Source organism: Pinus tabuliformis, chromosome 5_2 (genome assembly GCF_031772625.1).
Source record: "Pinus tabuliformis cultivar Carrire ecotype Pingquan chromosome 5_2, CPIR1, whole genome shotgun sequence".
NCBI lineage: Eukaryota > Viridiplantae > Streptophyta > Pinopsida > Pinales > Pinaceae > Pinus > Pinus tabuliformis.
Window position 1 is genome coordinate 425649113 of NC_142306.1, and position 288358 is coordinate 425937470.

The 288358-nt window shown below is 38.4% G+C and overlaps 2 protein-coding genes across 4 annotated transcripts; both read right to left on the reverse strand.

Moving 5' to 3' along the window:
- Positions 1–2040: 2040 nt before the first annotated feature.
- Positions 2041–17583, reverse strand: LOC149159423 (uncharacterized). Its single transcript, XM_089436474.1, has 22 exons — positions 17442–17583; positions 17059–17299; positions 6892–7013; positions 6706–6794; positions 6571–6603; positions 6357–6459; positions 6179–6221; positions 5973–6076; positions 5810–5874; positions 5400–5729; positions 4969–5044; positions 4791–4887; positions 4614–4698; positions 4342–4527; positions 4053–4229; positions 3834–3956; positions 3657–3740; positions 3323–3507; positions 3084–3222; positions 2908–2976; positions 2480–2653; positions 2041–2393 (listed from the first exon to the last, which is right to left on the reverse strand). Exons 2-22 carry the CDS (start codon positions 17265–17267, stop codon positions 2280–2282), a joined length of 2607 nt encoding a protein of 868 aa, XP_089292600.1. The 5' UTR covers positions 17268–17299; positions 17442–17583; the 3' UTR covers positions 2041–2279.
- Positions 17584–88510: 70927 nt separating this feature from the next.
- LOC149159424 (F-box family protein) lies at positions 88511–210309 on the reverse strand. Of its 3 annotated transcripts, none has more exons than XM_089436478.1 (8): positions 210154–210309; positions 208482–208607; positions 189995–190149; positions 181723–181810; positions 181425–181633; positions 159979–160127; positions 89772–90011; positions 88511–88842 (listed from the first exon to the last, which is right to left on the reverse strand). In XM_089436478.1, the coding sequence occupies exons 1-7, from the start codon at positions 210201–210203 to the stop codon at positions 89850–89852; spliced, it is 939 nt and encodes a 312-aa protein (XP_089292604.1). In that variant the 5' UTR covers positions 210204–210309; the 3' UTR covers positions 88511–88842; positions 89772–89849. The 3 variants fall into 3 exon arrangements, with proteins under 3 accessions (XP_089292604.1, XP_089292601.1, XP_089292603.1); XM_089436475.1 differs by lacking the exon at positions 210154–210309 and adding an exon at positions 209941–210059; XM_089436477.1 differs by lacking the exon at positions 210154–210309 and adding an exon at positions 209941–210059 and having other exon boundaries at positions 89733–90011.
- Positions 210310–288358: the final 78049 nt, after the last annotated feature.

The window sequence follows — 288358 nt, forward strand, 5'->3', positions numbered from 1 at the left end:
CCTCAAAGGAGGTCCTAATGTACTAGGGTCAAAGGCTTACCTCCTAGATGAAGTGAGGGAACAAGAATACAATCAAAGATCGGTGAATTTCCCTTTGATCCATATTAGTATGCCCATAACATTAAGTGAAAGCACATGATTGCAAAAATGGTTAAAGTACCTATAAATGGATGACTCACTTTCTATATCGAAGGAGTGTCATATGAGAGAGAGAAATTTGAATAGAGCAAGGGGTGGAAGATCCTAGCATCATGTTATGTGCTAATCACATAGAATTGTTGACGAGTTGGTTATCAATGAGAAAATTAATTTCCTATAGGTTACCTACTTTTTTGGGTAACATATCCCAAAACGATCCAAATGGTGGGTTGGATCAGATCCTAGCATCATGTTATGTGCTAATCACATAGAATTGTTGGCGAGTTGGTTATCCAATGAGAAAATTATTTTCCTATAGGTTACCCACTTTTTGGGGTAACATATCCCAAAACGATCCAAATGGTGGGTTGGATCAGATTAGTCTGGTTCAGTACCAAACCGGCCTTTTTCAGAGAACCAACATTTTTTCATGGAACTAGCAAGTTATGTACAAAACTGGCCAGTTTTGCATAATGCAACCAAGACTCCTCTAAACACAAATTTAAATAATAATAATAATAATAATAATAATAATTTATAAGCGAAGCAACCTAATATTCAACCCTAGGGCCATACTAATATTATGCAATTAATAGTAATTAAAGTGGTGTTCTCCTTTATCTCTTATTTTTATCTTTTTATTTAAATTTTTAACATTACCATTAATTATTTCAAGCTGTTTTAAGAGTGGTTCCAACCTCATTGGAATTCAACTGGATAAAGTAAAATTTTAGATCTCACTCAAAATCTAGCAGACTTGACAGTTTTTAGGATTTTAAACTTGGGGGATTGCAACATTTCCATTGGATTTTGTTGTGTACGAAAGTATGGCACCAGCATTCAATCAAAATCACGAAATTCCTCTATGCACCTTGATGTTAGTGGAATTGATTTTGAACTCCTCTATCATGACCTTAGTAAAAATGTACCCATCACAACAAAATCTTGATTTGATATGTTAAACTTTTTCTATAATATTTTAATGCTTAGAGGGGGATGATATCAATGATCGGGATCCCAATATATGCAATGATTTTGAGTATATGTAGCTATTTATTACAACATGATTTTTTTTTACACTTGGGACGCTCTAGAGCCTCTTTGTTGATGTGTTTTTGGTTCAAAAGTGTTCTGCACTAAGTGCTATTTTGGTTATATACACTCTTGCTATATAAATAAGATCTTTTGCATATTTGTGTATAAATGGTTTGGGTCCATATGGATAGACATGAATATATATGTTATTCTTTAAAATTTGAATATTTCATATATTTTTTTGTTAACAGGTTCGTTAGTCCGGTTCTGGTCTGGTTCTAACCAGTTCTGAGTTCAGGGAGTTGAGTTGGTCTGGTTCTAACCAGCTCCAGTTCCGAGTTCAGGGAGTTGAGTTGACTGATTTCGTTTTGATAAAATTGTCTATTGTCCACTGATTACCCTTAAAACATGCTGAGTGACTCCAGAATTTAATTTGAGGTTTTAACAACTATTTACCCTTAAAAAAATTGTAAAACTATTTTCGTATAAAATACTACTTAATGGTTAGAAGAAATTTTTCCAAATGAAAGAAATCCATTAACAAGAAATTCTGCCAAATGCAAAAAAAAATCATTGACATTTTAATCACACAAAAAAAACCATGGGAAAAGACGTATCATCAAGCTTTCCCCTTACAGTGACACTATGTTAACAGTCTGACACAATGTTATGGTCCAATGAGAACAGATAATCCATAACACAAATATGCATGCAAGCATACAATGTAATGCACGATCCATATTTTGGAAAAACCTACTGATGTTCTACCAAATGAGAGGAGGCAATATAACACAACACATCAAATGAGCAATCATATTTCACTGTAGAGTGATAGACTAAAAAGGACCTCAAAGAGCTAACCACCTGTGGGAATATTCACCACTTCCAAAGTAGCCAGTGATAACACAAATCGTGTGCTCTGGCTTAGCAGGGGATTCTTTATACAGTTCTGTTTTGAACAGCAGAATATTTGGAAAGCTGGGAAGATCAGATATAGGTAATATTCATGCTGCAGTATGATGTGCACTATGAAGGAACCTCCCAGGAGCATACTAGTTTACTGAAGAGTTCTTACTCGAATTAATTTGGCATAACCAACCAGTAGCTTACATAAAATATGATAGCTGTTGCTTTTTTCTGGAACCACCTTCACCATACAAGTCATTCCATTGCTGCATCTCATTCATTATTGTGCCCTCGGATGCAAAGCTTGCTGATACCTGTTTAACAATAACAGATTCAGTGGATTGACCCCAGAAAAAGCAGGATCTAAAGATAATAATAGTCAACGTGAATCTCAACTAACCTGATTCTTTGCCTGCCTCATGTCTTCCATGGTCAGAGGCCTTAGGACAATAGGTTCAGCAGCCTCTTCTTTTTCATTTTTGTCTGCACCATTATTTGTTGATGTATCAGCCTTATTGAAGGGCCCTGACTTACTTTCTTCTGCCTTTTTCTCGAAATTCTCCTTTTCAACGGCCTGCAGAATATATACAGCAATACATTTACGGTTTTGAACATTGTTAAATAACCCAGTGACTCCAAGTAACATAAAATGGCTCTTTCAAAAGGAAATGTAGCAAATATGACCAGAATCTTTCTGGGTATTTCTATGCTCAAATTATACATGTTATGAATGGCATTCATTAAGACAATGAGGACAAAATAATCAATGCATTAAAATTATTCAGCACGCTATGCTTTGACAAAGAAAATGGCGTCACAACCACCGACCTTTAGTTTCTCTTGCTCTCTCCTTATTAACTCTCTTACAGGCTGGAAAGCTGCTGTTGTGCATAAGTTCTATACAGAACATCATCCAAATGCAACAAGCTCATTAAGACATGACTCTTCAGTGAAATATGCCTTCTTTGGATTAAATGAAATAGGACACTATAGTGCTAGCCTACCTTCAAGTCACTGCCACTGTATCCTTCAGTTATGGCTGCAAGCTCCTTGAAGTCAAAACCTTCTTCAAGTTTCTCTTTTGCAAGGAGTGTCATGAGAATTTTTTCTCTATTCTCAACAGAAGGTAGACCTACCATGATCCTGTTCAACTCAGTTAAATCCAGATTAATAATTACAGATTAGATCATCGTCATTAGAAAACAAAAGGGGAAGCATGCGAAAAACTCACTTTTCCAATTACCTTCGCTCAAAACGTCTGATGATAGCTTCATCAAGATCGAAAGGTCTATTTGTTGCAGCCAACACAAGAACGCGCTCTCCATTCCTAGACAGCAATCCATCCCAGTGGGCCATAAACTCATTCTTGATTTTTCTCATCGCCTCATGCTCTCCAACCCTAGACCGTTGCCCCAGCATGCTGTCTACCTGCAAATAGTAATCCAATAGGGTATACAATATGATCTCAGCACCATTAGTTTGGTTTAGTCCTTGGAATAGTAGCTAATATGTTCATATCTCACTAAATCCTGAATAATAAACTTTGTCAATAGGGATCACAGGAATAGATAATAGACCTCATCAATGAAGATCACAGTTGGGGACACTTTTGCAGCCAAACTAAACAATGCCCTCACATTTTTTTCATCTTCTCCAAACCACTGCATGATCTCAGTCAGAGACACCATTTCTCAGTCCAAAATGTAACAAAATGTCAAAGAAGAAAGAGAATATCTTCCTAGACACATATATACCTTCGACGTAATGGTGGACATTGAAACATTAATGAAACTGGCACCAGCCTCAGTTGCAAGAGCCTTTGCTAGCATTGTTTTCCCAGTTCCTGGGGGACCAAACAGCAAGATGCCTTTGCAAGGCTGGATGGAAAATGAACAAAAGCATGATTGTTAGCAAAATCAAAATTTTAATGGATTTTTTTCCAACATACTGTCTAGAGAAGAGAAATATGCTACCTTAAGAAGCCCGCCTTTGAAAAGGTCTGGACGTCGAAGAGGCAACATTACAAGCTCTTGAAGCGCTTCTTTGACATTGTCCAAGGCTCCAATATCTGAAAAATTCACACCAATTTCACCAGCAGGAATGACCTCTGGTCTAATTCGTTTCTCAAAGTCATTGTCTGGAGCCACTCCCTATAACAATAATTATAATATTCATGAATATCTTTCAAAATTGTTTACATAATACACAAGAACACGATGCAATTGATCCAGAAGCTATGTTTTTTTAACATGGCAGACTCACTAGTTTAGAAGGAAGAGGAGGTGGACTTGATGCCTTTGGACCGTCGCCTTCTTTCTTAGGGTCGGTTTTTTTCTTAGTGGCAACTCCCACAGGGGCATTGTCGGTTTTCCCAGCTTCACTTTTTTTCTCTGGTGATGGAGCTGCTTCACTTGTGAGCTCCGCCTTTGCAGCACCTGTCTCCAGATCCTGAATTTGAAAAAGGAGGAAATTGATAAGTTCCATTTAGTGATACCTGAGACAATTAGTAACAGATCATATTACTGTTTTCGAACCTTGGAAGAATCCCCATTGAACATTGGCAGCGTAGCTTTGTTTTCTGCCTTGCCTACCTGGAATATACTCAGCCCATGCGCTAAGCTATTAACATGACAATGAAAAGTTAGATAATTATTACCCAGCCTTACGTGTTTCATGATATGCATGTCAAGAGAAAGAGAGAAAGCTGAAACCTTTTAGATGAAATAACCAATCTTCCATTTCTGTACTCTGGATTTTTCGTATTCATTAGATGGTGAGAAATGGCAGACACAACAATTTCCTCCATATCTGCACAATCATAATCGACATCACTAATCTGTTTATGAAGGACGTTCCAATTTTCATTCGATATTACGGGAATGAACTCACAAGTACTAAGAAGCTCAGAATCCGAAAAACAAATGGATTCCAAATCATCACATTCAAGATCATTTGCTGCAAGAATCTGTCAGAGTATGGATAACAACAGCAAAGCAATGGTCAGAAGCTAAATACTCATCACTAATGCAAGAACACCTAATCTAAACTGCAATAATATGGATAAAATGATCAATATCATCTCTACATTCTACTTTTAACTTTAAAGAAAACCTTGCTAGAAGCCTCAATGCAATCATAAATATGCCCAATAAACAAAACAAGAAATGATAATCTGCAAGCTCTGGACTACAAATAAAAGACAAAAGATTTTGTTACAGTATCGGTAATATATGCATCTAAAATAACCACACTCACAACAAGATCATGAGTATTTAGAACTGGTATTGAGATACGACTGGACAGTTAATTCTTTATATTACCTCTGATATATGGTTCCTATTGTCCTGAAACTGAATAGCTTTCAAATCTTCTTCAAGCTGACTGTTCCAGCTGACAAGGTGTGCATTGTCTTCTGGGGGCTTTATATCGATATTATAGGGAAATAATGATGCTAGCTTTTCATCTACTGCTCTGTAGTTCTGTTTGTCTGATGGATCCACCATTCTGGAACCCAGAACCAATACTGGTCCTGAAAGCTTCTTTACCATTTTGCAGAACAACCCATATGTCTTTGGCGCTCTGAACATAAGCATCTCAACATCTCTCAAATACAGAAGTACAGGGCCTGTCCTAGAGATGGTCATTAAAACCTGTGGCATATTTTATCATAAGCAATACAGCCTACAAATTATCCTCACAAAAGAAAAGATAATAATGCCTTAAACCTCACCTTATAAAGGGATTGCACAAGCAGTTTATCTTCAAAAGCCCAACTACTAGTCCGTTTTAAAGAACCTATACTTGATAAAAATAGAGTGATGTCAATCCCAAAACAAATGATTGCTTCAGAGACGAGAAAAATCATTAGTGAGAAGACAACATCGTTAATGGACCTGGATTCTGGGAACTTGTTGCTGATGCAGCAAGCCTTGATAAGTCGGCTGCCGATGCAGAGTTTCTTCTGAGTTTATGAAAGTTATTAAAATCTCCCGCTTCCCTGAAAGCAAACAAATGCTATTAGGAGATACAAAAAGAAAATATTTACTCGTAGAAACGAAAGTCAGGGACAATTAAAAGAGAATTAAGAGAATTTCATCACTTTGATTTTGTTTCAACACTGCTGTTCTGTCTCCAAAGTGAACCTGAAAGTAAACAGTAAACCACTCATTTCAGGCTATGTAGATTAATACATGATTACGGTATTGAAGTCATGCAATTATGATCTATAAGCTATCACTAATGAAGAAAAATTTAGAGCTTTTGTATATCTAGTTCACCTGATTCTTTGGGCTTGGAGTCCTCTCTTGAAGGAAGGATTGATAAATTTCCCAGTAATTCAGTCACACGATCCAGTGCAGATGTAGACATTGTTTTTGAAAGCTGCACGGATACTTAAAAAAACTCACAATCTTCTAAATACGAATAAGCAGATAACAAAATATAGAATACACCGAAAACACTTCATAGGAGAGAGGTTCATGAGATTCATACAGTGCCAGCACCTCCTCCATATTTGCTTTGCACCTGCCAAAATTTAATTAACATATACTCAGCAAGCAGTGCATTTAATAACGTTGGATGAATTGGATAGAACAGATTAAAACATACCCACTCCAAGTAACTTACCTTTAATGAAAAGTCTGTTACATCCAGCAACAACAATTTAGCCTCAAAATAGTTTGCTAATGCCTTTGCAAGCATTTGCAGGTATGGTTCTGCAAAGCATAATTTTACAAAAATCATCTTCCAATCTGAAGTACGACAATCTTCAAACACGAAAAAAGGGACATGGAGAAAAAAAACAAAGCTTACCTGCAGGGCCTGACAACAAAATTGCACGACTAGCCGGAGACAAGTTTCTTGTGTGTTTGGAAATTTCAGCTTGATTAAAATGAAGGTAAGCAGCATTAGTCAATAGCATCCTTGTTTGATCACTGAAACGTATAGTCCACGTCCAATGTATGTTAAAGTCGTTTCTCGTATTTTCATGGCAACTACTAGTCTCCTCTTCTATCAAACAGAGAGCAGCAAGGAACTTCAAAGAACCCAAGAAAATAAAGGACTTCTATACGCAAAATGACCGAGAGAAAAAGATACTTATGCGAGTAAGATAAAGAATCAGACGCACCAACTATCAATAAACATGAGACCTCTTATCCTAGGTGGTTGGGAGGAATTATTGGGATCCTCCCTACCCAAGTTCAATTCCCACCTGATGATGTAAAAGTATATATTCCTGATAAAATATATGCATATTTATCTGTGAACAATCCCACAATAGCTTGCACAAGCTAATGCGTTTCGATCATAACAGAACCAAAGATCCAACTACGAAGGAAGCTAGCTCCGTGGGCGGCATCAAACAGACTGACTAGAAGAACAATGTTCGACAATAAATAAAACCTCCCATAGTATGAAAGAATTCATAATACAGTAAAACTCTTCTGCAAAATCATGGAATTATAAGATCCACTATTTCGAATTGAGATAATTGGACATCAAATTGAAACTACGCTGTTTACTAGAGGAAGTCATCTCTTCATAACAAGCCAATATTCAAATCCAATTCAGTCGATTTCCAACCTGTCGAAGGGAAATTATACTTGAGCATTCCACAGACAGGAGCAGGCAAAGAAATCCTAAATACTTTCAATACCACTACAATAATCAGTTCACAAACTAAATACTTTCAATACCACTACAATAACCAGTTCACAAACAAGCCTTTTATGCAACACATTGAGAAACACAATACCATCTCGAACACAAGTGAAGACCATATCGATCTGAGTGAATATTAATCATCATCAATATCATAAATTTATAAAATTATTATTGTTACACGGATGAAAAACAACAAATATGATAATATTAAAAAGAATTCCATCATAATCCAATCCAAACTTTTATAAATATTAAAGCTTAATCTTTAAGTTAACATCTCTATCTTTGAGATGCCCACTGTTCCAAAATTAATCTCTTTAAAACTATTTGCATCGGTCTTTTAAGGGCTGAGATCCACTTTGAACATAAACAGGGCACCCTTTCCTGATATTAGAATCAGCGATTTTGTAATTCGCAGAGGAATAAAGTCACAAATTTAATTGAAATTTACTGCATTTTGGCATTTCCATTTCAAATTTTTGATGTTTTTAATTGAGTGAGTGACAAATCTGAAGGGTCCAGATCGATTTTGAATTATAAGAAGATATTATTGTTGATACAAAATTCCCTTCACATAAATTAAAACTGTAATATGAACGAAATCGGCCGCAATTTCTTCAATATATTGTGAATATAATCTGTAAATTAGAACAAATTCTGCTCAGCCCGGAACAAGAACCAGCGTTTTAAAGACAAGCTCTGTTAGTGTTTGAAAAAATGGGTCTTTAAACATGAAATGCCAGACATAATAAACCTTAGGATTAGGCTACTGAACAGCACCTATAGATGTTGGGTAAGGGAACCATCCAGCCAGTCGTGGCCTATATCCATCTTGTGTTTTATTTGAGAGCAGAGCACTTTGTCAAAGTGAACCGGGTGGTATTGAGGATAATAAACTCTGGCATCCTTTTTCAAAAACGTACTACTTCCCTTGTGCAGCGTTTAGTAACTCTGTGCTAAGCATCAATATTTGCAACCACGGATGGCCTATCGATTCCATAGTTTGCCAGGATAACTGCGACACCATTTTCCTGGCCAGGCACATGTACACCTCATAACTCTCAAACTTGCCAAGGAGCTGTCTCGAGCCCCCAATCTTTTGCCCGTTCATCCTTTCATATTTTTTTGTCTGTAACTTTACTATTTCATTGAAAACGTTACCAAATTACATTTTTCCTGGACTTTTTCAATTATTTCCTTGTCCCTGAACTCGCTTGAAATATTCTAGAGTTCAATAAAAGATAAATTTAAATATGAAACTATTTGATCTCAAACTTTGATTAAAGATGATATAACGAGATTAAAGATAATATAAAGGCTTGACATATGAGCATTCCCACCATTAATTTACGAATTCATGAGAAAGAGGGTGATAATATTTCAAAATGTGTTTATTTCTATTTTTTTTAATTCAAGCACTACACTGCATCGAAATGTTTAAATTTTTATATCTCTTATTGTAAACATGTTGAATAATATGATTGAAAAACAGTCTGCAACATTGAACCTCTTCCCAAACAAAATTTAGAAACACATTGTGATATTTTGCTTGTCTTTTACCGATTTGATTACCACCACTAAATTACCAAAAATCTCTAACCTATTCATACCATTTCATTTACCAACAAAAATATTAATTTTAAAATTTTCATTTACCAACCAGAATATTAATTTTAAATCCCTCCCCCTAGGTTCACATGTGGAACAACATCCAATCATTCCCTTCAATTACACATGATGTTCACTTTGGACTTCTAGAGAGAAGAAAAAATAAAGAAGGGATGGAATAAACGAATTTCCTGCCTGCAAATGAGCTCACAATATCCATCCATTTTAATGTTATAGCGGTACCAGGGTCATATCCGTGCACTTTAATGCTAGTGATATCATGGTCGAGAGTGTGCTGAATTCCAGCAATTAGGACCTTGTATTAGGCTCTGTTATTCGTAGCCAAGAAGACGACCGAATTTAAAGTCAATGCTTGCAGTGGCAGGTTTGCCTCCGCAACCTGCATCGAAATACAGTGTTCATGGAGGAGAAGGGAGGCGTCCGACCTACAGCCACGTCTACTTAGCAACTGTGTCAGTTTCTTCTTCTTTTCTCCAAGAAAGAAATTGGCCTTTCTCTTGGTGTGAGGTTTCAACAACAATAAGATAGATATTATAATTCATCAGGTTACTAGTTACTAGCCAGGCTCAACCGGGATTTGAACCTGGATAGGAAAAATAACAGTGATTTCACCAACTACCTTAATTAACCCCAATTAACAACTATGTCAGTTTCTATCTTGCATCATTTTCTAATTTCCCTGGCCCGAAGCGAAAACCCTAATCCAAGGAGGACAAAGGATTCAACCACCCTGTGCTATGTTTGATAATGTCCTGTCTAAGAATCAGACATTGAAAGAACTACCGTCCAACAAGTGATTATATATCACTGTTTACAAGCTGCATTGCCAATATTTATTTGGTTTCGTCCTTTTCCATCATATAGGCAACACAGGAGCACCGAGCACGGTCGGCTTTCTGGTGACAAATCGAAGTTGTCAAATTCAACCGAAGCTGTGAGAAATCGCTGAACAGGATTGGGGACTCGCGGCCAGAGAAATAAAAGAACTGCAGGATAAGGCACTGAGGCGTGCATAAGGTGACAAGATTCTAATCAAACTGACTGCGCGCGCAGAGCAGTGAACGCTTTCTGCAGTGTATTCAATACCCAAAGGCCAAGAATGACCCATGCCCGCCCGAACCCGTGCAGAGCTCGAGGACACAAATACAGAAGTAGTTTATTTTAATAGAAAAGTATCCGACCCATTTCATACTTTAATTTAGCTGGAGGATAACTATTTGTTTGTACGGAAAAACAAAACAATGAAAAAGAAAGCCCTAGACTGTTTTTTTTCTCCGAAAATTTCAGCCATATTTTGATGGAGATTTTTGTAAGTCTAAGTTACAGCTATCTTACTAGTGTTTCAAAAATTTTTGATGACGTTGAAAATCGCTAACTAGTGTTTCAAAATTTTTTGATGACGTTGAATCTATTTTCACTAGCAAAAACATGATTTAAAAACTATTTTTGCAAAATTTGTTGAATTTTTTTTGACCGAAATTCTAACACTTTTAACGATCGTGAGAATTACTCCCTAATAAACTCCTCCAATAAACTTGTCCGCAAAAAAAACCTCCAAGAAATAGAACAAATGACCCGGCCAGTAAAGTAAGGTCGAATCCTCCTCAAAGGTCGTGATATTCCTATAATGAATATAAAAATCAACTTGAAAAAGGGTAATAGATGCAAGACAGTGACTGAGAAATAATATTTATATCGTACATATCAATTAGCATTATAAAAGTTGTTTTCTCTAGAAGCATAAAATCTAGTATAGTATATTGTTATATGTGTAGAGACATTTTGTAGCAATGGCAATCATGGAATTTATAGATGTTATGATTGTAACCGAAGTATTGAAATTGACAATTGCTTCCTTTACTGTTGTCTATGTTGTGTTGTTTGATTGTGTAGTCGATACTTATACATTGATCTGTTCTTTTTACTATCTATGAATCTTGACCAACATGGTAAGTAGTCATGGATTATGGGTTTGGTTTTACTTTTAAGTTTGTTATTTAGTATGTAATCAATAACTCTATTAAAACATTTTAATATAATTACTCTTTTATTTTGTTATCTATTAAAACATTTTAATATAATTACTCATTTATTTTGTTATCATTATCAATTATGTAAGCTATCAAAATTTTGTTATCAATATCAATTAGGTAAGCTATCGAAAGTTTTATAAGTTTAATTGAGTTTTTTTCTCTTGTTTATATAAGACAATAGGCAATATAGCATTGCATGAATCTTACATTTTTTTTTTAACTTATGGATGAATGTTGTGTCTTTGAGTTTGTTATTTAGTATGTTACATATGTAATCAATAACTTTATTAAAATATTTTTAATATAATTACTTATTTATTTTGTTGTCAGTACTAATTATGTAAGCTACCAAAAGTTTTATGAGTTTAATTAAGTGATTTCCTCTTATTTGTTTATATATAGGACAATAGGCAATGAAGCATTGTATGTAACTTACTCACATATTTTCTTTGAATTCTTCTTATTGCAAACTAAGGAGATGCTTTCTATATAAGAGTATTATTTCAATTTGTTTTTTTCCTAATTTTGGAATAATTCTAGAGTTTTTTAGATGGCTTACATAAACAGAAGTTGATTTCTCTTATTGCCATGTAAGGTAGCCAAATATGATTATTTTAATATGTTGTTAGAGGACTAGAATAATTTTAGGGACAAATTAAGTTTTGTTTAGATTGGGAGGATACAAACCCCAGAAGATTGTGGTTCATGTCATTTCCTCAAGAAAATGTATAAATAAACACGTTGTAGCATGCAAATGCACTCACTCAGAGAGTCAGAGTCAAAGAAGACTCGCAAAGTTAGAGGGAGAGAAGGGATCAAGAGAGTATAGAGTGTTAATGTGTGTATAGAGACCTAGATGTAAGGATATTTAGGGTTTTAATGAAATCAAAGATTTGCAAACCCTATCTAGTATTTGTAAATTCTCCTTTTTGCTCAATTGTGTTTGAACTTTTGTACAATCTATGTGGAAACTCTCTCTATATGCTTATTTTTAAAATCCCCTACAGATGTACATGTCACTAACAAATTGACGGTAGAGATCAGAGGTAGGTGCGTCAATTTAAGCAATTGTGAAGAAAATGGATTGATTTGCAGCATAGATCGATGAGCGCATTAAAGGAGGAGTTTGAACTATGCAAGAGAAAAAGTTCTAGATATCCAGTTATGTCCATTTTGGATTATTCAAAATCCCAAATATACATTTGAACCAAGATTTTATCTAGTCTGTCAATTGTCTTAAGATCAATGACTATCCAATTATAAGTCATCCAATTCTTAAGCTTCATTTTAATGCTTTTTCCGATTTCCACTATCTGGATTGTAGTCCCACATTTACAATTAATGTTGATTCAACATCCAACTCATCAAGAGTAATGAGGATCGTGACATGGAAGGTGATGTGGATGTGACATAGATTGTGATGTGGAAGGTGATGTAGATGTGAAGGTAAAGGTGATGTGGAATATGATGTGTACGTGACATGGATTATGGCATGTACAACTGTTGTGTGGCATCTGACATACTGTTTTTCATAAAGCACTCTTCCAATATTTTTTGCTAGTTGGGGACTAGGGGTTCCACAACAAGGTTCCACATCCAAATGTTTGGAAAAAATCCAAATCCAAATTATTTAAACTTTTCCAAAGTCACATTTTTAAGGTTTTTTTGGATTTCCAAACTACTAGATCCAGATAAACAAAAAAATCTAGAGTTTAGGTTCCATTGCCAAGTTTCTCTTAGGCTTAACCAAGGATTTGTCCTCAAATAATTTGTTTTCTAACCACTAGCAAAGAAAGACTATGGCTACCAAACCTCGTTTCCCATCATCTAGGTAAGTTTTCCAACCTCTGGATTTTTTCAGTTTCTGACATGTGGATCTGAACTTCTATAAACGTCGCATTTTAAAGGGTTTTTGAACATTGAACATCCATATTCAAATAATGATAAATCATCCGACTTTTATTTAGTGATGGACTTTGAAGATCCAATTTATTGTTAGCGAAGGAAAACATCTAACCTCTATTTAGTGACATAACCCAAACCTTCGACTTCAATTTAGTGACAAGAAAGAGAACGTGGATGTGATGTAGATTGTGACATGGAAGGTGATGTGGACATGATGTGAAAGCTAATGTGAAAGGTGACATGGATTGTGACATGGAAAAGTGTGACGTTCCATCTGACATCCAAGTTTTTCATGACATACCCTTATAATATTTTTCCAAATTTCGCATTGCAAATCAAGGGTTCCATAGTAAGGTTCCAACATCTGAAGATTTGGAAAAGATCTAGATCCAAATGTCTAGACTTTTCGCAAAGTTGCATTTTAAAGTTTTTTTCAAATGTTTGAAAATTTTGAATCTAAACAAATGAGAATTTATGGATTTTAGGTTCCACTACTAAGTTTCTGCTAGGTTTAACAAAGGATTTGACCTCAAATAGAGTGTTTCCATCCACCATCAAAGAAATATTCCAGGTTTTCTAGATTTCAAGTTCCACTACAAGTTCCACCCAAGAATAACGAAGGATTTGACCTTGAAAATAAAGCATTTTTCAGCCATTGGTAAAGAAATATTCTTGTCACTAGACCCCATATCCCAGTGTCCAAATAGGTTTTCTAACATCCAGACTTTTTAATGTTCCAACATCCGACTTTGGACTTTTACAAAAGTCACATTTTAAAGGATTTCAAAATTTCTAAATGTCAAACATCTGGATTTAGTTTAACAATGGGAAATCATTTGGATTTCATTTAGGGATAGATTCTGGAGATCCAATTTTCATTTAGTGGCAGAAAACATCTAAATTTTGTTCCAACTTCTGTTTAGTGATGGGAAAAGAGTCGACAAGTGATAAAAGGGAAAATTTGAAAATTTGTGTGGTTAGTTGATGGATCCAACCCTCTAAATTTTGTCTATTGATAGAAGAGAAATTATATGGCTTAATTGATAAATCCAACCATACAGATTCTATCGATTGACAAAAAAGGTGAAGAATGAAGAAATTTACAATCAAACAAATAAGCAAGTCATGTACAAGAAAAGACTAGATTGATAGAAGGTTCAAAATGACATAAATTAAAAATCAGAGAGTGGATTGGAGAATGTACATAGAAATAAAGATAGAGAAGAGATGTGACTGCGATGGAAAATTGGTTGTTGTAAGAGTTTTTCCAACAATGTAAAGCTAGAAGATCAAGTAAAGATCTTCATAAGGTAGAATTGCACCAATTTCTCTATGAAGATTTGAAACCATGACTAAGATTGAAAAAAATAGATGGATTCAGTAGATGACTACTTGGTGAGAATAAATAAATGAGTAGATGGGATGACTTGTCATGAAGTCCTTGACATATATAATGAGTTGGTACTCTTGTGTGACCTAATTTATTACTCAAGAACCACAAAAACAATCACTTACGGACCAATTCTTTCTCTTCATTGGAAAAATCACCACACATTTAATATCAACATTAACAAATTTAGAATGCCTCCTTCATACCAATGCTAACTCTGTATGTCCATGGCATAAACCAACTATGGTAATGATATCATGGGAGTTAGTTTTCATCAATGTTTGATAATTACACCCTATATTATATTATGATTAGACTAATCTTAGAGAGGCTCATTCAATGATCAAATCTTACGAATTTATTGCCAAATATTTCTTGACATGGTTCTCCAATCCAAGCAATTTAATGTCCACTTGTGTACATATCATGTTTAGAAAGAATTGTAGTTGAGGTTCCATTCCTTGAACATGCAAAATGAAGCCCAATTTTAAATGTTGCAATGGAGGTGATCGCATAGGTAATGAATTTGCATTTAAGTATTGAGGGGCTTTCATAGTGCATTATATTAGATATCATTTTTGGGATTCAATTGTGTTAAGTAAGTCGTTCATCTATGACCATTTCCATGAGAAGTAGTCATAACTAACTAATTTCTCATGGTTTTTTGAATAGTCCACTTGGCACCCATTGCATCGGGTGATGCTCATAGGGGTGAAGAAGTGGGATTGAAACTAGTGAAATGAATCACATAGCGTCGATCATCACTTCCGGGGCTTGCACCTGGTAACCAGGACTTCCCAGGAGGCCACCCATCCTGGATCGCCTTATAGCTCAAGCGCGCTTAATTGTGGAGCTTTCGCCACAATCAAGCCCACTTAGCTTGCTACCCCATTTGCAAAAACCTTAGCAAGTATTATGGCTCATGAACCCTTCACTCTTTGTATTTAAGTATTGAGGGGCTTTCGCAATGCATTATATTAGATCTAAACTGACATATGTTGTCAAGCACATGTCCCCAAATACAAAAGCTAACAAAAACAACACTAACACATATTCCGGCATATTTAATAACGAAGTACTTCACTTCAAAGAAACCAATTTTTCTAACAACTACACATTTTTTTAAAGCTATAATTTAAATCTTTTTATTTTTCGATTTTTTTAAATCTTTTGATTTTTTTAAAGTTATGTTTTAGTTAAAATAAGTTGAAATTATAAATCTGAAATATAAAATTTGTATAATCTCAGTATTTTAAAAGTTTTAGGAGATTTTAATATGTTCCAAAATATATTTTAAATAACAAAACGACCCATAATTTCATTAAAAAAAATCATTAATTGTAGCCTCGTTGACCAACACCTTTCCTTTAAGAAAACAAAATAAAACAGAAGACTTTAGCCCTCCCTCTGTAAAGTTTCCTAACCTAATGAATCAAATAACCATTATCCAAACATAGATGAAGGCACTTTTAAACATAGGCAGAGGATCCAAATATTAGGTGAAGGCACTTTTAAACATAGACAGAGGATCCAAATATAAGATAGAAGGTATTTTTACACACATGTATATGTATAGGTCACTTGCAGACATTTTTTTATATAATAATGTTACACAGACCAAGGATCTTGTTTGTAGGAACTTTTACACACATGTATAGATCACAGTCTAGCCAGACAATTTTTATATATAATATCTTGTTTGCGAAACCAAGCCTCAGATTGAAACCCTGGAACTGATCACCTTAGGGATTTGCAGATAGAGTTCATACAAAGATAAGCTTATGATAAACGAAAATATATAAATACATAAACATGGGCAACCAATTTAGCCATAGATTTATCAAAAACTCCTATCTAACACCAGGGATTCTGAAATATAACCCATACCTCCTATCTATCTCCGGGGATTCTGATATATAACCCATACCTCCTATCTATCTCCGGGGATTCTCAAATATAACCCATACCTCCTATCTATCCCCGGGGATTCTGAAATAACCCATACAGTGTTTACGGTTCTAGCTATTTGTAAATTGGAGATTTTTTTCCATAAAGCTATTTAGTTGATGCATTTGGAACTGTGAATCATCATTTTCGAAACCATCTAATGTAAATCATCATTTTAAATTTTAGCTATTTAACTATTTAGATTACTCTCTCACCCATGACACCTACCTACTTCCTGTTACTCTAGGACAGCCCAATATACCACTGTGTGTAGTTACCATTCAGGGAAAACCATATTATCATAGATATCGATGCAAATAGAAGAGCTTTTAAAACCCACAAAGCGACTAAAAGTCATCTTGGCTGAAAAATCTCAACGCCGACAGGAAAAAGAAAGAAAAATTAACCCACCTGAGATAATATGGGAATTCATTGAAAGTAACATTATAGTATTTGCCTTCAACGACCTGCTTGGCGAGCTCTTGCTGAATACATTCAGCCCAATTGACAGGCGGCACAGCACTGCCACCCCACTTATTCAACGTCTGCCCAAATCCAAGCCCAAGCCCAACTCCGATTCCAACGCCGAGAGCAGACATCAATGCCGCCTTCCCCTCCATAGTTGAGAACAAGGAACTGACAGAGAGGAAATCTAATATAGGAAAACGAAGAAGAATCAGAATCCCCCTGCGAACACGGGAAAACACAACCGGCAAGAAAAACTAATATATATTGAGAATGGGAGAAGAAAACAGAGGAGGGGGCGCGGAAGGAGAATCGATTCTGAGACCTACAGGCAAAATGATGATGATTGTGTTAAATATAAAAACAATAACAAATCAAATCAGAAGCTTCTGATGCGAAAGAAAGACAAAGACGATAATCGTGAAAATCAAATCTTCCCCTTTCCTCCCTCTCCCTCGCCACCGTTTCATCAATTCATTCAAATCCCCGCTAAACTAAACGTCTATATTATATGATTTAATCTGTAAATTACGAACGTCGGTCTGCGTTAATTTTTTTTTTTTTTTTAAGTCAACCTCCACATTAGGCCCCCACTCCTGTTGATCCGCTGTTGTCGTTTTCGTATTCTCCTCCCTTCCACTAAGGATAGCAACGATCCACCGCCACGCTGAATGCCGGGGAACCGGCTTTCTGTGACCGGAGATCGCCTCGCTGCGCAGTTGCCACGTTGGCACAGGGGTGATTACCTGCCAAAAATGAACGAAAGGTTACCGGCAACGAGATCGATTTAGTAGGCGGCCGTTTTGATTTCCTGTCCGCCTCCGCTTTCTTCGGCTTACATTTTTTAATCTTTTTGGAAATCATCACCCCACCCAATTTGACACTGTCGAGACCCCTAAACCCTACCCATCTGTGCCTCGTTTTTCGAAGCGTTCTGGGATCAAACTTCAAGATGATGACTAAGCTGCTTACAGTTGTGATAATACTGGGCAGTTCAACTACTTTACACTGGGCATCTTTATATAGGTGGCAGAGCTGTGATGGGAATGGTTTACCATGGGTCACGATATGTGACAGAGCTGTAATGGGAATGGTTTACCATGGGTCACGATATGTGACAGAGCTGTAATGGGAATGGTTTACCATGGGTCACGATATGTGACAGAGCTGTAATGGAATGATTTACTGGGAATGGTTTACCATGGGTCACGATATGTGACAGAGCTGTAATGGAATGATTTACCATGGCTTTTGAAATGGGGAAGGGTTTACCATGGGTCACGATATGTGACAGAGCTGTAATGGAATGATTTACCATGGCTTTTCAAATGGATTTTCATAGAATATATTCATTACAAGTTCGATAGGTAGTATATGAGATTGAATTTTAATGTGCAAAATAATCAATTTTTTTCCTAATTTTTAGTGTTAATTTAATTGTATTTTTTTTAATTCAATAGGATGTACATTAGATTGAATTTTAATACGGAAGATAATAAGGTTTTTATTAATTATTAGAGTGAATATTTAATTATAATTTTTTATATTCTATTTCATTGAGTTAAATTGTATTTTGGTGTAATGAAATTGTATTTTTTGGTAGTTAAATTATATCTTTTTGTGATTTGTTGACAGTTAATTATAGGGATTGAGTAAACAAATTGTAAATAATTAATAAGAGAAAATGAAGAGTCATCGGGAGATGAAACTCAACAACCACTCCCTCATGTATGTAATTATGAACAATCCAAATAAATAAACATAATCTCATTTGATGAGTTACCCCTTGGATTGACATGGTATCAGGGCCAACTCCATTTTTGGCATTGCAGTGTGCCATTGTAACTCCCTTCTACCATTTTTCAGAAATTTGTCCTGCATTTCCTGCAGTCTGCCATATTCTTCATTCCTATGCTCTCTGCCCTCTACATGATAATCTGGTGTAATGCTCATACTTGCACAGGTCCCAAGACTCATCCTCAGCTTGCGACTTGCTCCCAATCAGCGTCTCCATTCCTGATTTCTTAACGTTGCATAAAAGCCGAAACTCTTTCATGAGCGAGAACTTCTGTCTCATCATCAAGCTTCTTGGTGTTCAAGGTGGTGCTGCTCGAGGCTGCTTTGTTTGATCATGCATTAAATTTCTTGATAGTTTCAATGGGGCTCCAGTGCGACAGACATCATTAACAACCTTCTTGTCCTTCTTAGTTGCAGTGTTAGGAGCCGGTTCCCAATCCTGACTAATCAGTCCTATTTCAGCGTCTCTTCACTGTATTTCTCATCTCTTCGATTGTTCATTCCACGCTACAACTGCTCCAAGTACGTTGCCCATTCTCCTATATAATATGCTCCAATACGCAGACCACCATTTTCCAGCCTCCTCCTCGTCTTCTTGCCCTCCCAAGCTGCGCTGCTCCTCCCAATTTACGCTGCTTCTCTGCTCTAATACGCAGTGAGCAGCCCTCGCCTCCGCTTACAACGTTGGTTCTCCAATATGCAACATTGGCTCTCCAGTACGCTTACCTCGGCCTCTCCACACATATACGCTGTAAACGACTCCTCCTCCAAAACTTCGTTGCGCTGCTCCTCCTCCCACGTTGTACACTGCTCCCTCCAGTACGCTACTCCCTCCATACCACCCCTCCTGGCCTCTCCTCCTCGAATCCACCGGTTGTTAGTACTTTACACTGTGGTGTCGTTGAATAAAGCGAGTATCAATACATTGTGTTAATACTTTACTGTGTTGTTATGTTGAATAATATGGGGATATTTATACCTCTGCTATAAATATCATATTGCATTTTTTTCACCATAACTACATTTTTTTTCCAGTAGAAGTATATTTTTTTCATTGATATCTGTTATGGGAGTGGTTCTCACCGGCAAGGAGAACTATCCAGAATGGTCACGGAAAATCAAACACATTGTCATTTTTAATGAACTATGGAAAAGAGTATGTGTTGGAGACAGAGACAAAGAACCAGAACAGCCTACCTCAGACAAGGAATTCCCCATTTGAGAAAATAAGAACATCAAGGCTTATGCCTTGATTGCAGCATTAGTAAATGAAGAGGTAAATTGTTCAACCTTGAATTACAAAATGATAATCCTCTTGCTCTTGCATCAAAAGTAAAATCTATTATGCATGATATCAAAGTTACTAATGTTGAAATTAGACATTCCTCTGATAGCTTTTTTCAAGGCACTTTATCCCACTTACTCAAATTATCTTGAGTCATTGCAAGCAAATGGAAACCTCAAAGAAATTACCTTTGACTCCCTTGTAAAAAAATTTGTTGAAAGAGAGAAAGATTTTGGGAAGAAGACAACTCCTCAGTCTTCTGAAGAGACTGTGTGTCTTGCACATAGAGAGAAGAATCTTTCTCAAGATTCTTCCAGAGGAAGAGGTGGTCGAAGAGGAAGAGGAAGAAGAAATTTCAGAGGTAGGGGGGCCAGACACTCTCGAGGCGTTGCAAAAGAGATGGATCACATGATGCATCCACATGCAAGTTGCCTTGGGACAGAATTGAACTAGAAAGAAACCAACCCAAAAGTAAAACTAATGACAAAGAGAAAGGTAAAGCACCTGAATCCACTCACTATGTTGTGGCACATTGTAATATTGGAGTAAATGAAGACTTATTTAATGCTTCACTTGCTTCTTGGAAAAATGATTGGTTGCTTGATTTAGGAGAAACTTGCCACATGACTTTTCGAGTTTTTTTTTAAGAATTCACTGACAATGTTGATGGAGCAGTATACTTTGCAGGCAAATCAGAACTCAAGCCATCAGGGCTTGGCACAATCAGGCTTAAATTGTCTGGTCTTCCATACTTTCTTCTACATCGTGTTTTATATCTTCCGCAACTGAGGAGAAACTTGTTGACCTTGGTCCACATTTGCCAGCAATGACACTCCATTCACATGTTTGATGGCAAGATTGAGGTGAAAAAAGCATCAGACCACTCACTTGTCATGACGTGGATAGAAGAAGAAAGGTTTCTCAAGCTGCAGGGTACCTCTGCTCGTGCACAAAATTTCTCATACAATTCTCATTATGATGAAGGTACATTTCCATCAAATTTATTATGGCATGCTAGATTTGGACACTTGAACTATGACAGCCTCCGCTTGTTGAAGAAAAATTATGTTACTGTTTTGCCTACAATTCCTGGGAAACTTAAGCAATGTGATGCTTGCATTCTAGGAAAGCATAGCAAACAGTGTTTTCGTGATTCACATTCCAGAGCACATAGAAAACTTGAACTCATTCATTCAGATTTATGTGGTCCAATGCATGTTCCTTCTGCAAATGGAAATAAATATATGATGACATTTATTGATGACTATACCAAAATGTGTTGGGTTTATTTATTGAAGAACAAATCTGATGCTTTTCAAACATTCAAGAACTTTCATACATAGATTGAAAATGATGCACAATCTCATATTGGCTCTATTCACATTGATAATGGAAAAGAATACACTTCAAATGAATTTGAAAACTATCTTTGCCAACATGGGATCAAACATCAAACAATTGTGCCTTATAATCCCCAACAGAACAGAGTAGCTGAAAGAATGAATAGGACAATCTTAAATATGGTGCGCTCCATGATGTTTTTCAAGAATGTAAAATTGATGTTTTGGGTTGATGCAGTTCTATGTGTTGTATATGTAAAGAATAGATGTCCATCTAATGCTATTAGAAACAAGACTCCTTATGAAATGTGGTATGGGCACATTCCTTTGGTAAAGCATCTCAGGGTCTTTAGTTCCACATGTTATGCCTTGATACCAAAGGTACATAGAAACAAACTTGGTGCAAGGAGTCGTAAGTGTATCTTCTTGGGGTATTCAAACACCTCCAAAGCATATCATTTCTATGATGAAGTCAATAAAAAGTTTGTTGTATTTAGAGATGTAATCTTTCTTGAATCATCCAAAGCTGACAATGTTGTTGAGCGATAACTTGATCACTTGGATAGATTCGCAAATGCAAAATCATTTCAAGAATTTGATAATCAGATTCCACATCTTGAAGGGGGGATTCCTATACTAGATCAACCTGTGGAATCTTTTTCTGAAGCACTCTCTCCCCCGCATGAAACTCCAACAACTAATGATATTTTCAGTGATGTGACTAACAGAATTGGGAGACTCAATCTTGATTCAGTCCCAACTCAATCAACTGAGCAGCCTGGACCATCTCAGAAAGGTCCCCCAAAGTGGGTGACAAAGACACTTTAAAGTGTTCATCCTGATGAGGTTGGAAAGACGGGAACTAGAAATTCAACCCGGCAAAATGGAGGTGATGCAGAGGACTTTGATTCACCTATTGATATGGATGTTTCTTATGATTGTAAATTGAATTTGTTTACATATTTTGAACCAACTTCCTTCAAAGAAGCCACTTCTCATGATGAATGGAAAGAAGTGATGCAAAAGGATTATGATGCCTTGATAAAGAATGGCACTTGGAAGCTGGTTGATCCTCCATTTGGAACCAAACCAATTAGCTGCAAGTGGGTCTACAAGAACAAGTATAAAGCTGATGGCTCACTTGAAAAGCACAAAGTCAGGCTTGTGGCAAAAGGTTTTGCACAGAAGGAAGGGGTCGATTATGAGGATACTTTTGCCCCCACAACAAAATGGGCTACCATACGGACACTCTTTGCCCTAGTAGCTCAGAATGGTTGGAAAGTCCATCAAATGGATGTAAAAATTGCTTTCTTTAATGGAGATCTAAAAGAAAATCTTTTTATGTCCCACCCTGAAGGATTTGCTGTGAAAGGACATGAACATAAAGTATGCAAACTTGTGAAATCCTTGTATGGCCTCAAACAAACACCGCGAGCCTGGTATGAGAAACTAACTGAGCATCTTATGAAACTCAATTTCAAACATTATGATCTTGATGATGCAACTTTGTTTGTCAAGAAAGTTGGTGAAACAGATGTATATTTTGTGGTATATGTAGATGATCTTTTGATGACACAGAATAATGAGAGCTACATTACATCCATAAAGAAGGAACTGAGGAAAGGTTTTGAAATCATTGATTTGGGTATGTTCATTAGTATCTTGGTATTAAAGTAACTCAACATCCGAAGTCCATATTCCTTTCTCAAAAGAAGTACATTGGAGATCTGTTGAACAGGTTTGGCATAGCTGAATGCAATCCTCTAACTACTCCAATGGAACAAATATTAAAGCTCACATCCATTGAAGGAAAAGAATTTGAGGATGAAACAAAGTATAGGCAACTTGTAGGAAGTCTCAACTACTTGACTACTACCAGACCAGACATTTCGTTTGTTGTTGGAATACTCTCCAGGTTTATGCAAAAACCTTGTGAGGGACATTGGTCTACTGCAAAAAGAGTTCTAAAGTACTTGAAGGGAACCCAAGTATACACAGGTGGGCAACTTCAGCTTGATTAGATACTCTGATTCAGACTTCGATGGAGACAAAGAAACTGGGGTATCTACTTCTGGTTATGTTATGAGTCTTGGATCAGGAGCTGTCTTCTGTAGATCATGCAAACAATCAGTTCTAGCAGATTCCACAACAGAGGCAGAATATGTGGCAGCAACTGAGGCAACAAAGGAAATTGTGTGGTTCAGGAAAATTCTGGAAGATTTGCAGGTAAAACAAGTACATTTGACTCCACTCATTATTGACAATACCTCTACAATAAAGTTGGCAAAGAAACCAAGGTTCCATGATCAAACGAAACACATCAATACAAAATACCATCTGATTTGACATCATGTTGAGGCCAAAACAATCCATTTTGGCCATTGTTCCACTAATGAGCAAATTGCATACATCTTCACCAAAGCGCTTGGAAGAGAAAAACTTGAAAGATTCAGAACAATGCTTGGACTCAACAACATCCCTTCAGATTAAGGGGGTGAATGTTGACACCTAATCATAGGGATTGGGTGAACAAATTGTAAATAATGTAAATAATTAATAAGAAAAAATGAAGATTCATTAGGAGATGAAACTCAACAGTCACTCCCTCATGTATATAACTATGAACAACCCAAATGAATAAACATAATCTCATTTAAGGAGTTACCTCCTAGACTGACATGATTAAGTGATTTTTTTAATCCTATTTTTTTTTATAGCAGTGATTGTGTAGTGCATCTGTGTTTTTTTTAATATTATTTTTTTATGGTAATAGCTATGCAATGAATTTATATTATTATTGAAATAAAATAATAATAAAAAAATATTAATTATTAAAATAAGGGTTAAAGTTTAATGTTATTCTTTTATGTGTGAAACTAACCAAGAACATATGAGCTCTTAGTTTGTCTAGTGATACTATATAGATGTGAATTGTATGCTAGCAGCACCCCCTCTCAAAATAGAAACAAATTGAGAAAATCCAAAAACACTTTCTCATGAGCAAGTTCAAAATAAAAAGCTCAGTACCTTATGAGATAATGTCGAGTGAAAGAGGAACAACTCTCATCAAAACAATTGCTATGGTGGGGATCATAAGATATCTAAAAAGAATTGAGTAAATGGGAGTAGGTAGATGGCCTAATGTTATCTTCAATGAAGGCATGAGTGAAAGAAAGAAAACGTGGATGAAACAAAACTACACATGGATGCAAAAATGGAATATCTACCGCAATTGCTATGGTGGGGCTCATAAGATGTCTAAAAAGAATTGAACACATGGGAGTAGGTAGATGGCCTAATGTTATATTCAATGAAGGAATGAGTGAAAGAAAGAAAACATGGATGAAATAAAACTAGACATGGATGCGAAAATGGAATATCTACCTCAATCTCTGTCCCACAAATAGCAAGCGGCTAAAGAATTTTGTTATGGAGAAGTTTCGTAAAAGAGTACAAGGAAAAGATTTGGGTAGAAAGAAGAAGTACTACATTGAGGAATTGAACCCTACGGGTGATCTACAACAAAAAGAGTTCATTAGAGCTAGCATTCCGTGGAAGGAATGTTGAAAATAGCAACAAGAAATGCTAAAAATAGCACTACTATAATAGATGTTCAACCAATGTTGAACATAGCTATAAGGAATGAAAAATGGAAGTGCTAAAAATTGCATTCTATAAATAGCATTTCGGGATACCTTCCTATTTTAGTTAGTCCCTAAACTAAAATAGTGAAGTAAAATTCGAATTTGATCTTAGCATCTGTTTGTAAAATAATTAATTAATTCATCTTGAGTTAATTAATTAAGGAAAAACAAACATAAAGTCTATGTGGGGACATGCAACAGTTTCTCCATTAATTGAGGAATTTATCCATCAGTTAAAGAGATAAGAATGAGTTGTAATTAGTTGGCTCAGTTAACTAAGTCAAGTCCAGTTAGATTAATTCAAACAATTTTTTGAATTAATGTAAGTTCAGTTAGTTAATGCTTGCATGCAACTGTTGCACTTCAGATAACTGAATATTCTCTCATAAATAACTCATGCATGTCAATTCAAATAGAGACCCAATTGAGATCAGATGGAGGGGCAGTGTACTATCAGTTGCTAGAATATTCCATTGTAAATATTCCTTGCATGCAGAAGGAATTCTTTCCTTGAGGATTGCACAGTTACTTCTTCAGGTTTTGTGAGTGTGATAAGGGGAATTCACACATGTGGCTTCACTGGACCCCAAGAAAAATTGCGCAAGGAAATAGGAGGCTTGGAGGGCTTGAGGAGGACATATACTATGTCTATTCAGTTAGTGAATTGTATTGTTTGATTGCAGAGAGAGCAGGATAGCTTGAGAGATGATTCTTTTTGTAAATTGAACAAGATTTCCACTTGTATGATAATACAGAGATTGAGGTTTTAGGCTGAGGCTTTCCCCAGGTTATTCTTCTGTGTTACGTGTGATTGATTTCTCATTCTCAGTTATATGTGTTCTCTTGATCTTGCTTAATTCGATTAAGCTTCCACAAAGTGTTGTAGAAGTAGATCTTGTATTGTGTTTTAGTATATTGCATAATCTGTTGATCTACAATGGGAATTTCTACATGGTATCAGAGCAAAGGTGATAAAGGCGAAGAACAATATATAAGAAGGAGGAGTTCAAAGGTTGTGGTTCCTGAATATAGAAATCGAGTTCTTATCACATCTCAATTTCACCAATGGCGTTCAGTGGTTTAAGACTCAAGTATGCCCTTGATGGCAGCTCGAATTATATAGCCTGGAAGGATCGCATGGAGGAAGTATTAGAGGATAACGGTTTTAGGGACTTCATTGATCAAGAGGTCCCCAAGCCGACTGATGCTACTCAACTGGCGGAATGGAAGAAATGTGTGGCTAGAGCAAGGAGAATCCTCCTGGAGGGAGTCCGAGACCACATTGTCTCGAGCCTCCATGGGAAGGAGACACTGTTTTCAATGTGGAAAACATTGAAAGATCTATATCAGAATACCAGCGATTAGAGGAAGCTGGCGCTGAAAGACAAGCTTCGAAAGATCAAGTGTGAAAAGGGCAACACGATCTCTACATATCTGAACAAGCTCACCACCTGCAGGGATGAGCTTGGAAGTGTAGGGATCACGACAGTCGATGATGACATGGTGAGTCTTGCACTCCTCGGTCTTCCTAAGAGCTGGCATAACTACCAAGACTCGATTAATGGAAGAGAAAAACTGCCAGATTGGGAACGACTTTGGTCGGCTTTGATGCAGGAGGAAATAAGAAGAAGCACCAAAGATGGATCATCATCAAAGTAAGATGATGAGGAAAATCTAGCCTTAGCGAGTAAGGCGAGGAAAGGGAAAGGGAAGGCGTCCCATCCCAAATCCGGTTCTTCCCATGGTGGGAAGAAGATTGACAAATCGAAAGTGTGATGTTTTCATTGTCATGAAGTGGGCCATTATGCTACGAATTGTCCACAGAAGAAATCCAAGAAGGGTTCCTCGAAGGGTTCTGATGGTGAGGCACTAGCCTCACAGTTTGAGCTGGATTTCTTACTTATCGCATGCATGGTTTCATCCGTGGTGGGATGTGTCTGGTACCTGGACAGTGGAGCTTCATTCCACATGTCAGGTGACAAGAATCTTTTCAGTACCTTGGACGAGAAGGATCTCCAGATGCAGATTGAGATGGGTGATGGTGGAAAGTATCGTGTTTCAGTTGAAGGTACGGTTGTGTTCAGATGGAGCATGGAGCTCCCCTCACCCTGAATGATGTAAAGTATGTACCAGGTCTGAAGAAGAATCTTGTGTCTATCGCTATGCTAGAAGATAAAGGCTATGTGTAGTCTTTAGTAAATGAAAGGTATTCCTGAGGCATATCAGTACTGGACAGACAAAGCGAATTGGGATTCGAGTAAATAATCTCTACAAGCTGGAGGTAGACGACTGTGCTGCATTTAGTTCCAAAGCTAAGATGGTGCAGAGCAAAGATGTTGGCTAGCTATGGCATAAAAGACTAGGCTACTTGCACCATGGAGCCCTGAAGATCATGCAGCAGATTTCTACCGGATCACCCAAGGGAAAACTTGAGCAGACGACTACATGCAAAGGTTGTACCTTGGGTAAGTATGCTAAATATTCCTTTCCGGATTGAGACAGTAGAGCTGGAGCAATCTTGGAGCGAGTTCACTCAGATATGTGTGGACCTTTCTCTACAGCCTCCACTGCTAAACAAAGGTACTATGTTATTTTATTGATGATTTTTCTCGTAAATGTTGGATCTAATTTATGCAAAAGAAGGATCAGACCTTCTTGAGGTTTTGTGAGTTTAAAGCCTTGGCAGAGAAAGAATCTGGAAAGAAAATAAAATCCTTGCATAGCGACAATGGAGGAGAGTATGTCTCCCAAAATTTAAAGACTTCTGCGTTGTAGAAGGTATTAAATAGGAACTGACGGCACCCCATAACCCACAGCAGAATGGGGTGGTCGAAAGGAAGAACAGATTGATTATGGGAGCAGCTCAAGCAATGTTGCATGACCAAAGCCTACCACTGCATTTGTGGGCTGAGGCATGCAATACAGTAGTATACTTGTAGAACAGAAGCCCGCACCATATACTGGGAATGAAGACACCTATGGAGGCATATTCTGGGAAGCAACCTGATGTAAGTCACTTCTGAATCTTTGGATCATCAGTTTACTGTCATTTGACCAAAGATGCCAGGAAGAAGCTAGACCCAACAACTGAGTTGGGAATACTTGTGGGGTACACGGATACACCCCGCAAATATCGGGTGTACCTGCCTTCCACTCAGAGGACTGTGGTACGCATGGATTTGAAGTTCGAAGAGCAGAAAGCCATGCAAGTGTCACTTGAGAGGGAGCTCAAGTTTCATGCAGAGGAGGAACTTTTAGTTCTTAAGGAGGAGGAGCCTCAGATTGATGCGGAGCAGCCGCATGCAGAGGATCCGGGAGTGGAGACATTAACTCATGCTGATACTTCCAGAGATGGGCAGAAACGCTCAAGGCAAATGGACAGGTTGATGCTGGATGCACGAGAGAACGTGGGACAACCATCTTCTTAGAGTAGACAGAGGAGGTCACCCGAGCGGTACACTGGTTACATGGCCCTGGTTCGAGAGTGTGTAGATACTGAACCTTCTTCATTCGAGGAGTACGACTCTATCATTTGGAACAATGTGTGGGATGTTGTCCCAAGGCTTCAAGGCAAGTCAATGGTGAGTTCCAGATGGCTTTATAAGGTAAAGCAGGCAGTTGATGGCAGTGTTGAGAAACATAAGGCAAGGTTTGTTGTCGGGGTTTCTCACAAGTCGAGGGGATTGACTACGATGAGACTCTTGCTCCCATAGAAAGGTACTCATCGATTAGATCGATGTTGGCACTATCAGCTCATATGGGGTGGAAGATCCACCAGATGGATGTGAAGACAACATTCCTCAATGGGAAGATTGAGGAGGAGGTGTACATTGAGTAGCCAGAGGGTTTCGAGACCTTCGATCGTGAGTCGCATGTGTGCCAACTCAAGAGGGCTTTGTATGGGCTGAAGCAAGCACCTCGTGCTTGGTACACTAGGATCGACAACTATTTCACCAGTTTGGGCTTCACCAAGAGTGAAGCAGATGCAAACCTTTACCACATCATGGTAGAAGGTAAACCATTGATCATTGTTCTTTATGTCGATGATCTGATTTTGACAGGTGATGATCAACTGATACAGTCTTGCAAGGAGGACCTTGCAAGAGAGTTCGAGATGAAGGACATGGGCCTTATGCACTACTTTCTAGGCATGGAGGTGTGGCAGAAAGATGGTGAAGTATTTGTGTCTCAAGGCAAGTATGCCAATGAGATACTCAGGCACTTTCACATGGAGAAGTGCAAGCCCATGCAGACTCCTCTAGCTGGGAACTGGAGGAAGGAGGATGCTACTTCAGGTGAGGTAGTAGCTGCTACTGTTTATCGGCAAATGGTGGGTTCACTTATGTATCTGGTGAACACACGACCTGACTTATGCTTTGCGATGAACCAACTGAGTCAAGCTATGGTTCATCCTACCAAGTTGTTTTGGAAGGCAGCGAAGCATGTGCTGAGATACCTTAGAGGCACATCTCAGTTCGGATTGTGGTACAGACGGATAGAGGGAGTGAAGCTTTAGGGCCTCACAGATGTGGATTGGGCAGGGAGTCCATCAAACCAGAAGAGCACTTCTGGAGGAATATTCAAATGGTTCAGCTGCAGTTCCTAATACAACAAGAAACATAGATCAGTTGTTATTAGCTCAGCAAAGGCTGAATACATGGCTGGTAGTCAAGCTGCATGTGAGGCCATTTGGATGTGAAATAGTCTAGTGGGATTGTTTGGTCAGAGGATGGATCCTACATCTACTACAATAACCAGAGTTGTGTCAAACTCTTTGAGAATCCAGTTTTTCATGACAAGTCCAAGCACATAGATATCCGGTATCACCATCTTCGAGACTATGTGGTCAAGAGGATCATGTTGTTGCTGTATGTTTCAACTGAGGAACAGGATGCAAATATTTTGACGAAGGCATTGTCAAAATTCAAGTTCGAGTTCCATAGAGATAGGATTGGGGTTACTGTTAATCCCTTTCTTGTCGAGAGGGAGTGTTGAAAATAGCAACAAGAAATGCTAAAAATAGCACTGCTATAAATAGTAGTTCAACCAGTGTTGAACATAGCTATAAGGAATGAAAAATAGAAGTGCTAAAAATATCATTTTATAAATAGCATTTCGGGATACCTTCCTATTTTAGTCAATCCCTAAACTAAAATAGTGAAGTAAAATTCCAATTTGATCTTAGCAGTTGTTTGTAAAATAATTAATTAATTTAATTAGTTAAGGAAAATCAAACATGAAGTCTATGTGGGGACATGCAACATTTTCTCCATTAATTGAGGAATTTATCCATCAGTTAAAGAGATAAGAATGAGTTATAATTAGTTGGCTCAGTTAACTGAGTCAAGTCCAGTTAGATTAATTCAAACAGTTTGTTGAATTAATGTAAGTTCGGTTAGTTAATGCTTGCATGCATGTAACTACTGCACTTAAGATAACTGAATATTCTCTCATAAATAACCATGCATGTCAGTTTAGACAGTGACCCAATTGAGACCAGATGGAGGGGCAGTGTACTATCAGTTGCTAGAATATTCCATTGTGAATATTCCTTGAATGTAGAAGGAATTCTTTCCTTGAGGATTGCGCAGTTACTTCTTCAGGTTTTGTGAGTGTGATGAGGCCAATTCACACATGTGGCTTCACTAGACCCCAAGAAAAATTGCGCAAGGAAATAGGAGGCTTGGAGGGCTTGAGGAGGACATATACTATGTCTATTCAGTCAGTGAGTTGTATTATTTGATTGCAGAGAGAGCAGGATAGCTTGAGAGCTGATTCTTTTTGTAACTTGAACAAGATTTCCACTTCTATGATAATACATAGATTGGGGTTTTAGGTTGAGGCCCCCGGGTTATTTCTTCTATGTTATGTGTGATTGATTTCTTATTCTTAGTTATATGTGTTCTTGTGATCTTGCTCAATTCGATTAAGCTTCCGCAAAGTGTTGTAAAAGTAGATCTTGTATTGTGTTTTAGTATATTGCATAATCTGTTGATCTACAGTGGGAATTTCTACAGGGAAAAGGTTTTTATTGGACCAACTTGCATCAACTTTGGTGTGAAACAGGACGGTGGAGAAGGTCTAAAGAAGCTTGGGAAGAATGGTGTGTACATTTTTCTAGTATGGGGGTGTGTACATTTTGTTGGTATGGGCACTGGAATTGGAAAAACATTTCATTTTGGAATGTAATGCATTCAAAGACATCAGAGAAAGTTATGGGAATATGTTAGCATCAGTTTCTTGGCATTGTCTTTTGGGGATTGTTGGAAGGTTGGGCCAGCTCATCATCAATTTGAATAAGAAAAGTATTGAATTGCAAAAGGCGAAAAACAGGGAAATAATGGTCTCATAGGCTATTTTTAGTCTCGTGGACCTTAAAATATCATTTCATTTTTATCCTCTTTCTTAATCTCACACTTAAAAAACAAAAATTATATAACCCTTATTCTAAAATGAATACGTTTATCACTTAATTATGTTTATACTAGCCTAGATCCATCTTACTTCTTGATCTACCAAGGGATGAGAGGGATCAAATCTCTTTTCATTCTAAAACAGGTTTGCATCTCAAGAGATTTGATCCCACTCTTGGTAGATCCTAAATTAAGATAGATCTAGGCTGGTTTAATTTTCTTCTTTCAATAGACTATATTTCACACGAACACGATAAGTCAATACCATGTGTTATTTTTGTTTTTTTAGGGTTATTTTTATTTTGTTATTATTTTTTTTCCACATAGTTAAAAAAGTTACATTACATTAATATTTTATTTATATTTATTTTTATATAATTTGACTTATTCAAAATGTTAAACATTACATTACAACATCTCTACAACTCAATAATAATTTTATTATTTTATGTGTTTAAAAAATTAATAATATAAAATTAGGTGTTGTTTAAACATTATATCAAGTCAGAATCTGCTACAAAGTGTTTAGAGGCATCACATCTATTTCTCTAAAAGAGGTTTGCATCTCAAGGGATTTGATCCCTCTCGCCACTTGGTAGAATCTACTACAAAGCGTCTAGAGGGATCAAATCTATTTCTCTAAAAGAGGTTTTCATCTCAAGGGATTTGATCCCTCTGGCCACTTGGTAGATCTAGAGTTAAGATGGATCTATGATGGTTTAACTTCCCCTTTAAATAAATTACATTCCACACAAATACCATGTGTCAAACCATGAGTTTTCAATACAATGGGCCATTTATATTTTTATTATTATTTTATTTCGTTATTGTTATTGTTATTTTTATTTTATTACGACCAAGTTAAAATATTTACATTACATTAATTTTTTATTTTTATGTAATTTGACTTAGTCAAAATGTTAAACATTACATTACAATATCTTTATTATACTATGCTGTGAAATAATAATTTTTATATTTTTATGTATTTAAAAAATCAATAATATAAAATTAGATATTGTCTAAACATTATATTTTTTAGAGTTTTTGTCCTAATTTTTTTTGTCAAATCTTAATATTTATTGTTTAAAATCAATTTTTTATTGTAAATATAAATTCAACAATTTGAAAAACTCTTGACACACTCTATTTATGGAAAGTTAAACAAATTTAGCAAACTTTCGAAACATATAAGAAATAAACTACACAATAAAATTATATATCAAAATCTAAAAAAACAAAAAAAAAAAACCAACTTAAATTAGATAAAGAGGATCATCAACTTCCATAAAAGTGTATTGTTTTTGAAATTTTAATCAATACAAAAATGGATTGTATGAAATTTTTCAAAATTAAAGCCATACTAAAAAAGCAACGGAATTTAACCTTAGCAAAGTGTAAGAATCTAATATAATTATCACAAATTCAATAAGCATTATGAAACACTTTAATAAAACATTATGAAGATTTCAAGATACAATTTTTAAAACATCATGAATATTTCAAGGTACAATTAGAGAATTTAATTTTAGGTTGAGGGAATTTGATGTAATGAGATTTTAATGTGAACATGAAGGAAGAGTATATGTAAAAAATAACTTCGTATTGCTTAGAATTTTAATTAGATATAGATGTTTATGTTAAAAAATTAGTGAAATACATGTTATGGAATGTTAAGGTTTCACTTGATAGTTTCAAAATTGGTTGTGTTATGTTTATAAGAAATTAAGTTGCTAGATTTACTTTCATCACGAAGTTACATTATATTTTGTTAAATTTTATTTTTTTATTATTATTTTTTTTTACAGTAAGCATGAATATGGGCGATGGGCGAATGTCTATTTTTATCTCATCTAAGTTTATCTAAATTTACTCCTTGTATTATTGAATAAGGATGTGATATGTGAAATAGTATTATATGGGAATTACTTAATGGTAGCATGTTGGGCCAAGTTATCTTTTATGGTGTTGAAGCGTAGCAAATTTCATTCGGAGGTTTGTTGGATTTTAAGTGGATGTTTTAAGTCTTAATATAACAAATTGTGATTTAAACCAAACTACATGCTTCGAGAGTATGTGACCTAGAATTCCCTAAGGCTAGGCTTAGCCTTTACAACCCCAACAAATATCAAAGACACGACTCATTGAAATCATGGTTCACATGGTTGAATTTTAGCATTGGAACCTAGTAAGTCATGAAATGACTTGACTTGACTGGGCCATGATGTTTGAATATAATATTTTTTCTTCAATTGTGAAGGGTGACTAGTTACCTAGTTCTAGTATCTCCTTAGTGTATCTCATCTCCATTTCCGAACTTGTATTCAATCCATCTTACATATTTAAAACTTGACGACTTGGCCTATATAAGTTGATGAATAAAGTGGTGGAATGATGCAATAGGCCAAATTATGAACTTCCTATGAGGATTTAGCTAATAGATAGTAATAATTTGACTAGTCTACCATAAAGAAACCAAAAAAGAATTTGAAGAAGCCTCATGCCTCCTTCAAATCACTCCTTTTGCTTTTGCACTCCAATCTCATGTAGCCAAACTTCACCAATTTTTGAAGGACAATGAAATTTGAAAGGCCAAAGGGACCTAGATTCAACCTAGGCTTCACTAGCTCAAAACTAGGGATTGAACTACAAAGGAATTTTTCAAAACTATACTCGCTATTATTGAAGCTTCTAAGAAGATTCATTATCTCTAGATGGCTTCAAGCAAGGTCATGAACACGAACGAAATCAAGTGGGCTTTTTTTATCATTATCGTACTATTTTCCAATCTTGTAGGATCTCGTATGTATTGACCTGTTCTTTATAAGGTATCCCTTGAGAAAAATAAGTAATTTTTTATCAAGAGTCAACCTTCACAAAGATGATAAAAACCTTGATGGTGATGGTTGATGAAAAATTACTAGGGATTAACGGTTTCCTAATGTTGTGTTGGGTTGGAATTGCTTAGTCTACCAAGAAGTTGTTTGAAAGAATCTCTCATAGACTATAAGTCCCACCCAAAATTTTCACCTCCAACACTCAAGTTTGTGTGACACTTTCTTGCCTCAACCATAGGGGCTTGACTAACCAACACCTACTATTACTAGACTACACCTCTTCACTTAGGAACTTTCCTATAACTATGCCTTGAGTTATAACTTGTTATATATACACTTAAGTTCTACAACCAAATTGTGTTTCACTAAGAACATGTTCCATTGTGGTATCAAATTTTCACACCAATACTTTAACACTTTTCCAAATTCAACAATTCAAGGATCAATAAAATTCAACAAGAAAAGAGGCCACAAAACAAAAGTATGGGTGGTACTCAAGATGATGCGTTAATTTTTTATTATGAAGAATGTTACAAGAATATAAGTAGGGACTCTAGTCAATTTACATGCAATTATTTTACAGATATACAAATGTTACAAGGCACAACTTCCTATTGCCACAACACCTACACAATCTAACCCTTAAAGCATCCATGGATCTATCTCTTGTAGATCCCTTTCCTTACATGCATCAATATTATTCTAGCTCTACCATGTCCTAAACATGTGTAAAGTTGTCTGTCCTATATGTGAATTGTCTAAGACTTAATGGATGTTCAAGTTGTTCATTATGTAGAAACCCCGACTTAACCCCTCAACTCCTTATCCACTTAATGAATGATCATTCCTTGATCTCCATGTTTGAGTGAATGAGTCCATGAGTCAGAATGTCTTTTCCCATGTTCACACCCTCTTTATTTATGTGAAAGGTTCCATGGTTCCTTCTTTTGAGGTGTCATTCCTTATGCCTCATGCCCAAGTGGAGCCAAGTATTAAATCTTAGCCCCTTGGTTCCACATCCAAGCTAGAACATGCACCATTAACCAAGGAATCCAAGATCTAGTGTGCCTTGTAATCACAACCCTCCAACTTGAACAATGTCCAAGGCAATCCTTACCAGATTCCATTGTGCTTCACATCTTTCCTAGCCAACTTCCATACAAATTTGTGATGTGCACGCAATTGAACTAGGAACTCTTTCCCATGGACTAAGGTGTTTCACCTACAAACCAAGGCATTAATACCCAATGTGTTGATGAACCAAGAAACATTTCATCCATTGTCCAATTCATTACGTATCTTCTAAAAGAAACCTCAAATGACAACATTTACAAATCTCTTTGATACTTAGGAAACCCTTGCCATCGTGAAAGACCACCTAAGGCGTTCTTGTACAAACATGCAACTTACCATCACAACCAACCAAAGTTTTTCAATGACCATCTCAACAAATGGGAAAAGGTGCTCATTACTAGCTCCAACACAAGGGCCTTACATCCCACCCCACTTGAAACTATTTTCATCCCAAACAAAGTCTCTAAGGACTATAATGTTCTCCAATTTATTAATCAAACTCACACATCCATATGCAATTAGATCCTTCAACCACTTCTAACAATGGCACTGCCAAAATCACTGTGCATTTTCCCACTACTCAATCTATTTATTAAACTTAGGTGCCTTTACCTATTTCTACATCACACTGCTTCATAGATTCCCATGCTACTATTGTTGTTACTTTAACCTAACCTTCACTAAGCAGGTTACTCAAATACCAACATTGTTTCTACTACCAATGATATTGTTGTGACCCAACCTTCATAAAGAAATTCATACAATTGCCCATTTATAGTTCTCCAAACTTATTATTCTTCAATACTTTGACCACTATATCATGTTTCTATACACTAAAATGACCAACATCCCTCATGCCTTAAACTATTTGGGTTATTAGTCCAACTATTTCACCCATTCCATGAGGATTCACTTCTTGATCCCCAAATCAGTGAACATGATCCACACTTCAATGCTTTATACAACTCTGATAAATAAAGGAAAGGTCTCCACACCTTCCTCAAAACTATCAAGTCACCATCTACAACTTAATGAAATTTTCAAGTTTCTTCATTTTTACCAAGGCACCAACTCCATGACACCTAAATGCATATATATTATTAAATACCATATTATAAGATTAGAATGTTATATATATGGAGATATGTAGAATAAATACCTTATAAATATATTTATACATAAGTCGAATTGTGTGTGTTTCGGGGGGTGAGAGGGGGAGGCATTATATTAAGTTAGTGAGTGTTAATGGGAAATGACCTCACCAAATATTTAAGCAATTGAGTGGAAAGTAGCTATATCGACTATATCCATACGGATCATGTTCTCTAAATTCTCCAGATTGGTTGAAGGGGAGTGGCGGGGGAGGTTTGTATTAAGTTAGTGAGTGTTAATGGGAAATGACCTCACCAAATATTTGAGCAATTGAGTGGAAAGTAGCTATGATGTAGACAAGAATATTCTCTACACCTAAATGCAAAAGGAGATGAATCTAAGTAGTCTTCATCATCAGAAAGAGGAGATGAACAAGCTCTTTTAAATTAACAATGTAAACTTTGAAACAGGAACTGATATTGTTACCCGTTTCATAGAGATAGCAAAAAAGTGAACCGATTTTGAAAAAGGGCGATGCAGAACACATATTTTTTTTAGAGCAGAGTTTTTGGCACTTTAAATTTTTTTTGTGTACATTACATTTTAGAATGTTAGTGATTTGCATGTTGATTTTAAAAAGTGGTGATTCTGCATCAGGCCCTTTTTTAAAAGACCTATATTTTGACTTTAAATTTTCTAATATATGAAATGTAAATAATTAATTTCTAAATTTAACAATTTTTGAAGTGGTCTTCTTCTTCATATTTTCTTGTTTTTATTTTTAGTTTTATTTTTTTGTAGTGAGGTTTTTATTGTTTTGCATATTTAAAGAAGAAGGTCGATATTTTGAAGTTTCGATATTCTACATATTTATACATCATTAATTAATTTTTCAATGCACATGAAATAATTGTCTCTAAAAAACAATAATTTTTAACAATTGACATGAAAATAACCATTTTCAACATAAATATAACTAAAAAATTACATATTTTGATAATTTTTTGCTAGAAATGATATGTCAAAATCACAATTTTTATAGGAAAATTTTAACTAGAAATAGTTAAATAATATTTATTTATTTATTTTTTAATGAATTTCATGTCAAAAAACTAATAATAATCACTTTTTTTTCTTTTTTTTTCAAAAAATAATGATTAGCATAAAAATTAATGCGAAAAACACATAATACAAATATTGAACTCATAACAACATTAACTGAATGCTTATTCTTCTCATAAAATGTCAAAGTCAAAACATTACAAGTATAATTAATTAATAGTTACAAAAAATGAGCTTGATTTCCAAGCATAACTTAACTTTAATCAACAATATCACGTAATCCAAACTCTTCATCCTCTAGAGTTTCATCATTGTCTTCTTCCACAATATTTTCTGCTTCATTTTGCTCGTTTTCCTCTTCTAATGGATCTTTGATGTCTGTGAATCTCCCAATGTGTGCTTTTCCAATCATCCCATGTAATGGTGGTTGAGGTTCCTTTGCCTTTTTTGCCACATGTGATTCACTAAAGTCCCCTTTCTTCAACCCAATTTCTTGCATTGCATCTGGAAGAAATTGAAGATGTTAACCTAGGTTGTCATTGATGTCAATATGGCAATATTCTAGATACTAGATGGCGATATGAAGCCAAGGGGAAGTAGAGCAGATCCATGAAGAGACAGGAGCAAGGCCATCAAGAGTCTGTTAACGGAGGAGTTAGCAAGAGAGGCATATTGCAGAATATCAGAGCAAACAGAGGAGGTATCTTTGAAAGACATTTCCAAGCCAGAGGAGCCACATTGGAGCAAGAGGAGCCATATCGAAAGAGCATTGCATGTAATACATGCCCAAGAGGATCCAAGAGGAGCAAACAAAGCAAAGAGCAGACAGAGCCATTGGAAGAAGCAAACAGAGCCATCAGAGCAATGGAGGAAGCAAACAGAGCTATCAGAGAGCATATATGCATGCATTAACACTATCGGAGGCCAAAACCCATATATATATGCATTTAGCACTATCAGAGACCAAAAACCCATATATATGTGTGTGTGTGTGTGTGTTTAACGCTATCAGAGGCCAAAACCCATATATATATGCATTTAACACTATCAGTGGCAAAAAGATATATATATATATAGGCTATATACACTATCGGTGGCTAAAACCTATACTTATGTGCAAATACACTATCGGAGCGGGCATATATATACATATCGGCGACAATGAAATCGGTAGTTTGGCTATGTGCCATCACCCCAAACCCCGATTGCAATATATACGTTGCGGACCCAACGACAACAGTGTGGAATTTTTAATGTTATATCGCATCTGTAGGAGGATCGGTCGTCAGCCATCGGCGATGCCATGGGATCGATGTATAAAGGACCCTGGAAGCCTTGATTGCCGATTGCGATTGCAAGACCAAACCTGATGCAACATTGCAATTTGGCTTAATTTCATATCACGTCGATCGGCCATCGCCATCAGCCATCGACCATTGGCGACTGTCGATTGCGATTACAAGGTGGACCTGAAGTAGTTATAGATGCAAGAGTAATATTTTTTGAAGTCCGCCCTTAGCGCTTTTCTCGTGGTTTTTCATATATTTCCTGTGTATTTAAACATTTGTATTGTGCGGGGTTTTCCGATAGTTCCGGAGGCCTAAATGATAGTTCAGTAGGCTGAATCAAGCCGATTGCGATTGCAATTGGGACGTCGCATGTATGTTAAACAAAATTGTCTCTGTGTATTCCTATTATCATTGAAAAATGAGGCTTTGTTACAGTTTGAATAGGCAAAAATTTTGCTCTGTGTGTTTGGTCCTCTCTCATGAATGAATATGTCTTGTGACTCGCACAAAGAGATAGAGGAAGCTACAATGGTCGAGAAGCCAGGAAGATGAAGGGTAAGCCAGCGCAGAGGGAGATGAAGCAAGCGTTGAGGAAGCCATTGAAAAGAGGAAACTGAGATACAGAGGCATGAGGAATGCATAAAAACAGGAAAAACAAAGAACAATGTTGCAGTTGAATGTTGTTGAAATAAGCTAGAGGAAACATAGGCAGTGTGAGGGTCCAGCAGTACAGGAAAGGGCGTAAGGACCAACAGGAAATGAGGCGCTCAAAGGATGAGCATCTCTGCTGATCGTATCACCCTGTGAAAGACTCAAACCTATGATGAATAAATCAGGTATACAATGGAGTGTGAAGAATAACTCTATGATGTAGTGAATAAAGTTTTGTCTAACATTGTTTGAAGGGAGAAGTAGCTAGCAGAGAAGCAGTCACGCTGAAGCATTCATTATGACATTAGAACAGATGCTTGAACAGAAAGTTGTTATTTATACAAAGCTTAGTGCAACTAACAATATATTGACTAATTTTGTGTGAAGACATTATCAGAGAGCACAAAGGCTATTAGTGACTCTGTGTGATTGTATGAAGAGTTGTAAAGACTCCTTCATGAGAAGATTGGTTGTCATTGATGTTGTAGCATGGAGACTACAATGAAGCTGTAAACAGACACAACTCAATAATGAAGAGTTCTAAGAGCAAAACATCACTATCAAATGTGCCTTGACAAGATTGGGTCAGAACCCTTGGGGCTGGTGCCTCAAAAGTAAGTAGGATTGGAGTCCTTGGGGCTGGTGCCTCAGAAGTAGGAAGTATTGGAGTCCTTTGGATTGGTGCCTTAGAAGTAAGAAGGATTGGTGTCTTAGGAACTGGAAGGATTGAAGTCCTTGGGAGTTGATGCTCTTAAGTCCAATATTGTTGCCTTGGTGAAATAGAGTTGGAGCTTTGGAGGTTGGAGCCTCACAAAAGTCCAAGTTGGTGCTTGGCAACTGATTACAACCACGTATATATTGTATCTATTTTTCTGCAAAGATTATATTAATAAAAGCATTTATTCTTGTTGTTCATATTGTGTTCTGAATATAAATGTTTTAACTGGTAAAACAATAGTAGGAAAAATAAATAGTGATTCACCCCCTCCCCTCGCCCCCCAGTATTTCCAACAGAAGAGCATTAATTCTGTGCTAAATAAAATTGCACTGTATTGGATCTTTTACAATGGCAATGCAATTTCTTCATTTTTGAAGACAACATGCTAGTGTTGTACCTAATTATCAAGCACAAAAAACAATAATGAAGTAAATTAGTACAATGCCATATAAATTAAGAAATAAGATATTGAAATTCAATTCCATATAATAAAACTTACTTGAGCCAGAAAATAAATCCAGAACCCAATCTCCTTCATTTGAACATACATCTATAAGATAGTTAATCAATAATTGTGGTTTTTTATAAATGTTAACTATCTCTCATTTTGCTTCTTTGTCTTCATATGTTAGTTTTCTCACAACAACATCATAAGCCAGTACTTGGCTATGACTCTTTCCATATACATGATTAAAAATCATAGGCATATAACTATCATCTTTTTCCCAACTATCAATATGGATGAACTCACAATCATTTATAAATGGTTGATCTTCACGATTAAGAAGACTTGACTTTTTCCTGTAACATGTAAATAGTAAAGGTTCAATTAAATTGTACATAAATATTTTTTTAACATTATTCAAATATACATTTTCAATGTCTTACTATGTAAACTGCATCCTTGAGTCTGTTTTCCCCTTGAAGCTTGACAATAACATTGCCAACTGTGTCTGAATGAAATGTCACAAATATCCATAATGGTGATGATGTGACTTCTAGGAATCCCACAACCACTTTACTAAGAGTTTGATAAGTATAAGGGTCACTATCATAGTCAATGTTTGGAATATTGAAACCATGGGGAACATCTGCAATAACTAGGGCATAATCCATTTTAGGTATGAGTTTAGCAATGTCTTCACATTCGCCTTGTATTACTTGATATTAAATAGTTTCAAGCTCATACTAAATGAAATGAGTAAGAGTTGGATCAAGTTCAATATTCTTAAGACGTTGCTTCTTCAGTCTTTCGATCTTAATTTTTTTAATAAAGGTTCTGAAACTATCTAGTGCTCTATTTACATCCTTCCTCATCTTTAATAAAATAAACAAATATATGTGTAAGTTATAAAGTAAAACAGTATACAGATGAATAAAAATGAATATATAAATCAACATACCTTTTTAAATGCAAGATAAAAATAAATTAATGTTGATGTAGAACTTGAATCTGGATAGTTGCATACAACATCATCCCAACTATCTTCATTCAACAATTTAACCATTTGTTCTTGTATTTTCATGTAAACTTTGTGACTGCATAGATAAAGTAAAAAAAAGTATATATATATATATATATATATATATATATATAGATAGATACTTACTACCAAGAATAATATGTTATATTTAAAAGAAAATTATCATCTAGAAATAAATAAAAATAATTCAACAAACTTACCTTTGAAATTCCTCAGACATTTTCTCCAATGATAGTTCTTTTGACCTCACACGAAATAATATTTCTTTGACAAGTTTTTCATCATTCACTCCTTGCAATGCTCTCCAAGGTGTGATAATCATATTTTTTGGAAGCTACTTCATTTCAGGACCTGATTTACTGTTGCTACATATCATTGGTTTAGACCTTTTGACCTTCTGGTTTTTAATGCAAATGTTCTCCCACATGCTAAAAATCTCATTAACCAATTCCCATATCTCTCCAATTTTAAATGCCAACCGGAAAATGTTATCAATACCTCTGAGTAAATTAGTATCTACTGTGTCGCCTTTTGAATTGATTTTCTCCTCAATTTTATAGCCTATTTCCATACAACATTCTTTTCATAAATCTACAGTAACATTTATCTTATCCCCACCACATTTTTCTTCAAATTCACTATGAATAAATCTAACCCTTTGGACGAAAGTCATAGAAATCCTATATTCATTATCTGAATTATAATCCCATGCCACTAACTTTGCTTCTGTATGTGATAAACCAACATAAATGATACATTTCATTGTTTCAAAACATGGGTTATTGGGGTATTCCTCCATCAATTGTCTTTGAGCTTCTACAGAATGGTTCCCCCCAAGCACATTATAATTGTATTCAAAACATTTTGACTTATCAAATGCTTCTTTGTTGGGAACTTGAACTGGATCAACAAGAAGCACATAATTAACCACGTGAGCATATGGATTGTACCTCATCAATGTCTTCAAGTTGTGAACATGCAGGTGGTGTGGCTTTCTGATTTGATATTTACATTGTCCTTTACTTTCCATTTGTCTCACATTAAACTGAAATGTACGACCAACCTCAATTAAGTTTCCCTTTGTTAAGTTCTGTCGAATGGAATTTTGTTTTGTTTTAATAATGCCATCTTCTAAATCAGCTTTTGGGATAATGATTTCTTTGCTTTGTTTTGAAGTTTCACTAGGAACTACAATGTTGGTACTGACTACTTCAAAATGTTCAACTTTACTTTTCTTCCTCATAACATTCTCATCATTAATTAGAATAGATTTATTCTTGGGCATTGTTACTTTTGGCCTTTTACGGCTCTTCTCATTTCTAACCTCAATTCCAATATTATCCTCAGTAACGACAACATATTCTTCAATGTTAGTTTTAACTTCCTCATATTCAAAGGTAACATGTCTACCTTTGCTAGATTTATCCACTAGAAACATTTTTTTTCCTGATCCCTTGGATGTAGTTTTGTAGTATCATGAATTACTACCTTTTCCTTGTTTGCCATATCTTCTTCTAACATTGAGTAGAAAATGCTGATAACTTTCATAATATCATGCTCTATGAAATGAATGCCTCCCAACATAATTGAAACACTTTCAACAAAATTCCGCCAAACAAAATATCATATGTCAATAAAAAAAAAGTTATAAAAATATAATGAGACAGTTACAAGAATGGAAAACACAAATATAAATAGCAATACTTACGATATTTTGTGTCATCACATTTACGATTTGTTTACACAACTTTGTAGATACCTCTCGTGTCATACAATGAATATTAACTGATATTTAATCATTTCATTTGACTTGGGCAGTTTTGTAAGTATGTAAACAACTTCACTGTCAGGTACCGAACACATGTCTATGTCCTTTCCTAGCACCTCAAAATTCCATTATCGTTAAGTATATCAACGTATAGATATATCTACACATCTTGGCTTTCTCTTTTTTTCACATACCAGACATTTGTTGGAAGTTTTACTTCTTTTGATTTCTTCCAGTATCAAATAATCTTCTTATCGTTTAAGGCACTTGAAATATTTGTAGCTATCAGCACATGTTTGGTTCGTTCAATAGTGTTTTTTGAGGATCCACCTTTAACAGTGTTTAGTCCAGAAAGATTCAAAAAAATCTTTTTTGATGTCATTTTCTTGAAAAAAAGACACATATAAATTAGTAAATTACAAAAAAATTATAGCTTAAATTAAAAACTAAAATGATAAATGATAATTAATTTTGTAAAACATAACAATTTTTTAAAAAATAAGAAATTTAAAAAATATAGCGCCTTTCCGCCCAACCCCGAAAATCGGTCAGCCACCCAGGCTGGTAGTTGGGCCCAGTCCCCCTACCCCACCCTGGCGACCCAACAACCACCCCCCTAATGCACCCCAGCGCCACCCGGCCGCGCACCCCACCCCGACAGCGCAACAAGTTGCAACCCATTGGGCCGCTGGGGGGGCGAGGTGCTGGCACAAACGACCTGCCACCCGACGGTCGAACAGTCGGTCGGGGCGGGTGGTTGGCCGCCAATCCCCCGCCCCACCCCAGCAATCTAACAACCCAACAGTTAGCCAAGGCGGTGGGCCGTTGGGCTGCCGGGGTGGGGTGGGGGGTTGGCGCCAGTAGCCCAACAGCTCGCCGGGGTGGGGTGGGGGGTCGGCGCCAGTAGCCCAACAGCCCGCCGGGGTGGCAGGCTGATTCTCAGAATCAGACAGCTAACCCCTGCCCCACCCCAGCGACCCAACAAACTGCTAGGGTGGTGGGTTGATTCTTGAAATCGGGCAGCGAGCCCCCGCCCCACCACGGCGGGCCGTTGGACCACCGGGGTGGGGCAAGGTGCTGGGAAGCCATCCCCCTCGCCCCTCACCCATGGGCTCGTTGGGCCGCCGGGAACATGATCAGGCCCACCACACCCATTGCGGACGTAGTGGGTAAATATGTCCCACAAAAAAATTTAATTCTAAAAAAAAAAAATTCATTAAACTTATTTAATCTTAAAATTTGCACAGCAGAAAAATTAACTAACCTTTCAATTGCGATAATCCTCCGTTGAATATATTGTTGATAGCAATGTAGTTGCTCCACAAATTCGCTCCATGTCTTTTAACGAACCTTGGAAAACCTTGATGTGATGTGAATAATAGTGATAATGAAATATATTATATAGGAGACATTACATAATTGTTTTGCCGTACTTTGTATTTATAAATTTTAACATGTAAATTTTGTTATGGCGATATAGGAAACTATGATAAAGCGAACATTACAGAATTGTTTTACAACATGGTGAATGTGGGATTAATTTGTTGTAGAAGATATAAAAAAAATAAAAATAAAAATAAAATAAAAAAACATAAAAAAAATCAATTGTCTAGTAAATATTATATAGTTTAAGTAATAAATTAATTTAGGTAAAATATTTAGTTTAAAATTTTAATTTAAAAGATTTATTTCATAAGAAATTTTTAGTTAAATTTTTTCAATAAATTGTAGAAAAAAATAATGGAGGAAAATACATGAAACAATTTTTTTGCAATTTTTTTTTGGGAGGGTGGGGGGGAGGGGGTGAATTTGGAGAAAAAAATTGGACGGAAATTTTCATTCTTTAAGCTATATATTATCATTAGGAGAGTTTTCATTTGTATCATTCAACCTCTTCTATTTGAAAGGCATGGATTCTTCTGATAGTAAATTTTCGCTTTGTGAAGCATCAACATCTTCGTCGCATAAGAACTCTATTCATATTGATGAATATAACGGAAATTCGTCCACTATGAATAGAGAGTCAATTCTTCCACTTAGTCATAATCCTAAGGACTATGAGAGAAACACTAATGAAAGACAGGATGAAGAATTTAAAATAAATAAAGAGTCATGGTTTCCACTTAGTCTTTAATCCTATGGATTATGAGAGCAACAGTGATGAAGAGCATGATGAAGAATTTCAAAAAAGTGGAATGTCATGGTATCCACTTAGTCCTAATCCCATGGACTATGAGAGCAGAAATGATGACGAATTTCAAAAGAATGGAGTGTCATGGTGTCCATTTAGTCCTAATCATATGGACTATGAGAGTAATAGTGATGAAAAGCATGATGATGAATTTGAAAAGAATGGAGTGTCACAGTGTCCACTTAGTCCTAATCCTATGGAATATGATAGCACCAATGATGAAGAGCATGATGAAGAATTTCAAAAGAATGGAGTGTCATGGTGTCCACTTAGTCCTAATGCTATGGACTATGACAACAGCAGTGATGAGGAGCATGATGAAGAATTCCAACTAAATAGAGTGTCACGGTGTCCAATTAGTCTTAATTCTATGGACTATGAAAGCACCAGGGATGAATAGCATGATGAATAATTTCAAATGAATAAAGTGTCATGGTGTCCACTTAGTCTTAATCCTATGGACTATGAGAGTAGCAGTGATGAAGAACATGATAAATATTTTCAAATAAATAAAGAGTCGCAGTTTCCACTTAGCCCTAATCCTAAGGACTATGAGAGCAGTAGTGATGAAGGATGTGATGAAGAACTTAGTCTTAATCCTAAGGACTATAAGTGTAGCAGTGACGAAGGACATGATGTAGGATTTTCAGTAAGTAAACAGTCACATTTTCGACGTAGTCCTAATCCTATGGACTATGAGAGCAGCACTGACAATGCACACGAGGAAAAATATCCAATAAACGTCAAGTCAAATCTTCCATGTAGTCCTAATTCTAAGGACTATGACAGTAGCACTAAAAAGGGGAAGATGAAGAATATCTTCCAAGTCAATATTTCAAAAGCACAACTAATCATAGTGAGGATAAAATTCCTCAGAATGATGATGAAAATGCTTATACAAATGATGATCCAATGATGGAGATGTTGCCAAGAAATATTGTATCGAGGAGTAGGAGCAAACATTTTCGTATCAATCCAAGATGTTCTAGTTATACAAGGGGTAGAGTAGAATATCTGATGAGAATAAGTTCTATCAACGTTCTCATTTCAAGTGAATGTTGTCAAAAAGATTTCTTGAAACATATGGATTCAAGTTGGCATTAGAGAAAAGGAAGAGATACTTGTCAATGAATAAAAACATGCAAAATGCATATTTAGTTGGGTGCATGCAATCTACATTGTCAGGTTATTATTATCATATTGGGTCTTCATTTATCTATAGAAAGGCTTTCAAGCTCTCAATTAGGAAGGAATTAGTGATAAGGGAGTGTTGTTTTGCCGAGGGAGCGCTTCTCTCAAAGTTCCTAGAGTTCAGGCGCTTTACCGAAACTTGATTGAAATGACATATATAATATAGAGTTTAGGCCCTTAGTTGTGGGGGGGAAACTGCACTTTATGAAATTCAAGGGGTGGGGGAAGGTTTGCTCCATGTTTCCCGACCCCGATGTCTACGCCGACGCAGATATTTTCATATGGGGGATGTCACCCGAGGTGGTCCGGTACCAAGATCTTACCCCTGTTAAATGTTAACTCCTTTCTCTTATTCTTATTTCCTTTCTCTTTTCTCCCTTCGTTATTCTCCTCCCCCTCCCTAGTACCCTCTCCTGCCCTTTGACATTTCCCTCTTGATCTCCCTTGGACTGGAACTTGGAGAACTTATGCCCTAGATAGAAAAAGAAACTACAACCTCTACCCTACTTAGTAAACTAGCCTTTTCAACAGGGCCCCATCAAGGATGGGTGGGCCAAAGGCTTAAGGCTCAAGGTGGGGCGGGGGCCCCATAATTGCCTGGAGTGGCTACCCTGCCCATTCCTCAGTTGACCGCCTTTCAAAGTGGTCAATTTGAGAGTGAGAACCTGGCGTATGGGATGGATGGTCTTGTCTTCCTATTTGCCTTAACTACAGTTTCACTCTATGGCCACTTAAGGTTAGGTTTTCCAGCACTACCACGGTTGGTTCGGTTTTCACCTTTCTAGTTAGGCTACTGGCAAGAATCCAAGAAAATTTGGAAAATGATCCCACATTTTATTCAGAAGTACGTCATAAACCACAGTTTGGTCCATTATCAAATACTGCAATGTCATGGATTAAAGATTTATTTTCAAAGCATGGAGAGTGTATGCCAAATAGAGAGGCAATACATATTCCAGATAATTTTCAAGACGAGAAATCTACAACTTATACAAAGAATATGCAGAAGGTTCTGAGGGAAATGGTTGATTTATTACATATCAATATTTTGTGAAGGTATGGAAGAAAGAATTCAACAATGTTTGTATTCCTAAGAAGACAAGGATGGGGATTTGCATTACATGTGCTTCTCTTAAATAAAAAAGGGATAAATGTGAAGGGTCAGAAAGAGGTAAGCATTCATAACTTTAACTTTTAAAATTGTATATTCATCAACTATGAAAAAGTATTTCTTAATGACTTTCTTTTATGTTGTGTAGATTCCATTGTCAAAGAACTTCAGGAGCATTGCGAACAACAAACAAGTGAAAGGAAAAAGTTGTGCAAGCATCAAAATAAGTGTTATGATAATCCGAATAAATATTTGGGTTTGATAATTGATGATGTGGACCAGAAGAAAACACTTTTACCACATTTTGTTCGCACACCCAAAAATTTACCCAAGGAAAATTTTATTCAGTACCACTTGGTCGATTCTATGGTCTTCAATGGGAAAATGTTGCCAAGAGTGTACTTCGCAGCTCCAAATATTCATAATGATGCAAATCTGACAATAACCATAATTCATGATGTCCTTTCTCATTGGTATGGTAATCTTCCTGAAGTTTTGTGTCTACAATTGGACAACACTTGCCGTGAAAACAAAAATTAGGTTATTTTTGGATATCTAAACATGCTTGTTGAATTGAGAATTTTTCAGAAGGTAAAGGTTAGTTTCCTTCTTGTTGGGCACACTCATGGCCATATTGATCAAATGTTTAGTCGTTTTTCAGTCATAATGGGGAGGAAGGAAGTTGGGAGCTTGCCATCATTAATTGAATGTATTAAGAAATCGTACATGTCAGAGCCTACTTTTGATGTGTTGGAAGAAATTTTTGACATGCGAAGGTTTATTCTCGGATCGCATGGTGAGGAGAAATGCATTGAACAACTTAATGACATTAGCTTTCAATGTCAATTTTGTATCAAAAAATTGATGGGAAAACACTAATATGGGGCAAGTATTCAACTACTGTAGAATGGGTAGCGTCATCAGGTTTGGAATTTTTGAAGTTCATTCCAAATCATTCAATATTTGCATCAAATATATTGTTATTATAATCAGTTATTGAAGTTCATAATGCACGCAGACAAAATAGAGATATAAATTATTCTGATTGCCTAGAAGAAATTAAAAAATGTATTAGATATACATATGAGTACTTTGACATTGTTGATTCAGTTTGGTGGGAGTCATTGTTCAATAATCAAAGTGATATCATTTCAAGAACAACAAATGAAGATATACCTTTGAAAAATCCATTTATTTGGCCACAAATTGTGTCAAATGAACATGAGGAAAGAAACATTGTTGAACAACAACAATCTCAAGGTATTATTAATTCTTCACATGCAGAGGAAAGAGAGATGTATATTGGTTCCAGAAGATCTATTGCACAACGTGAAGCCAAGGAAGACCTTTACAGGGGTTCAATACAGGATATTAAGGAGGGTTGCATGATCGCAGTGCTAGCAAATGGAGATCCTAATGGCTATCCATTATGGGTTGCTAAGGTTATAAAAGTCTTTACAGAAAATGAAGATGTTACAGGTGTTAAAGTACATTGGTATGCCACAAATACACACCCATTCAATGGTGTGTATAAGCCATATATGGTAGTTGATAAAAAATTTGGCAAAAAGAGAAAATGAAAGGTACAAATATAAATCATTGTCACACAGACCTTTTAAAATTGGAGGATGTTAACATGCTTGTTTATGACTTCAATTTAACAAAGAGAGGAACTCTTCGCTTCAAGACGATAGATATTTTGAAAAGGTTGTTACCAAAAGGAACAATATTGAGATGGGAGTCTATTGAAACCAGTCATAGATCCAGAATAATTTTGAAACCTGAAATGGTGGGCTTGCATGTGGACTTAGATGGGGCACTAGTTGATGAAAGTGAAGAATATGGAACATCTTTGTCTTCATCCAGTCATTCATCTTAAGATGTGAATTCTGATGGTGTGCAAGAAAATATGAGTGATTTTGAATAATTGTCTAAGACAGTTTATATAACTGATCTTTGCATCGTATCTCGAAATAAAAAATGTGATTTCCATATTGTGTTAAATCGGAAGTTATGAGTCATTTTTATGTTGTTGGATTATATGTTTTAATTATGATGATTTTTATTGTTTAGAATATCTATAATGCAACAATAAATTAGAGATATAATGTATGTTTCATTCAATTTACAAATAATGACATTTTGATTAATTTAGTCATGTAATTTGTTCATAATGTCATGGATTTTTAATTTTATGGATGAAAATTTTCCAAATTGTTTTGTATCTTTAATGTTATGGTTGAGAACAATTAAAATTTTAGAAATCTTTAGTGCGATGTTATTATATGTTTAACAACATGGATGAAAACTAATAGAATTTTAATGTGTTTCAGATCTCATTATTTTATCTTTATCGTCATTACTAAAACATGTTAAAATTATACTTTGGAAAGAAAAATGTTATTCTACCAAAAACATTGGTATGCTTTTTCCCTCAAAAACCACTGTTTTTTTGCACACAAAAATTTGATTTTATTGGCATTTTTTAAAAATGTTGAAAATTGACCCTAAAAAAAAACATCATTCCAGTATCAACACTTTCTGTTTTCAGGGTGTTTTTTGAACAATTTTTGCATGAAAAATTCTTTTTCACTGCGATTTTTAAAACATGTTCAAAATTGACCCTAAAAAAAATTGTCGTTCCAATATACACACTTTTTGTTTTTAGCACTGTTTTTGATGTTTTTTCGGGATTTTTTGGCCAGAGTTTCTGTTTTGAGTTTATAGTTCCCATTTGAAAGTTTACATTGTTAATTAAGATATAGGTCAAGAAGACCAAGATCGATTCCTTGTTTGACTAAAGTTCACATGTTAATCCCATAGCAAGGGATTTGGTCAACAAACTTGGATTGGAGATTCGAGATCATCCTAGCCCATATCCATTTGGATGGGTAAATAAAGATGTGAAAATCAAGGTAACAAAATAGTGTAGAATACAATTTGCTATCAATGTTGATTTTATTCATGAAGTATAATTGCATATAGTACCACTTGATGTATGTGGAGTCATGTTTGGGAGTCCCTACATGTATATCGAGGATGTAATATTCATGTGGAGAGTCAACCAATACTGCCTTAGTAAGGATGGAAAACAATTCATCATCAACACAAGTAAAGGCAAGTCCAATATTTCACTTGTGAATGCCAACCAAGCTAAGAAATAGATCACTTCTAGCAAGAAATGTGTTTTACTATTTTTAAGAGAAAAATAATCTATTGAGGAGTCAATAAGGGCAAAGGCATCCCTAGAGGGATGTACTACAAAACAAAAACTACAATTGGAAAGGTTACTAGAAGCATATAGGGGAGTGTTCCAGTAAACAAAATAGATACCACCCAAGAGGGAGGTGGAGCATGAAAACCAATTGTTGTTGGATTCTCCATTGCCAAACATTGGCCTATACAAACAATCCATTTTAGAAGAAAGCGAAGTGAATAAGCAATTGCGACAACTGCTAGAGCAAGGTGATTTGACCAAGTAACTCACCTGCGAGTCACTCATAATAAATGTGCAAAATAAAGATGGGACTTTGTGAATGACATCAATTACAGAGTGTTAAACGATATTATGTTCAAGAACAGGTACCCCTTACCTAGGATTGATAATCTATTAGATTAGTTGTAACAAGCGAGAAATTTTGATAATCTGGATTTAAAATAAGGGTAATACTAGGTTTCATTCAAGGAAGAAGACACTTAGAAGGCTACCTTTAAAGCCAAACAAGGTTTGGATGAGTGGTCAGTCATGCCACTTGGTTTATGCAATGCACTAGCTACATTCATGAGACTAATGAATGTTATATTGTGCCCTTATCTAGATTCATTTTTTATTGTTTATTTGATCATATATTAGTTTACAATTTCGCCTAGAAGGAGCACATACTTGATGCATGCAATAAAGACTTTGAAGGAGCACCAACTACCAAAAAATCTCAAGAAATGTGAGTTTGCACAACTATATTTGGTGTATTTAGTCCATGTGATTAGTGGAGGGGAGCTTAAGATAAATCTTTCAAACATAGATGCCATCATGAAGTGGCTAATGCCTATAAATATTTCTAAAGTTAAGAGTTTCATTGGAGTATCACAATACCCAACAAAATTCACAGCTTCATTTTCAACAATAGTTGCACCACTCCACACTATAACAACAAGGAGCTTCCATTGGGGGAAGATTCAACATAAAGCCTTTGAATAGTTGAAAAATAAAATCAATCGAGCACCAAATTTCGTGTTATTAAACTTGTAGCAACCCTCAAAAGTAGACAGAAATGTGAATGGATATGTCATGGGAGAAATCTTGATGCAAGGAGGAAGCCTTTCATGTTATCATTCTGAAGCGTTTCATGGGGCATTCCTCAACTACCTTACCTATGACAAGGAAATTTATGCTCTAGTACAAGTTGTCAAAAAGCAGAAGCACTATCTAATGGGAAAGAAAATTGTCTCCACATAGATCACCAGCCACTACAATTTTTGCATGCCTAGAGTAAGCTACAATAGACCAAACACTACAAGTGGATGGGGTTCTTACAACCATTTCATTTAGTCATAAAGTATAAGAAGGGTGGCACAAACTAGTTAGTTGACATGCTTTCAAGGCCACCTGCATAAAAATTTACAACTTTCATAACTCTGATGCATATGGATTCTTTCACCCATGATGCATACAAAGAGGCATATGTAGAGGATGAGGACGTCAAGGAGGTATTTTAGCAATTGAAAATCTAGAGTCATGCAAACAATGGTGACAACAAAATTGGCTATCATCTCCAAAATGGGTTACTTTACGGGTTGGATAAGCTCTGTGTTCCTAAAGGTGAGCGACTACAACTAATCAGAGGGACTCACACCTCCAAGGTTGTAAGGAATTTTGGTATAGGGAACTAGTGGCCAACTTACAAAGATATGTGTACTAGTGCAAAAATGCAAGAAGATGTAGCAAGGTTCATTAGAGAATGCATGTTTTGTTGTACCAACGAGCCTAGTAACAAGAAACAATGTATATACGATCCCTTAATTTTACCCACTTGCCCTTGGGAAAGAATTTAAATGGAATTTGTGAGAGCTTTACTAACAACCAAAATGGACATGACCACCCATTCATGGCAGTTGACAGGTCCAACAAGATATGCGTTCTCATGCCTTGTAAAAAAAACATCAAAGGGAAAGAAGCAACAAAATTGTTCTTTGAATAGGTCTTGGTGCACTTTGGGATACCTAGGAGCATCGTTGTAGACAAGGACACCTATTTTGCTAGTGACCATATGCTTGGCAACGAAAACATTAAACAATTGACAAATACCTTCTTTCTTGAGAGGGAGGAGGAGGTCTTCTTTGTGGAGAAAGCCCTCTTCCTAGAGTAGGTCATGTTGTTGTACTTCTTTAGAATATTCCAAATTTCTTCTTCCCTTGTTATTCTTTGTGTGGGCTGCAAATATTGAGAATATTCACCTGGATTTGGAATCTTTCCTTTAGATATGATCCTAGCTCTTCTCAAGTGCAAGCAACACATAGATTTTCAAAAGAAGGTGCATTTTTACTGCCATTGATACTCGATGCAAAAGAATTCGAGTTAGGCAAACCATTGTGTATTGTAGTTACAAGTTCCTTATCAAGTATAATTTCATCAATAGACTTAAGTTGATCACTCAATTGAGATATCCTTATGAAGTATGATGTCACTATATCATTCTTTGTCATCTTAACATCACGAATTTGATTCCTTAGACTTATAGATTGTCCAATGTTGTTGATGGTGTATAATCCAATGAGAGAATCATACATTTCTTGGAAGATTCATGATCAACAATATAATGAATTATATGATATCTAACATATTCCACAATGATGCACATGAAAAAGATGTCATCTTCTTTGAACTTGGATATTATTGCTTCAACAGTTGGTTCAGTAACTCTTCCTTTCGCAATATCCAAGACCTTATTCCTTGCAAGAACAGGGTTAATTCTAATCTTCCATGCTCTAAATTTTTTACCTCCTTCATGCTTGATTTTTGCCTTCATGATGGAATTCAAGATGAAGATGATCAAACAAGACAAAAGATGTAGGACAAGGTCCTTTCAAAGTGATCTCAATGCTTTTCTTTGTCACCAAATGTAACAACCTCCTCCCACATCTACCCAAGTAACCGGCCAACTGGAGTAAACATGTGACGAGATGTTACTATGATATGATTCGACTCCCTATGTGTTAGTTAAGGAAGTGGAATTGATGGAAACATACCATATAGACCTTCCACATCAACAACAAAACTCTAGGAGCCATCCTAACCACTTAGGGAACTAGCGCCTGGGTCCCACTAAGTTTCTTAGACCATTAAATCCCTGAACACTCCTTTGATATGGAAAATCATATGTCCAGGAGGTTCTAGACACTCCCACGGTATGGGTATGCATGCATCTGGGGATTTTTATCCTTAGAGTTGTGTCTGCCACTTTTTCTAGCCCATAGCCCAGGTCACTACCTAGAACTCAATGATGGGTTCAAAAATGAATGATCATAATGGAACAATGATACATTTGCAAAAACATAGACAAGGTCTAGACTAGACCCCTACTAGCCATGATAGACATTTTGTCAAACATGTCACAAATATGAGAGCTACATGTCTTAACAGCAGAACTGAGCATAGGGGTCTCATACTTATCTGAGAGTGGCTAAGAAGCATTAATGTCTCAACACATTAGCTGAAATTTCATTTATTAGGCCATAGATAATTGTTCATCCATTTACAAATCAAAACATGATGAGTGTCATACACCATCACTGTCATAAAACATGTTCATAACCAACATATAACCAACAACATAACAATGATAAAACAACCATCGAGATCACATAATAACAAGTACACTTACCCATCAATTACAAGAGGAAAAGAGTTCTTATTAACACATGCAAAATTCAATCAGGCTTGGGACTTCCACGTATCCCCTGATCTGAAATTGAAAAAGGTATTACAAATTATGTGTGAAGTTGCCTATGTTACTTAGTGCAATGGATCGATAAGATTGCAAATAACATAAACACTTAAACAATTATAAAAACACAATCAAACACATCAACACAACCAAAATTGATAAAGGAGTTCACCAGACTTCCTGGCTACGTCTCCTGGTCCTTTAGCTTCCAGTGCTGACCTCTTTATTATGTCTTCAAATAGTTGTTACAAGTGTGAGCTCAAAAATAGAGTCTCAACCATAAAAATGGATCTCACCGCTGTGTTCAGTTCGAATCTTTGAGTCAAAACAAGTATACACTCGACCGTACTTGGTCACTCTGACCTCTAGATCCCCTAGAACAATTCACAACACACTCTTTTTCAACTTTTTTGTGTTATGGTATTTATATACCACGTATAGTTACAAACTACAATAAATGCGGAATAATACGTTTATAATAGAAACAGGCTATAAACCAAAGCACTGGCGAGCACGGGGTGGACCCCGACCATCTAACCTTTTCCTGGCGTTGATCTCAAGAACAAACAATCTGATGGCTATCACGTCCCGCTCATCAACTACTCCAGACAATCTACATTTTCGATCTGCCCTATGGAATCTGACGGCTGTTGCGTGATCTTGCGCTTCAACTAGCACATCTGCTAATTCTCCGAAGGCACACGAGAAAGTGGTTTCAGGATGCTACATGTCGACCGCTGAGTGGAATCACGCAGATTTTTGGAAAACCATTTCCTGCCTTGAAGGCACGCGATAAACCACTTACTGCTTCCCTGTCGGAACTCAAAGGAGTTTAACTTCTTTTGCATAACTTTATCATGTTCGTTTTCCAGGATAACCTGTCTACATGTTTCAATGCGATATGCGTCGGTCTCCACCCTTTTTCACTAATCTGATCACCTGTGGTATGAACAAATCATAGACTGCCACATCATCTTGTACGCTGACATCATCAAGAACCTGTGACTCTTTCCCGGGTTGCCATATGTCCTGCTGACGTAGGCATTGACTTTTTGACCTAATCTTTAATTGGCTCTAATTTCTTCATCCGAACTCAGATTTACACATTGTTTGCACCGTTGGCTTCGTATTAATGAGCACTTCAACATGATTCCACTTTCACCTGTATTTGAAGACTTTTGATCTGGAGGCTATGCTGAATCCATTTTGGATCACCACCTGACCATAAACATGGCTAAGCCAAATTTCTCTTCAGCTAGTCACCCCCATGCCATATTCCAAACCTGAATGTGGGATCTTATAAAATAAATCAATCAAGACATATAGGGCTTCCAAATGCCAAACCAGCTTAGCCCTCAACCAGTGATTCCACCTCACAGTAGGACATCACTAACCATCATCAGATTGATCTATACCCAGGTTGTCCAGGGCTCCAGAGTATTTGTTCCAACCAAGGCTCCAAGACTAATAACTCAACCCACGACCAAAGGAATATGAGAACCAACCAAAAAACAGAAGTAAAACCCACAACACCATGTTTATCTAGAAAATGGCAAGGCTAGGAAAAACCATTATCCATGGCAACGATAGATCATAACCAAGAAACAACATGCATGTGCCATGCATGCCAAAACTAACAAGGAAATCATACATGAAACTTGGTACCTACAAGAAAAACCCATTATAGTTGATGATCTCGATGTCCTTGTTCGCATTATAAGACAAGTGTTGTCCTTGATGGAAAATCACACAGATGACAGATCATAGTGCAGCAGGTCAGTAGCAAAGAGTTGATGATCAGACTACAAAGAATGAAGAAAATAAGGTATACGCAGGTTCCTCTTATCAAAGTTGCATATACACGCGGGATAATCGATCAAAAGGCTTGTATGCGTATACACGCACTTTCATGCAAGGGAATGCGCGTACATTGGGTTTTGGTCCATGGTATTAAGTCCTTGGTATTTGGACCTATGGTTTTGGACCATGGTATCTCGTCAGAAGTGTTGATCCCAAGTATTGGGTCCATGGTATTGATTTGTTATGGTTTTGGACCATGGTATTGAGTAAGGCCTAAGACTATAAAAGGAGAAGAAGATCATTAGGTAAGTGCATTGAGAAAGTCTTGAATATCTAATGAAGTATGAGATCCAGTATGCAGGTCATGGGTTGAGGATGCAATTGCTTGATCTGAGCTAAGGAGGAATCTCACCGGTTGATGGAGAACAAGATCTAAGGATAGATCGGGATCAAATGGTTTGAAATGAACTATCTCTATATGGTTGATTATGCTTATTCTAGATCTGTATACTGACGCACGTAATGTTCTGAACTGGGTATAACTTAAGTTTGAAATAGTTGCAAGTCATGATTGAATATTTATAGATCTGTACGCGGGTTGGCTTTGGTGAAAGTGCGTATGTACGCGGGTTTGGTTCATCGTAGTAGCGTATACATTATGAAGTATGATATTTCAAGTTGCAGTTGGGTCTGATTGTTATTGTAGAGTTCTGTTGTCTGCTCTGTGTTCTGGTGACTGTGTTGTTGACAGGGTTTCAGTGTTTCAGTAATTCAGAGATTGATGATGCTAGTAGTGATTGATTTTGTGCTTCAATGATATTGATGGGTCCAGTATGAAAATTGGATGAAACGTGGCCTTCAGATTAATGTGTTGTGCTTCAGGAGTATCCAGTCTGAAAATTTATGAAACGTGGTACCTGGAGGAAGAAAGAGAAGGTTGTAGCCTTCTATAGGTCGGCACCTACGTACTAGTACATCAACTAGTACAAGAGCTAAGGGGGTGGTAGCTCCCTTCTAGTAGCAGCTGGAAAACGAGTAAAGATTGGAGCGTTTCAGTAGGCCAGCACCTACGTACTAGTAAATGGATTGGCTAGTACAAGAGCTAAGGGGGTTGTAGTTCCCTTCCAAGAGAGTCTGGAGAACGAGAGAAGGTTGTAGCTCCCTTCCAAGAGAGTCTGGAGAACGAGAGAAGGTTGTAGCTCCCTTCCAAGAGAGTCTGGAGAACGAGAGAAGGTTGTAGCCTTCTGCAGGTAGAAGCCTATGTACTGGTATAAGACTGCACTAGTACAGAATATTGTAAAATGAAGTTTCTTATTAAAAGAAGATAGAGATGACTTGCAACAGGTGGTTTTCACCCACATTGGGTTTCCACCTTATATCATGGTGTTCATGTGTGCTTCTTGTGTGTGATGATCTGTTTTGTTTTACTGCACTTGCTTACTGTTCATATGGTTAATTAAGTTCTGATGCACTAACTAAAGATCAACATTTAATGGATTAATTGAATTCTGGATATACGCTAGTTGCATTAGACGCAGTTGCATATACACGTGGGTTCTATCAACTGAAGTAGCGTATATGTATCTAAGTATGGAAATGAAAAAGTTTTATTGTTGGAAATAATACTGATTCAACCCCCCCCCCTCAGTATTATTTCCAACAATTGGTATCAGAGCAGGTCTTTTGGTAGAAGCTTGATCGCTTGAAGGAGATCCGTAGATCAATGGGAAAGAAGCTTAAGAAGAAAGCACCTAAGAAGAAGAAGACATCTCAGAAGAACTATGACAGTGGGAGCATCGATTGGGGATTATGTGGAAGAAGAACTTCAGATTTAGAATCACTTCAGAATGAATATGAACAAGATCTATCAGGTATGAATTTGTTATCCTCTAGTGATACATTTATCCATCCATGTGAAGATGATGAAAGTGATAGCGAAACAACTGAATTTGTTCTTATGGGTGAGCAAGAAAGATATCAAATAGAGGCAGAATTTAAAAGGCTTACAGACAAAATTAGAGATCAACAAGATCTATTGAACAAAAGGGAATGTGCTTTCAAAGAAGAAGCTACCAAACTAAAAGTTCAACTAGAGGAAGAAAACAAGGTAAGGAAAGTATTCAAGGACAAGGTAGTTCAATGCCAAAAGTTGCAGGATGAAGTGACATCATTAAGAAATGAAGTCAATGAAAGAAGCACAACAATCAAGAAACTCAGAGATAGATCCAGTTATTATGAAAGGCTTGAAGCTATGATTCTCTCGGTAAAGGAAGATCTTGAAGAATCAAAGAAGAAGAATAAAGAACTTCTCCAAGCTCTTGCAAAAAACGAAAACGAAGTTCTTGAACTAAGACATCAGTTGGAAGAAGGAAGAAAAGCTGAAGAAAACATGAAGAAGCAGTATCGTGAAAAGGAGGAGCAACATCATGTTGAGGTAAATATTCTTAAAGATAACTTAGAAGAAAAGGATAAGCTCTTACAATTTCAATATAGTACTAAGATCTTGGATGATATTCTTAGTAGTCAAAGGTCTCCTGCTATCAAAACTGGCCTTGGTTTTTATGAATCTGTTGAAGATGAATCTAGCTCTCAGTGTTATTTCCAACAATCCTCTTGCGTTTTCCTGCTTTTTCTTTGCCTTCTTACTCCAAGACTCCAAGTATGCCACACTCTCCAAGAGTGCTCCAAGAAAACTCTGTTTCCAAGAATATGAGAGAGAGAATAGAGAGAGCTCCAAAACTGAACTGAAAAAAATCTGTGAATTGATCCTCATATACATTTTAATTAATGAGGCCTCTATTTTCTTCATTTTCCATTATTTTCCTTCATTTTCCTCCTCACATGCAACTTGTGACCTTTCACCTCCCTTTTCTCCTAATTTCCATTCTTTTTGCAAATAAATGTGTTAAAATGTCACATTGCCTTTTCAAAGAATTTTCCATTGCCTTCGTCAATTTCCTTAGCCATTAATCAACCACAAGTGATCCCCATCACTATTTTTTCCAAACATTCATCTTGGAATAAGTATCGCATCAACCATGGTTATTATTTTGCCTTTATTAACTTTTATTACATGAAATTTTCACTAGCGTTGTTACATAACCCTCCCCCTTGGGGGAACACCATCCTTGGTGTTCAACGACGCCTACAACCAATAATGATGTTGTAATAAAAACATATTGTGCATGGATATTTATAACTTAGCTCGTTGCAATATTTACAATGATCATCCTGTTGAGAAGCAAACCAACATGACAACCCAAAGTGCTTCCATTGCACTTTAACCTGCTCGATTTCTCGGTTTTGGAGCATGAGCATATTTCTCTACAAAATACACTGCAGTTCAGACTGGAATTATCCTTCTGGTTCCACGTACAATACATATCATTCAATCACATGATCAACATATTCAACATACTTCTGAAGCAATGACACATGCAAAAAATCATGTACTTTCACTATCGGAGGAAGTGCAAGTCGACAGGCTACTAGCCTAATCCTCTCAATAATCCTGAAATGTCCACAAAATCGGGATGCTAGCTTGGCACATGTTCCAATCCGCAAAGAGTTCTTTATCGGTTTGATGCGCAAGTACACATGTTCCCTAACCTGGAATTCCTTGAATAACCTATTCTAATATGCATAGTTCTTCTTCCTATCTTGTGATGCTTTCAAATTCTTCTTGATTACCTGCATTTCCAGCTCCATGTCTGCCAACATGTCTTGTCCAATCAACACCCTATTAATTAGATCACTCCAACTGATGGAGTATTACAACTCCGCCCATACAACGTCTCAAATGGGCTCATCCTCAGTGAATCCTGGTACCCATTGTTGTAAGTGAACTCTACGAGTGGAAGGTACTCTTCCCACTTTCACTATTGATGCATCACATACATCCGCAACATGTCCTCCAATATCCTGTTGTCCCCCTCTATTTGTTTATCTATCTATGAGTGATAAGTTGTACTGAAAGCAAACTATGTGCCTTGATCTGAAATGGGTACCTAAAGGCTTCTTGTCAGCTTACAAGAACCTCTCCCATTCCAAAGCTTAAATAATTTCCAAGATCTATGCTTATGATTGATAATTTTCGGAATTAAAAGAACTTGAAATAGGTGTATGCTTGTGTTTTCCTTTAATTACTTAATTTCCTTAAGTTTATTTGCTTAAACTGATATATAAACACACATAACAGTAAATGTAGTAAATAACAAACCATAAAGACAACAAGTTTAATTAGGAGTTCATCCCGATATCTTGGGCTACGTCTCCATGAGCTATAGTCAACTCAACTAGGCTCTTTGGGATTATGGTAAACTTCTTTTACAAGTTCCACACTCAACTCCATTGGTTTACAACTGAACCTATGGGTTTAGAATACCATCTTATCCCGCTGGCTGTCCATTGTTCTGCAGACAGGTCTAGGCTTCTCTGGACTTGACTCCTTCAGTCAATGCTCTGAGCTTCTTGAGCTTCTGGCTTCTCTGACTCCCTCAAAATTCTACATTTGTCTCTAGAACTCCTTCTCCTGTCTTCAGCACACCTCAGACACCAGCCATAGCTCGATCATTCGATCTCTTGTTGTGCGGAAACTTCATTGCAGCCTCATGGCTCTTTAGAAATCTATTGGAGCTCTCTGGCTCTGCAGCTCTGCCTCCAACCTCTGGTGGCTCTGCCTCTATCCAGCCTCCAACCTCTAGTGGCTCCTTTTGGACTGCGGCCCTGCGTCCCAACCTCTGGCGTCTCTGCCTCTATCAACCTTTTGGCTCTGAAGCTCTCTGGATTTCTGGCTCTTCAACTCTGCTGCGCTTAGGCTCTCTGGCTCTGCAACTTCGCTGCGCTCAAGCTCTCTGAGGAATCACCCCTTTGCCATCACCCCCAACCTCTGGTGGCTTCTCTTGCTTTCTTGAGCTCTTTGCGTTATCTCTCGGCCTCTGCGAATCCCCTCTGTGAATCCCCTGTTAACTGTGTCCTCGGTGCTTTTTGTAACACATCGGTTACAGTCCACCTCCATCATCGAAGACCGACTGTTACATTACAAGAAGAAGTTTTCCATTGAAATGAATCGGTGGGAACGGGCAACCCGATCGTTTGGCCTTCCTTCTGCCATTATCCCGAATTCCAACACATCATGGCAATACACAGAGAAACGCACGAAAAACACATTATTGGTCGTTCAATGGGACTTCAAATAATATAGAATCGTAACTATATCGCTTTCGGGTTTGTAAAACAGCTTGTTCATCGTCCACCATCCGATCAGTGATCGATAATCAATGGCTGATGATAATTTTGAGTGGCCCACTTGCACAGAGATTACTCGCCCAAAAAAGCTATTTTCTCTCTCCTGCGGCGTCCTACATGTCGACTGGTGTATGGAATCGGGTGAAGCCCGCCCAAAATACCATTTACTGCCCTCCTTCCGAAATTCAAAATATATACAATCGCACCTATAAACCCGTCAGGTCCAGCTTGTCATCACAAATCGCAATCGTATAAGCGGGAGGTCAAAAACATCAATACGCGGGAAATACATAGAAAATCTGCAAATCTGGATTTCAAATATTATTCAATCGCGTTCATAAACCTCATCGGGTCCATGCCTTGATCGCTAATCGCAATCGCATCTCGCATATGTCAACGACCCTTTATATTGGGGATCCACAGATCGCTGATACGCCGATCCGAGTCACCATTATTGCAACTCGCTCTGTCTGGGGTTCCAATATCGCATGAAAGCCTTCCGCCAATTGCGATATATCGGAGATCGCTATCGAGGAGTCCTTCCATCTCCGCTTAAGTCCTCCCTTTAACCTCTTCCAATGTGATTTCCCTTAAAGAGCCTCTTAGTTCATTTTTATAAGAAATTGCCTCCTTTTCTAAGGATAATGGACAATCTTCTTTTTACACTAACTCCTCCATCTAGAGTCCGTTTTAGCCCATTCAAGTTGCATTAGATTCAGAGTGAAGAGATCTATGCAATGAGACTATTTCCAAGAGCATCATTTGACTTTCATTTTCCTTTGTGAGGAATATTTTTAGACTTAGAAGTTTATTCTAGATCCATTTTGGATCACGCCTTCCCACTAAAAATCTTTTGGACTACAAAAGACTGATACACTGATCTGAACAGTAATTGAGAGTACGTCACCCTCTTCTTTCAGCCTCCATACACTTGCCTTTCTGGATGTGTTGGTCCTCCTGGGAAGAACTGTTTTCCTCCTTGACTTCATGCAAAACTCCTATTGAAAAGGTTACAGAAGGTAGTTTGAACCTTTATTCCTGGATTATTGATCCAAGGTGGCTCAAACAAATGTGAAGTTACATCTTTTTCACAAAAATTTACATTTGTATCTGTTTGACATATTGTCAACAACAACCGTTAACAACAACAGAATTACAGACAACAACTAGATGGCCTAAACTCTTGCTTCATCAAAAGAAACAGATTTCACATCTTGTGAACACCTCCATGTCTTTACATCTGCATACAAATGATTGACTAGATAACAAGCCAACAAAACATGCCTTTAAAACAATTGACCCTTCAAGTCAAGCATGTAGAAAAAGAACTATAGGATTCTTTTTCAAAGATGAAACACTTCATCATTATCTCCATCTTGGAGACCAAATCATCTTTTTTCAAGTCAACATTAACATTACATGCATGCTTAAAACAAAGCAATCAACCCTTCAATTTAATTACACATACATGCTCAAATACAAGGAAATCATCAACATCCTTGTGTTCATGCATATCATGGTTATGCATGCATTTCATCCTCCAACTTTCGCTTAAGCACACTGTACTTTCGAAGCTGAAATGAATATAATGTTGCAACAATAAAGTGAGTCTCCTACTCAACTTTTCCATTCACTTTCTTGGTAAAACCCTGCAACTTGCATTCCATTAACAAAGAAATGCAAATAGATGTGATAAATTTCTTTTCACATCAAAAGATATGCAACTTTAATTGGATAAGAACTCTAACCATTTCTTACCAATCCATTTCAAAGGTCCTTCCTTTGTCTGCACATCAACAGAAACATGTGAATCATCCTGAAACACATCATTCATGGAATCTTTCTTTCCATTCCTGCCATTCTCTCTTTCCACCTTCACATTTTGTGGAAGTATCGTTGGATTCAAAGTCCAACACTCTTCAGCAATGTGTCCTTGCTTATGGCAGTAAGTGCAACACATGTGCATCTTCTCAACAGCATGATTTGCCTTTTCCAATGGACCTTTGGCTTCTTGCTTCTTTTCTTTCAAAAGTTTCCTGTATGTGACCATTCTCTTCCAACATCTAGAAACACTATGGTTATCCAAACCACAAAAGGAACATGCAATTCTTTTCCCATGCTTATATGGAATTTATCATGCTTCACATAATCAAAAGGAATATCATTAAAACTAGATTTATACCTTTCTCTTCCACCTTTATTGCCTTCATGAGGGGGTGTATCGAATGAAGAAGTGGCTCTCTTTGGAACACCATCAATATCGTCAATGTTGTTAGAGTTTCCACAACTCTTTGGTTCAAGCGTATGCTGATATACACCTTCTTTTTGCAAAGTATGCTTCACACTATTGCATTCCCCAATAATACAATCTTCACACCCTTGAGGTTGAAGACCTAAAATGAAACCCCTTCTTGTAACTGTTTCAATTGTCTTTATGGAAGCTTTGGAACTTTCTCCATAAGCTTGTCCATAGCCAAGACACAAATACTTAGGTCTTTCCTCAACTATTATTGGCTCAACAATACCCTGTGCATGTTTTCCCAAGCCTTTTCCTTCATAGCGCATCTTGGACATTAACTTGGAACCTATGCCTCTTGTATGTTTTTCAAAATAACCAACATAAACATTCTTAGAGGAAATTGAAGACAAATTGGAATTGTTTACCTCTTCTTCAAGTTGATACTTGACTAAGACTTCTTTGGCAACAAGGAGTTGTGTCTCCAACTCATGCACCCTTTCCAGGTTCATATTTGCAATATGAAGTTGGCCTTCCACTTCCTGCAATTTGTTAAAAAGCAACTGCTGCTTTTCCTTCATGGAATTCAACTGCTCTCGAAGTATGATGCTCTTCCTTCCATTCTCATACATTTCTCTCACCATATCCATTATGATGAAAAAGTATTGCTTCATGTCTTCATCAAAGAATCTTGTGACGAAGGAAGAATTTGAGGACTCACTTGTAGAAGTAGTCATTATCAAAATGAACAAAAGAACTTCAAACAAGGTTAACAAAGGGCTTATTCAAGCAACCTTTTGCAACAAACCTCTTGTGATTGTAGGATTGATTTGAGGTCCTTTGGGATAAGAAGAATGCCTTTAGCTCTTCTTCCTTCTTGTCCTCTCCTGGAATAAGCTAACAACAAATTTCCCTTCACCTTTGCAAACTCAAACAATAGTCAGTTTACAAACAATCAAACAATCAATCCTTGACTGTTTAAACACCTTTCAAGTTAAGCAAGCAAATAGATTGCTATGTCAATCAAGCATCATGATACAACCTGCTTCATGATACAACCTGCTTTGGTATAACTTACTATGATATAACCAGCTCTGATACCACCTGATCTAAAATGGGGACCTAAAGGCTTCTTGTCAGCTTAAAAGAACCTCTCCCACTCCAAAGCTTACACAATTTCCAAGGTCTATGCTTATGATTGATAATTTGCAAAATTAAAAGAACTTGGAATAGGTGCATGCTTGTGTTTGCCTTTAACTTCTTAATTGCCTTAAGTTTATTTGCTTAAACTAATATATAAACACACATAACAGTAAATACAGCAAATAACAAACCATAAAAACAACAAGTTTAATTAGGAGTTCACCCTGATATCTTGGGCTACATCTCCATGAGCTCTAGTCAACTCAACTAAGCTATTTAGGATTATGGTGAACTTCTTTTACAAGTTCCACACTCAACTCCATTTGTTTAAAACTGAACCTATGGGTTTATAATACCATCTTATCCCGTTGGTTGTCCATTGTTCTGCAGACAGGTCTAGGCTTCTCTGTACTTGACTCCTTCAGTCAGCGCTCTGAGCTTCTGGCTTCTATGGATCCCTCAGACTTCTGAATTTGTCTCTGGAACTCTTTCTCCTGTCTTCAGCACACCTCAGACATCAGCCACAGCTTGATCATTCGATCTCTTGTTGTGCGGTAACTTCACTACAACCTCATGGCTCTTTAGAAGTCTATTGGAGCTCTCTATCTCTGCGGCTCTGCCTCCAACCTCTAGTGGCTCTGCCTCTATCAAGCCTCCAACCTCTGGTGGCTCCTTTTAGACTGCAGCTCTGCCTCCCAACCTCTGGTGGCTCCTTCTAGATTGCGGCTCTGCCTCCCAACCTCTGGTGGCTCTGCCTCTATCAACCTTCTGGCTTTGAAGCTCTCTGGCTTTTTGGCTTTGCAACTCTACTGCGCTCAAGCTCTCTGGCTCTGCAACTCTGTTGTGCTCAAGCTCTCCAAGGAATCACCCCTTTGCCATTGTCCCCAACCTTTGGTGGCTTTCTGGCTTTCTCTAGCTCTCTGTGTTATCTCTTGGCCTATGTGAATTCCCTCTGTGAATCCCCTGTTAACTGTGTCCTCAGTGCTTTTTGTAACACATCGGTCACAGTTCGCCTCCATCATCGAAGACCGACATAAACCTCATCAGGTCTTCATAAACCTCATCGGGTTCGTGCCTTGATCACTAATCGCAATCGCGTCTCACATATGTCAATGGCCCTTTATATTGGGGATCCATCGATCGCCGATATGCCGATCCGACTCACTGCCATCACAAGTCGCTCTGTCCGGAGTTCCAATATCGCGTGAAGGTCTTCCTCCGATTGCGATATATCAGAGATCGCTATCGAGGAGTCCTTCCATCTCCACTTAATTCCTTCCTTTAACCTCTTCCGATGCAATTTCCCTTAAAGAGCCTTTTAGTTCATTTTTATAAGAAATTGCCTCCTTTTTTAAGGATAATGGGCAATCTTCCTTTTACACTAACTCCTCCATCCAAAGTCTGTTTTATTCCATTCAAATTGCATTAGATTTAGAGTGGATATTTATGCAATGAGACTATTTCCAAGAGCATCCTTTGACTTTAATTTTCCTTTGTGAGGAATACTTTGAGATTTAGAAGTCTATTCTAGATCCGTTTTGGATCATGCCCAAACCTACAAATAACTCCTTCCAAAACTTGGAAGTGAACTTCGCATCCATGTCTAACACAATCTTCTTCGGAACTCCATGCAATCTGACCACATCTCTTATGAATACCTATGCTACATCACTTTCTGAGAATGTAGACTTCATTGGAATGAAGTGCACTAGCCTTGTCAACCTGTGCACCATTCCCATGATGGAATCATGTTGTCTTGCTGTCCTCGACAAACCTGTGATAAATTCCATGAAAATAACCTCCCATTTCCACTATGGAATCAGAATCAGTTGTAGCAGTCCACCTGGATGCTTACACTCTGCCTTCACCTACTGAAAATCCAAGTACCTAGCCACAAACTTTGATATGTCTCTCTTCAAATTTAGCCAATAATAGAATTTCTCTACCGTTGTCAGCATCTTCTGATAACTTGAGTGACCTAAATATGGTTTTGCATGAAACTCCCTCAAGATCACCTTCTTGAGCTCACTGTTATCTGGCACATATATCTTGTCCCTAAATCTAACCAATCCATCTGTCGTGAGACGATAGTCCACATACTATGCACCTACATTTGTACATGTACTTGTATCACTACCTCTATCACTACATGTACTTGTATCTGTACTCTATTGCAACATGTGCACAATCTCCATATACTTGTCATCCTGTTGACTTGCCTGTAAGATTCTATCCTGTAAATTTGTTCCATAGGAGCTCATAGTTGTTATGTGATTTACCTGTATCCGCCTTCTAATAGCATCTATCACCAAGTTCTCTTTACCCTTGATATATCTGATCTCAAAATCGAACTCACTGATCATGGCCAACCACCGAGTATGTCTTCCATTCAGATTCAGTTGGTCAAATAAATATCGTAAACCAATGTGGTCACTCATCAATACAAACCTCCTACAAAGAAGATAGTGCCTCCACGTCTTCAATGCATGTATGATCGCTGCCAACTCAAGATCATGTGTCGGGTTGTTTTGCTCATGCTCATTTAGTTTATGTGACTCATAGTATACCACCTGTCCATCCTACATAAGGACTCCACCAAGTTCTCTCTTGCAAGCATATTTACATACTACAAACTCTTTTTCTGGATCTATAATCTTTAACACTGGCGCATGTGTCAACAAATTCTTAAGTTGCTCAAAATTGGTCGCACACTTCTATATCCATTCAAACTTCTTACCTTTCTTATGCAATTATGTGATAGGGTAAGAAATTTGTGAGAAATTCCTGATGAACCTCCTATAATAACCTGCAAACCCCATGAAAGATCTCACCTCATCCACATTCCTAGGAGTTGCCCACTCCATGATAGCTCTTACCTTTTCTAGGTCCACTGTTATGCCATCCTTGGAAACCACATGTCCTAAGTAGTGTACCTCAGTTTGAAATAAACTGCACTTGTTGAGCTTAGTATACAATCGATGATCTCTCAGAAATCTCAGCACTATTGCTAAATGCTTAGAATGTTCTTCTTCATTTTTTGAATATACCAATATATCATCAATGAACACAATAACAAACTTGTCCAAATACAGACAGAACACACTATCCATCAAGCACATAAAGTGTTGATTTGGGGTAGCATCGGGTGTGCTCTAGCCACGAAAATTGATGGAGAGGCTAACGCACATGATATCTCCAATACCCAGAAAGAATTTGGGAAGATTCTAAACAATTTGGGATATATTAAAATAATTAATATTTTTAATGGAGTCCCTAAGTCTAAACTTGGGGAAAATAAAATATTAATGTGAATTAATATAAAATTATGTTAGAATGGTCCAAAAGTCATGGATCAAGCCAGATCTAATCTTAGTCATTGATTAGGGACTTAATCTTGGCCGTTGATTTGTTAGCGAGAAAAGTATAAAATGAGGCTTGAGCGTCACTTGGAGAATACAAAGAGATCAAGGTTTCGACTTTCTGGGGCTGGGTTTGTTGAGAAAATTGAGAGAGTGATCAGAGTTGTAGCTGAGGGGCAGTGAATACAGAAGCAAAGAGGCAGAGATTGCACTGGGACAATCATCACAGTAGTCGGAGAGAGGGACAGAGAACCAGCGAAGGGTTCACGCAAAGCCAACCAGGGCTCACGCAGAGCCAGCCAGGAGTTGCGTAGTGCCTCAAAGGGCCAACGTGGGTGACGCAAAGGACCAAAGGGCTGACGCAATGCCTCCAGAGGCTAATGTAAGCTAAGCAAGAGTGACGCTGGGAAAACGTTGGGCCAGAAAGGGTTGATGTTGGGGTTTCGTGGGGCAGATTGGAGCTATGAAGTTGTCAGAGTGATTATACAGGGTTTCAGCTGGAATATGTGCTTCCAAGTAGAGAGATACTACTACCGAGATTTTTCTCTATTGGGTGAGCCATATTTGGCACCCAAATTGTATTCTGAAACTGCTTCATAAATCAAACCCTCAAATAGTTGCACTGGTTTTCACGCATTGGGTTTTTCCGAGGACATTAGTCCAAAAACAACGGTGTCACTTGTGTGCTTATTTTTGTTTCCTTCGGTTGATGATCTGTAATGTGTTGAGCATGTACTTGTATTTATTTCCAGTATTTACATGGTAAATAATTTGTTAATTAAGAGAACAAGTAGGTAGGAATAATCAGTAAAGTACATGAAGGGTTTCTAACAGTTAGACTTAGAAATTACAACATAAAGGTAGCTAGAGCATTATTTAAACCAAATGGAACTACAAAAAACTCATAATTTTCATACCTGGTTCAAAAAAAATTGTATATGTCATCCTCTTTAATGCGTACCTAATGATATCCGAATCTTAGATCAATCTTTGAGAACATGGTTTCTCCCTTCAATTGATCGAATAAGTCATCAATCATTGGTAACAAATACATGTTCTTGATGGTCACTTTGTTTAACTGTCTGTAGTCAATGTATACCCTGAGAGTACCATATTTCTTCTTCACAAACAATACTGGTGCGCCCCATGGCGATACACTTGGTCTAATGTACCTATTGTCAAGCATTTCATTCAACTGCAGCTTCAACTCTACCAACTCTGGAGTGCTCATCCTGTAAGGTGTCTTTGATGTCAGAGTTGTCCCTCGCACCAACTCAATAGAAAAGTATACTCCCTGTGAGGTGGCAACTCTGAAATATTTGCAGAAAATACATCCTGAGACTATTGTAGCACTGGGTACCTGCTCAAAACATTTGCGTCCTCAACTTCCTTCCCTTTGTCAGTATAAATGTGAAGTGAAAATAACACACACTCTTTCTTGCGACCATGATTGGCCTGCATAGTTGTCACCATTCTAACTGATGTTTCTTTCTTCTCACCCCAGAAGACTCTTTGTTCCCCATTGTCATCCAAACACTCAATGGATTTGTCATAACAAACCAACTTGGTTCTATGAAAGTACAACCAATGGATGCCCAACGACACACTGTATGATCTCAACAGTAATACATTCAAATGTGTTGAGGTAAGCATACCATTCAAATCAAATGTACAAGCTCTTACCCAATGATGAACTCGCTTCTTTGTACTGGTATCCAACTGCACTAACCAAGACTTTGCATGCACTTCTTTATTCAAACCACACTTATCCACCAGGCCAGGATTAACATAAATATAATTAGATCAAGGGTCAATCAAAATAGAAACAACTTGATCAAAAAATTGATTGTCCATCTCAATGATAGATACATGATGGTCTGCCTATTTTTTATCCAGCGTTGCATAGATCCTAGGAATACTCTGCCCAACATCTCCCACTGTCTATGCCTCCTAAGCACTATAGATATGCAGTTTACCACCCTGATGTTGTGGACAATCTCTCCTACAATGCTCTCCTCCACAAGTCCAACGCCGCATGGGCTCCTTATTATGCTCCTCAAATCGAAGTCCCTGTCCTTTCTCAGATGCATTGAACTTCTTAAACAATGTTGCATTCTCCATATTACCTGTACCTTGAGGTCTTACTCGTTTCTTGTCTCATTTCCTTTTTTCTTTGCATTACCTTTCCTGTTCAGCTTAGTCTTCGATATGTGCTTTGATTGCTCATAACAATGCTTTAGCTTTCGGATGGCCTCCTCCAATGATCTAGGCTCACCGGACTCAATCAAGTCTTTGAATGTTATCGAAAACCCACTAATGAATCTCTAAATCTTGGCCTTCTCCTCCTTGAGGTATGACACATATATCAGTGGCTCCAAGAACCTGCTAGTGTACTCATCAACTGTCATCGATCCCATCTTTAGCTCATAGAATTCTTATGCCCTGTCATCAAAGTATCTCTCTGATAGGTACTTCTTCTTCAATAGTCTCTCAAAATCATTCCAATTCAAGTCCTCCTCATGAATACCTCTGAAATTCTTCACATCTTCCCACCAAATATCGGCTTTACCTTTGAGACTGAATGTAGTTATTATGGCTTTCATATTCTCTAACTAATCATGCAACCTGAAGAACTTCCTCATACCAAGCAACCATGTCTCTGCATCATGTGATTTCTTCATCTCTCCATCAAATGTGGGTTGACTTGTTTTCTTAAACTCGTCCAGCAAATATCCCCTCTCTCTCCTCCTGTAAGAATGACAATAATGTCGATCATAATGTCTGTTAGAACTAGAACTAGAATAATATTTGTGTCCATCACCTCTCTTATCAAAAGTATCCAAGGATCTGTCATCTTTGATCATGTCATCTATATTTGACTTGTATCCACCAGGGGACTTATTTCCATATGCCTCATTAGTTATGGCATCATTCTCATCGCTAATCCGAAGTGGTCCATGTCGCTACAATTCTGACAGACTCTGAAGTATCACTACATTTACCTATTTTTGTTTCTCTTGTGCCTATATGATTATGTCATTGTCTACTTTACAACTCCTTATTTATGCCTTTAAGCTTCTCAATGTGTCTACCAAATCAAAAGAGTGCCCAACACCACGCTACTCATTTGATCCATGGAGAGAGTCTCGGAAACTGTAGTCTACCATCTTTCTAGTCATATTTGATATTCTTCCTTCAAGGTATATCATGTCAGCTAAACCAAATCACAATAAACCAACGTACCTTAGCATAACTCGAGGAGGATATCTCATCTTTAGGATCAAAAAATCAGCGTAATACATGCATAACATAATCATGACAACATATATAAATATAACACATAAGCATATAACCATATAACCATCATTTTAGCTAGAGTCCAGTCATCAATGCATGACCATATCAATCACACATACCATGACCCCATGTATGACAATAATCACCACATCACTGCACACTTGACCACATGTGAATACTAACGTGCATAAACAATGCATAATAAACCATACACTCATGATGACACACTCCATTCCAACACCATCAACTTCCCATGGAGACCTCATTGTAACCATAACCCATACCATACAAATGTAACAAACACATGGTTTTACAACACAAGAAACACGTATGCAACTTACATGAACGCATGACCAACAAAAAGGCCATCCGGTCTGATGGGTGAACCATGCTCTGATACCACTCTATGGTATCAAATATGACCCAAAGAGAGCACAACCCACTCTAATACCACTTTGTAACAGCCTCCTCTTACATCTACCCAAGTAACCGGTCAATCAGGGTAAACATGTGACGAGAAGTTACTATGATATGATTTGATTCCCTATGTGTTGGTTAAGGAAGCGGAATCAACGGAAACACACCATACAAACCTTCCACATCAACAACAGGAGCCATCCCAACCACTCAAGTAACCAACCCCTTGGTCCCACTAAGTTTTTTAGATCATTAAACCCCCATACTCTCCCTTGATATGGACAAGCATGAATCCAAGAGGCTACAGGCTCTCCCACAACATGGGTATGCATGCGTCTGGGGACTTTTCTCCTCAGACTTATGCCTGCGACTCTGGGATTTGTGCCACTTTTTCATGCCCAGAAACCAACTCACTACCTAGAACTCAATGACAAGTTCATAAATGAATTATCACAATGGAACAATGATACATTTGCAAAAGCATTGACGAGTTCTAGACTGGAACCCTACTAGCCATGACAGGCATTTCGTCAAACATGTCACAAATATGAAATCTACAGGTCTTAACAACGAAATTGAGCATTGGGGTCTCTTACTTATTAGAGAATCGCTAAGAAGCATTGAAGCCTCAACACATTCGCTGAAATTTCATCTGTTAGGCAATAGATACATTGTTCATTCATTTACAAATCAAAACATGATGAGAGCCATACATCATCACTGTCATAAAACATGTTCATAACCAACATATAACCAACAGCATAACAATGATAAAACAACCATCAAGATCACATAATAACAAGTACACTTACCCATCAATTAAAAGAGGAAAAGATCTCTTATTAACATATGAAAAATGAAATCAAGTCTGGGACTTCCATGTACCACCCGACCATAGACATGGTTGAACCAAATATCTCTTCAGTCAGTCACTCTCGTGCCGTATTCCAAGTATGAATATGGAATCTCATAAAACAAATCAATCAAGACTATCTAGGGCTTCCAAAGGCCAAACCACCTCAACCATCAACCAGTGATCCCACCTCATGGTCGGACATCACTAACCATCACCAGATTGGTCTCTACCCAAGTTATCAAGGGCTCCAGAGCGTTTGTTCCAACCAAGGCTCCACGACTAGTAACTCAACCCATAACCACAGGAATATGAGAACCAACCAGAAAACAAAAATAAAGACCACAACACCATGGCTATCCAAGAAATGGAAAGTCTAGGGAAAACCACTGTCAATCCAGGCAATCTTCCATGTCAATGACATATCATAACCAAGAAACAACATGCAAGTGTCAAGTATGCCAAAAATATCAAGAAAATCATACATGCAACTCAGTACCTACAAGCAAAACCCACTGTAGTTGCTGATCCTGATGTCCTCTTGCGCTTTCCTGTTTTTCCTTTCCCTTCTTGCTCCAAGACTCCAAGTATACCACTCTCCAAGAGTGCTCCAGAAAAACTTTGTGTCCAAGAGTATGAGAGAGAGAGAAGGTAGAGAGAGCTCCAAAACTGAACTGACAAACGTCTATAAACTGATCATCAGAACCTTTTCATTAATTAGGCCTTTATTTACTTCATTTTCCTCCTCACATGCAACCTATGACCTTTCACCTCCCTTTTCTCCTAATTCCCATTATTTTCATAAATAAATGTGTCAAAATGCCACTTTGTATTTCCAACGCCTTTGTCAATTTCTTTAGCCATTAATCAACCACAAGTGATCCCATCACTATGCCTTTGTCCAACATTTAGCTTGGAATAAGTGTCCCATCAACCCTGGTTATTGTTTTGTCTTTATTAACTTTTATTACATGGAATTTTCACCAAGGTTGTTACACCAAATCTCTCATACCATGTTGATTTTCTAGTAACAAACAAGACTAGAACAATTTTCTATCTGATAACTAATTTCAATAATACAATTTTTACCTTTTTAGAGCATTCCAATCATCAAGCAGTTACACTTAGAAAATTTTAACCATTAAATTCAATAGAGTAGTAGAGATCAAAGTAAAAAACAATGAAACAAGAGACACCAAAATTTATTGGGACAAAACCCCATAGGGGGGGGGGGAACCTGGTAATATTTCTTTATGAGAGAGAGCTCAATTCATCCAAATTGTACATTAGAATATTCCAATCAAATTTCAACCATTGACCACATTAAATGCCAAATCAAAATTTAGTCAAAAGAGAGAGAAAATTCAACAATCTGCTCATTGGTCAAACTTTTTACAAGGTGTCGAATTTCGACCTAAGGTAGCTAGTCAAAGGGTTGAAATTATATCCAATAATTCCACAGAAAGGTTCAGTGAAACCTCAAAATTTTATTTGTGGTCAAACCTCAGTCAACGCCCATAACAAAACCAAAACTTCAGTCCACGGAAAGTCAAAGATACACAAAATATTCAGCCTCCAATCCACAGTGAACAACTCGATCAAATAACAGAGAATTTGGTTAATTCAACATTAGTCAACATAATTCAAACTAGTTGGTCAACGCAGAGAAAAATCTTTATCTTCTTCACACGTCTGAACATATCTCTTTGCTAGATAGGTCGAATTAATATGTGATGTGATGTCCAAATGAAGTCCAATGAATGTCAATATATAAAAGACTGATCAAGTGGGTTTTGACCTTTGGTAAAACCAATTCAAGTGGTGGGGCCGACTTGTACATCTAGATGACAAATTATTTCTCCACTGATTTTGACAATAAAACCATTGACCACAACGACAATTTCTCAACAATTAGTGCCAAGAATTAGATGGCTTAAGTTTTAGAAACCCCCTTAGAATTTGCATGACACATCTAGAAGTCTCAAGTGGATTCTTACAAGTGACTAACCAGCCATATCTAAATCACATTGAGATGACATGGTTGCCATTTAGACTTGTGGGGAATATTTGGATTATTACACTTACAGGACCATAACTTTTACATACCAACTTTGTTTTAGGTGCATTATAGTGTGTTGGAAACATCTTGATGAGAATAATAATTCACACCTTAGATGAGAAAAACCAACCCTCATTCAACATCAAGCCCAAACATATTAATCCCCTTAAAATGTCCAATATTCTAATGTTTCCCATTTAGAGCTTAAATAAATCATCATGGTACCTATATAAATCCATTTTGGATCAATGAGGAATTGTCGTTGACCTACTCCAGTGCTTGTCATCTCAAAATCTACCAAGCCTTGAGGGAGGCCTTACAAGGTGATGGTCATACCCTAATGGAACAATAAGGCAGTTGCCACTATCACCTTAACACACCACCTTCTGATCTTTAGTAGAATTTCAACACATGGGAGGCTTCCCAATATAGATCACCTAAAGGTATTCTATGTTAATAGAATCAAGGTGATGTTTGAGAGGCTTGATCAAGATACTTCTCACTTGGAACCAGGCACAATTCTTTGTATAAAGGAATAACATACCTATGAAGAAGCCTAAGAGATAGCACTTGAAGCTTAAGGTTTCAAGATGTAGTTAAACAACGATACATCTACACATCCAAGCATAGAGAAAAGGTTTGCTTAGAAAGATATAATCAACCAACGAAAAGATAAGTTTTCAAATAGCCCAGAGTTGAAGCCTTTATGCTAAACTAGTTTTTCAAGGGACCTAAATGGTCATCAACCCTAATTAGGTAATTTTCACCATAGGAAAGGCAATATTTGGACCTAGCAAAGTTAAGCAAGGTAAAATTAGTGAAATTAGCTCCAACATTCTCTTAAAGCAAATCCTAGTTGAATTCAACGATTTCCCTAACCTTAGTGGCTTGCCTTGAAGAGCCAAAAATAGGAAAAGAGAGGTAAAAGATAAGAGTTTTTATATGTTCTAATCATCAAGAGGGATGTCAATGCCTTTTAGAGTCTTAGGAACTTTAACCATGGAAATAATAAATCTTTGAAGGGAGTAATGGGGACAACCCAAGTTTTCACTTGCTAACACTAGTTATCATTTTATGATGGGGAAAAATCACTAGAAAAAGTCTCGTTAGGAGGTTTTCTAGGGAATTCAATGATAAAAAAATTAAGCATGCAATAGTTACCAATATTTTCATATAAACATATGCATTTAGACAAAGAAAAATAGACCTCTAACAATATTCCTTTCATGCAAAACCATTTAATATATTTAACAAAAATACTCACAATATATCCAAAAACATGCCTTCTTTCAATCCCAAAATGATGTTTCCACAACAAACAGTATATCCAATAGCCAAAAAAATCCACATAAGATCACATATCCAAAAGTTGTGAAGTACAACAAGCAAGTCAAGTATCTTCTAAAGAGGTTGAAATCCACAAATGTGATGATGAAGTCTATCAACTCTAATAATTCACTGAAAGCCCATAAACAAGTTTGATTTCGAGTAGACATAAATTAAATTGGTTACAAGCCAACCCACTAACTCAATAACAAAATATGCCAACAAATCCCCATGTGTGAAACATAATCGTCTAGAAAGGATGACACCCAGCCCTTTTAGAGCTCAAAAGGCTCCATAAATGCACTGGAAGGGCTAAAAAGGTCTCCAAGCATCATGATCATCCTCAATTTCAGGGAAGGTCCTTAAATCAACGTCAAAGAATCTCCATGTGCTTGAAATCTAGTTGTCTATACCCTACGTCATCTCTGTGGGTGCCAAGTAGACAAAATAGTGTGTTCTATCTAGTATTGGGGATCCATCAGGTGCAACAAGCCCTCTTCAATCATCCTGGGGGATAATCATCCTCAAGGTTGTCAATCAAGGCATGCCTATTAGGTAGTGTCAAGGCTATTATAAGGCAATGTTGGGTCTATTGGTACATCATCAAGAATCCTCCCTACCAAGCAAGAGAAGCTCAATGTCATTTCATATGGGGGTGTCTAGGATATTTATCAAATGTTAATATCATTGAAGTGCCCAACGTTCTTCTACAAATGGGAAACACTACATCTACAAGATCATCGTGCTCTCTAGGAATGTAGTATAGTTTGGGCATCATGTGGAGTAGGGTGCCTTCAAAGCCTCAGTTTCTCTAGGCCACCTGGCAAAACAATCTCAAACTCTTTAAGATGTAACATTTGTTTTACCCCTTAAGATAAGGCAATGTCTCGATCAATAGGGTTGGGACATGCAAGGGTTATTTTTTATGAGGTGGAGTATCAAGTGCTCAAGAACCGATTGATGGCTAATGAGGGTACAACTCATGCTAGGTTTTTTCCCACACGCTAACTTACATCACAATCATCTTTTGCATTTTAACCCTTCTTTTTCTTTCATTGTGGATATCTTATGTTTTTTCATTCTTTTAGTTGCATTGACCTCCAAGGAAATGTTTTCTATCCCGACTCAATGATGTGAATATGTGAGTGCCAAATCCCAATGCACCAATGACAATTAACCCAAAATATGGAGATGATATCAAGGAAATGATGTGACATGGAAAATATTAAGTATGGAAGGGGTAATGGGCATGCTACTTCAATCCAAGTTTCCCAAGTAGTGCCACTCCTATGTCCCTAAGGCCTTAGCGGAAGTCCCATTAGACTAGGGCTAAAGATTACCCCCCGGTAAGGTGAGAGAACAAGTTTACAATCAAGATCATCCAATCATCTAGATCACCTTTATCCATATGTAAATACCCAAAATATTAAGTAAAAACACTCGATTGTAAAATGGTCAAAGTACTTGTTGAGTGGTAGTCCACCTCCATCCAAGAGAAATGTATGATGGTGAGGGGTGTATAACTAATACATATGGCGGACTAAATTGGCATATCATCATCAATGACCAAATGTGTAGGGCTACTAGATGGTTACCTATCCAAGGTAGGAGAAAAAGTTCTCCTATGGGGTTACCCATGTTGGAAATACTAAGGGGGTGAATCAGTGTTTCTCTCAATTAAATAATTTTAACTTCACAAAGCATTAATTATCATTAGAATCAAATAAACATAAGCAGTCATCAACACCATTCAACAATGCACAACAATAAAGATAGTACACCAGATATTTTTAGGTGGAAACCCTTAAAGGAGACAAAACCACCAAACACTTCTTAATATTTGTCTTCAATAATTTACATCAATAGGAAGCTCCAACTTCTAAGGTTTTCAGCATCAACTGAAGAAGGCTCCAACCCCCTAGTTTACAGGGTTTGACCTAAAGGATGCTCCAATGCCCTAGTTTACCAGCTCCTACTAGAAGAACACTCCAATGCCCTGGATTTACTAGCTCCTACTGGAAGGATGCTCCAATGCCCTATGCACCACCCTACTGTCGTGAAGTGTTCTCAGGTTCCAACATAAAGGAAACTCCACTCTCTTTCCTTGCACCACCCTACCACCCTACTTAGCAACCTGCCACTTGACCTTAATACTTCAACCTTCAACTCACCATTGTGGACCATGTTTCACAATTTTCATAATGGATCCACCCTTGTTCAACAACAATACAAAAGTACAAAATTCTCTGCAAATACAAACTTTGCTGAACAACCAGGATTGCTCAATACATCAACAAATGTTAGACCCTAGTAGTGTAAATGCTTTCTTCCAAAGACATCAACCATACCAACCTGAAATCCAGTGTCTACCAAACCTTGGAAGTAACATGCTACAAATCAACATATACTTGCAAACCTTGGCAATAACATGCTACAAATCAACATATACTTGCAAACATTAGCTCAATAGAAAACCCTAGCGCAATAGCAACATTTTGTGATCAATAATACACTTCGTTGTCGTACCCTATGAGTATGCTCTCAATAATGCATTCTTTCACTGATGGGACTCAGATCAACAACCTGTAAAGCAAACCAAGCTTCTCGCCCTTATTACTTCAACTCAAGGAAAAAATCTAGCAACATATAGTAACATAATTTGGTCACTATAATTGTAGTATATATCAATCTGATCTGAAACATTTTCTTAGAAATAGCACTCAGTTTCCAGTTCAACCACTCATACTTGCATACATGGCATTCTTTTACAAATTTTGTCTCAACCAAGTTCAATGTATCTAGGAGTGGCATTCGAGTTTCATCATTCAAATCACTGAGTTATACATCATTTGTTCAGCGATAACAAGATATGAAAGCATATTCTGGCAGTTTCACTGGTAATGATATGTTCAATATCGCAATTCATTTATAGTATCATCATACTTCAATTTCAATATTAGCAATTTTGAAATTGTAGCCAAATTCTAGATAGAAGTTCTAACTCATAAATAGTGTCTTCAGAGAGGCATATCAAGCAATATAACAATTATCTCCAATAGATCAAAAACTCATTAGTAACTCGTTTCTCTGACACAAGGAACCATAGAAGACTTATCCATTCTTATGTTCAAGACAAACTCACATAAGTGGAATCTTTGATAAGAAGAAGTTATAGTCATGCCTTAGTCTCATGGACAGTGCCACGCATGACATGCTTCATCCACTATAATGTTGCCAAAACTTTTACCAGCTCAAAGGATAATCAAGTCTATTAACAATGCAATGCTAGAACATACCAATCCTTCAATTCATACCTTTGATAATGTCATTGATATGAAACAGTTCCAAACTTCATATAATTGCAAACCAAATTCGGCAAAATGCCTTGCTTTCATGCCTTCAAAACCTCTTCCGCTATTGCAATAGAGCAACCACAGTGGAGAATGAAAATTCTGAGCATCCCAAACTCTATGATACCAGTGCCATGCAACACTCAACTTTGCTCACTCACCACATCAATCACACTTCGACTCCACGCTAGGCATCCATACTCACTCACCAAGCTACATACTCTAGCACACACTATGCCACAACATCCCTACATAGTTCACACCAGGAATCAAGCAACTCCATGCTTCAACTAACTTGACAAATCATTGTTTCAATACTCCACGTATCACATCCTACTTGTGACATTGCACAATTCTCTTCCTTTCTCTAAGATCCAGATCTTTTTACAGTTTGCACACAAACCTTATGACTCTTGACTTGAGAGCTATTACTTCTAAATTATGAGATTACAATATAGCACCCACCTCCAATGCTTCTCTTCACACAAGTTTTCCAACAAAATCTCTTTTGGGCACGGTCTCCATAGGGAGCTCAACACAGTGCGGTCAATTTGTACCACAGATTAACGCACAAATCACAACTCTTTACACAATTTGCAGTTTCTCGTATTGACTTGTACACCTTCAGTTTATGTTTGATTTGGTTTAGACTTAGGGCATATCTCAAAGCATACACGATTTGATCAAGTTTAGGCCACAAATAGAATCATGTCATATCTCCCTTTTGACATAGATTTAGGAGAGCCAAAGTTGTCTGTCAAAAATTGTCACAGAGTATCCATGATAAAAACCTAACCAGTGTGAAAATCCTTCATGAACCCATGTCTCAAAAGAAATCTTAAAGAGGGTCGAATGGCCACAGTAATCCAATGAAGCCCTTACACCCAAATAGATATTCCTCATATCAGCGCAACCTTAACAAATTTAATATCCCTCAACAAATATCCATGGCTCGAAAGAAACAGAAGAAGTGCCAATCACTACTAAAGAATTTGACCCACCCAAAAGATCCTTCGTTTCTCCATAGGGTCGAATGTGATCTCTAAGATAACCACAAAAGTATTAGACTAGATCACTGCATTAGATCCAGACATGGAAGGCTAAAGTGTCTTGTATATATATACTATTTCAATTTTCAGGAGACCTTTGAGAAGGAAGCTGACTTATCTTTTGGAGGGAAAAATAAATTTTGAAATTTAATTTTAGATTTCATTTTGGAGCCAAAAACCTTTGGACCAACTTTAATTTATAGAAATTGATAACATGCCTTTAATGAATATCCCTCCAAAAAAAGCTTCAGCAATCAATTACTTTATTGAGTGCTCGTAAAAATACTTCTAGGCCCATGAACTAATCATGAGTTGCCACATCATCTTGTTTTGGGTGTTTTACCACAAGAAGGGGGCTTTAACCTTTGATTCAACATAACTCCCTATGCGAGATGAACAATGAGGCGTGTCATGTATCGTTGGAACCAACACGATGAGCATCCAATGATGGTGGTCATAGGAGCAAATCCATTGATCTTCATCTTCAAAGTCAACAACAAGTCCACGGTTTCTAGGGTTTTCCAAAGCTTCTTGACCATTGGCGCTTCAATCAATGCAATCCAAACAAATATTAAAAGTGTTCAAAAACCAATGTTGGCATTAATAACAACACCATTCAACAAGCCAATTTGTTGGGTAACAATGCCCAAGGAACAACTTACCTTCTTCAAGCTTAAACCCTATGTTTTCCTTGAGGTTTGCTTAGGAATTGAGCAATTAACATGAAAAAGGAATATCACCTAAAGCTCTAGAGTAAGAAGGCAACTTGGCTTACAATTCAAGCAATCAATGGCTTGAAAGGTCTTCCTTGGCATCAAAGTCATAACAGAAAACAAAAAGCCCCCTATGATAATAGTCTTAATGGTAATGCATTCTATTCCCAATTTAAACTACACTACATTGTGAAGAACTTTGTCTTATCCTTTTTCGGCATCTCCTATACCTTGTGCATAATTAATTTCCTTCTATCCCTCAAGATCCATAATTATCCTCTTGCACCTATTGCCCCTATATTAATTATGCAAGTTAAATCATATAATCTATATAAGTAATCAATATTCAAAAGGAGCAGAGGTCCATGAAAAATTATGCCGAAATTTTTAATAAAATATTATATTCACAAATGTCCAACTAAAATGGAATGCATAACATCACAAGATCTTTTGCGCCAAAACATACATGTTTTGACATTGTAGATTTTCTATTCCAAACCTCTTCAACATCACAAAAAATCATTGTAAAAGACACATATCCATACTAAGACCCCATCTACAAAGTAAAAAGATGGCTACATATTTTGTAACATGAGTGCTCTCAACAGGGAAGGAATGATAGAGAGAAATTTAAATATTATAGTTTTGAACATTTGATTATTTCTTTCCCTCTAAACACACTAACATAAATTGATGAGGGATTTAAATATTATATGATTGGTGTTTCGATTATTTTTTTCTCCCGTATAAATATTACTATAAATATTACTATAAATCCATATTTACCATGTATCTATTAAACATTAAAACCCAACAAAAAACCAAAACACTTAAATGTTTAAAGGATCATGATTTAAAATGAATATATAAAAATTATTTTTTAATATTATTGTGGATTTTTTCATTATAACACTTCACATCGAAAGTCTATTTTTCCTCTTTATTTTATTATTTATTTATTATTTTGACAAAATAGCCATAAGTTATCCCCTGCCCAACCGTACCAAGTTAGAAAGAAAAAGAAAGAAATTACACCCACGTGGCTAAATATAACCTATGGAACAGATTTCTTCTTCATATGATTGTTGTATTTGGCGATTTTCTTGTGAAGTCTCACAATAAATGCTGCCAGCTTCTCAACAAACCCCTTGCAGAGTATATTATCCCAAGAGCTAGCTGCCAAAATATATGTATAACTTTCCTTCTTGTCTTTGAAGGCCTCGCATTCTAAAATGAAATATTTTTATGTTTCCGTTTTTCCAAAAAAACAAAAAATACACTCTTTCCTCCCACTTCTTTTGGCCTTTTCCAGCGCCCTGTTTCACAATGGAGTTGAAGATAATTAGTCCTTAACTGAACAATAAAAATTTTGGCTCTCCAAGAAATATTGGTCTTTATGTACGCTTTTTGTTGATGATTATGAGTGGGATTAAACACTTCAATATAGTATTTTTTGTTTCTCCCAAGCTCCTTATCCCAAGTACGCTTGTGGAACTTAGCCATAACAAAAGATTTCATCTCTTTATTGTTTATGGGACACATGTTCAAACAAATACCCCATTTACTAAACCATTTGTTATTTTGTTGCATCCAAGTCTTCTTTATTTTGCACAATATGTCATTAAAGACAACTTTAGGCTATATGCCCTCTTCCATTTGCTCAATTTTTTTTTAAATATCTTATGACTCGCACCATAGCAATTGCTTCAATAGGAGCAGCCCTTGTTTCACTTAACAAGATAGCATAAGGAACTACACTTCAGATTTTGAATTTGTTTGTAATCAAATGCTTCCGAGTTTTCTCAAATTGTTTCCACTGCATATCGAATCTACTACTAACCCACGGTTCACAACCATAGAGAATCACTAGAATCACTAAAAGCCCAAAAGGAGTTTGAGTGGTTTTTCAGTCCCGTAACTCTACCTCTCTACACCTATTTTGAAAAGCATAAAATGTTTTTCAACACCCCAAAATTATTTTCTTTCTACAGCCATCCCTACTTTCGTTTTGCTAATATTGACTTACATCCTTACCCTTCTACAAAAATGTTCAAGGGATGATAAGTGCTCTTGCAAACCAAGCGCAGATTTAGCAATCAATATAAGGTCATATGCATACAAAAGAAGCCTTATAACATAATTGCCCAAATGGATACCATCACCCCCTTGCAAATTTAGTCACTCCTCAAGCTTGTCGACATATAAACCAAAAAGGGTAGGAGACAATGGACAACCTTGCTTGACCGATATCGCTTCTAAAACTTTAAGAAATGTTTGTTGAAGTTCTAATTTTGAATTTCACCTCTTCATACAACCTATGCACAATTGCTCTCAAATGTCTAAGAACCTCAGGGGCCTCCATTTTGTGTCAATGCATATCTCTAGGAACTATGTCAAACATTTTTTTTTTTTTGTCAACAAAGCAACAGAAGATTTCTTCATTTTTCTCCCAAACTATTTCAATGATGTGCCTTAAAGTTATACAATGATCAACTATGGAATGTTTAGGTCTAAAACTTGTTTTCCCTTTAACACGCTTATCTCTTTCTTCTACCCACTTGCCGACATTATTTTATAGCATGCTTCCAAATAACTTTGCAAACAAGGGGTTTATCATTATGGTCCTATAATTGGAGGATTATTGATGACACCACTCTTGTAAAGAAGTATTGCCAAACTAGTTGTCCAATCTGTGGGGAACCCCTATTGTATGATGTTGAAAATTTTTGTAATGTGAGGTGCAAGAATCTTTAACCCCCACTTTAGATACTCTGCTTGGAGTTCAACTAAGCCTTTTGATTTTCCAACACCCAACTTCTTGGTACTTCGGTGTTGACCAAGGGAGGAGAGTCAATTTTGGGATCCTGCTCATAGAGTTGTCTTGCATAATCAAACCATTTAGAAGTGTAATACTATTTTCAGTTTGCACCTTTCTCGATTGGAGCTCCTTCCAAAAGAATTTGGGGTTATTTCTCCCAAAGAAGATTAGTTCTTCCCTCCTTGAAACGACGAAATCAGTGTTTTCTTTTTTAATATCTACTTATAAGCTTTGAGCTTTATGTTATCCTTGTTTGACTCTTTCCACATTCCCCTTGCCTTTTTGCATTGCTCGTCAAACCAAGCATTAACCATAAAGCAATTTGTTTCAGACTTATTATTTTTTTCTCTTCTGCACTCTACAAGTGCACTTTGAATTAAATGTGTTAATTCATGACTATGAAGGTCGCGAATTGGGATTTTCTCCTTCTCGAAGAGCCTCTCTAGCATCATTTTGAAGGTATTACAATTTTCTAGAGTCAAAAGAATTATGCCTTTTGGGAGATTTTGTTGAACACAGAGTTTTTTACTCTAATTGCTTCTTTCAAGTCCAATAGAAACATAAATAAATTGGCTTGTTATCTGATTTTACATCCCAAAGCAAATCTCCAATCAAAACTTCCTCCATTTTCTCACACAAACCATGTGAGCAAATTACATAATCTACTACACTTACTCCATTGTAAGTATTGCAAGGGAAATTACTGAACTTTGCCCATCTAGTCAAACCATTACAAATGACTAATCGAAAGTCCCACATAGAGTAAGCAATTGTTCATCAAAGAAATTACGACCCTCATCCTCTGAAATTCTTTCCCACTAATGATTACTCTCTTTTGTAAGCCAAATAGGGTCGTAGTCTTCTTTACAACAAAGAATGTTAGCTTCCTCACTTTACTCCTAACGTTGAAATCACCCACCGTAAGGACTTCACCTAGCTTAGCATATGTTGCAATATCTGATTTCAAGGCTACAAAGAGATCTTTATGGTCAAACCCTCTACTTTTGTAGATTTTTTAAACTTGCAACGCAAAATAACATGCTGCAATTCTAATGTGATTACCATTTTCTAATATTTTAAACCAAATGAATTGTTTATTTGAGCCTTCTTTTTCTAACCGAATGAAACGACCTTCTTTTTCCCTCACTAATACCATGATACTCTCGTGCCCTTTGCCATTCCCTGTTGCCTTGTTCCACACTGCCATCTTCCAGTTTCCTTACAGCCCTCATCCTCTGAAATTCTTTCCCACTGATGATTACTCTATTTTGTAAGCCAAATAAGGTCGTAGTCTTCTTTACAACAAAGAATGCTAGCTTGCTCACTTATAGTCCTAGCATTGAAATCACCCACTACAAGGACTTCACTAGCTTAGCATATGTTGCAATATCTGATTTTAAGGCTACAAATAGATCTCTGTGGTCAAACCCTCTACTTTTGTAGATTTTCTAAACTTGCAGCGCAAAATAACATGTTGCAATTCTAATGTGATTTCCATTTTCTAATATTTTAAACCAAATGAATTGTTTATTTGAGTCTTCTTTTTCTAACTGAATGAAACGACCTCCTTTTTCCCTCACTAATACCATGATACCCTCGTGTCCTTTGCCATTTCCTGTTGCCTTGTTCCACACTGCCATCTTCCAGTATCCTTCAAACAAAGGTGTCTTGCACCCTTCATGCTCGTGTGTTTCTATGAGGAAAATTATGTCTCTATCTTTCACAATAGGCCCTAACCCAGGTCCTCATCTCCATGGGTAACCTCTGCAATTCCAACAAATTAATCTTAAGGAAACCTATGTATGACTTGAATGTTATTTGTTTTGACATGCAAGACTCACAATTGAGTCTTTGTCCATGTCTTCCTATGTTGACCTTGTTTCCTGATTTACTGTTGAAGAGTTTGTTACCTCTTTTTTATTACCATCTTGCTGCTTTGTTTTTCACAGTTGAGTCTTTGTCCATGTTTTCCTATGCTGACCTTGCTTCCTAATCACTATTGAAGAATTTGTTGCTTCTTCTTTATTACCATCTTGCTGCTCTATTTTGGAAGGTGGTCCAAATTGCTATCACAACTTTACTTTTATGAATCCATGCTCTCTTGCCTTCATCTCTTGTTGGCCTAAGCTTTGACATTTCCTCCCTCCTTTCCTCTTGTTGTCTTAGAGTTAAATCTTCTTCTAAAAAAACAAGAATCCCTCAAGAGATGTTTCTTGCTTAGAATGATATATTTATCACGCAAGCTAAGCATTATGACTTTTATGGGTCTGGCCCTCTCACCGTTAAACTTACCCACCCTCCATGCTTGGCATATTTGTCCTTGCCATAGCAGCTTGTCTTTCAAGAAGTCTCTTGAAAAGTCAATAGTACATTCATTTTTCACAGTCTCACTGCTCTAATAATTATGTTATAATTATGTTTGCTGCTCTATCTTATCAAAAAATAAATTATCCATATTGGAGCTCTCTCCTCCCCAACCCTACCAAATTATGTTGAGACACAAAAAAAAAAAAAATGATCCTTATTTATCATTCGTTCCAAAATTTATCACAAAGTTGACCCTACCAAGTTATGTCGAGTCACAAAATAAATGATCCATATTTATCTTTCGTTTCAAAATTTATCACAAAGTTATTTCATAATGTCTTCTTAAGTGATATAAAAGCGAACAATTTCGGAAGGTTTATTTCTCTCTCCCATTCTCTGTTCAAATCAAAACCTCTCTAGAACTTCTACGAAACCCCAAGAAACCTTTAGAACCGTCAACAATTGACACAAAATTAATGGACAGAAAAATGCTTGCAGTTTTAAGGCAATTGAGCCATTTAGGAGTTTTCAGTTACCCTCAGAAATGCACCCAGTGAAGGTTATTCCTAGGACTGGAAAATAGTCCACATCTAATCAGAACACCTTTTGAGGACTCATTAGATACACCATTTTACCTTTGATTTATCAAAATCATCAGACCAGTTCCCGTAAGTGTTCCTCATTACTTTGATGGTTAAACTGGTATCCCAGATGCAAGTCTCTCACTTTCTAAAAATTAAAACGAGGATTTACTGTGCATATAGTATCCATATGTCTTCACAATAATGGTTGAAAGTTAAAACCAAAGGAAAGAGAAGGTGAATTTAAATAAAGTGTTTCTTGTTCATCTAGTGTTTGTTCTGCAACTTTCATAAATCACAGGAAAATTTTGCCACGTGAAACTAAATGAAGAATACTCGAATAATACAAACTTCCATAACTTCAACTTGATCAACAGCCATTCTTCTTTGTTACACACTTTCCGTGGATTCCTCGTATGTTTAAAAACAATCTTTGTGTTCCTGATCAAATTTATTAATGGCAAGCATGCTACACGAAGATAGCTGGACTGCAATATCCATGAAGATAGCCAGTGGACTGCAATATCCATGATGATAGTCACTGTACCAGCTCACAATTATCCTTTTAAAAGAGATGCCCACTATAGTCTTATTCAATGTTCCACCAAAGCTTCCAGGACATAGGGATGCTGGAGTGGGGAAACACATCCAAGAGATATGGATAAGCACCAACACCAATTTGAGAGAACGTCACAGGGGACATCAGGGACTTCAGAACCCAGCCAAATACAAAAAGAAATAAATTAATATTCAATGCTCCACCATGTTTCCAGGACATGGGGATGATGGAGTGGGGAAACACGCCCAGGGGAATGGATAAGTACACCACAAATTTGAGGGAACGTCATAATGGACATCAGGATCTGCAGAACCCCGGCCAAATACAAAAATAAATTAATTAAAATCTATAAAACTTGAAACATAAATAAAAAAAACATTGAAATTTTAAAAATTTACATATACCAATATATCATGATAATTAATAAATCATAAATCATCTCTAGACTATCACCATCGTATTAATCATTATATTTAGAAAATCGAAAAAGTTAGAATGTAGGGCTGCCTTTCCCAGTTTGGAGGCAGAAATTGTCTAAAATCCTGACATGGAAGTTCAACAATCAACCACCAACATCAAGGTACATAAAGGGCATGATAGAATCCAATGGAAATGCTGCAATCTGGCCAATCCTGAAAACTGAAAAGTCTGCTGCATTCTGAATGAAAGATGAAATTCTACTTTCTCCATATGAAGTCCAATGAGGTTGGTACCAGTCAAACATCCTGAAACAATTAATGGTAATGTTAAAAGTTGAAACAAAATAATAGAAAAAGAAAAAGGAAAAAGTCAAGTTTTACTTCAACAATCTAATATTACCAATAAGTACCAGGGAGGGGAGGGGTCAGAACAACAAGATTTGGTTAAAAGGGGGCATGAAAGTCTTATTTTTAAGGAGGATGTTTCTCTAGCATGTGTCCTTGCATCCGCCACCGAAAGGGGATGTGGGGAAATGTCCTGCTTGTAGTACACATAGAGTGAGTTACCCATCCTTGGGAAGTGCATCTCCTACTCTTAGGAATGCATCCCCATGTAACACTGGATTTACTCGATTCCACGATTACCAAAAGCAACCACAATGGTTTCCTAAAACTAGGTGACAAAAGTTTTGCTGCATCACACAGAATGGCCCCTAAAGTGGTGAAGAACATATTTGATCACTTAACAACTGCCTTGTGCAAATGATACAAATCCCAGAATAATTTCAGTAGGAACTCTCTTCTGTTTAGGGATTTTCGACTTTCACTCTTTATGTTATCTTACTTTATCAGGGCATATTCTGTGCCTCAAGTTAAAAACCCGTCACCACAAGAAATTTGTACATCCTGGATAATAGTGAAGTTAGTGCTGTTGCAAATTTTGTAAAAGAATAAATAGGATTTAAAAAAAAGGTGACGTTCTTAGCATTCCAATTTATCTTGTCCCTGTTGCTAGTCATTTTCAATTACATAATAAAAGATCTTTTTACCTAGGCAGAACATAAAAATAAAATAATAATAATAGCACAATCTATCATCCTAATAAGCCTCCACTTTTTTCTTTGCAACAATGTTTGTAGGTAACATGGGAAGAATCAAGTCTCTCAGCTTACAACAAGAAAAAGGCATGAACTAACCCAACAGTGCAGTAAAAACTTCATAGCAATCGAACTTACAATCCAGTCAATACAAGATATATACAGGGTGTTGGTGTGCAGCGATAAATAAATCAAACTTGTCACCATGGATGGAGCCTAAAGAACTTCCGTATCAAATGATTTTTGAATAAGCCTTGGATATGCCCATAACTTAGAGAACCTCTGCTCTACAATTAGCACTTCATCAGAATCAGAATCACTGTCACTGCTTGAAGAAGAGCTTGATGCCATGGAATCTCCTAGAAGAAAGTGTAAAACCTGGAATCACAATGACATATCAGCAGACTTTCCACAAAAAAGACATTTCAGTCATGGTATCAATACTGTGATAGGTATAAGTTTAATAATAATATCCATAGAACATTGTAACTAATCTTTGCCCTAGCCAAAAAATTTCATAAAATACAATTTCCAAAATAATTGGGATTGTTTCCCCAGTACAAGAGATTTTGGCCATGAATTAATTGTGCACTAACAAAATTAAAAACAATAAGCCAGAAAATCCAAAAAAATTCTTCAACGCACAACAAAAGACCAAGATAAAGATTATGATAACACAAATTCAAGGGCATAGCAATTTAACCGGGAAAGATAATCATATAAAGAGCCAGATGCAATTTATACATGTGCAACCGATAGTAGAAAGTGCAAGCAGACCTTGACATCCCTCTCCACTAGCAGACCTTGACACCCCTCTCCAAAAGCAGACCTTGACTCCCCTCCCTGAGACCCATCCTCTCCTAGAAGAAGAACCAAAACTTAGTCTCCTTCACAAGCAGACCCCAACCCCCTCTCTCCATGAGCTAAAACCAACCCTCCTCTCTTCTGCAAGCTGACACAGCCTCTCACCATGTACACAGTCAACCTTGACCCTGATCCTGCCTTCCCTTCTCTCTGTATCCCATGAACAGAAAGCATCCCTCCCCCTCTCATACAAACTCCAACAACTTGACTCAACCCAACATCTCCCCAACAACAAAGGTGGTTATGCAGGAGATACCAGACGGCAAACAACAAGAAAATTACAGTACAACTGCTCTTATGGATGATTTATCCTCACCAACAAACTTCTTCATCAGAGCCACCAATATCATATGCATGCTGGTAAGATTTGAGCGACTTGAATAAGAAAACTGTACACTTCAGACCGAGGCTGCCAAACTCACGAACAAAGTGGTGGAGGTACAATTTGAAAATAATAACTTAAAAAAGTAGGTCACTGAAACAAAATACATCTCCAAAACCCAATCAGGGTCACTAAAATTTGAAATCATCAACCTTAAAAACATATCATGTAATGTCCTCAACAAATTAAGGACAAATAGGACTCATTAGCCTATCCATCCCCGTAGGCTATAGTCCACCTAAAAGGGGAAAACCCCAAAAATACCCATTGTTGGGCAAGTTTTGGGGCAGCTGGGCGAAAAACCCAGAATTGGGGTTTTGAGTAAGATTTACTCAACCATTTATGAAGATGAAACCCCTCAAGGAAGCCTATAAATAGAGGAGGGTTGGATTCATTTTGAGCATCAAGGTGGATCAATTCAATTGTTCTTGAGCATTAGGTTTGAGGGTTTTAATACCCCTTTACTTCTCGTCAATTTCGGAGGTGAAAGATTCCACCCTATTTGGTATCTCTATTCTTCTCTCTATTTTGGCACAAGTTTTATCTCGACAACAAGTTCTGTGGGTATTGGTATTTTATATGGTGCAGGAAGCATCTGAAGAACATTGAGGGTTCGATTTATTTTAGTGACAGTGAAATTTTATGTGTTCGACTGGGATCATTGTTCTGAGTTTTTCATCAAAAAGTAGTAGAGCCTTGTCACCCTAAAATCATATTTTGGCATAGTGAAGGGATAAACATTCAATTATAGAAGTATCCTGGAGTAAAGTGGATGTCAGAGCGAAGAAAAAAATGTCTGCTAACTACGCATGGGATTAGGGATCCTTGTAAGGACGTTTCACAGTTCTGTGGGTGATATCGAACATCAGGATTTGGAACCCTGAACTCTCTATGACTGTTGTGGTTTCCTAAGTTGACCGCAGATCTAGTGATTGAATATTGAAAGGGACGTCTGAATTGGAGTTGTGACATCCAAGGAATTTTTTAGACAAACATCAACATATTAATTGGGCGGTGAGATCTTTTCAACTGTTCTCATAGGTTCATACCCTTGGAGTTGTCGTGAGGTAGAGAGGTGATGAAGGAAGAAAATTGTGGCTCTGGTGACAACAATTCATTCCAATCTGGGAGGAAAATTATGTCTCTGTATAAGTGAGGACATATTGTAGTAGATACAAAGAAGCTCTTGCAGATTCTTGTAACTTGAGAAGGACTGAAGAATGTGAGAAGAGTCAGAATAAGCCTTATGCAGGCCCGAGGTAGCTTGATTGGATGAATATCGCACAAGTTTCTTCACTACGAATTGATCCAACAATTGGTTAGGGTATTTCATTAAATTTTGTCTCTAGTCTATTATTGATGATCATAGTCATGGCTAGGGTATTCTGTCGAGTTTTGTCTGCAGTCTATTATTGATGATCATAGTCATATCTATGGTATAGAACTAAATATTACAGTATCTCGGTCATACGTCGCATGGGCTTCTTTGACCGAACTATCGGGCATGACTTATCATTGATGAATGGTTGAATACATATATGGTACCGTTGAAAATTGTCGTTGATATTTATTTTAGTATTGGGTTTTATATTTTTGAATCATACACACTAATGTTATCATATCGTTTGGGATGAAATAAATTGTTGTGTTGAATTTTATTGTTAAATAAATTTAAAAAAAAGTCTATTACTATTGGAAGCCTAAGGAGGAAATCACCTTAGTATATTACAGTGGTATCAAAGCACTAGAATCCTGCCAACCTGTGAGTTTTGTGCATGTTTCTAGGAAATACAAGTAACATTACAGTCAGGAAGAATAAGGGTAATCGCAGGGAAACCATGGAGGGTAAGGAGGAACGAGGAGATCCAGACACCAAGGATCTCTTACATGTATTGATACATGGACAGACAGAAATCTCAAATTTAATATTACAAGGACAGCAGCATGGACAGCGGATGATGCACACCTTGGCCTAGGATCAGTAATAACGTGCTCAACGGATGACTCATCTCATAGGTAATGAAAATGTTTCTTGCAACAACAAAACTAACATGGAAGGGAGTGGGAATCATAACCCTGGTCCTCCTAACACCAGGGAAACCAACAGAAGGAGTCACCGACCGTTGCTTCCTCAATTCACGAATAATCAAGCTGCAGCAAACCAAGAAGCTGTTGAACCAAACATACTGTTGGATGGTTATTTTCGGGAATATGCAGCACTAGAAGAAAACACGCGAGCTGCTATGACCTTCAATGAATACAGTAATTTCAGATTCAGAAACAGACCCAGGGGACAACCTAATTCCAATCTAATACGCAAGGTGAGTAAACTTTCCCTTCCCTCATTTGATGGATCATCTAAATGTACAACAAGAGCTTGGGTGCAAAAATTGGACACCTACTTCAAGTTCAACCGTATGCCAGATGCAAACGCGATCCAATTTGCCACTTTGCATATAGAAGGGGAAGCATATGAATGGTGGTATCATGGTTTAGTAACATTGGGGCATGCCAACATTACTTCCTATGAATATTTTATGCAAAGGATAATAGAAATATTTGACCAAAAGAACCAAGACATCCACTTCATAGAATTGGCACTTCTCAAGCAGACAAGCTCACATGAAGAATTCATTTTAGTATCTGAACGTACCACTGTCATGGTAACATATATATCTGAAGAAATATTAGTCATGTTTTTTACAGAAGCTTTATCCGAACCAATACAAGGTTGGGTAAAGGCATTCAACCCCACGTCCCTCCAAGAGGCTATTAAGAAAACTCATGATATGGGGAATGCAATAGTCAAGTCTAAATCCCCTCCCAAACCTTTCATTCTTCCAAAATATAAGGAGAAGAAGGCCCCTCAACGTGATTGGCCCAAATGGGACAGATAAGATGAGGAGACCCAAAGCGAGGAGACCCGAAGCGAACAAAGGAGGAAAAAGCTATGTTTTACTTGCAAGGACCCATGGGAACCTAGACATCGTTGTTTAGGAAAGGGGAAGATTCACTACATCGAAGTGCTCTTTGATGACGAAAAAGAAGAAGAGGCCACTCCAAGTACCGAATAAGAGCTACAGTAGAAGGAAGCAAAAGAAGAAGAAAACCTAGTAGCCCCAGGGAAGAACCACCAAAAGAAACGAAAGGTGAAGAAAGGGCCAACGGAGAAAACAAGTCTCGCCCTGTATTGAATATAATTCATATAGAAATAATAAATATAAATATAATAATAATAAATAATAATTAGTTAACTAATGGTTAATTAGTTAATAATGAAAAGGCATTTCTTAGAGACATGACCATTCATGAAAGGGCACCTGCCTAGGGTATATAAGCAGGCCCTCATTCTCATTTGTAATAATCTCATATCTTACATCAATTCAATATACAATAATCAATATACAGTTACATGTCTTACAATGGACATTTATGTCTTTGAAGTACTTTAAAGATTGTTCTGCGTATACGACTTTTGGTCGTTACATTGGTATCAAAGCCACATCTAATCCAGCCTTTGGCCATCAATCTATCATCAACCTTGTTGTCATTGTGGTTTAGGCGTTTCGCTACACCAGTCTTAGAGATTCTCCATTTTGCCAAATTTGTCATCAAGCCTTTGGTCATTAAATAGAAGAAGATATATATATATATATATATATATGGAAAAAAATATTAAAAAAAATCCAGAAGAACTATTTATCGACATCTGAATCACTAGAGAAAACTTTCCAATCAATCGGCGTACCAATATCACTCAGAACATAAATGAAAAATTTATGTTCCCAAGGATGTTGAAGTTTGCAGAATCCAATCCTACGATAATTATTCATCACAAATTTCCAGAGATCGGAAGTTTCCACTACGGCAATTTTGTTTATCACTCAGAGCATCATATCATCTTGTATCAACGAAGACGAAATTTCAGAGATGAGAAGACATTCTCATTAAGCTTTGAGGACAAAGCTTCTTGAAGAGAGAGGCAATGTTATGAATATAATTCATATAAAAATAATAAATATAAATATAAATATAATAATAATAAATAATAATTAATTAACTAATGGTTACTTAGTTAGTAATGAAAAGGCATGTAATTAGGCCCTCATTCTCATTTGTAATAATCTCATACCTTACATCAATTCAATATACAATTACATGTCTTACAATGTACATTTATGGATTTGAAGTATTTTAAAGATTTCAGCTGTGTATATGACTTTTGGTCGTTACACGTCGCCAGGTCAAGATTGCAACCCTTTTCGGTACACCCAAGTATTACACCTTTAGGGTCAAGGGACAATGCATCACAGCACTAATTCATGGAGGAGCCACACAAAATTTCATTCATGCAGCGCTGGTGGCCAAGAGAGGACTTCCCACCGAAGAGTTTGAAGGCATAGATGTAACAGTTGCATATGGATACAACTTGGAGTACACCCGAATGATCCTAGGTTTGAGCATACTCTCGGTAACTATAATTTTACTAGTGATTTATATGTAATAGATCCTACAGATCTCAATATCGTATTAGGGGTTCAATGGTTGTATTCGTTGGGCAAGCACACAATGGACTACCATGTTGAAGAATCTAGGGCATTGAGTTAATGAGATTCTTCTTTCACGATAACTATTTGTGAGGCATTTTGTCTTTAGATTATTAGCACAATATTTTGCTTATTATCATTAGCATGTGTATTTCTTAGTTCAACAAATAGCTATCAAAGTAAAGATACAAGAGCACAAGATATGGCATTCTACCAGGGCCAAACCCTCTCCCTCTTGGAGAGGAAAACCTGCACAAAATTCTTCTTATACAGATTCCAATTGATGAACACCAAGACCATGACCCTTGACCAACTGAGCCACTCCAAGTCCAAGACACCAATCCTCTTCTTTGACAATGTTGAAGTCATCATCATCACTACACCACAGAGACATTCATTACTGCTGCAACATCATTGTTGTTCCATTGAGAGACTCATCATAGCTATGAGCTTTACTGTTGTTGCATCATTACAGAGATCACAGATCCTCTTCACGTTGAATACACCGAAACTGTAACACTGTGATCATCAACATAGTGGCTATGTCTATAATATATGCCAGCCGAGACAGATTTTGATATAGATCCTTCTTGTCGAGGACGTAGATACTTGTGACTGCATTTATCGTCACACTGAGATCTGTCTCTGTATGTCGAGAACATATCTTACAATTGATGCGTTTGTATACCAAGGATACATCTCACTATGTTTCTCCATCCACGAGTATGTCAAGAGTATATATCATAGGGACATCGTTTATATGACTGCGTTGAATATCAAGAGTAAGTTACCCATAAACTATGTCGCGTGATTCTTCTTCATCACATATATGTCGAGAGTAGTTACTTTGATTTGTATGATGAGAGCATCCACCGAGCACTGAGACAGAGCTTTCACCGAGCACCGAGGGGAGACAGAGTTTTCACCGAGCACCAAGAAAGAGCTTTCACAGAGATCACATTTATCGTGATTCTGTCACTATGTGTAACTTTTTTGTATCACCGAGATCATGTATTGAGTATGTAACTGTTTGTATCACCGAGATATTATCCCTTCCTATATCATACGAAGTCTCGGAGTGATCTGAGATTCTATCTTTTCATTAATCACTCTAGCTGCATATATATATATATATATATATATATAGTTATTTGACCATGTATGCAAGCCGACATGAGCCAGTGAACCGTTGCATCCTTTTGTTGAGCCGACATGTCATCTATATATACATTGAAGTCGACTTGACTATCTTTCTCATCGTTTTCGCAGGCAAACTTCTTCTTTGGAGGATGGTGCTTGTCTTGGAGGGCTACTTGACACTAGGTTGACCCATGTACATTACATAAATGCTCAAGAAGAGCTCTTTAACATGATTTTGACTCTTTGACTTTCCTAGATCTATGGAATGAGCAAGAAACTTGTTCATATAATTTACAAAAAATAATATTCTTTTTCTTGACAAGAACAGAGATCAAAATTACATTGACAAATACCGAACCTAGTTACACTTTTCTTCAATACTCCCTCTTAACTAGGGAGGTATTTACAATGGTACTTGGTTATTCTGAATCTGAAGAACTTCTCATAAGAAGAATCCGATTGTTAACCCATCTGTATAGCATCATAGTAACCTTGATTGGCAGCTCTTATCTCTCATCAGATCAGAGCACAATTTTGTCGAGACCGATGACTATAGACACCTTCGTCATTGTCTCTCAAGGTACATACCCACCTGGGTGTTCACTGAGTATGACCTTCTAGGACTATTCTTATCTTGGGTTCCCGGCCCTCAAAGAATATCGGTCCTCTTGCCTACTCTTATCCTGGATGCCCTACACACCCTCAAAGAGTATCGAATGCCAGATGATTACCAAATCCTCCCATTCTTTCTTCCGAGGTGAAGACAAGAATGTTGTGTCTATCTCTCCCTCTCAATTAGGGATAATACATCCACCATGTGTCTACATTTCTCTTCACGGCCTTCACTAAGACTTACGGTTGTTAGTCTTGGTCTAGTGCATGACACATAAAAGAGAAAACACAACTATCACTCCTTTTTAATCAGGGGTGACCCAATCGAAAATGGCCCAACGAAAACAACAAGCAATAAGGAACAAGCACACGGATGAGGTTAAGGGGCCGATGTAGCCTTGCCTCAAGTTGTTGGTACCACTCACACCAGCTAGTATGCGAGTGGGCCTTCTTGATACATATCTGGAACCTTCGTCATATAGCTACTTCTTTCCCATCATGCTTCTTTCGGGAATTTCCATCCACCACATGAATGCCAGTTGTACTTGTACTTACAACTCTTGTTCCAGTAGCCCTACATGCACTCATCCAGATATTATTCAAGAAATCAAAAGTTAAAACATAACATTAAATCAAATCGGACCTTACTAGATGGATCTTCATCATGACATCTTCGTGTAGATATCAACATCCCGCAGTCATGTTGACATATCTCCCAAAGATATCCATTGTCAAAGGTCTCCATATTTTTCAGACTTTCATCAGAGTCTTCATATCCTTCTGGGAGATTTCCTAGTCAAATCTTCTTGGTCTATAGGATGTTGATTGCCTTCATCATGGTTGCATAACTCACGATCTCTTCCTTCCTCACTCATTCTATTCCACGAGCTTTCAATCAGAGTTTCTTAACTGTAGTCAACCACCTCATACTTCATATGAGGAAATATTATGTTGATTTCATCTTAGTGTGACTTTATGCCTTCCTGCATCCTTTCAGAGGAGGAGATCATTTTTCTCTTGATCATGCTTCTCAAGATAGAAGTAATGATCCATGTTACCTGCAACCATACGACATGACATTATAATATTAAACACAAGCATACATACCTCATTTTACCTTTAGGTCATCTAGGCTTCTTCAAGTAGCTTCCTTTATTGAAAAGATCTTCAATCCCTTGATCTGCTTCGTTTCTCATGTCATCACACCATCATCCCATGAATTCCATATGTTGGGGTTTTTGATGAAACACTTGATTCTTCTCTAGATTAGTGAACCCTCTGATGAGGATTCCATCAGAGAACTTTGAGGATCTTGCATATCCCCATCTGGCAAATGTTTCCTTCTTGATGTATGATGAGCCTTGTCTTGGATGACTTCTTCCTTTCTTGTAAAGTCCAATGCTCCCAAGAGCTATATCCTTCAAGTGTGACTGCCATGGATTTTGTCCTTCATGATTCCCATGGTGATGTCACGAGCTCTTGTTCCTAATGCTTCCATGATGCCACGATGCATCTTATTATCATGGTCATATCTATAACACAAGATTTAGGAGCTTAAGATAGGACCCTTTTGTGAGGGATACTATCTCAATCATTGTTACTCCCTCTTTCCTTGGCCCTTTTCTTCAGCTTCCTCCATCTTTCTGGTGATATGAGCTTCTTTTTATCATCTTTCCATAGCATTGAATCTTAGCTATACAATTCTGTCTTGTTTGAGGACCAACCTTCCCTTTCCCTTCTACACATGTTTGAGTTCTTTAACCTTCAATGCTTTTGCCATCAACTTATCTTTCTCTATCTAGCATAGAGACCACAAATTGTCAAATGAGATAACCTTCCATGTCTATGGACATTTGCTACCTTGCTTATGAAGATCATCTTCTTATCATCTATCCCCGGTTTCCCAATTGAGATCTTATGAAGATATTCCTACATCCTTTGATACCTTCAATCAGATCTAAGTGACATGACCTTCCTAACTTCATTTCAGAGAGTATATCTTCTAGCATTTCATATATCTCTTTAATGTCTCCTTTCTTGCTACATAGAGATGACAGGACTTTAAGAGTTCGCTCCCATGAATTCAAAGGAGACTTGTTCACTGATTTCTCTCATCTATGAGGATTGTGACATCCTCCTTATTCCATGCAAGGACCTTTGATGACCCATTCAATCCATAGACCTCCTTGCAGTCATGAAGTCATTTAACCAAACTTGATTATAAAAATAAAAGATACTTGACAAGTGAAGATGAACTCTTCTACTTTATCACTTTGATACTGGTTGGAGAAGATGTATCGGTGTTTCCTCTTGGATGATCTTCTCTTTGATGGAAAGCATGTCTTCAATGGAAAAGGTTGCTCCCTTTTTATGAGGATGATCTTCTTCTAGGGCAAGGAAATGATCCTTGCTTTTATAACCTTGAAGGTGATGACAATGCCTTTTCTTCTTCAATATGCTTTGCCTTCTTTAGTAGTGTAGATCAAGATTGTTGCTAGGGTTTCAACCTATTTCTTTGATTTTGAGATCCTTTGAGTTACCTTGCTTTGTAAACATCTTGATGAGGGCCTTGGTGGCCTTTTGATGATGGCCTGTGGAGACACAAGTTCGTGTTGTTGTATATTGCTTGTTGTAGACTTGATCCTTCAATCTTGATGTTGAAATTTGGTATCGGAGGACAGGTGGTTCCCTTAGGCTTTGATCTTTGGCCTAGGGAAAAGTGTTCAAAAGAATTTAATTTTTCTCCTAAAGTGACTTTATAATTTTATAAAGTTAAATCTAATTTAAAAGTGACTTTAAGTGATAAAGTTACTAAGTCTAATTTTAAAGTGACTTTTATAAAGTCAATGAAAAATTAGAAAGTAAAAGTGACTTTGGAAATAAATGACTAAGTGGGTCTTTATTAAAGTGGGGTGAATTAAAAAATAAAAAGTGAGATTTAAATGAGCATTTAATCTCAGCCATTGATCTAAATCTATTTCAGCCATTGGATTTAGAGATCACCCAAAAGTCATTTGGATCACCCAAGAGTCACTTGGAGTTTATATTAAGGGAGGAAAAGGAGGAAAATATCACATTCGATTCAATTCTTTCATGAGCAGATTGAGAGAAGAAGAGCAAGAGAGCAAGGGAGATTTTTGGGCGGTGTAACAGCTGCAGAGTATCAGCGACAGCAGCGGTGTATCAGCAACAGCAGCGGTGTATCAGCAACAGCAGCGTTGTATCAGCAACAGCAGCGGTGTATCAGCAACAGCAGCGTTGCGGTGTATCAGCAACAGCAGCTGTATATCAGCAACAGCAGCGGTGTATCAGCAACAGCAGCGTTGTATCAGCAACAGCAGCGGTGTATCAGCAGTTGTGTATCAGCAACAGCAGCGGTGTATCAGCAACAGCAGCGGTGTAACAGCTGCAGAGTAACAGCAGACTGAGTTTCAGCAAGGCTGAAATAAGTTGTAAAAGTCTGTTTGCTAATTTTTTGCTGAATATTTCTCTTACTGTAAAAAGGGATTTTCCAGAAATAAAGAAGAGCTCTCAAACTGATTTTCCCCAAGAGTTGTAGGGGGTTTTTCCAGGGTCACATTAACCAAAAATCTCAGTGCTTAAATGTATTTTAATGGCTGTTTATTACTGCTGATTTTTATTTCTGCAATTTCCAACATTCTGTAAAATTTCCAGAATTTGTGTTTTCAACAAATTTATTTTTTTCAGCTTGTTAAATGTATGGTTATGGTAAAGGGCATTTAACTATATGGGAGAAATAAGGAGAAACTGAAAACCGGGGTGGGAAATGAGAAATTTCTACATGGTATCAGAGCTTGAGTGCTGAAGGGCAGTTTGGGACAGCAAAAGGAAAAATTACAGTTGCTGATTTTTCACTCAGAAAATTCCGGCAAGCTGATTTTTTCATAAACAACAGTTTTATCTTTACTACAACAGTGCTATTTTTTAGTTTTAGGACAGCAGGATGTCATTGGGATTGAGGGTGGAGGATAGGCTGGATGGGCATATAAATTACAGCGTTTGGAAAGAGAGAATGCAGAGTATCTTTGAGGAGGCAGAAGTCTGGGATATCATGGTGCATACCACACAGAACCCTGTTGTTGTGCCCACTGATGCTACTCAGTTGGCTGCTTATAATAAAAAGAACAACAAGGGTAAGAGGCTGATTCTAGACGGAATCAAAGACCATTGCATTCCTCATGTGAGAGGAAAGAGCAATGCCCATGAGATGTGGACAGTATTGTCCAATCTCTACCAAAGTACCAATGAGAACCGGAAGATCGTCCTGAAGGAGAAGTTGAAGAACATTAAGATGGGTAATGATAGTGCAACTGGATATCTCACAAAGATTACTAATGTGAGAGATGAGTTGGCAGCGATTGGAGAGGCCATTCCACCCACTGAGTTGGTGCGGATTGCAGTGAATGGCCTCCCCCGTTCATGGTTGAACTTTGCTGATGGGGTTTGTGCACGTGAGACCCTTGCCACATGGGAGAGGTTTTGGGATGATTGCATTCAGACAGAGGTCAGGAAAGGTCAGCTTGGGGCAGCCAAGCCAGTTGAGCAGGATGAGGATGTAGAACTGGTGGCAGGAGGCAAGAAAGGCAAAGGTAAAGGTAAAGAGGGGAACACACAGAAGGACTATTCCAAGGTGAAGTGTTGGAATTGTCAAAAGATGGGACACTATGCAGTTGTGTGTCCGGAGAAGAAGAAGAAGAAGGGGAAGAACCAAGACGTGGCAGCTTCAGCAAAGATTGAGGACTTTGCTAGTCGTTTTGACCGAGAGTTTGCGTTCACTACGTGTGAGTCCTCTAGTGCAGGATCACCTGCCACACAGGTTCAGAGGGAGCATGCTTTTCCCTCGATTAGCGGAGCATCTTCAGGTATCTGGTATGTGGACAGTGGGGCTTCACGTCATATGATAGGAGTCCGTGAGTACTTCTCAGAGCTTTCAGAGAGTGGCACTGATATTGAGGTAGTACTCGGTGATGACAGAGTTGTTAGAGCAGTCGGGGTGGGGACAGTGACATTTCAGAGGGAGTCCAAACCTCCCTTGAAGGTGTCAGAGGTTCTTTATGTGCCAGGGATGAGGAAGAACCTCATATCCGTCTCAGCTTTGGAGGACAGAGGATATGAGGTACTGTTCAGGGGAGGACAGGTGTTGATGTATCCCAGGGGCACTCCAGCTGATTCAGCTAGAGTGATAGGTGTACGCCATGCAAAGGTGTACAAGTTTGCATTCCAGCCCCTTTTGGCATTGAGCAGTAGTACCGACAGCAGAGCTAGCAGTTCTGAGCTGTGTGAGATTTGGCACCGCAGGATGGGACATATGTATCATGGAGCCTTGAGGACATTGCGGGAGATCACTACAGGTGTGCCAGATTTCAGTACTGATCACTTTGATACTTGCAGAGGTTGTGCGATGGGCAAGTTTGCCAAATCCCCTTTTCCCAGCAGTGACAGCAGAGCGACGGGGATACTTGATTTGATTCATTCCGATGTGAGCGGTCGGATGTCTCATGTTTCCTTGAGTGGATATGAGTACTATGTTTTATTCATCGATGATCACTCCAGGAGGACCTGGATTTATTTTTTGAAGACCAAGAGTGAGGTCTTCAAGTGGTTTCAGGAGTTCAGAGCTCTTGTGGAGACTCAGACAGGTCGAAAGATCAAGTCCCTGAGGTCGAACAATGGAGGAGAGTACACCCTTGGAGAGTTTGTTGACTATTGTGCGGAAGCAGGCATTAGGAGGGAGTTCAATGTTCCTTACAACCCCCAGCAGAACGGGGTTGCGGAGAGGAAGAACAGATCCATCATAGGGGCTGCCAAAGCCATGTTACATGATCAGGGGTTGCCATTGTTCTTGTGGGCAGAGGCCTGCAACACAGCTGTTTACTTGCAGAACAGGAGTCCGCATCGTGCCTTGGGGCACATGACTCCGGAGGAGGCTTTCTCTGGGAAGAAGCCTGATATTGGTCATCTTCATATCTTTGGATGCATTACATACTCCTATATACCCAAGGAGAAGAGGACCAAACTAGAGCCCACCGCGGAGAAGGGTATCTTTGTGGGCTACAGTGAGACCTCAAAGGCCTTTCGGATTTACATTCCTGCACAGAGGAGAGTTGTTGTCAGACGGGATGTGAAGTTCGAGGAGGACAGGGCCTTTAGGAGGTCACGGGAGTTGGAGTATCTGGATCAGCCAGACCCTCAGCAGCAGTTGAGTCAGTCGCAGGGATCCAGTGGGCAGGGATCAGGAGGATCCGGAGGTACATCTATGAGGATGTCAGGTTCGTCAGTGAGCAGTGGCTCGCCGAGCCAGAGGGGTGGTGCTCCAGGCAGCATGCAAAGCAGTTCACAGAGCAGTTCACTAGGGAGTCCATTGATGGACAGTTCACACGGTGCCTCAGCTTCTACAGGTTCAGGTGCAGGCAGGAGGACAGCAGACAGACAGTCAGGAGCTCAGGCTACTGATGGTGATGAGGAGGAGTTTCATTCTCCTATGGAAGAAGCATGCTCAGGGAAGAGGAAGCCCAAGTGGCTTCAGGACACCTTGAGAGATGCCACATCTGTTGCTGAGCCGAAGAGGCCGGTCAGAGAGAGTAGACCACCTGAGAGGTTTTGTAGCTATATGGCGATGGTTACCAGCATCCTCGACTCTGAGCCTTCTAGCTATGAGGAGGCAACTAGCCAGCAGGTCTGGAAAGAGGCCATGCAGGAGGAGTATTCTTCTATCATGAAGAATGATGTTTGGGAGGTGGTGCCGAGGCCTGAGGGCAAATCCGTGGTTACTTCCAGATGGCTTTACAAGGTAAAGCATGCTGCAGATGGCAGCATTGAGAAATTCAAAGCGAGGTTTGTGGCTAGAGGGTTCTCTCAGGTAGAGGGAGTTGATTATGAGGAGACCTTCGCTCCCGTGGCTCGATATACTTCGATCCGCTCCATTATATCGATAGCAGCAGAGATGGGTTGGAAGATCCACCAGATGGATGTGAAGACCGCATTTCTCAATGGCTTCATACAGGAGGAGGTGTACATTGAGCAGCCACAGGGCTTTGAGGTGCATGGGAAGGAGTCCCATGTGTGCAAACTGAAGAAGGCCCTTTATGGCCTGAAGCAAGCTCCCAGAGCTTGGTACTCCAGGATAGATACATATTTGCAGGGGATGGGTTTCACAAAGAGTGAGGCAGATCCGAACCTTTACTTTATTGTGATTGGTGAGGAGCCTCTCATTCTGGTGCTGTATGTGGATGACTTGATCATTACAGGTGCAGAGAGACTCATAGAGCATTGCAAGAGAGATCTTGCGATGGAGTTTGAGATGAAGGACATCGGCTTGATGCATTACTTTTTGGGTTTGGAGGTGTGGCAGGAGGAGGGGCATTTCTTCCTGGGGCAGGGGAAGTATATTGTGGACATCCTTAGCAGATTCCACATGGAGGATTGTAGACCCATGTCGACACCGATGATCACCAACTGGAAGAAGCTTCATGCTTCAGATTCCGAGTTGGTGGATCCCACATTGTACAGACAGCTGATTGGTTCCTTGATGTATTTGGTCAACACTAGACCAGATATCTGTTTTGCAGTCAACACGATGACTCAGTTTATGTGTGAGCCTAGGAAGGTTCACTGGGTGGCTGCAAAACACATTTTGCGGTACTTGCAGGGGACAGTGGATTATGGTCTAGACTACAGGCAAGGAGATGGAGTGAGATTGGCAGGATACACTGATTCTGATTGGGCAGGTTGTGCTTCTGATAGGAAGAGCACTTCAGGGTGTTGTTTTGGGTTAGGTTCAGCAGTAGTGTCATGGTTCAGCCAGAAGCAGCAATCAGTAGCACTGAGTTCAGCGGAAGCAGAGTATATGGCAGCGAGTCTAACTAGTTGTGAGGCTATCTGGCTTCGCAAGATGTTGTTTGGCTTATTTGGTCAGCGGTTGAGACCTTCAGTGATTTACTGTGATAATCAGAGTTGCATTAAACTCGCGGAGAATCCAGTATTTCATGACAGGTCAAAGCATATCGAGATCAGATATCATTTCATCAGAGACTATGTTCAGAAGGGAGTTGTGAAGCTTGAGTATATTTCCATTGATGAGCAGGTTGCAGATATTCTTACCAAAGCCTTACCACGAGGCAAGCATGTCTACTTCAGAGACAAGATGGGTGTGGTGAGGAACACCTTCCTCGATATGAGGGAGTGTTGAAATTTGGTACCGGAGGACAGGTGGTTCCCTTAGGCTTTGATTTTTGGCCTAAGAAAAGTGTTCAAAAGAATTTAATTTTTCTCCTAAAGTGACTTTATAATTTTATAAAGTTAAATCTAATTTAAAAGTGACTTTAAGTGATAAAGTTACTAAGTCTAATTTTAAAGTGACTTTTATAAAGTCAAGAAAAATTAGAAAGTAAAAGTGACTTTGGAAATAAATGACTAAGTGGGTCTTTATTAAAGTGGGGTGAATTAAAAAATAAAAAGTGAGATTTAAATGAGCATTTAATCTCAGCCATTGATCTAAATCTATTTCAGCCATTGGATTTAGAGATCACCCAAAAGTCACTTGGATCACCCAAGAGTCACTTGGAGTTTATATTAAGGGAGGAAAAGGAGGAAAAGATCACATTCGATTCAATTCTTTCATGAGCAAATTGAGAGAAGAAGAGCAAGAGAGCAAGGGAGATTTCTGGGCGGTGCAACAGCTGCGAAGTATCAGCAGCGGTGTATCAGCAACAACAGCGATGTATCAGCAGTTGTGTATCAGCAACAGCAGCGGTGTATCAACAGTTGTGTATCAGCAACAACAGCGGTGTATCAGCAACAGCAGCAGTGTATCAGCAACAGCATCGGTGTATCAGCAACAGCAGCAGTGTATCAGCAGTTGTGTATCAGCAACAGCAGCGGTGCATCAGCAACAGCAGTGGTGTAACAGCTGCAGAGTAACAGCAGGCTGAGTTTCAGCAAGTCTGAGATAAGTTGTAAAAGTCTGTTTGCTGATTTTTTGTTGAACATTTCTCTTACTGTAAAGAGGCATTTTCCATAAATAAAGAAGAGCTCTCAAACTAGTTTTCCCCAAGAGTTGTAGGGGGTTTTTCCAGGGTCACATTGACCAAAAATCTCAGTGTTTAAATGTGTTTTAATGGTTGTTTATTACTGCTGATTTTTATTTCTGCAATTTCCAGCATTCTGTAAAATTTCCAGAATTTGTGTTTTCAGCAAATTTATTTTTTTCAGCTTGTTAAATGTATGGTTATGGGAAAGGGCATTTAACTATATGGGAGAAATAAGGAGAAACTGAAAACCGGGGTGGGAAATGAGAAATTTCTACACTTGACAAAGCCCTTCAACTTGCTTTGATGCCCTTGAAGATTGATCCTTGTATGTCTCTTTGCAACTTCTGAACCTCAGCTCTGATACTGAGTTAATGAGATTCTTCTTTCACAATAACTATTTGTGAGGCATTTTTATTAGAATATATTAGAATATCCCTATTTAGCATTTAATGCTCATTCCTTTTAGTTGTTGCTATTTATATTCTTTTAGCAGTTTCTTTGATGAAACTGAGTGTTTCTATATTCTACATAGAAACCTGATGTTTCTATTATTGTAAATATCTCTGTATTATGATTGAGCTGTTTGCTCATTCGAAATTAATTTATTCAACATTCTTTTATGGTATCAAAGCAAGGTTAAGAGATTTCTTGAACAGTAATTCTCTCTGCATCGTAATCTCTTGAGTCCTTTCTAAGGTCGAGCCCTCTATAAGCCAGGCAGCCTTCACTGAGTCTTAGCCTCGGCTTTGCTCGCTGTGATAAAAGCTTACAGTCGTCCATCTCGATACAAAAATGGATTCTTCCCTTGCATGATCATTTTTTTAAGGAAATAACTTTGTGGCGGTGACTGTTTTCGTGGGAGCGGGATTTTTTTTGGCTGGCCAGTTTGCTTGGAATCGTGAATCCGGCTATCTTCTTCTTCGCCTGGCGGCTATTCGACCACAACGTGGAATTCCTCAGCAATCGTGATCCAGGTGTTTCCTCTCAAAACTCATTTGTTTGTTTGAAAATCGGAGTCGTGGTTTGAAAAGTCGATCTGTGGGCAACTGTGTATTTTTTTTAAACTGCTGTTAAACGCTGTCAAACCCGTGGATATATGTGGATACGCGTGTAATCTCAAACCCGTGGATATACATTTTGAAACACGTGGATATTCATTTGAAACCCGTGGAAACCCGTGGATATATATTTCAAACCCGTGGATATATATTTGAAACCCGTGGTTCATTGTATTTCACGCGTTATACTTCTGATATATTTCAAACCCGTGTATATTTCAAACACTGATATATCTCAGTCATACGCGTGTTATCAAACCCGTGGATATATTTCAAAACGGGTACGTAGCTGAGACGTGACGTGAAGCTTTGATAGCTCACGTGGCCCAATTTCTTAGATCTTCGTATTTGCTTTATCAGCATTCCCAATCAGTGGTGTTTGCCGGCAGTGTATTCCCAATCAGCAGTGTTTGCCGGCAGTGTTCCCAATCAGTGTGTTTTATCTGTTGTTGCTCAGTGTGTTCCCAATCAGCGTTTTTTTTCTCTTATCTGTTCCAAATCAGCAGTGTGTTCCCATTACAAAACTCAGATCTGGACAGAGAAAGGAATCTCAAACTTTATTTTATGATTTGGACCTGTCACATTTATTAAAGAAGGGGATTTTTGCAGCAGGATTAAAGGGGACAGTTTCAGCAGTATTACTATTGTTTTTTAGACTGGAGAGATATTTTTGCTGACTTCTGTATTTTCTTTGGGAAAATGGCCACGCTCACCAATCTGATGTTAGAAGGAAATCAACGCTTTAATGGCAGCAACTATAACATTTGGAAACAAAGAATGTTGACCATTTTTGAGTACAGGCATCTTGATTAACTCATTTTGGGCAAAGAGCTTCGTCCCGGTATAGCTGGGACCGATCAAGATAAATTTGATGATCGAAATCGAGAGGCTGTTATGCTTCTCAAGCTCTCTGTCGCTGATGATCAGTTACCACAAATCCCTTCTGGCAAGACAGCTGCTGAAATCTGGCAACAGTTGAAAGAACTGCATGAGACATCTGACAAAAGCAGAGCTTTTTTTCTCAAAAATCAATTGTTCTCCATCATGATGGACGAACATATGTCTCTACAGGAACATCTCAACAAAATTAAAGACATTCGAGATCAGCTCGAAGCCATTGGTCGGACCATGGAGGAGGAAGATATGGTAGTTATTACTTTGAAAAATCTACCGAAATCCTATGAACACTTCATAGAAACACTCAACATTACCACCACAAATGTTGATTTGAAGTTTCCAGATTTATGTACCAAACTTCTGCAGCAGGATCGGTGGAAACAGCAGTTTGGTAATAGTGCTTCATCAGTGTCCTCGGAAAATGCATTTTTTGCAAAATATCAGTCCTCTCAGTCCTTTCAGCAGAAAGGCTCCTCTCAGTTTTTTGATCCTGCTCGGAAGAAAAGTGTGCAGTGTAATTACTGTCACAGGTTCGGTCACATAAAGAAAGATTGTCGACAGCGGATTGCTTCTGAACAGAGGAAACAGGGAGGGCCACATCAGACAGCTAATGTTGCAGAACATTCCGAGCAGACAGAGTCTGCCTTTTACGCCTTTATGGCTAAAAGAGCTTCAGATCCTGTTCCTTCCTCTGCATGGTACATTGACTCTGGCGCATCACGTCATTTTTCTCACAGGCGTGACTAGTTTATTGACTTTTCATCTTTCAGTGATTCCGTGGTATTTGGCGGAGGTGAAAAGTACACAGTAGTTGGCAGAGGGACAGTTCAAATTCAGTCTGGTGGGCGCACACTTATATTTTTGAATGTATACTATGTTCCTGGTATGCAAATTAATCTGCTATCTGTCAGCGAGATTATGAGGAATTCTCCTCAACTTGATGTAGTGTTCAGTACCCACAAGTGCTCCATTATTGACAGGGAGACTAGTTTAACAGTTGCTGTTGGCCTAGAGGATCATGGTCTATACAAGCTACTTGACACCGGTGACTCTCCAGAAGTGGCTCTAGCAGCGCGTATCTCTCCTATCAGCACTCTATGGCATCAGCGATATGGGCATCTCAATATGCAGTATCTCTCTCAGCTCTCTCGGGAGGGACTTGTGTCTGGATTACCTGATATTCAGAGTCAGCAGTTGGGGGTATGCAGCGCCTGTCAAGCGAGAAAGCAACATCGGTCTTCATTCAAAAATGGAGAATCTTGGCGCGCATCTAAGGTACTTCAGTTACTTCATGCTAATATTTGCGGTCCTATGAATACAGCTTCTATCACTGCTTGCAAATATTTTTTACTTATTGTCGATGATTTCAGTAGAAAGATGTGGGTATATTTTTTAAAAAATAAATCTGATGCTCTTAGTACCTTTCAGAAGTTTAAAACCTTAGTGGAAAAAGAATCTGGTTGTAACATCATGACCCTTAGGACCGACAATGGGGGGGAATTTTGTTCTTCAGCGTTTGCCAACTTCTGTGATATTCATGGCATCAAACGTCAATTAACCACTCCTTACACTCCTCAGCAAAATAGTGTTGTTGAGCGTCGCAATCGCACGGTTGTTGAAATGGCCCGTTCCATGCTACAACACAGGAGTGTTCCAAACAAATTCTGGGCTGAAGCAGTATTTACTGTTGTTTATCTTCTTAACAGATCACCCACTCAGGCTGTTACAGGGAAGACTCCTGAAGAGGTTTGGTCTGGCAGAAAGCCTAAGATCAGTCATCTCAAAGTATTTGGCTCAGTTGCATATGTTTGGATTCCAGCTGCTAAGCGATCTAAGTTGGATTCCAAAAGCCAGAAACTCATGATGACAGGGTACAATGATCATCACAAGGCCTATAGGCTGATAGATATAGCCACTGGTCGTCTTAGCTTCAGTCGGGATGTAGTATTTGATGAAGACAAAGGATTTTTTCAATCTTCTTCTTCTAAGCAGTGTTCTGAGGATCAGCCTCACAGTGTTCTTCTTCCGGTCGGTCCACCTGATGGGAGGGATGATGTAGCATCAGTATTTGATCATACTCTATCTGAGTTTCCTCCAGAAAATAATCCTCCTCTTGCGGCCCCTATTGCTCTTGAGTCTTCTCCACCTCCTCCTGATATTGGTTCCTCTACTTCTGCTATTGCTTCTTGTACTCTTCGGCCAAAATGGTGGGCTAAAACCATTGGTGATCTCCGGGATGATGAGCTCCTTGAAGGCAGAACTTCTAGACATAAGAACAGACAACAGTCTACAGTCAATTTTGCTCTTATGGCTAACCTGCACAGTACTTTTGAGCCTCAAACCTATTCAGAGGCTAAGGGTACATCTGAGTGGGAACAGGCTATGGAAGCCGAATTCCAGAGTCTTCAGAAGAATCACACATGGACACTTTCTGATCTTCCTGCAGACAAAAAGCCCATAGGCTGCAAATGGGTGTATAAAGTGAAATACAAAGCTGATGGAACCATAGACAAGTATAAAGCTCGGCTTGTGGCTCGAGGATTTTCACAGAAGGAAGGCATCGACTATGAGGAGACTTTTGCTCCTACGACCAAGATGAGTACCATAAGGCTTGTTCTTGCCCTAGCAGCTCAGTTCAATTGGAAAGTTCATCAGATGGATGTAAAAAGTGCTTTCCTAAATGGTGATCTCCAAGAAGAATTCTACATGGCGCAGCCTCCAGGATTCAAGGTTGCTGGTCAAGAACAGAAAGTGTGTCGGTTAGCTAAAGCAATCTATGGATTGAAACAAAGCTCCTCGGGCTTGGTACATGAAAATTGATCAGTACCGGACAGATCAGGGTTTTCAGCGGAGCCCTTCTGATGCAAACCTGTACATCAAGCATACTGGTGATGATATCTTGTTTGTGGTTGTCTATGTGGATGATCTTATCATTACTGGCAGCTCTGCACATTTGATCCATGGGATCAAACAAGATTTATGCAGAACTTTTGAGATGACAGACTTGGGGCTTCTTCATTATTGTCTGGGGGTTGAAGTTTGGCAGACTGAAAATCAGATCTTTCTCTCTCAGTCCAAGTATGCCAAAAATCTTGTGGACAGATTCAGAATGCAGGATTGCAAACCGGCCACGACTCCTATGGAACCAGGGCTCAAACTTTCAGCTCAGTCATCCTCTCCCCTTGTGGATGAAACTTTATTCAGGCAATTAGTGGGCAGTCTCATCTATCTTACTGCTACCAGACCTGACATCAGTTTTGCAGTAAGCTACATTTCTCGCTTCATGTCCGCTCCTAAAGCTGATCATTGGCAAGCAGCAAAGCGTGTGCTACGATATGTGCGTGCCACTTCTGATTATGGCCTCCTATACACTCGAAGTTCCAATCCTATTCTCAGTGGTTACACTGATTCTAACTGGGCCGGTTCGGTTGATGACCGTAAATCTACACCTGGGTATGTGTTTAATCTAGGATCCGGTGCTGTTACTTGGACTAGTAAGAAGCAACAGGCAGTGGCTCTCTCCTCAACAGAAGCCGAGTATCGGGGAGCAGTTAAGGCATCCTGTGAGGCAGTTTGGCTTCGACGTATGCTGGCAGATATGCATGTTTCCCAGACAGGGCCTACTTCTTTGTTTTGTGATAATCAGGGAGTGCTCAAACTTGCCAAGAATCCTGTCTTTCATGAACAAACAAAGCATGTGGAAACTCATTGCCACTACATTCGCCAGCTTGTTGAAGACGGCTCAGTTCAGTTGCAATATGTTCCCACAACAGAGCAGCCTGCCGACATCTTCACCAAGCCTCTTGGTCCTGATAAATTTGTAAAATTCAGAGGGTCTATTGGTGTTGTAAATAGATTGAGCATTAAGGGAGGGTATTAGAATATCCCTATTTAGCATTTAATGCTCATTCCTTTTAGCTGTTGCTATTTATATTCTTTTAGCAGTTTCTTTGATGAAACTGAGTGTTTCTATATTCTACATAGAAACCTGATGTTTCTATTATTGTAAATATCTCTGTATTATGATTGAACTGTTTGCTCATTCGAAATTAATTTATTCAACATTCTTTTAATTTTATCTTTAGATTATTAACACAATCTTTTGTTTATTATCATTAGTGTGTGTGTTTCTTACTTCAACAAATAGCTATCAAAGTAAAGAGACAAAAGCACAAGATATGGCATTTTGCCAGGGCCAAAACCTTTCCCTCTTGGAGAGGAAAACCCGCACAAAATTCTTCTTATAGAGATTCCAATTGATGAACACCAAGACCATGACCCTTGACCGACTAAGCTACTCCAAGTCCAAGACACCAATCCTCTTCTTTGACAATGTTGAACTCATCATCATCACTGCACCACGGAGACATTCATTACTACTACAACATCACTGAGAATATCACTGTGCTTCCACTGAGAAACTCATCATAGCTATGAGCTTTACCACTACTGCATCATTACAGAGATCACAGATCCTCTTCATTTCGAATACACCAAGACTGTAAGACTGTGATCATCAACATAGTGGCTATGTCTATAATATATGTCAACCGAGACAGAGTTTGATATAGATCCTTCTTGTTGAGGGCGTAGATACTTGTGACTGCATTTAACGTTGCACTGGGATTTGTCTCTGTATGCCGAGAACATATCTTACAATTGTTGCGTTTGTATACCAAGGATACATCTCACTATGTTTCTCCATCCACGAGTATGTCGAGAGTATATATCATAGGGACATCGTTTATATGACTGCGTTGAATATCAAGAGTAAGTTACCCATAGACTATGTCACATGATTCTTCTTCATCACATATATGTCGAGAGTAGTTACTTTGAATTGTATGATGAGAGCATCCACCGAGAACCAAGACAGAGCTATCACCGAGCACCGAGACAAAGTTTTCACCGAGCAACCAAGACAGAGCTTTCACCGAGATCATATACTGAGATTCTATCACTGTGTATCACTTCTCTGTATCATCGGGATCATGTATTAAGTATGTCACTGTTTATATTCCCGAGATACTATCCCTTCCTATATCATACGAAGTCTCAGAGTGATCCAAGGTTGTATCTTTTCGTTGATCACTCTAGCTGCATATATATATAGTTATTTGACCATGTATGCAAGCCAACATGAGCCAGTGAACTGTTGTGTCCTTTTGTTGAGCCGACATGTCATCTATATATACATTGAAGCCAACTTGATTGTCTTTCTCATTGTTTTCGCAGGCAGACTTCTTCTTTGGAGGATGGTGCTTGTCTTGGAGGGCTACTTGATACTAGGTTGACCCATGTACATTACATAAATGCTCAAAAAGAGCTCTTTAACATGATTTTGACTCTTTGACTTTCCTAGACCTATGAAATGAGCAAGAAACTCATTCATATAATTTACAAAAAAATTATACTTTATTTTTCTTGACAAGTACAGAAATGAAAATTACATTGACAATACCGAACCTAGTTACACTTTTCTTCAACATACCAAGCATCGGAGATGGAATTTAAAGCACCAAATGGAAGTAGAGTAGTCTTGAGAGGTATGGAAAACGACGGGCCACAGGTTGTTTCAACGAGAATAATGGAAGCTATCTTTGAGCACAACGATGTCGCATATGCAGCAAACTGCAGAATCATGAGACAAAACATGCCCAAAAGCGATAAACCCCAGTACAATATGGATATTCAACAAATAATTGACAAGCATGCTTCAGTGTTTGGTGATATTCCTCCAAGATTGCCTCCTAAAAGAGGATTCGAGCACACTATAGAACTGGAAGAGGGAGCTAAGCCTGTGATCACCACACCTTACCGACACCCGAAGAAATTCAAGGACGAAATAGAAAAGACCATCCAGGAGCTGTTAGAAATGGGCCACATCAGACTTAGCTCGAGTCCATTCGCCTCATCCATGGTCTTAGTAAAGAAGGATGGCACATGGAGAATGTGCATTGATTACCAAGCGCTCAACAAGAAAACTATCAAAAACAAGTACCCTATCCCCAGGATCGATGAATTACTGGACAAACTTCACGGAGCAGTTTACTTTTCAAAAATTGATTTACGATCAAGGTACCATCAAATCCGAGTTCAAGAAGAGGACGTGTTGAAAACGGAGGGTAACCAATGCCCCCACTACTTTCCAATCCTGTATGAACAGTGTCTTTAGCAAGCAGTTAAGGAAGTTTTTATTAGTGTTCCTTCACAAACTTCTCATTTACAGCAAAACATGGGACGATCATTATGAGTATGAGAAATAACATTTAAATGGCAACCAATGTTCCACAATCACTCATATTGGGATCCTCATCATTAGTATCACCTTTTGCCTCTACCTAAATCCTCTAGGGACATCAATCAACACCACCCAGTTTTAATGAAACTACCTAATTCAAGTTTTAAAATATGGTGCCAAAATCTTAGCATGCCTAATCAATGATTTTGGTTTGAGTGAAGGGTATATTTTTGCTAAGGACGTGATAGAGGTGTTCAACAAGAAATATCACTAACATCGAGTTTCATAAAGGGCTTTGTGCTCTAACTACCAATTCCACACCCTCATACATGATAGAATCTAATGAAAATGCTACAATACTACCAATCCTGAAATCCTGAAAATTGTTAAGTTTACTGAATTTTGAATGGGATATGAATTTCTACTTTCTCCATGTGAAGTCTGATGAGGTTGTAACCACTCTCAAACATCTTGAAACAATTAATGCTAATGCTAAAAATTAAGTAAAAGGATGAAAAGGAAAGATAAAGGGAAAAGTGTTTCAATGGTGTTTCAACATTTCGATACGAAAACACCACTGATACCAAGGGGGGGCATGTTTCCTATAACATACGTTTGTGCTCAAATATAACCATAGTCCACCTCAAATTAGTCACCAGTAGATTAAATCACCATGAGCATATGTGTCAAAGAGGGGTCCACTTTAATAAAGTGATGTACCATGTAAATAAAAGATGTTCTCCCTAGCAAAACCTCACCACGAGAACATCAAAACATAAATCCCAACCTAAGATACACCACCACCAAGGGATTATTACATCAAAAGTAATTAGATAACCTTAGGTGAAAAGTTAGATCACCATAAAATCATATGTATTGCCTACCCCACCTTCTAACTCTATCTCAATAAAAACACATTACTGAGGATACCAACATCATTAAACACATTCCCCCCTAAGTGATGTCTATGTCTCCACGTCCTCAACAAAAAAAGGTGCCAAAAGGAAGGTCGAGATCTCAAACTTAGTTTTAGGGGAAGGCATAAAATTTCATGAAGAAAATAATATGGAAGGAGTGACAATTGCAGGGAAATTTTCTAGTAAAAGAATTGCAATGAGCAGTCCTAGAAAATGGATAGCAGATTTCATTGCCAGGGTCTTGAGACAATCTCTATAGTGCATGATCTTGGCTAGGGGTTGGATGATTTGGATAACCAATTTCAGACAAGAGGCAGACAAACTTCAATGAGAGGTATTGTTGGGGCTCACAAGCCCTCTTTCTAAAAAATGGGCCATTGATTTCAATGCTAGAACTGCACAGCTAGAGGTTATCCAATGTGATTTCAACTTCCAAGCCTTCCCTTATTTTATAGTCGGGTGATGTTTTCCATGAGATTGGAAATCTCCTTGGTCTCTACTATGATGTGGAATTCTCCTTTCGAAGCACAAGTTACATGGGGATAGCCAAGATACTTTTTAGCTTGAATATTTCCAAGGGTCTAGTCAATAAAATTTCAAAACACGAAGGCTTTTCTGCTTACAGTCAAGAGTTGGATTATGAGGAATTCCCTTCAAGTGCAAGAGGTACTACTCTTATCAGCACCTTGACTTGGAATGCTCATTGGGAGACAAGCACTAGAAATGGGCTCGAAAAGACACTCTAAATTACGCTCCCAAGGCTATGACGGAAGACCCTCTTCCCAAAGCCTTGCCTCCTCTAGTACAAGAGGCGACCCATAATCCCAGTCTATCGGATGCAAAGACGAATCCTCCTCTCATATCCATGCAGAAGAACCTCCGACTAGAATATCCCATTTCATGTAAGACCCTGCCTTCCCCTCCTAGTCATTCTTTGGATGATTCTAGTGTTACAGCTAGAAATTTGATTCTTCCTATACATTGATCTTCCCCCTGTACACGGGATGGTTTCCTTTTTAGTGTGTCAAGACTTTCTAGTCCTTAATCAACCTTGCTTATTCCTATCCCTTCCTCTAATCCTTCATCCATCCCTCTGATTCTGGAATTCACTGAAATGATCCCTCCCTCTATTTCCCCTTGTCTCAACTTGAACATTGCAAACCTCCTCCTCCTCTTAAGCCAAAATATTTCCTCCAATCCAAGTCCAAGGATCTTCCACTAGGGGTGGATTTCGAGGGTGGTATATACTATAGGATACCATGAGTACTAAATAAAAAACCCTCCCAAAGGGAGAGGAAATATTTTATTCATATAACACAAAATCAAGCAAATTCAAAAATTCTTTTTGGGAAACATAAAACCATTTTTTGATATCCTTATAGCAACTACCCCTGGCACGACTGCTCCACGATTTTTCATTGTAATTGTAAAGGTATGGCCAACCTTTCAAAAACATTGGCCATGGATATACATGATTCATCAATCCTCCTTATACAAGAAACTATGATGGAAGATAATCGTGCAAAACAATCTCTCTCCTCCCTAATTCCAAGGATGGGACTTCTTAGCATTAGGTGCTTCAGGAAAATCAGGTTGCCATATCTTTGGATGGAAGAAACGTTTGTTCTAGCTCACAACTTGGATATTAATTGGATTTGACTATTTCCCTCCACTCTTTGGAATTGGATTCAGATTTCATTTTTCTAAATCTCTACAATCCCTACTCCAACAACCAAAGCTTCTAGGAAAATACTCTCCATAGCTCTCTATTAACACAAGGAAGACTGGTGAATGGGGGTGATCTCAATTTCTCCCTAGGGGTTAGTGAAATATAGGGTTCAATACCTCAAATTGATCCACTTTCAAAATTCTTATTGAATAGGTTGGAAAGTGTTGGTTTAATCAACAAGATTGATCTAATTTCGAATTTTTTATTGGATGGGTTGGATAGTGTTGGTTTAATCGATGTCGAACCTACAAAATCATCACTTACATGGAGGAACCAACATGCTAGTGAAGGAAATTCCATAGGTTCATCCTTTCGAACTCTTTCATAGAAGAAAATTTAAGGATCAAGCAATGGATTACTTCAAGAAGTGAGTTGGATCACTAGCCAATCCTCTTAGAATTGCCCCCCCTATGTGGCCAAACCTTCGACCCCGTTTAAGTTAAACCCTAAATGACCGAAAGACTCCTCATTTATTCAAGCCATAAAAGATGTTTGGCAACTATTCAAACCCTACAAGTCCAGAATCCCCCCTCCCAATTCAAATTTAGGAAAATCTTAGAAGGGAAAAAGTCACAACTATATCATGGTTAATTAAGAAACATGAGAAGGGCAACAAGGCCCTCTCTGATATCAAGGTCAAAAACCTTCATCTAAAGGTTTTAGAGGATTGTTGCCATAACATTATCCTAGAAAAAAAGAAGAATGGAGAATAAAAAGCAGAGCGATATGGCTACAAGCAGAGGATGAAAATACAAAATTATTTAGTCACTATCACAATCAGAAGAAGGCATTCAATTCCATCAAGGCCATCAACAAATTCAATGGAACTCAAGCCACCTGTTTCAGAGACATTATTGATGAAGATGTCCCCCATTTATCAAGATTTTTGAAAGAAGACTCCAAGGATAATATAGATGCCATCTTAAGGATGGCCTCTCTTTTTCCTGGATTTGTTGATCAAGATCAAAACAAGCAACTTATGCCAGAAATCACAAAAGACGAGCTTCAAGGTATTCTTCACAACTTCCAAAAGGATAAGAGCCTAGGCCCAAATGGACTCTCAATGGCATTTTACATGCATTTTTTTAACTTTCTAGGGGAAGATCTACTTAAAGCAATAAAGTACTCTAGCACTTTGGGTCAGACAATGGATGCTTTTAACTCCAGCTTCATTGCACTAATTTTAAATTCATATAAGCCAACCTCTTTTGCTAGTTCAGACCCATTTCTCTACACAATTCCATCTACAAAATCATAGCTTCTAAGTTAAAAGACATTCTCTCTGACAAAATTGACCTAAACAATGTGTCTTCCTGAAGGGGAGATAAACACATGAAGCAGATGGTTGCTCAAGTAGGACTCCATTCTACACATTATATTCGCCAAAATGCAGTAGTTTTTAAGGTGGCCCTATCCAAGGCCTTCAATAGAGTCAACTAGGTTTACATCCAATTGCCCTTGATTCAACTAGGCTTATGTTATCAATTTGTTTCATGGATTATGAGCTACATATCCTCCACTTCCTTTGCCATTCTTCTTGATCGATCAGCCACCTCATTTTTTAATGAGGTGAGAGGCCTCCAACAAGGGTGTCTACTCTCTCCAATTCTCTTCCTTCAAGTGGTTGAGGGGCTCAACTCCCTGATAAGGGATGCTTTGAACATATCACTAATTTAAGGGTATAGCCATCAGTCCTACCTCTTCAACCCCCACGTGATTTTTCTTGATGACATCTTAATTTTAATAGGAAAGGGAACATTCAAGACATTGAACACTTGGAGAACCTCCTCTCCAATTTCTGCTATGCTACAAGCATGTGCATCAATAAAAATAAATCTGCCATGTTTTCTTAGGGCATGTCCAATATGGAAACTATGTACATCTCGAGCTTGCTCTCCATTCCTACCATGGCCATCAACTCTGGATTCAAAAATCTAGGGTTCTCTCTAAAACCAAATGATTATCTAAAGAATGAAAAAATTGAAAGGAAAATTCATGTTTTGTGCCAAAAATGGCTCTCACGAGCTAGTTGGTTGGTTATGGTTAAAGTTATCCTTTAGGTAATCCTAATATATTGGACCTCCTCGGCATGGGTTCCAAAAGAAATACAACAAAAAAAACAGCAATTATCATTCAAGTTTCTTTGGGCAGGTTGCAAGGACAGAAAACCAATCATTGTTGCCTATTGGAAGAGGTTGGCCAAACCAAAGGTGTTATGGGATTTCGGTCTAAATATCATATACTTGTTCTCAAAAGCCCTAGCTACAAAATGTGCTTGGAAACTTGTCCAGCTAAGTTGCCGGAAACGGCTACCTGAAAACCCAAAACGTCGTTTTCTGTTTTGGATCCGTATCCACAGCCGAAACGGCGTAAAAACGCCAGAAAAACGTATTTGATGTCGTATATTTTTTGGAAACTTTCCCTTTTTTTTACAGTTGTTTTTCAGGCGTTTTTACAAAAAAAAACCTCCCGTTTAAAAAAAATAAGTTTGGTTGAAATCGTGGTACGTTTTGGCATAAATCAAAAACATTTTTGTAAATGCACACCTTGCCCGCCAGGAACGGTAAAGCTAGATTGCATTTTTTTAACACATTACTTTTAAAGTGTTACAACTTACGGTTTACCCCAACCTAACAGACAAGTCACAAGTGCCGCCGCGGAACAATAGTTGATTGTCATCGCCGCCGAGAAGTTGACTGACTCCAGTGTCATCGCCGCTGAGAGATATCGCTGCACAGTGCAGTGTTCTGAACTTCTGTCTCAGGCTCCGAGCCATTGACGATGTTGAAGCATCATTGCAGTGTTTCACTTCCATTGAAGCATCACTACAGTGTTTTAACTTTTGTGATTGTCTGGACTCCGAGCCGCTTGACCCATCGATACTCGAGAGTGAAGTCTGGTAACTTGGTAAGTATTAAATGTTTTATTGTAATCATGGGTTCAAAGTTTAAAACATACTGTCTAGTGTGGAGCCTTTCCTCATCTTGTTGTTTGGCTTTACAAATCAAAAGGGACATGTTTCATTTTTTTAATAAAGTTCTCGCTAATATCTCATTGGGGAAATTGACACTCGTACCAACAAGGAGCATATCAACTTACTTCACAAAACTTCTTTCCAAGACCAGGTAGCTTTATTTGATAAAAAGAAAGCTAGTTCTAGCTGATACAACACTGCTAATTTCCATATATAAAGCTACAAAAACTAAGTTATTTTTACCTAATGAAATGCATACTTTTGTTCATATATACAATGCTCACAGATACTAGCACTCTGAAGATGTGAATGCATATAAAGACACTTTTGACTATAAAGAATAAAAAAGTCCGAAGATGTAGAAAGAAGTTACCAATGACTAAAAGAACAATTAAAATAGGCTGCTCTACAAGTTGGTCAAATATTCACTCTGTAGACTATTAGCTAATGCTTTTTCTCGTATTTAAGAAAGGCATGTTAAATTATTTTCATAGGATAATGGCCTTGGTATTAGCTATTGTTTTGATCTCCTATATTAATCTTTTGTTGCTCCAATTGTATAGACAGCATGCCATGGTACAACACGGAGTCGCATCAATAACTCTTCAACACCACCACTAAATAATTTTTCAGTGGACTACATGCCAAACCAGTTTTACTACTTTCAAGTAAAACTGTCAAACCAATCTCCTTCAGTAGATTGTCATAGCAAAAATACCTTCTTAAGTTCTTTCTAGTCACAACTTTGATAAGAGTCCGACAGAATGTTCCAGCCACAATTTGAACTTTGATGTATGAATCTGCTAGATTTCTCTGTTTTGGGCCTTGGCCCTTGGGCCTTCTTGGATCTTCCTTTATTTCTAAATTTTAACTTTTTAAGTTTGTAAATTGTAACTTGTTTTTTTTTAAATACATATATGATATTTGTCAATTTTCTTTTTCAGTTTCATTTACATCATCATCGTCATCATCATTCATGGCAACTTCAAGTTCAACCATTCATGAGGCAGAGGAAGTGGCACAGGAAATTGAATCAACCCCTAAAGTTGATCCAAAGTCACCACTTTGGAAATATGTATCTACTGTTGGGAAGATCCAAGGAGGTGGATCATTGGCATGGGTTTGCAGTGAGCGTAAAAAGGAGTACAAGGGATCATACACACGGGTTAAAGCAAATTTGCTTGCGTTGAGAAACAATGGGGTTCAAATATGCAATGGTCCGCCTAAAGATAATGGGACAGATGGAAATGGTTTAAGCAAGGTAAAAATTGCAAAATATCTAAGAGAACAAGATGAGGCAGATGCTAAAGCAAACGAGGCAAATCCTGCCTCCCATTTAAAACACCCAATAAGGTTGGGAATATCTTCATCAAAGCCTCCACTTCATTCTCATGGAACTGTTGGTTCAAAGGGGTCAATTTTGGGACCGCTTGAAAAGAGATTTAATAATGATGCTCGAGAGATAGCAGATGCAGTTGTAGCCTAATGCATTTACGCAAATGGTCTTCCCTTTAATCTTGTGCGATCTCCTTACTGGCAAAGATGGTAAAAACAATGAATGAAGCCCCAAGAGGGTACAAAAGCCCTAGATATGAGAAGGTACACACCACATTGTCGAGTGCTCAAAAGTTAGATTAGGAGGCTAAATTAGGCCCCATTCGTGATTCATGGCTCATTTCAGGGGTGTCCATCTTTTCTGATGGATGGAAAGATCAAAGAAATAGGCCTTTGATCAATATGATTGCTCAAAGCCCACATGGGGCAATGTTTTGAAGGCAGTGGATTGTGAGGGGCAGATGAAAGATTCTCAATTCATTGCTAACATCTTGATTGAAGCAATTGAATTGGTGGGGCCTGAAAATGTTGTCCAGGTAATAACTGACAATGCAACGGTGTATAGAGCAACATGCCTAATTATTGAAGGCAAATATCAACACATCTTTTGGACCCCTTGTGCCATACATTCACTGAACCAAATGTTGAGCAAGATGGGGAAGCAAATTGAGTGGATTCAAGTTATTTTTGAAGAGGAAAAAGAAATTCAAGCCTTTATCACAAACCACCACATGTCCCAAGGCATCTACAGGGAATTTGCTAAGTTGGAGCTCCTTAAGGTACCTATACTTTAAAAGTTTAAACTTTAAAGTTTCGTAATAATTTCATAAATTCTAATTTCTGACTCTAAATTCAAATATCTAAATTGGATTCTCAAATGTCATGATTCGTGAATCATAATAGGTTATTCAATCAAATTATGATTTTTCAAATTGATTGAAATTTGAAACATTGGCAATTTGACACCTGCAGGTTGCTGAGACTCTATTTGCTTCTCACATCATAGTCTTAACAAGGCTCATGCAGGTGAAAGATGCATTACAATCAATGGTATGCAGTTCTCTTTGGAATCAATGGAGGCAATCCCAATCTGATAGAGCACAAGCAATGAAATGGTTGGTTGTTGATGATGAATGGTGGGATAAGGTGGAGTACCTCTTGGCATTTACTAAGCCAATTGTGGATTTGCTCCGTATGTTTGACACAGATATGCCTAATCTGGGAGAGGTGTATGAGGGCATTGATTCCATGATAGAGAAGATAAGGTTGGTTATAAATGCCAAGGAGAATGACCCAGATGAAATCTTTTACAGAGAAGTAAAAGATATATTGACCAAAAGGTGGAACAAGATGACCACCCCATTGCACCTTTTAGCCTATGCACTAAATCCAACATATTATGCTGCAGAATTGCTACGTGATCCAGAAAGAAGCGCACCAAACAAAGACCCAGAAGTCGCAGAAGGATTTAAAAATGCTTTTAGAAAGCTTTTTGTAAATCCTGAAATTGGGCTTCGGATTCGTGCACAATTTTCTCATTTTGTGGGATCAGAGGGTTGGGGTTGTGATATTGAGTGTATGCGGGACAAGAGCAGATTAAGTCCAATTAAGTGGTGGAACTTCTATGGTGGGGCACTTCCACATATCCAAAAATTGGCCATCAAGGTCTTGTCACAGGTTGCTAGTTCTTCTTCAGCAGAAAGGAACTGGAGTACATACGGCTTCATCCATTCAGTGAAGCGAAACGGATTGGGCTCTAAGAAGGCTGAGGAACTAGTGTATATTCATTCAAACCTTCGCCTTCTGTCACACAAGAGAGATGAATACAAATTTGGGCCCACTAAATTATGGGACGTGGAACCAGAGTTGCCTGACTTGGATATGACATTGAATGCCATGTCTCACATGAGTTTGTTTGATTCGGAGCCATCACTGGGAATAGGTGCATCTTCAAGTGGACATGGCAGCAATGTTCCCAGTGCCACTTCTGGAGAGGATGTGGAAGTGGAACATTATAGTGGCATGAATGAAGACATAGTTGATGATATGTAAATGTAATTTATGATGGTGTTTTAACTTTTAACTTTTAAACTTTTGAACAACCATATGAATTATGAGTAATGATAGTAGACTGCCAGTCATAGTTCATTTTGTACTTTCATAGTATGTGGTAATTAGTATGCATTATTAGTTTTGGACCTTGGTAATGATGGTGTTTGTGTAACTTGTCATGTTGAAAGTTTGAAACTTGATATTAGATAACTTGATGTTTGAAATTTGAAACAAAAACTTGATGATATGTTGAAACTTGAAACTAGAAACTTGAATCATGAATGTTATAATAATCGTTAATGATGATGGCAATGTTGAATGTTTATGCCATATGGCATATGTTGAAAATTGAAACTTGAATTGATGATGATGAATCATGAATCATGATAGATCATAGATGATAATTTAGACTCTGAAATATGAACGGTAATATGAATTTTTTATTTTTAATATATATATATATATATATTTTATTTTTTTCATATATTTATTATGTGTCGTTTCCTGCCGTATCGTATCCAGATTTTTTAAAATTTGCCGTATCCGTTTGAAACCCCGTACCCGTATCCGTTCCCGTATTCGTTTTCTGGTAACTTAGATTTTATGATATGTAAATGTTATTTATGATGTTGTTTTAACTTTTAAACTTTTGAACAACCATATGAATTATGAATAATGATAGTAGACTGCCAATCATAGTTCATTTTGTACTTTGTACTGTGTAGAAATTAGTATGCATTACTAATTTTGGTAACGATGGTGTCCGTGTAACTTGTCATGTTGATAACTTAATGTTTGAAATTTGCAACAAAAACTTGATGATATGTTGAAACTTGAAACTTGAATCATGAATGTTATAATAATCGTTAATGATGATGACAATGTTGAATGTTTATAAATTATGGCATATGCTGAATTCATGATGATGAATCATGATAGATCATACTAACACCACTGATCTGTGATTCTGTGGTCACAATTTTGGTATTTTGACTCTACAACTGATGCCTAAGTGAAATGGGGCTGCAAGGTTGTATAGCCTTATTTCTCATCCATTGTCACCCATTTGTTCACTGTCTTATGCCACACATTTATTACAGGCCTTAATCATCAAAAGAAGCCATAGTAACAACCCTAAACATACTCTAAATTAGTCACATAACACTCACTTTATAATTGTGAAGCATTTGGCTATCATTTTATACAAGTTTTGGTGACTAATCTTTACTGTTAGTAGTCTGATACAAAAATTACAGAGGTCTGATGTAGGCTACAGCAGTCTAGCTTCTTGTTCATAGTGGCATCTCTTAATGTGTTTAAACTTTAGCACCAAACTATATACTTGATTCCCTTCCTTGCATTTAGTGTTGAATTATGAGCAAGCTCGTGGGCTGACCTCATCTTATTTTTTATTGACATATGAGCTCTAGAAGCCCTGATATAAAATTGCAGTAGTCTGATATAATTAGTGCTTTGAAGTTTGCTCTTGGCATAAAATTTGCTTGACTAATCTTGTGGGAACACTGATAAGTAGTTACAGTGCGCTTATCTTGTCTTTTGTGAAGTCTGATATATGATTATATCATGATTCATATAAGTTTACAGAAGTCTGCTTTTCATTTCACTCTATCATCATAGATGATAATTGATTATGTATTTACTCTTTTTAGTCTTTAAGTTTAAAGTTTATATTTAATCTAGATTCTGAAATATGAATGGTAATATAAAATTTTTATTTTTTAAATTTCTATATATATATATATATTATGTGTCGTTTCCTGCCGTATCATATCCAGATTTTTTGAAAATTTGCCTTATCCGTTTCAAACCCCCTATCCGTATCCGTTTCTGTTAAAATTCGCAACTAGGGCCAAACTCCATGTGGGTCACCGCATTTATGGCAGCTGATATTTTTCCTAAATTCCTCTTGTCGAGAAGTGTAGGATTGATCTAAAGATCATCCGATTCCTACAAGTATGTATGGAGATATGAATTTATTTGTACTTACTTGACAAATTGTCAAGGTCGGCCAGAAAATGTGGCACACATGCCCAGTGAATATAAATACAAGAGAGGTTGATTCATTTTCTCATCATCTCATCTCACTCATTCTTCTCTCTCTAGCTTTGGGTTATACAAGGAGCAGCTCACACGTGGGAAGAAGGAGGATGCATTAGGGCTAGGAGGACGCAGAAGCAGCTTAAGGTATCTTTGACCTGCGTTGACCAAGCGTTGACTCATCAAGGGTGCAGTTTTGGTGTGGCTGCCTCTCCTAAGCAGGCCACAGATTTTGGCACAAAAAACGAGGCAATCCGTCCGCAGGTTGGACCAGCGTTGACTGCCCTAGTTTTGGGCAGCAGGTTGACTTAAGTCAACAGCAGTTTGATTGTGTTTTGGGGGCTGTTCAAGGGTTGTTTCTTCAGGCTGTTCGAGGACTACTTGACCGGAAATTGACCATGCATATTGGAGGTCAATTTCAACTTGTTTGACCAAGTTTGACTTTGTGGATCTAGGGTTTGTTGCCGCTGATATAAAATTACAAAATTCTGATTTGTACTATTTCTCTCTGCTGAACTATTGAAGATAAAAGAAGATTTGATCAAAGGGTTTCCCCGCATTGGAGTTTGTCCCTGGCTAGCAGCCACATCTTGTGTCTCTTGTCTTGCCTTGTTTTCTGTTCATCATTTAATGTTCTATATTAACTTTACTTAACGTATATGTGATTGCTAATCTGTGGCTAATAAGAAGAAAAGAAGTAAACTGCTCTAAGCATAGAACATACCATAATTTAACATGGTATCAGATCTGAGGTGAAGACAAAGCCCAAGCAAGAGCAATCACCGAAGAGAAGGTTGGCAAGGCTAACCTAAAAAAACTTCATGGGGTCCTCAACACTCTTCCCTGCCGAAGACAAGCTCCGTGAGAAGTTTGACTATCACAAATGGAAGAAGTCTCTCGATCTGACTTTAGAAGATCAGGAAGTGTTGGACCATGTGAGAGGCAATATTGTTGTGCCTCCATCAAATGCATCCACTGTCACCAAAAGCAAGCGGTCCAAGGAAGAGTCAAAGCAAGGAAGATCATTCAGGACTCTATCGACAAGTGCCTGGTGGCCTATGTTTCCAAGCTGACAACCTCCAAGGAAATCTACGATAAACTAGTGAGTTTATTTAAAGTTAATGATGCAAACCAAGTTTTGTTCCTTAGAAATAAGTTGAAGGAAATTAAGAAGGGAAAAGATGAGAGTATGCAAGCATATTTCTTAACGATCACCGAGATCAAGAATGTTCTCCTATCTATTGGGGAAGTAGTTCTTGACAAAGAAATGACTATCACAACTCTTGGAGGACTGCCACCTGAATGGTATATATTCAGGACTACTCTTCTCAACAATAATGTCATCCCAGGATTTGAGCAATTGATGGCTAGATGTATTCAAGAAGAGACAAGGATGGAAGAGCAAGAAATGCCCGCACTTAAAGGCCATCCCTCTGCCTTTTCTTCTCATGCTAAAAGAAGAAACAATTCTGGGGCTAAATCCAAAGGAAAGGTTGGACCGAAGGGTGGAAGAAAAAGACGATGCTACAATTGCAATAAAATGGGCCACTATGCGAGAGAGTGCCCTGATAAAAGGGACTCACACCATGACAATGACCAAAATCACTCTCAAGGCAATCAAAGGAATGGCAGGTCCAATGGCAGAGGTAAGAAATGTCGAAAATCAAGGAAGAGGGCAACCCTTCAAGAAGGCAAGAAACTCCAGGTATTAATCTGATGTTGTTAATAGTAAGCAAGATGAATATTGTCTACCAGCAGCCCTCTCTATTACTGCTCCCCCGAACTCGCTAGGAAATTGGCTTATGATAGTGGTGCCTCAAGGCACTTCACTAGTTACAAAGAAGCTCTCTCCAATCTGATATAAAAGGAGACCAACCTGGAAATTGTTCTTGGGGACAACGCAAAATATCCCGAGAAAGGCGTAGGGAATGTCACTCTTCAATTGAATCAGGGTAATACAATTCATTTGCAAGAAATCCTATATGTACCTGATCTCAAAAAGAACTTGGTGTTTGTTTCGGCAATGGAAGACAAAGGCTACAAGGTAACCTTCATCGATGGCAAGGTACGTGTATGGAAAAAGAATTTTAAAGAAGCTTTCACTCTTGGGTTTCGAGTCGATTCATTATATTAGGTCGGAGGAGTCCGCTGGGTGTCATGTCTTGTGACACATCACTTCAGTCCGAACTATGGCATCGGAGGTTTGTTCACCCTCATTATAAAGCTCTACCCAATGCGAGACACATGGTGACAGGGATGCCCAAGTTCCGTGTAGAGTAAGAAGGTGTATGTCAGGGATGTGCCGAAGGGAAGCTCAAAAGGGGACCATTCCCCTCAAGCCAAAGCAAGACCTCTGATATATTGCATTTGGTTCACTCAGACATATCCGGTATGATGCCTGTGAACTCCCCGAGAGGATGTTTATATTACCTCACTTTTACAGATCACCATTCTCGCAAGACTTGGATATACTTCTTAAAAAAGAAGGATGAAGTGTTCATTTGGTTTCGTCACTTCAAAGCCTTGATCGAGAATCAAACCGAAAAGAAAATCAAGATCTTAAGGACTGATAATGCGACTAAGTATGAATCCAATGAGTTCCATGACTTCTACAAAGAAGTTGGCATTAAGAGGGAGACTACAACACCATATACTCCTGAGCATAATGGTGTGGCGAAAAGGAAGAATTGTACGATTGTGGAAGTTGACTGTGCCATGCTTCACGATCAAAGACTTCCTTAGTTTTTATGGGCCGAAGCTGTGAATACCGCTGTATAAGTGCAAAACCGATGCCCTCATCAAGCATCGGGTTCCAAGACTCCCAAAGAGATGTTCATTGGTAAGAAACCTGACATATCACATTTTAGAATTTTTGGAAGTTCGATATGCTTTCATGTGACGAAGGAGAAGAGGAAAAAATTGGGTGCATCTAGAAAGAAAGGAATTTTCGTGGGCTATAGCGAAAACACTAAGGGCTATAGAATTTATGTGGCTAGTCAAAGGAAAATTGAGATTAGCCATGATGTCACTGTTGATGAAGATATGGCTCTTAGCAAAGTTAACAATCTTCCTACTTAAAGGGAATCTAAAGAAGCTAACACTAGGGAACCAAAGGAAAAGGAAGATGAGACAATGCCCGATGTGGAAGAACCTATAGATCCTATTGATCCCCCTCCACAAGAGCCTTCCTCTTCTAGTAAGAGGCCTTCATGGCTTAGGGGGACACTTGATGACGCTGAAAGGCACATTGCACCCAGGGGAACCTTCCGGGAAAGTAAGAAGCCGACCAGGTATCAGGGATACTTGACCATCATGAGCACGATCATCCAAAATGAGCCTTCGTCATTCGCAGAAGCTGTCAAGCATCAAGCATGGAAGGATGCTATGACTGAGGAATATGAGTCCGTCATGAAAAACGATGTCTGGGATGTGGTCCCCAGACCCCAAGACAAAGCAGTTGTCACTTCGAATTGGCTTTACAAGATAAAGCATGCATTGGTGGAAGTGCGGAAAAGTATAAGGCTCGTTTTGTCGCTCGTGGTTTCTCTCAAAAGGAAGGTATAGACTATGACGAGATATTTGCACCTGTTGCCCGATATACCACCATCCGTTGGATCATAGCCCTTGCTGCTTCGCAAGGATGGAACCTACATCAAATGGATGTCAAGATCGCGTTCTTGCATGGTTTGATCAAAGAAGAGGTTTATGTGGAGCAACCTGAAGGATTTGAGATTCATGATTGAGAATCTCATGTGTGCAGGTTGAAGAAGGCCCTCTATGGGCTGAGGCAATCACCCCGAGCATGGTATGAGAGGATCGATAGCTACTTGATGAAGTTGGGATTCACTAGGAGTGAAGCCGACCCTAACCTTTACTTTAAGGTTGAAGATGACAATCCTCTCATACTGGTGTTGTACGTTGACGACCTCTTTCTAACAGATGCAGACCCTCTCATTCACAAATGTAGGAGGGAGTTCGCTTCTGAATTTGAGATGAAGGATCTAGGACTGATGCACTATTTCCTAGGACTAGAAGTCTGGCAGAAGCTAGGGGAGATTTTCCTATCTCAAGGAAAATATTTAGTGAAGATATTGGAGAGATTCGGTATGGTGGATTGCAAGCCCGTGACTACCCCAATGGAGCTTGACTTCAAGAAGTTAAGTGGTAGTGCTACTGGACCCGTTTCACGAAATGCTACCGAGTATCGTCAACTCATCGGAGCATTGATGTTCTTGGTGAACTCTCGTCCAGATATATGTTTTGCATTCAACATGTTGAGTCAACATATGGTTGAGCCTCACCACTCACATTGAATTGGTGCCAAGAATCTTTGAGATATCTTCGTGGCACAACCATTCATGGGTTGAGATACACTGCCGGAGATGTGAGACTACATGGATATACCGACGCTGATTGGGCAGGCAGTGTGGTGGACCGAAAGAGCACTTCCAGGTGTTGTTTCTCTTTGGGATCTCCCTCGATATCCTGGATCAGCAGGAAGCAGAAGTCGATGGCTTTGAGCACTGCCGAGGCAGAGTATATTGCTGCTAGTATGGTCTCTTCTAAGGCGGTCTAGTTGCGAAATCTCTTCAGTGAGCTGCTTGGATTTATATTGGATACCACCGTGATCATGTGTGACAACCAGAGCGGGATTCGTTTATCAGAGAATCTCGTATTTCATGATCGCTCCAAGCATATCGATATCAAGTACCACTACATTCAGGATATGGTGCAGCAGGTAGCAATAAGGCTCCAACATATCGGTACAGATGAACAGGTCGTCGACATTTTAACAAAGCCCCTGGGAAAGGTCAAATTCTTGACTTTCCGAGAACAACTTGGTGCCATTCAAAGAACGTCTTATGAGTGTCAAGTATGATGTATTGAGCTATGGTAGCTCCAGGGAGGCACAGGGTACTTCTTGGAGCGACATGCAACCACAGGGTGATTCACCATCCACTGGTGGTGCACTATGCACAGGGTGAAAGGTTCAACCTTCCCCTGTGACACCCTGTGGCGACCGTAGGACAAGATGATTAGTTCTCTTGTGGGCCAGAATGATTAGTTCTCTGTGGCGACTGTGGAACAGGATGACTAGTTCTCCTGTGGGCCAGGATGATTAGTTCTCCTATGGCGACTGTTGGACAGGATGATTCGTTCTCCTGTGCACAAGATAATTAGTTCTCCTGTCGAGGCATCCTACCCATGTAGTCTATGACTCATGGGAAGTACCTCTCTTCTGATCAATGAGTAGGGAAATGGGGTTAGGGACCATTAGTAGTACTATCGATGGACGCATCGTTGTATCTACCGTACTCCCTATGCTAGGATGACCTCCATTGATCTAGAATCAATGATATTGATCTAGGATTAGTGGGAGTGGTATGACACACTCTGAGACTGACTTCGGTTCAATGGAGGATGGTATGATACATCCTCGATCATTTCTTCTTCTTCATATTTCGAGCAGAGCAGAGCAGGGCAATGCATTTGATGGCTGGGATAGTAGCAACAATCAGACGGATCGCAAATGGAATTCTCCCTAGTTGAGAGGGAGTGTTAAAATTGGCAACTAGGGCCAAACTCCATGTGGGTCACCTCATTTATGGCAGCTGATATTTTTCCTAGAATCCTTTTGTCGAGAGGTGTAGGATTGATCTAAAGATCATCCGATTCTGACAAGTATTTATGGAGATATGAATTTATTTGTATTTACTTGACAAATTGTCAAGGTCGGCCAGCAGTTAAATGTGTGGCACACATGCCCAGTGAATCATATAAATACAAGAGAGGTTGATTCATTTTCTCATCATCTCATCTCACTCATTCTTCTCTCTCTAGCCTTGGGTTATACAAGGAGAAGCTCACACGTGGGAAGAAGGAGGACGCATTAGGGCTAGGAGGACGCTGAAAGGAGGACGCAAAAGAAACTGAAGGTATCTTTGACCTGCATTGACCAAGCGTTGACTCATCAAGGGTGTGGTTTTGGTGTGGCTGCCTCTCCTAGGCAGGCCGCAGATTTTGGCACAAAAAACGAGGAAATCCGTCCACAAGGTTGACCAGCGTTGACTGCCTAGTTTTGGGCAGCAGGTTGACTTCAATCAACAACAGTTTGATTGTGTTTTTGGGACTGTTCAAGCGTTGTTTCTTCAAGTTGTTTGAGGACTACTTGACCAGAAACTGATCATGCATATTGGAGGTCAATTTCAACTCGTTTGACCAAGTTTGACTTTGTTGATCTAGGGTTTGCTGCTGCTGATATAAAATTACAGAATTTTGATTTTGTACTATTTCTCTCTGTTGAACTATTGAAGATAAAAGAAGATTTGATCAAAGGGTTTCCCCGCATTAGGTTTGTCCCTGGCTAGCCGCCACATCTTGTGTCTCTTGTCTTGGCTTGTTTTCTGTTGGTCGTTTAATGTTCTATCTGCACTTTACTTAACGTATATGTGATTGTTGATCTGTGGCTAATAAGAAGAAAAGAAGTAAACTACTCTAAGCATAGAACATACCATAATTTAACAATTTTCATGCAACTTAATTGTCCAGGGCTACGACTTATGGGCACGGGTAACAAGGGCTAAATACTTCCTATTACCCACCAAAATGGGTATTCCCATAGGAGAAAACTTTTCTCGTACATTTGGAAGCCAACCAACCAACAACCCCTGGCATTCACTTCTTAATGACGAGATGCCATATTCCTTTGCCATCTGCATCAACCATACACCTCTCACCATCTAGCATTTCTTAGATGAAGGTGGGCAGCTACTCAACAAGTGCTTTGATCATTTTGCAATTGGGTGCTTATACTTGACGTTTTGGGAATTTTGTATGAATAAAGGGGCGATTTGGAAGATTGATTGATCCTGAATGTAAGTCTATTCTCTTACCTCACCACGGGGGTTAATACTTAGCCTTAGTATAGTGGGACCTCCCTTGAGGCCTCTGGGATTATAGGAGGGGCACCACTTGGAAAACCTAGATTAACTCAACGTGTTCATTCTCCCTTACACCATTCTTAACACTTTCCATGCACAATTTTAAGCCCTTGATATACCATCTCCATTCTTAGAGTCTAACTTGTCATTGGTTCATTAGGATTTCGCACCCTCTTATCAACATCCTTGAGTAGGGACAGGAAACACTGCCCTAGAGGTTGATGCAGCTAAAAGAATGGAATAGCATAATTTGGCCACAATAAAAGAAAAACAAAAGTCAAAATGAAAAATATGGTCGAGACATAAGTTAGCATATGTGCAAAATCCTACCATGAGCTCTACCCTCCTCACTATCCATCACCTGGTTCCTAAGCATTTCATGCTCATCCTCATTTAAAACCTAAAAGGAACTCTTGCATGTCCCAACCTTAATGGGTGATAAAATGCCCCATCTTAAGGGGCAAAATTACATGTTATATCATCAAAGGACAATAGCTCAAGTACAGGGTAGCAGGTTTAATCCCCCTTCACCCAACTTCTATTCTCCAAAGACATGTTAACCCCTGTGGCAAAAAAATTGTACAAGTTGAACATTCATAAAAATTGAGATGAATAGTGGTAGCCGATGTGATTTGATATGTTGAAAATGTAACTAGTTTTGGTCTTCATAAAATTGTTGTACTCATTTCAATAATGTAAGCTATGTAACAAACAAAGGAAGAATATAAAAGTTTATTTTTATTAAAGCATGGGTTTCATGCTCATTATTGATGGTCTTTTAGGTAAAAGCACGTTCTTTGTGCTTCTAGGGTTTGTTAGGTCTTAGGATTTATTGTCATGAGTCAAAGGACTCAACATGATGTTTGTAAGACTCTTCAGGGAAAAATATATTTGTAAAAAGAATTAGTTTTTAGTCTAGAAAGTCTTGGAAGCTCCAAAGTACAAGTCAGCCCTGGTAACATCAAGTCAGCCTAAAGGAGGGAATTCGACCCCTTGAGAAGGTTATATAAAGAAGAAGTTTGACCTCATTTGGGAGGCACTCACTCCACAAGTTCAATCTATCAAAAAGGAGTTCAATCTGAAGCTGGGAAGCAAGAAGAAGAAGAGTGAAGCTCTGGGAGAGGAAAGAAAGATGAAAAATCATTGTTTTAGGTTCTATCTCTCTTGCACATGCGAAGTTCTAGGGTTTCAGGTGCTACGGAGGGACGCTGAAGTTGTAGGTCCGAGTTGCGGTAGGACGAGGAGCAAAATCTTGCAACTGGGAAGGAGAAAACCCTAATTGACCTCATTGACCTTGGGAGTTGTCTTGCTCTAGGAAGGTCTCGGGAGGAGGTTGGATTGGGGTTTCCAGAGAAGATGCAATGCCAAAATTGTAAGGTCAAAGTTGCAAGACGAGTTGCAGTATCGAAGTTAGCAGGTCGAAATTGCAGTGTGTAGTAGTTTGGTGCAAAATTTGGATGGACTTGCGGAGGGGTTGACTTGATACTAGGAGGACTTGGTCTAGGGTTTGGGTCTTTGTATCTCATTTGAAGCAAATTCTAAGAAGAGAAGAGTTTACGGTTTTTCCCCTTGGAGGGGTTTTCCCTTCGCTGAGAGCCTAATATTTGTGTCCTCTATTGTTGCTCTTACTATTCTTGATATTGTTTGATGAAAAAATCTAACTATGTAACACAAAGAAGATAAATAAGATTCACAACCCTATTGAAATTTTCACCATTGAACTATTGACTTGGAACATTTATTGGGTGACTTATACCAAGAAGCCTCCCTTTTGGTGAAATTCCACTAAAGAACAAGACGTGGAGTGTTGAGGTGACAGTGGCCATCACCCCATTGTTGTATCTTTGTCTAGATCTAGTCTTATAAGGCCTCTCACATGACCTAGTAGATTTTGAGGCAACATCTCTGGCATTATTGCAAGGGAGGATTTGAGTCAACCTCCTCATTATTTGAAAATTAAGCATCACTTTCCTTTGAACAAAATATTTGAAATGACTAAATAGCTTCTCTTCCAGTGACTCCTTATAAGCAAATTCTAAGAAGAGAAGAGTTTACGGTTTTTCCCTTGGAGGGGTTTTCCCTTGGCTGGGAGCCTAATATTTGTGTCCTCTATTGTTGCTCTTACTATTCTTGATATTGTTTGATGCAAAAATCTAACTATGTAACACAAAGAAGATAAATAAGATTCACAAGCCTATTGAAATTGTCACCCTTGAACTATTGACTTAGAACATTTATTAGGTGACTTATACCAGGAAGCCTCACTTTTGGTGAAATTCCACTAAAGAGCAGGACGTGGAGTGTTGAGGTGACAGTGGCCACCACCCCATTGTTGTATGTTTGTCTAGATCTAGTCTTGTAAGGCCTCTCACATGACCTAGTAGATTTTGAGGCAACATCTCTGGCATTATTGCAAGGGAGGATTTGAGTCAACCTCATCATTATTTGAAAATTAAGCATCACTTTCCTTTGAACAAAATATTTGAAATGACTAAATAGCTTCTCTTCTAGTGATTCCTTATAATAATCCGATTAGGTCACCTAGCAGTTCTTTTGAAGATACCACAACTCCAAAAAAGAAGAACACTACTCACAAAACAATCAACGCAACTTCTCTTGTATCTCCAAACAGTCTTATGGTTAGAAACCTATTTGTGGACACTGTTGAAGAATGTAACTAGGTTCGGTCTTCATAATTGTACTTGAAGTCAAAATGTAATATATTTGTCAAAAGAAAAGCAAAAGAATATTTATTATTATTTTAATTGACTTATTAAAGCATGGGTTTCATGCTTGGGTCAAATGTATAGGTCAAACCTCCATTGTAGGCTTTAGGTTATTGTCAAAGTCAATTTGTGAAGACTCCTCCATCAAGTCAAAGTCTCCTTGTTGAAAGAATTCTCATCAAGTCGGCCTACCTCAAATAATATCATGTCGGCCTAAATACAAAGACAAACCTCTTCATATATTAATGTCGGCTCATTTCAAGTTGAAAACAACTATATATACCAGGATAAGGACTTCGCATAACAATCACAGAAAACTCGCATAAGAATTTCAAAAGAAATATTTCGGTGTCTCTACAAGAGCTCAAACAAGGTACAAGGAGGATCTCGGTGCAATCACAGAAGCTCGGATTATCTCTAAAATGAAGTTTGGATGCTACAGTAAGGTAATGCGGATTAAGGTTTAGTACTACTACAGTCTCAGTGTCACAACAGTGAGAAGGTTTCATCACAGTAAGAAGGTCTCGGTGCCTAACACAGTCTAGATGCAATCTTTGTCTCGGTACAACCACATTGATAAGGGTTCGATGTTACAACAATGAAAAGGTTTCAGAGTCACCTCGGAAATGAAGTCTCGATGTTGTAACTATGATGAGGTCTCAGTATTATTACAGTGGTAAGATCTCGGTCTCGTTGATATTGCAGTGATGTCTCGGTGCAAACTCAGTGACAAGAATTCAGAGCTAACATAGTTATATGGATCATGGTATGCAAACACAATGAAAGGAGGATGACTTGATGGAGGTAGTCTCGAGTCTAAGTTATAAGGGTCTTCGTCGTCTCATCTTGAATCTACTGAGGGAAGAATTTTGATTGGCTTTTCCCCTAGAAAGGGGTTTTGGCATTAGTCTTGATGATAAGAAAGGATAATTAAAAAGAACTAATAATAATAGTGAAATACATCACAAGATAATGTCATAAAGAGAGAAATCGTTTAACTGCTATTTCTTGGATTTCTCAACATGGTATTAGAGCGATGGTCATAATCAAAGGTAGTTCTGAGCTAATGGAATTATGACTCTAAGGTATCTTGAAAGGTTGATTTCAGTGAAGAAAAAAGCTTGGTTGTCACAATGATACATTAGTAAAGTTTGGATCAATCTCAGAGAGTGAGTTAAGTAAAGTTACAATATATTAGAGAGGTAACTTTGCATAAAAATACAGCGAAGAAGCTCAGTGCTATTGATACAAGTTCGGAGATCCATGTTCAGTGCAATTGCAGAATAGAAAAGAGTTCGATATATCTCAAAAATCAAGTTTGATATCTCAGAGAGGGAGTTCGGAAGACTATTGAGATAGAAGGATTATATAACTCAAACCGAGATATTCAAGCTATCAAAACCTTTTCTATATTGCCATCACAGTAATAAGGGACCCAGTCATGTCTACGCTGCCATCACAGAAATAAAGCACCTAGACCAACTAAAGTATGACCAAAGTAAGGAAGTTGCCTCAATGTATAATTAGGATCTCAGAATCGATGTGTGAAAAAAGGTTGTCATGCTACAAAGAACAGATTGAAGTCCAAACTACTAAGTTGATCCAAGTCTAGTCTAAAATTCTGAGCACTAAAAACATTCATTGAAAACTATGAAAGGAATATGAAGTCTGTCCTCTGGGAACTCAAGTCTGAGGTGCATCTCAAGGAAATCAAGTAAGTATTGTCTAACAAATCAGAGGTATGTAAACACAAGGTACGTATGCTCATGAGCTTTTAGATTTTCAATATATCTAATGTTAAATGGTTCATACAATCCTTGTTTATAGCTAGTCTATGGTAAAGATTATAATCCCTAGATAACATACAAAAATCTCATATTAGAACCTTAATCCTTATCTTCTAAGTAATCTAAGGTATCAAGTAAAAATCCTGAGATTGATTGAAGGAATAACTTGAGTTTCAATATCAAAGGATTCCATCCTCCATTGTTACAGATCTAACTTAAGAAATTAAATCATGTTCTTGGTATCACATGTTTTGCTTGAAAGTATGTACTAAAAGTATAAAAGATCATGGCTTAATTCAAAGAAGACACTTCAAAGAATTCTTCCAAGGTTGATCAAGGAACATCTCCAGGTATGTCTTAGACTATACACCTTATGAAATTCTCTTAAAATACCTACATCCTATTTTTGAAATTCGCATTACATTACTAACATCGTTATGTCTAGTTGTCTTGAATCATAAAGATTCTTGTTTAGGGTGATTCATCTTTTGATAAATCTACCCTCCCTACAACCTTTATTGCTCTTATAGAACCCTAGACAGGTTCTCTGGAAAACCCTACCCTAAGCGTATGTTGACAATGAATGAAACCCTAATCTACTTAGGGTTATTAATGGAGCCTAAAGAAATTGCTATTATCTTTGTTATATTGATGATGTTATGTTTGGGGTTTTGGTATGATCATGAAAATCCTAACTTGTTCGGGTTAAAATGATGTTGTCTGAAATCTTGAACCTTTGAAGTTCTAGTAAAGTAGGTTTTGTTATGTTATGAATTGAAACCTTAGATATTTAGGGTTTGGTTGGGCCTTCAAGAAAAACCTTTGATGTGGAATGTAAGATTCTAGGAATGAAGCCCTAGGTTTATATATGTGTCCATATGGTTGAAACCCTAGCTTGGTCTAGGTCGGTATATGTAACATGTTGCCTGACATTAATTGATGATGAATTCCTATATGTGTGCACTGACCTAATTATTGATAACCACAAGTCTTAGGGTTTAATATAAGCCCTTGTTTGAATCTAATATGCTAGGGTGATGATAGTTCGAAATCTAGGGTTTACACCAAACCCTAGTAGATGTCAGTCTTGATGATTGATTAAGTTGTGATTGGTTTTGATTGTTAGAGCTCATGTATAAAATCTAGGGTTTACATGAAATCCTAGTAGGAAGTTTAACATATGAAATTTAGAAAATTGTTAGATGCAATAATCTGACTTGATTCTAGGTTTTTCTATATGAAAGATCATGTCATTAAAAGAATATTGAAACCCTAGATATAAAAAGTTTGATATCCTAATGAGTTGTGGATGTGATTTAGGGTTTGTAATAGAACCTGGACAAGAAGTTGAAGTATTAAAATATAGTCTCTTGATGATTATGTCTATAAAGTCTAATGCTTTCGTTATTATAAGATTTTGATATGGCTAACTTCATGCTTCTATAGTTTTGGTTGTACTTGCTATCTAAGTTGTGCAGGTACATAATCTTCAAGATGGTGAAGATGATCGCTTGTAAAGTTGATGTGAATAATGATAATGATGATAACTCTGATAAGATGGATGGAAGCCACGAAAGATTCTCCGATGTTGAAAAGAAGAAGTTGATTTCCATGGGCTAAGAGGGAGCCCAGATAAAAGAGAACTCCCTGAGTTTAAGAGGGAGCCTAGATAGAAAAAATCTCCCTGGTTGAGAGGAAGAGCATAGTTTTGATTGGAGAATGAAGTTTGAAGGATATATTATTGTATGTAAGTTGAAAAGGTTAGATTTGGTTGATAGGCCTACCATGTTGAGAAGCAACATCAGGAAACCCCCGAAGGTTTGTGTTTATTTATAAATAAGTGAAAGTATATTATTGATTGGGGTTGTGTTTAATTCTCTTGAAGGTTTTGATAGCATGTTGGTTACCGATCAGTTTGATCAGGAGAGATTTGTTGCCCTTGATCTGTTGGATCAAGAAGAGGCTTTGTGAGTGAAGCATTCACTCGAAGGACATTTGGTCGGCACTTTGTGTTGATGTCTAAGTCCCAAAGTAGGGAGGGTGGCATGGGTCATAGAGACAAGCCCTCAAATGGAAACAATCCTACCGCCTTCACTGCTCATTCTAAGAGGAGGAACAATGTTGGTCCAAGGAATCAAGGTCAAGGGTTCAAGTCGAGATTCAAAGAAGCACGAAAAGGAAGATGATTCAATTGTAACAGGTTTGGCCACTTCACTAAAGAGTGTCCTCACAAGAAGGATACTCCAAGAGATGATGACAACAATAATAGCAACTTCAAGCACAATGGAAATCAAAGGAACAACAGGTTCAACAACAAAGGAAAGAGGAATGCTCCTGAAACTCGAAATGGGAATGGTCATCCTCCCAAGAAGTTAAGAAACTCCAAGTATGAAGAAGTTAATGTTGTAAAGCAAAAAGAATTTTATCTTATTTCTTCCCTCACCACCACCTCTCCTCCGGATACATTGGATCATTGGTTGATTGATAGTGATGCCTCAAGGCACTTCATTGGGTACAAAGAGGCCCTCTCAATCTTGGTTAAAAAGAAGACAAATATGGAGATTATACTTGGGGATAATGCCACTTATCTCGTGAAAGGGATTGGGATTATTACTCTTAAAGGTCAAACCCTCCATTTACAAGAAGTACTATATGTACTTGATCTGAAAAATAACTTGGTCTCTATTTTTGCGATGGAAAATAAAGGTTTTAAGGTGACATTCATTGATGGGAAGGTTCGTGTTTGGCAAAGGAACCGAAGAGATGCATTCACTCTTTGATTCAGGGTTGAAGGTATGTATCAAGTTGGAGGGAGTCCATTGGGAGCAATGACTTGTGATACTTCTCTTCAATCCGAATTAAGGCATCGAAGATTTGCTCACCTTCATTTCAAATCCTTACCTGATGTAAGGAAGATGGTCACAGGTATGCCTGAATTCAACTTAAATCATGAAGGTGTTTGTCAGGGATGTGAAACTAGAAAACATACAAGGGGACTATTCCCCTCAAGTGAAACTCAAACCACCGATATTCTTCAAATGGTCCATTATGATCTATCAGGTATGTTGCCCGTGACATCTTTGGGTGGATATTTATACTAAGATACCTTCCCGCAAAACATGGATCTATTTCTTAAAGAAGGATGAAGTATTCAAATGGTTCCGCTCTTGCAAAGCCTTGGTCAAGAATCAAACAAGGGAGAAGATCAAAATATTGACCGATAATGGGACCGAATATGAGTCAAATGAATTCAAAGACTATTGTAGAGAAGTTGGCATTAAGAAGGAGACCACTACTGCATATACTCTTGAACAAAATGGTGCTGCCGGAAGGAAGAATTGTACTATCATAGAAGCCACCCGTGTTATGCTACATGATCAAGGTCTTCCAAAGCTCTTATGGGGAGAAATTGCCAACACTATTGTGTATGTCCAAAACAGATGCCCACATCAAGCTTTGGACTTCAAGGCACCCGAAAAAGTTTTCACCGGTAAGAATCCTAATGTTTCTCATTATAGAATTTCTGGTTGTCCCATATATTTTCATGTGCCGAAAGAGAAAAGAAACAAGCTAGATGCATCTGGGAAGAAAGGAAAGTTTGTTGGCTACAGTGAAACTTTGAATCTATGTGTCTGGTTAAAGGGAAGTGGAATTAAGTCACGATGTCACTTTTGATGAAGATTTTGCCCTTAGAAAGATCCAAGATCTTCCTATCCCTAGGAAGGACAATGATGATGTTGATGCAGAAAAGCAGGATGAACCTCATCTGATGAACCGATGCCCAATGTTGAAGGTCCAATGGATCCCATAGATCCACCTCCTAGTTGTTAGCCTCACTCTCTTAAAAATCAATAATAAATCCAATTAAATAAACAAAATCATGAGAATTCTTCAAACCAAGGATTCTAGTTTGGATGAGAGATTCTCTCCAACTAGCTCTCCTAAATTAGTGTGTAAGTTGAGAAATTGTCTCAACCAAGTGAGTCTAAGATAGATGCACTATCTTAAGACCACTTGCTCATGTATTTAAATGTATTATTAAATTATTTGAATAAAGAGAGAATTACATGAGCATGAGAGACCACATGATGGCTCTCTACCTTTCCCGCCAGTTTAATGTTTGTATGTTAATTTGTTGTGCATATGGTTATATGGCTGTGTGATTTCTTCTTCATGTGGTATCAGAGCCAGCAAGGTTTAGATCTGTTTATTTGCTTATTGCTTGAGGACTGATCAAGACCCACCATCATTTGGCAATTGCATCAGTAGCTACGTGATTTGGATCGACCGACATCTTGAAGGCTATCGAATGGAGTTGAGTATATTCATCATCAAGATTCACTGAAGAGTTCATATTTTTTTATTGGTTGAGTGTTGATCTAGTCATCAAGCCATGCGTATCATCATTTGGAGCAGATCAGTTTGATGAGACAAATGTCGTAAAAAAAAAGGAAGCAAAGTTTGTTTTTTAATTGGTTTTATTTTTCAATTAACGTTCGTGCTCTTATTGCTAGTAGTATTCTTGTTTGGGTCCAAGAGAATGTTGGTTATGAGTGGGGTTTTGGAATTCCTACTGTAGCCATGGGAATAGCTGTGTGTAGCTTCTTTTCAGGTACCCATCTATACTAACATCAAAATCCAAGGGGCAGTCCCTTGACCCGGATAGCCCAGGTGTTAGTTGCATCATTTCGAAAATAGAACATCCCTGTTCCACGCCATAAGTTTGGTCTTTGTTGTCGTCCAAGCCATTTTGGGCCGCTTCCAATCGCATCGCCTGCATCCTTTCTTTCCGCTTGACGGACTCTTCCATCTCTGAAATATAAGTATATACCTAAATATGATATATATATATATATATATATATATATATATATATATATATATATTTATATGTCATGTATATGTGAGAGGGCCTGTTGTAGAGAGAAATAGATACTGGGCACTGCAATTGAAATGAGACGTATGCGTTTAGGGGAGTAGAAAACAGACAAGTGAAATCGGCAACTCTCGATGGTAGTGACGGGCTTCATGAGGATCCATTCATTGTATTTGCCATGGCTCTAAAGAAATCCGTTGTATTCTCCTGCAGATGCCATCGATTAGCGAAATTGGGTCATTCTTTGATTATCTCTTTGAATGGTTTCAATTGGAGTATTTAGCTCATCATGATGGATAATGCGTTGCCCCTCAACTCTATTCTCGGTCCAAGGTGCTTAACCCAGACCCTGTCGCTGATGGTACTATTAATGTAGGCACACCTTGCAAAATAGCGTCAAGTCCGAGAATCCAAACTCGCCTATATCAAAGGGTCATTTCTCCCCTGTAACACGAAGGGTTACTCATTGTTCTGTTGCTTTGAAAACGGCTTTTGATGTGTCCTCTGCTGTCCAAACACCAATTGTTAAATCCATACTGAAATCTAATATAAAGAGCCCTATCAGTAAGAAATCTCTGCGTTTTGCGGGAGTTTCTATTGTACCCATTACGTCCCCCCCTGTTTTGTCTCCCAGAACACCAGGGTTTGCTTCTCCAGAGGCCTCTCATCTTTCTCAGCCAACTGTGAAGAGATCTAACAATACCAATGTCAAAAGAGAAATAGCTTTTAACAGATCAGAAAAAGATTCCTCCGCTCCTCCTGCTTGTGAGCAGCCCGCCTTTATAACCGTTGTAATGGATCGAGAGATGTGCGCACCGCAGTGTCAGCCCACCATCACTCATGCACTCAGCTCTAATGTAGAATCGGGAGATTGATTGTGTCGTTGGTCCTCCTATGGCTGAGATCTGCTATTGGGATAAGGCCTGCCCCCACTGTAATCCCTGAGTGTTTGGGGATTTTGATCTTTCACATTCTGGTTGTGCGCATAGCTCTGAGGCAGATAGTAATGGCGCGCGGATGATGCGTATCGAAATGTCATAAGATGCATATTTTGTATTTGGAGTGATAAGGAGTATTTATAATTTTTTGTGCTGGAGTCATAAGTGATTTTGTGAAATGGAATTTTGGGCATATTTTGTAATTTTGGGGTGATAAGTGAAGATTTTTTAAAAGGGAAGCTCCTTGTTGTATTTTGAAGAAAAATTAGCAGAGCGTACTTTTATTTTTGAAGACAAGTTGCTTCAAGGGGCTGTGGGAGCATAGCATTCTCATTGTTTGCGAAATTTCATTCATGATGTTGTGAAGGTGAAGGTTGATGTAATTCACTATTTAATAAAGACATTTTTTGTGGCGTTTGTGTCCTAGATCCGCCCGAAATTGAATAAGGGGATCTTAGGTACACGGTGTGTAATGAATGCATGTGCATGACTTGTGTTCAAATTATCTCTTTGTATTATGCTTAAAACAACAACATGCACATAAGTACACAAGCACAAAGCGTCACATCATCAAACTTGATAAGATGAACTTCCAAGCAAGCACATTTCACATTATGTAATCAAAGAAATCAAGTTAAGGACGCTACATAATCAAGCATTTCAAGTCAAGACATTTCTACATCAACATCCAATCAAGCTGTCATCTACATCAACAATTTTTTGCAGCCATTCAACAACAATTTTTTGAAATTGCACTTGCCCCATTTTTTTTAAAAAGCTCAATACACAATTGTAACTTGCAAATCATAATTTGTAAGTTGAATTGTACTCAAAGTCAAATTCAGTTAAATTGTAAGGGTGCATTCTCGGTTGAAACCGACACCCACACTTTGAATTGTTAAGGTGAATACATTAAGTCAAGTAAGTCTTCAGCTGAATCATCAAGATTGAACTTGTCATTTATCTCTTGAGTGCATTTTCGACAGTGTTCGACACCCTTTCTTGTTTAAAATTAGCACATTCAGTGAGAACATTCAAGTAAGCAAAAAAGTGTGAGTCATCAATCAAGCAAGTTCAAGCAAGCCATCATCATCAAACAACTTTGAATTCTAGTATACTATTCTTCAAGTGAACATCAAGCCCGTGTTTAATGCAAGTGCAAACAAAGAAAGTGAGTGTGTCCAAATCAAGTGCAAAGTTTATTGCAGCATTCCCAAAGTGTCCGTTGAAGCAAGCCCCTAGGGCTTGATATGAGAGGATCGATAGCTATCTTATGAAGCTAGGATTTATAAGGAGTAATACTGACCCAAACCTATACTTCAAGGTTGAAAAGGACAGACCTCTCATTCTGGTCCTTTATGTGGATGATCTCTTTCTGATAGGTGATGACCCTCTCATTCATCAATGCAAGAGGGAGTTGGCTTCCAAGTTCGAGATGAAGGACCTAGGATTGATGCATTATTTCCTAGGAATAGAGGTCTGGCAGAAGCCAGGTGAGATTTTCCTTTCTCAAAGAAAATACATTGTGAAGTTACTTGAGAGATATGGGATGGTCGATTACTAGTCCATGACTACTCCGATGGAACTCAACTTTAAGAACCTATGTGAAAGTGTTGTTGGTCCCGGATTAGCAAACCCTACCGAGTAAAGTCAACTTGTGGGAGCCCTGATGTTCTTGGTCAACTCTTGTCCTGACATATTCTTCGTTGTGAAACATTGAGTCAATTTATGGTTGAGCCTCATCACATTCATTGGATTGCTGCTAAGAATATCTTGAGATATCTACGAGGCACAATCCACTATGGACTGAGATACACTACAGGAAATTTGAGGCTACAAGGATATTCATACACCGATTGGGCAGGCAGTGTGGTGGATCATAAGAGCACGTCTGGGTGTTGCTTCTCTTTGGGATCTCCTTCTATATCTTGGATGAGTAGGAAGCAGAAATCAGTTGCACTAATCACCGTCGAGCCCGAATAAATTGCTGCGAGTATGGCCTGTTGTGAATTTGTTTGGTTGAGGAAGCTCTTTAGTGAACTATTTGAGCACGTGTTGTATACCACTGTGATCCTCGGCGACAACCAGAGTGGGATTTGCTTATCAGGTACCACTTTATCCAGGATATGGTACAACGGGGAGCAATAAGGCTCCAAAATATTAGAACAGATGAGCAGGTCGCAGATATTCTCTTGAAACCTTTGGGAAAGGTCAAATTCTTAACCTTCCGAGAGAGACTTGGAGTCACGGAGCAACCCTCCTATGAGGATCCCATATGAGTTGGACACTGAGCTCTGGGAGCTCCAGGGGGCTTGGGGTACTTCTTGGAACTTTGAGCAACCATAGGGTGAGTGGTTCATCTTCCCCTAGTGGTGTGCTAGATACAGGGTGAGTGGCTCACCTTCCCTTGTGATACCCCATTATGGTTGACATGTGTGTAGGGTGAGTGGTTCACCTTCCCCTACCCAGACACATGCATGTAGGGTGAGTGGTTCACCTTCCCCTACAATTGACATATGCATAGGATGAGTGATTCACCTTCTCCTATGGCATATGAGCAGGATGAGTGGTTCACCTTCTCCTGTCGATTCCCCACCACACATCCTACCCATGGAGTCCGAGACTCATGGGAAGTACCTCTCATCTGGCCAATGAGTTGGGAAAAGATGGTTAGGTACCATAGCACTACTAATGGACGCATGGTGTTCAACAACTTGATATGGGATCAAGGACTTACTTTAATCAATGGAGAGTGGTATGATCTTATGACTCACTCTCGATCACTTCTTCTTCATTATTACTTCATGGTTCAAAAGAGCAGGGTTGTGATGACAGGGATGGTACAAGATGGCATGATGACAATTGGTTTGGCAAGTGGAATTCTCCCTAGTTGAGAGGGAGTGTTAAAATTGGAAACTAGGGCCAAATTCCACCTTAGGACAGCTCATATGATGGAGATGATTATTGCATTGGCTTCCTCTTTTCAAGAGGTCCAATTTTGATATAAAGATCATCTCATTATGACAAGCAAAAATGGAATTTTGAATATATCTCTCTCATGCACAAATTATCAAGGTCAGCCTCAGTCAAATGTAGGCTCATGAAGCCCAATAGATGTCTCCTCACCCTCAACGAAGTGTATAAATAGGAGTGACCTCTCTCTTATTTGGACATCACTCATCTCATCTCATATCTCTCTCTCCTCTCTTGATTGGTTCGTAAAGCTTGGAGGCTTCCCTACTTCGCACGTGTGAAAGAGGACGAATTTCAAGACTGTTTTTGGAGGCCGAAAATTTTAGGAAACAAGTCAAGTTGACCAAGATTGTTTGACCAAGCATTGACCTCGTTCTTGTGGGCAGAATCCTCATTTCTGAAGGCCACATTGATTGGCACGATTTTTTAGGTGATTGGGACAATTTGACTTCAGCGTTGACTACAACCTTTGACAGCAGAAATTACGACAGCATTTGACTAGGTTGACCGAACAATTTTTGGGTTGACTTTGACCCTCTTGGAAGGCTGAATTCTTCTGCTATTGACCAAGCGTCTTGAGGGACATTTTGGAGTTGCTTTGACCATCGTTGACTTTCTGAATAGGGTTGTTGTTGACTGTTGATTTAACAGATGTAATTATGATATTTTTACTCTCTCTCTACTGAACTATTGAAAAATAATCGGAAGATTTGATCAAAGGGTTTCCCCACATTGGGGTTTGTACTTGGCATCTGCCATATCTTGTGTCTTCTTGTCTAGGCTTGTCTTTTGCACATGTTTTTATGTTCTATCTGCATTTACTATCAACATGTTTAAGTTAATGTGATTGCTACTGGATATAATTAGAAATTGTCATTGGGCTGCTAAAGGAACATTGAAGTAGTTTGTGTTAAAGCATAGAACATACCATTGTTATCTAAAATTAACAATCACTATGTAAAATTTTGAGTGTGTGTGCTTGCATTTAATCTCTTGTATTAGCTGTGAAAATTCAAAAGAGTAGAGTAGTCTTATGTTTCAAGCTGAATGCATATCTCACATTTATATCGATGATATGTCATAATGGGTTTGGGCTTTAAACCTTATGTAAAAACTTGAAACTAGGAAGGGCTACAGCATACATAAATTTTCTATAGCCTCCACTCCATTGTCGTATCTTGGTCTAACGATAGTCTTGAAAGCCTCTCACAAGACCTGCTAGATTTTGAGGCGATATTTATGGCATTGTTACCAAGGAGTATTTGAGTCAACCTCCTCATTATCTGAAGATTAAGCTTCACTTTCCTTTAAAGAGAATATTTCAAATGACAAAATAGTTTTTCTTCTGGCTGTGGGAAATTGTAACAAGGTTCAGTCTTCATAATGACCTCATGTAAACATCACATTATATATTTTGTATAAGAAAAGAAAAATAATATGTAATTTATTCAAATCATGGGTTTCATGTTCAAGTCTAGGTCAAAATCATGTTCTTTGTGCTTCTAGGTCTTTCTAGGACAAAGAAGATTTTTTATCGTGCATTATATTCCCATTTGGACTCATTGTAACAGACATATTTATTTTATGTCAAGAAAAGCCATGTATTCCTCCAAGGCCAAGTCAGCCCAGTGAAGGTAAAGTCGGCCTAAAGGAGGGTTATTCAAACCCTCAAGAAGGGTTATAAAGAAGAGGGGCTTCAACTCATTTGGAACACACTCTCAAGCATGTTCGATTTGCAATAGCGAAGAAGACAAGGAGAAAGAAGAAGAATTTGAAGAAGCAAGGTCTCTTGGGAAATTATATTTTATGTCCACACATGCGAAGTCTCCTAGGGTTTCTATATGAGTTGCAAGGGCAAAAATTGCAAGACGAAACTGCAGTGCGACATTGTAATACAAAGTTGCAGGCTCGAAGTTCTGGATTGCAGCTGGGGTGACTTTTGCAGATCTTGGAAGAATCGGTTCGTTGTAAAGAGATCTTGTTGTGGGTTGACTTGGTGCTTAGGAGGATTTTGGGCTTTGGTCATTAGGTCTTGGAAGTCTCATTGTAAGAAGATTCTATAAGAAGAGAAGCTTTCATTCTGGGTGGTTTTCCCCTTGGAGGGGTTTTGCTCTGACTTGGAGCATGTATCTTGTGTACTTTGTCTCTTTGTGATCTTCATTGTTTTGGTAATTACTTGATGAACAAGAACTAAAGAAGTAATAAAAGGCCAACTAACATCACAAGTAATTATCAAGTTAAGAAAATTCATCTATAATCTACAAGTCTCTTCATTTTCCAACACTGGCAACTCCTAATAATAATCCAATTAGGTCCCCTAGTAGTTCTTCTGAGAATACCATAGCTCCAAGAAAGAAGAAGACAACTCGTATAACAAATGGCGCAACAACATCTCCTGCAATTCAAAAGAGTCTTGTGGCTAGAAGCCTTTTTGTGTTGAGAAATCAATGCTTATAGGAATTAGGGTTTAATTCCTCTTTCTTGATAATTACTTGTGAGTTATGTTGGCCTCTTTTACTTCTTTATTAGTTTATCTTTCATCAAGCAATTACCAAATTAAATGTATATGAAGACCACAAGAACAAGAGACACAAGATGTAGGCATGCTGCCAGGGCAAAACCCCTCAAAGGGGAAACCTAGTCCAACTCTTCCACTAGTAAATTCAAATCAAGATGAGACAATCGAAGACTCTTTAGACCTATACAAAGACCTCCTCCAATCACCAAGTCAACCCTTACTCCTTGTAGATAACCTTTGCCAAAGTCTCCAAGTGACAGCTACCCAGTTCTAGCTACAATCCATAATTTCAGCCCCCCAACTACAGATTTTCGGCCACCAATTACAGAGTTTCGGACCTACAATAGATTCAAAGTTTCAGCCCCAACTACAGCCCAAAAACTTCACACCGTGTGAGAAAAAGGTTGCCTGAAAACTTGATTTAGGTCTTCCCAACTTCTTGTTTCCCACTCCAGCTACTTCGCTCTCTTTTTTTGTTTCTCTTTCTTGTAGATCGAACTTCTTGGGTGAGTGTGTCAAATCATTCAAGTTGCTCCTACATATAGCCTTTCTGCCAGGTTGAATTGCCCTAATGTAGGCCGACTTCATGGGGACGAGGCCAACTTGGTGTGGAGGTGACAACTAACCTTTTTTACTCAAAAATAATTATTTTTACATGATACAAAAGCCCAAGAAGGGTCTAATAAAAGTGACAATGACTCTATTGACTCAAGACAAAGCCTAGGAGCCTTCAATGGAGGCTTTGACCTAGAAACCAATGACCCAAGCATGAAACCCGTGCTTTAATAAGTCATTTTCTTTAATAATAAAATTTATTTTGACAAATACAATTATGAAGACCGACACTAGTTACATTCTTCAACACAAGGAAACCGTGAAAGATAGTCATCTCTAACAGGATCACAAAGCTTCTAAAGAAAGAAAAACGGGGCGTAATTGCACAATTATGTTCACTAGAGGTTCAAACAACGAAATCATCTAATTCTACAGATCTCCAAAAAGTCTTGGACAATCATTCTAAGGTTCAAGCAGTGGAAGATTACATCGAGCATCAACAACAAGTTCTCCAGCTCTTAAAGGACAACCTCACTTTGGCACATAATTGAATGAAATAAAAGGCAGATCAACATCGCAGCAAAAGAAATTTTGATGTAGGCAACTGGGTATTTTTACGGCTACAACCATACAAACAAATGTCCCTCAAGCAAGCTAAGAAGGATAAGAAATTATCACCAAAGTACTATGGTCCTTACAAGGTGTTGCAAAATATTGGTACTATGGAATACAAATTGGAGCTTCCTGCATCTTCCCAAGTGCACCCAGTTCTCCATGTTTCATGCTTAAAGAAGGTTATAGGTGACAAGCTCCCAGTTCAAACAATATTGTTGGAAATTGACGAGGAAGGAAAAATCATATTGGAACCTGAAGCAGTCATGGAAATAAGAACTCGACAGTGACGAAATCGATCAATTTCAGAGTATCTCATCAAGTGGAAGAACCTAACCGTTGAAGATTCTACATGGGAAGATAAGATTGTATAGAGAAACATCTAGATCTACTCAAGCGTTGAGGACAACAATTTTTGAACGAGAGGGGCATGTTAGGTCCCTATACTGCTAGTGTAGCCCCTTATTGTTATTAGTGCAACCCCATTATTATATTGTTGTGCCCATGTAGTCCCCATATTGTTATTATTGTGCCCCGTAGAAGCCCACTATTGTTATTGTTGTGCCCTTACATTATTATTGTTATGTCGGCTCTAACTATATTGTGACCCCTTAGACTCCTATATATAGAAAGGAGATCTTGTCATTTGTATCATTGAAGAATTGTTCATTTGTGTAATGTAAAGGAGGTTGGCCCCTCGAAGAGGCATATTTTGAAGTCATTGATCTATCTCTTCTTCTATTTTGGGAGATGGTTGCATAACACCCTCTTAACTAGGGAAGTATTCATAATTACATACATATAAAAGTACATGAAATATCTCAAAATGATATGAACTATGAAGAGTTCTAGCACACGCAGTGCTACAGATAAGATACCTGACCAGGGTACTCTAATTGGGTGGGACTAAGGTGAACTCAAGCTTTAGCCTCTCTAAGTACCATCGGGCTTTTAAGCTTTACCACCAACCCAAGGATCTAGGTTTGTATCCAAGGTCGAAGTTCCATGACCAACGCCACCCTCCCTACTTCAAGATCTAGACATCAACACATAGGTCGACCAAATGTCCTCCCAAGAAATCTTGTTGCCACAAGATGCTTCATCTCTCTCTATTAATTAAATTTGTAACATCAACCAATCCAAGCATGCTTCTGAAATATTCAAGCTTCTTATTTGGAAGAGATTTCGTCAATACGTCAACTACCTGTTTATCCATCGGACTATATTGTAGCTTCGCGACCTCATCTTGTACCTAACTCCTTGTAACGAACAAAGTTTGTATACTCAGTGAAATGCTACGATACTAATGTAACGAACAAAATTCATACTCTGCAATTATCTTCAGAACACTTGGTACACAAAGAAAAAGACATCCATTGTAGGACAAGTAATTGTATGTAAGAATAGTTGAATACAAGTAAGATGATAAGTTGTTACAAATGAGGACTTGCTTATATACCTAGGCAGGTGTCCCTTTATGAACAGTGATGTCCTTAGGGGCATACCTTTTCATTAACTAATCATTAATTAATATTATTTATGATGTGTTTTTTTTCCAAGCAAAAAAAAGCGAACTTTTTATTAAAAAAATAAAAAGTTACAAGCATATGCATTAAGCATTCAATTTGGCTGTGTGAAAGAAGATCATACAGCCCGCAATGTACATTACTGCCTAAAAGCAGAAAGAGAAAGAGCTGCTCCAAATTTCCGGAGAGCAGCCTAAAGGAAAAACAGTTGGCCTAAGTCTTCCTGCCCTTCTTCTTCTCCACTTTTCGCCAACCATCCATGTTGGGGGTGGAGTCAATAACGGCTAACTGGTTTTCCGTCGTAATCATTGGTTGCTCCTTATCTGAATCCGATCCTTCAGGACTGTGACTTCGTTTATTACCACTTATTTCCAGCTCAAGCTCTTGTTCCTTTTCCTCATTAATCTCCTTGTCCTTATTGTCCTGATTTTTATCCTTTTTTGTATTTTGTTCTGCTTTTTTTGCTGTAGTTGCCTTCTTAAGTGCGGCGTCTATATTCTGCCACCCTTTCGGCTTCTTTTGTTGTTGCTTGATCTTGCTGTGGCTTGGACATGCATTGTACAGATGACCTGTTTGTTGACATCCCCGGCATCTGAATGTTGTATTCTCATAGTCCAAAGATTGTTTCCACTGTGTATTATTGAAATTCAGGATGATGCTCTCAGGTAGTCCTCGGCTGAGATCTACCTCGACACATATTCTGGCAAAAGTAAATATTCCTTTTATGTGTCTCTCTCCATCTATCTTTAATATTCTCCCCAGGGTATTTCCAATTGCTATTAGGACCTTTGAATGCCAAAAATGTAATGGAAGATTATGCATCTTAACCCATACTGGCATCCTTGAAACCACCATGGTGTTAGCATCAAATTCAGGAAACCAAGGCGTAATAAACAGTCCAGCACTGCCCCAAAACCATGGCCATTGGTTGAGAATTGTTTCCTTTTCTTCCTCTGTATCAAAACATACTATAAAAACCCTTTAGGGTATAGGTAGATTTGGCACTTTTTTGTCCAAACCGAGTAGATCCATTGATACAATGCATCAGTTCTAGGCCAAAAGCCATTAAATCTACAAATAACTGCATTTTTTTGTAGATCTGAATAAATGTTTTTTACCTCTGGTATTTCGATGGAGATGGATGGGCTCTCCGGCATTTGATCTACAATGTACTGCCCTGGAGGTTCAGTGACAGTTGTGGTGGTTTTTCCTTTGCCCTTCACTGCTTCCTTAAACAACCCTTTGCTTTGCGAGCTAGTTCCAGCGTTTTCGGCTCCTCCTCGTAATCTCATATTGAGAAAGATTGTGGATCCTGGCTTGATGTTGTATTCTTGCATGGTTCTGCATTCCTGCAATGATCTGCCCTCATTTAACAGGTGTTGTTCCTCAGCTGGGTAGCCAGTTTGATCGGCGATATTGTTCTTCAGATCTGAAACCCTGTCGCTGTCATATGTCCAGATCACGATTGTGGTTCCTTTTGGCGTCTTAACAAAGATTTGAAACCCCGACCTGGCACTCTGGGGTGGCTCGATTCTTGTCGGATCTGAGCCATTCAACTCCGTATCCGAGAGAGGTTCCAGATAAAACCCTGGGTCGAAAGAACATTCGCCCGCGCTCTCCATTTTTTCCTTTTCACTTGGGCAGAGGGATGGCTTGGCGCGTGCATGCCTCCCGATCTGGGCTTGGGATGGGCCTTCCAGTCTGCTGTATGCCTGATCTGTCAGATTGAAGGCGGATCTGAAGAGAAAATTCCTTTCCATAGTAGAAAGGATCTGCCCGGGTCCATACAAAAGCCATGCAGAGGCAACGTTTTCAAACTCGGGTTTTGTATCGGCAATCAGCCACTCGCAGGGGAGGGCGATTGTCTCAGGCGTGATAGATCTGAGTTCGTACCTTGTCAAGTGGTTCAGTTTGCCGGCTTGAAGATCCCCGCAGCCTCTCTTCACCTCACAGTATTCTGCTTCGCACTCTTCCTTCCCTTTTCTGCGCTTCCTTCTCAGTGACTCAGAGACGTCAACAGATCGCTGAATGGCTCGAGTGATAGATCCCTCTACAAAGAACTTGGATGCAGCTCCGCCGTTGCTTTTGCTCATTGACTCCCGTCCCACGTAACCGGGTTGCAGAGCGAGTGCAGACGCGTGAGGGTTCATGGCTCGGACCTTGAATCGAAACCTCAGTATGGTAGAGTTTATGATGTGTTATTATTATTTATATTTACATTATATATATTATTCATAACATTGCCCTCCCCTTTTGAAAAGCTTTGTCCTCAAAGCTTACAAATGAAAAGGCTTGATCTCTTTTTCTGCTTTGAATGTCTTCTTGTCTCAGAACTGTAATCTTTGTTTCTTCAACTTATGGAACTATCATCTTTGATGATACAAGACGATATGAATTTTTGAGTGTGGTACAAAATTGTCGCACTGTGACACTGTCTAACCATCCAAAATTAATCTTTTGTGGAATGTCACTAGATACTTCATGTGAATTTGTATCACAAGACTGAATTGCACTCGCATTAGTAGTCTTTGGAACATAAGTTCGTCGTTTTTATTCTGAGTGATACTGATTGAGTTCTCTGCTCTTATGATTCAGATGTCGATAAGGAATTCTCTTGGTTTGACTTTCCCTTATCAAGTGTGGCAATTTTATGTTTTAATTCAAGTACTAAGGTTGTTGAGTTGGGTACAGAATCTTCACTTGGAATTTCCATCGTTTGAACTGCAACATCTGAATATGTTTTTCCTTCAAGTGGTTTGTCATTTTCTTGAATTGTGATATTGATTAGATCGGTGTTCGTATCCTTTTCTTCAACTTAGACTGAAGACTTCAATACTTCTTCTAGAGTAAGTTGTCCTAACTTGTCTTTTAGCAACTTCTTGTCACTTTTAAGCTTCTTTATTTGCGTAATAAGGCTTTGATTATGATTCCTTAGACGTGAAAGTTCGTCATTTTCTGAATTGTTGAATTTGTCCTTAGTATCCTTCTCTTGTAGGTCAGACCACATCTTATCCCATCTAGGCAATGTGTCTCATGTTGGGTGTGTGTTATATTCTTTCCACGCATCATGGGGTCCAGGGCAACACCCCGGCAAAAGAAATATATATATATATATTTTATGCAAACCCAAAGATGGTCGACGGACATACCCATGGTTTTGGGCATGATGGTTTTCTACCCATGGTATTTTGTAGACCCGGTCAAGGGAACTACAGATATGTTCTAATCCAGGGTTAGTGGATTGGGGTTTATGAATGCTTCCACAGGTATATATATGTATTGTAACATGGAAAAGAATATAATGAAAAATCAATATAGTATTCCCAGTTTTGGGATCTAGGAGAAAATCTTTGTGTCAATTTGTTTTATGTTCTTGCCATTGTATATTTTCCTGTTTTAAGAATTCATTTGCAGGTAATTTCTCTATAGGGTTAAAACCTACACTAAGTTCAAAAAGCTTATTTATCATTTTGAAGCAATTGTCATTATTTCAAATACATACATTTTGTTTAACAAAACATCTTGTTTTAAATTTTCCACATTGAACATTATTGTACTTGCCTATATTTATTGCCACATTTATTTTCCAAGCATTTACTTTGAGGCATTTATTTATTAAGTATTTATTTTCAAGCATTACTTTCAAGACATCTCTTTACTTTTGGAATATTTACTTTTGCAAGTACATTAATAGTTGGCACCGGTCTACCTTGTTCCACCTTGTTTATTATTGAAATATTTTAACTTGTGGATGGTTATTATTATTATTATGATGCTTTGAATTCATTTGTTGTAAATTATATATTTATTTAATTTGGATGTATCTTTGATCATTTAATTTTAACTCCTAGAACTTAACTTATCTAGGTTTAGATTAGTTGAGCCTTGGTTATTTTCATAGGGTCCACCCCCCTTGGCTTCATTAGGAGTTAGTCTAGACAGAGGAGTTGAGATTTGAGTGACAACAACTCAACTCGAAACACGCCCCCAAGGCCACACCAAATGGAGTTTGTCAGGTGTGGATTTTGGCGGGCAACAATAGGCATAAAAAATCCTTGTGAGGACTCGAGCAAGCACTAAGAGCATGCTATTTCATGATCGATGAGTATCTATAGAGTCTGGGCTTCACCAAAATTGAAGAAAATTCCAACTTATATATATGGTCTTTCTTTCCTTTTCTGCTTCATTAATTCGTCCTTTGAGGAGGACCAATTGTTCCTTCAACTTCTTGTCTTCAACTTCTTCAATTCGTTTCTTTGCTTCTTCTAGTTAAGCTTTAAGGGTGGTGACCTGTTAAAAATATGCAACTGCAGTCAAATTCCACTTTGGACTACTCATTTAATGGAGATGATGATGGCATCAGATTCCTCTTTCCGAGAGGACCAAAATCGACCTAAAGATCACCTCATTTGGACAAGCAGAAGTTGAGTTATGAATTATTTTATTCATACTTATATTTTGTATTGGGTCAACACTATGCACATGTACCAATGGATAGGTCAAGTGGACCCTCATGGAAGCTTATAAATAGAAAAGACCTCAAGCTCATTTGGACACAGACATCAAGCTCTCTTCTCCTCTTCTATATTGTCTTGGGTCGCACAAGTCTGACGGAGGAAGCTTGCTCAAGGGTCTGAAACTTCAGGATGAAGCTTGCACTGAACTAGGGTTTTCTGATTCAAAGTCGTTGGCACAAAGTGGTCATGAGAGCGACTTTGGGTCCTCAGTCGTTGGCACAAAGTGGTCATGAGAGCGACTTTGGATCCTTGGTCGCTGGCACAGGGTCTACATGAGAGTGATCGAGAGTCTGGGTCAGTTTGGTCCCCAGTGGCTCGCACAGAATGGTATGGGAGCAACCGAGCTTCCATAGTCGTTATCTTGCAGTTCATAGAGAGCGACCATGTTTGTCATAGTCGCTCGCACAACTCCTCCTCCCTGCGACTGAGACTCCTAGATGATATTTCAGTATTCTGAAGATTTCGCTCAGTGACAAAAGTGTTTGACAACAAGCTACAGGCAGTGACAGTACATCACAGTTATCTGAATCAGAGTTCTGATGTTTTAGATGCATTTCATGGATATTCTAGTTGTGAAGATATGGATCATTGTACTCTCTTTTGCTGAATTATTTGATGACAATCTATTAGAAGAAGATTTGCAAGGGTTTTCCCCATAGTGGGTTTTGCCCTGGTCTCCGACCAATCCTGGTGTCTCTATGTGTACATGCTTTTCTTCTCTTGTTCCTTTATGTTCTACTGCATTGATGATGATGTTATTGTTCTTTCTACATAGTTGCATATGTTGATGAATAATGATGTAAATATGTATAATGTTATGATGCTATGGGGTGAACTTAATGTATTGATGAAGAAATGCAATTATCAAAGAAAAGAACAATATAGCCCTATGAAAAATTAACATGACCTCTTCTTATACTGCCCAATTTTTACTTTAGCGTTGCTCAATTTTTCAAACCTTTGTTTAAGACAATTTGCCAAATTGTCTTCCTTTCTTTTTGCTTTGTCTAATTGATTTGTAATGGATGTGACTTCTTCATGATGTCTCTTCTTATTATGCTGCAATTCTTCCTTAGGTTTGTTAAGATCCTCATCGCTTTCTTGTATTTGATGTCTTAAAAAGACAACCTCTTCCTTTGCCTTGTCAAGATCATGATCACCATTTTGTACCTGCTTCTTGAGCTCCTCATTTTCCTTTTTCAAACTACTTATCTCTTTTAGGGCAGCTACAAACTTTGCCTTGAGGTCTATTTCAATTTCTACTTTAGAGTACTCTTCATCACCATCTTCATTTATGGAATTGATGCCTTCACCTTTGCTTTCAATTGTCTTCTCTGGTTCTTTGTCAACATTTTCTTGATCAGAGGTCACGACCAACAATCCTTTTGAGTAAAGATTTTGAAGATTCTCCCAAAGTTCTTTTGCTAATGAACATTTCTCCACTTTGACCTTTATACGATTTAGTACACCACTCAAGATCGCCTTTATTGCTAATGCATTATGTTCCTTGGACTCCTCTTCTTCCATTGTGCTTTTAGTAACCACTAAATCCCAAACTTCAAAACCTTGAGCCATTAAAAAATTCTTCATTCTCACCTTCCATATTTCAAAGTTTGTTCCACTGAATATGGGGGCTTTGCACATTTGATTGTCCATTGAGGAGGCGACACCTTTGGAGGGTTTGCAAGCCTTCTTCCTTGACTTTGCCATTTGTGTTCTCAGGATCTACCTTCTAGCTGTTAAGCTCAGACTGAAGGTACTGACTCGCATACCAAATTGTTGGAAATACTGAGGGGGGGGTGAATCGATATTTCTTTTACAATTGTTACTTTATCAGTTAAGATCACTTAGATAAAACACACAATGAACAATAACGAGATAAATGATTTTATTAATAAGAAATTGGCAAGTACTCCAATGATCAATCCTCTTTACAACGAATCACAAGCTCCTACTTGTACAAGAATTTGTTCTAGGGCTCCAACCCTAAAGACACCAATCCCAAATCCAAACTAACAAAGAAAAATTGCAGTACTCCAACTCTAAGTGAAGACACCAACCTTCAATCTACCAGGGTCCAACCTGTACTTTGCACCAAGCATCAACTTGGTCTTTTAGAGGACTGCAATCATCTAGGGCTCCAACCCTCTCAACTAATTCAGGCTCCAACCTCATCTTCTTGAGGACTCCAATCCTCTAGGGTTCCAACCCTCTCAATTTGCTTCAGTGTCTTCAAAATGGTTTAGTGCTTCAAGACTTCCAATATCCTCTTCATCAAGTCCTGAACCAATTAAATAAATAAAAAATAAATAAATAAATCTTAAACAAGGCTCCAAAGGTATCTTCAAAAATTCTATACAATCAACTTCAATGGATCTCAAAGATGTCTACAATCAGTTCCACTCAAGTCCTTTTTAATCTGGTCTAGTGAAAGTATCTCCAAATCTGCCTTATCATCTGAAAAACTTAACTCCAAGATACTTCTTCAACAGGGTCTCAACTATGCTTCACAGGGATGCCTTCAACAACACTGCTCCAAATGTTGCTTCTACAATCTTCAACAAGGATGCTTAATCTTGCTTCAGAGTATCCTCAACAAGCTTCAGGAAGATACTCCAACAAGCTTGCAATGTTGCCTCAACAAGTTTCCAAGTATAATTCAATGGATTTCCAAAAATGTTTCAGATCTTCAATAGTGCCAAGTCTTCAACAGTTCTCCAATAGGTCAATAAGTCCTTATTCAATGCTCTAGTAAGGTGTCTCCAGATTGTCTTCAGGGGTGTCTCCAAAAAATGCTTCAACACAGCTGTTTCAAGAATGCTCAATGGGTCCTCTCTAAACCATCTTCTATTGTTGTAAGTATGCCTTCACTAGTGTTTCAACTTTTTTGCTTCAAAGGTTGCCTTAAGGAATAACCATTTAGAAAATAAGAGGTCAACAGTGCTTCAATTATTCTTCAATGAAACTTCAATTAAAGTTAAGCATATGTCCACAAGTCTGAACTGCATTTGAAAAATAAATGAAAGTTTGCTAAATTGTTCTTCGAGGCATTCAAGCTCATGATGCTAGCATATCTAAGGTTCAAGGTCAATAGAGTGTAGTGGCAAAACTTGGCAAAGGGCATCTAGCTGCCTCTACAAGCTCTCAAGCAAGGATGACAAGAGCAATCATCATATAAGAGCATAACATTTAGGACCTAATGTAGAAGAAAAACATTATCTGAATGCGTGTGTTTTGTCAAGGGGGGCTCAACGCATGAATGTAGACCCCAAACAAGGGCAAGGAGAGGAGGAAAACCTTCATAATTCCAAGAGTGTACCTAATAAACTCACAAAGGCCATGAGAAGCATGGAGCATCCCCATGACAACCTTGTAACCCCTCAAAATTGTTGCAATAAGAAAATCAAGAATGTTGATTTAGGAAAAGCCTTCAGAAAAAGGACTCTCTTCATACTCAATCGAAAGCTTTCCGAAAGTCCAAAAAGCAGCAAACAACTTTGTGTTGCATCGTCTAGCTTCCTTGGTGAGAAAATGTGAAACTGTGGACGATGGTCTGAAATCTCTCTTGAATCCTATTTGTCCCTTGGCATGTAGTTCTTCCCCCCCTCCAAGTGCTTTGAATGCCAATTGTTCACAACCTTTGGAATAGAGTTTGGAAAGTGTGTCCAATCATGATAGTCTTGTAATTATGGGAAATTCCAAAACTACCAAGATCCACATGGAAATGAAATACCACATATGCCTAGATCAACTCAAAATGTTGGCAACACATAATGAATATTTAAACCTTGGTTTTGACTTCCAATTTAAATTGCACCTTTCCACATGGAGTAGTTGTCACTTGTCCACATCCCTAATGGTCTCTACAGAAGGCATAAGCTGGTTCATAGATGGGAATGACTGCTTTTACTTACTTTCCATATTGTTGCGCCTGATATATATCTGCTTTACATTGAGATTTACCTCGACATTTTCCCATTCTTGTTTGTAACTACAGAAGGGAATCTCTATGTGTTTCTGTATGCACCACAAAGTGCAATTAATACCTCTTGTTCAGCACCCTAGGTCTGACAGCTCGTGACTATTTCCTTGTCTCAACTTCACCATGTTCTCCTCATTTTGAGCACTTGCACCATGCAAGCTAACACCTTACCTCATGCATTCAACAAATTACTTCAAATCACATCAACTTTCCTACAACTCAATCCTCTACTGCAACCTTGAAAACCTTGGAAACGCTCACTACACAAGGCCAAGACTGAAATTGTCTCGATTCTTACACTAGATTTTTGTATTTCACATCTTTTGTTTAATGCCAAGGATGAAATCCTATAAGGTTAGAAAACACCTAAAAATGTGGAGAACTGCCCTTATGTTAAGACAGACTGCAGTGAAAAAGGAAAAGCAATATTTGATCTACATCACTATAAAGTAGCACCCTGAAAAGCCTACACTACTATAAAGAAATAACATCTTGACATTTACAAAATTAACATGAATAAACTCTAGTATCTACTAACCTGACCAGGTAGCATTGGTTTTATCATGTGTCGATGGTTCTGCTTGATTGTGTTACCATCCATATCAACACCTTTGTTGCTAAGCCAGATCGGTGATCTGCATGTTTTGCAATATGCTCTATCTGACATGACAACTCGGGATGGATGCCCTGAAATGGAAAACCATCATTACGAATCTAGTTACAATGATGTGACATTTACAGGCAACCTTTGAATTATGCAAGTCAAAAAAATAAGTTTATCTTCAAATGACAAATACCACTATACTTCAAAAGCAAGTGATTGGATAAAAAAGTGCACTATATTACTTTTTGGGTTATTGCAAGGACACATGCAACACAACAATGTGACCAAATACAAAGAGTAAACAAAAATCAATTTCAAACAAAAGCTAGTGTAGTGAACACCTCTCAGATAATAAAAAAATGCAATGAACATAAAGCTGGATGCCAAGCTTAAAGCACAAAATGAAGGACCTAAATAGGAAAAACATGGCAAATATATGATAAATTTACAGTGGGAGCTTTTAGAGTCATTTCAGGAGCTTCTGGAGCTTGGTGAGAGCTTTTGGGTAAGGGGTGCACCACTCCCTATGTCATTCCCATAATGTTCTGTGTTACGGACTGAATGGGGCCAAAATTACCTACATTTTGGCACATCTTCCTGATAGGTTAACACCACATCAACCAAGTGGAGTCCAAAAACTGCCAACTATGCCAAAGGCCCATGTATGAATTGATGCATTTGTGTGGTTTGCCCTACTCAGGGCACTGATTTTCAAGTTTACTGGCTATTTTGTTTTTCAGAGGTGTATGAAGTCCTTTATTTTAATGGTTGTTTCTTGAGTCTACTGATATCAATATATACTAATATCATATATACAATTTTCTATTAATAATAGTTTTATACAAATTAGTATCAGACCTTAATCAATATTAGTAGGACTTAATAGTCACACATCTTTTAAGAGCACTATACAGCTCCCTTATGCACCCAATTTCCCTGTTTTCCATTATTTTTTGTTTTTCTATAGTATATACACATTTTATATTTTTTAACTGTAACATATATAACAAACTATCATTTTTTGCCAATTGGGCAAAACCTTTCAGCTGTTTTAGACAATCATACCTGTGTTCTAAAAACTTGTGCAACATAGCATAAAACACATAGTGGTATTGTCCTTATTTCATAGCTGAGGTGTATCACGCTTGACCTATGAAACTTTAAGGATAAATTCACTTTTCCTCCCTGACTACTAGTTGGTCGTCTAATTGAAGAAAAACATAAACTAGTCTGTTTTTTGAACTATCATTCAAAGCTATGTCTCTTTGGATCTGTGTTTTTCCAAACACTTGGTGTCAGGATAGGAGCATGCAGTCAATGCCCAAAATCAACGTATGATTCAATGCCTTATTAGAGGATGAACTCATGAAGCCCAATACTCTACCAAGACTTATTTTAGCATTTCACTTTTCGTGCTTAAATCGATGAAGAGAGAAATATTGTTTGCTTAATTTTACAAGTGGGTGTTATTGCTTTTCTTTCAAAAATATGTTGTTGATTTTAATTAAGGGTGTTGCTTTCATGGACATTCTTACCACCTAAAACTGCATATATTTTTTGCATTTTCATGCACGCACTTATCTCACCAGCACAGCAGAAAATATGTGTAGTTCAATGACCGTTACAAGTTGCAGGTATAAATTTGGAATATTGATGGCTTGATGGACGCTTTTTGGGGGACATATTTCGCTATTAGGTTCCACGAACTTGACACACGTTTGGGCATGGTTCCATATCTTACATTAGCTTGTTTCATCATTGATAGACAGTCTTGTTTCCAAGTGGAATACACGACCTAGAATCACATAAATGAGGGAGGCAAAACGTAGAAAATGAACATCCTACCTCAAGAGGTGTCCATTGCGTACATTATGGTGAGGTAAGAGTCAAACACAGAGCAAGAATAAATGGCCTGCCGTATGGAGTTCTGGATCATGACACGTGGTATGCAAAGCGGTTAATGAGCATAAAAAGATGACACCCTCTTCAAAGAACTAGTCAAGGCATGTTGAAAACAAGAAAGCGAGAGAGATAACCCTAATGGAGGAGTTTCCACATAATTGGAGATGTATTTCATCTTCGAAGGTATTTGTGGAAAAGAAACATTTTCTACATATTTAGAGACAAGCTCTTTGCATGAAGAGAAGCCATGTGTCATTGTTGACTTGATCAAACACTCAAAGCAAAGGTGTTTTGCTTATAAAGATGAAAAGTGGCATTATGGACCCATTTTACTCGCCCAAAGGCAAAAGTAGAAAAAATCCCACATTGGAGAAGCACAAAGCATGGCACGTGGCAAGGAATGAGACTAAAGGATGAACAACCTTGCTTTCAATGATGCCTTGACATTACAAGCATTTCCTTGGTCAAAGAAGGCCACTTAATGAGGAGTGCTTCACTCCAAGGGTGAAAGGAAGGATTTTACGATTTCTTGATTGTGAATCAACCCATTTAAGTGAGAGTTGTCCACTTCAGGAGGGCATCTAAAACATGTTAGATGGGCATTTCACATGAATTGAGGTAAATGGACATATTTGGAGAAATGATCTCAAGGAGAGGTTGACACCTATAAATCTGTGATTAAAAAAATCCTTAAAAATCACTATAAGGAGTACCCTACTTCTACAGTTTCTGGGTCACTTTTATTATGATTTTATTCTTTAGGGTTTGATTGAAAGGTATAAATAGAGGAGAAGCTCATTTGCAAGAGGTATGGTTCGAAGATTGTGAGTTCCCCTCCAAAGCTTAGATAAATATCTTTGGGAGGATGAAGATAGGGGCATCTCAAAGCTCCTTGGGCTACAAACATAAAGCACGTAATTGACAACTTTTCCATGAGCTTTGGAACTAAACCTGCAACACCACTCTTCTATCCAAAAACAATCTCACAAATTCTCTAACTCATCACAAGCATATTTTTGTTATTCATAGAGACATGTACATCATTGTGAATACAAACAATGATTACTTTAAAAAAATAACAAAATTAGCAACTGAAACACAAAGCAAGAATAAATGGACTGTCGTATGGAGTTCTGGATCATGACACGTGGTATGCAAAGGGGTTAATGAGCATAAAATGATGACACTCTCTTCAAGGAAGTAGTCAAGGCATGTTGAAAACAAGAATGCGAGCGAGATAACCCTAATGGAGGAGCTTCCACATAATTGGAGGTGTATTTCATCTTCCAAGGTATTTGTGGAAAAGAAACATTTTCTACATATTTAGAGACATGCTCTTTGCATGAAGAGAACCATGTGTCATTGTTGACTTGATCAAACACTCAAAGCAAAGGTGTCTTGCTTATAAAGATGAAAAGTGGCATTATGGACCCATTTTACTCACCCAAAGGCAAAAATAGTAAAAATCCCACACTAGAGAAGCACAAAGCATGGCACGTGGCAAGGAATGAGACTAAAGGATGAACAACCTTGCTTTCAATGATGCCATATGACATTACAAGCATTTCCTTGGTCAAAGGAGGCCACTTAATGACGAGTACTTCACTCCAGGGGTGAAAGGAAGGGTTTTACGATTTCTTGATCGTGAATCAACCCATTTAAGTGAGAGTTGTCCACTTTAGGAGGGCATCTAAAACATGTTAGATGGGCATTTCACATGAATTGAGGTAAATGGACACATTTGGAGAAATGATCTCAAGGAGAGGTTGACACCTATAAATCTATGATTAAGAAAATCCCTAAAAATCACTCTGAGTACCCTACTTCTACAGTTTCTAGCTCAGTTTTATTATGATTTTATTCTTTAGGGTTTGATTGAAAGGTATAAATAGAGGAGAAGCTCATTTGCAAGAGGTATGGTTCGAAGATTGTGAGTTCCCCTCCAAAGCTTAGATAAATATCTTTGGGAGGACGAAGATAGGGGCATCTCAAAGGTCCTTGGGCTACAAACATAAAACACTTAATTGACAACTTTTCCACAAGCTTTAAAACTAACCCTGCAACACCACTCCTCTATCCAAAAACAATCTCTCAAATTCTCTAACTCATCACAAGCATATTTTTGTTATTCATAGAGACATGTACATCTTTGTGAATACAAACAATGATTGCTTTAAAAAATCACAAAATTAGCAACTCACTCCAATTCTATGACATCCAGCCTCTTAAATAGAAAATGGTGGGTTTTCTTTTATTTTATCAATCATTGTCCATATTCCACATAGTGGCAACTCTACTTGTCAAAATGGTGATTACAACTCACTATGATTTGGTGGATTAACTTCTTGACTTCTCCAAGGCAACTCAAATGGCTCACATGAGGTTAACTACATCGCTCACATCAACTCTATCATTTGTGTACACCCTTTCTCTATCTACTCCTATGCCTTATATTTGGCAACTTCGACCCAAGATTAACCATGCATGAAATGGTTACGGATCTCCAATATATTTTCCTCACCCAAGAACTCACACAACAGCAAAACCCATACTCATTGGTCATTATGGGGATAAACACGAACACACCTATCAGAAAACTCTTCTCTGAGCTCTACACTTGACCCTACAACACCACTCTTATTTCCATAGACAGTATCATGAATTCTCTAATATATCACATGATTATTTTTGTTCTTCCTCTCCAACGATTATTGATGGGAAAGATTCAACTTGGCCCCTCTATCTTTTGCATGCTTGTGTGTGTAGAATTTCTTGAAATTCCGCAACTACTTCAAGGAACAATTCCAAAAACTAGTTTCTATTCATAAAGACACAAAATTTCTCTACTTACTTGCAGCGGAATAGAACAAAAATAAAACACAGTCACACAATAGCAAAACACAATATTTTTCTAGGGAACCGACTGGGAAAACCCTCCCCTTGATTGAGAATTTTATTGATAGAAATTCAAGCAATAGATCTCTTACAATACAATTGTTCCAATCAGAAAACAATCTTGTTTTTCCCTGCTTGTCCAAAGCTTGAAACACTTGTAAGAACCCCTAATCCTCCTGCCTTCTTTCCTTGCCTGGTTGAGCCCTGAATTCCCTGCACTGGTCCAAGAATGTTAAAATTGGCAACTAGGGCCAAATTCCACTTTGGATAGCTAATTTGATGGAGATAATTATTGCATTGAATTCCTCTTTTCGAGAGGACCAAAATTGACCTAAATATCACCCAAATCGAACTAGGAGAAATGTGTTTTTGAAGTGAAACCCGTACATTTGCAAATTGTAAAGGTCATCCATATCATAATGTAGGCTCATGAAGCCCAATGGACATCTCTTTTGACCCTCAACGACTTATATAAATAAGAGAGACTGCAAACCTCATTTGGCACCTCATCAACTCAACTCATTCTTCTCTCTCCTCATCTGATTGGTTCGTACAGCTCATTGGGCAGCGCTTCTTCAGAGTTCTTCTCACATGTGTCACTGAAAGAGGACGAATTTCAGGAGGCTGAATTTCAAATCTGATGCAGGGTTTGAACAACGTTGACCAAGGGTTGTTTGACTGATTTTGACTACGATTTTTGTGGGAAATTTTTTGTTTGGGAGGGTTGCATTCATTGGCACAAATACCGAGATTTTATGGGTTGTTTGACCTGCGTTGACCGCAGGGTTGACTTTGTTTGACTAGATTTGACCACTTCAAAGTTGATTGTTTTCAGCTGACTTCGGCCAACTAAGGATGTTGAGTTGGATGCACTTTGACCGAGTTGCAAAAGGGTTGTTTTGACCCTTGACCGTTGACTAGTTAAGGCACAAACTACTGCTAATTTGACTGTTGTTGACCAGGAACAGAATTGCAGACTTGACAAGTCTGTTTTGGACAGTGATTTGACAATTCAATTTTGACTTTGACTCTATTATTGTACTCTCTCCCTCTACTAAACATTTGATATAATAATGGTTTTCCCCATGTTGGGGTTTTTCCCTAACATTCACCAAATCCTGGGTTCTCTTGTCTTGGCTTGTCTTCTGCATTTATTGTTTATGTTCTATCTACAGTTACTGTCAATGTGAATGGTTAATGTGATTGCCATTGGAAATTTTCATTGGGCTAACTAAAGGGCATTGAAGTAATTGTTGCAAGCATAGACCATACCATTGTTAACTAAAATTAAAAAGGAATTAGCTCCTATTTCTTAGGAATTTCCTCCTAAATTCTAGCGCATTCCACAAGGAATATTTGCCTTCCATCAAACTCACACAAGCCTCTCCTTGGCTCATTCTTCCTCTCACAAGCTCCACACACAACCTCATGCTTAAGAATAATGATATAAATTGTGCCTTTATCCTCCTTATAAGCAAATCGAATAGGCTAAATCTGGCAAGTTTTATTTTTGGAAATCAAACTAGTGATTAATGCATTAACTGAGTCTAACTGACTCATGTAACTCATCCTGCCTCAATTTAGAACTTGAGACTCACGCATCTCAATTTCCAAAACTAACTCGCACTAGGAGACAACAAACTGAGCCTCCCACTCAAGTGCATCAATCGAACTGCTTCTCTCTCTAAAATGAACAACTCCCAACTTATCTCTAAAATGAACAAAATTACTTCTTGCTAGTGCCTCGGTCAAGATATTTGTTTTCTACTCCTCTATTGGAATGCATGCTAGCTTCACTATCCCTTTCTGCACACAATCTCTGAGATGATGATACTTGATCTCGATTGAGCGATCATGAAACACTATGTTCTCAAAGAGCTTGATGCAACTTTGATTATCACAGTGTATCATGGTAGGCTCCATCCTCTGTTTGAAAAGTCCCACAACCAACTTCCTCATCCAAATAGCTACGCATGATGCAGACTGGAAACCATGTACTTGACCTTTGTTGAACTAAGTGCAACTGACCTCTGTTTTATGTTGTACCAAGAAACAATTGTTGACCCACTGTTGAAGACGCCAGCTGAAGTAGTATTCCTGTCTATGGAGCTCCCTACCCAATCTACATCTATGAAGCCCTCAAGCCTCACTCCATCAACCTATATGTACCATGATCCATAATCCTTTGTGCCTTTGAGATACCTCAACACATGTTTCGTAGCAACTCAATGAACTCTAGTCAGTTCCACCATGAACCGACTCAGTTGGTTGACTGCAAAACAAATATTAGGTGGTGTGTTGACCAAGTACATCAACGACCCAATGAGTTGCCTATATAATGTAACATCCACTTGCTCTCTTGTGCTAAGCATCCACCTTCCTCTAATTTGTGACTAGAGGCGTGGCCATGGGCCTGCAATCCTGCATATGAAATCTTTAGAGAATCACTGTAGTGTACTTCCCCTAAGCCCCACATCCTTCATCTCAAACTTCCTTGCACAGTCCTCCTTGCAATCCTGGATCAAGTTGTCTGCTTTAGTCAATATAAGGTCGTCAACATATAGAACTAGAAAGGGCGGAAGTCCTCCAAAGATGATGTAGTATAGGTTGGCATCTACCTCACTCTTAGTGAAGCCCAATCCTCAAAGGTAGTTATCAATACGAGTGTACAATGCTCTCGGAGCCTGCTTGAGCCTATAAAGAGCTCTCTTCAACCTGCACACATGTATCTCTATTGAACTGCTCAATCCCCTCTGGCTACTCCATATAAATCTCCTCCTCAACCACTCCGTTGAGGAATGTTGTCTTCACGTCCAGCTAGTGGATCTTCCATCCCATATGTGTTACAAGTCCCAAAATAGTCCTTATGGATGAATATCGTGCTATTGGGGGCCAAAGCAAAGATCTCATCATAGTCTATGCCCTCAATCTGTGAGAAGCCCTTGGCCACAAACCTGACCTTGTGCTTCTCCACACTCCCATTTGCGCCATGCTTCACCTTGTACACCCATCTCGAACCAACTACTGATTTTCCCTTAGGTCGTGGCACAATCTCCCAGACATCGTTCTTCATGATGGAGGAATATTCTTCCACCATGGCATCCTGCCAAACCTGTTGAGAAGTTGCCTCCTTGTAGGAAGAAGGCTCAGTGTCCACCAACTCTGTCATTAGCGCCATATAACCTGTGTACCTTTGTGGCTACTTGTTCTACCTAAACATGGTGCTAGGAGCTTCAACCTACTCCTAGGCCTCTTGAATCAACTTCTCGGCCCACTTTGCTTTCTTCCTCCTTGTGTCGAGAGTCTCCAACTGAGTAGCTCCCTACTCTCATCCTAGTCTCTTCTCCTCATCATCTTGTCGCAGTCCCTGCTTTGCGGGCCTCTTGCCACCTGTTTGAGACTCTGTCTGTGATCCTACCTCAAGCTCCTCCTTAGGAGCAAGTAACTCCTCCACCTGAGGTATTGTTGTTTGCTCTCTCTAGGGACTCCCTCAAAGCTTTGTCCTCCTCAAACCTCACATCCAACCTAAAAACAATCTTCCCGAGTCCTGATAGATACACCTTGTATGCCTAAGTTGTCTCATTGTACCCAACGAAAATACCATTTTCTGTTGTGGGCTCCAACTTCTTCCTACTCCCTTTGGACACATGGCAATACACTCTTGTGCCAAAGATTTGGAAGTGTCAAACATCAGGCTTCTTGCTTGTGAAAGCCTCGTTTGGTGTAACTTGTCCAAGAACCCTGTGTGGACTCCTATCTTGCAGAGATACTGTAGTGTTGCATACCACAAGAACACAGGTAATCCCTAATCATGCAACATAGCCTTGGCTGCTCCAACAATAATGCAGTTCTTCCTCTCAGCCACCTAATTCTGCCAAGGGTTATCGGGTGCAATTAGCTCCCTCCTAATGCCCTCTTTCGCACGCAACTCCTTGAAGGCATTAGAAACATATTCTCCCCCATTGCCACTTCTCACTGACTTAATATTCTTCCTTGTGTGATTTTCTACCAAGGCCTTAAACTCCAAGAACTTGGTTAAAACCTCGTCCTTCTTCTTCATAAAGAATATCCAAGTTTTACGAGAAAAGACATCAATGAAAGCAACATAATACCTATGTCTCATAAGAGAAAGGGAAGAGAAGGGTCCACACACATCTAAATGAACTAGCTCCAAAATTCCTTTGGCTCTTCTATCTCAGCGCTAAAAATAAGTCTTAGCATACTCCCCAAGCGTGCATCCCTTGCACACTCCATTCTTGTCAAAGTTGCATGTTGGTAATCCTATGGATATCTGCCAATGTCACATGGTTCGTATTCGAGTTCATGTTCGACAATGATTGGGTTCGGTTTGAGTTCGAATTTTTTGATGAGGTTCGCTATTAGGTTCGTCTATATATATAAACATATATTAATTTAAAATGAATTATAGGATAAAATAGTAACAAATCAACATCAATAAACATAAAATATGCTATCACAAACTTGGAAACTGCAAGGATAAAATACAAGCTTGAGTTGTGACATGAAGTTATGAGTTTTGATCTATGGACTTGGTCATTGGCTATGAGGTTCGATGAGGTTCGTCGAACCTCAAAACATTTTTGAGGTTCGCCAAAATTCGAACCTCAAGGTTAAAGTTCGACGAACCTTGTGACATAGATATTTGCTGAAGAATCTTCAGCCCCCCTTGATGCAAGTGACCCATGCGCCTATGCCAATGTTCTCCAATATCTCTACTTTGGTCACAATTTGCCTTGTTGCTCAAGGCTATGCACGTCTCAACCTACAACTTGTACAAGTTCCTCATCCTCACACCTATTTGCTTCACTAATCCAGAAGCTATGTGCTTGAGGTACGCCTTACCTCTATTGAAGATGACATCATATCCCTTGTCCTCAAGGGTTGCTACTAAAACCAGGTTCTTCTTCAGCCCTGGAACATAGAGAACATCTTTGAGATGGAGAGAGTTCCCAGACTCCCTCTCAAAGCTAACAGTACCAACTCCCTTGGTCTCATACTTGCCATTATCTCCAAGCTCGATATGAACCTACATGTCCTTCTCCTCCAATTGGTTGAAATACTTGTTCCTGGTCATATGGAAAGAAGCTCCTGAATCAATATACCACGTGCTACTACCTACTAAGCTTGCCATGCAAGCTATCAATGAGAAGTGTTTCTCAAATTGAGAAGCAAACTCATCTACCTTAGTTGATGCTACATGATCTTTACCGAATCCCTTCTTTCGCTTTGGGCACCTAGTAGCATAGTGCCCAAACTAATGGCAATGGAAGCACTTGATTTTACTCAAATCCTTCTTCTTCTTGTCACCCTTCTGACTAGACTCACCCTTCCCTTTGCCTTTCTTGCCCTTGGCTTTGCCTGCAAGAGCAAAATTTTCCTCCTCATCTATCTTAACTGACCTACCATCTATGGTCCCTCTCCGGATCTCTTCCTGAACACAGCCAATCCAAAACCTTTCCCAATTGGGAAAATTTTCTCTCCCACTAACAACATCCTAGAAGCCTTGCCAAGACTTGTGAAGTCCAAGTAAGGCAAAATTTACAAGATCATGATTAGATACAACTTCACCCACACCACCTAGCTCATCTCGAACTTGAGTGAACCTAGCAAGATATGTGGCAATGGGTTCTCCTTGTTTCATCTAGATACTCCTTGGCTCCTCCTTAGCAAGCTTCCTAGTATCATTGGTACTCTAATATAATTTTAAAATGGCTTCGAACATCTCATATGTTGTCTTCTTCTCATGGATGTGGGGAACTATATGATCTTTGACCCCTTCTAGAATAATCCTCCTTGCCTTGATATCATTCTTAGTATGTTGGGCCAATTGTTGGGGATCTTGAAGTGGTGTTATCGCTTGCTTGATAAATTCTCCCACCCCATTATCCTCCAACACAATTGTGATCCTCCCTTTCCAAGAGATGAAGTTCGATGCTCCCTCTAAACAGTGATCAACTCTCAATCCTTGGTATGCCATTCTCCCTGTCCAAGAAACTGCTCTTCAAAATTTGAATCTATGTTTTCCAACAAAAACTGATCTCCGTAGTGTTGGTATTTCTTCTGTTCACAGCTCTGATACCATGTAGAATTACTTGAAATTCTCCAATTGTTTCAGTGAACAATTCTGAAAACAAATTTCTGTTCATAAACATACAGAATTTCTCTACTTATTTGCAGTGGATTAGAACAGAAATAAAACAAATTCACATGATAGCAAAACACAATATTTTTCTAGGGAACCCAACTGGGAAAACCCTCTACTTGTTTGAGAATTTTATTGATAGAAATTCGAGCAATAGATCTCTAAAAATACAATTATTCCAATCAAAAAAGAATCTTGTTTTCTCTCTGATTATCCTAAGCTTGAAACACCTGTAAGAACCCCGGATCCTCCTGCCTTCTTTCCTTACCTGCATTGGTCCAGGAATTAGCTCCTATTTTCTAGCGCATGAGGAGCTCCTATTTCTTAGGAATTTCCTCCTAAATTCTAGCGCATTCCATAAGGAAAAATTTCCTTCTATCAAACTCGCACAAGCCTCTCCTTGGCTCGTTCTTCCTCTCACAAGCTCCACACACAAACTCGTGCTCAAGAATAATGATACAAATTGTGCCTTCGTCCTCCTTATAAGGAAATCGAATAGGCTAAATCTGGCAAGTTTTATTTCTGGAAATCGAACTAGTGATTGATGAGTTAAATAAGTCTAGCTGACTCATGTAACTCGTCCTGCCTCAATTTAGAACTTGAGACTCATGCATGTCAATTTCCAAAACTAACTCGCACTAGGAGACAACAAACTAAGCCTCCCACTCCAGCGCATCAGTCGCACTGCTTCATAACTCATCCTAATTTTTAAGAACTCAAGCATGCTAAAGAACTCGTTGTGGATTCTTTGACTAAGGCAGAAGTCAAAGAAGACCTACACTCTCTACTTTTCAATAGTGTGTAACTGGAGTCCCTCGGTGCCTTCTCTAATTTCAATAGTTTCTCGACTCCTTTACCCACATCCTTATCTTCTCCTTAATGTCACTTTGATACCACGTGAGGTGTATACACACATGCATTGATAGAAATACACATAGTAATGAGAAAGAGTGGATCCATTCATTCGTTAGATGATACATTTTTTTATTACATACTAGGAGATGAGAAGTATGTTACATAATTTCCAAATACCTAACTAAAAACAACTACATTAATTACTATATCGAACACTTCATTATCACATCACTTTATGAGCAAGAATTTTAATCCATGTTACCGAAAAATGGAAACAGATGCAGATCCACCAAATTTTTAAAAAGCCAAAATTTGAATACGGTGAAGAAATGTCATGTACAAAAATTACAATAATATTTTTTAATTTTAAAAAACATATTCAAAGTTAAAAATCAAAACCATTTATGAATCACAACATTAAAATTGAAATCATTAGATAATGTATAAATCTGAATACTGAAATCATAATGCATCAAGCTTTATACGAAAAATGATAGTTGTAAATACAAAATTGAGTGTCTCAGCAATGATCACTTTATTGATATGATGATGTGGAGTAGGTCTAACTACATATAAAAAATTGGTCTACATCCTCATCATTTGAATATTTCAACTCTACATCATGATCAACCTGTCGTCTTTCTTGAAATCTTAATATCTAAAATTCCCAGCTCGTTATAATGGTAAATGAATACCATACACTACTTGAGAAAAGGCTACAATTTATGTATCATATTGTTCTAAGAGGAGACTTCACGTAGAGTAGGATGCAAATGATCTAATTATATTATTAACTGCATAGTCATCCTTTACAACGTTGTTGAAATTGACATCGATATAAAATCAATAAGGGTATGGCAAAATGAAATAATCGATAAAAGAAGATTCCTGGATCGGACGGAGAAGACGGCGTTGCGGGGGAAAGCGCAGAACGAGGGTTTGGACCAATAGGGGATTATTGTTGGTAGCCATGGAGGGGCGAAGAGGGGGGAGTTCTACTCCCTCCTACAGCCATGTAGTGGCAAACAAAAGCAAGGAAGCGGGTTCGAATTGCTTCAAAAAACAAATGGAGGCAGAAATGGAGAGGATCAACACAGAAAAGCCGGAAAACATCAGTTCTCATGAGCAGGAAGAGAATCATGAGGAAGTTAGAGGAGAGAAGAGAACAGAAGGCAGCAGTCAGAGAGCTGAGCACAGGAGTGTGACAGGACTCTGCAAACCCAGGTCAGCCATTAAACCTCGGGTTGTTTTAAATAATCCGGCGCTACAGGAGCACAGGGATCACATGGCAGCATACACAGTTATATGTAAATTTATGGGGATATGGCCAACGGAGAAGGCTTTGCAGGTTTGGATAAGAAACCAATGGAAACCTAAGGGGGAAATAACCCTCCACCTTGGGTCCAAGGGTTTCTTCACAGTGGTGTTCACAAACCTAGAGGACAAAGACAGAGTGTTCGAAGGAGGACCATACTTCTATGCTGCGGCTGGCCTCTACATGCGACCATGGGTGATGAATTTTGTCCCGGAACGAGAAACATTCACATCAGTACTTGTATGGATACAACTCTACTCCCTACCTTTAGATTATTGGCTGCCTGAATCTTTAAAAGCCATAGGAAATAAATTAGATCATTTTTTAAAAATATCAAAGGCGACTCTGTGAGGAAAATCCACCTCCTTTGCTCGCATATGTGTAAAAATGGACCTATCAGGAGCACTTCCGGATGAAATCATTCTAGAAGTTTATGATGAAGAATGGGTGCAGGCAGTGGACTATGAACATGTCCCATTCAGATGCCGTAAATGTCATGAACACAGGCACCTCATCAAAGATTGCCCTTTAAACAAACTGGAGAACAATATGAAAACCAACAAAGGCAAAGACCCCAAAGGCTTTACCAAGATGGGAGGCAAAGGGAAAGGAGGAAAAAAGTACCAAAGGAAAACTAGCGAGGATAAACACCCAAGTCATAACAATTTCAAGATTTTAGAAGAAGAAGGTGGGAACAATGCGATGAACCAAGCATCGGAGGATAATCCTGCAGAGAAGGAAAAAGATGCTAGCATGGAGGATGTACCTGAGAATAGCAAACTAAAGGAAGATCTGCCAAGCATCATGGAACTTGGAAGGGACCATGAGATGACCCCAAGTGAAGTTGGAACAGAGGACCACGAACTATAGGAGATTCTTGAGAGGGAGAATCTCGATCTAGAAAAGTTCTTGGAGCAGGGAACCACCAAAGGGGTTGATTCTCTACCACAAGAGGAGTTTGACAGAGTACAACAGCTCTTCCTCTAGAGATCTCAAGCAAAGGGTTCTGGAGTCAAAAGAAACCATGACAGCCAGGAAAATAGAGGGGTTAAAACAATGGAGGCAACATCAAGACACTCTTCCAAGAACCCAGGCAGGAAAAGAGGAAGGAAAAGACAGAATGAGCTGCTGACAGAGTGTGGGAAACTCATGATTAACTCAGGTAAGATGAAAGATCTTACTAGTTACTCATTTACAAATCTTTCATAATGAAGCTCACGACCTGGAACATTAGGGGTCTAGGAAGTAAAAGGAAACAAAGAAATCTTAGCAATAGAATAAAAGAAGAAAAACTAGACATGGTGTTTATCCAGGAAACAAAATGTTCAATAGATAAAATCAAAGAGATACATAGAAAATGGCTCATTAAGTATGAGTATCTAGAAGTTAAAGCAAACAACACAGCAGACGGGATTCTCACACTCTGGAATCCCCAAAAACTTGGAATCCTGGATGCTTCGCCTTTCAATGGTGATCCAACCTTTGGGTGATAAGGAAATATATATGATCACAAATGTCTATGGTCCTCAAAAACTTGAAGATAAACTCAGGCTTCTCACCTCACTGGAGGAGTTGAGAGAGAGACATCCTGTTATGCCCTGGATTCTGGGAGGGTATTTTAATATGATCAGGTCTCTTACAAAAAAAAAAGTGGGACCAGAACACTAGGCAGAGACTCCATTGCCTTCCAGAACTTCCTAAATGACATGAGGCTAGTGGACACAAAGACAATAAATGGTACTTTCACCTGGAACAATAAGAGGGGAGGGGCTTCTCAAGTTGCCTCTAAACTAGATAGATTTATAATCTCGGAGGACCTCCTTCTCACTGGCCCTGACTTGACTGCATCAATCCTTCCTTTTGAAGGCTCAGATCACTAGCCTATCCAACTTGAAGCTTCTTTTATAGGCACTCCGAGGAATAGACCTTTCAGGTTTCAAAATGTCTAGCTCACTCACCCTGACTTCATCAGTAATATTGGTAATTTGCTCATTCAAGGCACTAATATGTTCCTTCTACAACAGAGACTGAAACACATCAAACTCAGGCTTAAAGAATGGAACAAAAAGGAGTTTGGCAATATTTTCAAAGCTAAAAGAGAGGTTGAACAGAAACTACAAGGAATCAATCAGATCCTTATCACAGATGGCTTTACCGAGGAAAGAAAAATGCAAGCTGACACTCTTCAACAAGAATGGGAAGACAAATGCCAGCGAGAGGAGATCTTTTGGAGGCAAAAATTGAGAGTGCAATGGCTTAAAGAAGGGGACAGAAACACAAAGTTTTTTCACAAGTCAACCATGGATCACAGGTCACATAACAGGATTTCAAAACTCAGAGACACTCAAGGGAAAGAGCTCAGCACCCACAAAGAAATGGAATGTGCTCTGGTACAACATTTCCAAAGCATAGCAGAGGAGCCTCTCATAGACAGATCACAATTTATCAACAACTTCACAAAGTACATTCCAAATCTTGTAACCAGGGAAGACAATTACAATCTTAACAAGCCAGTGACTAAAGGGGAAGTTACTGAAGTCATTAGAGAAATGCAAAATGGGAAAGCTCCAAGACCGGATGGGTTCAATGTTGACTTTTTCAAAGCATGCTGGGAAATATTCAAACAAGATATCCTTGAAGTTGTGGAGGACTCAAGAAGATCCAAAACCGTTTTGAGGGCGCTCAATACTTCTTTCATAGCTTTGATTCCAAAGGAGGAAAAAGCTATGACACCAGACAGATTTAGACCCATAGCTTTATGCAATGTGGTGTACAAAATTATTTCCAAAGTAATTGCAAACAAACTCAAGCCCCTACTTCCAACGCTTATGTCTAAGGAGCAAACTGGTTATGTGGAAGGAAGGCAAATTCTAAACAACATCATTCAAGCTCACGAGGTGGTTCATTCTCTTAAGAGAAATAAGCAAGCGGGGATGATCATACAGCTTGACCTAGCGAAAGCTTATGACAAGCTCAATTGGTCGTACATCAGGGAAGTACTAATAGCGTATGGCTTCGACCACAACTGGATAAGATGGGTAATGGCCCTTGTTACTACAGCTAATTTTTCAATCCTGCTTAATGGCTCTCCATCCAGAACCTTTAGGCCTTTGAGAGGCCTCCGACAAGGAGATCTACTCTCCCCCTTCCTCTTTATTCTCATGATGGAAGGATTAGGCAGAGCAATTAAATCCACCAATATAGAAGGAAGAATCCAGGGTCTCAAACTCACCCCGAATGGGGATGCCTGGACTCATCAACAATTTGTGGATGACACTATGCTGCAGGGTACACCCACAGTCAAGGAAGCTAAAGCGTTCAAACAAATCCTAAACGACTTTGCTATGGCCACTGGTACAAAGGTAAGCCTCACCAAATCAAAAATTTTATTTTTTAATACTGACATTGCTATTCAGAGAAACCTCTGCAGAATTCTCAGTTTTCAAAGAGATCAGTTACAATCCAAATATCTGGGAATACCTCTCACTAATAAACCTATGAGCAAAGAAGTTTGGGAGCCAGTGACTAATAGACTGCAGGATAAAATCAAGAAATAGACAAGCAGGTCTTTGAATTTAGCAAGACGACTAGTGCTTACAAAGGTTGTCCTGCAAACTATTCCCACCTTCATGTTTTCAGCTATTCCTGCTCCTAAAGGAGTTTTGCAACTCATCAGGAATATTCAAAGAGATTTTCTTTGGGGCAAAGGGGAAGAAAAAAAGAAATGGGCTTTGGTAGCTTGGGACAAGCTTTGTAAACCTAAGAACCATGGGGGTCTGGGACTTCATGACCCTGAAACCCTTAGCAAAGTCTTGAGGCCAAAACTTTGGTGGAGATGGCTAAAGGAGTCGGCAACCCAATGGGCCAAGCTCTGGAAACAAAAGTATGCAAACAATTGGCAAGAAAGGGATCATATTCGAATGTCTGGGCACATCAAAGGCTCCCACATTTGGAACAGTGCTTGGGAGAATAGAGCCATAGTTCAGAAGCACAATTTCTGGGAGATCAGAGATGGAAACCTAGCATGGTTTTGGGAGGATAACTAGCAATAGGAACCTAACCTATGTAGAGAAGAATTAGCCAATCTTAAGAATGACACTGACAATAAAGGTTTACTCAGGGTAAGTGATTTCTGGGATCAAACAAGATACAAGGATAAATGGAGAACATGGAAGAACCTGGGATACAGTGAAGAAACCCCTTTGAAGGCCCAAGCAGAAGCTCTTGCAGTCATCTTGGAACAAAGAAAGATTTTAACATCTACATTATCTGACCAACTAAGATGGGGAAGAAACAATGAAGGCAACTTCAACCTCAAAGAAGCCAAAAGAATTGCCATTGGGCTTGACTTTCCAAACCCTGATAAGATATGGAAGGACCTATGGCAAAACTCGCACTGGATGAAAATTAAATTGTTCATGTGGTTGGTGCATCATAAAAAGATTCTGACTTGGGAAAATCTTTGGAAAAGAGGTCTAGTTGGTCCATCTAGATGCCAGTTGTGTGGTCTACAAGAAGAAACGATGGATCACCTACTCAACCTCTACCCATTCACCTCTACCTTGTGGAATTGGGTAGCCTCAATCTTTAGGCAAACTGACAGGGACGCATCCAGCATTACTGGCACTTTAAAGAATTGGCGAAAAGATTTCTCAGAAAATGAAACAGTCAACAAAGCCTGGACTCTGATTCCAGGTTTTTTGATCTGGGATGTCTGGAAAGAACACAATAACAAGATTTTCAAGAACAAAATTGGCTCAACACAGAGCATCATAGCTCAGATTATAAGACAGCTCAAAGAAACTGTAAGTACCTGTCTAAAGAAACCCCCCGAAAACCCTCCTCTAAACCAAGATGCACATATACTTTTGCAATTGGGTCTCCAGTTGTTGATCCCCCAGGGCATAAGCAAGAGCGCAAGCTATACAACAGTGGGTAAGGAATTCTGGCAACCTCCTCCACATGGTTTTCTGAAATTCAATATAGATGGAGCCTCTAAAGGAAACCCTGGAGTGGCTGGTTATGGCGGAGTCATAAGAGATGAGAAGGGATACATACAAATCATCTTTCATAGTCATTTGGGGAATGCCACTAATAATATGGCGGAACTCATGGCCTTAGAGCAATGCCTAGAAATCTTGATTAAGTCAGATTTACACAATGCTATTGTAGAAGCAGACTCTGAATTGATAATTAATTCGGTCAAGAAGATATGCAATGGTACAGCACCAGAAAAAGTGTCAAAACACTGGCGGTTATTGCAGGTCTATCAACGTATACAATCCCACCTGAGAGCCCTGAGAACACTCCAATTTGTTCACGTACGCAGAACAGCCAACAGATTAGCAAATCACTTGGCGAATGAAGGAGTGCTCTGTTCAAGAAGTAATAGAAGATATACTTGGGCATTGACACCCTCAGGGACATTGCGCGAGGACTGTCACAGACAGGCGACCATAGACAGGGAGTATTCTTAGAACATGTAAATTCAGCAGTCAGGGACTGATGAAAACAGTGGAAAATGGACCAAGCGCAAGGGGTAAACAGCGGGCTGGTTGGCAGGCAGCCAACCATAGATTGCCTTGAACTCCACCATCCTATGGATTTCGGGTGGAAAACCACACAGGGGTTAAATCTTCAAACAGACCCGAAAAACATTAGTGTGGTGATTTATGATACTCATCGGGTCCAAAAAATAAATTATTGCGTGGGCAAGTTACCGACCCAAAACTAGCTCTGGACCATCAGATCTCCAAGGATGGGATCGCACAGTGTTTGGGGTGAAAAGATGATCGATGGCTATTCCTCAAGCGGACCCGAAAAAATTTTAGAGAGGTGGTTTTGTTTCTCATCGGGTCTGTAAGTTAAAGTATCGAGTGGGCAAGTTGATGGCCCGAAATGAGCTATTGACCGCCGGATCTCAGAAGGAAGGATCGCACGGTGTTGGGTTGTAAAGATGATCAAAGGTTAAGGAATGGCGGAAGAAATAGATGTTGACCGTCCAATCGACGGAGCAACAAATCGACGATCATCGCACGGTGAAAGAGCGCAGAAGATAACGCAGCGAAGAGGTGGTTTCTCAAAACCTTAAGTGGTATTTCAAGCAGAGGAAGGATGGTAAGTGGTATTGAAGGGTAGTCGCCCGATTCCACTAACCGAGCAACATGTAGCAGCAGAGGGAAAAAAACAACTTTTCGGGCGGGTATTCTCCGTGCTGTTTGTCGACCCGAAATCGCTGTGGACTGTCAGATCCACTAAGCGTAGATCAACGATGGAGGAGTGTCGTGCAGTTTGATTGAGCAGGAAAAGATATTGACCGTTGGATCGTGGAAAGAAATGGACGGTGGAGATCGGTTTAATCGGCGATCGGAGGAAGGTTAAGTGAAGGTGCGATGGAATGTTGTTAAGCGATGCGCCGATAGCGATGGAGCGGACCCGATGAAGTTATGAACGTAGGTGAATTCTTTTTGAAGTCCGGAAAGGACCAAGGAAAAGGGCGAAAAGGTAAGTTATTGCATGTTTGTGGTTATTTCTATTATAAACGGATTATAATAGAAATATAGCGCGATCAGAAGGTTTATGTGATAAGCGAGACTTTTGACATCAAGAGCTTAAGGGTTCGTGTGCGCTGGTTATCCAGAGCGCCACTCTAAGGACGGTTAGATAGACGGGGCAGTTTCTATGTACTCTCTAGTGGACGGATTGTTTTGACAACAGTCCTGATGTAGTTTTGATTAGTCAACCCAGCTGTCTATTGAGTGGTTCACAGAGCTGGTGTTGTTGTTGTACAATATGTATTTTCTCTTGACTAATGGAAGGTTCCACTCTTACTTGATCAAAAAAAAGAAATAATCGATAAAATATCAGTTAAAATTAGCAAACTTCGACAAAATTAATAAAAAGCAAAAAATAAAAACAAAAACCAAAAAAAATGACTTTAGGTGATTTTTTTGGATTGACTCGTGATTTTTACAATTTCATGGTGATTTTATTCCAAGTTTATCATGATTTCTACAATTTTTCCTGGATTTTTCAAACTTAAAAATTGGCAATTATTCCGGCCAATAAAATCAAGGCCCAGAAAAATTCGCGATGTGGTGATTTTATCACGATGTTTGCAACACTGAGCTTTTATACACAGAAAATTGAAAACTGAGTATATATTATATACTACTATGTATATAATGTCTCAAAGCCTTCTCACTAGCATTACCAAAAGTTGAAAATTAAAATTTTAATGTCTAAGACCTTATCTGCTAGCATTATCATGTGCCAACCTACAGGCTACAGCTAAATAATAACTTATACAGCTATACAACCTACAAATTAATAATAAGTAATCTAACTTAAAGTCTAAATAGAATATTTTGTTTTTAATCCCTTTTTTTTAATAACAACCAAAAAGGGGGAAAATAAAGAAATAAAACACCTCTAATGTTATTTGCATAGAATCTGGCATGTGAGGGCTGGCTGGCAAAAAATCAATTTCAGCAGCATGGGATCCATTTTTCGGGTTTGAACAATCCATTTATGTAGCGGATCCTACAGGGATCTGGGTGGGATCCATCTCCATACCCGGATCTTAAATGTTGATCTGTGGATCCAGCATCAGCACCCCACAGATCCGGTAACACGGCTTTTATTATTATGTCTAATCTCAGTCCTAATATGTCTAAGTTCCAAAAATGACCATTATCTCTGACACTCCCATCCTCACATATTGTTCACCTAGTAGTTTCAGAGAGCACACAGTGCCTTGTAACTGACAATTAGGCATAAATGTAAACAATGTTTCTCTTATGAAGACTGAAAACCCAACAAGAATAAAACAAAAAAATAAATTGAATTATGGGGATCCAAACAGTAAAGAACCTTGTTCCTCTAGGAGGTTGCAAGATCCTCTACAAAGTAATAAGCTAGTAACATCCAGAATGAGAACCAGCTGCTCATTAAAATTCACCTATCTAGGCAACAGAAACATCTTGAAAACAGTAAGAAATGCACCAAAGGCAGAGAAAAAGGAGCAAACGTGAAATATTAAAAGAAAAAAAAAATTAAAAAATAGCATGAAAAAATTATTGCACAACAAAAACAAACCATTGCAAAAGAATCATTAAAAACTAAGAATCTGAGAATACCTGAGTAAAAGGCACAAAGTAAAATCAAGTTCAATGATAAATTGAAAGATTAATAGATAAACCATTAGGCCAGATAAAGATCAACCAGAACAAAACAAAACTGATGCTGTACCTCTGTATCTTTTCTTAAAGGCTTCATGCCAATCAATATGAACACTCAGTTCTGCTTTTTGCAGGCTCTGATGCCAAATCCCCCCTTCATCATCTACAGCATTATTTGTGCACCGCTTTCCACGAGCATTATTGGGCACATCATCACCAAAATGAAGAGAATAATGTGCTTTCCACAGTGTATTCTCTTTAGCTGCTACGTTCCAGGACCTGCTATAAGCAAAAAAAGAAAATAGAATGAACAGAATCTAACATGAAACCCCAAAAATTAAACATTAGATGAAATATACATTACATACCTACACACAAGACCTGCAGCAACTAAGGACCGCACGTCCAAAAAACCAAATATATGTATTAGAATATCATCAGCCAGCTGTACTAATTCTGCATCACAAGTATATATCATATTACCCACTGACATATTTCAACCATCAGACTTCCTAATTTTAAGTAATATTTTCACTCAGACACCAAGAAGAGAGTGAAATAATCATTTCACTGAGTAGAAAATATAGCATGTTTTAAATGGATAGAGAAGGTCAGTCTGCAACAGTAGGGGCAATAAACAAGATACTTGAAATTTTAGATTAACTTAAAAGGAATGGAAAAAACCCCACATGAGCATTCAGAGAATATATAGTATTACTAGTGAACAAAGCTATACATCACACAAACACCCAGGGCACAGCTCAATTGGCGATTGCCGTGATAGAAGTCCTTGTGAAGTTTGAGGTGCAAGTTTCAAATCCCCATCATTCCCCATGTGGATCGTGCATGGAGCGTGTATGGGTTCACCTGGAGGTTATAGTGGCAGTGGTTGGAATCAACCCCATGTCAGGAGAGTATGAGCCTGAACCAGCTGCCAATTCCCCTAGATACTAATTAAATAAAATAAATAAATATAAATTATTTTTAACAAACAAACCAAAAAAACAATGACACAATCATTAAGATCACACTGCCAAAAGCATGACCTGGGTGTTCTCTATACAACCTAGTTTCAAAATTACTTCCATTGTTTTGAAGACAGTATTCAGGATATAGTCTCTTCAACATCTAATTTAAGTACAGTAGATTTTATGAGTATCATTTCGACAATTTTGTTTGGCACAACAAGCTTGGTTGAGACGTTATGTAAAGTTGTTTTGAAGTTCATAGTCCCAATATGTTCACATCTATAAATATGTCATCATTTTGTGAGTTTATTTCAGTGTTACAGGAGTCTCCGATCACTCGCGAGTACTCACGATTCCGACTCTGATCTTCAACCAAACGAGCCGATTTGAATCTCGGCGAGTCAAACTCATGTTGACCAAGTTTGACTCATGGTTAACATGAGTTTGACTCGCGATTTCGGCGATTTGTAGAGGACTCAATGAGCCACTCAGATTCATAGGTTAAAAGTCCGCAGGGTTTTATTTTGTGGTTTCAATTTCACTTCTTCTTGCCACCTGTCGCGCTTGGAGGTCACTTTCATTTCTTCTTGTTGCCTGCCTATCCAGATACGTCGTGGATCAAACGACGCCCATCACGTTCTTTCTTCACTAAGTGCAATTTGGCTTCAATAAACATGAACCCTTTCTCTAATTCATCAAGATCGCAATGGGTTTTGCTGGTCGACTTCATGTATACAATATTAGGCAGACGACTTCATGTATTAGGCAAAAACTTTAGCATTGGTTGGATCGCTCGTCTTACTAGACTACGCTGCTTTCCAGGTTTTCTATGCCTTAGGTCCAGCCACGCCGCCTTCACCCCGCCCAAAGAGTCACCTAAGTGAATTATGGGTCTACTTATCAAACACGACTTACTTGCCTCGATGCTCATGCAAGTAACTATTGACTTGGTTCAATGGTTGGTATACGTACATATTTGTGGCTACTCCCCAATGGTCGAGCAACGTTCTTTTCCTTTAAAAATGTCATTTTGAATAAAAGAAACTAGTTGGAGTATGTTAAAGCTCTATATCGTTTTGAATAAAAGCAAATCGTTGCAGAATGTTGGAACTTTACAAGGACCTATAATAATGAAACAATTCCTTAAATTCATTTGTTGTCGTCGAGTGTATAAGTGATCTACCAATGGGTATAATGCACTACCAATGCAAACTTAACCCAATTTAGAAGTCATGCTACTGTAACCCCAAGTAAGATTTTAGTAGGTCAGTGGTGTTGGTTGACAAAAACTTGGAAGTTGCTTGTGTCGTTTGAATCTTTGTACCTGTTTTTAAATGTTTTCCAATAATAAATATATTTTATACTTGAAGTATACACATTGCCCTCATGATTTTTTGGACATCTGTTGATATCATGCATTGTTTGGACATGGCTTTATTGAATATCAATGAAATATGTTTTTTTTTTTTAATTCAATATATGTGTATATATTTATTTATTGTATCCACCGATTTTTTCCCGATCCGATTAAAACTCTTCGCTCTTTTGCCTCGCCGATTTATTGCCGATTCCGAGTCTGGTAACATTGGTTTATTTTCTATGTGATACAGAAGCAGTAATAAGACAAAAGCATTGTTCTAACTTCTAACAACTGACTAGTCTGGACAGGTCAACACCCCTAATCCTCCTAAACAGTCTCTGAACCAGACAAGCAAGCTGGTTCAAATGCTGAACTAGATAATTCAGGTGCCAAAAAGGGCAGTTCAGACCAGTTACCACTGTGAACTGGTCTGGGGTACCAGCAAAAATTCCACAGAAAAAAACAAAAATTAAGGAGAAAAGAAAAGAATCCACCCCTTGGTAGTCTGGACACCAAACTGAAAAAACAGCCAGTTTAGACCGGTTCCCACTGTGAACTGATATGTGGGACCAGAAACAGTTCCAGAGGAAAAATGAAAATTAAAGGTGAAAGAAATGAAAACCCCCCTCCCTCGTAATAAGCAGTAGTATTAGATTCTTTGAGTTAACTAATTAAAAAGGGAAGATAAAGGAGAACGCAGTGTTTCCACTGGTGTATATCATGTATGAGAGTATGGGTCCTGGGATTGGCATTTAATCAAGAGCACCAAGTCCTCTACTTCAATGTTAGCTGTACTGGTCCTCTTCGCTAAAGCCAAAATCATTGATTAGGCAATTTTTGCTTTGCAATCTTATTTTAACACTTGTATTAGGCGTTGTCATCAAAATTAAAAGGTGTTTACTGATGTCCCTGGAGAATCAAGGAAGAGGCAAACGCTAGAAGAGGAGGCAGAGGGTGGCATATGTAGTTCTTTATAGCATGATGTTTTCTATACTGTAGAGGCCATTTAGAGCCTCGATCTCCATCTATTTTGTTTAGACATGTATTGTGATTTGCATTTGCATCGATCTTGCTATATTCAGCCTAAGTACTTACATGTAATCTACATGAACAAAAATTGCATATTTGGTGTCTAATGGTTTGGATTTACAATGACATACATGATTATTCTATTAAAATTTGCATTGTTTATAATATATATATATATATATATAAGTAAGCCAGTTCAGAAGCTAATTAACCCTACGACAAAAGTATTCTCCTATGATATAGCTTGTTAGCCAGCAACCCTTACCATGCTCCATGCATAGCCAGCCTCAAATATCTCTCACCCATTACCCAGTCAGAATATTCATTGGTCTAGATTGTTCATCCAATGAAGGTGGGTCATCTTTTGTGAAGTACATTAATCATTATTGCATTCAAGTGATTTCGTTTAATAATTAAGGAATTCTAGTATAGAGCACATGTTGAAATTGGATTATAAACCACTATTAGTTGTGTTTTTGTTCCTGTACTTCACCTCGGTAGTTATCATTTGGCCCTAGTCCATTGTGAGCTTCCTTAGGGTCTAGGATAGGCAGAGATAAGAGGCTCTGATAATGACAGCACTCCACGTTATTCACACTTACAACTTCATATTATTCCCTTGTTTTCATTCATCACTCTCTCGTTTTCTTTATCCCATTTTTTGATTGGCTGGCGTCAGTTGCTCTTATTGGTTCCATGTTGGCCTTGTCATATGAGAATGGGTTGGAAATACCCGATGCAATGAGTGCTAAGTGGACTATTCAAAAATCATGAGAAATTAGTCAGTTATGACTACCTCTCATGGAAATGGTCATAGATGTATGACTTACTTAAAGCAGTGGGATCCCAAAAAATGATATCTAATATAATGCATTGCGAAAACCTCCAATACTTAATTCAAAAGAGTGAAGGGAACTCTACTTAAATGGTTCATGAAGCATAATACTTGCTAAGGTTTTGCAAATGGGGTAGCAAGCTAAGTGGTCTTGATTGTGGGGAAAAACTCCACAGTTAAGCGCACCTGAGCCAGCGACGATCTGGGATGGGTGACCTCCCGGGAAGTCCTGGTTACCGGGTGCAAGCCCCGGAAGTGATGATTGATGCTATGTGATTTATTTCACTAGTTTCAATCCCACTTCTTCACCCCTGTGAGCATCACCTGATGCAATGAGTGCTAAGTGGACTATTCAAAAATCATGAGAAATTAGTCAGTTACAACTACCTCTCATGGAAATGGTCATAGATGAATGACTTACTTAACGCAGTTGAATCCCAAAAAATGATATCTAATATAATGCACTGCGAAAACCCCCAATACTTAATTCAAAAGAGTGAAGGGAACTCTACTTGAATGGTTCATGAAGCACAATACTTGCTAAGGTTTTGCAAATGGGGTAGCAAGCTAAGTGGTCTTGATTGTGGGGAAAAACTCCACAGTTAAGCACGCGTGAGCCAAAGGCAATCTAGGATGGGTGACCTCTCGAGAAGTCCTGGTTACCGGGTGCAAGCCCCGGAAGTGATGATTGATGCTATGTGATTTATCTCACTAGTTTCAACTTTCAATCCCACTTCTTCACCCCTGTGAGCATCACCCGATGCAATGAGTGCTAAGTGGACTATTCAAAAATCATGAAAAATTAGTCAGTTACGAATACCTCTCATGGAAATGGTCATAGATGAATGACTTATTTAACGCAGTTGAATCCCAAAAAATGATATCTAATATAATGCACTGCGAAAACCCCCAACAGTCACGTCTATTCATCCTCAACGTTTGCTATAGATACATGATGCCTCATACTCATTTGAACACACTCATCTTCACACATCTCTCTCTCCTCATCTGATTAGGTACGCGTTTATGGGCAGCATGTCTCTCCACACGTGTGAAGGAAAGGAAGGGCAATTTTATGTTTCAGAGTTGACCAGGTTTGACCGAATTTTCAGAGGCTATTTTTGGGCTGCGTTGACCAAGCATTGACTTGTTTTTCTCGATTTTGGGTGGAGGAATTATTTCCTAGCATGCTGGATTTTTGGGCACAGAAATCGAGGCATTTTGTTGACTGTTTGACCAATGTTGACTGTGGTTATGGCTAACCACAGGTTGACTGTTTGACCAGACTTTGACTGGGTTGAATTTGATTGTTTTGAGGGTTGTTTCATTTTGTTGTTTGGAGGTCAAAGTTGACTGAAGTTGACTGAATCTTTGAGGGTCAAATCTGTCTTGTTGACCAATGTTGACTTTTCTGCTTAAGGCTCTTTTGCTGCTGTTCTAAATTATCAGAATTTGTAAATTGTACTCTCTCTCTACTGAACTATTGAAGACTAAAAGAAGAATTGATCAAGGGTTTCCCCACATTGGGGTTTGTCCCTGGCTGGTGCCACATCTTGTGTCCTCTTATCTTGGCTTGTCTTCTACTATTTATGTTTATGTTCTATCTGCATTTTACTATCATGTTGATGTGATTGCTAAACTGAATATTGATATTGGGCTAATAAAGAAATTGAAGTAGAATTGCTCTAAAGCATACAACATACCATTGTTGCCTAAAATTAACATTAGGTGTGCTCAGGAAATGACCGAACGCCCCTAGGCTAGCATTATACCTTCTTGATCGATGTTGCTCTTCCCTTGGTGATGATTGAGGATGATGATGACTTGCTATCCCTTTGAAGGAGATTCCAAACCTTTTACCCTAGTGACATCATGCCCTAGCATAATGAAGTCACCATTTTGATGCATTTGATGATGGATTTGGCTTTCAAAAGGACAGCATTGGTCTTGAGAGGGTTTTCTTTGGTGATGAAGCACAACTTTGATGAGGTGGCATGACTTTTGGGATAAGACAAAGCCCTAAGGTCATCCCTTGCACCTTTTCATGGAGAGACATACATTTTGGGAGATGATGTCACCCTTAGAGACTTTTAAACTCACACGTGCAGGTTAATTGAGGCTTATTTTCATGTTATTTCATTATTTGGCAATCTTTAGGGGTTGCCTTGACGCAGATGACCTACCACCTTTTATCACGAATTTAGCATATTTAGGGGAATTTAGCCTAATTTGAGCATAAATCCACCTAGTTGCTCTCATATAAGTCGAGGATTGTTGTCAAGTGGGTATAGCTCGGGTGGTAGGGAGGAGTCACTCTTATCCTCCCCACTTAGGTTCCAGTCCCACAAAGATTGGCATGCTCACTCCTTGGGAGTAATTATTTTTAAACCCTGAGGATTAGCTCAATCGGTTGAGGTCCCGTTGCTAAAGCACCTTGCCATTGGGAGGTCACGCACATTCAATTCTCCTCGATGACCTTGGGGTTAGACTCGAATTAGTTTGGCCAAGGGGTGTGGTCCCTTAGGGTGGACCTACCCTAATTTTCCATGAAAAGAAAGGTCGAGGATTGCTTTACCTCTTGGATCATTGTCACACTTAGATTATAACTTCTCATCATTACTGATTTTTCCTTCTTGTGAAGAGTGGAGACCTAGTTCAGCGACTTTCTTTGATGGATCTTGTGATGTGATATGATCACTTTTCATGGATGCTTATGATGGATCTTGGATGTTGCATGGTGAAGCATGTCAATTTATTTGCTTTATCTTGATATTATGTTCCATGGGATTAATGTTCTTGTGCTAAGTTAGTTTATTTGGTATTTGTTTCATTGTCCCTTGTTGAGCTAAACCCTTCCTCCAAGTATTTAAGAAATAAAGATAGGTTTTTCTTGCCCTTAATCATCTGGAAAATTGACAACCTAAATCTCAAACCTTAGGGTAAGTTAGTTTATTTGCCCTAGTTTTGTATGGATTTAAAATTACTTTAAAAAAAATTAGTTCTCCATATGCCCTAGATTGAAAAGGCACTAGCCTATAGGCCATCTCGCTTGTGGTACTCTTCTAAATATAAAATCATTTATTTTTGTTTTATGGTAAATTAGGGTTAAATTGCAGCAAAATCTTGTATTTTCATCATTTAACGACTCACACATGTATATCATATGGTTAACTGTTAGATATTGTTTAAAAGTGCATTAGAAAAGTTAAATTGAAATTATTCATGCATTTTTCAGCCATTTTCTAAGGTTGACATCAAGTTTTATTTGATGTTATATGTCTTATTAACCATCAAAATTTGTTATACTTCGGTCATTAATTTACTCTCAAATTTAACCTTTATTCCTCATAGTTTAATCATTATTTTCATGTCTAAATTTGCCACTGTTATAAACTATTATTTTGCTGCAATTTGTTGGTTCAAACCCCTAGTTTATAGCAGCTTTGATTTTTCCTTGATTTGGTGTATGTAGGAAATCTGTTTGAGACTCTTTAGGTCAACCATAGCCTTTATATTGACCCACAGCTCCCTTGAACCCAAATCTGGAGTTTACTCCATCCACCTCAAACCCTAATTTCCTATACCTTCATCTGGTTGATTTGCATTGTAGGATCCTTAAGAGGCACTTAGCTTAAGATCCTTGGGTTACTTGATCCCTATTCCCTACCAGGGAAGTCTCCTTTGTGTTAGATTGTGTCCTTCACTAAAGAGAGCGGAGTAGTTGCTGATGTGACAATGATAACAATCCCGTGTGTTGCATATTGTTTGAACCACCTAGTGAGGCTTTGCGCTAAGCGCTAGATTTTGTTGTAACAGAACCTATACATAACATAATGTGAGGACAGATGATGGAGTGGTATGTGTAGCGACTAATGAGCACTTGGATAGCCTACCTCAGGCTAACCCTGCATTGTAATTGCTGAAGTATTATCATTCATATTTGGCATTTATCAATCTCTCCATTTCTTATGTTCAAAATGATGTTTGCATTTATAAAATCTTGTATTGTTTTCCAACTGGTGGATAATCCACTTGTACGATCCATTTGCTCAAAGTGTATTCAGCATCCATGTGCACAAATTTACACATTATTTCATTTTCGACGAACAACATCCATACTTTAAGCCCTATAATGCATCCATCCAATATGCCCTATAATACTTCCATCCAACCAAAAACTTGCAAACTGTATTTTTGAAAAAGTTGATATTGGTATGGCTAAAGAGATCAAACCTCGAGGGAATACACCAATATTATTCTCTCATATTGAAATATTACCATAACAACTCCTAAAGTTATTTCCAGATAAGTTCATACTTTTTAAACAGAAATCACAGCCTCCTTTCACAACCATTTTGAAGCAAAATCAATTTTTCAAGTCAAATATTCAAAATTATTATTCAAGAAATCTTGTAAAAATAAAATGATCACAAAAAACCAATAATTACCTGTTTCTCCCTGTCTAACTTTAGAGTGCCGCCGCAATGCAACTGCAGCGTGTTTGAACTCAGTAACAGCTAACGCCTTTTTCTGCTTTGGTAGAGAAGCTTCCGCTGCTTGAAGTAACAGGTTCGCAGCTGAAATCCCTTGACTTGAACCCACTCTGTAACATTAGAACAGTTCACATTTAAATGTTGTAAACCACCATAACTGGTGTCGGCTAGATAATGCATCCAATCCATTAAAATAATCAGATAACTTTGCCGTGAAGCACTCAACTAAAAATGATGCATGAGGCCAGACTATAGGACCATTAAGTACGTGTTTACTGATCATATAAAATACCACTGGTTAGAAGGCTGTCAAGGTTTACAAGATGTACATGCAGTTCTCAAGGTAACTCTATTTTATAGCATGAGGATTGTGATGAATGTGCTTCTAACTTTCTCGGTACAGAATCTACTAGTGCCCTCAAATGGTAAGTCTATCAGGATTGGGAAGAGTGACAATCCTTGTTGGTAAGGTTTATGCTTCGTTAATACATTTTACCGACCTTGAATCTGAGGCTAAATCAAAAAGATCGCAACGTTCATTGATATCACACCCCAGTGATCCTATCTTTGTGCTTGAGTTATGATTTTGTATTTATGACCACACTATGATTAATGACACTGTCAAAAAGCCACAAGATGAAACAGATTCATGCAACCAACTTCTTGAACAATGGATACCAAAGTTCTGTTAAAATTGGCCAAGGCGATTTAAGATTCAGGAACCTCCCAGTGATTTAATTAGAAAGACAGCCAACTTCCAAGGTTTTGCAGCAAGAATTTCACAAAATTGCCTTTTATCGGAACTCCCATGCACAAACTTGAGTTTCAGATTACATTTCAGTTGGTTTTTATAAGACTGATAAGAAATTGCACAGAAAGCTTTTCTGATTAGGTCAATTGCCAATCTTGGAAATCATCAAAGACAACCATTTATGTAGATATGTGATGTAAGATCAACAGTTCAACATGAATGGCAATTTGGATGATGAAAGGATAACAATAACAATACTGTTTTTTCAACCAAAAGATTAGTCACAGTAGAAATCGCATGCCAACATTCTAAATTTACATTTAATAATTTATGATATACTGGTTTATTGATATGCAATTATTTTTGACAGGGACTTGATTAGATGATAAAGTGAAGGTGTTTCATACACCACTGTTTAAACCCTGCACTCTAGGAACGCTAAAAGCCAAACAACAATCAAAACAGTAAATTCTGAATGATGTAAACTGCAAACACATCACACGGACAATTTGACCAACAAGTACACAAATCTGAACACTCAAACCTGCATCTGTATGTTACTGACAGAAACATATACAATGCTCTAGCTCAAACCCCTAAGAGCTTAACCACTAGCACTGTCAAAAAACTGAAAAAATACAATCCCCTATTATGCTTTAATTTATAAATGGAGAAGGCAAGGACCTTACAAATTTAGAGACCCTAAACCTATATTTAGCCTAGGATAGTGTGGCTAGAATCACTAGAGGAGGTTGCCTAGAGAGGTGCACCCAACTGCTGGTGTAATTGACACATAAAATTAAGTGCAACCTCCTGGGGATCAAAGCCCCTTAGAATAGAAACGCACATAAGGGAAAAAATAATTATTTGAATTCTAGAAAAAAACCATCAACTAGCTACACAAAAGCAAGTCTAACAAACAGGAACTGGCTAAGGTCAAAAACAACATCAATTTCCGCCCATATCCATTGCACCTCATAGAGGCTCCTACCACTTCTGTTGCACCTGTCGAGAAATCTAGAGCAGACAGTTACGGTGATTATTAAATTGATTTCTCTGTAATTCTTGACATTTTCTTGTGAGTTATATTAGAGCATTAGCATTATTATTTAGTTATGTTCATCATCAAGACAAATGCCAATAAGAAGATCACAATGCAAACACAAGAACACCAGATGTAGGCTGCTAGCCAGGGCCAAAACCTCTCCTAGAGAGGAAAACCCACAAAAATCTCTTCTTATAGAATTTCAATGAAGACTTCCAAGACCTTGACCTTGACCCAAGACCAAACCTTCCAAGAGATGAGCCAGCCAAACCCTTAAACAACTTCTCTGCAAAACAAGACTGAGGAAACCCTAGGTTCTCCAAAACTCACACGTGTGGGCAGCAGGGACAGAGATTTCCTTCCTTAACCAATTCGCTGATCTTCAAAGAACTTCACTGGCTTCCAAGAGAACTTCACTCTCCTTCTTTCTTCCTTGCCCAGACTTCGCTAGAAAACAGAGATACTTCACTTGATTGATGTCTTCCAAATGAGGTGAGGTTCCTCTTTATATAGGCTTTCAAAAGAGCGAATTAGGCCTCCTTGGGCCGACATGAAGAGGGTTGGCCGACTCATCCCTTAGAGGCTTCTAGACATCACATTTTACAATAATAATTTTCCTTCTTTGTTACATGAGCCCTCTAGGGGCTAGAACATCATGACTTTGACCTTTTGACTTGTCAACAAGACCCCTAGAGCACTCAATGGGTGCTTTGACCTAGGACCACAACATGATGGGCAATAAACCCATGTCAATAAAATAAATTTTCTTTTAACAAATAAATTTTTTCTTTTCTTTTGACAAGTACATCAATAATTATATCAAGTCATGACTCAAGTACAACTATGAAGACCGACACTAGTTACATTTCAACTGTCAACAGCACCCGCACTCTATTCACAGAACCAAAAAAAGTGCACCGTGCTGGTGGAAACGCAGAGACCAAGCAACAAGAAAAGAATCGAAGGAAGGCATTCTCTGTTACAAAAAATATAGCACCACTAATGTGTAAAAGTCTCAGGCATAGAATGTTAGTTTGTGTAGCTAAGGAAGGCGACCCACTCTCTCTCTTTAAGTCCTCTCCAACTCAAGGGGAGAGTGTCCTCCTAGAATGTCTAAGTCCAACTAGTTTGATGTGAATCTATCTAAGTTACCAGATCCGACCCTCTAGGGTCCAGGATCCGCAGATTTTATCCAAATTCGGATCCACCTAAATACGTCCAAGAACCGCCAGCGTGGCAAATCCATGATCAACAAAAACAGATCCCTTGCCTTGGAAACGGATCCTTCAATTTAGAAACAGATCCCATGTAGAATTCTGGATTTCAGATTTTATTCAACGCAGTTTTGAGTTTTTTGACTTTAGTTTTAGGTTTTTTGTCTTGATTGCATGTGCAGTCCCTCATTGTTCTTTTTTATGAGTTTGTCAGCCATAGAAAAGGCTAAGACAGTGAGATTTCTTCAGACAATGCAAATAGCAACAGGCTGAGATTTCTTCATACAGCGCAAAGGTCCGAGGGCAATTAACCAAGCAACGACCCCACAGATTTGGTCTGTTGGATAACATTGCGGATAGCGACATTTCTTTACGGGTTCCCTCAGACAACGCAGAGGTCCGAGGACGATTCACAAGTTTTTAATTCGTTTATTTTTTTGAATTTTTGTGGGGTGGCCATTTATCTATGCCTACAGCCTGTGGTTCGACTTTGGGAATGTCGCATGCATTATGGGCTTGTTACCAATCAAACCAGTAGGTGACCTAAAGGGGTTCATAAGAAGGCAACTGCTAGGTTAAGGGCAACAGTGGAGGGCTTAGCCCACTGTCACCACAGCTAAGTCTCCCTTCTCTTTACTGACTTTCACCGATGGGAGGAGTCCCGATAGTGTAAGGATCGCTTGTAAAGTGTATATCAATGGATAGGTGAGAAGTGACCCTGAAAATTTGGATTCCCAAATGATCCTTGACAAATAATCTTTGTTGAGAAGTGGAACCACACGGGGCCAAGTGGACCCAGCCCAAGTTCGGGGATGGGATGCTGCAATCAATGATGTTCCTATCTTGGACAAGGTGAGGGGAAAGGACCAAACAAGAATATTTACTTCAAAAGGTTGAATTGATCCTATTGAGAACTAGCCTTGGGGATGCCTAGGCAAAATTCGATCCTAGAGCTAGGGCTTGGTATTCCTGGAGATTCCACCATTAGAAATGTCTCAAATTTGGAGGAGAGGGAAGGGACCCACCAGCACAGTAGCCTATAGGAGATAGAAATTTTTCCTTGCGTCAATTCCCGAGAAATTGATGCCCTAGGTGACCTAATGGGGCTAGACCTAGGAAAAAAAGGGGAAAAGGGTAAAAAGAGGGTTTAAATTATCACCTTTTTTTAGGGATCAGTGCCTAATTCACTTGGGGATATGGAGTCAAGGATGATGATGAGTAAGAACTTGGTTTCTTGATCAAGGAGGTGCAGAAAGTCAGCATCATCCAATGTTGAGAGAAAGAAAAGAAAAGTGACCTTTAAGCATTTATACTTTAAAGCAAATGATGCAATATTATCGAGACATATAATCTCTAAAGGATTTCTTTCATATAACATTGGCCCATACATTAAATTAGCTAAAACATGCTCAATTCCACATTTCAATCATGCAGCAACTAGCCCTAATTTTAGCAGTATGCAGCAACAAGAATAATAACTTCAAAATTTACTTACAATGTTAGTATATCCAACCAGCATTTCGTTTACAAGACAAAGCTCCACGACAAGATAAATAGCCCAAATCCATACGTCAAAATTCATCTATCTCCAAAAAATATCCTCCAAGGAAAAAATGTGAAGTTCTCTATATTAGAGAGATCCCAAGTCAGGTGATGATACAAATGAGTGTATCTAACATCAATATATAGTCTCCTAACGAATTTGAATTAGCCTATGGGCCTACATTAGTCCCTAATGATAAAATAATGTGCAAATAATTCCCCTATTGGCGACAAGCCCACCAAATTAGCTCACAAATGTAAAAATAAGCCTCACAAGGGGGCAAATAATAATATGTGCATGTCGTAGAGCCCTCCAAAGGCTCAATAATATCCTGAAGTGCCATATTGAGGAATAAATTCCTCGGAATATGATGGACAAGGGGGTGGCCCCGTGTTCTTCAAGTAGTAGACCTGTGGTGCTCCCAATGGGTCTGAGGGCACATATATGACCCCATGAGTCTCCATATGAATCGGAGATGCTTGTAGATCCTCTACAAGGGTCCAAATGGTGGAATGAATGCTGCCATGACATCGTAAAAGTCGTGGGACACCTACCAAGAGTGTGGGGCTACTGTGGGGGCTTGTTGGGCATAATGTACCAAGCATATCATCATCATCCCAAAAGTGGATTGCTAGAAGTCTCTGAGCATCCATGAAGATCTGTGGAGAGTTGTCTGTTGTTGTGGAGGCCCATGCCTCTCTATGCACACTCTACATGTGCCAATGTAGACCTCTAGGGGTTAGGACCCCATATAGGGAAACCAAACCCAAATGGAAACCACCTGCAATCTTGCATAAGATCCAATGTGTCCCCTAGGCTTCCATTACAACCAGTCATTAAAGTAATCGGGTGAAAGAGCTTACAAATCATGGATAACAAAGTGAGTACTTCATAGTGGCGTGCCCTTCTGTAGTGGGCTTTGGCATGTGCTAGTATCTCCAAGCTCCAAAGGGAGTTAGCCAAGTACCTTATTAGGTGGTTTCAACCCTTAAAGGGGATAGCATGTCAAAGGTACATCCCTCTAATGGGGATGGCAAGTGACAAATAAGTGAGATGGAATAGGGAATGAGAGGGGCAGTCCTGGGCCACAGAGTGGGGCATAGGGTAGCTAGATAAGGGGAAGCCCACACCTAGGTATGTAATGTATAGGAGGGAGCAATCGTGGTACATGAGGTGCCTCAGACTTGATTTTTCCACCCTTATTTATATACATTTTGCCTTTTATAAATTTTCTCTAATTAATTGCTCGGGGCTCAAAGGACAAGAGCATGACATGTAAGATATAATAGTGATTACCCCCTTTTAAGTAGGGCGGTCCATTGCCCTCCAAGGGTTGGGACAATCATTCCTAAATGATAGAGGAGGCTCATCTAGAGCCTATGGAACTAGGGTGATGGCCGTGGATTGGGGTAAAGCTCATGTGTTGACTTTTGCCCACATGCTAATTATTTTTGTCCCGCCATCTTTTGCATTTTGTGGTACAATTTCTTGTTAAATGTGTCCAATTGTGCTTTTTCTTCTCCTTTTTGGTTGCTTCAACCTCTGAGGCATCATTCTAGGCCTGACCCAAGGTGAGGGCAAGGGGATAAGGAGGCTAGCCCCATGTGGACCCAGGTGGGAGAAAAGATGAATGGAGGTATAGTGAGTAGAAAGGGAGTAATATGTGAGGGTGAAATAGTGGGACCACGCACCCAAAGTCAGGGTTTCCCAAGTAGTACCATCTTATAACCGAATGGTCAATAAAGGAGATCCCACGGGACTAAGAGTCAAGGGTAACAACCAAAAGAGATCAATGGATAGGAGCACAAGCTAAGCCCACTCTTTCCGCCAAACCCCCCCATCAATCCATACCAAGAAGTATCAATGATAAGTAAACACAATCCTCAATTACCAAATGACAAGACATACTTTTAGATTCGGGAGGCCCACCTTCAAACATACGATCAATACAGGTGAGTGAGGGACCACATGGCCGGCTTAGGTGGCAGAGAATGACACAACGAGCTAGTAGGAGGCATCAAGGGGTTGCTTGCTGTCGGCTGAGGCTCATCATGGAGAAAAATTTCTCTTAGGGATATCACCCACAAAGTAGTGGGTAACAGGGCTCACTACCTATGACCTATCAATTTGTTGTCAGTTCTGTCTTTGCAACATAGTGACCAATCATGGATGAGACACTCATTTTTGTACTTAATATTATCATTTTTGTTTTTCAAAATTTTAAAAATATTATTATAATTTTTGTACTTGACGTATCCTTGCCGTATCCAGATCCTGGATTTTCAAAAATCTAGCGAATCTAGATCCGGATCCATATCTGAATCCCGGTAACTCAGGAATCTATGAGGTTTAGTGCTAAGTGGACCAATGTGTTTTTTGTTGTAGCTTTTAAGTTGGAGTATGAGTTAAGATTTCAAATTATGTTGCAAGCCTTGTTACAGGCCTTTTTCTTTTTAAGAGGTTTAATATACTTGTTTCAAATCTGAAATTTAAAGATGTTGTAATGAAGTGTTGTTTCAAATTTGCACGAGTTTAAGAAATTGATCAAATAAAGTTATGTGAATGAAAGTGAATGTTCAAAACAAGTTCTGAAAATAAATTACAGCAATAAGAAATAATGCAAAGTGCAAAAATTTCTGAATGCAAAATTTAAATATAAATTCTATAATTATTTCTTTAATAGTTAAAACTGAAATTTTATCCTAAGAAGCAATTTCCAAACCTTCAACAATTTTGGAAATGAATTTTTTTGCAATAAGTCAATTGCTGGAAGCAACAATTAAATTAAAATAGAAAATAAATTGTGAATTCCAAAATGTAAAGTTCAAATTTGCCTTATTATGAAACAAGGTATTAACCATATAAGCAAAAGACAAATGCTGAAATAAAACTCCTGACGGTAAAAGAAAGCGATGAAATTGCAATCAGAAATCTAAGGTAGAATTTTCAGCAAACCAACTGTAATGAAATAGAAACTAAACATTGTCTAAAACAGAAAAGCAGTGTAATTTCCAGCAAACTAAAAGGATTGGACAATTAGAATTTGATGGATGACACAAAGAAAATAGTGCTTACTTATCCTTGGGCTAATGGAGTCTTTCAAATCTGTGAGGAAGGCCTAGTCAGAATAAGGAATCTAAAAGCCGCCCTATAACATGCTACAAATAATCCTAATAACTGGAACTATAAAGTATTTCAATTTTCAAGCAAAGTAAATGTCTGAAAGAATTAACAAAAGGTCAAACCAAGTGTTTATTTGCATATGGATTCCTTGCTTAATCATTATTTTCTGATGAGCAGTAAGTAAAAGAAATTCTTAAATGAATAAAAAAAATAGACAAAGAGAGCTAAGATAAACACACCTAAGAGTGCACCATTGAAGATAACCTTACTTGGTTAGTTTGATTCAAACTTCTTGCATGCTTGAAGTACTTTCTCCAATCCACCACAATAAGCACAAACAATAGCCTCATACAACATGAATTGAAAAGAAACCTAGAATATGCTCCAAAGAGATAAGAATAACTATTACTCACTCAACAACCACCATTACAACTGAGGGGAGCCCCTTACTTATAGAGTTATAGGCTCAACCACCTCAAATAAGTTAATAAAATCCTAGCAATCTTGTTTAATGAATCAAACACATAACATAATATTACGCAATATGGAATTAGTCATCAAAACAATATTTTAATCCTCTCACGAGAGAATCAAAAACCCTACTGTTGCCCAGCGGGAAAGAGATCCATCCAATATCAATAAAGAATGTTCAAGCCATCTCCAAACAGAAACTAGTTCGTTAAGAAAAGTGTGCCTCTCAAAATGATAAGACAGTTCATGGAATAGAATAATAGTATTCATGTGATCCCTACCCCATGCAAATATCAAGATATGTGAGGAATCTTCTAAAAAAGAGTAAGTGTGCTCAAGTAGTAAGTCAAATATATTTATCAAAGATAAAACAAGATTTGAACAAAACCAATCAAGCTAGCAATTGACCATCTAGAAATGGTTGCTACCTACCCATGTGGGTGACCACTAGGAGAAAAAATTTCTCCTAAAGTTCAGCTTCCCAGCCAGCAGACCTATCATGATCCACAGATCACTGGCCTCAGATGCCCTTCATCCATGCTCCAACCAGTGCTTTATTTCATCTAGCCTATTCAACCTAGAAAGGTTGGTCATCTATTATAAGGTACATTAACCATTCTTTTATTCAAGTGCTTTCATTTAATGCTTAAAGACATTCTAGTATGACTCACAAGTTAAATTGAACCATTAATCACTTTTCATTGTTCTCCTATTCCCATGCTTCACCATGGTGGCTATCAATTGCCCCATCTGGTGTAACCTTCCTTTAGGCCTATCGTTCACTATCTAGGAGGGGCACAAATAGGAGGTTTTGATTGATGTTGTGTATCCATGGTAACCATATTACTTTCCATCTCTCCTATGATTCTACATCCCATCTCTGGGTTGATTGTTAGTTTTTAGATTTCATATTTCTGCGATTGTAATCTTGTTTCAAATATTTTTCCGGATCCATCGCATAATGTTAGTTAGATAATCGACGTTTCGAACCCCCAACTGTGGTTCATCTTCAGGATAATATGAAATGTGGAAAACTGATCAGACCAAGGTAGATAATAAATAGGAATGATTTGGTGGAAAAAATGGCCAACAATAAAAAACCCTAAAAGAAAAAGGATTTTATTAATATATAAAATGTATGTTATATTGTGTTATTAATGAAATTAACAAAGATCATATAATTATGTATATTAATATTGATCAAATATTTTATTGATTAATATATATATATATATTTTTGTGGTTCACGAACACCCTTGGTCACTGGGTGGCCACTACGTCCACAGTTAAGAGACTATGCTGATCGGAGGGGATCAAACCTTTTGGCCATCGCAGACCTGACCCCAAGAGCTTTCGGGAATTGACCTTGTGACCTCCCATCTAGTGAGGCCCCGACTTGACCGATTGAGCTAACCCTTGGGGCTATGATTAATATATTGTTATTTAATGGTAATTAATAATAATGTTTTATGGACATTTTTAAAATATTGGTAAAATGTTTGTAACAACAATAAATCATGTATTTGTTACATGTTAATGATTAATTAATGTATAAGTGTTAAGTTAATGTGTTTTGAATTAAAAATAATAGTATTAAATAATAAATCTTAGGTGAGGCAATTTAATTATTGGGACAATTAAGGTGAGGGGTTTGGGCAAATATTGTTTTAGATGTCAATGTAGGAATCCAATTTTTACTAATACTCCATCCTTCATCCCTATTGAGGTTTTTCAGATGTTTACTGATTTCTATGGCCTCTCTAAATTTTTTGTGGAAATAGTGGTCAATTTTGGCAAGGATGCTAGTTTTTTCGATACAAATTTGATGTTTGGTTTTATTGGAATGTTTTGCAAGAGCAGAGTTTTTTGAACGATTATTTTTAATGTCAGCAAAATGTTCTTGGATTCTAGTTTTGATAGATCGACCAATCTCTCCAACATAAGGAATCCCGCAAGAACACGGAATTAAATAAACATCTTTCTGACATTTAGGGTCAATGGGATCTTTAACAGATTTGAGACAACTCTGGATGGTATTTAAAGGTTTGAAGGTGGTTAAAATATTGTTTCTCTTTAGTATGTGGGCAATCTTGTCTGTGGTTCCAAGGATGTAAGGAAGGTTTACTTTGCCAACAAAATCATTCTTGTTTTTGTTTTTATGACAAGTTTCTTTGTTTGCATTTTTAATAGCCTTGATAGCTTGATGTCTTTTATATCCATTTTTTAGGAATACATTCATGAGATGTGCTTTCTCCATTTCCAAGTGTTCCTTATCAGAAATTCGCACCGCTCTTGTTGCTAGAGTGCTTAGAATCCCTAATTTTTGGGTGGGATGATGGTGAGAGGTGGCATGAAGATATTGTTCTATACGGGTCTTTTTTCAATATACTTGGTGGGATAAGGAGCCATCCTGGTTTCTAGTGATGAGGATGTCAAGAAAAGGGAGGTTATTATTAACTTCTACTTCCATGGTGAATTTTATGGATGAAGAAAGGCTATTCAAATGTTGTTTAAAAGTCTCTAATGTGTCACGCCCATGGGGCCATATGATGAAGGTGTCGTCTACAAACCTTTTCCACAATTTAGGTTTTAAGGGTGTAGATTCTAAGGCTTTGGTTTCAAAATATTCCATAAATAAATTAGAAATAATGGGTGATAAAGGAGATCTCCTTGCTACTCCGTAGGTCTGTTCATAAATGTCACCCATGAAAATAAAGAAAGTATATCTGAGGCATAATTCAATTAGTTTAGATGTGTCAGGTTCTGTTAATTACAGACCACCTCCATGGCTCCTTCAATGGGAATGATGGTGTATAGTGATGTGACATCAAAACTAACAAGAATGTCATTTTTTTCAAGCTAACAAGGGTTTTCCATTCGAATTCCATCATATAAAGGTTTGTCATCATCATACAAACCGGTCTACCATCCATGCAAGGGCATGTCTTCTACACGAAGATCATCAAGAGGTCATCCAATATATTATGTCTACCATGCAAGTAGGATCACAGGATAGATCATAAGAAGTCATCAAATACATGTTGTTTGCCATGCGAATGTAATCAATACATGATGTCTGCCATGTCAATGTCATCAATATATCATCTCTGGTCTACCATGTCATATACCATACATACCATGTCTTCCATGAAGAGGCTAGTCATATAAGATATGCCTGCCATGCCATATACATCCATATCATACATACCTTGTCTGCCGTGAGAAACCTAGTCATATAAGATGTGTCAAGATCAGTTAATTTACAGAGCACCTCCATGGCTCCTTCAATGGGAATGATGGTGTATAGTGATGTGACATCAAAACTAACAAGAATGTCATTTTTGTCAAGCTAACAAGGGTTTTCCATTCGAATGCCATCATATAAAGGTTTTTTGTCCTCATACAAACCGGTTTGTCATCCATGCAAGGGCATGTCTTCTATACGAAGATCATCAAGAGGTCATGTATATTATGTCTACCATGTGAGTAGGACCACAGGATAGATCATAAGAAGTCGTCAAATACATGTTGTCTGCCATGCGAATGTCATCAATACATGATGTCTGCCATCTCAATGTCATCAATATATCATGTCTGGTCTGCCATGTCATATACCATATATACCCTGTCTGCCATGTCATATACCATATATACCCTGTCTACCATGTCATATACCATACATACCCTGTCTGCCATAAAGAGCCTAGTCATATAAGATATGCCTGCCATGTCATATACAACCATACCATGTCTGCCATGAGGAGCCTAGTCATATAAGATTTGTCTGCCATGTCATATACAACCTTACCATTGCAAGAGCTCATTGTAATGTTATGAGAGAGAAGACTGTAACACCATCCGAGAAACACCTTACTGTAGTGCGAGGGGAAAAACCCTCTCATCGTAAACCTTGCTTTGAACTTCTAAATGCTACCATCTATAGCATGCTTGATCTTGTATAGCTATCTGAAACTCACAACTGACTTCCCCTCTGATCTTGGCACTATGTCCCAAACATCATTCTTCATGATGGAGGTGTACTATTCCACCATCATAATCCCATCATACCTGTTGGTGTGCTCCCTCCTGAAAATTGGAAGGCTCAAAATCTAGAATGATGCTCATCAATGTCATTTAACGCCATAACCTAAATCAACCTTTAAAGGTTCCTGCTCCTCATCTTATATTACTAGAATAGCCTTATGGGAGTTCCTAGTTGCGAAGTATTCCTCAAACTTTACATCCTAGCTCTCTATTATATTCCTTTGCTTTAGAATAGACCTTATAATCCTTTGAACTCTCACTATAACCCTCAAATAAACCCTTCATGTTGGAGGGCTCCAACTTGGTCCTCTTCTCTACTGATACATGGATATACTCTAGACAACTAAAGATGCAAAATGAGTCACCTCTAGCTTCACACCAGAGATTGCCTCCTCCATTGTCATGTCCTTCAAGATCATGTGAGGACATTGATTTTAAATGTAGATTGTTCTGTTCCATGTCTCTACCCAAAGAGGCATCAGCAAGTCATGCTCATTTAACATGGTCTTAGCAGCCCATATGATGGAATGACTCTTCCACTCAACTACCCGATTTTGCAGGGGGTTGTACAAAATTGTCAACTCCCTCATGATTCCTGCCTCCATAGAAAAACCTTCTAACTCCTTGGAGGTATACTCTCCCCCATTGTTTGATCTGAAGACTTTGCTCTTCTTCCTTATCAGGTATTCAGCTAGATCTTTATGTAGAAAAATCTTACAAAATCGCTAACTTCTCATTCAATTATTTTGTTAAACACTTAGTAATCATTGATTTCTAACTTCAATAAAATTCCAAAGCAACTTCACATTTAACTTTGATCTTCTAAGTACAAATATTGTACTAAGTAATTTTGCAGTTGAAAGAACAACAGTAGACAACAATAAATGACACAATAAATTTTGGGGCAAGCCCAAGGAAAAAACCTCAACAGGGGAAAACCTGGAGAAAGAATTGTATTTATGTTTGAACAAAGGAAATTACAGCAGTAAAATAGTCAAACTTATCTCTCCTTAACCTACCAAGACTCCCTGGAAACTGTGCCAACAAACTATCCACAGATCTGCAAATTGTATGGACTGCTAACAGCAACATTAAATGTTGTCCATTTGCCTTGGAAATCATGTCAGACTTTGACTGAAATTGTATGGCCTGGGATAGATTATTACAACAGAGATAAACCATGGAAATCCTACCAGAAATTAGTCCATCGATTTTTGTGCCATCCTTATCCCTGTAAAACCAAGTTGTAGGTTTTACGGACTGTACAATTTCGTACACAGACTCCAGTGTTCTCACACCCAACGACATGGCTGTTCAAAAGATGAGACAACAAGTTGAACTCCTTCTCGAACTTCTCCGCAAAGTCATTCACTGTAGCTGAAGCTTCCACCAGACTAGCTTCCCACTTCTGCACCTTCTTCTTGTTAGGGCACTAACCAGCATAGTGACCATATTGGTTACAAGCAAAGCATTGGACCTTGCTCATGTCTTTCTCCTTAGAAGTGGATCCCCCACTCCCCTTCATCTTTCCTTTGTCTTTGCCCTTTGCTACAAGAGCTACATTCTCTTCATGAACACCCTCTGCTTTCACCTAACTTCTACTCAAAGAACTCTCTTGGATCTCTTCCTAAGTAAAGTTATCCCACAACAGGCTCCACTCTAGAAGTTTTTCTCGACCTACCACACATTTCACAAAGACATTCCATCCCTTGTTGAAGCCGTTTAAAACTACCTGCACGAACTCTGAGTCTGAGATGACTTCCCTAACAACTGCCAATTCATCTTTCACCTGAGCTACTTTGGTGAGATAAGAGGCCATGCTCTCATCTTTGGCCATCTTTACACTATGCAGCTTGTCTTTGAGAGCCATCTTTTTATTCTCGTTCTTTGCTTCATATAAGTTCTTCAATGTATCCCACATATCCTTGGTTGTTTGCCTCTCAACCAAATGAGGGATAAAGTGATCTCTAACTCCATCTAGAATGATCCTTTGTGCTTTAGCCTCATTCACTTCATGAATTTCCAATGCAAAAGGATCGTATGTAGGAACAAGAACAACAGTGTTGACAAACCTCCATAGTTTGTTATCCTTGAGAACAGCACATATTCTAACTCTCCACTGTAAATAGTTAGAAACTCTTCCTAACCTATCCCCATACCTTGATACTAGAAGTTGTCTTCTCCAACTTATCAATAGCCACCATTTTAACTTAACACCCTTTGCAATCCCTGCAATCTCATTGTGTCAACTTCCTTTGTTATCCCAACAAACAAATTGTTAAAATTGGCAACTAGGGCCAAACTCCACATGGGTCATCTTATTTATGACAGCTGATATTTTTATTAGATTCCTCTCGGAGAGGTGTAGGATTGATCTAAAGATCATCCGATTCTGACATGTACAAATGAAGATATGAATTTATTTATATTATGGACAAATTGTCAAGGTCGACTAGCAAGCAAAGCAAGGACACAAGCCCCCAATTCATCCTCTACATTGGGAAGGACTGATGGGAAGTACCTCTCATCTGATCAATGAGCGGGGAAATGGGGTTAGGGACCATATTAGTCCTATCGATGGATGCATCGTTGTATCTACCATTCTCCCTATGCTAGGATGACTTTCGTTGATCTGGGATCAATGAAACTGATTTGGGATCAGTGTGAGTGGTTTGAGACACTCTTTTGTGATATTGATCGGATCAATAAAACTGACTTCGAGTCAATAGAGAATGGTATGAGACATTCTTGATCAATTCTTCTTCTTCATGGTTTAGTAGAGCAGAACAAGTGCAAGGTACTAATGGCAAAGATAGTACAATCAGACATATGGATCAGCAGATGGAGTTCTTCCTAGTTGAGAGGGAGTGTTAAAATTTGCAACTGGGGCCAAACTCCATGTGGATCATCTTATTAATGGCAACTGATATTTTTCTTGGATCCCTCTCATCGAGAGGTGTAGGATTGATCTAAAGATCATCCGATTCTAATAAGTATCCATGGAGTTATGAATTTATTTGTGTTATAAGACAATTCGTCACGGTCGGCCAACAACCAAATAAACCCCTCATGTGCTCAACGTTTTAGTATAAAAGAAGATGACTTGAGAGTCATTTCACACACAACTTCTCTCTTGATTTCTCTCCACTTGTCTTGGGTTTTAGTGTAAGAGAAATCTAAGAGGAAGCAGCCCTAACGCAGTCCTATGGAGAAGCCCTAACGTTGCCTTATGGAGAAGCCCTAACGCAGTCATGGTGAAGAGATCTATGTTGTCCTTACAATCCCTAATGTTGTCCTAAACGTTGTCATAAAAGACAGCCCTTATCTCAAATATAAGAAGCCCTAACGCAACCATGGTAGAAGCCTAAGTACTCTATGTGGAGGAGAAAGAATCCACCTAGAGCAGCCCTAATCCCTAGCCGCAGCAAGAAAGGGAGATTCTAAGACAGCGTGATGGAGGCTGAGTTCATCAATGGAGGTCGAGTTAATTGTTGGAGTTGTAGTGACACTTTGGTGGAGGCCGAGACACTGTCATAAATGCCACAGGCTATCTTGAGGGCTGAAGGCATAGTTTTGTGGGGCTATAACCCTTGGAAAGGGCTACCGCAACAAGGGATAGGCTTGTTGTAGCTAGCCACAATCCCTATCACACCTACAGGTCTACGTTAGGAGGGCGTAAGGCCTGCTGGGGTATGACAAGCCAACGTGGGATGTAGGAGTGCTGAAGAAGGGTGACCATAGCCTTGGTAGGGATGTTGCAGCTGATGTGTGAAGGCTGGTTGGACTGTCATTGATGCCCTAACCAGTCCATGACCACATTGTGAAGGCTGTCCTAAATGCAGCAAACAGCAGCATGATATGATATGATGTGACAGCATTGTGGCGAATGTTGTAGCATGATGATGGGTATAGTGATGAAGTGTATCACAACACAATGGTGAGGTGCAACAGTATGATATATTGCAACAGCATGAAGTATTGCAAGCAACCGCAAGTTCATGGTGCTGCAATAATATAGCACATTGGGACAGCAGTATGGTACTTGGTGCAACAAGTACACAAAGTAGCTATGGTGCAGCAAGCACATGGGTGACAGCATGGTGCAGCAGTGGCACAAGGTACAACAGTGCTAAACACTGGGACAACAGTGCAGCATAAGGTGCAACAGTATGATGTGTACAGCATGGTCATAAGGTCCAGCATTGTCATGATGGGTGCAGCGTGGGGCAGCACGGTGAGGTGCAACATGATGACGAGATGCAGTGCAATGATAGGTGAAGGAGTCACCTTGGAGAATCAGTTGAAGCAAAATGTCTTCAACTGATCTCATGTATCATCTTCTTAGAGATGATCTATGCTCTTATCTAGATAAGTCAAAGTGTTGACTTCTGTTGTAAATGTACTTCTCTCTCTCTCTGTTGAATTATTGAAGTACAAATAAGAAGAATTGATCAAGGGTTTCCCCACATTGGAGTTTGTCCCTGGCTAGCACCACATCTTGTGTCCGCTTGTCTTGGCTTGTCTTCTGCGATTTATGTTTATTTTCTATCTGCAGTTTACTTTAATGTTGATGTGATTGCTAATCTGGAAAAGATATTGAGCTAACTATGAAAATTGAAATAAATTGCTCTAAGCATAGAATATACCTAAAATTAACAGTCTTGTCCTCGTGCAACACAAGAAAATTCTTCTTTCAATTTGCAACAACACATTTCTAGTTGGTTTGTTAGTTGTGGCAATTTGGATTCATTACAATGTTAGAACTTAGTATTGAAGTGAGAATCAATGCTATAAAAGCTTCTCTAACTAGCACAATGCATCGTTGGTGATGGGGCTTGTGAGTTTTTTTATGTGATGATTCCACAAGGTTGGACTCAAGTCGATAAAGCAAAAGACCATTGTCCACTCCTAAACTTAATCCAACAAATAACGGGTCACAATCAATGTTAAGGATTGTGTCATGTTAAGACACCCACTAGGGTTCAGGTTTTTGAAGGCATATTTCTAGTGGATGGGGCCAGGAGCAAATACTAGGGGGCTTTCACAAAATAGTACCTCCCCATCGTGGTAGTGTTTCCAAACATGAAGTTTATGTTGTTCAAAAATGTGAAATCTTTCATTCAGCTTCACTGTGCATTGTAATTGACCTTTGAAGGGCTAGGCAAGCTTGCAAGAGCAAGGCCCTCATAAAGAGGTAATCATAAAAATAAATTAAAATTTCAATCAAATAAAAAAGCACTCCCCTCCTTTGTATCCAATGTCACATGGTTGGGGTTCGAGTTCAGGTTCGGCAATGATTAGGTTCAGTTTGAGTTCAAATTTTTTAACGAGGTTCACCATTTGGTTTGTCTATATATATAATAAATTATAGGATAAAATAGTAGGAAATCAACATCAATAAACATCAAAAATGCTATCACAGACATGGAAACTGCAAGGATAAATTACAAGCTTGAGTTGTAACATGAAGTTATGAGTTTTGATTTGTGGACTTGGTCAATGGCTATGAGGTTCGATGAGGTTCGCCGAACCTCAAAAACTTTAAGGCTCGCCAAAATTCAAACCTCCAAGTTAAAGTTTGACGAACCTTGTGACATACATAATTTGTATCCTTAGTTCTTTGTACATAGTTAGGGTGGAAAATACTTGAACTCGACCCTATTCCAAAGTATTTGTGCCACAAAAGAGTGAAAATGTTAAAATAATAATAATCTAATTTTAAGGTCAGAGTCAAACCAAACACCAAATGGGTGTATGGACCCCCTTGTGTTTGGACAAGGGAACCACCTTTGCACAGCAATTTGACAGCTAAAGTCCACAAAGGTGTACATACTCCACACAAAATCAAAACCTACTGGAACCCAAAATGACAATCACGTGACATTTTCCCAGCCAGTCATAGAAGGCCAGGTATAAGACAAGTACACCGTGCGGGTCAAAAAACAATAAGCAACCATTCCCATGGGCAACCCCAGAATTTGTTCCTCGAGAAGAATGACTCCGTAAGGGATTTCCCGAATTATTTTCAGGTTTTTAAAATTATATCTATTCCCCAAGTCTCGACTAAACTATTTACTAAATCTTTCACTAGGTCTGTGATTCTAACTGTGAATATTCTCCGAGTCTCTACTAAACTAGATCTCTTCACCGGGGTGTAATTCTAACTGTGAATAACAATAATCACACATATTAGCATTAACAAGACCAAATAAATTACATAAAGCAATATTGGAATTGGGGAAGATTCATACTCAGATAGAAGACGGAATGCGGCAAGAGTATCCTGAAACAATAGCGCTTGCAAATTCTTAGGCACCTTGCTGTACCCCCCTCTCAAGATTACGGCCAATTCCTTGCATGCTTCCGCATAATTGCATCTGCGACAGTTACATAAAATTAGTGTTAAAACAAAAATCAGAATAAAAACATATTTGACTTCACATCAACAAAATATGATCATAAAATACGCGAGAAAGCAATCATCCCTCACAGCAAAAAGCTAACCAAAAATTAGCCCAGTGGGTTAGCTCAAACGGAGTTCACCACGAGGTTTCCGGTTCTAGTCCAACTGAGGTTTGAGTCCGGCTGAGTACCGCCGGGTTGTCAGATTCTATTCTGGGTGGAGAATGAGCTCCTCTCCATCCAGATATTGCAGGGAAGCGGAGGGGATCCCGAAAGGTTTTGCTTGGAAAAAGAAAAAAACTAACCAAAATTCCCACTGACCCTCAACCAGAAACTTGCTTAAGCATTGCATAATCTGTCCTTAGCCTGATTCACCCAATTCATGTTCATAGTTGAGTTCAGCAACAAAGACATTTAGAAAAAAATTCACCAGTGCAAAAGGATGAGATAAACTTCACCATCAAGTTTGGCGGAGAATAGTAATAGCTTCATTTTTCCGATCTTCAAATTAATTCAAAAATATGTCGAACCTAAACGTTAAGAATGTAGACACATTAAATAATCATACATCATTCAAAACCCTGTCAAATTCAACTTGCAGGGATTACGATTAGTCACTTCTTGGATTTTGGTCAAATTGTTTTTCCTTTTTGAAGAAAATCATTGAAAGCTGTAACTATGTCCTTGATACGAGATTTAGAGAAACACAAATGTACTAAAAGTAGTTGACCTGAACCAGAAACCGCTGAAAAACGTGTATGAAAATTGACCAAAATATATTCCTATTGTCCTTCGGGAAAAGTTGACCTGCAATAGTAAACTGTGTCCCTAAATAGAAAATTATGCTGAAACGCTGCCTCTACGTGACACTAAAAGCGCCTGAAACAAAAAAAATCGATCCCGACAAGCAAAAACTTTCGATATAGCTATAACATTTTGATATTACCCATAAGATAGAAAACTAACCTAAGGCTCGCCAAAATTGACCCCGGAAAAAACCCATTAAACAGAAAGATGGCCATATACAGTTAAAAATAGCCCCAACAAGATTGTAAAATATCCTTAAACATAGGCAGTTAACCAAAAATTTGATTTAAAACTATCGACTATGTCCTTAAAACGAAAAAATGATCTGTGAACACTAAAATTATCTAAAACACAGAAACAACGCTAATGCCAGTTGTCTCTGAAACAGAAAATTGAAGTAAAGCTACGGAAATTTGTCTGTATAAGAGATATTTAGCCCTGAACTACAACAGGTGTCTCTAAAGAATTGAAACATTAACCCTAAACGACTTCAATATATACATTTTAGCGGGAAATAAACGAAATTGTTTCCTATCTCCGTCGAACCAGAAAATTGACATGAAACAGCCGAATTGTTCCTCGAAAATAACAAATCTCTCCTGGAATTGTGAAATTTCGACGCAGCAATTTGACCTTTATTTTTAAAATTTGTCACCCGCACAACATAGAAAACAAGGTATGGAAGAAAATTTGCTGCGAAGGCAATGAAGTTACTTCCGAGAGAGGGCAATTCGGAGCTCCAATTGTTCGTATCTCTGCAACATGTTCGGCTGGATTATTCTGAATTGACACAGTTTTGGGACTTCAGATTAATTGAACCTTCGTGTAAACTCAAGAACGGGTTTAAAAAGAGTTACGGGGAAAGTGACTTTATTGATAGAAAATAAATATGATGCTGACGGGACGGAACAGCAAAAGGGAAAAATGATAGTGTATAAAATAATAAATAAATTATATTTGGAAGATATATTATCAAAATCAATTTGGTAGTTGATTTTGAGAAAACCCATACATCACAATGTATATTGTGTGCGTTCTATTGATAACGTAATATTAATAAATTTAAAATTTAAATCGGAGAAAAGTGAGGTCGTATATTATTAAAAAAAAGTAATCCATACATGATTGTATATGGTGTGTCCAGTGTTAATAACGTAACATCAATAAATTAACAATAAGCGAGGTTGCATAATATAAAATAAAATGTTTTTTAAACTCCACGAAGATATATGAAAATTTAATTAGCATTTGTTGGGTAGAGTGTCTAATTTGAATTTTAATGGGGAGGTGCATTAATTTACATCAATGAGTTTAAGAGTGATATCATTCATAATTGTAAAAAACATCTCTTAAATCACATGATATTTTATTTATTAATGTTTTTGGAACCAACAAGTGTGGTTCAGGACAAGTTGAAGAACTAGATCCAGCATTGAATATTAAATAGTCCCATCAGAACCTCCAACTGCTATAATCCTTGACCAAGCAACAACTATATTGACTAACGGCAATATAAGACTGGGGACAATTAGATGAAACAGGGGTGAAAAAAAAAAAGAGTTAATTTCATAGGTAGTTAGTTATATTATTATTAAACTAAAAGTGAAATGGACAAATAATTATCTTAGGGGTTTTAAATATATATATAAATAATAAATTATTTTTAAAAGAATATTAAGTAGATAGTTAGTTATAAAAATATTAACTATTCAAAAAAAATTAATAAATAAAAATAAATAAATCCATCAATAAATTATATAATAAATATTAGAATAAGTCAAGTGTTAGAAAAAAATAAGATTTTAAATATTCATATTTAATTACTTGGCTCATTAACCTATAGGTATCAACTAATTTTACCTAAAAGTCTTTACAATTTTATGAAATTTTTATTTATAAATATATATATATAATTCTTTTATTAATATATATATATATATATAATTCATATATATATATAATTCATATATATATATATAATTCTTATATATAGAGAGATAGATAGATTAAGATAATAGTTAGTATAAACAAAACTATAATGAAAGACTAAGTCACGAGTTGGAAAGAAAATAGTATAATTAATCGTTTTTCTTAAATGTTAAAATTAACATATGATTGGAAAAAAAAATCGAGGACACGAACAAGCCAAAAACGAGGGAGGGGAGGAAGGGAAGAAAACGACTAGGAAGAGAGCGTTGGGACCCAACAACTACTAATCTTCCAGCCATCTTCTCTATTGAGATTGCTCAGCCTTTTTTCAATCTCAAGGGCTTCCCTAAATTTCCGATGATGGAATTGAGAAATTCTAACAATCACACTAGCCTCCTCAATACACACATGATGCTTGGTTCTCTCCGCATGTTCAGCTAAAGTGAAAGACCTGGTTCTCCTGTGTTTAAGGTCACCTGCATGCTCACTAATCCTTCGATTGATGGAGCAACCAGTCTCACCAATATAGGGGGTCCCACAGGAACAAGGGATAATATATACCTCTTTCATATCCTTAGGGTCGATAGGATCCTTCATTGATATGAGGAACTTACGAATGGTGTTAAGGGACCTAAAGGTCACGGGGACATTATGCTTTTTAAGAATCCTCCCAATCTTATCAGTGGTCCTTTGAACATACGGAAGATGGACAATTGGAATCCGCTCCTTCGGTTCTCTTTTAGTTAGTGAATTCTTGGCATCTTTGAGGAAAGCTTTTTGACCCAAGAATCTACTATAACCATTCTCGACAAAGACATCGAGGAGATGGGATTTCTCCCTCTCGAAGCTCTCTTCATCAGAGATCCTTGGGGCATGAGTAGCAAGGGTGTTGAGAACACCCATCTTCTGCGCCGGGAAATGGTGGGAACTAGCATGAAGATACTGCTCCATATGTGTTTTCTTCCGAAACACCTGGTGGGAGAGGGAACCATTACTATTCTTAGAAATAAGAATATCAAGGAAAGGGAGGCAACCATTGACTTCTTGTTCCTTAGTGAACTTAATGGTCGAGGATTGATTGTTGAGATGACCGAAGAAGAGATCTAACTCCTCTTACCCGTGAGACCAGATGACATTGGTGTCATCAACATACCTTTTCCAAAGCTTGGGTAGGAGGCGGGCTGAGGTTAAATCCTGTAGCTCAGTGAGTTCCTTGCACCATAAACTCATTGAGAGCAACCCCATTACTCCTAGAATCTATGGGCTCCCTAAAATTCACAAAGAAGGAGCTCCCCTTAGGCCCATTGTCAACACCATTGGAGGTCCGACCTACCTTCTTGCAAAATTCCTTGTGTTAAAGCTTAAGCCCTTAGTTGGCTGTACAGAGTCCTTCGTGAAAGACTCGGTTTCCTTTATTGATGAGCTCAAGGACATTAAATTTGACTCTAAAGACATTCTTGTTTGTTTTGATGTAGTTTCCCTGTACACTTGCATCCCTATAAATGAGGCCATGGAGGTAATTAACCGCCTTACAGATCCTAACACCGCTCAGTTGGTTTAGATCTGCCTCACTTCCACCTTTTTCAGTTTTGAGGGGGAGTTCTTTGAGCAAACCTGTGGGGTTGCCATGGGCTCACCCCTTCCCTTGTCATTGCAAATCTTTTTATGGAAGATTCTGAATCCAAGGCTTTAAACTCAGCCCGCCTCCTACCCAAGCTTTGGAAAAGGTATGTTGATGACACCAATGTCATTTGGTCTCACGAGCAAGAGGAGTTAGATCTCTTCTTCGTTCATCTCAACAATCAATCCTCAACCATTAAGTTCACTAAGGAACAAGAAGTCAATGGTTGCCTCCCTTTCCTTGATATTCTTATTTCTAAGAATAGTAATGGTTCCCTCTCCCACCAAGTGTTTTGGAAGAAAACACATACGGAGCAGTATCTTCACGCTAGTTCCCACCATTTCCCGGCGCAGAAGATGGGTGTTCTCAACACCCTTGCTACTCGTGCCCTAAGGATCTCTGGTGAAGAGAGCTTCGAGAGGGAGAGATCCCATCTCCTCGATGTCTTTGTCGACAATGGTTATAGTAGATTCTTGGGTCAGAAAGCTTTCCTCAAAGCTGCCAAGAATTCACTAACTAATAGAGAACCAAAGGAGCAGATTCCAGTTGTCCATCTTCCGTATGTTCAGGGGACCACTGATAAGATTGCGAGGATTCTTAAAAAGCATAATGTCCCCACGACCTTTAGGCCCCTTAACACCATTCGTAAGTCCCTCAGACCAGTGAAGGATCCTATCGACCCTAAGGGTATGAAAGGGGTATATATTATCCCTTGTTCCTGTGGGACCCCCTATATTGGTGAGACTGGTCGCTCCATCAATCAAAGGATTAGTGAGCATGCAGTTGCCCTTAAACACAGGAGAACCAGGTCTTCCGCTTTAGCTGAACATGCGGAGAGAACCAAGTATCATGTGTGTATTGAGGAGGCTAGTGTGATTGCTAGGATTTCTCAATTCCATCATCGGAAATTTAAGGAAGCCCTTGAGATTGAAAAAAGGCTGAGCAATCTCAATAGAGAAGATGGCTGGAAGAGTAGTAGTTGCTGGGTCCCAGCACTCTTTTCCTAGTCGTTTTCTTCCCTTCCTCCCCTCCCTCGTTTTTGGCTTGTTCGTGTCCTCGGTTTTTCTTTTTTTTCAATCATATGCTAATTTTAACAATTAAGAAAAACAATTAATTATACTATTTTCTTTCCCACTCGTGACTTAGTCTTTCATTATAGTTTTGTTTATACTAACTATTATCTTAATCAAATATATATATATATATATATATGAGAATTATATATTTATAAATAAAAATTTCATAAAATTATAAAGACCTTTACGTAAAATTAGTTGATACCTCTAGGTTAATGAGACAAGTAATTAAATATGAATATTTAAAATCTTATTTTTTCTAACACTTGACTTATTCTAATATTTATTATATAATTTATTGATTTATTTATTTATTTATTTTAAATATTTAATATTTTTATAACTAACTATCTACTTAATATTCTTTTAAAATTAATTTATTATTTATATATATTTTAAAACCCCTAAGATAATTATTTGTCCCTTTGACTTTTAGTTTAATAATAATATAACTAACTAGCTATGAAATTAACTCTTTTTTTTTTCTTTCTTTTTTTCACTCATGGTCCATCTAACTGTCCCTAGTCTTATATTGCCGTTAGTCAATATAGTTGTTGCCTGGTCAAGGATTATAGCCGTTGGAGGTTCTGTTGGGACTATTTAACATGCAATGCTGGATCTGGTTCTTCAACTTGTCATGACGATGAACCACACTAGTTGGTTCGAAACGCGTCGACAAATGAAATATCATGTGATTTACGCCGAAGAATCTCTCATAAAAATCTCTTAAATTGTTTTTATAATGTTTTTTTTGAAAATATGTTAACGTAAAAATAATATAAGAATAGTACTAATAATGACATGTGAATGGGTCTTTATTCGATCTTAAAAGAGAAAATTAAGAAATGAGTTTGCCTAGAGGTCAGGTGAACCCACAAGGTGATGGCATTATATTAAGGAAATTAAAAAAATGAGCTTTGTCTAGAGGTTAAGTGAATCTACCAACAACCACGCTAAGGTGATGGCACTATATCAAAAATTAAATATGCACAAATCAAGAGGTGTTAGAAACCTTATAGTAATAGAGGACTCTTTCTTCATAATCCAATAGATGTGAAACCAATTAAATTCTTGAAATTCTTGCTTATCCAAATTCATATAGAGCTCAATGGGTGGTAAGAAGCTTCAAACCCATAGAATATTGTCATGTTTTGAGAACCTTTTATAATTTGATTGATCTTAAAGCAAGTGAGATTGTTTCACTCTAAGTTGGAATATGAGTATAAAAGAAGAGGGTCCAAACATCTCTTACCTCTCACGATAAGATATTCATGATATATTAATTGACCATGATAATAGAACTCATGGACAAATGGCATATGAATGTGAAAGCAATAGATGGGCAATAAGTCCATCCTAAATTTTGATGCTCCCTCCTCATTCTCACATGCTTGAAGTGAAGTGTGTTAAACATGATGGGATGGATTGGAACGTCAAAGGTGGGATTTATTTCATTATGTGTTTTAGTTTCTGTAAGTGCTCTTTGAATGCATATTGTGTTGGGCTCAGAGGTAGCTAGACCATAATCCCTCTATTTTAGTGATTTGGTATGGTCTTGTGGTTTGGCTTTATCTCATAATTTTGAGCAAAGTAAGTTTTCAATCTCTACTCTTAGCCTTGTGGCTTGCCTTTGGCATCATTTCAAAAATTGTAATCGAATTTGGAGCTAATAGGCTTTGTTTCCTTTGGTATAGGTCATGGTTTGTTGTAACTTCAAAAGTTCTTTCATCATAGAGAATCAAGTTCAATTGCAAATTTGGGGTAAGGATGAAAGGCCACAAGCACTATAACACCCTCCTCCCACATTTACCCAAGTTAATCGGTATGTTGGGGTAAACATGTGATGAGAGGCTACTATGATCATATTCAACTCCCCATGTACATTTAAGGAAGTGGAACTAACAAAACATAACCAATCTGACCTTATACACATGTTACAGAACCTTCAGGAGCCAACCAACCCGTCTAGGTGACCAACCCCTGAGGTAACTTGAAATTTTTTTAACCTAAAGCCTCAGCTGCTCCCATGACATGGGCATACATGCGACTGGGACCCTCCAGTCGCTCCCACAGCAAGTGCATGCCAGCGACTGGGGACTTTTTCAGCTAGTTTTGAACCTGCGGCCCTGGATTTTGTGCCATTTTTTTAGGGCCAGGACTCAGGCCACTGCCCAGAACTTCATGAAATTGCCAAAAATGAAAAGTAACATCGAAACAATGATACTAATGAAAATATTTGAATAAATACTTGACTGGACCCCAACCAGCCATAATAGGCATTTCATTAAACATGTCACAAATATGCATTCTACAGGTCATAACAACAGATTTGAGCATAGGGGTCTCATACTTATCAGAGAATCGCTATGAAACATTAATGCCTTATCACATTAGCTGCATTATCATCTATTAGTTCATATATTCATTGTTCATTCATTTACAAATCAAAACATGATGAGAGCCATACATCATCACTGTCATAAAACATACTCATAACCAGCATATAAACAATAGAAATAATAAGGATACAATAACCATAAAATCCACATATAAATCAGTACATTTACACATTAAATACCAAGGAGAAGGAACTCTTATTAATGAATGCATAAGCCAACCAAGTATGGGACTTCCACGAACCACCCGATCATAGATTGGCTAAACCAAATCTTTCTTTCAGCCAATCACCCTTGTGCCATATTCCAAGCATGAATGTGGGACTCATAACCAAAATAAACCAGGGCTTCCCGAGGCTAAACCACCTCACCCTCATTAGTAGAACCAGGCTTTACCGCAATCCCCACCGGATCACAAGGCCTTAAACAAGCATGGATGCCCCCATATTTCTCCTCCTACACCATGAGGAATTTTCATATCTCCTAGTCTCTAGGATTTACGGTAGATCATGCCATACAATGATTGAGGAACCCTAGGCCTATTCAAGGCTCCACCCTCCAAGCTTTAGCGTATATCCAGCCATTCACCGGCCAAGGATTCCTATGCCTGGTTGAGGGCACCCACCTCTAGGATTTACCGTATATCTCGCCATTCACTTTTCAAGGATTCCTAGGCCCACTGAGGTAACAAAAAAATTGGCTTTACCGCAACCCACAGTCCAGTTTAGGGGTTACTAGGCCAGGTCTTTACCACAATCCACAATCTGATTCAATGAGCACTAAGTCATGTGTTCTTTCTTTCAAATACCACCTCACTTAGTTTCGAATCGATCCAACAATCCAGCTCAACCAAAACATGAGAACTCCATCACACCGGGGCTATCCAGAAATGGCAAGGCTAGGCTGAAAAACAATGTCACACCTCGCAAAACCCATGCCCCTGATAGTAAGAGAACCAAGAACACATATGCATAACCATGCATGCCAAAATTAGCAAGGAAATTATACATGTAACTCGATACTTGCAAATAATCCCATTGTAGCCACTTGGTCTTAGTCTTCCTAGCTTAATCTTTGATTTCCTTCACCTATTTTTCTTTTCTTGATTGAATGTTGAAGTGCTCCAAGAAAACTCTAAGTGTCCAAGAGTGAGAGAAAGAGAGAGAGAGCTCCAAAACTGAACTGACAAAAGCTATCAATTGATCCTCATAAGCCTTTTTATTAATGAGGCCTATATTTTCTTTAATTTCCATTATTTTCCTTCATTTTTCTCCTCACATGCAACATGTGGCCTTTCACCTTCCTTTTCTCCTAATTTCCATTGTTTTCATAAATAAAATGCCAATTAATGCCTCATGCCTTACCAAAGCTTTTTCCATTGCCTTTGCCAATTTCCTTAGCCATAATAAACCAAATGAACACCCACACTAGGATGTTTTGCCAAACATTTAGCTTGGAATACGTGTCCCATGACCATGGTTATTATTTTGCCTTTATTAACTTTATTTACATGGAATTTTCATCAGGGTTGTTATAAAACCCTCCCCCTTGGGGGAACACTGTCCTCGGTGTTCAACAACATCTACAACCAACAAAATTGTTGTAAGCAAAACATATTGCCCATGGAGCTTTATAACTTAGCTCGTTGTAGTGTTTACAATGATCAACCTACTGAGAAGCAAACCAACATGACACTCATACTGCTTATTGGAGCTTTATATCACAACTCATGGTGGTAATTACATCCACATACATATGTACACGTACCAAAAACACCATACCAAAACATATTCCAAAACATTCACTCAACCAGTGAATAGAGAAGGATACATAGCCCGCATCTGATCCTCCATATCCCATGTAGCTTCATCAAGCCCAAAGTGCTTCGACTGCAACTTTAACCTACTTGATTGCTCTGTTCCAAAGCATGATCATCTTTCTTTGCAATATACATTGGGGTTCTGGCTAGAATTTTCCATCTGGCTCCACCTGTAATAAAGAACAATCAATCACATTATCAACATCTTTAACATACTTCTTAAGTAATGACACTTGGAAAACATCAAGGACTTTCACTATCGGAGGTAGTGCAAGTCGATAGGTTATTGGTCCAATCATTTCAAGAATTTGAAAGGTCCATAAAACCGAGATGCTAGCTTGGCACATGATCCAATCTGCAAGGAGCTCTTCTTTGGCTTGATGTGCAAATACACTTATTCCCCAACCTAAAACTCCTTAAACAACATGTTCCAATCTGCATAACTTTTCTGCCTATCCTGTGTTGCCTTCAGATTCTTCTTGATTACCTGCATTTCTGTTCCATCTCTACCAACATGTCTGGTCCTATCAATACTATGTTCACTAGATCACTCCAACTGATGGGAGTTTTACAACTCTGCCCATACAATGCCTCAACGGGCTCATCCTCAAATATTCATGATACCCATCGTTATAATCAAACTCAACCAATGGAAGTTACTCCTCCCATATCCTCTGCTAATGCATCACATACATCCTCAACATATTCTCCGATATCGTGTTGACCCTCTTTATCTGTCCATTTGTCTTGCTGAAGGCCAACTCTGTCCCCAAACAGGCGAATAGCTCCTTCCAAAACTTTGAAGTGAACTTAACTGCCTTGTCTAACACAATCTTCTTCGTAACATCATGCAGCCTCACTACATATCTGATGAATACCTATTCCACATCACTAGCTGAATATGTAGATTTCATTGGAATGAAGTGCGCTACCTTTGTCAACTTGTTCACCTGGATGCTTACATTCTGCCTTCACCTGCTAACAGTCCAAGAATCTAGCCACAAAATCTTCCACGTCCTTTTCTAGATTCGACCAATAATAAAACTTCTTCACTGTTGTCAATGTCTTTTGATATCCTGGGTGACCTGAATATGGTTTCGCATGAAACTCTCTAAAGATAGTCTTCTTGAGCTCACTATTGTCTGGCACATATATCTTGTGCCTAAATTTGATAAAGTCATATGTACCCTATTGTAATCTGTGCATAAGCTCCATGTACATGTCATCCTACTGACCTACCTGTAAGATCTGATCATGTAAGTCTATCCCATAAGAACTCATAGTTGCTATATGATTCACATATATCCACCTGCTAAGAGCATCTGCAACCATGTTCTCTTTACCCTTGATGTACCTAATCTCAAAGTCGAACTCATTGATCATGGCCAACCATCTAGCTTGTCTGGCATTCAGATTCGGTTGGTCAAATAGATACCTCAATCCACTGTGATAACTCATCAAGATAAACTGCCTGCCAAGAGGATAGTGTCTCTACATGATGATCGTTGCCAACTCAAGATCATGTGTTGGATAATTTTTCTTGTGCTCATTCAATTCCCTTGATTCATATCATACTACCTATCCTTCCTGAATAAAGAATCCACCAAGGCCTCTATTGCAAGCATTTGTACATACCACAAACTCTTTGTCTAGATCTGCAATCTTTAACATTGGAGCATTTGTCAACAACTGCTTCAATTGCTCAAAACTTGTTGCACATTCCTCTGTCCATTCAAATTTCTTACCTTGCCTTTGTAGTGATGTAATAGGATATGCAATGCGAGAGAATTTCCTGATGAACCTCCTATAGTAACCTGATAACCCCATGAATGATCTTACCTCATCCACATTTATAGGAGCTGCCCACTCCATGATAACTCTTATCTTCTTTGGATCCATTGTTATGCCTTCCTTGGAAACAACATGTCCCAAGTAATGTACCTTTGTCTGAAAGAAACTGCATTTGCTAAGCTTGGCATACAACTGATGCTCTCTCAGCAATCTCAACACTGTTGCTAAATGCTCAGCATGCTCTTCCTCATTTTTAAAATATATCAAGATGTCATCAATGAATACAATAACAAACTTGTCTAAATAAGGACACAACACATTATTCATCAAGCACATGAAATTAGCTGAAGCATTAGTCAAACCGAATGGAACTAGAACAAACTCATAATGCCCATACCTGGATTAGAAATTTGTCTTCTAAATGTCCTCTTCCTTGATGTGTACCTGATGATATCCTAATCTCAAGTCAATTTTCGAGAACATTGTTGTTCCCTTCAACTGATCGAACAAGTCATCGATCCTTGGTAACAGATACATGTTCTTGATGGTCACTTTGTTCAACTGCTTGTAATTGATGGATAGCCCGAGAGCACCATCCTTCTTCTTCAGAAACAATATCGATGCACCCCAAGGTGATACACTTCGCCTAATGTATCCCTTGTCAAGCATTTACTTCAACTATAACTTTAGCTCTACTAACTATGGTGTGCACATCCTGTACGGTGCCTTCAATGTTGGTGTTGCCCCTAGTACCAACTCAATGGAAAAGTCCACATCCCTGTGAGGTGACAAATCTGAAATCTCTGCTGGAAACAGATCCTATAACTGCTGCAAGATCGGGTACCTACTCAATACCTCTACATCCTCAACATCCTTACCTTTATCACTAGAAATATGCACTGCAAATAACACACACCCTTTTCTGCAACTGTGCTTTGCCTACATAGTTGTCACCATTCTAACTGATGTTTCCTTCTTCTTACCCTACAAGATTCTTTGTTCTCCATTGTCATCCAAATACTCAATGGCCTTGTCATAACAATCCACTTTGGTCCTATGAAGATACAACCAGTCCATACCCAAAAGCATACTATATGACCCCAACGACAATACATTCAAATGTGTTGATGTAGGCATACCATTCAACTCAAAAGCACAAGCTCTTACCCAATGATGAACTCACTTCTTTGTACATGTAGCCAACTGCACTAACCAAGATTTTGCATTCACTTCTTTATTCTAACCACTCTTATCCACCAAGTCATGATTAACATAACTATAATTAGATCTAGGGTCAATCAAAAAAGAAACAACTTGATCACAAAGCTTATCGTCCATCTCAATGGTAGATGCCTAGTGATCTGCCTGCTTGTTATTCAATGATGCATAGATACGAGGAATGCTTTGCTCAACATCCCCAACAGTCTGCGCCTCCTATGCACTGTAAATATGAGGCCTACCACCCTGATTCTGCGGAAAATCCCTCTTAAGATGTTCCTTACCACATGTCTAACACTCCAACCGTCTTGTACCATCACCTCTATTTTGTTGGTGTGACCCATGTCCATGTCTAGCTATGTTGAGCTTCTTGTATGGTGCAACATTCTCTTTCTCTTCTGCATTATGAGGCCTTGTTCTTTTCGGCTGCCATTTACTTTTATCTTTCCCTTTCCATCCTTGCTGAGATTTTGTCTTACACTTTGACTATTCATAGAAATGCTTCAAATTCCCAATAACTTCCTCAAGTGACCGAGGATCATCAAACTCAATCTGATCTCTAAATGTTAATGGTAATCCACTGGAAAATCTATGAACTTTAGCTTTCTCATCTTTAAGATATAGTACATACCTCAATAACTCCAGGAACTTGGTCATATACTCCACATCTGTCATTAATCCCATTTTTAGCTCATAAAACTCCTTGGATATGTTGTCATAGTATCTCTCTGAAAAAGTACTTCTTCCTGAAAAATCTCTTGAATTCATGCCAACTCAACTCCTTTGCCTGATGTCTCTGACCCACTTCACATCTTCCCACCAGATGTTTGCTTTCCCTTTGAGGTTGAAGATAGCTATTCTAGCCTTCATATTCTCTGTGTACTCATGTAGTTCAAAGAAATTCTTCATCCCAAGTAACCAAGCCTCTGCATCCTCCGACTTCTTCAATTCTCTGTCAAAGGTAGGTGGCTTCGCTTTCTTTAAATCATCTGACAAATATCCCTTGTCACTCCTCTTGTAAGGATGATAATGACGATGATCATGATCCCTGCCAGAACCAGAACTAGAATAGAACATGTGTCCATCGCCTCTCATATCCGGAGTATCCAAGAGCCTGCCATATCTAACTATTTCATCCCTATCTGCCTTGTGCCCACCATGAGATCTATTTCCGTATGCCCCACTAGTTATGTTCTCCTGCCCATGGCTAATCTGAAGTGGTCCCTGTCTCTGCAATTTTGACAAACTTTGAAGGATTACTACATTGAATTCCAATTGTTTCTCCTGTGCTTGAATGATCTTATCATTATCTACCTTGCAACTCCTTATTTCTATCTTCAAACTTCTTAATGTGTCTGCTAAGTCAGGAGTATGCCCACTGCCATGCTGCTTATCTGACCCATAGGGAGAATCTCATGAATTGTAGTCTACCATCTTTCTAGTCATCTTTGATATTCTTCTTGCAAGAATACCATGTCAGCTAAACTAGAACATAATATAATCAACATACCTCAGTATAGTTATGGGGAGAATATCTTGTCTGCAAGATCAACTAGATTAGCATAATACATGTATAAACATAATCACAACAATACATAAACATCGTTTCAACCATAGTCAAGTCATCAATGCATGACCATATCAACCACACATCACAACCTCATGCATGACAACTACAACCATATCAATGTAAGCATAACCAACATATAAACATTGTCATGCATAAACAATGCCTAACCGACATACACTCATGACAACACATTCAACAACAACACCATCAAATTTCACATGGCGACATAACTGCGACCATGACCAACACCATGCATACACAACATGTACATAGACCACCAGCATAGAGAACACATACATGCAACTGACACGAATGCATGACCAACACATTGCCCATCCAATCCAAGGGGTGAACCATGCTCTAATACCACTTTGTAACACCCCCCTCCCACATTTACCCAAGTTAACCAGTCCGTTGGGGTATACATGTGACAAGAGGCTACTATGATCTAATTCAACTCCCCATGTTGAAAATAGCAACAAGAAATGCTAAAAATAACACTGCTATAAATAGCATTTTGGGAACATTCCAATTTTAATTAGTCCCTTAACTAAAATTGAGAATTAAAATTCAAATTTGATCTTAGTAGTTGTTTGTAAAATAATTAATTAATTCATCTTGAGTTAATTAGTTGTAGAAAATCAAACATGAAGTCTATGTGAAGACATGCAACAATTTCCCCTTTGATTGAGGAAGTTATCCCTTGATTAAAGGAGATCATGATGAGTTGTAATTAGTTAGCTTAGTTAACTGAGTTAAGTCCAGCTAGATTAGTTTAAACAGTTCGTTGAACTGATTGTGAGTTCAGTTAGTTAATGCATGCATGCATGTAACTACTGCACTTCAGATAACTGAATATTCTCTCATAAATAACTCATGCATGTCAGTTCAGTCAGAGACCCAGTTGAGATCAGATGATGGGACAGTGTACTATCAGTTGCAGGAATATTCCATGGAGGATATATCTTGCATGCAGAAGGAATTCATTCCTTGGAGATTGCGCAGTTACTTTTGAGTTTGATGAGTGTGTGATGAGGCCAATTCACACAAGTGGCAGCATTGGACCCCAAGAGAAACTGCGCAAGGAAATAGGAGGCTTGGAGGGCTGAGGGAAGGCATATCTTGTGTCTATTCAGTCTATGAGCTGTATTGAGGGATTGTACTGAGAGCTGGATAGCTTGTGAGCTAAAGCTTTGTGTAATCCAGACATATTTCCACTTGTATGATAATACAAAGATCGGGGTTTTTAGCTGAGGCTTTCCCCATAGTATTCTTCTGTGTTCATGTGTGATTGCTTTCTCATTCTTAGTTATATGTGTTCTATTAGATCTTGCTCAAAATCGATTAAGCTTCCGCAAGTTTGTTGTAGAAGTAGATCTTGTATTTTGCTTTAGTATATTGCATAATCTGTTGATCTACAGTGGGAAATTCTACACCCCATCTACAATTAAGGAAGTAGAACCAATAAAACACAACCAATTTGATCTTCTACACATGTTACAAAACCTTGAGGAGCCAACCAACCCTTCTAGGTGACCAACCCCTAAGATAACTTGAGATTTTACTGACCTAGAGTCTCATTAGCTCCCATGACATGGGAATGCATGTGGCTGGGACCCTCCATTTGCTCCTATAGCAAGGGCATGGCAGCGACTAGGGACTTTTTCAGCTAGTTCTAAGCCTGCAACCCCCGATTTTGTGCCACTTTTTTAGGACCAGGACTCAGGCCACTGCCCAAAACTTCATGAAACTATCATAAATGAAAAGTAACATTGAAATAATGATACTAATGCAAATAATTGAACAAAGACTTGACTAGACCCCTACTATACATGACAGACATTTCATTAAACATGTCACAAATATGCATTCTACAAGTCATAACAACAAATATGAACATAATGGTCTCATACTTATCTATGAATCGGTAAGAAGCATTGATGCCTTATCACATTAGTTGCATTATCATCTATTAGGTCATATATTCATTGTTCATTCATTTACAAATCAAAACATGATGAGAGCCATACATCATCACTGTCATAAAACATACTCATAACCAACATATAAACAACAAAAATAATAAGGATACAACAACCATAAAATCCACATATAAACCAATACATTTACACATGAAATACTAAGGAGAAGGAACTCTTATTAATGAATGCATAAGCCAACTAGGTATGGGACTTCCATGAACCACCTGACCATAGTTGGTTGAACCAAATCTTTCTTTCAGCCAATTGCTCTCGTGCCATGTTCCAAGCATGAATGTGGGACTCATAACCAAAATCAACCAAGGCTTCCCGAGGCTAAACCACCTCACTTTCATTAATAGAACTAGGCTTTACCGCAATCCCCACCAAATCACTAGGCCCTAAACAATCATGGATGACACTTGATTTCTCCACCTACACCGTGAGGAATTTGCATGTCTCCTAGTCTCTAGGATTTACCGTACATCCTGCCATACAACGATCGAGGATCCCTATGCCTAATCAAGACTCCACCATCCAGACTTTACCATATATCTAGTCATTCATCAGCCTAGGATTCCTAGGCTTGATCGAAGACACCCACCTCTAGGCTTTACTGTATATCCCAACATTCATTCCTAATCGCCCACCAAAGTAACACAAAATCTGACTTTATCGCAACCCACAATCTGGTTCAGGGGTTACTAGGGAAAGGCTTCCATGAACCATCCTACCATAGTTGGTTGAACCAAATCTTTCTTTTAGCCAATCACTCTCATGCCATATTCAAGCATGAATGTGGGACTCATAACCAAAATCAACCAAGGCTTCCCGAGGCTAAACCACCTCACCCTCATCAATAGAACCAGGCTTTACCGCATCACTAGGCCCTAAATAAGCATGGATGCCATCAAATTTCTCCACCAACACCACGAGGAATTTGCATGTCTCCTAGTCTCTAGGCTTTACCGTACATCCTGCCATACAATGTTCGAGTATCCCTAGGCCTAATCAAGACTCCACCCTCTAGGCTTTATCGTATATCTAGCCATTCAGCGGCCAAGCATTCCTAGGCTTGATCGAGGACACCCACCTCTAGGATTTACCATATATGCTGTCATTCATCAGTCGAGGATTCCTAGGCCCACTAAGGCAACACAAAATCTAACTTTACCACAACCCACAGTCTGGTTCAGGGGTTACCAGGGCAAGGCTTTACTGCAATCCACAGTCTGATTGAGGGATCACTAGGCCATGTGTTATTTCTTTCAAAGACCACCTCAATTTCGAATCCATTTGACAATCCAGCTCAACCAAAACCTGAGAACCCCATTATGCCATGGCTATCCGGAAATGGTAAGGCTAAGCTGAAAAAAACTTTCACACCACGAAAAACCCATGCCCGTGACAACAAGAGAACCAAGAACGCACATGCATAACCATGCATGCTAAAACTAGCAAGGAAATCACACATGCAACTCGATACCTGCAAATAATACCATTGTAGCCACTTGATCTTGTTCTTCATTGCTTTCCTTTGCCTTCTTCTTTTTTTCTTGATCCAATGTTGAAGTGCTCTAAGAAAACTCTAAGTGTCCAAGAGTGAGAGAGAGAGAGAGAATAGAGAGAGAGCTCCAAAACTGAACTGACAAAAGGTACCAATTGATCCTCAAAAGCCTTTTTATTAATGAGGCCTCTATTTTCTTCAATTTTCCATTATTTTCCTTCATTTTACTCCTCACATGCAACCTGTGACCTTTCACCTTCCTTTTCTCCTAATTTTCATTATTTTCATAAATAAAATGCCAATTAATGCCTTATGCATTTCCAAAGCCTTTGCCAATTTTCTTAGCCATAATAAACCAAATGAACACCCACACTAGGATGTTTTGCCCAACATTGAGCTTGGAATACGTGTCCCATGACCGTGGTTATTATTTTGTCTTTATTAACTTTATTTACATGGAATTTTCACTAGGATTGTTACAAGCACACCAATTGTTGTGTGCCCTGCGAAATATTAGACCTTCATAGAGCATGGTCAAGGACCACATGGAAAATAGAGGATTTATAAGTGGTCATTCCTTGATATAGTAGAAAATGGCAATTCACATTATATCTCAAAAATCTAGGGGTGTAGAGCTATTAGGAGTTTTGGCTCGTCAAGGTTGGTTTCAATCTCTACTCTTAGCTTTGTGGTGCCTTTGGCATCATTTCAAAAGTTGTAATCAAATTAAGAGCTAACAGGTATTTTTTCCTTTAGCTTGGGTCATGGTTTCTTGTAATTTCAAAAGTTATTTCATCATATAGAATAAAGTTCAATTGCAAATTTTGAGTAAGGACAAAAGGCCGTAACCACACCAGTTGTTATGTGCCTTGTGAAATATTAGACCTTCATAGAACATAGTGAAGGAGCACATAGAAAATAGAGGATTTATAAGTGGTAATTCCTTATTATAGTAGCAAATGACAAGTCACATTGAATCTCAACAATATAGGGATGTAGAGCTATTAGGAGCTTTGGCTCATTAAGGTCAACAAATAGATGGATGTAATACATCTCTTTCAATCAATAATATAGAGTGGATCTTATTTCTCTCGGTATATTTTTTTAATCAAACTATGATGGTGGCCACAAGAGAATAAGACAATCCAATATAGTAGCGATTAGGGATAAACATTAATGTTGTATGTGCATTATTAAAACTCATATTTGTCAATCATTTCCTCTCTATTCCAAATAATTTTGTAGAAAACACATCCTTGCAAGCTAATAGATTAGTTCAGAGAAATCAAATACATGAACTATGCATAATGGCACGATCACATTTTTGATGTGGGATGCCAATTGAACACAAAATTCAATTGGAAATGTGTAAAAAAAAATGCGTTTAAAGATTAACAAAAAATTGTAGCACGAGAAACAAAGATCTCAAAGTGGAAGAGGGGATAAAATTGTGATTCATTCTGAACATTGAAAAATTTACATAGAGAGAGATTCTAAAACTATCATGCATGTGTTCTTGAACAAAAACCATAGTGCTCTTGTAGCGCGATTTTGCTTGATTGGTTAACATTATGCTCTCTCCTTTTTTGGCATGTGCATGAATTTGTGCAAATAACAATAGATAAATAAATATATCTTGTGCTATCTTGGAAAGCTTTTACAACCATGAAATTTCCCTCCCTCTTATCCAATGATAGTTGTGGGGATAAATTCCTAATAGCATGATAAGCCTCAATATGTTGTGAGATTTGTGTCAATGGGAGTATTCACAAAGTTAGTGGCTCTCCCCCTAACATTGTAATAGTTGATTGGCTACGGGGTGATTGTGTTTGCTTACTCAACCTTCACCTCCATCTTCCATGCACTACATTTGTGTGAATAATAGTAATGGAAATACCACTAATGAGATGCTCGTATTTTGTTATACAATGGAAAAGCCTTTGTGACTATAAGACATAATCAATGAAATAAAGCAAGCTAGTGTTGATATAATCATGATCATTAAAACATATTGGCTTAGTCAATTTTACCCTTGATAACAAACAAGGGATAGGATGGTTATTTGTACCAAGAAGAGCATTGCATAAGAAAGGGGTCAAGGCCATGCTTAGGTCTTTGCTAACTTCTAAGTTAATTTTGTCAAGGTTTATTTATTTACCACCATCATCACTCCCACCCTTGCTCCTTGAGTCACGTTAGAACTTCTGAAGATTTTTTTTACTTATCTATCAAAGGCATCTACAATGCCTTTGAAACGTAAATTTATACTCTAGTCAAGGCTTTCCCATCATTTGGAATTTATTAAATGCATGTTGATCAGGTGGTGCAAGCAACATTTTGCCAATCTCCACCATTCTCCCAATGTATTCTTTTTATGCCATACATGAGGTTCATGGTGCTCTCAGGAGCAATGGAAATCAATGATCATAGCAATGGACAAAGTAGAAAAGACAACATCCATTCCATCACAATCGACCAACTAAAGGATGAAAACATAATCATGTACAACAAAACCACCACAAGGCTTGAAATTGTAAAGCAATTGAAAGTACATAATAAAGATGTTATTGATGATGGATTATAAGACATGCAGGGGGGACTAATGGTGGATTGGAAGCTTGGTAGGAGGGACTGCACCAAATTTTGTAGGGTTTCTAAAATTTAGATTTAAAAATTAAATTCACAAAGAACTACAAATAAAATGGTGAATTGGTCTCCACATAGATATCTAACGTGTATTAAGCTATATAATCTAAAATGATGATTCTCAATAACACATTGCCATTGATCTTTACAAACCAAAAATCAAACAAAGCTTAAGTTGGGCCATAGTAAGGGGAAAATGCAACAAATAGGAAGCCCTGGCCAACCTACGACTAGTCACCCATATATATATATATCTATACACCATAATAAGATTGCAGAAAGAGATAAACTCAATTGGTTGTCTCTAATGTTATCGAGCATTTGTTTAGTTTCATGTAAACATGTGCCTAATTTGAATTCTCCTAGGTTAAGGACACCATTCAATGATAACAGGATCACTAAGGATGTTATCCACAAATGCAGGGAAGCATTCCTTAGGTCTCTTGGTGTGGCTTTCCTTAGAAAAAGGAATTTATAAGATAATAAGGACCTCAAAGGAGGGAGGACTTTGGTTCATTATGAGCCACTGTTGGAATGGATAGAAGAACCTCCTTATAGTCATAGAGCAAGTTGTATGGTTAAAGTAGCATGGAATCCCACACATAGATATTTGATAGGATATATTTTATTGGCACAAAGTAGATAAAGCATTCATTACATACTTTGCATTTCTAGGGTGGAATATCCAACTTTTGACCTTTAAATAACTCAAATGCATGGGTGGATACTCCATTTTGAACCCTGTGTCTAAGTTTAGAACTTAAATTATTTTTTTTTCTCTTTGATACCAAATATCAACATTGTCATTTAAAAAAAAAAAAATCTGCGATTGAGCTCTTGAGCAGCCATGAAACCCTAGCTGTGCCTCGGTGCCTCTGCACCCTTGCTGCTTTGTGGCTCGTGGCTTTAGGCTCTCTGCCCTCCTTCTCCACGTTCCTTTTTGAGTTTTTGCGGTTCAGAGTGCACGTCGTTTACTGAGTGGGACGATTAAGCCGAGCTCTCCCTCATGGAGGTCCCGAGCTCACCCCAGGCAGGCCTGCCTTCATCTGCCAAAGCTTTCTCTCGGCTCTTGGCCGGCTTGCCGCAGAAGAAGATAAGCGAAGCAACTAAGTTTGTCAAGACGCTGGAAGACATTCCCGAAATCTCCTTGCCGCCAGAGACCTCAATTCAAGTCGCCCTCTCCTTAGCTGAGCGGGCTCTCGTTGGCTAGTTCACCGGTCTATGGCCTTCTCCTAAGACCACTGAGTCCTGGGTAAATAGGAACTGGGCTCCCCTGATCAAGGGCAGCATCACCTCTTACTTCTTAGGACGAGGGTTTTTCCTCTTCGAATTCACCTCAAAGGATGACAAGGATCTGATCTTTTAGAATGGCCCCTATTTCATGGGCCCCCAGGGCTTGTACCTTAACAGATGGATGCCGGATTTTGACCCTGCAGTCGATGTCCCCTCGACTGTTCCTGTATGGGTCAGACTTCCTAATCTCCCAATCCATTGCTGGAACTAGGACTCGCTGAAACACATCGGAAATGCCCTTGGGAAATTCATTGATAGGGAAAACAACAAAGATTAATATGACTGTGCTCGTATCTACGTAGAAGTAGATCTAAAGGTGGGTCTCCCAGAAGCCATCAAAATCAAAGTAGGAAACTAGACCCATTTACAGAAGCTGGACTACGAGCAGCTGCCTTTCAAATGTTGAAAATGCCATGTCTACGACCACTTCGCCAGAGGTTGCCCAACCAATGTGGAACCAAATAAGGGTAAAGAAGAAGGTTGGAATTAGGTCAAGCACACCAGGAAAATCCAAAAGTAGGTTGGTCCAAACGGAAGAGGTCCTCAGGCCCCCCCTCCGCAACCACCCCCCCAAGAATGGATCAAGAAAATAAATTCGCCCCTCTAAGCTCACAAATAAAGGAAACTCAGGAACCAGAAAATCAAAAATCAACCCCACCCTCTAAAGGTACCCCCAAAGGTTCTGGAAATGGAGTTGAGCAAGCTGGAAGTGGTGTTCCAACAATAGATATGGCAATGGCTGAGAGCTCCAAAGGAAACATTGTTGAAGCAGAAGAAGAGGAGCATGAATTAGAGTGTTCGGAGGAAGAAGAGGAAATAGGAGAATCCCAAGCTTCGATAAGGAGATCCACAAGAGGCCACAAATCAGATCGGGAAAAAAGAGAGCATGAAACTTTCAAGGATAAACTTCAAGGGAGCCAGCCAACCCTTGAGAAGCTACTAGCATCAAAAGTAAAGATGGCGAGAAACAAGCCCCAAGGCTCCAAGGGAGCCAACTAGAAATATAAATGATGAAGATAGTCTCCTGGAACTGTAGACGTATGGGGAGCAGAATTAAAGAAGAAGCCATTAGAATTTTAATAAGAATAGAAACTCATGACATACTTCTCATCCAGGAGACCAAATTGGAAGACTTTGTCTTCCTTCAGGCAAGCAAGAATCTCTGGAACAAATGTGAGGCAAAAGCTATCTCAGCTCGAGGGGCTTCTGGAGGGCTGGGCACTCTTTGGAACGCTAGCGAATTCTCATTCGTCTCTCAGACCCTCAATACTCATTGGCTACTCTTAAAATTGCAACACTTAGACTCAAAATAGATTATCAGTCTCTTCAATGTGTACATCCCCATGAACGTTGTGGAAAAAAAGGCCTGTTGGGACTCCATAAGAAGCCAAGCAGATCTAGTCAATCTTGAGAATATCATCATAGCAGGAGATCTCAATCTCACTCTCTTATCAGCATAAAAGAGAGGAGGTAGCATTGTTCGAGATCCTGCTAAGGAATGGGTAGAGGACCTTATGAAGGACTGGGACCTGCTGGACATCAAGCCAATCTCTGGAAAGTTCACTTGGACTAATAAAAGAATTGGTCCTAGCCACATTGTTGCTAGATTGGATAGATTCTTAATGCAAATCTCTTTTCTTCTGTTTGGATTAGAGGCTAGAGTTCATATCCTCCCATGTAGCACTTCGGATCATAAACCCATCAAGCTGGAACTGGTGTTTCAACTTGACCTAGGTCCAATTCCCTTCAGATTTAGTCTGCTCTGGGCTAAGGAATCAAACTTCATGCATTTAATTAAGGGCATCTGGATGCAGCCGGTCAAAGGCTCCCCCTTTTTTGTCTGGGAGGAGAAGCTTAGAAGAGTGAAAAGGGATTTAAAAGGCTGGGCCAAATCTCTGCCCAATCCAGCAAATGAAAGAAAAAATCTTCAAGGCAGACTAGAAAATCACCACCTCCAAGCTGAAACAACTGACATATCTAAAGATTTTCTAGACAAAGAAGCCCAACTATAGCAAAACTACCACAGGGCTTGTCTAGCAGAAGAAGAATATTGGAGACTTAAGTCACACATTCTATGGCTTAAAGCAGGGGGCATGAACTCTTCCTTCTTCCATAAACAAGCTCAAGCAAGGAAATGTACCAATTCCATTTTCCAAATCAAAGATGGCACTATTACTCATAAAGACTATGCAAGCATAAAAAAAGCAACCTCCCTTCATTTTAAAAGCCTGCATAGTGAAGATAATAATCTGGACCAAAGCTCCGATATGATTGACGTGGTTCCCTCCTTGATTCCTGTTGAAATGAATCACCTTCTTGAAGCTAAAGTCACTAAGAATGAAGTCAAGGATGCCCTCTTCGCCATGGACCCAGACAAAGCCCCTGGACCGGATGAATTTACATATAGATTCCTCCAGTCTTGCTGGCAGATTGTAGAAAAAGATCTATACAAAATGGTTATTAAGTACCAAGCTTGCCAGAAAATCGGAGGCAGCACGAGCTCTGCTTTTCTTGCTCTCATCCCCAAAGAGAAAGGAGCCAACACATTCAATAGGTTTTGTCCGATATCGTTATGTAATATTGGTTACAAACTTATTACTAAAGTCATTGCTAATAGACTTAAGCTCATCCTCCCCAAAGTCATTTTGGAAAACCAAGGAGGATTCATTCAAGGGAAACAAATAATGGACAATTACATGCTGGCTCAAGAGGCAATCCACTCAAGTATGAGTCGCAAGGAAAAAGGTATGGTTGTCAAGCTTGATTGGTTCTGTTTCTCCGAAACAGAACCTTGTTGCTTCGCATCTTGGACGAGCCATCCTTTGGAAGGCGCTGTTAAAAGATCATCAATTCCTAATGAAATAGCTGTATCAGTAGCTTGTTGAAAACTCGAAGTCTTGAGTTGATCCAAGATATGTGATGTATATGTTTTTGCTGAAAGTCTTACAGAAACTTGGTTTTGGGGAGAAATTTATAAATTGGATTCGGGCCTGCATTTCGGAGCCTTGGATCACCCCATTAGTAAACGGTGGAGCTGCTGACTTTTTCAAAGCCACAAGAGGGCTCAGGCAGGGGTGCCCTCTTTCACCCCTTCTTTTTGTTCTTCAAGCCTCTGTCCTCAGCTTCTATTTAGACAAGAAAATGATGGACCAGGAAATTGCTGGTCTTTGTATAGCAAGAGGTGTTAAAAACATCAATCACGCCCTCTTTTTGGGTGACACTTTGTTATTGGGAGCTACCTCTATGCTTATAGCCTCCAGATTTAAAGGTGTCCTGGACGAGTTTTGTTTGATTTCGAGAAGCGGTTTAAACAATGGCAAATGTCATATCTATTGCTGGAACACCACTTCCAACATGCTCAATTCCATTTCCAGAACCTTTGGTTTCGCAGCCTCCTCAAACTAGACTTCCTTCAAGTATCTGAGCATTCCTGTATTTCTTAAAAGAGCCTTCAATAGAGATTGGCTTCCCCAACTGGAGAAATTCAAGAACAAGCTGCTTGCCTGGGGCTTTTCCTGGCTCAACATAGCTGGTAAGTCTATTCTTATTAAATCAGTCCTTAACAGTCTTCCCTTATTTCAGTTTTTTGTTCTTCTTGCTCCATCTTGGATTCTCAGAAAAATGGAGGAGATCATTCAAATTTTTTTAGGAAAGGGGGCAAGCAAAATGAGAAAAAGATTCCATTAGTCAACTGAGATTCCATCTCCAAACCACTCTTGGAAGGAGCCTTGAATTTCAAAATATTTCCATGGGAGCTAAGCTCATTTGGAGAATTATTGCTCCTAACCCTGGCTGGGCTCATCTAGCTCTTTGGAGAAAATAATTTAAGGGCAAGCGCTCCTGTTGTCTAGACCATCCTCGATCACTCCTGAATACGCCCTTCCAGAAGCTTTGTTCAAAAGCCTGTCCGCTTATAAATACTCATGCCTACTGGGTCCCCGGCAATGGAAAAAGGATCAATGTTTGGACAGACAGAATTATGAACAATGAGTCGCTGGGAGACTGTCCTTATCTCCAAGCATTGTGCGGTTGGATGAAAGATGCTGGAATGCATTCCATGTGGGATATCTCAGCCTGACAGGATTCACGTTGGGCTAGCAGGAAAGTGGAAACACCCCCAGATTTGTCTATAGAATGCGAAGAATTGCTCACCAAGCTTCACGAATTGGCTCCATCGCGGATGCGAAGCAGGGATTCTAGAGGTTGGGGTGTGCGGGCTGGTGGTTATTCCGTCGCTCAGGGATACACCAAGCTATGCGAGTGCCCCCATGTGGCCACGAATCCAGAGCCATGGAAAGGGATATGGCATTACCCCTCTCTGCCAAAAATCGACTTCTTCAGTTGGCTGTTATGCCATTCCAAAATCTTGACTGACGATAACTTGCAGAAGCGTGGTTTCCACGGCCCTTCAAGGTGCAGACTTTGCAAGTTAAATCAGGAAAGCGTCTCACATTTGATGTTAGAATGCTCCTTTACTTTGCAGATTTGGTCCGCGCTACTGGAAACTTTGAGTTCCAGCTTCGAGTTGCCTTCCTCCACTGCTGATTTTTTTGTCAAATGGCTGCAAAGGTATCCTGGCCCTCCTCCAAAAAACAAAATTATTAGAGCTGCTTGGATTATTCTCCCTAAAATTACCTGCTGGCAGATCTGGCTTGAGCGAAACAAAAGGATTTTCAGAAACTGCAAGCAGTATGTCAAGCTAGTGACAGTGAAAATTAGATGCCAATTAAAAGACTGCCTGAGAGACCACAAATATGATTTAAATCTCACCTAGAAAGATAAAAATTAGGGATCTCCTCTCGACTTACAGTTCCAAAAATTGGTAAAGAGTATCTCCCTCCCAAAAGCTTGGAAAATAAGGGCTACATCAAAAGAGCTCCAGGGATGGATTGCAAAATATCATAGGCACTCTTTATTTTTTGATTGGGCTGCTAAGGGCAATCTTGGAAGAGCTGGTGCTGGAGGAGTTATATTAAAGCCAGCTGGTTTTAGGATTCACAGTTTCACCTGGGATTTGGACATCGCTTCTAGCATCCAAGCAGAGGCTTTGGCTCTTTTTCAAGGACTCAAGATTCTGAAAGTGTTGAACATCAGGGAGGTTAACGTTATTGGAGACTCACAGGTTATCATTAACACTATGGTGACTCATTCTAAGCCAATGGACCTAAGGCTAGCAAGGCTGATTCACAGAATTGCAGATCTTGGTGACTCTTTCCAGAATTTAAATTTCTATCATGTGTTGAGAGCCAATAATAAGGAGGCGGACACTGAAGCTAACAAAGCAGCCCTTCTTACGGTTGGTGCTCTGCTCAGAGGTGGATAGGAAATATGGGAACCAATTCCTTAATTTAGAACATTGTCATGTTTTATTGCTTTTTGTTAAATCAGTTTGTTTGTACCCACAAGCTTGGGAAAATCTCTGAAATTGACGACATAGTTGCAGCTAAGAAGAGATGTGAGCTAAACATAATTGTCACGGTCTTGCAAGACTGTTCCGCATTTATCATTTTAAACTCACCTTTTGTAATCCGCTCTTTGGCATTAACGCCAAGTTTCTAATATATCCACTGCAAAAACCATTGTCATTTTTTAACTTTTACATGTAAATATCTTATTTTAAAATCTCCTCGATGGAGATTTGTGCATTGAAAGGTTTCCTTCTTTTTAATTTCTACCCACATACTTCATTGATATAAAGTTGATGGAGACTCTAGTGATGTCAACTCTGTTATTTCCTCTGTTTTAGTGGAATAATCAATTCCTTTCTCTTTTTTAATTATATCTCTTTTGCCTTTTCACTCGCTTTGAGGAGGAAACTCATTTAACATTATTGAATCCATACCCATGTTTCATAACTCAAATTAAGTAATAAGGATCTTTGTTTGTTATTCATGATTAATCATTTTGCCTCCCTTTTTTAAGCATCCCCTTGGGCATTCATCTCGAAATATATTCAGACTTTGAGTTTGTTATTTTTAACTTTTTCCTGCCAAGAGACATTGACTTTTGTGCAATTTTTCTCTCAACAACCTATATTTAAGCAAACTCTACACCTAAAATCCATATTCTCATTAATCCAATCCTCACTCCACTAAGAATAGTTGCACTTTACGATGAATTGATTTTGTGGACCTTTGTTGTGGCCAAGTTTTACATAAAATATGGCACATGCAATGATTTTTTTATTGCTCTTGCTTCTATTATTCTTAATAAAATTGTCTAAGAGATACCATGTTCTTTCTAAAAATCTCTTCACTAATAAATAGATGATGATAATTTGCAATCTCACCTAAAATAAGGTTGCTCAAATGAACATTATTGTTGGGTTGTAATCTAGAAATTGTTGGTAAAAAAATTGTTACAAAGACCCAGGGTTTTGTCCTCTGTTGCTAACAATGGTTTTCCGTTTAGTCTAGCTTAGCATTGGAATTTTTTATCTACCACGAGGGAAGAAAGTATCACTCGAACCGCAGTGAGGATTTAGGTGTGATGGCTGGGGTTTAGGCGGTGATAGAGTACATCATACCAAATTAAATGTATGCTAGCATACATTAACCATTATAACCTGATTGAAGAAGCTTTCACAAGAGAAAAATGAAGCACATTACATAGAGATGTGATGCAAAAACTCAAAAATTTAAAATAAACAAATAATCATACATATAAAAACATATATTGCACAATGATTCTCCCCACAACTATCTACTCTTATAATTAATAAGCCAAAATGACATTACAACTATAAATTTTCTCTATCTCAGCTAAGTCTTTCAACAATATTCTAAGTTTCTCGTTATAGGCACAAGATTGTAATAACAATAGATGAATCATAATTTTAAAAGCATTTTGGCCCTTCTCTCATATCTCTCTTGTTATGTAGCTCGCCTTGCATGTCTAGATATAATATCGACCCATTGATCTCATCCAATTTAACTCGCACTCACTTGACAAAGTCAACCACTACAACAAAATAAGCAATTTGCGCAAGATTTAGCACCAGATTTTAGTGCATTTTTTTCTCAATTGAGATGAGCAGCCTGGCGCTAAATCTGGCTCTATTGTACAATTTTTAAAGTGTCCCTTTTTGCACCAAATTTTTCATATTGTTTTATGCCAAAATTTTCATAATTTTTTACATCATATTTTGCACCAAGATTTGCATTTGGTTTTACAATAGGTTTTGCTTCTAGTTTTGTGCCATTTTTTGCATCATTTTTCTTCTTCTTGTTTTGTGCCATTCTTTGCTTCTAGTTTTGTGTTGTAATTTGCATCGAGTTTTACACCATCTTTTGCATATGATTTCGTGCCTTTTTTGCATCCACCTTGTGGCAGTTTTTGCATCTAATCTTATGCATTTTTTGCTTCTAATTTGTACTTATTTTTCCATCTGTTTTTGTGCTAGTTTTTTTCTGCCTTTTTTAACACCATTTTTGCATCCAATTTTACACCATATGTTACATCTAATTTAGTGCCAAATTTTGCATCCATTTTTGCACCATTTTTTGCATCCACTTTTGCGTTTTATTTGTGTCCCTTTTTTTTCATCATATTTTGCATCATTTGTTGCATCCAATTTAGCATCATTTTTAACCCCATTTCTTGCATCCAATTTTTGCATCCTTTTGAGCATCTAAATTTTCATCATATGTTGAACCATGTGTTGTGTCTAGCTTTGCATCCCATTTTGCGTCTAATGTCACGTTCAATTTTGAGCCATTTTTCAGTCTACTTTTACATTTGTTTTTGCACCAAGTTTTGAATCATTTGTTGCACCTCATTTTGCATCTAAATTTGAGCCATTTTTATGTCCATTTTTGCATCTTTTTTGGTATCTAATTTTGCTTCATTTTTGGCATCCCAATTTGCATCCTTTTTTCTGCCACATTTTATGTCCACATTTGCATCTCATTTTGCACCTAGATTTTAGTTTGAATTTTCATCTACTTATGCATCATTTTTGGCATCCTTGGTTTCACCTATTTTTAGTTCCATTTTGCATCTTATTTTTTGTCTTTTCTTCCATCTTTGTTGCACCCAATTTTGCATCCTAATTTTACACCATTCTTTGCATCCTCATTTTGTTGTCCATTTTTGCATCCTTGTTTTTTCCCAATTTGGTATCCTTTTGTATGCCCTATTTTGTTCCCTTCTTTGTGTCTAATGTTGCACCCTTTTTTAATTCTACTTTAAAACCCTTTTTGTGTCATTATTTGCATCTTGTTTTGATGGCTAGTTTAACATCCAATTCTACTCTTAATTTTGCATCCATGGTTACCTCCACTTTTGGCTTCTTATTTAGAGTTTTACTTTTATTTCCATTTATGATCCCTTTATGGGTTCATTTTACTAATTTCAATTACATAGTGAAAAATATTACAGTTTCTAAATATTATTTTTCTATATAATTTAATGCACGGTTAGATGAACATAAAACCCTCTTAGTTTATCCCGGAAACCTAGGACATACCGATTAAGATAAAGGTTGTTCTAAGGCTTAGGATTCTTAGTAGATCAAGATGTAGAGTATAGATTAAAAAAAGAAGAAGGAATTCTTGTGAATCCTCACATGTAGGTCTTGTTGGAGTTTTTAGTGTAGCTGGGAAGCACTCCTAGCTAGCTCCAAAGCTTAGTCCTACAAATAAGAGAGAGAACAAAGAAACCTTCACAACAAAATATCTTAATAATATAAACTTGTTGAAAAATGGCAACAAGAAATATTAAAAATAGCACTTTGGGTACCAGTGCTGGATTGGGCAACAGGGAATGAAAAATGGAAGTGCTAAAAATAGAATTGTTATTTTAGCAGTTCAGGATGGATTCCTATTTTAGTGAGTCCCTGGGCTAAAAATAGGAAGTAAAATTCGAATTTGAACTTAATAGCTATTTTAAGATAAATTAATTAATTCTCCATGAGTTAATTAGTTGTGAAAAATGAAACATGAAGTCTATGTGAGGACATGCAATAGTTTATCTATTAATTGAGGAATTTATCCCTCAGTTAAAGAGATAAGGATGACTTCTAATTTGAGTTGTAATTAGTTGGCTCATGAATAGCTCATGCATGTTAGTTCAGACAGAGACCCAATTGAGATTAAAGAAGGGACAGTGTACTATCAGTTGGATGAATATTTTTCCTATAAAGGAAGCTCATCCATGGTGAGGATTTATCTCCTTCAGGACTGCGTAGTTGGATCAGAGGTTAGTGAGTGTGTGAAGAGGCCAATTCACACAAGTGGTTGCACTGGATCCCAATCAAATTTGCGCAAAGAAATAGGAGGCTTGGAGGGCATACTAGAGGTTAGATAGAGGCCTTTGACTGTCTATGAGCAGCAGAGGTATTGCAGAGAGAGCAGGATAGCCTTTGAGCTTATTCTTTTTGTAATATTGCTTATATTTCCACTTGTATGATAATACAGAGTTGGGGTTTTAGGCTGAGGCTTTCCCGGGGTAAATTCTTCTGTGTTATGTGTGATTGATTCCTTCCTATCATTTATATGTGTTCTTATTGATGTTGCTCATGTTCGATTAAGCTTCCGCTAAATTGTTTGTAGAAGTAGATCAAGTGTTTTGCTTCAGTACATTGCATTACCAGGTGATCTACAGGTGGGAATTTATACATGGTATCAGAGCGAGGTTTTGTAGAAAAAGTTCTACATGGTATCAGAGCACAGGTGATCAAGGAAGAATAGTATACAAGAAGGGAGAAGTTGAAGTTTGTGATTCCTGAATATAGAAATCAAGTTCTTATCACATCTCTATTTTATCTATTGCATTCCATGGTTTGAGACTCGAATATGCCCTTGATGGCAGTTCGAATTATATAGCCTGGAAGGATCGCATGGAAGCAGTACTAGAGGATAACGGTCTAAAGGACTTCATTGATCAAGAAGTCCTCAAGCCAACTGGTGCTGCTGAATTGGTTGAATGGAAGAAATGTGTGGCTAGAGTAAGGAGAATCCTTTTGGAGGGAGTTCAAGATCACATAGTCTCGAGTCTCCACGGGAAGGAGACACTGTTTTCAATGTGGAAAACATTGAAAGATCTATATCAGAATAACAGTGATCAGAGGAAGCTGACACTGAAAGAAAAGCTTTGAAAGATCAAGTGTGAAAAGGGCAACACGATCTCTACGTATCTGAACAAGCTCACCACATGTAGGGATGAGCTTGGAAGTGTAGGGATCATGACAACTAATGATGACATGGTGAGTCTTGCACTCCTCGGTCTTCCTAAGAGCTGGTATAGCTACTAGGACTCGGTTAATGGAAGAGAGAAACTGCCAAATTGGGAACAACTTTGGTTGGATTTGATGCAGGAGGAGATAAGAAGAAGCACTAGAGATGGTTCTTCATCCATGGAGGATGAAGAAAACTGTGCCTTAGTGAGTAAGGCGAAGAAGGGGAAGGAGAAGGTTTCTCATTCCGAATCTAGTTCTTCCCATGGTGGGAAGAAGTTTGACAAATCGAAAGTGCGATGCTTTCGTTGTCATGAGGCGGGCCATTTTGCTACAAATTGTCCATTGAGGAAATACAAGAAGGGATCCGTGGAAGGATCAGAAGGTGAGGCGCTGGCCTCACAGTTCGAGTTGGATTTCACACTATTCACATGCATGGTTTCATCCATGGTGGGAAGTGGTTGGTTTCTTGACAGTGGAGCTTCGTTCCACATGACCTGCGACAAGAGTTTATTCAGAACTTTGGAGGAGAAAGATCTCCAGATACTCATAGCGATGGTTAATGATCAAAAGTATAGTGTCTCAGGTGTAGGCAGGATTATTTTTCAGAGGGAGCACGGAGCTTGCCTTACCTTGACCTATGTCAAGTATGTACCAGGACTGAAGAGAAACTTGGTGTCGATCGCTATGCTAGAAGACAAAGGCTATGATGTAGTCTTCAGTAAGGGAAAGGTTTTCCTTAGACACATCATCACTAGACAGGTGAAGCAGATCGGTTCACAGGTCAAAAACCTTTATGCTCTTGAGGTTCAAGATGCATGCAAAGCCTTGAGGAGCAAGGCAATTGATGGAGACTTGGTGGTTGAAATGGAGAGTACATTACCTCTCAAGAAGTCTTAGACGATTATGGAGGGGCCACGATTGGTGAAGCAACTTCAGGAGGTTGTGGAGCATCCACAACTGGGGAAGCTGAGAGGAGACATAGTGGAGGCATCCACTCATGTAGAGACCTCCAGTAGGGGGAAACTTTAAACAAGGTGGGCAGAGGGATCACATGCAGCCATACCTCCAAGTAGGAGGTGGGGCGATGTGGAGTGATCATCCCAAGGAGGAGGGGCGGGATCCTTGAGGTACCTAACCTCTTTGATTCGACTTTGCTACAGGAGCCCCGATGAAGAGTAGCAAGACTGATTGATTGGGTAGAGACAGATGCAGATGGAGCGGCAGAGAGAGCTATAGTGCAGGACTCCCAGGAACATGTAGAGTTAGCAAGCTGCAACAATGCGAGAGGCACAAGAGTGTTGCACCAGTGCAGGATGGCACAGAGAGGTGTGCAACGGTGCGAGATGCATGGAGTGTTGCAACATCTCAGAGGTCAGGGAGGGAGCACTTGTCAGTAGCAGGTAGAGCTTCAGCATCAGAGTATGTTTCTCGCCCAACAGAGAGGTCAATGGGAGTTTTTTTGTTCCAAGAGTTGTTGGAGCAAACACACTTGGTATAAGTGTTGCATGCAGAACATTCTAGAGGTACAAGATCGGGTTCGAGTTGAATGCCTTACTTGTTGAGAGGGAGTGTTGAAAAATGGCAACAAGAAATGCTAAAAATAGCAGTTTCGGTTACTAGTGCTAGATTGGGCAATAGGGAATGAAAAATGGAAGTGCTAAAAATAGAATTGATATTTTTAGCAGTTCATGATGGATTCCTATTTTAATCAGTCCCTAGGCTAAAAATAGGAAGTAAAATTTGAGTTTGAACTTAACAGTTGTTTGAAAATAAATTTATTAATTCTCCATGAGTTAATTAGTTGTGAAAAATCAAACATGAAGTCTATGTGAGGACATGTAATAGTTTATATATTAATTGAGGAATTTATCCATCAGTTAAAGAGATTAGGATGACTTCTAATTTGAGTTGTAATTAGTTGGCTCAGTTAACTGAGTCAAGTCCAGTTATAATTGATTTAAACAGTTTGTTTAAATTAAGTAAGTTCAGTTAGTTAATGCATGCTTGCATATAACTTCTGCACTTCAGATAACTGAAGATTCTCTCATGAATAACTCATGCATGTCAGTTCATACATAGACCCAGTTGAGATCAGAGAAGGGATAGTGTACTATAAGTTGGATGAATATTTTTCCTATAAAGGAATCTCATCCATGATGAGGATTTATCTCCTTCACGACTGCGTAGTTGGATCAGAGGTTAGTGAGTGTGTGAAGAGGCCAATTCACACAAGTGGCTGCACTGGATCCCAATCAAAATTGCACAAAGAAATAGGAGGCTTGGAGGGCATACCAGAGGTTAGATAGAGGCCTTTGATTGTCTATGAAACAGAGGTATTGCAGAGAGAGCATGATAGCCTTTGAGCTGATTCTTTTTGTAATACTGGCTATATTTCTACTTGAATGATAATACAGAGCTGGGGTTTTAGGCTGAGGCTTTCCAAGGGTAAATTCTTCTATGTTATGTGTGATTGATTCCTTCTTAACAGTTATATGTGTTCTTATTGATGTTGCTAATGTTTGATTAAGCTTCCGCTAAATTGTTTGTAGAAGTAGATCAAGTGTTTTGCTTTAGTACATTGCATTACTAGGTGATCTACAGGTGGGAATTTATAAAAAACTATCAGAAACATATAAATATTACTAAATAAATAAATAAAAACCAAAATCCCATATATTCATTAGTTAAATAGAATAAGTAAAGAATGAATAGCAGCATATGGAAGGAAGAACAACCCATCTACATTAATAAAGGAGTTTGAGGAAACTTACAACCATCAGATACAGCTGCAGCAACACCTCCCCCAACTCCTAGCTCTGAAACTCTCCCTCTCAAGATAGATCTCAGCAGCGTGACAATACAAGAATTCCCATCCTTTTCTCGATGGCCAAGCCTCCAATATATAGGAAAGTGAAGGCTATGAACATTTCCCAAATTCCTCATTAGTAAATTTGGGCAAAAGCTTTTGGGTGAATAATGTTTCCTCATATAAAAATGGCCTTTTCCACTTTTTAGATGATTTTGTGCTTAGGAAAAAGCTTCCCCATGCTTTATGTCCCTTTCCTGCTTTTGTATGCTTTTCGTTTTTAGGAAAAAGCTAAAGATGAGGATAAAGAGATCACATTCTACCATATGATTTTCCAAAAAGTGAATAAGAGTGTCAAATTCTAGTTAACTTGAGCTTTTTTCCTCCTAACTGAGTGAGAATTTTGGTAAGAAAAGTTAGATGAAGGGGACAACTTGTTATAGACTAGGATAACGTGGTCCTCATGGTATATAACTTGTATTATAGTCTTATATAGTCTAGGAGAAAGGGGTATTTCAACCAACAACATAATATTCTCTTCTAAGATGATGAGGAGGTATTTTCATGTATAACACATCTAAGAATACATTACAATTCAAATTGATAACTTAATATTTGTAAATAAATTAAAGGGCAATTGATAACATTCATCAAAATGGTAGCAATGTCCTCGTATATAACAATTCTCCATCAAAAAATCATTGAAAATTTTCAATATACATAGATGACTACTAAATCAACACTTATCCCAGATATCATTATTCCAAGGTATATTCACAACATTACATCCAAAAATAATAAAATCATCATACATAATGAATCATTCTCCATCAAAAAACATTGACAATTTTCAACCATATATAAGTTAACAAGATAATACTAATAATATCCTCATCATTTTTAATAAAATCAACTAAGATTCAAATGTGTGATTATCAGATCAAAATATTTCGTGAACACAATTATTCTAAGGTAAATTCACAACATCCATCAAAAGATATTAATATCATCATACATAACAATTCTGCATCGAAATAATGTTGATAATTTTCAATATATACATAAAATAACAAGATAAAAATGATAATATCATCATAATGTTTAATCAAATCCACTGAAAGTCAATGTAGGATTACCAAATAAAAATGTTTCATAGATAGCATTATTCTAAGGTAAATTCACAACATCCATAAAAAAATAGGAATCTCATCATACACAATAATTCTTCATAAAAAAAATGTAAACAATTTTCAACATATTCATAAGGTAATAAGATAGTCTCGATAGTATCATCATCATTATTCGAATCAACTAAAATTCAAATGTATTCTTACAATATTAAGACATCCCAACTAAATATAAAAAATAACGCATGGCTAGCTAGCACCATGAAAATCATAGTCAAGATCATTCTCATGATCATTTCCATGATCATCATCTTGACCATCGTGATAATATCATCCACATAATCATCACCAATGCCATCTCCATCCTCATCATAATTGTCTCTGATATATGATGTAATATAAACATAGTTTGTATCATCATCTTCGTGGTCATTACCTGTAGCATTTTGGAAAAAAAATCAATATTACATGTTAGTAATAATTCTATAGCACAATGCATATTTTTATTACAATGCTAACCATAAAATGAGGTAGGACATAATAACATTTAATTGTACTAAAATAAAATGAAAATATGGTTTAAGATATATTGGAGATCCAATTAAGATTACACTTGTAATTCACATTAAGTAGTAGAAGCATATGAAGTAGGTACCCATTTGTTCTTCATATTATATTGTGAATGTTTCTTATGATGTCCATGGATGATTGGTAAATTAAGAGTTACTGGAAGCTTTATTTCAAATTACAATTGTAATTTATATTAGAAATAGAAGATTTTTTAACAAAAAAAAATGTCACATGAAAAATTAAATAGTTTTTAATGAAAAATAAGTCGCATACAATATGAATGTCACATGAAATATTGAGTTGTTTTTAATGCATGTACTTTTCTCTATGATAAAATGGATCCTAATGTTTATTCAAGAACAAATGCTCACAAATAATTACTTCATTTTATCCATTATCACACTTAATCCATTATACCTAATGACGAAAATGATTCCATTCAAATTGCATAGAACTCCCTAAATATAATGTAAAAGAGAAAATACCACAACCACGACCACGACCGCAACCCCCTCCCTTGCCTCATCCACCATCAGAGACAATGAACCTGGAGTTACGACCACGATAGCAACCGCTCCCTTGCCTCGTGTCCACCATCAGAGGCATTGAACTTGGAATTAAGAGTACTCATGTTTTCATTGCTCTAATTAATCTCTAGGGAATCAAAACTTGATCAATATATCAAGGAATCCATCAAGAAATAGATATATCACATGCAAAGCTCAATAGGCTTTGCCAAAAGAGTGTGAAATAACACTTATCTATGTTTCATGAAATAACTCGAGTGAGTGGAATGAATGGTGGGAAACACTTACCAGGGAACGGAAGATTTTCGGTCCGTCCTTATTTCTATTATTATTTTTGCTTCGTAGAATGGAGGGAAGTGTTTATAAAATTCTAAAAATTATTTTAAATTAAAAATAAATAAATTATTTGCTTATGTTTTAGTTTTTTTTAATATATATTTAGTTTTAGTATTTTTTTATTTTCTAAAAAATATATATTTAGGTTTTTTTTTATTTTTTTTTAACAAAAGTTATATTTTGTTTTTATAAAAATGGATTTTAAACATTCCATTCATGTTAAATTTGTGATTTTATGATAAAAGTTTAAATTATACATTAAAAAGTACACAAAGAAGGCGTCCCCATAAGACCCATTGTCAATACTATAGGAGGTCCCACTTACCAGTTGGAAAAATACCTAGCTAAGAAATTAAAACCTCTGGTTAGCAACACTAGATCCTTTGTCAAAGACTCCACCCACTTCATCAATGACATCAAAGATCTAAACCTAGATGCCAATGACGTATTAGTCAGTTTCGATGTTAAATCTCTCTATACCAACATTCCCATAGATGAAGCCATGAAAGTGATCCATAAAATCACAAACTCTGACACGAACAAATTAATTGAGGTCTATTCAAATCTACCTTCTTTAGTTTTAGAGATGAAATTTATGAACAGACGTGCAGTGTAGCCATGGGATCCCCTCTATCTCTTGTCATTGCCAATCTCTTTATGAAGGATTTTGAAACTAGGGCCATTGAATCTTCCCCATTAAAACCCAAACTTTGGAAAAGGTTTGTCGATGACACTTTCATTATTTGGCCTCATGGAAAAGAAAAATTAAACACTTTCCTGCAACACCTAAACAATCTATCTAATTCTATCAAATTTACCATGGAAATAGAGGAAAATGATAGCCTTCCCTTTCTTGACATCCTAATCAAAAGAAACAAAGATGGCTCCATATCACACCAGGTCTATCGTAAGAAAACCCACACGGAACATTACCTACATGCCAACTCTCACCACCATCCATCCCAAAAAATCGGTGTTCTCAACACTCTAGCAACCAGGGTCGTTCGTATTTCGGATCAAGATCACTTTGAAGATGAGAAGAACCATCTTATGAATGTATTCATAGAGAATGGATACAATAAACACCAAGTGATCAAAGCCTTTAAGAATGCAGAGAATCCTAAAAACAAACAACCACTAGATGATCATTTAGGCAAGGTTCACCTCCCTTACATATTAGGCACAACAGACAAAATTGCGTACATTTTAAAAAAGAACAAAATTAGAACCACTTTCAGACCCATGAATACCATCAGCAGATGCCTAAAATCAGTTGAAGATCCTGTTGATCCCAAATGCCACAAAGGAGTTTACATGGTTCTGCGTTCTGCAGAAAAACCTACATTGGAGAAACTCGTCGATCTATTTGTACTAAGATTTAAGAACATGCCGCCGATATAAAACATAACCGCTCAAAAACCTCAGCACTGGCTGAACATTCCAGTAAAACCAATCTTCACGTCTGTATTGAAAACTCTAGTGTAGTAGCCAAAATTGACTATTATCACCATAGAAAAATTAGAGAAGCCATAGAAATAGGTAAACACCCTAACAACCTCAATCGAGACGAATGATGGAAAATAAGTGACAATTGGATTCCTACTTTAACATCCTAAATTACCCTCTCCTAACTTAACCCTTCCCCGTTACGCTTGACCTTTCACCTCCCTCTCCAACCTCACTTCTCTTTCTCTCCACTTCGCACTCGTATTAAACACTAATCCTAATTTCCAATTCTTAAAAAAATTAACTATTAATTTACATTTTAACTAAAAACAAAGAATCTTAGATAATTGTAAATAAATTTTAACAAATAATTAAATTAGTTTCAAAGTTCCAATAAAATCATTACTAATATTAACATTAATATTAATTTATATTAATACTAATCCTTATTCTCAATTCTTAAAAAATTTAACAATTAATTTACATTCTAACTAAAAATATTTTTAAAAACTAATTTAAATTAATATTAATTATATTATTTGAACCTAGTATTTTATAATTATCACGAATGACAAAGTCATTTTAAACAAAACCTATAATTTAGATTAATACTAACACTAATACTAACATTATTAACAAATAGCATTAATATGGATATTAATTCTTAAAATCATTAGAATTATAAACCAATTCAAATTAACTTAAATTAGAGGAATTTTTATAAAAACTTCATTTAAGAAGATTGATAGGATTCCTCGTTATAGATCATAATTAATTTCAATCTAAGATATATAATTTTCATGTGTTTAAATAAAATAAAAATCATTAAAATTATTAAAATTTCCAGGAACAACATTAATATTAAAAATTAGTATTAATTAGCAATAATATTGAGATTAAATCTTAACAATTAATTCTAGATGAATAGTAAAATCAATCTAGAACAAATCCAAAATAAAATTAATTATAAATTAAAGCAAATATAAAATTAATTGTAAATAAAAACAAATATAAAAACCTTTAAATTTATTTTTATTCTCAGTAAACTGAAATTTATTAAAAATCATTTTTATTCTTATTATATAATTAAATATTTCCATATAATGTTTTTTTTTTTTTAAGTCTAAGATCTATTACTGTAACAAAATGACACAAGGAGGCTCTGGCCTTTGCAGTTTTGAGCCAAGGTTCATGGAATAATGCAGCAAAAATAAAATTAAGACTGCCCAGAAGTGGGAAACCAGTGCAATCCAAAATAAATTTGTTGTCCACGCCAGGGAAACTAGCATACGAACATGGAGCAATATTCTATTGAATTCATTTTCATGACTAACTATTTTGCTCAAAAATTCAAAAGTAAACCCATAGACTTGGTTGCCGACAACCTGAAACCTGAAGACACGTGGTGAATTAGTTGTCATTTGGTGCTGATGGGTGTTCTTCGATAATTAGGCACCTGTAGGCATCGGGGTCGTCCTCGTCTTTCGATAACGCGCTCGTGTCATCCTTCGCCAGAGGTTCTCGATTTTGCTCTGCTGCAGAAGGCTTGCCCTAAGCATTGTCACTCTTCCACATTGCATGTGTGGGGCATCCTTTGTCGCTGGAAGGCTCCTCTTGAAAGGTAACTGTGATGGTAGCCTTGATGAGTGGTCGATTTAGAGAGCAATCGTAAATGAATTGGGCAGAATGGTGGGATTGATGAGAGCTGGAAGGGATATTAGTAACTAGTATGGAGGTTTGCACAGGCTGGGAGTGGACAGCGCGAGTGCGGCCTCTGCCACTGCGAGTATCAGGATAATGATTTGAGACATAATTTGATGAGGGGGAAGAGGAGTCCGAGACTGTTGAGGGCGAAGAATGGGGCAGTCTCCTTCTGCTGCTACCCCTCCTGCTACGCATTCGTTGGCGTAGTCGAGGCATGATGGCTTGGGAATGAAGACACTGCCTGTGAGAGGTCAGAACTAGGTAGAGCTCTGAGGTAGAAGGCTCAAAATCGAAAGTCAGGTTGCAGATCAAGCTCTGAGAGTAATGGTTGCCCTTTTCAAAGTCCATGCAGCAAAGAATATTGCATCTCCTTCCCGTTGCAGTGCGTGTGCTCGACTCCACTATAGCCAGGGGCACTTGCAGCTCAGAAGCGGAGGAGCAAAAACAAAGGAAGTGGGTCGAATGTTACCTAAGGGCTCCATGATGCAGAGCCGAGGCGGGATGGCACTGGTGAATTGGTTCGAGTGCCGCATTGAATGGCATTTACTGCTGCTGTGAGACAGTTTTATTGTTCTATGTGCGATCTTACGGGTGGCAATGTGGCTATGCCATTTGCCGTCCCGTGCCACTGCCATTAGATCACTCTTTGTGTACACCCGCATTCGGGACCATTTAAATCATTTTATTCTTATTATATAATTAAATTAAGTCCAAATATTATAAAACAATTATGGCAGGGTCGGCTTCCATTCCCATTACATCTCTTAACTCTATTTATTCATTCCGATAAGATCTGTCTTACACACTTATTGATCTATCCTGATGATGAGCCACGGTGGATGGCTCGAAACATCGATTCAAACAATTATGGATGCGAGAACTTCGGAGGAAAACTACACACAAAAATAAAAATCCCACATGGAAATCAATTATCCAAAAGATCTCAAGAACACTTGCAAGAAGTTGTCTAAATACTCGGATATAACGTTGACTTAAATGTAAGTTTATTTCCAAGTAAACTTTACCATGTTAAGATCTCATAAAATCACTTCAATTCAATTATTCCTTCTCTGCAAATGTCCTGTGCTTCCCCTTTAGCTTTGCCTATTTAAGAAGCACCTTTGTTTTATTTCTAGATGGATTAGTCAAATATTTTTAACCGTTGAATCACTAAAAAATTTCCAAGTTTCTCATGAATGAAGGATGTCATGCATGGATCATATCCAACTGATACCATCAAAGGTAATTTGATTCAACTTCCATCCTTCTGAAAAATGTCAAATTCAAAAGCAGATTTCACATTGCATGGATAAAATGAGGGATACCATATGAATTGGACATCATTTATTTATAAAAATGAAAACTGCAAACTGATTGTTATTCCCTCCACTGCATGTATAGTGTGTCTAACCTCAATAGTTCATGTTTTCATGAAAATTAATAATTATGGCATGGGTCTACTTATTAAGGAAAGGATGAAAAGAGAAATAAAGTCATACTTTAGAAGCTTTAAGCTAGATATTAAAGCACGAGTTTCATATATGTTTTGTCATTATGTGAACTCTATTGGTATTCAATTATTGCATGAATATTTATCCAAACCATGCTTTATTTAAATGTGTTGAGCTATTTAGTGACACTTGTGGATTTTTTTGGTGGTTTGAGTACAAGGATAATAATTTCCCATGTATGTGTCTTGTATGAAGGTTGGCATTGCAATTGTGGTGGTGGTGGTGGTTACAAAACATACACATTTTCTTTCTAGAAATGTGTCACTTAGATTTCCAATTTTGAGGTATTGGAGAGGCCAAAAGGCCTCAACATATCTCTCAAACTTGTTGGCATTAAATGTATCATTTTCCATCCAATAACTAAAACATTCATAGAAAGCCATGCATTACATTAGTTGCATGTGTAGCCAAGGCAATATGGTGAACTATGTGTAACAACGCTGGTTAAAAACTCATGTAAAATATATAAATACCACGCATGATGGGACACATATTCCAAGCTGAATGGTGGGAGAAACATCCTAGTGGGTGTTGATTTGGTATATTATGGCTAAGGCTTTGGAAAGGTAAAATGGCATTTTTGGCACATTTATTTATGAAAATGGGAAATTAGGAGAAAAAGGAGGTGAAAGGTCACAGGTTGCATGTGAGGAAGAAATTGAAGGAAAATAATGGAAGATGAAGAAAATAGAGGCCTCATTAATAAAAAGGCTTATGAGGATCAACTGGCAAGTTTGGTCAGTTTGGTTTTGGAGCTCTCTCATTATTCTCTCTCTCTCACGCTCACTCTTGGACACTTGAGTTTTCTTGGAGCACTTTGGAATTGGAGCAAGAAAGGCAAAGAAGGCAAAAGGAAGCAAAGATTAAGTAGGGAAATGCACGATCAAGCAGCTACATCAGGATTCATTGCAGGTATCGATTTTCATGTGTATTTTCCTTGCTAGATTTGGCATGCATGGTATTGCATGTGGTTCTTTTCTATCATGGCATGGGTTTTGCCAGATGTATCATGTGACAATGTTCCTTAGCCTAGCCTTGCCATTTCCGGATAGCCTTGATGAGATGGGTTCTCATACTTTGGTTGATGTGGAATGGTAAGATGGATTCAAAGCTAAGTGGGGTGGATCTCCGAAATGACAAAAACATGGACTAGTGGTCCCTGAACCGGACTGTGGATCATGGCAAAGCCACTAGCCTAGTAACCCCTGAGCTAAACTATGGGTTGCAGTAAAGCCAACATTGTGTGCCTTGGTGGGCCTAAGAATCCTTGTCAGTGCATGACGGGATATACAGTAAAGCCAAGAGGTGGATTTCTCTCTGTTGGGCCTAGTAGTCCCGGGATGGGATGTACGATAAAGCCTGAAGAGTGTATCTCAGTGTAGGGCCTAGTGATCCCTGGATCAGACTGTGGATTACGGTAAAGCTTGAGAGGCTAGGAGGCACTCAAATTCCTCACGGTGTAGGTGGAGAATGGCATCTGTTAGAGTCGGTCTAGAATCCCTCCATCAACGATCAAAGCTCTTTGCATTTGCATAAGTAGGTGTCTCATCAATGTCATCTCATTTGCATTCCATTAGGCATGCCATAACCCTGATGGAGGAGTTGGTGTCTTTAGTCCCCTCTTGGCACTGTTGGATCAAGTTGTTTCAGTCAATAAACTCTTTTAAGGTTGATTGCCTTGTCTTGAGGTCAAAAGTCCTAGGTCTAGGGTTTGGGTCCAATTTGTCTTTAAGGTCAGGTCTTTAAAAGTCAATAAATGCCCAACAGGCCAGAGGGATGACTATCGAAGTGTTTCTTCAAAAGATTTCATCTTGTACAGCTAATTTTTACCTTGGATTTAAAAACCCTGTTTTTAAAGCCCAAGGTCATTTTCTCAAAGTTTTGTAAAAAGTTGTAAAAATTCAAAATTCTTTGAAAGTCAGCATGCAGCCCTAGCCCCCTTTGCCAAGATTCCTCAAAAGCTGTCCCTACAAAATTTTTCAAGAAAAACATCAATTCAACCAATTTCAGGACAAAAGGAAACCATAAAGTCAGCAGCATTCAAAGTTTGAAAAAGTGTCATGATAAACATTAGAAAGAGGGTTTGAAATGAAATTAATTTAAAACAAGACTATAAAGCCCCTTTCTCCCTCCATTTAGTCTTCATTGTGCCTCAAAGCAATAGAGAGAATCGTTTTGAAGAAAATTTGGGCGAGTTTGTCTAGTCTGCCTGCGCGCGACCCGTCAGGCTGCCCATTCTAGTTCAGAAATTACACAGGCGCGACCCGCTGGGCAGTGCGCACGACCTATTGGGAATTCCTCTGCCAAATTTCACCAGTAAGCTGCTAAATAACCCCGGATTGCTTCAAGGTTGCAGCATTGAAATAATTAAACAACAGATTTTTGAGCAGAAGCAAGAGTACATTCCAGCCTCTTTGCTCTCAAAACCATGTCAGAAACCGAGACCGAATATGAGCAAAGTGATGACGGTGAGCCAACTCCGGAGGTTGAGGTACAAAGGAGGCCTCACAGGGGTGGTAAGAGCGGTCACCATAAGAGAGAGGAGCCCACCTCTTTGACCGATTTGCAGGCTTGTCCAATTGCAGTCACATGTTTCCGCTATCTGTCATGTTATGAATTTTGTGAGAGGATCTCTCAAATCCAGCATCACAGGGAATTGGCCCGCTTGTTTGTTTTGCATTTGCATGATGGGCATGTGAACCTTGCAGGGGTGGATTTTACATTGACACCTGAGATGATTGCCCAAGCAACAGGGATACCTAATGCTGGAGAAGTGTGGAACAAGCGCAAACTGTTGGATAGATTTCAGTATGAGCCCTACATTAAACCTGCCTTTATGAGACACATGACTGGTGTAGTTCCTTTTAGATTTTTGAGGGATGAGTATGTTTCCTTGATGAGGCTTATCATGCGCTATTTCACCTGTGAGGGCAGATTTTCACGTGTGTATTCATACCATATTCGTTTGTTGATGCATTTCACACGGGTACGGATGATGAACATCCCTGTTTTCCTGTGCCAGAATATTGAGAGGATGGTGCCCTTGGTGCAGAGAAGGAGTCTAGCACAGCAACATAGGAGCATCTATCATTATGGTTTGATCCAGCTTGTGGTCATACATCAGTTGGCTCAGCAGGGTATCCCATGGGAGGATTTTATCTCTCGGGATTTTTTCACAGCATCAGCATCATCACCCCCTGAGGTTGTTCATGAGGAGGGAGGGCCTTCACAGCAGCATGATATTCCTGAGACCAGACATGTCAGCTCTCCTCCATTGGTCACATATCAGAGAGGCCACAGGGCCTTATTTGCAGCAGCTAGGCGAGTATTTTCTCCACACCAGGTGGAAGGGGTCTCGCCTTCTTCATCAGCACCACGAGTGTTATCTCCACACCAGGTGGAAGGGGCCTCGTCTCCGACAATAGCACAGATACCAGAGAGAGGCAAGCAGCCCAAGATTGATGAGGGGCCATCAGGTGTTCCAAGCATAGAGGTGGTTGATCTTGACATCAGTTCTCCTAGCCTAGAGTCAAAGGAGATCATTCAGAACCTAAGAGCTGAAAATGATTCATTGCAGCAAAGATTGGAAAGGGAAAATTGGAAAATCACCTACTTAGAGTAGCGCAACAAGCAACTTGAGGAGGAGCACACTCTTGATGAGTTGCGGAGGATCCATGAGGACCGCAACTTGGCTCGAAAGAGACCCGGCGATTTGGTACCCGTTGAGCGAGAGGCTATGCTTCTCCGGGTCAATGCTCATTTGGAGAGGTTGCTGGCCAAGGCCAACCAAGATAAGGACTTGCTCAGGAACATGAAAAATCACTATTGGGCACGAATGCACGTATGCAAGGCAAAAATGAAGGTGCTCCAAAGACGGCTGGCCAAAGCACAAAAACGAAGGAAAAGGTCCGATCCCCTCCATATCTTGGCTGAGGCTTCCTTGAAGGAGCATGATGCTAAATAACTCAACTCCAGCACAAATTTCAAAAAAATTTGAGCATTTTGGGTCATTTGTGATTTTTTGGGCAAAAAACAGGTTTTCTCCACCAATGGGTCGCGCGCCGCGCGCGACCCTTTCGTTGGGCAACTCCATTTTGGGAAAACTCAACATTTATGGATTTGTCATGGAAAGTTACACTTGCTCAGCCATTTCCAAGAAATTTCACCAAGTTTTGGGCCTCCAGAAAGTCAAAAAACAAGCAAAAAATGACTTTCTGTCACATTTTTGACACACAAGAAGCAGTCTTGGGAGATTGCAATTTTGGAGGGGAAAATGATCACCAAATTCAGAGATTCCACTTAGGTTGGAAAGTAGATATCCAAACCTTTCCAAAAAGCCTACTTTTGCCTCATTTGGACACCTGGAAGTACCTCAAAATCAGCTCCAGAGTAGCGCGACCCTTTGGGCAATTTTCACAGGAATTCATCTACAGCTCAGGAATTTGCCCAACTTTGACCAGTTTTGACTTGTGATGGGATTTTTCATCCTTTTTGATGTAATTTATGTATTTTCATGATGAGATGACACTTATTTACCTATTCTAGAAGATTCATTCATGTGATAGGTAAAAATTTAATGAATGAATTGGTTTCCTAGTTTGTAGAGGCAAGTTGTTTTGACTGCCTAGTTTTTAGTACTCAGTTTAGAATTGGTTGAAACAGCTCCTAGGATAGTGAGCTCGACCCCTAGAGGCAAGGAAAGATGTTAGATTTCCTATATTATGTACTTTCTTGGTCATTTTCATGGTTGGACTCTTGAGGGAGAAAGCTCTATTGTATTACTCATTGTATCTCTGCAATTTTGGCAAAGGAAGAAAGACCAGGGTTTTGGAGTCCTTTTTGGGATTCCTGTGGTTACATGTATTGATGGTGTGTTTCTCTTTGTACTTGTAAGTTTGTTATGTGATTCATATTTTCACTTTTCCTTCTGCAAATTAGGCAAATGAAGTGTTAAAGTAGAATTCATGATTGCCATGCTCTGATTTTAAGTTTGCTTAATATTTATGTTTTCATCTGTCTAAAGAGAACTCCTGAAGGTTTCTTGCTCTCTTTAGCCCCTCACCGGTCATTCCTATCCATTCACTTAATTCAAAGGCATCAATACAGTCTCCTACCTTGCCCCAAAGAACCCCCTGCAAAAACTGTGTCCAATCCTCGCACCCAAAATTGCCTTTCCCCAATTTTCCACCAAAATATTAAAACTTCCCAATTCAAACCTTTTATCAGTTTACTAGCCTAAAATCAGTGTTTCCTTATTGGTTATCTCGCCCTTTGAAGATCTTTATCGAGATAGACCGGAGAGAGCCCTCTCCTGCCCCGTAGGGCTAGCTACGAGGCTAAGTGGTTTGATGTTGCCTTGGAGTTTACCTTTTTCAGCCTGAGGTGAAATTTCAAGCGCTAACATATTGGCGACCATACTGGGGAGAACAAATTGCTTGTTGATTGATGTGTTGGTTTCATAAGTCTTAGACGGAGCCTGAAGTTATGCCAGGTAGCCTTCGAAACGCTTTTGCTTTGCATTAGTGGAAGTAGATAAACGCTACTTCAGTCAATCTCCGTGAGCTTGTGAATACAGCCACCTCGATCGTATTTCACCCCAGTATATTTGTAAACTCTAAACTTTTGGATGATTGGTTAAGAGTTTTCACAGGCTGATTGGCTATTTGTTCCTTGATATCCAAACTGGCTTCAGATTCTGGTCATATATTCAAATCTCATTCATGTCCAGCTGTTTTTGAGTATCTTGAAGACATTGATTTTGACGAGAGTTTTGAGTTGTCCTTGTTCAAAACTAAATCTGAAAGTGCACTTGATTCTCTAGTTCCCAACCCTGATTTTGCAGCCGCTCTTGAAATTGAGAGACACAATAGATTGGTTGACAATTTCATCCTAAGATCTCTTCAGTCAGATATTCACGCTACAAATCTTGCTGAGTTCGTTGAAACTATATCTGTTCATATCGGATCCACTATCACGGCGCATGAGCAGTCCAATCCTCCTTTTATTTATGTTTCTCCTATAATCACTTATCCGGAATCTACAGTTGGTTCGCCCTCTACATCCCATACCACTTCTCCTCCTCATACTCCTCATACTACAACTACACTTACTCCACCTGCTACTCCTAGACCTAATCCAGCTAAAGCAATGGATTCCCGATTTTCTCCTCTTTCTCTTCCCCAAAATCTGCATGATATGCCAACCGATTATCAAAGTAAAATTCCCATGATTGATGGCACTCCACAGAGTATTTCTGCTCAGCAACATATAGATAAAATGACGACCTTCTTTGATCTATATGAGATAGATGAAGAGGATGTAACTATGCGTTTGTTTGTACAAACGTTTGATGGCGAAGTAAGAAAGTGGTTCAGAGGTTTGACAGCCCGGAGCATTGCTACCTTAGAGGCACTTCAGAACCAGTTTCTAGATCGATGGGAAATCAGAAAGGATCCGCTTCAGATTAATGCCGAATACAACAACCTCAAGCGTAATCATGGTGAGTCCGTTCAAGATTATATAATCAGATTTAATACAGTTTACAATGCTATTCCCGATGATTTCAGACCGTCAAGAAAATTAGCACTTCTCAAATTCCTGGATGGTTTTGATCCGGAGATGGCTTATTCATTGCGAGATAGAGATCCGCCTACGTTGGAGGATATGCAGAAAATTGCTGTTAGTGTTGAAGCAAATTTGAATGATAAAAGAGCAAGGATGAAGGCGGAAAAGCGAGTCAAAATCAAAGAAGAAGCTTCGACATTAGATCAGCTCCTCCGTAAGGTTGAAAAGATTGAAAGGGCACTTGAACATACTCATCTCAGCAAGCCGGAACCGCAGATCAGTAATCCTAATTTCCGAGGTCCGCAGCAGCCGCAATATAGGATCAAACAACGTGAAACAACAGCACAAGAGGCAGCAGTTCAGTAGCAAATTAAACCTCCTTTTAAGCAGAATTTTGTTAGTCAAGAATCAGAGGATGAAGGTGATACGGTGGGAGAGGAAAATCACTTTTTCACTCCTGATGATCTGCCTACCTATATTACAGAAGAAGAAGAATTTGTGAGAAATTAAGTCATACATCAGGATGAGCATTATATCTTATCAAATGAGGCAGTACTTGAGGAAAAATCGGAGGAATACCAAAGAGGATATCTCAATGCTTTGTCCGCTCAGCCGAGGTAATTAAGAAACTGAGTTGTTCCCATAAACCCCATTCAGAAAAGGAAAGATAATTCAGCAAAGAATGATTCAGCTTCCCCACAGATAAAAGGAAAAGACATAATTGATCTTTCGGCAAGTCAGTCATCATCAGCAAGCAAGTTAGATCAGCCATCAAGTACACCGAGAGATAAAGTTGAAAGAAGAGAAGTTCCGGCTAAAGAAAGTGAGAAGGTTTCAGCTTTCAGTTTGGAGAATGAAATTTCAAAGTTGAAAGTGTCCATTCCTTTGACGGAAATCATGAAGAACAACACTTACCGAGGCCAAATCTCCAAGATGTTGAATTTTGATCCAATGCTAGACACGGTGAATGTTGAAGACGATCAACCGGAATTGATTTTTGGGCCTGCTTTAAATGGTGAGTCTCCCGAAAGTGATGTTCCTCCATTCTATATCAGTTTGCGATTGCATGAGTATGTTTTACATAATGCTATGTTTGACTCGGGAGCTTCGCATAATTTGATGCCGAAAGAAATTATGGAAAAGCTGGGGCTAGACATCACAAGGAGATATCATGATTTGTATTCATTTGATTCCAGCCGGGTAAAATGTATTGGTTTGATCAAGGACTTGGTGGTGAGCCTAGATCAAATCCCAGCAAAGAATGTTTTGATGGATGTAGTGGTGGCGGATATTCCTCCGCGGTTCGACATGTTGCTTTCGAGATCTTGGGGAGCCAAGCTCAAAGGTACACTTCAGCTTGATTTTTCTTATGCTACAATTCCGGTCTTTGGTCAGATGAGGAAGTTATATAGGGAGCAAAAGATGAAATACATGATCACTAGTAAGGAAAAGCCAGTGAATCATCCTGTAAATTATGTACATACAGATTTGGAATCGTTTGTTTTGTTTGCTAATAATTTTAATGAGATAGATAGTCAGTTGGTTCAAGCAGAAGATATACCAGACATTACAAAAAATTTTAGAGAAGTTTTGAGAAAAGAAAGCGAAGAAAGGTCCGTTGTCATGAAGCCAACAGCTGAAATGAACGGGCAGCAAACAGAAAATGCAGAGACATCACAATTTCAGCATTTAGAAGATGATGAGGATGGTCTTTGGACCATGGATTTTGATGGCGCTGTGGGCAGCGATGGTGCTGGTATAGGTGTGTGGATTCGAAGCCCATTTTCAGTCCAAAACCAAGTCCCCAGCAAGGTACGGGTATTGTTCAAACAAATTGGGCATTTGATTGTTCAAATAATGAGGCGGAATATGAGGCTCTCATTGCTGGTCTGAAAATCCTCCGGAAGTTGAAGGCAAAGAAGATTGCAGTATATGGCGACTCCGAGCTGGTTATAAAGCAAGTGAAAGGTGAATTTCAGGCCAAGCATCCTCGTATGCGAGCATATCGAAATGTTGTCCTAGATATCTTAAAATTGTTTCCTGAACATACTTTGACATGTGTGCCCCGTATCCAAAATGGTGTTGCGGATGCATTGGCTAAGGCAGCAAGTAATCTAAAAATTCCCATGAATTCCAGCAATAAGTTTGAAATTTATGCGAAGCACCGTCCTACAGTTCCAGACAATCAAAGGTGTTGGCAAGTTTTCCAAGATGATGAGGAAATCAAGGATTTTCTGCAAGTTGAGGGTGATTTCAAAGACATCTCCATAGACACAGAAGCTGATGAAGTAAATCAAATGGATGTATTGCAGCTTAAAGACAATTTCATTCCTAAAGGATTAATTCCTTTCGAAGAGCTGTTCGATCAAGATGATGTGGCTCGCAAACCAACCTTGAGGCCAACAGAAGAAGGTGTCGAAGAAGTGAATCTTGGAACAACTGAAAATCCAAAGATGGTGAAACTATCGAAAGCATTGTCGCCAAAGGTAAAGAAAGAGTATATCAGATTGTTGTCTTCATTTTCTAATGTTTTTGCATGGGATTATTTAGATTTGAAAACTTATGACACAAGTATCATTCAGCATACCATTCCCATAAAGCCAAATCAAAAGCCTTTTCGACAAAAGTTGAGAAGAATTAATCCTAAGTTGCTGCCATTGATCGAGAAGGAGGTTAACAGGTTGTACAAGTCTGGAATTATAGTGCCAATCAGATTTTCTGATTGGATTTACAACTTGGTGCCCGTGAGAAAGAAGACCGGTGAGATCCGCTTGTGTATAGACTTTAGAAATCTGAACAAGGTGTCGTTAAAGGACAATTATCCGCTGCCCAAGATGGACCATATATTACAGCGGGTAGTTGGGGCATCAAGGATGTCACTACTTGATGGCTATTCCGGCTACAATCAGATTTTGGTGCATGAGGATGACCGCGACAAGACTGCATTCACTACTCCATGGGGAACATTTCATTACGCCAAGATGCCATTTGGATTGAAAAATGCAGGTGCCACCTTTCAGCGGGTGATGGAAATGGCCTTTGCTAATGAGAAGGATGTCTTTTTGGTTGTTTATCTTGATGATTTAACTGTGTTTTCTAAATCTGATGAAGAACATTTGCATCATTTGACAATGGTGTTTCAAAAGTGCAGAAAATATGGTATCTCATTGAATCCAAAGAAGAGTCTTTTTGCCATGAGTGAAGGCAAGTTGTTGGGCCACATCATTTCCAAAGATGGCATTCGTATAGATCCTGCACGTGTGGAAGCTATTCAACAATTAGAGCAGCCCCAAAACAAGAAAGAGATTCAGTCTTTCAATGGCAAGTTGAATTTTCTGCGCCGCTTTATTCCGAATCTTGCCGAGCACCTTAGAGAAATCACTAACATGCTTAAAACGGACAGCCAGCTCAAGTGGACCGAAGAGGCGGTAAAGTCTTTCAATTTGGTAAAGTTAATTTTATCTTCAGCCCCAACTCTAATCAGCCCAGATTATACACAAGATTTTATTTTATTTTCATTTGCATCTGAGCATACATTGGCAGCTGTGCTGATGCAAAAGAGAGATGGAGTTGAGAAGCCTATTGCTTTTTTCAGTCGTATTATAAGGGATGGAGCGCTGAAGTATAATATCATTGAAAAACAAGCATTGGCGTTGGTAAAAGCCTTGAAAGATTTCCGTGTGTACATACTGAATTCTCACATTTTGGCATATGTTCCTAATGCGGCTGTTAAAGATGTTTTGGTACAAGCGGAACCGGAAGGAAAGCGGGGTAAGTGGATTGCTGCACTATTGGAGTATGATGTGGAAATCAAGCCTACCAAGCTGATCAAGGGCCAAGGTCTCGCTAAATTGATGGCTGAAACAAATCTCCATGTCCTAGACATTAATTTGATTGCTGCATTGTCTGACGAAGATGAAGAAAATTCAGCACTACAGGTATCTGATATCTTTATTTCTTCTCCTTGGTATGCTGATATTGTATATGTGCTTCAAAATTTGTCTTCACCTCCCGGGATGCCTCGAAACAAAGCTAGGACATTGAAATTAAAGGCTGCCAAATTTTGCATCCTCAAATCTGCACTATATTGGAAAGACCCCGGTGGCATATTGCTGAATTGTTTGGTCGACGAGGAAGCTAAGAGAGCTGTAGAAGATTTTCACAAAGGTGAATGCGGGGGTCACTTGTTCTGGAAGACCACGGCAAACAAGATCTTAAGGGCTGGTTTCTATTGGCCTTCATTGTTTTCAGATGTATATAAAGCAGTCAAGAGTTGCCATGAATGTCAAATTTTCCAAGGAATGCAGAAATTACAGCCCTTGCCGCTCAAGCCCATTGAAGTCAGTGCGCCGTTTCAGCAGTGGGGCTTAGATTTCATTGGTGAAATTCATCCAACATCTTCCGGGCAGCATCGATGGATATTGACAGCCACTGATTACTTCACGAAATGGATTGAAGCCATTCCCACCCGACAGGCCACGGACTTGGTAATTATTTCTTTCTTTGAAAATAACATATTGTCACGTTTCGGCTGTCCACATAAGTTGATCACAGATAATGCAACAGCGTTTAAATCAAAGAAGATGGTTGACTTTTGCTACAAATATAACATCAGCTTGGGGCATTCAACCGCCTATCATCCGCAAGGAAATGGGCTGGCTGAATCTTCAAATAAATCATTGGTAAACATCATAAAGAAATTGTTGGAAAACAATAAGAAGAGCTGGCACAAATAGTTAGTGAATGCATTATGGGCTGATCGTGTAAGTCAGAAAAAGTCAATTGGTATGTCACCTTTTGAACTAGTTTATGGGACAGATGCGGTGTTTCCCACTTCACTTAGTATTCCGGTAGCAAAGTTGCTTCAAGAAGCTGGTGGTGACGAGGATTCAATGCAAAGGCGAATTAGTCAAATGATGCATTTACAACAGACTCCGGAGGAGGTTCTTCAAAATACTCTTAAGTTCCAAGAGCGCATAAAGAAAATCTATGACAGAAAAGTAAAGCCGGATGACTTCCAGATAGATGATGTTGTTTAGAGGTGGGATGCCCAAAATGAAGACAAAGGGAAACATGGAAAGTTTGATAACTTATGGAAAGGTCCTTACAAAATTGCAGCCTACTGTGGTCCAAATGCCTTTCTTCTCAAAGAAATGAACGGTGATGATTGTCTTGGAGGGTCGGTTAATGGCCGGCTGCTCAAAAGGTATCATGTCTGAGCATTTTCTGCTCTAGCCATTATCATTGTAATTACCATTTTACTTTTGTTTCACTGCAAGTGTGAACTGATCTTTCATCTTTAGTCTGGGGCCCGCGGTGAAGGCTATAATTCTGAAGATGGAGATTAGTTGGTGTGGGTTTTTATGTTGTTTTTATCAGTCCATTTTCTGTCCAAAAAGTTGAGTTAGTTTGGGTCAAAGTTAGTCCAATTTTCAGTCAGTTGTCAAAGTCAACAAAGCTCTCCCAATTTGGGTCGTATGTGTAAATAATGACTCCATTGCCCAATGATTATAAAGCACTGGTCTGCTCTCCCAGAGGTCTAATGTTCTTGGTACCTCCAAGGAGCTACCATCCCCCATTGGAGCCAATGTTAGAGTCCGTCTAGAAGCCCTCCATCAGCGATCAAAGCTCTTTGCATTTGCATAAGTAGGTGTCTCATCAGTGTCATCTCATTTGCATTCCATTAGGCATGCCATAACCCTGATGGAGGAGCTGGTGTCTTTAGTCCCCTCTTGGCATTGTTGGATCAAGTTGTTTCAGTCAATAAACTCTTTTAAGGTTGATTGTCTTGTCTTGAGGTCAAAAGTCCTAGGTCTAGGGTTTGGGTCCAATTTGTCTTTAAGGTCAGGTATTTAAAAGTCAATAAATGCCCAGCAGGCCAGAGGGATGACTATCGAAGTGTTTCTTCAAAAGATTTCATCTTGTACAGCTAATTTTTACCTTGGATTTAAAAACCCTGTTTTTAAAGCCCAAGGTCATTTTCTCAAAGTTTTGTAAAAAGTTTTAAAAATTCAAATTTCTTTGAAAGTCAGCATGCAGCCCTGGTCCCCTTTGCCAAGATTCCTCAGAAGCTATCCCTGCAAAAATTTTCAAGAAAAACATCAATTCAACCAATTTCAGGACAAAAGGAAACCATAAAGTCAACAACATTCAAAGTTTGAAAAAGTGTCATGATAAACATTAGAAAGATGGTTTGAAATGAAATTAATTTAAAACAAGACTATAAAGCCCCTTTCTCCCTCCATTTAGTCTTCATTGTGCCTCAAAGCAATAGAGAGAATCGTTTTGAAGAAAATTTGGGCGAGTTTGTCTAGTCTGCCTGCGCGCGACCCATTGAGACTGGCGCGCGACCCGTTGGGCGAGCGCGACTCGTCAGGCTGCCCATTCCAGTTCAGAAATTATACAGGCGCGACCCATTGAGGGCGCGCGACCCGCTGGGCAGTGCGCGCGACCTGTTGGGAATTCCTCTATCAAATTTCGCCAGTAAGCTGCTAAATAACCCTGGATTGCTTCAAGGTTGCAGCATTGCAATAATTAAACAACATATTTTTGAGCAGAAGCAGCAGTACATTCCAACCTCTTTGCTCTCAAAACCATGTCAGAAACTGAGACCGAATATGAGCAAAGTGATGACGGTGAGCCAACTCCGGAGGTTGAGGTACAAAGGAGGCCTCACAGGGGTGGTAAGAGTGGTCACCATAAGAGAGAGGAGCCCACATCTTTGACCGATTTGCAGGCTTGTCCAATTGCAGTCACATGTTTCCGCTATCTGTCATGTTATGAATTTTGTGAGAGGATCTCTCAAATCCAGCATCACAGGGAATTGGCCCGCTTGTTTGTTTTGCATTTGCATGATGGGCATGTGAACCTTGCAGGGGTGGATTTTACATTGACACCTGAGATGATTGCCCAAGCAACAGGGATACCTAATGCTGGAGAAGTGTGGAACAAGCGCAAACTGTTGGATAGATTTCAGTATGAGCCCTACATTAAACCTGCCTTTATGAGACACATGACTCGTGTAGTTCCTTTTAGATTTTTGAGGGATGAGTATGTTTCCTTGATGAGGCTTATCATGCGCTATTTCACCTGTGAGGGAAAATTTTCACGTGTGTATTCATACCATATTCGTTTGTTGATGCATTTCACACGGGTACGGATGATGAACATCCCTGTTTTCCTGTGCCAGAATATTGAGAGGATGGTGCCCTTGGTGCAGAGAAGGAGTCCAGCACAGCAACACAGGAGCATCTATCATTATGGTTTGATCCAGCTTGTGGTCATACATCAGTTGGCTCAGCAGGGTATCCCATGGGAGGATTTTATCTCTCGGGATTTTTTCACAGCATCAGCATCATCACCCCCTGAGGTTGTTCATGAGGAGGGAGGGCCTTCACAGCAACATGATATTCCTGAGACCAAACATGTCACCTCTCCTCCATTGGTCACATATCAGAGAGGTCACAGGGCCTTATTTGCAGCAGCTAGGCGAGTATTTTCTCCACACCAGGTGGAAGGGGTCTTGCCTTCTTCATCAGCACCACGAGTGTTATCTCCACACTAGGTGGAAGGGGCCTCGTCTCCGACAGCAGCATAGGTACCAGAGAGAGGCAAGCAGCCCAAGATTGATGAGGGGCCATCAGGTGTTCCAGGCATAGAGGTGGTTGATCTTGACATCATTTCTCCTAGCCTAGAGTCAAAGGAGATCATTCAGCACCTAAGAGCTGAAAATGATTCATTACAGCAAAGATTGGAAAGGGCAAATTGGACAATCACCCACTTAGAGCAGCGCAACAAGCAACTTGAGGAGGAGCACACTCTTGATGAGTTGCGGAGGATCCATGAGGACTGCAACTTGGCTCGAAAGAGACCCGGCGATTTGGTACCTGTTGAGCGAGAGGCTATGCTTCTCCGGGTCAATGCTCATTTGGAGAGGTTGTTGGCCAAGGCCAACCAAGATAAGGACTTGCTCAGGAACATGAAAAATCACTATTGGGCACGAATGCACGTATGCAAGGCAAAAATGAAGGTGCTCCAAAGACGACTGGCCAAAGCACAAAAACGAAGGAAAAGGTCCGATCCCCTCCATATCTTGGCTGGGGATTCCTTGAAGGAGAATGATGCTAAATAACTCAACTCCAGCACAAATTTCAAAAAAAATTGAGCATTTTGGGTCATTTGTGATTTTTTGGGCAAAAAACAGGTTTTCTCACCAGCGCGCGACCCTTTCGTTGGGCAACTCCATTTTGGGAAAACTCAGCATTTCTGGATTTTTCATGGAAATTTACACTTGCTCAGCCATTGCCAAGAAATTTCACCAAGTTTTGGGCCTCCAGAAAGTCAAAAAACAAGCAAAAAATGACTTTCTGCCACATTTTTGACACACAGGAAGCAGTCTTGGGAGATTGCAATTTTGGAGGGGCAAATGATCACCAAATTCAGAGATTCCACTTGGGTTGGAAAGTAGACATCCAGAACTTTCCAACAAGCCCACTTTTGCCTCATTTGGACACCTGGAAGTACCTCAAAATCAGCTCCAAAGTAGCGCGACCCGTTGGGCAGTTTTCACAGGAATTCATCTACAGCTCAGGAATTCGCCCAACTTTGACCAGTTTTGACTTGTGATGGGATTTTTCACCCTTTTTGATGTAATTAATGTATTTTCATGATGAAATGACACTTATTTACCTATTCTAGAAGATTCATTCATGTGATAGGTAAAAATTTAATGAATGAATTGGTTTCCTAGTTTGTAGAGGCAAGTTGTTTTGACTGCCTAGTTTTTAGTACTCAGTTTAGAATTGGTTGAAATAGCTCCTAGGATAGTGAGCTCGACCCCTAGAGGCAAGGAAAGATGTTAGATTGCCTATATTATGTACTTTCTTGGTCATTTTCATGGTTGGAATCTTGAGGGAGAAAGCTCTATTGTATTACTCATTGTATCTCTGCAATTTTGGCAAAGGAAGAAAGACCAGGGTTTTGCAGTCCTTTTTGGGATTCCTGTGGTTACATGTATTGATGGTGTGTTTCTCTTTGTACTTGTAAGTTTGTTATGTGATTCATCTTTTCACTTTTCCTTCTGCAAATTAGGCAAATGAAGTGTTAAAGTAGAATTCATGATTGCCATGCTCTGATTTTAAGTTTGCTTAATATTTATGTTTTCATCTGTCTAAAGAGAACTCTTGAAGGTTTCTTGCTCTCTTTAGCCCCTCACCGGTCATTCCTATCCATTCACTTAATTCAAAGGCATCAATACAGTCTCCTACCTTGCCCCAAAGAACCCCCTGCAAAAATTGTGTCCAATGCCCGCACCCAAAATTGCCTTTCCCCGATTTTCCACCAAAATCTTAAAACTTCCCAATTCAAACCTTTTATCAGTTTACTAGCCTAAAATCAGTGTTTCCTTATTGGTTATCTCGCCCTTTGAAGATCTTTATCGAGATAGACCGAAGAGAGCCCTCTCCTGCCCCGTAGAGCTAGCTACGAGGCTAAGTGGTTTGATGTTGCCTTGGAGTTTACCTTTTTCAGCCTGAGGTGAAATTTCAAGCGCTAACATCATCCATGCTTGTTTTGTGTTTTTTTGGTGTGTTATATGAGTCCCACATTCATGCTTGGAATATGGCACAGGGGTGAATGGATGAAGAGAGATTTGGCTCAGCCATTCTATGGTCTGATGGAACGTGGTAGTCCCATCTCCAGTTGGTTTATTGCATTCATTAATAAGACATTCATTCCCTTGGGTTTCATGTGTAAATGTATTGATTTATATGTGGATTTTATGGTTGATATGTTTATGATATTTCTATCCCTATTATGCTAGTTATATGTATGTTCCATGACAATAGTTATGTATGCCTCTCAACATGATTTTACTTGTAAATGAATGGATAATGTATTTATGGTCTAATAGATGGTAATGCGTCAAATGACATGAGGGAACAATGGTTCTTAGCGATTCTCAAATAAGTACAAGATCCCTATGTTTAATTCTGTTGGTTACACCTATAGATTACATGCTTGCAACATGTTTGACGAAATGCTTGTCATGGCTAGTAGGGGTCTAGTTAAGGTCTTGTTTAACTTATTACTTTTGCATCATTGTTTCCCTATGATTTTATTGGTCTTAAGTTATCATTCCATTCTAGGCAGTGGCCTAGGCTCTAGGACTGAAAAGTGGCTCAAATCTTGGGGAAACTGGCATAGAACTGGCAAAATGGGTCTCTAGATGCTGGCAGGCAAGCTTGTGAGAGTGGCTCTGGGTTTCTGGATGTTATTATGCCTATAACATGAGAGTGACTAAGGCCTAAGTTGTCCAAAATCTCACTGGGACCCAAGGGAAAGTTGTCTGAAGTGTTGCATTAGTTCCCAAGGGTCCTAAAGCTGATGTTGAATGTATGTGTGTTATGTTTCCATCGATTCCACTACCTTAAGGTCACATAGGAGGTTGAATCCAATCATAGTAGCCTTTCGTCGCATGTTTACCCCGGTTGGATGGTTACTTGGGTAGATATAGGAGGAGGGTGTTATAGAGTGGTATCAGAGTGTGGTTACACTTTTCTTGGGCTATGTGTTGATCATGCTTTCATGTTGGTTGCATATGCGTCCCTTATGCATGTAGTCCATGTGCTTGTTGCATTTGCATGGTGTTGATCATGGTTGTAATGATGTCGCCATGTGAAGATTGAAGATGTTGTCATGGAGTATGTCTTTATGTGTGCATGACTAGTTATGCATTGTTATGCATGTCAGTGTTCACATGTTATCAAGTTCATGTGATGTGGTTGTTGTTGTCATGCACGAGGTCATGGTTTTTGTAGTTGATATGGTCATGCATTGATGACTAGACTATAGCTAAAATGATGTGTATATGGTTTTTTACTCATGTTTTATATGTCTATATGTAGTTGTTATGCATGTATGGTCTTGGTTATAGTTATGTCTGTATAGTAGGTCAAACATGCCTTGTGAAGTCATGGTATGCAATTACGTCATCATGGTGAAATTGGTTGCTATGATGCTAATGTGTTGGCTGAGATAGAGCAGGAGATGCAGATCGTCATAATGAGGTTGCAACATTAGACTTTGGGGTAAGAGAAGATCGGCATACAGGTATTGGTTATTTGGCATGCATGTATGTAAGGTAAGGATTCTTGTATACATTAGGTTTATATACATGAGGGTTACGTACATGTATTTTGATGTTATGGTTACATACATGATAGATGATAGTTGGTTAAGTATAGTCATAAGCACAAGTGTCGGATAGTCAAGAATGATAATAACCTATGGTTGTATTCATTACTATTGTATAGTTGTTATTGTTGTATGCATTGCTAGTAACTTGATGATTAGGGTTATTACATTAAGATCTTGATGTTATATGTATCATGCTAAATTGAATTGGCTTATGCATATGGTTAGGGTTACAACAATCATTAATGAGTCAACTTGTTGTGACATTATGTTGTACTAATCTAGACCGATCATACATATGTGATTGTTATGCATGAATGACAAATGTTTATGAGCTTATGATGTGAACATGTTAGTTAGTTATTGTTATGGATATCATGATCTTATTTATGTTTAAGTTGATGTGTTGAGAAGTTATATCATGCTAACTAGATTGATTGTGCAAACAAGATTGCCTCCCCTGAGATACATTAAGGTATGAACTTGTTTATGTCATCTACCTTGTGCTTGATTGTTTGATTATGACATCTATTTGGTGTTTGAGTGTTTGGTGTCTAGTTGATTTATTTAACATGGTATGTTTGCAAGTTGGTTGAATGTTTGATGAATTTCATAATATGAGTATGCATTCCAATGATCTTGTTTTAAGATGATTGTACTAACACATATGTGTTGAGACAGTTGATATGTACTTGAATGTAGTTGACAGTTGTAGCATTATGTCTAACACCTATGATTTGACTATGGGTTATGACATGATTGTTTGTAAAAGTTGATTTCAAATTGATAGATATGATTGTCTTGATATTTGGAACATGTGGTTGACATGTGTGAGTAGTTGCAGGGAACATGCTTAGTATTGGCATGACAAGGTAATAGTTGAATTGTTTATATAACTAACAGTTGGGTGACGTGACAATACATAGTAAACCTCGATTGCAACAAGGTAAAAAAGTAAAGGAAAGGAATTGGGCAAGAATTCCTTTGGTTATTTTTGGAAACCCTAATTCCAAACGAATGAGTACTTTGCACACATGAGTCTTCTTAACCTTGATTTGTTTGAAATTATGTGGATATGTGTTATATTCATGGACATGTAATTGACAAGTATATTAGCTAGTCTCTAGTTACAGGTGGATCTGTCAAGGGAATTGTAGTCCCTTGAGAGATGGCATGGATGTGTTCAGCTGCAAGGCAATGTGCTTGGAACAACAATATAAGGTATGTGGTGTATGCTTATATTTATTTATGCACCGAAAGTTATGTGTTTGTGGTGGTATGATGTAGGGGATTGCATGGCAAAGAGACTGCTATGAGATCTCGAAGAAGGCTCAGGTTGCGCTTTCCTTTGGAAGTACTAGGAACCATGGGGATTGAGTCATGGTGTCTATTGTTAGTCTTGTGATTTTGGTCTTTTGGTGATTTGTTGTGCTTGATTGTGGTTTTGTTATGTTTGGTGCAAGGCCTTGCCACTTTGGTTGTGGTGTCGTATTGTTGTTATTGGTTTTCATGATTTTATTCTTGTTTGTTTCTTGGCTTTCCTTTTATGTTTTGAGTCTTGGAAATTGGTTGGGGAAGAGGAAAGTTGATGGAGCTTGGGGAGAGTCATGTGGTACCAAACATGTAATGTAAGACACAGATGAAGCTTGAGTAAGCGCAACAGAAGGTAAGACTATGACAATCAGTTGGACTGGTTGGGTCCATTGTGGTAAATGGACAGTGACAGTACAAACATGAGAAGGGTAACTAGAAAAGATAAGGTAAATGGATATGAGGTGTAGGATTCCTTGGCTAAGTTGGGAACTGTTGTTCTCAATGTTGTGCATGCTATGCACAAATAAGGAAGTTGTCTTAACCTAGGCCTTATGTTATCTAGTAAGTATGTCATGATCATGATTGTGTTAATGTTTATATATGTATACATGTATGTATGTACGTATGTCGTGTTTGATATTGTCATCATGGATCATGATTGTTCAATGCTAATATTTATATGTATATATATGTATGTATGTATCTATGCCATTGTCTAATAGGGTCATCAGAAATCGTTCTTGTGGAGGAATGATTGCTTAAGCAGGCAAATGACATGAAGAGGTTCCTAGTTTATGAGGAATCAAGTGGGAAAAATAGTCATGACAAATATATGAGGTCAGTATCATATGGTTATGAGTTGATATTATGTGATTATATTATGTATATGTTATGGATAGGCTATACTAAGGGATACATGAGTGAAATGAAAGCAGTGTCGTCTGTGGCATCATGGGACAAGCATGGATAAGACTTTGGAAGCAAGGTTGCTTGGTAAAGATAGTGTGGTTTTGGGATGTGTGGTACTATTGTTGTGCATATGTTGTATATGTTGTACATGTTGCATCTATGTTGTGTGCACATGTGGTGTTGTCTATATATAGTGTGTGTACATGTTGTTTATGCAATGTTATGTATAGTATGGTACAAATAATGTTGTGTGAATATTTCATATGCAGTGATGGGTATAGATGGTGCTATGTACAGGTTGTATATGTAGTGTTTTGTACAAATGATGTTATGTACATGTTGGATATGCAGTAGTATGTACCTATAGTGTTGTGTGCATGTTGTACAGGTGGTGCTAGGTACATATGGTGTTGTGTGCATGTAGTGTTGTGTACATGTTGTACAAGTGGCGTTGTGTGCAGGTAGTGTTGTGTACATGTCGTGCATGTGGCGTTGTGTACATGTAGTGTCGTCTACATGTCGTGCATGTGGTATTGTGTACACATTGTATAAGTGGTGTCGTGTACATGTGGGGTTGTGTACACATTGTGTAGGTGGTGTTGTGTACATGTGATGTTATGCACACATTGTGTAGGTGGTGTGGTGTACATGTGGTACTATGTACATGTTGTACATATGGTACTAGTGTATGTGTGGTGTTATGTGCATGTCGTACATGATGTGTTGCGGGCATGCGATACTATGTATGTGCATTGTGTAGTCATGGTATCATGACATGTGTATTCCTTGTGTTGTACATTGTGTAGTACATGTATTTTGTGATGCTATATGCCTAGTGTGGGTACATGTATTGTGTGGCATTGTACATTGGGTATAGATGTATGAGTTGTATTGTATATCAAGTGTATGTGTATGCATTTGGTGGTGTCGCACATTGTGTGTGGATGTAAGTCTTGTGATGTACATTGTGTATGTATATGTGTTGTGTTGTGTCATACACCAGACGTAGGAGTATGCATTGTGTTGTGTTGTACATTGGGTGTAGGTATATGTGTTGCATGTCGGGTGTAGGTGCATGTATTGCATGGTGTTGTATGTAGTGCATGATTGTATGTGTGTGATGCACACTATGTGTACGTGCACATGGTTTAGGAGAAGTCACTAGGTGTTTGTCTAGTGTGGCAACCAATCCAGAGTGCATACAGAATAAAGACAAAGGTGGAAGCCAAGGATTGATTAAAGGATAAGTATCAATAATTTATTCAATTTTACTATGTATGAGATTTATGATTATGGTCTATGATGATTACATGTGATTTATGATTCTGGTTTATGATGGTTACATGTGATTTATGATGCCAATCTATGATGGTTGTGTTCTGAGCTAACATGATGTGTTATGTTTATACATGAAGATTTGATCAAAGATGCCAGTTTAACTTGTTGTGACAGGAAGTAAACAAGATTGCAAGTGTACCTTATTGGCGAGCCACTGATGAGGTATGATTTGGAGTTATTTCAATTTATTTTGAATCTAATGGAAATTATGTGCTTGGAACATGAATGCATGAACATTCCCGGTTGAGTGGCCGAAATTGGCCGCAAGAATTAGTAGCGATAGTGAAAGAAATTGGAACATGCAAAAGTATGCTGGTAGAGCACTTTAGGAGTAGGGCCATTGTGAGACACTGGTACCCAATAGTGTCCATTCATTTCCATGAGCATGCTATCACCGATATGATGGTTTGAGGCAGGTATATGCCTTGGTTTTGTATCTTCCAATTCGAGGAAGCCTTACCAAGGGATGGACTGCCTGAGATGGGGGTGCCAACGAAACTTGGAAGGTGAGTCACTGCACGGAAGGGGATGACCAGATTTCTCGAGGGACTGTATAGCAGAGAACGAAAGGTCACAGATGGATTTGTTTTGGTCATTAGCATTGCTAGATGGAATCAAATGCACATTGGGATTGCGCCCTGGAACAATGAGCCGAAAACTATTCAATGAGAGGAGAAGTGGCAGGGGATTGTAGCGTTGGACATTGGATGTAGATTTGACTTTGTAGTGGATTCTGGACTTCCTGGGAAGGAGGTGAATCCCGGTATTACTTTGAGGGTGGAGGTATGAGCCTTTGGATTCCCTTGTTGCAGATGCAGGCATCGTATCCTTTTATTTGTTGGTTGAGCAAATGTGCATATGTGTGTATGATTGTAAATTTGTATCGAGCTGGATTTATAAAGCTCCATAGACAATATGGTTATTTGTTGGTTGAAGCAAATGCGTATGTGTATATGTGGTTTTTGTAAATACCATAATGGGCTATGTTATAGAGCTCCAATAAAATATATGATTGTCATGTTTCAGTAGTGGTCATTGTAAATACTGCAATGAGTTGTGTTATAAATCTCCATGGGCAGTATGTTTTGTTTTCAATAGTCTTATTGGTTATAGGTGTCATTGAACACCGAGGAAAGTGTTCCGCGAAGGGGGAGGGTTTTGTAAGAGCCATGGTTAAAAACTCATGTAAAATATATAAATACCATAGATGATGGGACATGTATTCCAAGCTGAATGGTGGGAGAAACACCCTAGTGGGTGTTGATTCAGTTTATTATGGCTAAGGAAATGGCTAAGGCTTTGCAAAAGAAAAATGGCATTTTTGGCAAATTTGTTTATGAAAATAATGGAAATTAGGAGAAAAAGGAGGTGAAAGGTCACAAGTTCCATGTGAGGAAGAAATTGAAGGAAAATAATGGAAAATGTAGAAAATAGAGGCCTCGTTGATAAAAAGGCTTACGAAGATTAGTTGGCAAGCTTGGTCAATTTGGTTTTGGATCTCTCTCATTATTCTCTCTCTCTCTCTCTTGCTCTTGGACACTTAGAGTTTTCTTGGTGCACTTTGGCATTGGAGCAAGAAAGGCAAAGAAGGCAAGAGGAAGCAAAGATCAAGTAGGGAAAGGCAGGATCAAGCAGCTATTGCAGGTATCGATTTGCATGTGTATTTTTCTTGCTAGAGTTTGCATGCATGGTATGTCATGTGGTTTTTTTCTATCATGGCATGGGTTTTTCCACATGTGACAATGTTCTTCGGCCTAGCCTTACCGTTTCCGAATAGCCTTGATGAGATGTGTTCCCATACTTTGGTTGATGTGGGATGGCCGGATGAATTCAAAATTGAGTGGGGTGGATCTCTGAAATGACAAACACATGGCCTAGTGGTCCCTGAACCAAATTGTCGATCACGGTAAAGCCACTAGCCTAGTAACCCCTGAGCTAGACTATGGGTTGTGGTAAAGCCAAGATTGTGTGCCTCGATGGGCCTTGGAATCCTTGTCAGTGAATGGAGGGATATACGGTAAAGCCAAGAGGTGGATTTCTGTCCGTTCTGCCTAGTAGTCTCGGGATGGGATGTATGATAAATCTTGGAGAGTTTATCTCGGTGTAGGGCCTAGTGATCCCTGGATCAAACTGTGGATTACAGTAAAGCCTGAGAGACTAGGAGACACTCAAATTCCTCACAGTGTAGGTGGAGAACTTTGGTCGCATCCGTGCTTGTTTGGTGTGTTCTATGAGTCCCAAATTCATGCTTGGAATATGGCATGGGGGTGAATGACTGAAGAGAGATTTAGCTTAGCCATTTTACGGTTGGGTGAAACGTGGTATTCCCATCTCCGATTGGTTTATTGCATTCATTAATGAGACATACATTCCCTTGGATTTCATGTGTAAATGTATTGATTTATATGTGGATTTTATGGCTGATATGTTTATGATATTTTTGTTCCTATTATGTTGGTTATATGCATGTTCCATGACAACAACTATGTATGGCTCTCAACATGTTTTTACTTGTAAATGAACAGATAATGTATTTATGGTCTAATAGATGTGATGTAGCAAATGACATGAGGGAACAATGGTTCTTATTGATTCTCATATAAGTACAAGATCCCTATGTTTAATTCTGTTGGTTACACCTGTAGATTACATGCTTGCGACATGTTTGATGAAATTCCTATCATGGCTAGTAGGGGTCTGATTAAGGTCTTGTTTAAATTATTTATTTTTCATCATTGTTTCCATGTTATTTTATTAGTCTTAAGTTATCATTCCATTCTGGGCAGTGACCTGGACTTCATGCTTGAAAAAGTGGATGAAATCTCGGGGGCATTGGCACCAAACTGGAAAAATGGGTCTCTGGACGCTGGCAAGCAAGCTTGTGAGAGTGACTCTAGGTTTATGGATGTTGTCATGCCTATAGCATGAGAGCGACTGAGGCCTAAGTTGTACAAAAACTCAGTGGGACCCAAGGGCAAGATGCTTGAAGTATTGGATTAGTTCATGAGGGTCTCGAAGCTGATGTTGAATGTCTATGTGTTATGCTTACTTCGATTCCACTTCCTTACGGTCACATAGGAGGTTGAATCCAATCATAGTAGCCTCTCGTCACATGTTTACCCCGGTTGGCTAGTTACTTGGTTAGATGTGGGAGGAGGGTGTTACACTATGTAGGACTAACCATGGACTTTAGTTGTTGGGCATGTATCTTTATTTGGAAAAATTCCAAAGTCTCATATTATATTGTCAAAAAAATGGCACAAATTGAGCTATAGAAGTTGTATATAGACAATGTGTTTGAGTTGCTGTTGGAAGTTTGTATGGTATCATATACAACAAAGCGACCATGGTTCAAATCTTGATCCCCCACGTTGTTTGGGGCGTTCATCATTTTTTGCTGGTTGGTCACACTAGGTCAGGGTCCATGGATTATTGTGGTCAACTCCCAAGTGGTTATGCATTGCCTTGACATTGAATGAAAACTTTGCAATCTGGTTCATGCTTGTCTTCACTCCTAGGTGTACATTGTTGGCCATGTTCGATTTTCCTAGAAGCATATTTTGGTGGTTCCATCAACTTTGATTGCATGTTTTTTCATTTATTATTGTGGAATGGCAGTGGCCTATTTGCATTTATTAGTGGTTGCAACATATTTATCATTAATGTTTCAAACATCACCATTAGGATGAAGCCAACAAGGGTTTGGAAAACAAAAATTGTAAAAATCGAGAAAATATTAGTAAAAATCAACAAACATCGAAAAAATTAATATACCACCAAAAAAATGGTCAAAATCGACAAACATAGACTAGGCCAAAAAATTGTGATTTCATGATAAAATCAGGATGTTATCGAGATGTTGGTAACATTGTTTTCACAGTTATTTGAGAAATTCTATGAAAAGAATAATGAAGTAATTATATGATAGGTAGATTTAAATTATTGTTGTCTTCTAGTTTTACATTAATCTTATACTCAAAGCAACCAAGATTTATTTTATCTAAATAATAAAGGAAAACAAAATGAATGCCAATTTTTGGGGTAGCTCAATTGGCAATGGCCGTGGAAATGAAGTCTCATCGAACTGTAAGTATTGGGTTCAAATCTTGTGCTATCCCCCTGATTGGGGTGAGAAGTTGGACATGATGAAGATGTAGTCCTACCAAGCTTTCAAAAAAATAAATGAATGCCAAATTTTAAATATCTCATGATGTTCTTTATTTTTTTATTAGCACTCATGTAGAATGTTGTTGATAGTTGTATGTATTTGTTGGCCATTCATGGCCGTTAATACAATTATCTTATCTTATCTACTAATAATAAATACACACAACTTTCAATACAAGATACTTATGTATGTTGTTAACAAGGTTGGTGCCTCAAATGAGGTTTAGGTAGTTAGAGATGCAATGCTTTCCATTCTATAAGATGTATGTTGCAAAACCATTTTGACATTTGTTTTGGAATGCAATGTGCAGTTCATGCATGGAATAACTCATTATGAAATGTGGGTAGGATTTATTGGGTTTCAGAAGAATCATGTTGTTGTGTCTAGGGAAATGTATATTTGCAGTCACTTTACATCTTGTGCCATATATATGTCACATGCATGGTCAAGATTTCTTAAACTAAAAAAAATGTTGTATTTTGTGCACTTTACTTAAATTTAGTGCATGTTTTGTTGTAAAGAAACAATGCAAACCACACTTATTTGTATTAATTTGGGAGATGGAATGGATCAAAACTAGGAGGAAAACAAAAATAAAATATGTGCTTTATAAGTAATGTTGGGATGACTTAGAATATATGATGGCCTTCACACAACCTATTTCCTTTTGGATATTCAAGAATAATGGTATTCTTCACTGGAGGTTTTAACTCCCCTGTGAATTCCAATCTATGAATGTACGAATACAATGGTGAGGATGACATTATAGGCACAATTGAATAATGGAGACATAAACATCATTGTAGTAACAAAACATGTAGGACAATGTTATTCCAAGGGGAAGGGGATGTATTATCCTAGTCCGACCCTCTTAAGTATGGTAAGTATTTTATTTTTGCAATTAATAAAATGGTAAGAGTTGACTGAGGTAAGAGGACCTTAAATAAGCTATGATACCACAAGAGGGGAGATGATCTGTAGAATTCCATGGATATTCCACTGGACAATCTATCAGAACAAATCTGATAAAGATATATTTAAATATTTGGAATCTACACTATTAGTGTTTTATTTCTTTTTAGACTTTTAGATCCATAGATTATTGTTCATTGTCTATGCATTCCAATTAAAATTATGTATAAATTAGAGAAAAGTGAAATAAAAACTCACAAACCACGATTTAACACAAGATATGACCTCAGAAACCATTTCAGGAAGAAACCCAACTAGAAGGTGAGGTCGTTTTTCTCTCTTTATCTGAATAGAAAATGGTTGCAAGTACAAAGAAGTATGGCTTGTGGCCCATGGGCTACTATAATGCACAAATCCTCTCCATGTGCTTTGTCACCTATCCCTTTCGACTATTTTTATTGATCTATGGAAAAAAATGCCTCAAACATAAATGGAACCCCTTTTCCTCCTAGTGGTCTGGTTATAATACAACCTGATAGCCTACTAGTTGTTAGGTTTGACTAGCTCAACTCTTAGCTAGAGTTATAATATGGACTTTTATAATGTATTCTTGATTATAATCATGTGGCTAGCCCCTTTTCCATGAATAATGGGGGCTGACATGACATCCTCTCGAATTATGGTGGTCAAAACAAGAAGGTCAACTTTTGAGTGACATAACTTTTACATACAAATTTCAACTGAGGCACTTCTTACGCTGTTGGAAAGGTCTCTATCTGTAAAATATGAAAAAAATGTTCATTGAAAAATCAACAAAGTTCTACCCCCCAAAAATGTCGTTTGATGCCTCAAAATTCTCCTAGAAGGATTCAGAGCTTGAATTGCCAAACTAGGTCTCATTGGTGAAAATGGTCTTGTGAGATGATTCCTCCATTTTTTTCCACTATTAAAGAATTGAGATGGATGACAAATAATATATCCATCCAATCCAAATTAGGAAAGGTGAGGGGTTCCAAGGGATTTCTACATGTTTTAAAATCCCATCTCCTCTCCATTTATATAGCCCTCCCCTCCTCCCCCCTTATATTTTGGCAACTTGTCTTTCTTGCATCCGTAGAATTATGAGGAGTTATATTGGGACTCATATTACCATTTTTGGGTGGTGGAGAAGAAGTGAATTTCAAATGGAAGAAGAGAGCTAATTTTGGGAAGACGAAAGGAGAGGGAAAAGGAGAATTCTTGCTAGAAAAAGAAGGTTTCCATAGTATGTGATAAAGCAACCATGAAATGAGATCATGGGAGATTTGAGAAAAGATAAGAACGAAGATCATTTTGATTAGAGCCGAGGGACATTATCCCACACCTTTCTATTCACATACTAATTGGTAATGAAGGAAGGATACATCTAAGGGATTGTTGAACAAAGAAGGAATACCTCCTTGTGTTGTGTGAGGCAGGTATTGTGGGTGCGAACGATTGTTATTTGTTCATAAACATAGTAGTGAAATGATGGTTTAATAATATTTTTTCTTGGACATTGAGAATGACCTATGGAACCCACATCACCCATCTTCAACCTAGTGGTATCATAACTTTGTTTGGGGTGGCACGTTGTAGAAAAATTAAGTAAATGGAGCCTAAAATTTGGTGAAAAATCATCCCACTTCATTTAGTTTGATGCTCAACAAAATTCAATAGATAAGTTTCTTTAGTTCTTTTTTTTGGGTCAAGTAAGAGTGGAGCCTTCAATTAACGGAAAAAAAAAGATTACATATGGTACACATCTTTACAAGTGTAAAGACCAACAAAAGACAGACCCATTGATGATAAACAAACAACAGGGTCAACAAAACCCAAAACCTTACACACAAAAACAAAATTTGATCCCTGGTCATTATTCCTAAGTGTTCAGAGTGTTTCTCTCTCCCCAATTATTACCGCTCATTCTCCCCAATTCTTGTCACTCAATCTCCACTGTCAATCTTACCTTCAATCGGATGGTTGATATTCTCTCTGATCAACAGAGTTGCACAGTGATCCTGCACTGTAGATCAAAAACCCATTTGATCCGACGGTCCTCAATGATATCGCATTGAAACTTGCGCGACACTTTACCCGCTTCACGGAGCCGATATAGATTATGAACCATGGTCTATAAAAACTTTGGGTCCACTCTTTGACTTAACCTCTGACCATTTTAAAACCCGATAACCTTTCGATAACGAAAGCCATCAGATCCTATGGCCTGCGGCCCTGCAACTAGCACGCTGTTTACCAAATACTCAACCCCCGTAGTTAGCTATGACGTAAGCATTGACTGTGGGATCGACGGTCAGGATTTACTGTGGCACTTCAACCCAGCTCAAGGAATTCTGCTCTCTCCTACTCCTGCTAGTCTTCCTCCTGCTCATTATTCATGGTTTGGAAGTACGCCATGTCTTTGGCTGCCTGTCGTTGACAATCATCACGCAGTTTACCAGAGGGTATAGAATTCCAGTCGTACCGAATATAGCTTTCCTTACATAGCACTCCTTCATTCGCCAGACGATCAGCTAACATATTGGCTTTTCTTCGCACATGAACGAAGCTGACGGTTCTCAGGGTTCGCAAGTGGGAATGAATATGCCGAAAGCCCTGCGAGAGCCTCCAATGTTTTGACACTTTTCCAGGTGCCGTACCATTACACATTTTCTTGGCTGCATTAACGACCAATTCAGAGTCAGCTTCAATGATGGCGCTGTGTAAATTTGACTCCATCAGGATTCCTAGGCACTGCTCTAAGGCCATGAGCTCCGCCATGTTATTAGTGGTAGTCCCCAAATGACTATGAAAGATATCCTTTATGTGCCCCTGCTCATCTCTTATGACACCGCCAAATCCATCCATCCCTGGGTTGCCCTTAGAGGCCCCGTCTATGTTGATTTTCAAAAAACCATGAGGAGGAGGCTGCCATATATTTTTACCAGCAGTTGTTTTGGTCACAACCTTGATTGTGCCTTGGGGAACCAGAGAATGGAGACCTAACTGCAGCAGTATGCGAGCATCCTGGGGCGAAGGAGGGTCCTCAAGAATTTTCCACACAAGGGCTCCTACTATATCTTTGAGATGTCGTAAAATTTGGACAATGATGTTCTAGGTCGAGCTTGTTTTGTTCTTGAAAATCCTGCCATTGTGTTCTTTCTAGACATCCCAGATAATAAAGCCTGGAACCAGAGTCTAAGCCTTGTTAATGATTTCATTACCTGAGAAGTATTTCCTCTAATTCTTTAAAGTGTTGGTGATGCTAAGTCTGTCTTTGTTAGTTTTCCTGAAGACTAAGGCCGCCCAATTCCACAAGGTAGAGGTGAAGGGGCAGAGGTTTAGTAAATGTTCCGTTGTCTCCTCCTATAAGCCACATAGATGGCATTTGGATGGGCCAACAAAGCCCCTTTTTAGAAGATTCTCCCATGTGAGAATTTTCTTTAGTGCACCAACCACATAAACAACTTGATTTTCATCCATTGCGAGTTCTGCCAAAGATCATTCCAAACCTGGTCAGGGTTTGGATAATCGAAACCTAGGGCCATGTGTTTAGCTTCTTTGAGGTTGAAGGTGCCTTCGGTGTTTCGACCCCATCTCAGTTGGTCAGATGAGGATGACACCAAAACCTTCCTCTGCTCCAAGTCAGGAGCAAGAGAATCCTCCTGGGCCTTCAAAGGACTCTCTTCACTATAACCAAGATCCTTCCACATTCTCCATTTACCATTGTTCCTTACCTGATCCCAAAAGTCACTTGCCATAAGTAAACCTTTGTTGTCAGTATCATTTTTGAGAGCGGTTAGTTCTTCCCTAAATAGATTTGATTCCTGCTGCCGGTTATCCTCCCAAAACTGTGCAAGGTTCTGTTGATGCCTCGAAAATCGTTGTATCAACATTGGGGGATAACCACCTGGTTCGGACCTTAATATAGCTCCTTTTTCGTTTGGAATGGTGGCTCCGACTGGGACTAATGGGACCAGTTTCCCAACAACGGATAAACGGAATGAATGAATGATTGATTGACTAATCTAATGATAGGTGAATAACTTAATTTATCAGCGAAATAAAAAGAACTACTACTAATCCCGAGAGCTATTGTACTTTGAAGTGTAGCGCTTGATGATCTATGTTTATTAACAGGCATGTATATGACTCCATCTAATAAACATGGACATTTACTCATTCAAGGATTACTTTGCTTAAATCGTTAAACAAAGTGATTAGTAGCAATATATCATCGATACATATATGATCAAAAGAAAAGCATCCCATAAACATCCAATAGTGGAGGGAATAAAGAAATGTTGTTAAAACACATACATATATTCGATAATAGCAAAGGCGATCAAATAACAATTCATATAAAAAGAATGGATTCAGACATAGATAATAGTACCATATGAGCTGCAAGTCACTCTCCAATATCAATCGCTATTCAAAATTCTTCCTCTAACACATAAATACTTTCAAACAAAGACAGTAGTGCACATTTGCATAAAAGCTTCTTTGCCAAAATCAGAATGATTGTTCCAGTTTTATAAAAGAATATGCCTGAAGTACAGTAGTGCAACTTCAGGTTTTAAGTCAAGTACAAAACTTTACGACCCTTTCCAAAACAATGAAAGGGTTTATAAATACTAAATTAACCTAACTATCTATGAAACTGAAATCCTACTTAATTGGTATCAATTGATTTTGAACATATTCTTCTCAGCAACCTGGAAGTCGGCGGCATGAATCATCAAGTAGGCTGTTTGCCTTTAAACCTGAGCTGACTTATCGCAAGCATCGGCTCCACTTCGGGCGGTCTGTTGAGGCGAGAGTTAAGCTGGGCGGCATAGGTGGCATCCTGAATATCAGGGATAATATACCCGATTGCATCTGTAAGGCATTTGAGGGCGGCTCTTTGACTGTGTGGTTTTACCAAGAAGAACCAATAGGTGTCCCATGTTAAACTGTTAATTCCAGCAATTAATCTCCCCTTTTCCTCTAGATCTGGATAACATGACATATATCTTTATGCGACTCTAAAATTCTTGGTAAATTCGCCGCTTGTCCCTGATCAGTATCTTGCCAGTCAAGAAATTGAGCTATCGTTTCTTCAGCTTGATCTAATTCTGTTCTAGCCTTTTCTGTTTTTTCACTTATTGATGCTGTCAATTCGCATAGTGGTTCCGCCTGGGCGATTTGTTGACATAAAAGCTTAATCTGTGCTATTAATGCCTTATTTATCTGCAATGCCTCTACTCTGAATTCAGTTATCTGTGGAACGCGCTTTGTCTTCTCAAGCTGTGCTGATAGTTGAGCAATCTGCTCATCTTTTGTTTTCAGCATTTGTTCATTTGCTGCCCTCAGTTGTGCCAAGGCTTCAGACAACTCTTTCTGCTTCTAGATTGCACTGTGATCAATCCTTTGTTTCTTTGCCTGCAATTGTTGAGTTAATTGATTATTTATTTGCCGTTGTGTTAACAATTGTTGTTCTGCCCGCTCCGCTTTCTGTTGTGCTTCTGTTAGTTGTGCCTGCAATAAAAAGATTTCCTGGTCTTTTGTTTTTAATAAAAGACTCGCCTCTGATGCTTTGTCTATTGTTGCTGCCGAATAGGCTCCAGCATATTGTGATAGTTTTGTTAGGTCATCAGAGGGGTCAAATTCCTCCTTCCAAACCACATTGCCCGTGACCGTCTGTTCTGGGAAAAGGGAAGGTTGATCAGTCCTCCTTCTCTTCCTCTGTCGTTTTACTATAGCTTTATGTCTTGGGCTATAGAAGACATCCAAGCGAGGAATCTCTTCTACCTGCAAAATGATTTGATCGAAGGGGTCCTTTGGTATTATTTCTACTTCCTTTGAACTGGGTAGGCCGCTGGTTCCACTTGGAACCTGTTGTGAAGTGGTTTCCTGTGTGTCTGCTGCTTTCGAAGTTTCGGTGTCCTTTGAACATTCCAGACTACTGATAATAGAATCAAATTGCTGCCATTCCTGGAGCAGTTTTTGGATCAATATGAGTATCCACAATTAATTCTATGTTGCTCTGTTTCTGCTCTTTAGTCTGGGTCTCCTCCCGCACTTTCTCCTGCTCTTTAGTCTAGGTTTCCTCCTGCGCTTTCTCTTGTTCTTTTGTTGTAACCGGAGGTTCCTTTGAATGTTGTTGTTCAGGCTCGCTTGGTTTTGTTGCTGGGGTTGTCGCTAACATATCTAGAGGCAAAGTTTGAAACCTCTGTTCTCTAAGTCTGTTGAATTCAACCAACCCTTCATCCTGTTATTTCATTCTGGCTAGTGACTTAACCTGAAATATTGACTCGGCTGAGGAGAACAGGTCATCGAACATATCTTCTTTATGATCAAACTTTGTCAATTTGGCCTGTTCAAGTGCATTATAGGTGACTTTGTTGGGATCAAATCGCATATTAGGGAGAGTTGCTAGAGTTAATGATTTTATCTTTGTAGCTTCTTTCTCTGCATGTTTGAAATCATGCAACGTGTAGACACCACATCTCAAAGGAAAAGAGGGCCAGACCTGCTTCTTATTTTTCTTTAGAGTTTGTGTAACTCCTTCGGAGATAATCTGATAGGCTATTTCCCTCGCTAGCAGTTTATCAGGTATGTACAAAGGAAGGACATGAGGTTCGGCTTGGCTACCAAAAATTCTTATATAAGTAAACTTTTCCTCCGCGAACCATCTTCCTATTGATGTTAAATCAATCCCTGCTTGGTAGGAAATCTTGGGAGCAGGTTTATCAAAAATAGAGTAATGAATGGGTAACATAAAGCCATTGCAGACTTGGTATAAATGGTGCTTACAGGAAGTTTTCCACAATTTCTGATGGTATATGTGAACAAGCATGGGGTCTTGTGATGTCCACATCCAGTCGAGCACGGGAAATTCAGAATTAAAACACAGGGTGTCTAGTATATAAGCACTGTAAGAATGGGGGAATTAACCTTTCAGTAACGCGGGTCTTGTTTCTAAAATCAAGAACAGTTGTTGCTAGCTTATCTGACAGTATAGTTGCCCAATCCATTATTTCGCTGTTACACGCCGCTTCCATCAAGGGAACCATTTCTATAGTGAAATTAGCGGAATCGTGCAACCCCCACAATCTACACATCATTATCCCATCATAACAATAAGGAGAACATAGGGAATCAACAGAGTACTTACCGGAAGATTCATGCTTGTGTTTTGCCGGATTTTGTCTCCAATCCCGAATGGGTTCGGATTCAATTTCATTCTCTTTTCGGAATTTCTCCAAAAATGCCTTGTTGTACTTCTTCTCTGGCTCAGGCAAATGATACATTTGCCTCAAATCATTGTCCTGAAATGAACCGAAGATTCTCCCATCTTTGGTGCAGAAAGTTATGTCTGTGATTGGGATTTCCTCAATTGCCCACCTCACTACATCCGTATATGGGAAAATTTGTTCTCGAGCTGCTATCCGATGAAGGAAGGAGTCGGCTAAGTCCTTTAAAGTACCATCAGATTTCGGAGTCGCATCTGCCGTTGCTTGTACTGTTGTCACCTGAGGTTCTTCGGCCTTAATCAAATTATAGGTACTTTGCCAAGTAGTTTTTCCGAGACCTGAACATGTAGTATCAGATATCAATCCTTTCTTTTTATTTGTTGGATCAGCGACGACTTGTCCTGTGGCTGGCGCGGTGGAAGCGATTGCAGTTTTCTTAGACTTCTTCCCCATTCTGCTTGAATTTTCTGCTTCGGAAGAATTCTGCACAGGAGTGAAAATAAGCGTAACACAGAGAATTGGTAGTGAAAACCAAATACGAGCGAGATATATTGATCAATGCCTGATGAGGGATTAACTTTAAAGTGGCCGCGGATACAATCTATGAGAAGATTTTAGGACTTACTATTACATTAAATGGCCGTTAAAACCTGCCAATCCTTTAAATGCCCATCATATCATTAATCGGCCGAATGATTTGTTTAAGCGTGCCTTGGATGTTTTGGCGGTTGAGCGCAGGTAAATCACTGTTCGAAAGATAAGTCCTTTAATATGAATTAATCGTAATATACTTCTGCTTTAACGGCTTTTTTGAAGTATGCGCTTTTGGCTTTATCGCAATTGGGTGTCGGGGAAAACTTAAATCATTATATTGACACCTTTTGAAATCCCCGATCGCCGATAGCGATATCGCATCGCATCGCATTGGGAGTATGGGCACTTTAAGAAAGCATGGATGGTATATCGCTGATTGCCGATAGCGATATCGCATCGCATCGGGTGTATTAACTGGGGCGCTTTAAAAAAGATATGCATGGTATGTCGCCGATCGCCGATAGCGATATCAGATCGCATCAGAGCGAAAGGAACTTTATCGCATCGGAGAAAACCAATGGGCATTTAAAGTATGCCTCCTATGTCATTGCGATATGCGATCTTGCGATCGCTTTATCGCAATGATAAAAGATTGATTATTTATATTATAAGACCAAAATTGGTTTGTCAAAAAGGTTTTTTATAATGTTTTCATTTTGTTTTCGGACCTTTTTGAATAATACAATGTTGATACCAATTAAAATAAAAAGGGACCCATTTCATATTATAGTTTTTTGAATAGAAATGATATGAAATGGGGGGTTGTTGTAGAGCACAACAATTGGCGATTCGCTAGAAGAAACAATTATCTCTGAAAAGTATGGAAATACTTAAAATTTTTCAAAATAGAGTTCTCATTAAAGGGGAAAATTCTAATATAACTAGGTATATATGCATTCTAAATAAAATGAATCTATCTTTGTTAATTTCCTCTCTTGTTTAAAATTAGATACATTCTAAGTTTTAAATTGGCCTTTATTGGTTTATAACGATAAAACAGAAAATCTTTCCAAATCAGCTTTTAGAATTGACTCCTTTGTCATAGGTAGAGCCTCTGCTGCCAGCAAACGTTCATAGTCTCGACAGGGATACCCTTTTAACCATGTTATTGTCCATTGTTCCATTCATTTAAGAGTGTGATTAACAGAATGAATTCAAAACATGTTTTCATATTTTGTATTTCCTTTCTTTTTTCTGTTATTGCTAAGATAAAAAGCCATTGTCCTGGTTTGGTGGCCAGCTATTGACAATGCCATTCACTAGTAGTAATCTAACCGAACAAGCTGGCTCGTGATGAGACCCCTTGTCTTATAATTCTAAGCTATTACCCTGTTTTGGTATGCAGTATTGGTAATGTCGGTTAAACTATTTCCCTATGAACATGGTAAGCAGGCTTGTAATAAGACCTCTTATCTTTTATATCAAATATTTTAGAATTACACTCTGAGTAACCATAAACTTTGGTGAATGGGATGGACAATTTTCTCCTTAAGAGTAAATGGATGACAAGGTAAGAGTTAAAAATGCCGAAGTTGGATTAGTTTCTGTTTTGATATTGATAACCTTTTTGTGACCAATCTGAAAACATAAAATGATTTACAATACTTCTAAACTTTGAGAAGGGTTCACAAAAATTGAAGTGTGGTTTTGGAATGCAATTATACCTAGTTTCCTAGAAATTATCCCTTTTGTGTAAGACTTCTATTATTTTAAAAGTAAATATCATCACTACTTCTGTTGAGCAACTTTTAAGTACAACAAAGGTCAATGGAAGATACCTTACAACTTTATTTACTAATGGTCCTACAGACTACAAAATTTTATTAAACTAAAAAAAGGAGAAGGTGTTACCTCCTCAATTAAAGAATTTTTTTAAGATAAGGCCATTAACAGGGAGAGAATCTCTCAAACCTGATAAATCTTGTAATATGAAAGTCGAATGGCCTATCTTCTCACAGATCTGAAATGGCCTAAGCCACATCTTCTGGAACTTGGTTTGTTTTCCCTTGTCCTCATGGGCTTTGTCCCATTTCAGAACTAAATCACCGACTTGAAATTGTTTTGAACCGGATGAGACTGAATCAAAGGATGACTTGATGATTTGCTGATGTTTTGCATGAATAACCTTGGCTTTTTCCCTTTCCTCTTCTAATTTTAGAATTTGGTCATGTCTAAGTTGAATAGAAGAAGAAGGGCTTTCCTCAATACACTGAACTAGGGCTAGGGGAGGAAGGACAAGATTTGTTGGTAACATTTCTTCTTTTCCATACACAAGGTTGAACGGAGAGGAACCTATGGAAGCTTTCTGTGTTATCCTATCAACCCATAGTGCAAATATTAAGGATTTGTGCCATTTTTTATGATCCTGTTCGATGGTTCGCTTAATAATTTTAATCAGATTTTTATTTGTAGATTCTGCTAAACCATTACCCTGGGGATAGTAATTAGCAGAATATTTTAATTTAAATCCTCTTTTAATAGCGAAATCAAACATAGCATTGCCTGAGATGTAAGATGCATTATAAAAAACAAGAGCATTTGGGACACCAAACCTGGTAATGATGAATTGATCTATGAATTCAATGATTGCCTTAGAATTTGTTGTCTTCAAAGGAATTGCTTCAACCCACTTAGTAAAATAATTAGTGGCAGTAAGGATATACTTATGCTGTTTGGAAGAATGTGGAGTAATTTCCCCAATGATGTCCAATCCCCATTCCTCAAATGGCTGTTCAATGTTGACTGGTTGCAAAGGAAAAGCTGATTTTCTTTGTCTTCCACTAGAAGTTTGACAATTTCGGCATTTCCTTACATATTCATGAGCATTTCTAAACAGAGTGGGCCAATAATATCCAGCATGAATGAATTTGTGGGCTGTTGTATCAGCTCCAAAATGTCCTCCTGCTGGTCCATCATGTAATTCCTGCAAAACCTTTTGTGCTTCAGGTTTTTCTAGGCATCTTAATAAGATTGAATCATAATTTTGCCTAAAAAGTACATCATCAATAATTGTGAAATTTTTTGCTTTTAATCTAATGGCCCTTTTGTTTTTGTAAGACAGGTTAGGAGGTGCATATCCATTTTTCAAATAAAAGATTAAGTCAGCATATTGTGACTCAGAATCAGTAATACTTATCTCGTTGATTTCTTCAGTTTGATCTGTATCTCCTGATTCTGGAATGTTGGATGCTCCTGCCAATAACTGGCAAAAACCTTGGCCTCTAACAATCTTTGCTGGTTTAATTTCTAAGTCATATTCATGAAGTGCTGTAACCCAATTTGCCCTTTTTCACCTAGTTCCCTTTGGATTAATAGTTGCCTTACTGCAGGGAAAGGAACTATAACTTTTGTGTGGGCTTTTAAAAGGAAGGGTATGTAATGTTTGACAACTTTATATACATCAAAGGCTTGTTTTTCTACTTCGGAGTAATTCAATTCAGCACCCTGAAGATTTGAACTATAGAATGAAATGGGTGCTTCCAAATTGTGATCATTAAGCTGTGTGAGTACTGCTACATAAGACAAGTTGGATGCGATAGTATATAGTGTGAAATGATTAGAAAAATTAGGATTATTTAAGGCCGGGGCATTGATTATTGATTGTTTGATTAAATCAAACGCT

Coding starts and splice junctions, on each gene's coding strand:
- LOC149159423 (XM_089436474.1), bottom strand. CDS start 17,267: ATGGAGGGGAAGGCGGCATTGATGTCTGCTCTCGGCGTTGGAATCGGA. Junction 5,730..5,809: donor TTGTGCAATCCCTTTATAAG/GTGAGGTTTAAG, acceptor AATATGCCACAG/GTTTTAATGACCATCTCTAG. Junction 2,977..3,083: donor ACAGTGGCAGTGACTTGAAG/GTAGGCTAGCAC, acceptor TGTTCTGTATAG/AACTTATGCACAACAGCAGC.
- LOC149159424 (XM_089436475.1), bottom strand. CDS start 209,999: ATGTCAATTTTCTGGTTCGACGGAGATAGGAAACAATTTCGTTTATTT. Junction 190,150..208,481: donor GCATTCCGTCTTCTATCTGA/GTATGAATCTTC, acceptor CTAATGTTACAG/AGTGGGTTCAAGTCAAGGGA. Junction 181,634..181,722: donor GCTGCAGGTCTTGTGTGTAG/GTATGTAATGTA, acceptor TGCTTATAGCAG/GTCCTGGAACGTAGCAGCTA.